The sequence below is a fragment of the Jaculus jaculus genome, chromosome 10 (genome assembly GCF_020740685.1).
Source record: "Jaculus jaculus isolate mJacJac1 chromosome 10, mJacJac1.mat.Y.cur, whole genome shotgun sequence".
Lineage (NCBI taxonomy): Eukaryota > Metazoa > Chordata > Mammalia > Rodentia > Dipodidae > Jaculus > Jaculus jaculus.
Window position 1 is genome coordinate 71,382,050 of NC_059111.1, and position 280,602 is coordinate 71,662,651.

A 280,602-nucleotide genomic window follows, 5' to 3' on the forward strand; every position below is an offset into this window, starting at 1 on the left:
CTGACCTGTAACCCCCACTTCCAGCTTGGGCCTACCATCCACAATGAGCTTTTGATCAGAGAAACCTACAAGGTTTCCCAAAACAATGACAGACTTCTGTCAGAGTACTTGATGACCCACCAAAGGCCAGTGGTAAGACCCTATTGCTGAAGACTCCATACCCAGCTGACACGTACAATGGAATGACATGGCTGGAAGCCAGGAGAGAGTCAGTCCCCAGACAGTCAGCGTGTCTAGTGCCAGAAGGCGCTACATAGGTGACTGGGGGAAATGACCAAGATCTGTCCAAGCAACACACCGTTGAACCTAATTAGCAACAAATAACCGGATGTGATGCCCACACAAGTGCAATAGTGGTACACAGCCATGGTGAGGAATCAATTGCTCTTGATTTGGCTAACTGATCCACTCAGTGGTACTAGACCCATAGCTGGAGCTGGGAAACAAGTCAGAACCATACCCAAACACAAGCCCACTCTACAATATCAAGCTACCATCAATCACGGGGTATAAGAGGGCCTAAACCTACCATAGTGTCTATCAAAAAAGTAAGTGTTATCTCAATTTTCCGGGTGCTAACTTACTCTCTGTTGGAGAATTTGCTTCTCTTTTCCAGATAGATGCAGATCCTAAGAAGAGAGCTGCCCCAACATACCTCAAAAGGGGCCCAACTGAAACTAAGGACAACTGGTGAAATAAGCAAGGGTGATGTTTTCCTGTGAACCAGATATCAGCACAAAGGGGAAGGAGATCAACGCAGAGAAAAATCAACTCCTACCAAATCAGAGAGCCAGAGCCTCAGAGGCCCCCAACACCTCAGCACTGAAGCAGACCAAAAATGAACCCAACATGGCTCAGGGAAATTTTGCAGAAGAGGGGGCGGAAAGAATGTCAGAGTCACATGTTGGGTCATGATTTGCAGAGACAATTATCATACCAATAACTGGGGGCTAACTCCACAATGCACGACCAATTTTCATTAACATGGAGCGTCTAATGGGAGGGGGTGGATCACAGATGAGCCTAAATAATGGTACCAAACTGCCTGTATTTACTGAAAAGAAAACTAATAAATTAAATTTAAAAAAAAATTGTCAAGCCAGGCATGGTGGCTTACACCTTTAATACCAGCACTTGGGAGGTAGAGGTAGGAGGATTGCTGTGAGTTGGAGGCTACCCTGAGACTACATAGTGAATTTCAGGTCAGTGTAGGCTAGAGTGAGACCCTACCTCAAAAAAATAAAAAAAAAATGGTGGTGCACACCTTTAATCCCAGCACTCAGAAGGCAGAGTTGGGAGATCACTGTGAGTTCAAGGCCACCCTGAGACTATATAGTGAATTTCAGGTCAGTCTGGGCTAGAGTGAGACCCTACCTCGACAAAAAATTGTCTTTTCTTATAATTTTCAAACTGTCCATGTTCTTGTGCCCTTCCCTTTTGCTGTATGCTTGCTGTATGCTTACATAATGTGTGGCCCTTTTAATGGAGAAACTGCTCATTTCAGTCATACTGTCATCCCCTTTGACATTCCTAGATTTTCTAAAAACATCTTTCTTCCTTAATATGTGCACTTTAAGCTTTGCAACTGCTTAACTCTAACCTGCTCCTTCAAACAGACAGTGACCCACGGCTTTTGGCTTACACATGGTGGTTCTCCCTAACCTTCGCTGCTTTGTTTCAGTTCCCTAAAAGGTCCAAAGTGCATGCTATGTACTTAAACCTTAGTATAGCACTCATGTTGCTGCTGTTTATTTTGTGGGTCTTTCATGTTACTGAATAGAACCTCTGCTGCAGAGTCCTTGAACCCAAACTTCTGTTTCTGTTCTGAACAGCATTTTCAAGTTACTGTTTGTCCTACCTGTCCCTGGCTTCTGCTGCCCTCTAGCAGACATTAACAGAATGGCAGTGAATGAAACAATAAAGTCATTGTCTCTGGATTAAATTACTGGATTGGCTGTTTTGACTTCATACAACTACCTACCGCCCAGAAACTATACATGGCATATGATTAGTGCCACTGTTCTATGATTCCGCTGCACAGAAGTCACAGTCTTAGAGTTATAATGTCTAGACACACAACAGACCTGTTTAGGCACCAATTTATTTGCCTAATTCTGTTGACCATCGATGGTTCTTATCAAGAACCAATTCTGTAAGCTTCCCATCTTCTTCACATTTGAAATTCTGGTATGGAAACACTTTGAAAGAAGGGGGAAAGCAGCTTAAATACACAACAGCCAGAGAACACATAAAGTGTGGTACAATCCCACCGGGTATAATTAAAAATAAAATTTTGAAAAATTTTCCAAAACTATGTGGAAGTTCTTACCAGGTAACTGCTAAGTATTTTAAAGAGACCACTGTAATATCTCATAGCATAGCGTTGATAGAAAGGAGATGGCTTGAAATGTTAATGAAGGTTGCTATTCATGCTATCCAGTTATTATATGTTGCTGTTACTATTTACCTACGGAGAGCAGTACCTGTAGACACTAAGCTGGATAGTTGATGCCTGAGTGTGAAAAACTGGGAGAGATACATGTTCTTCAATATGTTCCAGTGATACTTCTAAACACACCTTGAAAGGAAAAATGAATTCCTCAAAAAACACTAAGACAAGATTTCCTATTTACTTTTTTATTTATTGTTTCAACAATTCAACCACCATTTGTTGATATCTGTTACACTGGAGGCATTGTTATACATATAGGGATATAACAGTAAAAACAAATGGAAGGGGAAGAGGAAGAAGGAAAGAGAGAAGTAAGAGAAGAAGAAGAGAAGGAGGGTCTGGGGAAATGGTTAGGTGAATAAAGTTCTTGCCTCTGAAGCAAGAGGATCTAAATTCAGATGCCCAGCACCCACAAACAAGCTGGTGCTGATTTGAATGCCTGTAAAATGTTCCTCATGGGCTCGTGTGTTTGAACCCTTGATTCCCAGCTGGTGATGTTATTTGGGAAGGTTGTGGAAGCTTTAGAAGATGGAGTCTTGCTGTGGGAAATGTGTCACGAGCTGGCAGGGTGGGGAGGTCTTGAAGTGTTACAGCCCAGACTCATGTCTTAAACTGTCTCTCCCTCTGCTTCCTGACTCTTGGTGAGATGTGACGTGGGCTTCTTCCTCTGGTCCACCATGATATCCTCACCATAATGAAGCTTCCCTCAAAACACTAGGCTGAATTAAACCCTTTTCATTCGAGAATCTATTTCTGTTTGGGCATTTTGTTTGTCCCAACATCAAGAAAACAACTGATACAGCTAGGCACAGCACATACCACAATCTCAGTTCTGAGGAGGTGGGAACTTGAGGATCCTTGGGATTTTCTGACTAATTCAGTGAGAAGTCATCTCAAAAATTAAGGTGGAGAGCAATTGAGGAAGATACCCAGTGCCTTGACCTCTGGCTTGCATATGCACATGCACACACATGCTTCTATGCACATACAAACACGTGTGCATATGCACCCACACACGCAGGCACACACTACAAAAAACATGAAAAGTAATGGAAATCTCTTTTTTTAGGTTAGATTTCAGGAGTATTTTAAGTACTTGTGATCCATAGTAAATTCAGATTAGAAATTATTTTGTAAGAGAATTTCATGACAAAAAGTCATGGAATTTTGTGATATGTGTGTCATTTTTACTCCTTAACCATTATTCCCAGACCACTTGCCAAACTTTAATTACAAAAAAGAAAGAAAGAAAGAAAGAAAGAAAGAAAGAAAGAAAGAAAGAAAGAAACCTTGCCTCTATTACTCTAATCAGGGCTTATCCCCTTCATGTGGTCATCTATTGGCCTTTGGTTATTCCTTTTAAAGTATTGGACACAGAATTTTCACCATTATCAGATTGTCTTCAACACCACCCATGCCATAATTACTGACAATTTCAAAGCCCACATAAATGATTCCCCTAACAGTTTTTCTTATCAGTTATTTGAACTCCTCTTCTCCAGTAATCTGTTTCTCAACTTCAGCCCATCATTCTCCACAGTCATATATAAGGTGTATCACTAAAAATTGCAACCACCCATATTTGTAGCTTCAGGCATTCCATTTTATAACCACAATTTTATTTTTCTAAGTTTACTACTGCTAGTCTCCTGATGCTAATAATTATTTGATTCCATAAAAAAACTCTTCACTTTCTTTTTTAAAACTTTTTATTTATACAATATACCATGGACATAATCCCCTCCCATAACCTCCCTTTCCCTTCACCAAAATTCACCCACCATTGAATCCCTTCCTCATTTCTAACTAGTCTCTCTTCTTTGTTGATGTCATCATTTTTCCCCTTCTATTATGAAGGTCTTCTATTATGTAGGTAGTGTCAGACACTGTCAGGAATACCATGCCACTTTGTGTCTAGAAGACAGTATTGCAAAGCACTCTAGCACTCTTCCTTTTTTAATTTTTTTTTTTTTTTTTTTTTTTGCTCTTACATTCTTTCTGCCACCTTTTCTGCAAAGGCCTTTTGGAAGGTGTGACAGAGATGCCTCACTTAGTGTGGAACTGTCATTTCTTCTCGGCACTTTGGTGAGTTTCGAGTTTCCCCAGTGTTCATCGCCATCTGAAAAGAGAAGCTTCTCTAACCAAAGGAGAGAGTAACGTTATATATAGATACAAACACAAGTGTTTAGAGGGCAGTTTGGTGCCATAATATATTCATTTAGCCAACAACAGTATTAGTTTCTTCCCTTAGGATTATGACCTTCTCAGCCATAGACTTTTGATTAGGTTTTCACAACCAGGCATGAATTCCCTTTCATGGAGCAAAGCTTTAGACCATTCTAAATGTAGGCACTGTTCACCATGACAGAAGTGCACAAATGCACAAGTTGGGAGAATTTGACCTGGCTATCCAGCTATAAAGTTTGCAGGTGCTACTGCTGCTTAAAACCACTGATGATTTTTCTCCCATAACAGGCTGCACAGCTCTTCCCAGCATCATGACATCTAGTCAACAGGAAGGGGGCTTCCAGCTCTACCCCAGCTTGATTTCTCAGTGGCCTGCAGCCCAGGCAGTATCTTTAGCAATAGGGTCTTACCATATAGTTCTGGCCAGCACTCAAGAGTCTTGGCAACATATTGAGGGATTTGGGAGCCTCCCTAATCAACCACTCACTGCAAGCTTCACTCACTTTCTTATGTGCCCAAGTTCAATTGCATCACTGTATTTGAGTATCCATCCTTTAAATATCCTGTCAACTCCCATGCTCCCTTCTTACTCTTTACACTGCCCTCCCCATTCTGTGTCTTCAGGCCTAAACCAATATTGCGTATTTTCTATTTTGTCAAAGTTCTAACAGCATGTCCATTGATCTGGATCTGACATAATGACACTGATTCCTATTGCCCAGGAGGGAAAAGAAAAGTAATTCAGAGGTGAATGTCCACAAGCTCTCATGACGTTGTATAGACCAGCCTCCTTTTGTGTCCATATATCCTGCTTCCTCCTTTACCACTGTAGATGCATCTTCCATGGTATGTTCCTAACAACGTTACCAATTCTATGTGTATACTAGACTCTTTCCTGTCATCCATCGAACAATATGACTCCTACTCTTTTCTCTTCTCTGCTGCATCATTTTTTTTTTCCTCCTTAATAGATCTTTTCCATCTGCGCATAGTTTTTCATGTCCTACTTCAACGAAAAAAATCTTTATTTATCCCATCTTCCATATCAGCTGCTACAATCCTTCAGCTTTACATCAGAACTCCTCTAAAATATTATCATTGCCTTGTTTTCCATCTAGTTCTCTTTTCTTTTATTATTAATATTTTAATTCTATGCTCTTTATCCCATTCTCTCTTGTATCTATTCCAATAGGGTATTTTCTCTGCACTCCACCAAGCTAGCATTCTCCAGCAATGGCCAGTATTCTGCCACATCTTTTAGCTCTTGCCTTGCTTGATTGGCATCACTTCCTGTCTCTTTGGAACATTTTGTGCATTCAGCTTCTGGAGCAGTTCCCTGAATTTTTTCTGCCTCACTAGTCACTTGTAGTCATCATCTGTACTTATTTCCCTCATACTTCCAGATTCCTTCCTGTTCTCTTCCAATCTTGTTCCATACTTCCCCATCTTTTATAAATATTTTATTTATTCATTTGAAAGTGAGAAAGACAGAGAGAGACAGGTAGAGAGATAATGAGTTTCCAGGGCCTCTAGACAGTGGAAATGAACTCCAGACACATGCACCACCTTGTGCATCTAGCTTACATGGGTACTAGGGTATTGAACCTGAGTCCTTAGGCTTCACAGGCAAGTGCCTTAACTGCTAAGCCATCTCTCCTGCCCTTCCCTATCTTTTACATACTATCTATCTAACAAAAATTCCCAAAGTTTTACCTCCAACCCAAACATTTCCCAAAAACTCCTGATAAATACATTCAACTTCCTACTAAATATGCCCTGAAACTCATTATTCTCAACTAAACTTGGTCTTCACATAGGCTGTCTCATTTTAACAAAAGATAATCAGTGCTGGGCATGGTGGTACACACCTTTAATCCCAGCACTTTGGAGGCAGAGGTAGGAGGATCTCCATGAGCTTGAGGCCAAACTGAAACTACGTAGTTAATTCCAGGTAAGCCTGGACCAGAGAGACCCTACCTCAAAAAATCAAAAAAAAAAAAAAAAAAACCAACCTAGAAGTCAGCAAAATTGTGGAGCTACTTGTAACTATCTGTATCTTTATATACTCTACATCTAATCCTCTGGTCTTACTTCAAAATATGCCCAAAATTTGACCAGTTCTTACCATGTACCACAACTGAGTTTAATTTGTCATCTAATTACTATTAATTACGGTGTCTTCACTGTTTTTTTTTTCTCTCTAAACTTCCCTCTCTGCCATCACACACATACATCATCTACTTTCAACATAGTCACAAGTCAGGTCTCTCTCTCTCTCTCTCTCTCTCTCTCTCTCTCTCTCTTCTGCTTGATGGTACCCTCCCAATTCTAAACACACAACCACCTTTGTGCTTTGGGATCTTTGTCCAGAATACTCTTTCCCAAATACCCACATGACCCATTCTTTCCCTCATATCTAAATCATAAACATAAGTCAAGTTTTATCACTCTGCTATACCAAATCCTCTCATGGCATTCAGTTCTCTGGAAGATAAAGAAAGCCAGGACTATATGGTAGTTTACAAGTCCCTACAGAGTTTGGTCCACTGGCGCCTCAGTAACCTCATCTCTTTCTCTCTCTCTCTCTCTTTCTCTCTCTCTCTCTCTCTCTCTCTCTCTCTTTCTCTCTCTTTCTCTCTCTCAATCTCTCTCCCTCCCTCCCTCTCCCTCCCTCCCTCCCTCCCTCTCCCTCCCTCCCTCTCTCCCTCCTTCCCTCTCTCAATCTCTCTCCCTCCCTCCCTCTCCCTCCCTCCCTCCCTCCCTCTCCCTCCCTCCCTCCCTCTCCCTCCCTCCCTCTCTCCCTCCTTCCCTCTCTCAATCTCTCTCTCTCCCTCCCTCCTTCCCTCTCCCTCCCTCCCTCCCTCCCTCCTTCCCTCTCCCTCCCTCCCTCTCTCCCTCCTTCCCTCTCTCAATCTCTCTCTCTCCCTCCCTCCTTCCCTCTTCCTCCCTCCCTCCCTCCTTCCCTCTCTCTCTCTCTCTCTCTCTCCCTCTCTCTCCTGCTTGATGGTACCTTCCCAATCCTAAACACACAACCACCTTTGTGCTTTGGGATCTTTGTCCAGAATACTCTTTCCCAAATACCCACATGACCCATTCTTTCCCTCATATCTAAATCATAAACATAATCCCTAGCAAAGTGTTACCAAACTATTCTATTTAAATTGCAGCTCCATATTCAAATGGACTACCTAGGTTGAGAGATGACAAAACTGTGAAGTGTCCTGGAGTCCATGAAGTGAGGACATCCACAGAGGGAAAAGAGCCAGGATAGAAAGGGTATAGGAAGCAGGCAGCAAGACATCAGAGATTAACAGAATAAGGCAAGTGGAGAAGGAAGAGCACAGCCCTGTGAGGACTTCAACAGAGGCTGAAGACTAGCTCTATGTATCTCATGTGTCATGTTAAGCAGCTAAACTTCTCATTGTGGGAAAGGAAACAATAAATATGGAAATGGAGAAACTACAATTACTCCTCTGGTATTAGATTAGAATTGGAGAGTAAAGTACTTAACTCATGCTTTTAGGATACAGAGATATAGAACTGAATGCATATATAAATATGTGTGTGCTTATGCATGTAACTCTAGCTCTGTCATATAAGAAGATATAGGAGCAGAAATACCCAACCATAGCAAGCATACCTAACACTCAGAACACTCAGAAATTGTTTTCCAAGTGTCAAGCACCACTCTTTGTATATTAGAAATCCAAGGCTCCTTAAGAGATGACTGCTTCCAGGAGTAGGACAGAGCAATTATAGATAAGCTAGAAGTACATACCAGAGCAAAGGAAGTACTCAAGGATTGGAGCTTCAAAATTTGAGACATATGTCTGTCTGATAGGGCACTTATTGCCAAATATATGAAAATATTAAGCATCCGTTTTAACAATACTAAAAACATTAACCTATGAGATAAAGTACTGCCCCTCAGGGCTGAAGATATGGCCAGATTTCCCAGGTTGGATTCCCCAGTACCCAGATAAAGCCAAATAAACAAAGTGGCATATGTGTCTGGAGCTTATTTGCATGGTAGAGGCTCTAGCATGCCCATATTCTCTCCCTTCTTCTTCTCCTCCTCTTTCTTCTTCTTCTCTCTGTCTTTCTCTTCCTTCCCCCTCTCACTCTCTCTTCACAAATACATAAATATTTAAAAAGTAAATAAAATCTGTGTATTCATCCTAACATCCAACATAATAAATAGAGAGAAGAGATTTTCCATATTGTAGAATGATGACTAACAAATGTAAAATGATGACCTGTCACAGTGATAAATAAATGAAGAAACAGAGCCACCAGTGCTAAATGAAAATCACTTGGATGCAAAGTGATGCAGCATGGGATGGCTACCTACTCTCAACATGCCTCCCCATAAGAAGATTTTTAGTTATAAAGAGAAAAGGAAGTAAATTTACAATGGGGCGGCCTCATAGATACATTCCTAATGAAGTGATAAAAAGTTGATGTTGTCGGTGATGAGGTGAATTGAAATGGCCCTCCACTAAGTAGGATACATTGGGAGCACAGCCTCAGTGCTGTGGCATTATTGCCCATATATAACTGGTATATGAATGAGAAACATCACACAACCTCACAAAGAAGGACAGTGTACAAAATAATTAGATGGGGGCTGGAGAGATGGCTTAGTGGTTAAGCGCTTGCCTGTGAAGCCTAAGGACCCCGGTTCGAGGCTCGGTTCCACGTTAGCCAGATGCACAAGGGGGTGCACGCGTCTGGAGTTCGTTTACAGAGGCTGGAAGCCCTGGCGCGCCCATTCTCTCTCTCTCCCTCTATCTGTCTTTCTCTCTGTGTCTGTCGCTCTCAAATAAATGAATTATAAAAAATAATAATAATTAGATGGTAATCTTCAAAACTATGAAGATGAAAAGCATAAGAATCACTGAAAATGAATTATAATTGAAGGACAAGGCATGATAATTTAACACAACACCATACACTGGTGAGAATTCTTTTGTTCATAAGAATATTAATTGGGATAACTTTTGAAATTGAATGAGATGGCAATAAAGAATCAGTGAAAACACCATGATTTTGATGACTATTTTATGGTTATCAAGGTTCTCAGGACTTGATACAATCTAGTCTAACATGGCTCATGAAAACAGAACTTTGTTATACTTTCTTATACTTATTCCTAACATTGGAAATATTAGTAAGTAAATAAATTAAATTATAAACTGTGGTGGTTGGATTCAGGTGTCCCCATAAACTTAGGTGCTCTGAATGCTAGGTCCTCAGATAGTGGCAATTTATTGTTGTGGGCAGGTTTATGGGTATTATAGTCAGCTTTCCCTTGCCATTGTTTCACACACTCTTCTGCTGCTGTTGTCCACCTGATACTGGCCAGGAGGTGATGTCCACCCTCTGCTCATGCCATCATTATTCCCTGCCATCTCGGAGATTCCCCTTGAGTCTGTAAAACAAAATAAACCCTTTCCTCCCATAAGCAGCTCTTGGTCAGATATTTTCTGCCAGCAATACTAACCTGACTGCAACAAGGGTGATAGTTACAGACATGGTGATCAACCAAAACTTTAATCCCAGCAGAGGTAGGAGGATCACCATAAATTTGAGGCCACCCTGAGACTACATAGTGAATTCCAGGTTAGTCTGAGACTCAGTGAGACCCTATCTTGGAAAAAAAAGAAAAAAAGAAAGAAAGAAAAGAAAAGAAATTTAGGGCATGACATCCTTTTTTTTTTTTTTTTTATCCTGACTTAGGGTCTCACTCTAGTCCATGCTGACCTGAAATTCACTATGTAGTCTCAGGGTGGCCTCGAACTCAGGGTAATCCTCCTACCTCTGCCTCCTGAGTGCACCAGCACACCCAGCCCAGGCATGACATTTTACTGAATTATTATTTACATTTCTTTTTTTTTTTTTTTTTTGATTATTTGAGAGTGACAGAGAGAGAAAAAGGCAGATAGAGAGTGAGAGAGAGAATGGGCGCGCCAGGGCTTCCAGCCACTGCAAACGAATTCCAAACGCAAGCACCCCCTTGTGCATATGGCTAACGTGGGACCTGGGGAACTGAGCCTCGAACCGGGGTCCATAGGCTTCACAGGCAAGCGCTTAACCGCTATGCCATTTCTCCAGCCCTTATTTACATTTCAAATGTACACTTGGAAAGAAATCATAAAATTTCTATTTGAAAGAGTATTCCTATAAAATAACTTTTTACTTTTTATTTGTTTTCCTTATTAGTCATACAGTTTTCTTGAGTGTAGTTAAACTAATGTGAGAATATCATAGGTGGCAGAGGTTTATTCAACATAAAAGTATAAGTCTTGTAGAAAAAAAAAAAGGTGGATTAATTCTAATCTCACTAATTATCAGTATTATAATGCTGGGCAAGTTTTCTAACCTTTTTAAACCTCCATTTTCTTATTCTAAACCCAATAGAATAATAAGAATGCCTACAGCTAATTATAGTAACAAATGAACAAGAGGAGTGGGGATAGAGCTCAGAGATAGAGGTTTTGCTCAGCGTGTGTGAGACCCTGGTTCTGCCCTAAATACCATACTTAAAAACAAATGTTATACTTGAATTAGAAACTAATGAGGGGGAAAAAATCAAATTAACACTTACATGGAAGTGGTGTACATGCATGTAATCCCAGCACTAGGTATTCTCAGCTATATAGTGAATTTAAGGCTAGCCTGGGCTACGTGAGACTCTGGCTCAAAAACCCAAAACCAAACAAAAACTAAATAAAGTGCTAAGCACAAGGACAGCACATGGATATAAATATTAGCCTTTAGGGCTGGAGGAATGGCTTAGCAGTTAAGGTGTTTGCCTGCAAAGCCAAAGGACCCAGGTTCTATTCCCCAGAACCCACGATAGCCAGAGGCACAGGGTGGCGCATGTGTCTGGAGTTTTTGTGCAGTGGCTGGAGGCCCTGGCACACCCATTCTCTCACTCTCTCCCTCTTTCTCTCTGTCAAATAAATAAATAAAAATAAAATAAATATTAAAAATATATTAGCCTTTAGTTATGTATATGTAATTCAAGTTAAATCCATGTGTACAACATAATATGTTGTAAAACTGACAGAAGAGAACTTCTAGATTTTTGTTTGAGGTTGCATTTTTGTAAATGGAACTTGTTTTCTGTAAGTCATATTAGCATATTTTTGAAAAATACTATCTTACTGTGATATGAATAAGAAGACATGTCATTGACTTTGCATTGTTAATAGGAAGCTTGGGTTTTATAAAGAGATTATATTATTTCAGCCTAAAATTAATTTGTACCACATGACATTGCATTTTTGTTTGTATACATTTTGTCTCTCACTGATTAAATAATTTCCCAAATCAACTTGAATTTGTCATCTCTCTTCATAGCTGAGGGTAATAACCAAATTGCTTTTGAATAATTTGCATACTAAGAATAATGGGATTTTTATTCTATATAAAGTATCAAATGCAAACATTACTTCAGTAAATTCTGAAGGGCTTGCCATTCTAAGTTTCTTAAGTGGTGTTTGTGTTTAAATTCTGCTAAACTTTAAACTAATAAAAATAAAGTGATTGTAACATAGGTTATTCTTTTCTTATTCTTAGTTAAAATGATGACAACTTAACCCTAGTCTCATTTAAAGCTTTTGTAAAGTTAGTTCCAGTTGCTCCTGTTTCACTTACCTCTAAAGTTAGGGGGCAAAGGTTTTTATTTCTCATATGTGGTTCTGAATTTCATATCTTCTGGCTCATGAGAGACTCTGCTGAAGAGGGAAACATACAGCCACTGTGTTGTTTTGAATGTGAAATGTCCCCCATATCTTCAAGTGGATGTGATTTAGATTCCTACTTAGTCACCAGCTGGTAGAACCTTTGGGAGGTGGAACCTTGCTGGAGGAGGAGTGTCACTAAGGGTGGACCTTTATGTTTATTAGTCCAGTCTACTATGTATTCAGAACTAGTTCACTCAGATGGTTTCCTTCTTGTGGCTATGACAAGATGGATGTCCTAGGTTCCTCCTCTGCTATCCTCTTCCTACCCCTCAAAAACTGTAAAACAAAATAATTCATTTCTTTCAAAAGCTACTTCTGGTCAGGTGTTTTGTCTCATCATTGAGAAAGTTGCCTTGCTTGCTGCATTGACTGATGAGGTAAAGATGGTCAGTCAGTGCTCTAGCACCCCAGAGGCTAGCTGCAATATCATTTTGACTGTGCTTGAAGTATCTAAAGTGCTATCAAACTTGTATTTGACACAGTACCTCACTATGTAGCCCAGGATGTCCTCCCCGCTCTGCTTCCTGAGGGTTGGAATCGCAATCATGTGGCACCTCACCTGGAAAGTCTGAACATTTTTGTGTGAGTAGCTGAGCTAATAGTAAAGATGAGATCAGAATTTCAAAAATAAAATCCCAGTCTAAGGGTATATCTCGGTGTTAGAGCACTTGCTTAATGTATGTGAGGCCTGGATTAAATCCTAAGCAGGGACAGAGGCAGAAAGGACTGGGGAGTGGTTTTCAAGAACTACCAAACCAAACACTGTTGTATCAGTCAGGATAAATGAATGATTGCAAGACTCTCAGTTTTGTCTATTACAGTTCAACTTGGATTGTTTACCCAGATGTCACAGGCAGAGAGGCTCGATCTCAATGTTGCAAACCAGGAAATAGTGAAAGTAGCTAGCTTCAGACTAGCTCTTAAATTTTACCTAGAAATGATGTATTACTACTCACATTATACTGACTAAAGTACAACACAGCCACCCAACTTCAAATGTACAAGAAGATGCAGTTCCACAATGTGCCCCCCTCAAACTAGAAAGATTGTATGAATAATAATAATGAATACTAGTATATGACTCACTTCACATACACTTTATTGTTCTTCCACAAGCAAAACCGCCATGCCTTCCCACAGAGACAACTCAAAATCATGACATGAAGGCATAAGTTAGCCCTTTCTGTCTGACCTGATCAGACCTTCTGATAAAGGAATCTAAAAATTTAAATGGAAAGTGATCTGTTCCACAAATCGAGAATGTAGCAGTGAAGCAAGACAGAATTGGCCATGTAGTACTTAAACTTGGAAATTTTTTAAAAGGGAGACACACAGCAGAAAATGCTGGTTCCTTGCAGTTAGGAAATTTCAAGTTAGAATTGTAAGAATGTCCTTACATGAATTTTTTAAAGTGTTTATTAGGCTCAGATTTCACTTCATGAAAGTAAGATACTTCCTATTTTCCCTCATTTTCTTTGACTCCAACCTCTGGGATGTTCTTCCTTTCCCACAGTTTCATTAACCACAGAGTTGAGTTGCATCCCCCAAGCTTAAATTGAATTATTTTATGTTTTAAAATATATTTATTTGAGAGAGAGAGAGGAGAGTATGGGTGTGCCAGGGCCTTCTGCCACTGAAAACAAACTCCAAACATATATGCCACTTTGTACTTCTGGCTTTATGTGGGTACTAGGAATCCAACCTGAGCTGGCAGGATTTGTAAGCAAATGTCTTTAAAGGCTGAGCCATTTTTTTCATCCCAGTGGAATTATTTTAATCCAGAAACTATTGTGTTTTATTTTTACTCTGTGCTAATGATTTATCTGTATATTTTTCTTAGAATCATAGCAAATTTTTACAGGCATCTGATATAGCCATAGCTACAGTCCATTCACAGACATGCTTTGATTTGCTGTTTCATTTATTTGCTTGGCTTTTGTAATATTGTGCCATGCTGGTCTCCAATAATAATATCCAGGCTGTCAAAACTAGTTGAGAACTACTTTGATTTCTTTTTTCTGTGCCATGTTGTTCAATTTAAAGGGTTTGCTGAATGCTCCCTCCAGGCATTCAAAAGTTTTAGCCATGACTATAATGAGCAAGCCCTGGATTGATACTTATCATCAGGTTGAATGGCCTTGTCATTTTGTACCTACTAGGTGGGAATGGAAGGCAGATGCGTTGTCTAGCTATTCACGTTTATAATTTCTGGACTTACTCTATTCTTCTTTTTTTTAAATATTTTTTGTTCATTTTTTTATTTATTTATTTGAGAGCGACAGACACAGAGAGAAAGACAGATAGAGGGAGAGAGAGAGAATGGGCATGCCAGGGCTTCCAGCCACTGCAAACGAACTCCAGACACATGCGCTCCCTTATGCATGTGGCTAACGTGGGACCTGGGGAACCGAGCCTTGAACCGGGGTCCTTAGGCTTCACAGGCGAGCGCTTAACCGCTAAGCCATCTCTCCAGCCCACTCTATTCTTCTTAATCCTTGCTTACAGCAGACCAACTCATTGGAAAGCTTGTCTCTATCTTGTAATACCTTGTCAAGTGCAATCAATAGGTGTGATCTTGGCATTTTTAATACTTTACTTAAAACCTCTTCCCTGAAAGTTACAGATTCATGTGCTTCATGATTTTCCTTCTAAATCATTACATTCAAAGTTCTCTCATGTGGGTTTGTGGGTGGGTGAAGGACAGGGATGAGCCAGGGTCCATGTAGCCCAGTGTGGCCTTGAATTTTCAGTATAGCCAATGGTGGCCTGAATTCCTTATCTACCTGCCTCCACCTCCCCACTACTGAGAGACTGTAGGCATATTCGACTATGCGGGACTTTCCCAGAGTTTTGCTTCAACAATACATAGATTGTTATCTTTCAGGTCTACATTAGTCTTTGATTTGGGTTTGTTTTTTTTTTTTTTTTTTCCCAACTGTCTTCAAATCTCTAAGCCAATATCACACACTGTAGATTTCTAAGTTGTGATAATCTTACTTTGGCTATCAGTTCTCTGTCAAATAGATTTGTTTATGCTTTGGTAGCAAATTTGCTCATGAAATTTGATAATTCCAAATTTTATCAAATATGCAGCAGCTTAGAACCACAGTGGTACATTCCAAAGTCATGCAATATATGACCTCTGTGAGTATGCTTGTGTAGGGGTTTTGGAGTCAACTCAGCCCTATATCATCCTTGTTCAGGAACCCTCATTAATGAAAGTCTCATTAATTTTATAATGTTCCCAAATAAAAGGGAGAAAACAGTAAAATGTACACTGATACTTCCAGTTTCTATCTAGAAGTGACTAGTACCACATAAGCTTATATGAAACACATCAAGGTACCAGAAAGTACAAGTTGCCAGCAACTAGGCATAGTCAATGTAGAAAACTAATTGCTCTCTGAACTGATAAAATGAGTTCAAAATAGAAATATGTAAGGGCTACATTGCTTAGAGATCTATCACTTTATCATCCCCTCATTATCCATGATGAATTCTTTGTATAGCAGTGTCCTCCTGCATAATTCTATATAGAACCTTTTTTAAAGGTGCTGGTCTTTTAAAGAGGAGCATTTGTAAGATAGAAACAAAGGATTATTTAGTCTACAATGGCTACATTCTTTTATATTGAACATATATCTACATTTATAAAGTCCCAATATGACTCCCAAAAAGTATTGGCCACTTAATCAAAACAATCCTGACATGAAGAACAAAGAGGATCCACACATTCTGATCTCTGAATTATTACAGAGTAATGTAAGTCCTGGCAGAATGACAGCAGTGTGAAGATAGTCTTACAGCTCAGGGGAATAAAACTGAGAATTCAGAAACAAACTTACATTTCTTTGGGTTAGCTGACTTTCTACAAAGGTACCAAGATGATTCAGCAGGGAAAGAAAAGATTTCTCACCAAATGGTGCTGGTATACCCAGACAGCCACATGAAAAACTCAAGCTGAATAATAAGGTCTAATATAGTTTGTGCTGTCTTGGCAACATTAAGCCTATAGGTCCCATATTCTTTTTTTTTTTTTAATTTTTTTTAAATTTTTTATTTATTTATTTGAGAGCGACAGACACAGAGAGAAAGACAGATAGAGGGAGACAGAGAATGGGCGCGCCAGGGCTTCCAGCCTCTGCAAACAAACTCCAGACGCGTGTGCCCCCTTGTGCATCTGGCTAACATGGGACCTGGGGAACCAAGCCTCGAACCAGGGTCCTTAGGCTTCACAGGCAAGCGCTTAACCGCTAAGCCATCTCTCCAGCCCAGGTCCCATATTCTTAAACAAGGTATTCTATGATCTAACTAGATATGTCCTCTCACACAGCAAGAAAGACTCCCTGCCTGGCTAGCGCCTTTATCAGCTAGATGGGCCACACCTCATCTAATCCTAAACAAAATGGGCTTTCCCTCACTACCAACACATTCAGTCGAGCCAAATCATGTCCTTTCATGAGGACCAGGAATCTACTCCTTCTGGTCATTATGGAGACTGTCTCCCATGATCCTGATAAATCTTTCTGTTCCCAAGTGTAACCCCTATGTGGTCATCCATGGCATTCTCTGAACCTTTAAATATCACTAATTAATCATTTTTTTGTTTCATCTTACCTGGATGGTGTCAGGTGCCATATGTGTAGTCACCTCATGGTATTTAAAGAACCTTGCCTCCCCACTAGAGTGAACAGAAAATCATCATAATGCTCTTAATTTTGGAACACAAAAAGTAGCTAAAAACAGATCAAAATCCTAAGTGTAAAGAGATAACACCATAACACTCAAGGGGGTGGGCAATAGAACATTGGAGTACATTTTCATGATTTTGCAATTGGTAAAGAATTCTTACAGCTAAGTAGGGTAATGCTTTTAATCCTAAAAACCAGGAGACTGGAGTAGTAGGATTGCTGTGAGTTTGAAGCCAGCCTGGGACTACAGAGAGTTCCAGGTCAGCCTGGACTAAAATGAGACCACACCTTGAAAAAAAACAAATAAAAAAAATTCTTAGATATGATAAAATAAAAATAGACATTTTGCATGAGGTATTATGTTTGAAAGGAAATTAATAAAAAGGAACTAATATGGGAGGAAAAATTATGAATCATATATGTGACAATGGCCTTGTACCTATAATTCTTACAACTTAGTAATAAGAAAAAAATAACTGAACTTAAATATGGGCAAAATATATGCAGAGACATTTATCCATGGAAAACACAAATGGCCATCATTAGTCAATGGGAAATGCAAATACACACTACTAGGACACACCTCAGCCACAAGGATCTAGACTCAAGCATAACTAGATACTGGATAGAATTTGGAGTGAGCAGAAGATATTTTTCTCTTCTGTGATGGTTAATCTTCATTGTCACTTGACTGGATTTAGAATCACCTAGGAGATAGTCCCTGGGAATATTTGTGAGGGTGTTTCCAAAGGAGACTAACTGGAGGAGAGACCCATCCTAAAGTAACTAGTACTATTCCACGGGCTGCGGGCCCAGACTGAATAAGGAGAAAGGCAGATTAGCAGCACTGTTCTCTTTTCTCTGCTTCCCAGTCCACTCAGATGAGAGTGAGTTCCTGCCACCATGCTTTCCTCGCCATGCTGAACTGTTGTTCAAATTTGAGGATAACCTCAAATTTGAAATATTCCTGCCTCAGCCTCCCTTTTGCTGCTCTTATGGGCATGTCTGGCCTCACGACCATTTTAACATTTATAATATATGATCCATGGTCTTGATGTAAAAATGTGTCCACCATTTTCCCTTGAATTATAGCCTTAAACTGAGCATACTCAGGAATGCACCCACATCTAAAGGTGCTTTCCTATGTGAATATGAATAAGATCCAAGAATAAAGTCTCCATGTGGAATTGTTAACCTTGATTGTCTACCTGACAGGATTTATTATCACCTAGGAAGCATGTCTATGAGGACTTTTCCAGAAAGGAATAGCTTAGAAGGAAAGGTCTTCCCTGAGTGTGGGTGGCACCATTCCATGGGCTGGGAGAGGGGACCTCAGATTGAATAAAACTGAGAAACCCAATAGAGCACCAGCATTCATCTCTGTTTCCCGACTACAGACGCAAGGCAACCAATTGCCTCACATTCCTGCTGCCATGCTTTTCCTCTCATGGTGGACTATACTTGCAAACTGTGAATCAAAATATAAACCTCCTTCCTTGTCTCAAGTATTTTAATTCAACAATGAGAAAAGTAACTAACATACCATGCTGCTTGGTATCTGAGGAGGATATACTTTGCAAAGAACCCTCATGCTTTCCTTTACCTTTTGCAGGTAGTAAGTCATTGTCCACTCAATTATATCATAGCCATGCTTGTTTTGGCTTTGATGTGAATCTGTTGTCATTGATTAAAATACTTTAGCCCATATCTGAGGAAGTCAGACAGGCACAGTTGGAGGTTACACCTCACAAGTTGTCATCATAAATAATACTCATTATTAATTTTCCCTTTCAGTGGCCAAAAAGCTATCCACTGGATAATTCTTCTTATGCATGTGCATTTAAATATGTGGCTCATGTACATGAGGCTTTGAGTTCAATTCTAATACTGTGAAATAATAATGCCAATAATAATAAGCAAATACTTGGTCTAGAAAACTAATTTGATGTTAAATCTCTCATTATTGAAAAACAATACAAGGTTACACTTGTCAATGAAAAATAAAATTCAAAACCTGCTTTCAAAATATTATTAAAACTAGTTCAAGTTTTATAAAATGAATGCTGTGAGCCAGGTATGGTGGCATACCTCTTTACTCCCAGCACTTGGAAGACAGAGGTAGCAGGATCACTGTGAATTCAAGGCCAGCCTGGGACTACAGAATGAGTTCCAGGCCAACCTGGGCTATGGTGAGACCTTTAAAAAAATAAATGCATAAAATTAATTGCCCTAAAGAATTTCATTTAATTTTAATATGTAACTATAGAGTACAAATAACACTTTTTCATTAATAATGATACTGAAGATTTAACAAGATCATTTAAAACTTTGTATGTCCTTTTTAAAAATATTCTATTTATTTGAGAGAGATAATGAGGCATATAATGAGAGAGAGTGGGTACAGCAGGACCTCTAGTCACTGCAAACAAACTCCAGATGCATGCAGCACCTTGTGCATCTGGTTTATGTTGTACTGGAGAATCGAACATGGGTCCTTAGGCTTTGCAAGCAAGTGACTTATCCACTAAGCCATCTCTCCAGCTCTGAAACTTTATAATTCTTTAATGGGAATTACATATGGCCACTGTAAGGGAGAAAAATACTGTTATTGCAAATAGTACGATTGTGATAATAAACTTTGTTTTCACTAAAACATTTATAAGTTTTAATTTTGGTTTATAGCTATAGAAATTTATAATGTTGCTAGGGTTAGCTTTGAATTCCTGAGCTCAAGAGAGTCTCATGTCTCAGCTTCCTGAGGAAAATCAGATACATGCCAACACACTTGTCATTTTTTTAAAACTTTACTTAGAATTTTTGATGGTTAATCTTAACTGTTAACTTTACTGGATCTAAAATTAACTAAGAGACATGCCTCTGGGCAGGTCTGCGAGGGCTTTGCCAAGAAGAAGTAACTGAAGAGAGAAAACTGTTCCTAGAGTGGGCAGCACCTTCCAGCAGCAGCCCAGATACCAAAGGTCTGAGGAAAAAGCTTGTTTGCCTGACTGCCTTCACTTCTTGCTGGTGAGTGTTTAAATCCTGTTGCTGCCCACTGCTATCACAATCTTTTGCTGACATAAGAATTCAGCTTCTTTGGCCTTCCAAAGTGTACTAAAGTTCCAGGGGCTCTCCAGAAATTTTCCAGGCCTTCAACACCAGATTAGGACTGCTGAGCCATCCAGCAGGCTGGGTTCTCAGACTCTCCAGACTGAAGACAGCCCTTGTTGCACTACCTACGTCCCATTGGGTAAGCCAGCCTAGTAAATCTGTCGTCATAAAATTCTATTGGTCTGTTCCTGTGCAGAATACAGTGAAATGTTGTTAATCTGACATGTCCTCCACAGGCTCCTATTCTGAATGTTTTTTCCACAACTGGTATCTATATTGGGGAAAGAAGTGTGGGGGTGGAAAGGGTTCTGTGAAGCCTTTGGAAGATAAGGCCTACTTGGTACAAGCAAGTCACTACAGGTGGACCCTTGAAGTTTATCTCCAGTCCCTAGAACTGGCTACCCCATGTGTTCTAAGTCACCAACATATAAGGAATATCAGCCACATGCTTCCACTGGGTTCTGCCATGTTTCTACTGTCATGAGAGACTAAAATCCCTCTGAAACTATGGGCTAAAATAAATGTTTCCTTTCCCAAGTTTTTTTCTTTTTAGATGATTCTGTAACCACGAATCAAAAGTATACAAGAAACCAAAAGTATAAGAAATGTCTATAAATTCATAGTCAATATTCTCCACAATATTTTAATTCCTTATGATCATTACAATATGTAGTACTTAAAAATAAAATAATAAGGCTGGAGAGATGGCTTAGTGGTTAAGGCGTTTGCCTGCGAAGCCTAAGGACTCAAGTTCAATTCCCCAGGACCCAAGTAAGCCAGAATCACAATGTAGCATATGCATCTGGAGTTTGTTTGAAGCAGATGAAGGCCATGGCAAGCCTATGTTCCCTCTCTCTCCCTCTCTCTCTCTCTCTCTCTCTCTCTCTCTTTCTCTCTCTCAAATAAATAAGATAAAATATTTTTTAAAATAATAATGTTTTCCACCAAATTTCACAGATGCCTCCAAAGGTCACAAAAATATTATTTCTATATTCTTGCCACATTAGAAAAACTTTAATACAATGAATGATCAACCATTTCAAGGAAGCTGTTGTCAATATTGCCTGTTTCCCTACCACACCCCACTCTAAAACATTCTTTCTTTGTGAGCTATTCAAATTCTCAATCCTGTTCACTTGGTATTTATGCAAATCCCCACTTTTGGGCTTCTATATTCTTGTTGAGAATGTAGTCAAATTGCAATAAACAAATGTGCAGTACTGTTTCTTATCACCCCAAATCAGCAAGCAGTGTGTCCTCTTGTTTTAAGAAAAGCAGATTCATTTGTTATGGACTGAATTGTGTACTAACAAAGCTTAATGTTGAGGGCTGGGGAGGTGGCCCAGCAATTAAAGGCTCGGGCTTACAAAGCTTGCAGACCCACGTTCAATTCCTGAGCACCCACATAAAGCCAGACAGAAAAAGTGGCGCAAGCATCTGGTGTTCATTTCCAGCTGGAAAAGACTCTGGCGCGTGCGCGCGCACGCGCGCGCGCACACACACACACACACACACACACACACACACACACACACACACACCATGTGCAAATGAATTTCTAAAGACGTCATGGGGTAGCTGGCCATCGGGTGCTGGAAGCTGGGGAAGGGGGTCCAGTCTGCAGTCACGTTGGCGTCAGCGCTGTCGGTCATCTCGCGGTTCTTAGAGGAGTCCCTGAGCTCCACTCCGCAGCGCCTGACGTTGTTGGATGCCTGTCTCCTTTATATTCTGCTCACCAGGACGCGGTAGTTCGGTTACTTTCTCCTCCTGGGGACCTTCCCCTTCAACGCTTTCCTGTCGGGCTTCATCTCCTATGTGGACAGCCTCATCCTGGCGGTTTGCATGAGAATACAGATCAACCCACAGAACAAAGTCCATTTCCCAAGCATGGCCCCTGAGCGAGACTTTGCTGATTTCCTCTGTGCAGCACAATCCTGCATCTCGTCGTCCTGAACTTGGTTGGGTGAGCTGTTCCTGTTTTCTTCATGACGAGACTGGGAGCATGTTCAGTTTTTGATGCCCCCTGGATAAGACTTCTTGAGATGGTAGCATGTTGGACATGTGGATTCGTCAGTGTTGTACTTAACTATGATCTGAATGGACGTGCACGTGGGGAGCCCAGTGAAGGTCCCTTGCTGAGATCAGCTTTGTTATCACATTTGCTAACAGGAGCCCCGCCTTCAATTAAGTGTAACCTTTTACTTTCGAAATTTAAAACATTCTATGCCACTCAAAAAAAAAAAAAAAAAAAAAAGACTTCATGCTAGGCTGGAGAGATTGCTCAGTGGTTAAAGGCACTTGCTTGCAAAGCCTGAAGGCTCAGGTTTGATTCCTGAGTACCCAAATAAAGCCAGATGACTAAGTGGCACATATGTCTGGAGTTAATCTGCAATGGCAAGAATCCCTGTCATGCCCATACTCACTCTCTTGGTCTGCCGCTTTCTCTCTGAAGTAAATAAGTAAATAAAATATTTTAAAACCTCGTGCTTAATTTCTGTCCACAATATAACTATATTAACTATATTGGAAGAAAAATCCCTTTAAGGGAGCAGTTAAATGATGTTATATGACTTCAGACCCTTAGGAATCTCAATGAGTCTCTCTCTCTCCCTCTCACTCCCCATCTCTCTCAATCCAGTAGTCAATAAACCAAAAATAGGCCTCTTCAGACATCCAGTGTTCCAGCACCCTTGACCTTAATCTTGATCTAGCCTCCAGGACTGTAAAGGGGGAAATGTCTGTGCACAAACCATGCAATCTATGGTATTCTGCCATGGCCATAGGTTAACTATACACCATCCTAGAATAGTTCACATACTTGCACCTATTATATATTTTGTATGTCTTGTTACACATACTGCCTTCTTTCCTTGTCTTTTATAAAAATCCAAAGAGATAAACTTCAAATTTGCAAAGTAATCCTTGTATCCACAGCCTTCCTGTCATCACTTTCTATCCCAAGTCTTTCCTGGTCCTCTCACCCCCATCATTTCTTTACATTCCCTCTGAGATCAAGTCACATGGGAATACTGTTGTGTTAGTGAGATTATTTGGTAGGTAAGAAATTTAAGTGAAGAGAAACAAACAATCTTGAGGAAATTTTTCATTTCGACAATAGTGGATATGAAGAATTCTCCTTGCCCTTCAATGGTGAGCTCTGTAATGAAGAAAACAGTCTCCTCCCAGCTTTACTGGTCTTCTCCCTTTAAGCCTACTGGACTAACAGCATCAAATTCCTGGACTCTGGCCTTCCTTTTATGAGTCCTATGCTCACTATCATCTTCTGCTAATTAATTTCCATCTAGAGATAAGTAATGTAATTATGAACTGGTAAATATTCCATTTACTCTGGTATATTAAGTTGAAATTTAATTATGTTACAACTGTTTACTTTTTAATATGATTAGGTTATACCTAAAACCCTTATCTATACTTACTATCTCTGTTTTCTCATTCTGTTCCTTCCTTAGCCCATGCCACAGTATTGCTACATCATGATCAGCATGTTGCAAAATTTAGTAACTAGCTTTTGTACTTTTCTTATTGAAATTTTTAGCAGAAATAGCAAAATTATCCACCACGGGCTGAAGAGATGGCTTAGCGGTTAAGTGCTTGCCTATGAAGCTTGAGGACCTCGGTTCAAGGCTCAATTCCCCAGGACCCACATTAGCCAGATGCACAAGGGGGCGCATGCATCTGGAGTTCATTTGCAGTGGCTGGAAGCCCTGGCACACCCATTCTCTTGCTCTCTCTCTCTCCCTGTCACTCTCAAATAAATAAATAAAAGTAAAAAATTTAAAAAAAAATTATCCAGCACAACTGAACTTTCTTGAGCAGTCTCCTCATTTGTTCTCTATTTTACTACACTATGACACGTTGGTGGCACCTTCTCAGTAACCTTCCCTGTCTATCCTTCCCCAGCAAACCTATAAAGCAAGGCTGTATTTCAGATCTCTCCAGGTCCTGCTTTTCTTCCATATCCACACTCTTTCTGTAAATGATACTGACCACTCCCCAGCTTTAACAGCAATCCCAATGTTCATATGTCATGAATGTGTCCCTAGGGCTCCTTCTTTACATGGTGTCAGACCCATGTAGCAAATAGTTATTTGATATACCTACTTGTATGTCTGACAAGCATATAAAACTACTTATACAAGGAGAATTATTGATTTTTACAAGTGCTTTTCTTTCTAAGTTTTCCATAGGCTAATGGTATAATGCAAACATTTATTCAGATGAACAAAGTAGAAAATAATCTTAATTATTTATACTTAAGAGGGATTTTTGTTTTGTTTTGTTTTGTTTTTTGTTTTTGTTTTTGTTTTGTTTTGTTTTTTGTTTTTTTTTGTTTTTCAAGGTAGGGTTTCACTCTGGTCCAGGCTGACCTGGAATTAACTATGTTGTCTCAGGGTGGCCTCGAACTCACGATGATCCTCCTACCTCTGCCTACCGAGGGCTGGGATTAAAGGCATGAGCCACCACACCCAGCTGCAAGATTTTTTTTTTTAAATATTTTTGTCCATTATTTATTTATTTATTTGAGAGTGACACACACAGAGTGAAAGACAGATAGAGGGAGAGAGAGAGAATGGGCGCACCAGGGCTTCTGGCCATAGCAAGTGAACTCCAGATGCGTGTGCCCTCTTGTGCATCTGGCTAACGTGGGACCTGGGGAATAGAGCCTCGAACCGGGGTCCTTAGGCTTCACAGGCAAGCGCTTAACCGCTAAGCCATCTCTCCAGCCCAAGATTTTTTTTTTTTAGTCTAATTTATTAGTTTTCTTTTCAGTAAATACAGGCAGTTTGGTACCATTATTTAGGCTCATCTGTGATCTACCCCCTCCCATTAGACCCTCCTTGTTAATGAAAATGGGTCGTGCATTGTGGATTTAGCCCCCAGTTATTGGTATGATAAACGTCTCTGCATATCATGACCCAACATGTGATTCTGACATTCTTTCCGCCCCCTCTTCCGCAAAATTTCCCTGAGCCATGTTGGGTTCATTTTTGGTCTGCTTCAGTGCTGAAGTGTTGGGGGCCTCTGAGGCTCTGGCTCTCTGATTTGGTAGGAGGTGATTTTTCTCTGCGTTGATCTCCTTCCCCTTTGTGCTGGTATCTGGTTCACAGGAAAACATCACCCTTGCTTATTTCGCCAGTTGTCCTTAGTTTCAGTTGGGCCCCTTTTGAGGTATGTTGGGGCAGCTCTCTTCTTAGGATCTGCATCTATCTGGAAAAGAGAAGCAGATTCTCCAACGGAGAGTAAGTTAGCACCCGGAAAGTTGAGATAGCACTTACTTTTTTGATAGACACTATGGTAGGTTTAGGCCCTCTTATACCCCGTGATTGATGGTAGCTTGATATTGTAGAGTGGGCTTGTGTTTGGGTATGGTTCTGACTTGTTTCCCAGCTCCAGTTATGGGTCTAGTACCGCTGAGTGGATCAGTTAGCCAAATCAAGAGCAATTGATTCCTCACCGTGGCTGTGTACCACTATTGCACTTGTGTGGGCATCACATCTGGTTATTTGTTGCTAATTAGGTTAAACAATGTGTTGCTTGGACAGATCTTGGTCATTTCCCCCAGTCGCCTATGTAGTGCCTTCTGGCACTAGACACGCTGACTGTCTGGGGACTGACTCTCTCCTGGCTTCCAGCCATGTCATTCCATTGTACGTGTCAGCTGCATATGGAGTCTTCAGCAATAGGGTCTTATCACTGGCCTTTGGTGGGTCATCAAGTACTCTGACAGAAGTCTGTCATTGTTTTGGGAAACCTTGTAGGTTTCTCTGATCAAAAGCTCATTGTGGATGGTAGGCCCAAGCTGGAAGTGGGGGTTACAGGTCAGTGTCCACTAAGAAATTGAGGAAAAAGATAACTAATATACAAGAGTTAGAGAGGAGAGAGATAGAGGGGAGAGGGGGAGAGGGAGGGAGGAAAGATGTAGGAGATTTAGGTCAGTCTTGATCCTACCCTCTCCAGTGGCTTGTGGTTCAGGTGTTTCCTGTAAGGGTCTAGTGAAGGTTCAGCCATTTGGTCTGTCTTTTAGGAAGTAGAATTTTATGGTACCATTGCCGTTTGGGTCCGGATTACTGTTTTCCACCTTTTGATTCCCTCCCCGCCCTCCCATCCATCTTATTGTCTAGTCCATGAGGTGCTTGCTGGGTATGTAAGGCATCTTGGGCAGATTCAGGTTAGGTGTTGCAGATGAGTGAGACTATGTGTCGATTTTTTTTCTGTGATTGGGTAAGTTCGCTGAGAATGATCTGTTCCAGGTTCAACCATTTTTCCTCAAATTTCTTTATGTCATTTTTTCTTACTGCTGTATAGAATTCCATTGTGTAGATATACCACATCTTTGTTATCCATTCTTCTAATGATGGACATCTGGGTTGATTCCAGCTTTTAGCTATTACGAATTGAGCTGCTACAAATATGGTTGAGCAAATCTCTCTGGCTTTTGGTTTGAAGGTTTTAGGGTAGATGCCCAGTAATGGTATAACTGAGTCTGTTGGTATTTCTATAGCCAGCTTTTTCAGGAGTCTCCATATTACTTTCCAAAGTGGTTGTACCATCCTGCATTCCCACCAACAGTGAATGAGTGTCCCTGCTTCTCCACATCCTCGCCAGCATTTATTCTCATTTGACCTTTTGATGTTGGCTATCCCTATTGGGGTAAAGTGGAATCTCATAGTTGTTTTAATTTGAATTTCTCTGATGATTAGGGATGATGAACATTTTCTTAGGTGTGACCTCCCATGCTCCTGGGTAGGCAGAATTAACATTGTGAAGATGACAATCCTACCAAAGGCAATATATAGATTTCACGCAATTCCAATTAAAATCCCTACAGTGTTCTTCACAGAGATAGAAAAAATGATCTCAAATTTCATATGGAAAGGCAGAAGGCCTCACATATCCAAACATATCCTCAGCAAAAGAAATACCTCTGGTGGCATCACCATACCCAATATAAAGCTATATTACAAAGCCATAGTAATGAAAACAGCACGGTACTGGCATAAAAACAGGAGTATAGACCAATGGAATAGACTTGAGGACCCGGATTTTGGGCCAAGCAACTATAGCTACTTGATATTCGGCAAAGGTCCAAACAATATAGACTGGAAAAAAGATAGCATCTTCAACAAATGGTGCTGGACAAACTGGATAACCACATGCAGGAAACTAAAACTTGATCCACACATTTCACCATGCACAACACTCAAATCCAAATGGATCAAAGACCTCAACATAAGACCAGAAACTCTAAAACTACTGGAAGAAAATTTAGGAAGTACTTTCCATGATATAGGAATGGAAAAAGACTTCCTGAATAAAACCCCAGTGGCTCAAGTTCTTGAACAGTCACTCAACCATTGGGATCATATGAAGCTGAAGAGTTTCTTTGCAGACAAGCATATAATAAGCAAAGCCAATAGAATACCCACAGAATGGGAGAAAATATTTGCAGGTTATCCAACGGATAGAGGCCTTATCTCTAGAATTTACAAAGACCTCAAAAGTCTAAACAATAAGAAGACAAATACCCCACTCACAAAATGGGGCACAGAGTTAAACAGGCAATTCATAGTGCAAGATATTTTTAATTAAGACATTCTTGTTTCCTTTCTTTTCTCACTTCTATCCATCAAGCCCTATTACTTATACTTCTAATCTCTAACCAAATTCCTCCCTTTGCTTCCATCCCTCTTGCCAAACCTCTACTTAATTGCCAATCTTATCAAGATTATTAAAGTGACTAATTTCCTTGTTTCACCCTTGCCCTCTTCATCCACTCTCCACACGGAAATCTGGTTGTTCTTTGGGGCGAAAGTAAGCTATATTATATTACTTTCTGAATAAACTCTTAAGTGTCAGAGTTAAGTCAAAGTCCTCATTTAACCTAACTCCTTTCCCACCTCTTTTTATGTTACTTTTTCCTCAGTACTACCCTCTAGTCATATGGGCTTCCTTCAGTTGCTCTTCCAAACTACAGTGAGCTTGCCTTCACTGACTCGTGTAGCTGTAAAGCTGTTCTACCAGCTCCTCCCTTGGCCAGCTCATTCCCACCCTTCAGGTTTCAGTTGAGATGACCTCCTTACACAAAAGTCCCTTTGACTATTCACAGAGAACGTTCTCATGACTCATGTATCCTCTTGCTTATTTCCTTCATACTACTTACCACAATCAATCATGCACATATTTACAGTTATTTGTCTTCCCTAATAACAGAAAAAATATATGTCTTGTCATGCTGTATCCCAAGTCCCTAAAGCACAAATTTTGTCATTCAACAAATATATGTTGAATAAATAACAAATAATAAATTAATGCTGTTCTTAAACTTCATCCTAATGACTGATAGACTTGGAAAGTGTGGGGGGAGGGGGTGTGTGTGTGTGCGTGTGCGTGTGCATGTGTGTGTGTGTGTGTGTGTGTGTGTGTGTGTGTTATATGCCCGTGTATGCAGGGATACATGCACTGTTCACATGAGAGTGAAGACCAGAAGATACCCGGTGTCCTTCTCTATGGCTCCTCCATCTTATTATTTTCCTGAGACAGAGTCTCTCACTGAACCTGGAGATCCCATCTTTTTAGTTAGACCATCTGACTGGGAGCACTAGCAGGCATCGTGTCTCCACTACCTTCAACGTTGGGGTTGTAGGTCACACAGATTTGTACGTGGGTGCTCATAATCAAACATTGATTCTTATAATGCAAGGTTTTAGTGTCCAAGAAGGAATTCCAAGGCCTGTGAACCCCAACTTTTGAGTCCTTATCCAATTTTAGCAAAGGATTTTAAAAAATGGGCTCTGAAAAGGGTAAAATTTGAATTTTAAAGTTTATTTTAGGTAGAATTAGTATCCATGGGAGAAAGGAGAAAGAGGGAACTCTCCAGGGAGGGAGTCTATGGAAAGGACATATAAATACATATATGAAGGCAAAATATGAGAGCCCAGACCAAAAATTTAGAAGAAGCACACACACACACACACACACACACACACACACACACACACACCACAAAGTATGGAAGTAAAAACCCTTCACTTTCACATAGAAGAAAGCTAAGATATTGGCTAGTGAAGAGCTAAGAACTTAAAGGGAGATCATAGATGTAGCAAAACAAGAAAGCATACAGAAACAAAATACATGTAAGAAGCAAACAGAAAAGCACCCTGGCAGAAGGAAGCATCCCAAATCCCTCTTCTCAAACAGGCTGCGAAGGAGGAGACAGAGACTCACACACTGGTATTCATGAGAACCCATAGGATGAATAAGGCCAAGATGAAAAAGAGGAGAGAGATTACCCACGTGGTTAGGATACTTATATGTACCAAACCTCCAATGAGGATGAACCTTGCCCTCAGACTCAGGTTTGTAAGGAAGAGATCTGATTGGTTGTTGAATTCAAGAGGCTAGTTTAGGAGGATCAGCTCACCCAAGTGCACTGGGAAAAAGCAAATTGTTGCTGCCAGGGAGTGTTGCTTGTATCCATCTTGGATAAGACTAAGTAAGAGGAAGTTTCTGCAAGTAAAGTGACATCTCTTTGGTCCTTTGTCCTTGTCTTACTGCCTAAAGAAAGCTATATCTCTTTGGTATCTCTTCACTCATGCTTGATCAGCAAGCACTTTTACCTACTGAGCCATCTCCCCAACACCTAGACTTAGAAATTCAAGTTCACTCTCAAGTTATCTAAGTTCAGGAAGAGTAATTTCTATATGCAGCTAAATTGCATTCATTAACTTTTCATTCTTCAATTTTTCATTCTCAAAATAGAACTGACTATAGCTGGGGATTGGTGGCACACACCTTTAATCCCAGCACTTGGGAGGCAGAGGTAAGAGGATCACCATGAGTTTGAGGCCACCCTGAGACTCCATAGTGAATTCCAGGTCAGCCTGGATTAGAGTGAGACCCTACCTCAAAAAAATATATAGAACTGACTGTAAACATCTGTACCTCTACATGTATGCATGGATGGATGTGTGTATGTATGGATATATTGACTATATAGTCAGAAGACAATTGTTGCTAAATTTATGCTCTGAAAGTAGATTCTGTTATTCATAGAATCTCTTTCTAACCATCCAATTTTATCATTTAAAAAATGTATTTTACTTATTTAAGAGAGAGATAGAAAGAGGCAGATACAGAGAGAGAGGGAGAGATAATGGACTCACTAGGGCCTTCAACCACTGTAAATGAACTCCAGACACATGTGCCATCTTGTTCATCTGGCTTACATGAGTCCTGGGAATCAAACGTAGGTCCTTTTGCTTCACAGGCAAATGCCTTAACCGCTAAGCCATCTCTCCAGCCCCAATTTTCTCATTTTATATAGATTTTATTTATTCAGCTTTTTAAATATGTTTTATTGTCTTAAGCTAATAATATTGTTGCTTGACCCTGGCTTATAAAACCATTTTCTTTTCTTTTCTTTTTTTTTTTTTTTTTGAGTGTTAGATGTTAGATAGTGTGTTGGCATTAGATATCATTTGTTTTCTATGTATATGTGAATTGCTCTGTCTCTCAATAGCTCCACCAGCTGGGAATTAAGTATGAGGCTTAAATATAAATGCATGAGGCTAAGGGGAACAGTCTACATTCAAACCACCACCATAATTATAGCATTTTGGGTTACATTTTTCATATTTGATGAAGTGTTACAAGAAAATGAACTAAAAAAAATGGCATGTAACCAGCAGAAGTATAGATTTAGAAAGAATGTATAGATTTGTGATGGTTTGAATAGATGGCGCCCAGTATATTCAGTTGTTTGTTTGTTTGTAGATTGCATTTGCAGTCACCTGGCTGGAAGCAATGTCACTGGGTGCATCTTAAGGTATGGTGGTGGGTTTTAGATTTCAATCTAAAGATAGGCAAAGTGTGCCTAACAGGAGTTCCTGAAGTATGCTGTGGCTTTTGGCTTGTGCTTCTCTCTATCTGCTTGGTCCTGTGAAGGCAGGCCAGCTTCTTCTGCCATTTATGGAACTTACCCTGGATCTGTAGGCTTCAATAATTATCCCTTCCTCCATAACTGTGTCTGGCCTGAAAGTTCATCTCAGTGAACCTGAAGCTGTCTGCTACAAGATTTATAATATTTGGGATTATAAGAAGGAATTCTCAGGCTGGAGAGATAGCTTGGGTGTTAAGGTGCTTCCCTGTGAAGCCTAAGGACCCAGGTTCAGTTCCCCAGTACCCATGTAAAGCCAGCTGCACAAGATGGCACATGTGTGGGGAGTTCGGTTGCAGCAGCAGGAGGCCCTGAAGCACCCATTGTCTCCCTCTCTTTGTCTGTCTCTCTCTACCTTCCTCTCTCTCTCAAATAAATAAATAAAATATTTGAAAAAAAGACATAATTCTCTTCTCTTCCAAGAAGTAAAAAATGAAGCAGAGAATATTTGTGAGGAATTGCTTATAATTCAAGCAAGTCTCTAACAGAGATCAAACCTAAAGATTATAAATAAACTGAAGTGGTCTCTGTATCCTTCGTTTAATTGAAATGATCTCAAGAAAATAACTAAGAGTAAGCTTTTGTCACTGTCATCTGGTAAATTCAAGGTACTCCAATTAAGCTGAGATACAGAAAGAAAAGATGAAAGTGAGAGCAAGAGAGCAAAAAATATGTAGTAAATCTAAGGATCTCTAGAAAAAAAATTGTCCCTGGCATGAGAAACAACTATTTTCAGTAGCTAGATTAAGTTTATAAGAACATTTTTTTATATGAAATAAGTTGCAAGCCTAATTTAGAAACACCTGTGACTGCTTGAGACAGAGCAGCACTTGACTTCTAATCTTCTCTGGACAGGAAGTTGGCTGACCTAAGGCTGCTCAGTCTCCAAGGATGCTCCAATGTCAAATTAAGATGAAATGGGAAGAATAATGGGAAAGGAAGATTAGAAAGCCACAGAAAACAGTGTATTTGGTTACACAATGGGAGTGACCTAAGTAAGCCATTTTCCTTCCTCTAAGGCAAGGAGCCCTTACAAGGAGAGACTTCATGATCCAGAGCTGGTGTTGTGTTCCCATGCTTCTTCTTATTATTGTTATCTAGTCACTATTCCACCATATGTGGAGTGTAGCCAGCCTTGTTTATGGTTCCTAAGTCTCTGGATCAAGACAAATTACATTTTCCTTTACTTAAAAATCATTACACATTACTCTGTAGATGTAGACACTATTATTCATCACCCAAGGTCAACCACAACTTTGAGGTTAATTCCAGATCTAGACACAAATTAGGCAATGAAGACTGTGCTTGAGGACAGTGAGCCAACCAAAAAATTGCTTCAGAAAGAGTAATTATAAAACAGAATGTCCTCGGCCTGTTTGGGACATGTTCTATAAAGTAAGAAACTTAGTAAGGCACTTCCATGAAGTTTTGATGTTATGTTTTATCTAGGTTTTCTTGCTGGTACAAATAAGGTGTATATTCCCATTCCCTTGCAATTAGCTTTAGATGTGTGAATAAATTATTACATAAGATTATGACACTTTGTGCCATAGGGTGTGCGTGCTAGGCATGGAATGAGTAGGCCAGATTCCTGTTCCCTGGCTCCTCCCAGTTCCCTGGTCTCAGTATCCTGCACCAAAGGGTGTGCAGGCATGGCACGAAGTGAAAAGGCAAGATCCCTGTTCTCCAGCTCCTCCCAGTTCCCTGGACTTGATACCCTTTACTGGAGGGTGAGTGTGTGTGGTGTGGAGTGAGTAGGACAGATCCCTATTCCCTGGCTCTTCCAAGTTCCCTGGTCCCAGTAGGTCTCACTGTGCCTGGATTTGGAAGGCTCTGGTCCCTGTGACAGGGTAGTGGAAGCAGGCCTTTTGCTATGGTATCCTGACAGGCCACTGGGTACTGACATCCCTATCCACCCAAGTCAGAGGATGCACAGGCCACTGTAGGAGCTGGCCTCTGGTCTATGTTTCTCCAACTTCCTGGATCCTGGTTCCCCAACATGTGTTCCCTGTGTGCTGAAGAGTATGTGCAAGTGGAGTGAGTAGGCCAGAGCTTCCAGTTTACCAGGTACCTGTGATGACCTGCAGGCTCCATAATCTGAGCATCTGTAGTTAAAACACCATTGTACACCAGTAAACAAATCTGGTTCACATTTAAAACACCCTCTGAAAATCATACAAAGACAAAAACTTGCTTCCTCCTCAATAAAACAAAGCATCTCTCCAAGATGGGTAGATCACAATGCATAAAAGCCAATGAAAGTCAGAAAACTTAGAGATATCCACCAAGGATGACTAATCCTACAATGGAAATCTCCAAAGAAATCATAAAGAAATGAACAGAAATTCAATCCCAAAATGAAAACACAACAACCAATGAGACCCTGATCAATAAACATTACTGAACTAGAAGCAAACTATCAAAGAACCAAAAATCTTATCAATGAAATTAAACAGAATCATCTCTTAGAGTGTTCAGCCTTTAGCAGTAGGCTTAACTTGATTGAAGAAAATGTTATACCCCTCCAAAGAGGTATGAATGAATTGAAGGTGAGTGAAGAAATGAAATATCTCAACTGATTGATAAAGCTTAATGAAGACTTATATAAATATAAGAATGTATTCTAGAAAGTATCAAGAAACTCAAAACTTGAACTGAAATTGTGCCTCAAAAAATAGGTGAACATGATTCAAAATAACAAAACAGAAACCAAAAATCAAATAGAACTTATAAAACCTCTCTAGAACCCCTCACTAACAAAGTTACTCATGTGGAAGACAGAACCTCTGACCTGGAAGACAAGACAGATGAAATTGATCAGGAAGCCAAATGCTTCACTAACTTCAAAAAAACGAAGTGAACAGAATACAAGGGAACTATGGGATATTCTCAAACGACCAAACTTCCAGATCATGGGTCATACCAGGAGAGAAAATCCAGACCAGAGATTACAGATATACAGAACATATTAAACAAAATTATTGAAGAAAATTTTCCCAATCTCCAAAAGAGAGGCCCATGCAAATAAAAGAAGCCCACAGAACAAACAGACAGGACTAAAAAAGAAATGCTCCAAGCAAATCATAGTTAAAACTCTTTTATTTTATTTATTTATTTATTTATTTATTTATTTATTTATTTATTTGAGAGAGGCAGAGAGAGAATGGACACATCAGGACCTCCAGCCACTGCAAACAAACTCCAGGTGCATACGCCACTTTGTGCATCTGGCTTACATGGGTCCTGGGGAATCAAATGGTGGTCTCTTGGCTTTGCAGGCAAGCTCCTTAACCACTAAGCCATTTCTCCAGCCCCACAGTTAAAACTCTTAAAGAAAACAAAGAGAGTATTAAAAGTAGGAAGAGAGAAACAACTCACAACATACAAAGGCAATTCCATCAGAATTAAGTCAGATTTCTCAATGGAAACCTTGAACTAGAAGGGCCTGGAATGGAACACTTCAAAGTCTAGAAAGCAATGGCTTCCAATCCAAGTTACTCTGTCCAGCAAAAGTATCCCTCATAATAGATGGTAAATGGAAAATATTCTATGAAAAAAGTCAGCTCTATGATTATATGAACACAAAGCCAAACCTACAGAGAATACATGAGGGAATACTCCACACAGAAGAGTTAAACAACCAATCTCAAGAGCCAACAAGAAGATCACAATAACCAAAAATAGGCCAGACTTAACATAGTACAAAACACAAGAAAGGAAACTCCATAAAACACCTCATCATGATGGGGAAGAATTCAAACATCATAGTAATAACCTTAAATATGAATGGTCTTAATTCACCCATCAAAAGACACAAGTTATCACGGTGGATCAAAAATGGATCCTTCTATCTAATGTCTTCAAGAAAAACACCTCATCACTACATATAGACACTTCCTCAGGGTAAAGGGATGAAAAATGATATTCCCGGCAAATGGAAATAAGATATAAGCAGGCATTGTTACATTAATATCTGATAAAATAGACTTCAAACCAAAAGTAATAAAAAAGGACAAAGAAGGACACTTCTTACTCATCAGGGGAATGATCCAACATAAGAACATTACAATCATAAATTCATATGCGCCAAAAATAGGTGGACCATAGTTAATAAGACAAAATATACTTGACAAGAAAACAGAAATAAACACCAACACCATCGTAGTTGGAGCCTTCAATACTCCACTATCATCAGTAGATAGATCATCCAAGCAGAAAATCAACAGGGAAATAATAGAGCTCAACAACATCATAGATCAACTATGCCTAACAGACATCTACAGAACTTTCCAGCCCAACTCTACAGAACAAACATTCTTCTCAGCAGCCCATGGAACCTTCTCCAAAATTGACCATATAGTAAGCCATAAAGCATAACTCCATGAAGTCAGGAAAACTGAAGTAACTTTCTGTATCTTGTCAAATTACAATGCTTTAAAGCTTGAAATAAGTAACAAGAGACTCATGATGAATACTACCAGATCCTGCAGACTAAACAACAAACTTTTAAAAAAGAATGGGTTGTGGAAGAAATCAAAAAAGAAATTGTGAAATGCCTAGAATTGAATGACAATTAAAACACACCTACCAAAACTTATGGGTCACAAGCAAGGCAGTCCTAAGAGGAAAATTCATAGCGCTAAATGTCTTCATTACAAAGGCAGAGATCCCAAACTAATAACCTAACTTTTTGTCTAAAGGTACTGGAAAAACAAGAAAAACCCAACCCAAAGAGCTCAAGATGGAAATAAATAATCAAGGTTAGAGCAGAAATTAATGAAATGGAAACTAAGAATACAATTTTTAAAATTGATGAAACAAAGAGCTGGTTCTTTGACAAAATAAACAAGATTGTCAAACCCCTGGCCACAGTGATCAAGTCGAAAGAGAGAGAGAGAGAAGACTCAAATTAACAAAATAAGAAATGAAAATGGAAAGATCACTATAGCCATCAATATAATTGGAAAAATCATTAGGGTATACTTCTAAAACATCTACTATACAAAACTGGATATTCTGGAAGAAATGGATGAATTTCTAGACACATACCACCTATCAAAACTAAACTCAGAGCAGATTAATCTCCTAAACAAACCTATCACATCCATGGAGATTGAAAAGGTAATCAAATGCCTTCCCCCTCCAAAAAAAAGTCTAGGACCAGATGGCTTCTCAGCTGAATTCTATCAAATCTTCACTGAAGAACTAAAACCAATTTTTCTCAAACTACTCCACATAATGGGAGACCAGGGAATCCTTCCCTACTCCTCTTATGAAGCTAACATCACCCTAATACCAAAACCAGACAGAGATGCAACAAGAAAAGGAAACTATAGGCTTATATCCCTGATGAATTCATGAAGCTAAAAAGCTTTTGCACAGACAAACACACCATAAGCAGAGCCAATAGATTACCCACTGAATGGGAGAAAACCTTCACCAGCTATACCACTGATAGAAGCCTAATATCTAGAATCCACAAAGACCTCACAAAGATAAACAATAAAAAATCATACAACCCACTCCAAAAGTGGGTTGAATAGGGAGTTCTAAGAGGGAGAATTACAAATAGCCAACATACTCTTAAAGAAAATGTTCAACATCCTTAACTGTCGCGTCCGCCTCGACCAGCAAGGAAGACACAACCACCAGTTCTTCTTACAGCAGTTTATTCAGGCAACTTCAAGCTTCATCTCCCCCGAGCCTCGGGCGGGGATTCCTTATAAGTGCACTCACTCGCGCACTCACTCCGCCCAATCACTCCAGGCCACGCAAACCCTCCAGATGAGCATCAGAAACCAATGAGCGGCAGAGATGGCAAACTCCTCCAAATATGGACTTGTTTGTCCCAAGCACTGAACTTCCATCAGGCGCCATCTTTAGGGCTTGGCCAGGGGTACTCTCCCCATAGGCCTTGGCCATGCGGGCCAAGGGGCTCCCCACAGCTCCCCCTTATTTATTATTTTAAGATGCGCTGCTGATACACAACGGGTGAAGGTAGAGGTCTGATCCCTGGTGTGCAAGTACCCTTTTCCCAGGGGAAGGAATATGAGTACAACCTTCATGCAATCAAACATGCCTCCCATGGAATTTCAAATGGGAAAGTGTGGGGGTGGGGAGGGAGGGAATTACTATGGGATATATTTTATAATCATGGAAAATGTTAATAAAAATTTAAAAAAAAAACATGCCTCCCAGAGAGTCGCCCAACTGCTCGTAGGCAACCCCCTGTGCAGTGCTTTGCCTCGCACCCTGAGTGTGATGAATACTTAGGAAGCCACTATTTAAGGGCAGCAAGCCAAATCTGGGGAGACTGTCCTTCTTCTATCACAGCAAAGGCCTGAGCTATCATGGCAGAGGTGTGGGCCTGTGCCCTTTTGAGGCGACAAACACACCACATGCACACCACACAAACTAATATCAGGACTCCCCCCAGGGCTCCGATGCCCGCCCACTCTTTTAGATGATTCACTGCAGCAGAGATCCATGTCGTCAGCCCAGTTGCCAGAGAAAGATCCACTCGAGTAGAAAAACCTTGAGACCAGCTTCCCTGCAATTGGGAGGATAAGAACCTGGACAAATTAGCTAATGTGTAACATCCATCTGCTATAATTGTAATGGAAGTAACCCTCTGGGATTGATACCAAATGAGGGGAGATTTTAATAAACTATAATTGTAACACTCGATAGACTGGGTTTTTGTCACTTTATAGAACACAACTGGATGCAATTTAAAAAAGGTCATAAGAGAATGTTTAGGATAATGATTATCTATTTTTCCATCAAAGCAACAACTTAAAATGGCCCAAGCATCTATAGTTGCAGTTAAGACTCTGACTTGATAACTGTCATAAGGCACAATAAGAGTCTGTGGCATGAACCCAAAATGTTGTAGACACTGGTGGAGTCCTTCAATAGCAAGAACAGCCACAGCTGTGGGGATATGCTCCACTGTTTTTCCAGGAGAGCTTTTAGGATGTATCCACAACAGAGGACCTTGCTGCCATAATACACCTGTGGGCTGTTCTACTGTTTGCAAGATGCAAAGATCTACAGGTGTACAGGTGTTCCTTCTATTACTCTATGTAATTGGGCAGTAGAAATCTCTTCATTAACAACATTAATAGCTTTTCGGGCATCTTCTGTCAGGATTCTAGGTGAATTTAAAGCTGTATCTCCCTCTAATATTTTAAATAGTGGCTTTAAGACATAATTAGGGATTTTTAAATATGGACGAATCCAATTTATAAATGTTCCATGTTCTCTAGCAAAATCTAAATCTCTTCCTAGTTTTTCCCAACTGGTCACTGTTAAGTTTCCCAACACAGCAAACCAGGGGGCTGCTGTATCACATTCCTTCAAGAAATGTTGCAGGGTGGCTCTACTCAATTCCAACCCTAAATAGCCTCTAATTTTCCAGAGGACCTTCCCCACACCCTGGGGTTGTTTCTAGCGCCTGCTTCCTGGTGTCCTAAATAGCCTCTAATTTTCCTGAGGACCTTCCCCAAACCTTGGGGTTGTTTCTAGCGCCTGCTTCCTGGTGTCCTAAATAGCCTCTAATTTTCCTGAGGACCTTCCCCAAATCCTGGGGTTGTTTCTAGTGCCTGCTTCCTGGCATCCTAAATAGCCTCTAATTTTCCTGAGGACCTTCTCCAAACCCTGGGGTCGTAAGCCCAACATACCTGGGGACTTACCCTGCGTGCGACCCTGACTGTTGTAAGTTCTGAACTCTTCGGTGGGGGAGTCGGGATCCCCATACGGGCCACCACTTGTCCCGTCCGCCTCAACCAGCAAGGAAGACACAACCACAAGTTCTTCTTACAGCAGTTTATTCAGGCAACTTCAAGCTTCATCTCCCCCGAGCCTCGGGCGGGGATTCCTTATAAGAGCACTCACTCGCGCACTCACTCTGCCCAATCACTCTAGGCCACGCAAACCCTCCAGATGAGCATCAGAAACCAATGAGCAGCAGAGATGGCAAACTCCTCCAAATACGGACTTGTTTGTCCCAAGCACTGAACTTCCGACAGGCGCCATCTTTAGGGCTTGGCCAGGGGTACTCTCCCCATAGGCCTTGGCTATGCAGGCCGAGGGGCTCCCCACACTTAACCATTAGGGAAATGCAAACTAAAACAAATTATGAGATTCCACCTTACCCCAGTAAGTATAGCAAACATGAAAAAATCAAATGAAGTGATGGAGAGATGATTTAGACATTAAGGAGCTTGCCTGCAAAGCCAAAGGACCCAGGTTTGAGTCCCCAGAACCCACATAAGCAAAAGATGGTACATTCATCTGGAGTTTGTTTTCAGTGGATAGAGGCCCTAACATGTCCATTATCTCTCTTTCTCCCTCTGTCTCTGCCTCTTTCTCTCTCTCAAATAAATAAATAAATTTTAAATTAAATGAATACAAATGTTGATGAGGATGTAGACAAATAGGCATACTCATTCACTGTTGGGGGAAATGTAAGCTGGTACAACCACTATGGAAATCAATATGAAGACTCCTGAAAGGGGTGAACACAGAGTTACCAACAGACCCTGTTACTGCCTTACTGGGCATTTACCCTAAAGCCTCCACACCTCAGATCAGAGATATTTGCTCAACCATGTTTATAATAGCTCATTTCATAATAGCTAAGAACTGGAATCAACCCAGGTGTCCATCATTGGATGAATGGATAACCAAGATGTGGTGTATCTACATGATGGAATTCTACTCAGCAGTAAGAAAAAAATGACACAGTGAAATGTGTAGAAAAATGGTCAAACTTGGAGCAGATCATAGTAAACAAACTCACATAATCACAGAAAGACACTTGTTTCATGGCCTCACTCATCTCTGGTTACTAACCTGGATCAGCCTGAGTTGGTGACATACCTGAATGGCACCTCAAAAGCTGAGACAATAGGGATGGTAGGGCTTGGGGGAAGGGGAAGTGGGGGACACAAAACTGAACCCAAATGGAACTGGTACCATAGAAACCTATATCCTGGAAGTCAGACTAAAAAGTTGAACCCTCAACAGGACCTTAGAGGGAGGATCTGAATTGAAGGGTCCAGAAGAGGGTAAAATGAAGCCTAACCTTAAATTTTTCCTGTTTATCTTTTTTTCTGCATTTTTCTTTTTTCTTTTCCTTTGGTGCTAGCCTGTAATTCCCTGTACCAGGACACAGTTAACATCCACAGTGAGATGTTGATTGGAGAGACCTACAAGGGCTCCCAAAACAAATAAGACAGAATTCTGTCAGAGCACGATTGCCCACCACAGGTTAATGGTAAAACCCAACCACTAAAGATACCATATGCTATTGGCAGGGACCATGGAGAGACTTGGTTGGTATCCAGAAGAAAGCCAGACCCCAGATAGTTAGCCCGTCTAGTGCTGGAAAGCACTACATGAGCTGGGGGCTGGGGGGTGGGGTGGCGAGTAGCCAACATCTGTCTAAGAAACTCAAAGTCTAAGCTACTCAGAAGCAAACAACTTGATGTGATTCTCACACAGGTGCAATAGTGGTACACAGCCATGGTGTAATCAATTGATCTTGGATTAGCTAACAAATACATTGGAAAGGAAACTATATCCGAAACTTGGAAACAAGTCAGAATCACATCCAGATAATGATTTTGTTTTCCATGGTCAAGCTCCAACTAATCTTGGGCTATGAGAGGGTCTAACACCTTTAAATTCCCTCTAAATTAATAATAGTTATCTCACTTAACCAGTGCTGACTTCATTCTCCATTGGACAATGTTTCTCTTTTACAGATGGTAGCAGGACCTAAGGAGATAAATGATCCAGCCCATTTCACCCAGCCCAACCTGAAACCACAGAGGAATTGCGGAAATGAGCAAGAGTGCTGCTTTCTCGTGAATCTGATATCAGCACAAGGGTGAGAAATAAACAGTGAGGACACTCAACACCTACCAAAGCAGAGATACAGATGCTCTAAGAGCCCATCACTAAAACTTTCCAATTGTTTCCACTCATTCACAAATATTCTTCAACTGCCACATAAATCAAGTTTTTACTTTTATTCCATTTCTGACCTGTCCTCAACAGTCTTATCTCTTAATACAAGTTCAGATGCCTATACTACAAGCCATACACCTTATATACCTATTTACTACTGCTTTTTGTTTAGGAAAACGGAAACTTGCTTCATACAATATATACAAAAAGCATAAGTCATCCCTGAAACAATCAATAAGATAACACATTAAGGAATTTAATTTGAGCATCCTCTCCTTACATCTCATACACATATATACCTTCCTGTCTTTCTGCAGGTTACTAAATCACTGGAAGACAATAAAATCTGTAGCAGGGAGGAAGGATGGCACTTTGTCCTTTATGAAACCTGACATTCTCACACAGTGGTTAAATGTGTGTGCTCTGCAGTTATCCTGACTTGTTTAAAATTTCAGTTCAATTCCTGTTCTATGTAAGCAAAGATAATTCATTTAACCTTAGTACTCCAGTTCCTTTAACTGCTAAAATATAGATTAAAACCTACCCAAAGGCAATGAAATAAAGGAAACTGTGGCAACATTCAGACACTTCCATCATCAGGGTTGCAAATTAGTAAAGCTAGGACATCTTGCCAATGACTTCAGGATTAAAATATCTGGCATTTCATGGGTTATTCCAACATGCCCACTATAAGCACAAGAGGGTCTATCATGTCAGAGAATTGGCATAGTGTCATGAGAACAGAACAAATTTAGAAGCTAGGTAGAGCTGTACTTTTCAGCTGATAATATGACTTTGAAGCATTTATTCAACAGGCTCCTTGGGCTTTATTTTTTCTATATAGAAATAAAAATAATGGCAGTCCACTAGGAGTGACATGTGAATAAAAGGTCAGATAACTCTTGTAAATAGCACTAAATATTTAAACACAAGTCCATTTCCTCTCTGTTGCATAATTAAGACCAAGATCAATTTCACTATATCCTTAAGCTTTATTTGTTATTGCTAGCAGTCTAGTTATTCAATATCTTTCCCATGTTCTTTGCTTTCTAAGCATGTCTTTCCTGATTCAATATTTCATAAAATTTCTGCTTTAAGAAGTCATATAAAGTGGTTAAAATGCCCCCATTTTCTTGCCAGTGAACTAATTCTCACTGCATTCGAATAAATTACACTTATTTCTTACCCTGATTTATGACCTGTGATCATGTCTACATATTGACATACCAGTAAATATCACACTCCTTTCTTCTCCTGGAAATTTTGACTTGAACTCAAAATCATACTTGCTTAAAATTTTAGTTCATAAATAGAATTAAAATAATCTTGGGCCAATATTAACTATAATATTGATATATAAGAATACAATACACTTTGCTTGTTTCTCAATCTGAAAATTCTTAATGGTCCTCTGGTTCTGATTTTTCCATGGTATGACTTTTTTTCTTTATTCATATGTTCTTTGTTTCAAGGAAGATAATTCATGCTCATTGCTATTTTGCTTCAATATGAAAAATAAGTCTAGAAATTTATTCATGACTGTTAGGCATTGGTGTAATATAGTAAAACAAACAGGATATATTGTTACATTATAATGATAAAGTAAAAATGCCCATATACATTATTTTTATAAAGTAATTCAGATTAATGTCTTCCACGTACAAACATTACATAGGTATCTGCATGGTAAACAACTGTCAGTTATTACAGCTTCTTCAATAGCTATTTCGCTACTATTTTATATGTGATCCCTCAATGTTTATAAAAAATATTGTGAATTCCAGGTCAGCCTGGGCTAGAGTGAAATCCTAGTTTGAAAAAACAAACAAAAAAAAATGTGCTACATTTTATTTTCATTTTATTAACCTATAAGTACTTAAGTTTCCACTTGTAAACATTCACTCAAAATTCAGTTGTCATCTATAAATTAAATTACACTACTGCTGTGAAATGTCTACACATCAATAGCCTGTGCATTCACATTAGGTTCAATATTTTCTTTTTTTTTTTCTTTTTTTTTTTTTAAATTTTTTATTTATTTATTTGAGAGCAACAGACACAGAGAGAAAGACAGATAGAGGGAGAGAGAGAGAATGGGTGCACCAGGGCTTCCAGCCTCTGCAAACGAACTCCAGACGCGTGCGCCCCCTTGTGCATCTGGCTAACATGGGACCTGGGGAACTGAGCCTCGAACCGGGGTCCATAGGCTTCACAGGCGAGCGCTTAACCGCTAAGCCATCTCTCCAGCCCAGGTTCAATATTTTCAACGAATACTTACAGGCCTATTACATACTAGACACTGTCAGGCCTTGAGAAATAAAATAGACCCCGACAAGTGCTACACTCAAAATACATGTAGTGGGGAGGCAGGATATACACATAAACTTTTTATAGACTTCATTAATAGTAAATCCATAGACATGTATTTTTGGAAGAATAAGAGGAAAAAGAAGTTTCCAGACTGACTGGAAATAAAACTCTGGATTCTAAAATGGAAATAGAACATTTTATGTGGGTCACAAATTCCTTACAACACTTAAGGAATTTCTGACTGGAAAGTAAAAATCATGTTTTTCTCTCTCCTCGCCAAATGTCCCAAGAATGTGTTTTCCTGCCAAAGTATTGCTCCTAACCATGCTACATCAGTTATTATACCTAACATTTCTATATTCGTTTATTTGCTTATTTAACTTTCTTTTTTTGAGACAGGTCTTGCTGGGTAGTCCTTACGGGCCTACAACTTAAAGTCATCCTTCAGCTTCCCAAGTTCTGGGATTGTAAGCATGAATGTCATTTATGATGAAATTTTTAAATAAAATATTTATATAATAATATCTTTAAAATTTAAGTGATGCTGGGTTTGAATATCTATCTAGCAAATGTACCATAACAACATAATATTATCATATTCAAAAATAACTTAAGTAAATGTCAAAGTTTTAAATAGACAATAGGAACATTAAAAAATAGGAATCATTTTTATTTTTTTAACTTTTAATTTTAATTTTTGTTTTTTTGAGGTAGGGTCTTGCTCTACCCCAGGCTGGCCTAAAATTCATTATGTAGTCTCAGGCTAATCTCAAACTCATGGTGACCCTCCTACCTCAGCTTCCTGAGTATTACAATTAAAGGCATGCACCACGCGTAGCAGGTATTCTTAAAGGTTGAAATTCTAGAAAATCACTTGTTTCGCCCATAAAACACACAGTAGTCATGAAATAATACCAGGTTAATTGGACCACACTGATGAACTCAGCATGGCAATTCTTATGCTCCAATATTTATTTAGATAAAACAGTCACAATGCAGAGCAATGAAATTAAAGAAAACTATCATTGCCTACTCAATTTCACGTGCTTCTATAATTTCTTAATTGTAATAGCAAACAATTACTGCACACTTATGAAGGCAAAAAAAAACTGTGAAGTGTTATGTATGCACACAAATAGAAAGATGGAGAATAAGATGCTTAAAATTCAGGGAAAGGAATTTTCAGGAAAGGAAAAAGAAGTGGAGAGCTGCTGCCTATTATACACAAGGCCTTGAGTTGCTGTAGTACCTCTCCCACAAACACACATGAAAAAGAGAAAGAGATGGAGAAAAAATGAAAGTAAATGAGTTATAATATCAGACTCAGCAGAGATGTTGAGGCAAGATCCAAGCTATGAATGGTGACCACTAGATTTTGCAACAAGGAGATTAATAATCACTAGCAGTATCACTGGGGTAAGGACATAAGCTACATCAATTGAAGAACAGATGTTTAGTGAGGAGATGAAAGAACATACAGGAGTCTCTTTCAAGTGCTGCACATAGTAATTCACTGAATATTGCCTAACAAATCTGTGAAGCAAGTAAAATGGCCAAATAATTCATCTATGATATCACATATCAGTCTCTCAACCTCACCTTACTCAGCCACTGTTGCTGCAATGTCCAAGCAGTCCATGACCATCTTTGCACAAGTAAAACCTGGTGTCTTATGCATCTTACCTTGGGCAGATAGTAAGCATCCTTCATTTCACTGACTCTATGAGATGCCTGAGAAAGCACACTTGGTGTTCACACGTGCGTAACTCAAAAGAGTAGAAAAACTAAGGTCTGTGTTGCAGTCTGGGTTCTTTTTGCTGGTAGAAATCACCCAACCAAGAGCAGCTTCTGGGAATAAGAGATTTATTTTGGCTTAAAGTCTCAAGGGGAAGCTCCACGATGGCAGGGAAATACGATGGCATGAGCAGAGGGTGGACATCACCCCCTGGCCAACATAAGGTGGACCACAGCAACAGGAGGGTGTGCCAAACACTAGCATGGGGAAACTGGCTATAAAGCCCATAAGCCTGCCCCCAACAATGCACTCCCTCCAGGAGGCATTAATTCCCAAATCTCCATCAGCTGGGAACCTAGCATTCATAACACCTAAATTTATGGGGGACACCTGAATCAAACCACCACAGTCTGTGACACTATTCTTAGCCAATGATGAAGCAGGAAATATCTATGACACCACATTTGGACAATGGTGGGGCAAGAGAGAAGGGGTAAGGATTACCACTCCTTTCATTCTATACACCAAGCACTCCGAGGTCTTATAACATGAGGTACAAGTTACCCACAGAGAACACAAGAGCCTATGCTAACATAGTCTTGTTTTTCTGTTTCATAACCCCTCTTTGTCACTTCTGGTTCCAAGGAACTACTGTGCCCATAAATTGGTTTATCTCAGTCTTTGTTTCTTCACACCTCATATAAGATAACTACTATCAAAGATAAATACATAATGAGTAATTCAATAGAGATTCAAACCAAAGCCTATATATTCTAAACCCCATGCTATTTCCTCCTAGATTTTGTCTTCTTAATTAAGAAAATTAGCTTCTGGTCAACTTCATCATTATTATTTGTGTGTGTGTGTTGTTTTGTTTAAAACAATTTTTTTTAATTTATTTTATTTGAGAGAGAAAGAGAGAGGCAAATAGAGAGATGGGTGTGCCACTGCAAATGACCTTCAGATACACATGCCACCTTGTGCATCTGGTTTATGTGGGTCCTGGGGAATCAAACCTGAGTCCTTTGGCTTTGCAGACAAGTTCCTTAACCATTAAGCCATCTCCCCAGCCCTTGTTTTGTTTTGTTTTTTAGGTAGGGTTTCATACTAGCCCAGGCTGGCCTGAAACTCATGGTGATCTTCCAACTCGGCCTCCCAAATTCTGGGATTAAAGGCGTGTACCACCATGCCAGGCCAACTTTTTTATTTTATTTTATTTTATTTTATTTTATTATTTTATTTTATTTTTCAAGGTATGGTCTTGCTCTAGCCCACTCTGACCTGGAATTCACTATGTGGTCTCAGGGTGGCTTTGAACTCTCGGTGATCCTTCTACCTCTACCTCCCAAGTACTGGGATTAAAGGTGTGTGCCACCACACCCAGCTCTTATTTATTTCTTAAATCTCATTAAAGGGTAGCCATCTTCCTACTTGTATAAAACCTAAAATCACATTGAGGAAGTATTTTTCTTAACTCTATCAGATTCTAGTTGTGCCATTGTCTACATGAAAAGGCTTCTCAGGAGTTGAGCTGATGGAAGATATCTCTGTCCCATTTATTACTTCCTCTTTCAGCTGTTTTATGTTCTGCCTCTCCCTGGCAAAGGGCAAAAACTAGATATCAGTAAGAGTGTGGAAAGGGAGGCTAAGGAGATTGTTCAGCAGTTAAAGGCACTTGCTTGCAACGCCTGCTGGTTTGGGGTTCAGTTCCCCTGTACCCATGGAAAGCCAAATGCACAAAGTAGTGCATGCATCTGGAGCTCCTTTACAGTGACAAGAGGCCATGACACACCCATTCTCTCTCAATCTCTCTCTCTCTCTCTCTGCTTACAAATCAATAAAATATATTTTTTTAAAAGGGAGGAGGACAAACCAAGCAATTTGTACGAAAACCCCATAATGAAATCAAATTCTTTGTAAGCTAATAAAAGTTAATTGAAAAAAGCTTAGTTTTATATAATTATGTTTTTATATATGTATATGTATACATATATATATTACATTAGAGATTTTATAAGGTTTTCAACTAGTCATGTCTAATATGCCCTTGAAATACAAATTTTAAACTAACCAAAACTTTCTGAGTCCACCAAAGGGTATACTGAACTCAGCTCACACCAGCTCTCAAGAACCAGTTGTTCCTATCTATTAGCCCCCTGTGGCCAATAACACAAATATGGTACCTTGTACATGATCACTTTGGGTATAATTACTTTCTATAGCTCTTGTTAACAAGTTAACACAAATTTAGTTGTTTAAAACAATACATATGCATTATCTTACAGTTCTATAGGTTAGCAGTTTGTCTCAGATCTCAGGTGAATTTCTTTCAGGAAGACCTGGGATCTATTTCCATAGCTTTCTCAGCATTTCTTGGCATTTAGAGGCTAGTCACATCATTGGCTCCTGGCCTCATTTCTCCATCATCTTTAAAGCCAGCAATATTGAAATTCTTTGACCATTCATCCACAGTCATGCTTCCCATGACTTTCTTCTTCAGCTTCCCTCTTCCAGACTCCAGGGGACTCTTCTGGTTATGTTGGACTCATCTGGATAGTCTGGGTAATTTCATGTTAAGATCAGATGATTAGCTATACTAATTTGATCTACAATCTTACTTCTCTCTTGCCATGTACATACACCAGGGATTCAAAATTGCACATCATTGGTAGAGGGCCGATCACACCAGACAAATCCCTTATGTGAATTGTAAGTTTAAGGCAATTTAACAGGATTCTTCTAATATAATTATTAATCATTTAATATTTTTAATATTTACCATTTTAAAATATAGTATATATAAGTGACTCTTTGGCTAATTCAAAGCAAGTAATTTTACAAAGCATCTTTATTTATGATGTGGATCTGAAAATCTTGCATAGCGTTAACTCATTGCTTTTTCAGATTCAGTGCAAACAGGAAAATACAATGGTTATGATACTTTATAAACTGCTAACTTGAGATTAAAACCCAACATCAAAGGAGGTGACTTGAGATGAATTTTTCCAGATGCTATTTGTCATTCATATAGCATCATTCTTCAGGAATGGAGCATGGGTTAATTCAGTATCAGTTTCAATCTAGGAGGAATGATAACCTGTTGATCAAGACTATACGCCAGTGAGTCACATGCAAATCCAAGAGGGTGGAACATTCTTAAGGAATGCAATGGGAAGGCATTGCTTTAGTGAACCTACTAGGAAATATAAGTAACACTACTTAAGATTTAGTAGCTGAAAAGGGTAGACATTTTATCTGTATGTTCAAATCAGTATCTGTAGTAAAATAACATTTAATATAGTTGTTAATAGTAAATAATATTTCACCAAATAATCTTTTCCTATTTTCTTTTTTTTTTTTTTAATTTTTATTTATTTATTTGAGAGTGACAGACACAGAGAGAAAGACAGATGGGAGAGAGAGAATGGGCGCGCCAGGGCTTCCAGCCTCTGCAAACGAACTCCAGACGCATGCGCCCCCTTGTGCATCTGGCTAACGTGGGACCTGGGGAACCGAGCCTTGAACTGGGATCCTTAGGCTTCACAGGCAAGCACTTAACCGCTAAGCCATCTCTCCAGCCCTTTTCCTATTTTCTTGTGTGTGTGTGTGTAGGTGGGTGTGTGTGTGCATTGTATGTGTATGGACACACACACGTGCCATAGTGCATATGGGGAGGTCAAGGGGACAATCTCGCCTTCTATCTTGTCTATGTTTACCACTGGAATAATCAGTCTAGCTGACCTGTGAGCTACAGAATTTGGATTCCACCTACTATTGCTATAGGAGCATTAGAATTACAAACACAAGCATGATCATATCCAGTTTTATATGGGTTCTGTGTATCCCAACTCCAGTCCTGAAGCTTGCACAGCAAATGCTTTAAACCACTGAGCCAACTCTTCCCTAAGTTTTATATAATATGACTTTTAGTTTCCCATTAAATTTTGTGACAGAAAGCATTATATGCCAGAGTTCTGCCAGGAGATACATCAAACCTCTTACACACATGACTGAATTTAATTACAAGGGCAAACTTATGAGATAGGTCTACAGGGTTCAGGGCCAGAACTCTGAAGTCAAAGTTTTTGGATTCATGTCTTGGCTCCATCATTTCTTATGTCTGACTTTAGGCATCTTTAAAAGAGAAAAAGTTAGGAGGGCTGGGGAGATGGCTCAGTGGGTAAAGGCATTAGCTGAATCTGCTGGCTCACGTTCAGTTCTCCAGTTCCCATGTAAGACGGATACTCAAAAGGCACATGGGTTCATTTGCAACTGCAAGAGGTCCTGGCAAACACCTGCTGTCTCTCTCCCTTTCTTCCTTTCTCTTGCACACACAAATATTTTGAAGGAGAAGTCTCAAAAAAGTGCCTCAGACTGGTGATTAGTAGCAAGACTGTGTCATGTCATACTACAGAACTCTTATCTACTTCTGTTTTTGTTTTGATAGGCAATGCCATCTTACTTTTTCTGTCTTTTCATTACTTTTTTTTGTTTGGCTGGTTGTTTTTGTTTTGTTGTTGTTGCTGTTTTTGTTGTTGTTGTTGTTGTTGTAGTTTGTGGGGTTTTTGTTTGTTTTTCCGAGGTAGGGTTTCACTCTAGCCCAGGCTGACCTGAAATTCACTAGGGAGTCTCAGGGTGGCCTCAAACCTCATTACCTTCTATTTATGAGTAACTACAGACTTCCTCTAATGATCAACTCCACCAACTACCCTTGAAGAAAAGTGTAAACTACCACAATGATTATTTAAATGTATGCTCAAATATGCTCATAAGTGTGGACAAGGTAGCTATATGGTAGAGTGACAAGGAGGGAAGAGAGGTGGGAAAGGGAAAAGAGAGAGATGAAATAAAATCAAAGACTAGGAGAGTTAGCATGCCAAGCAGAAGTTAGGGCAAATGCAAAAGCCTGAAACAGGAGCACGCTTTCATGTAGATCAAAAGGAATCTACCTGACAGAAATGTGTGAACGAAGAAGAGTGTCAGAACATGGGCAAGGTTATTGGTAGCTGGGTAGCTTACAGATTCTGCAAGACATTGTTGAATTTATTTTTTTAGGCACTCACAGAGTAAAATGGGAAAATGGGGGTATTAAGCAGGGAAAGTATACATGCTCATTAAGACATCTATATTTAAATGAAGCTCTGCATGCTGTTGTCACTAAAGGAGTAGGATTTCTGACTAAACAAGCATGGTAAAAAAAACACAAATCTAAACAAATTCAAGGGAAAGAGGATGCTGTCTTTCATGGCAGCATTGGCATTTGATACATCCCTAAGAATCAACTTCCCTCTAATACCACCTTAGTTTCTTAAAAAAGCAGTAACTGAATTTAGATTCTTCTTTAAGGTCTATTTTAATGCCAAATTTAGTATTATTTAATTTTTTTAATTTTTACTTATTTGAGAGCGACAGAGGCAGAGAGACAGAGAGAGAGAGAGGATGGGCGCACCAGGGCCTTCAGCCACTGCAAACAAACTCCAGACACATGCGCCCCCTTGTGCATCTGGGTAATGTGGGTCCTGGGGAATCAAGCCTCGAACCATGGTCCTTAGGCTTCACAGGCAAGCGCTTAACCACTAAGCCATCTCTCCAGCCCCAAACTTAGTATTTATTCTTACACAACATACAAGATATTAAATACAACTGCACTATCTTAAGAATCATTATGGATCCAGTCTCAATACTAGAAAATGTACTTCCTAATTTTGCATTTATTTGGGATGGCTTAATGTTTATAAACCACTTAACTAAGATCACTTGTTTTATACAAGTTTAAGCATTGAGGTTAGTGATTTATACCTAGATGTCTAGAGTAGTTCTCAAAAGCAATTTTATCCACTATAGTACATCTGATAGTATGTGAAACTATCTTTGTTTTTTGCAACCTAGGGCACAGTTAAAACCAGTACCGGTTTTAGTGGTACAAGTCTACTAAATCATGCTAAAATATTTAGGACAGTCCACTACAATGAATTGCCTGGAAACATCAGCAGTAGTAAAGCTATGAAACCCTAGAGATTGTAGTTACATGAGACACATGAATTCAAGGCACAGTCACGTAACTGAAATATACTCTACTACTCTAAATTCAAACTATGGGAGCTCAATATCCATTTGACTAAAATGATTTCTAGTATTTAATCCAAGTCTTAAAATTTCTTCAGCTGTTAAATATGTATTGTATTTGAGCCAGGCATGTAAGCACACACCTTTAATCCCAGCAATTAGGAGGCAGAGGTAATGATACAGGAATTTTGGGTTCCTTGTATACCAATGCTCCAATAATTTGGGGTGTTCCCAGATCCTTGTCGTATTAATTCAATTGAAATCCATGGACTGGAGTATAAGGCTCAGAAAGTTCTTATTACAGTTTAAAACTTTAGGAGGATGAAGGGAAGGGGGCTTAAGCCTAGAACACAAGAGAAGGAAGGAAGGTGAAGCTCTTGCCCAGAGAAGCAAGGGGGTTGAGAAGCTCATCCTGGCACTCAGATCTGGGTTTTATGTGGGGAGTGGCTACTGAGAAAGACCAGGTCTGCAGGTTACTATGGACGAAGATCAGATTGTACAGCTTTGCCAGTAATCTTAGTAAGGAAGGATCAGAGTTTCTGTCCTCTAGTATAGGTGCAAGCTTAATCTAGACCTCTTACCTGGAGGGTGTAACATCCAGGTTGCTGCAAGCTTACTGACATTTCCTTTTAGTCAAGGAATAAAACATTATTACTTTTGTGGTTCTGTCACCCTGACTGCCTAGCCAATTTCTGTCTCCTTGTCATTTCCCCTGCCATTAGGGGATTAAGACAATGGATTGGTCTGACTTCTTCAAGCTTAAGTTTAATTATTGACATGTTAGATGTATTTGTAACCTACTTTATATATAAAATATTTATGTTAAAATCAAAACTATCTCATTAAATTCTAGTTTCTATGACTTACACACACACACCCTTATGTGAAAATTTGATACAGAATACATGGTCAATTCTTGATTATCCACCATTTAAATGTTCTACTCATCAGATCATTGCACTGAACCAAAGTTCTGAATTGTATGTTAGGAAACATCAAAATATTTATTGACTATTTTTCCAACCTGATTAAAATTCTATGGTCCAATTTTTTTAAAAAAGTAATCTCCCCTGCCTTAAAATCACTGCTATACTTTACGCCTGTGAAATCCTGTAAAGACTAAGCAGCAGAATAATTCTTGGCTACTAACTCCATGGTTATCAGTAACAGACTGATTCCAAATATAATTAGCACCAGAACAACTAATAACTTGGTGAAGAGCATTATTAACTTCAAACACTGCAATATAAACTAAGGTTTCCACTGAGTCACTGTCACAGAGGCTTGAACAGTCTTCCCAATAGCCCTGTATGTAACTTCCAATTCCAGCTGTTAAATATACTCATCAAGTTGCCAATGCCCCAAACACAGAAAACTTTATTAAGTCTTATCTAACAACTAAATAAACACACAGGAACCAAGAAAATTCATTAAGTTCTAACAATTTCCTAAATCCTCACTATAAAGTTAAGAGTGGATTTACCACATTAAATGGAGACTTGACACGCATCAAGTTTTAGAGGTTTATTCATCAGTGTAATAAACTCCAGGAAATCAACATGATTTCATGCACCTAGAGGAGAAATATTCCTGGTTAAGTGGAAAATTGTGCGGATGGCTTCAGAAAGACCTTCATTGTAAGCAGCTATATGGTGAAATGGTTCATTTAGAATTCCGGACCTTCTTTCTTCAGTTTGCTGTAGTCCACGTTAACTGAGTAGAACTTGGAAAAGAAAAATGCTTTTTAGACTATCAAATATATGGCATAGAAGTTGTAGAATCATTTTTAGAAGTTTTTAAATTAGCAATTACATAAGTATAATTTTTATTAAGAATATTTAACATAAAAACCATCCATAAAAAATCCTTTTACCCACAATCTGTACCCTTTAGTGACAGTTTGATTAGGTAAACATTCAATCTGTCTCAGAAAGTCAGTATTTTACTAGTGAGGACCTAGAAACACAATTCTATTTCACATTCCTTTTGATATAAATCTTACTTCCAATTCTGTAAGTGTTTAGTTTATCTCCATTATGTACAAGAGGGAATTTCCAATGGAATACAAGCATATTGTGAACTGCCATCCTTACTTGGTTAAAGAGCTACAAATGTGACATGAAAGATCTTGCAACGAAGCATGAAGCAAGGAGCTATGCCACAATACTGAGATTTATACAACTACCCAAACACAAAAGGCTTTCCTCAGTGGTGTTTTTACTGTCTGTCTCTCTCAGAAAGTTTCCTATTTTCTCAGCCCATACTGGATCACTATCAAACTGATACAATCACTTAAGGCGACATATTTTAAATAATACAGTGTTCATATATGTTTAAAATTTCTGAGTATTTCCTAATATTTCCAGAGATAAATTCTACTGTGATTATGGCAAAAAGTTTTTTAACTCCCAGTGACTTCACAAAATGATATATATTTGAAGTTGGTCCAGAAATTCTACTGGAAGAAAAAAAATTAAAGGCCATAATTTTAGTTTTACTTGTTCTTATGGCCAAGAATATTGAAGAGACTATACTACAATTACTTGAAGACTAAATTATTTATCCCCCCCCCCAAAAAACAAAGAAACAGATTCATAAGCATGTTCTCCTGAGCTTATACCAAGTAAGAAGTTCAGGGCTAGGGATATAGCTAAGTTGGGAAAGTGTTTGCATAGCAAACACTAGGCAATCGGTTCAAACCCCAGTACTGCATAAACCAGAAGTGCACCTGTAATCCTAGCAGTAGGGAGGTAGAGGTAAAGGGTCAGGAGTTCAAAGCCAGGCTGAGAGCCTCACCAACCACCATCCACCCCCACCTCACCAAAAAAGTTCATAGACAGAGTATAGCTCAGAGGCACAGGTTTGTCTAGAATATGTGAGGTCCTGGGTTCAAAGCTCAGCACTATGAATAAGCAAGTATTTCACAAATCTGTTTTCACTGCTTCTTTAAACTCTTATTTTTCTTCAAAGCCAATCTCTGATTCAAGAACTTTTATTTGATTTTTTAGAAAGAAAAATCTCCAAGTGGTAAAGTTTATTACCAAGTTATCCTTACAAAGCCAGATCAACTCCCATACCAATGCAAAGTAGACAGCTCAAGGTGTCTACCAATTTTCCCAAAACTAAGCAGGTTTTGATATATATGCTTCATATTTAAAATTCTCTCCAATCTCTCTTTTTTTTTTTTTAATTTTCACACCCTTGTTCTTTTTCTCAATTTAAAGGTTATAAGTTATAAGGAAGTTAAGCCAAAAGCTTAGAGTGAACAAAGGGTTGTCTTAGGTGCTGCACTCAGTAATAACAGCCATTTCTATTGGGGATAGACTTTTCCTAAAGTGTTGGTCAATCACTGATCAGTGCACCTCTTACTAACAGTAACAAACCAGGCCTGGAGACCCGCTTGCCTGAAAAGCTTAATGACTAGAGTTCAATTCCCCAGTACCCACATAAAGTCAGAGGAACAAGGAGGCGCATGTGTCTGCAGTTTGCAGCTGCTGGAGGCCTTGGCACACCCATTCTTTCTGCTGGGTATGGTGGTGCACACCTTCAATTCCAGTGCTTAGGAGACCATGATAGGAGGATGGTTTTGAGTTCATTTGAGGCCAGCAGGAAACTACATAATGAATTCCAGGTGACCCTGGGCTACAGTGAACCCCTACCTCAAAGAAAAAACAAAAGGAAAGGAAGGGAAAAAAGGAAATAAAGAAAGAACCAAAGCAAACTGCCAGTTATTTCTCTTGATAAAGCAGCTTGGTGGCAACATATATATGGAAGAATATCATTTTAAATAAATTGTGTGACATGAAAATTATACTTAAATATAGCAATATATTCTTGACACTGTGAGCTTGTAAGCAAAATTTGTACATGTAAGGTTATATTTGGAAAATCAAAAAATGGTCCCAATGTTATATATTCGTTCTCACAGACCATTCTTCAGAAAAGATGTTAAGCCGGGCGTGGTGGCGCACGCCTTTAATCCCAGCACTTGGGAGGCAGAGGTAGGAGGATCACTGTGAGTTCGAGGCCACCCTGAGACTCCTTGGTGAATTCCAGGTCAGCCTGGGCTAGAGTGAAACCCTACCTCAAAAAACCAAAAAAATAAAAATGAAAAAAAAAAAAAAGAAAAGATGTTAAATTCAAATGGGAGGGCAGGGAGAAAGATGGCTTATTGGTTAAAGGTGCTTGCTGCCAAAGCCAAAGGACCTAGGTTCAATTCCCCAGGATCCTGTAACCCAGATGCAAAGTGTTTGTTTGCAGTGGCTGGAGGCCCTGGCACACCCATTCTCAATCCCTCTCTCTCCCTAATAAATAAATAATTTTAAAAGTTTTTCAAAAAAAAAAAAAGAAAGAAAGAAAGAAAGAAAAGTTATCTAGGGGCTGGAAAGATGGCTTAGTGGTTAAGGCACTTGCCTGCAAGACCAAACAATATGGTTCAAATCCCCAGTACTCCTGTAAAGCCAGATGTTCAAAGTTATACATGCATCTGGAGTTTGTTTGCAATGGCTAGAGGCCCTTGCGTGCCCATTCTCTCTACCTTGGCTCACAAATAAATATTTTTAAAATGTTTATCTACGAGGTTCATGACAGAATTTAACTTTCAAATTTCATTTCTTCCTATTATTCCTCACGGATTCCTCATAGCAGGAAGACCTGCCAACATAACCATCCAATACATCAGCACTACACACACTGCAGTATAAGGATCAGAAGCACCGGGAGTACCTGAGCCTTGTTTGAAATGTAAATTCTCAGTGCCCACACTAAGCAAATGGGGAAGTTATATTAATGGAATTTTACCCATATGGCCAGTTTTCAAAAGAAACTGCCACATAGCCAAATTTGTTACGATAAGCTTTCCACATTTTTTTTGAAGTAATTTTGTACCTTACCTTGTATTGGTCATTGGGGCCCAGTTTGTTCCAGGGTTCTGGGTTATTCTTCCTGTCCCAACTAAAATGAACAGAACATTACTATTAGTATAGTAACAAAACATTATTTAAGGGGCTGAGGAGATGGCTCAGCAGTAAAAGGTACTTGCTTGCAAGTTCTGCTGGCCAGAGTTCAATTACCGGGTAACCACATAGAGCCAGATGCACAAATTGGCACATGTATCTGGATTAGTTTGCAGCAGAAGGCCCTGGTATACCTACAAACACACAGTCTCTCTCTCATTCTTCCAAGTAAGTAAAAATACTTTTAAAAACCACTACTTGAGAGTGCTTTAGGGCTGGGGAAATGGCTTACTGGTTAAGGAGTTTGCCTGAAAAACTAAAGGAACTAGGTTTGATTCCCCAAGACCCACGTAAGCCAGAGGCTCAAGGTGGCACATGCATCTAGAGTTCATTTGCATCAGCTGAAGGCCAGGGCAAGTCCATTCTCTCTTTCTCAAACAAAAAAATAATAATAGTAATATGTTTTTTAAAATGAGTACTTTATGCCTGAATGAATGTCAATCTCACTTAATATTAGTTGGAATACAAAATTATTTTCATTATACAGTGAAACAGAGATAGAATTTATAATAAGCAACTCCATGTAAAATCATGGAACACAGTCTTGGGATAATTATGCTTGTCTCTATCTACACCACAGGAAAATTTGTATTTGGCTTTTACTAAAGCTTTTATTTAAGTGCTATGTATGTCTGTAAGTGTGTGGTGGTAGAATGTTCAATCACTTTCCAACTGCAAAAAGAAACATTATTTATTGTGGAAAAGCAGGCAAAATTTTCACATATGCTAGGAACCATGGGTAAGTATTTTATAAAAGCTATAAGATCGTATTACTGTATGATTTGGTATTAGCAATTCTAGTTTTGAAAAAAAAAATTAAACTCAGAGATATTACAATTCATCAATCAGGAAAAGGAAACATTAACAGTAGAACTGGGTGCTGAACTTATTACATGACTACAAAAGTAAAGTTCATTCTCTGTATGTTAACTTCCCTAGGAAGACTGTAGCTCTAAACCAGATTGACAAGCCACCCAAGTTTTAAACCTGTTAAGGTACTTACCTGACATCTGGATTGAACAATGCCAAACGCAACACATACAGTGCTGCTCCAGTACCTCCGGCTCCAATGAATATGAAGAGGGGTATCAACTAGAATCAAACATTTTAAAAAAGTCATCTTCAAATTCCTTGATACTGGCCAGAAAGGCAACCGTAGTTTCTACTCATTAAATTCCAAATCTCGAACTTTCTAAATTTGCTATGTTGTTAAACTTATTTGAGATGGAACTTGCAAGGGATGTTAAAATTCTACTTAAGAGTCAGGTTTCTCAATGTAAAGCAAATTACATGTGAAATTTTAAGCTTCCAAAAAGAAAATACATCAAATCTCATTCACCTCTGTCACATTTACACTTTATTCTCATTAAAGTTTATTGCTTCCTTCACATAGAAATTGAGGGACGGGGGAAGCTCCCTGGAAATTACTTCAGTGTGCTTCCGAATTTACATAAAACAACCAAATACAATCTGTTAAGTTAGTCTGAATAAGCAGAGATAAATGCCTGTAACCAATATGCAATAAATTCTCCATTAGCATGTTCCCCAAATGCCAAAGTGTCTAGACAAAGTGATGATTCCAAGATAAGGACCTTTCATGTCACAGGACTGACTGGTGGTGCAATGCGGTGAGTCCAAGATCCTCAAGAGGCAGCATAACAAACAGGGAACCTGACCTTTGCAGTACTGTACCTAACTATGTAACCCAAAGTACAGCCATTTCTCTTCCACCAACCAACCTTCAGGAGCGTGGCACACTCGCAATGAACTTTAGTTTCCTCACGGGTGTCCGCCACCTTCATTCCCAGCCAAAGCCCACGGTGCACGAGAGCAGACGGTCAAAGCCAAGGGCTCCCGGCAGCCAGGGCAGCTCAGGGCGAGACAGACACAAAAGGCGGCCGGGGAGGGTACTGGGGGAGGACTTACGCTGGGATGCTTCTTGGCCTGACCGATGATCTGGCGGAGCATGTTGGCTGCGGAGGCCTACGACGCACAGAGAACGCACAGAGAAAGCACAGCCGGGGCCGCACACCAAGCAGCCTCTGCGAGCAGGTACAGCGGACGTCCAAAGTCACCCCGCACCTCCTACCTGAAGGACCCCTGGCGACGAAGGCAGCTTGCGGCAAGAGAGCCCGGATGCGGCTGTCCTCGGTGGTGCCTGAGTGGAGGCAGCGCCTCAACGCGTCCGTCCTTACATGACCCGACAGTCGCCGCTCCACACCGCAGACACACAGCCTTCGTTCGTGCACTATGCTCCCTTCTGATGGGAGCTTTCAGAGAGGAAAGTAGATTTCTTCCACGGACCACACAGGCATTGTTCCGGGAGGCCACGCGCCTCTGCGCTTGGGGACGCGCGTGCCGGGCGCGCGTCTAGGCCCCCGCCGGCCTCCGGGGAAGCTGCGCGGCGCCTCCGCCGGGGACGCGCGTGCCGGGGACCCGACGGCCGCCCAGGGCGCCGCGAGGCGCCTCTGGGGACCCGGCGCCCAGCCGCTCGAGGCCAGGTCGGGTCTCCAGCGGCTGGGGTCAGCAGCTTGCGGTTTAAGAGTGCAGCTGCTTCCTGTCTTCTTCCGTCGCGTCCCCGCTGAAAGTTTAGAAACTAGTGAATGACTTAAAGATGACTGGACGCTTGTCAGGGTGATCTCTAGACCCTCTGTTGAAGATTTAGCACCACAAAGATTTACAGCATATCACCATCCCTTCTCCTAGGTCCAGAAGTTGCATCATTATAGGGTATTGAGATATGCGTTTTCACTCACAACCTTTTCCACCACTCCTATTTTCCTGGTTCCCTCCCTCCCTTCTTCCTCCCTTCCTTCTTTCTCAGTCTCTGTCAAGATTTCATGTTGCTCAGGCAGTCCTTGGAATAGGCTGTGTACCTGAAAATGACTTTGAACTCAGTCTTTTCACGTCCCACATACTAGAATGATAAGCATGATCCATCAGGCTCAGTGTCACTTATCTCTTTAAAACCTTTTTTCTTTTACACAAAATTCTACCTTAGGACAGGCTTTTATGGCATGATTGAGGTTTCAACATGCAGTTTGAGCCCCAAGTGAAAATGTCAGGTGTAGATATGCAGAGCAGATGTAATTTATGTGAAGGACTAAGCTCACAACGTCTGGCATGGTTGTAACTTGAGGCTGAGGCAAGCCAGGGAGGGAGCACATTCTAGCCAGCGACGAGTTGCACGTGGGCTTTACAGTCAACTTTTGGAAACTCACCTAAGGATTCTGTGGGTGTAAATAATTTGTTTCTCTATAAAGAACGGAGTAAGAGAGATAAAAGGGAAGAAACCTGTAAATAGGCTCTCACAATATTGCATGTGTGATAATAGTAGGTTAAAACTAATATAGGGAATTTACTGAAAAAAAATTCCAAATATAGGAGGTGGTACCAACAGGACTTGGCAGTTGGGCAGATGTGGGGGAGTGAGAAAGAGTCAAAAATAACTGTAGTAAAGATTTTGCCCCGCAAAGGACACAGTGAAAAAAGCAAAGAGGCAACCTACAGAATGGGAAAAAATCTTCGCCAGCTATATATCTGATAAAGGATTAATATCTAGGATATACAAAGAACTCAAAAAGTTAAATAATAAGGAAGCAAACAAGCCAATCAAAAAATGGGCTATGGAGCTAAATAGTTCTCAAAGGAAGAAATACGAATGGCATATAAGCATCTAAAAAAATGTTCTACGTCACTAGTCATCAGGGAAATGCAGATTAAAACTACATTGAGATTCTATCTCACTCCTGTCAGATTGGCCACCACCATGAAAACAAATGATCATAAATGTTGGCGGGGATGTGGAAAAAAAGGAACTCTTCTGCACTGCTGGTGGGAATGCAATCTGGTCCAGCCATTGTGGAAAACAGTGTGGAGGTTCCTAAAACAGCTAGAGATTGATCTACCATATGACCCAGCTATAGCACTCCTAGGCATATATCCAAAGGACTCATCTCATTTCCTTAGAAGTACATGCTCAACCATGTTTATTGCTGCTCAATTTATAATAGCTGGGAAATGGAACCAGCCTAGATGTCCCTCAACAGATGAGTGGATAATGAAGATGTGGCACATTTATACAATGGAGTTCTACTCAGCGGTAAAGAAAAATGAAGTTATGAAATTTGCAGAAAAATTGATGGACCTGGAAAGTATTATACTAAGTGAGGTAACCCAGACCCAGAAAGCCAAGCGCCACATGTTCTCTCTCATATGTGGATCCTAGCTACAGATGACTGGGCTTCTGCGTGAGAATGAAAATACTTAGTAGCAGAGGCCAGTAAGTTAAAAAGGAGACATAAAGGGTAGAGAAAGGAAGGGAGGAGGATACTTAATAGGTTGATATTGTATATATGTAATTACAATGATTGTAATGGGGAGGTAATATGATGGAGAATGGAATTTCAAATGGGAAAGTGTGGGGGTGGGGAGGGAGGGAATTACCATGGGATATATTTTATAATCATGGAAAATGTTAATAAAAATTAAAAAAAAATAACTGTAGAGGTTCGATACCAACCAGTTACATGAATATTCATATTAATTGAAATAACTGTGGAAAATAATAAATAATAAATATCTATGTAAAATCCATTGAGTATGTTTATTGGACAGAGTACAGATCTAAATAGAAAAAGAATAGTAGTCAGTTTCTTAGTGGGAAAGGAGACATCTGACTTACTGAGGTAGTATAGGAGAGAAAGTTCAGTGAGAAAAAGTTACTGAGGAAATCCTACATGCAATGATCAGACCACCAAGAGGTGGAGGAGAGATGATGACTGCTTTAGTTACCTTCTCGTTGTGAGGACAACACATCTTACAAAAATCAGTTTGAAGGAGGAAAGGTTTATTTCAGCTGACACTTCCAAATTACAGTTCATCATGGCAGGGGAAGACATGGCAGTAGGAGCTTGAAGCAGAGCTGGTCACAAGCCACAGCCTTTTTATTTATTTCAGAACCCTAGTTCACAAAATGGTGCTGCCCAAAATTAGGTGAGTCTTCCTACTTTAATCAACCTAATCAAGATAATTTCTCTCAAGCATACCTAAAGGATAACCTACTCTAGATAATCTTGCAGAGGTGATTCTAAGCCCTTTCAAGTTGGCAATCCATAAACCATCATAATGACTATTAAGATGATATATCCTGAAGCTTATAAAAAGGGTGGTGTTTCTTTTTAATTCAGTCAACAAACCTTTATTAAGTACCGGGCTCTGCACTACTACACACTGTTCCTTTTAATTTTCTTCTATTTTTGTTTTGTTCTGAGATAAGATCTCACTATGTTGAGAAGATCAGTTTGGTAAAAAAAGATTTCTCTAACACTTCATAGGCTACAATAAGAAGTGTGACTATATTAAGAATTGGCACAAAAAGAAAGTACTCAGATATAAACACAGGAACCTAATGGTGGTAAATATAAATAGGTTGTCAGCAAGGAAATTAAAAGATGGGGATATGTTTTCTTGAATGTTTTATTTTGAATGATAAATGTTGGTAATAAAAAGTAAGCATATATGCAAGAATACTATTATTCATAAGAAAATAAAATCCAGTGACCTACTTTTTTAAAAAACAGTCATTGATCTAGTTCCTAGAGAGAACTATAATGGAGATAGCCAAGTGACACCTTTGGAAATGTTAACAGCAGAATTAGAAAATATAAATTTCACTAAATATTAGCAAACTTGCTATGTAGTCTTTGCTTTTTTTTCCCTGTCAAAGTGACAGTTGGACTGTACCTCTGAAAATGTAAGCCAAATAAACTCTTTCCTTACTTAAGTTGTTTCTGGTCAGGCATTTTGCTCATAGAAATGAGAAAGTAACTAATATGCTAGCATATAGCTTCCTCATCCCCCGTTTTTTCCTAAATAGAAACATTTACTCTAGTTATTTGGTCTGTTTCACTATTGAAGTTTGGATTTTGCAGGGCAAAGAAAGCCCTTGCTACTTCATAGATTTTCAGATCAAGTGAAAACATACACAGGAAAAATAAACAGAAATTACAGAATTGGATTGTAAATGTAGCTCCATACTGTATTTGTCTATTGTGCTTGAGGCTCTGGGTGCCATCTCCAGTGAAAAGGAAAAAAGAAGAAGAAGAAGAAGAGGAGGAGGAGGAGGAGGAAGAGGAAGAAGAGGAAGAAGAAGAAGAAGAAGAAGGAGAAGGAGGAGGAGGAGGAGAAGATGGAGGAGGAGGAGAAGAAGAGGAAGGAAAAAGGAGGAAAGATTAAAGAAAAGAGATTGAAGATGGAAAGGAGTCTTCCACATCACTTGTAATTCAGAGACTTTGAGTGATAATTGTATCTTGAGAAGAAAAGCAAGACCTGAATGTAACAGTGTCCTAAGTGATTATAATTAGGTCAGACTGTTACATTGGTCTTTTGTTCATAGATATTTAATATCATTATTGAAAAAAGACTTCCTGTTGATACCAGGCTTAGCCAGGTGCCTGACTATAAATAATACAGAAAGAATTAAGACTGTAGATGAGGACTGTGTAGACTTAATGAAGACTTTGGCATAGTGTAATACCACACAGAATAAGGAAAAAGCCGCTTTGGATTCATATATAGAAAATACCATGAACAAAGCAGAAGAAAATGAAAGTTTATAATGTATGTATAGTATGTAGAAGGAGATGAGAAGAGTACAGTGCCACAGGGCTTTAGCTACATAGGATAGTTGTATGGGCAATGAAGCAAAAAGGTTTAAGATACACTTTTAGGAATTTGATTTGGAAACTTTTCCTTTAGATAATGAAGGTTTAAAGAAAAAATTACATAAATAAACAAACAAGTAGATAAATATGACTGTATATTGAATAGCCCTAAAGCTTTATCAGTAAAACCCAAGAAAAAAATACTGCTTTTGTACATTTTACTTGACAACTCAGCTCTAGAAAATTCTGGAAGCTATAGTAATTATGTGCTATTAATGCATGACAGTAAAGAAATAGCTTCTTTCAAGAAAAATAATTTAATAAGTGAGCCATGTAGTATAATTATATTAATGTAAATTGAAGACAAAATTTTATATTTTTATTCAGTTTGCATTTAGGCTCTTAATTATTTTCCTAGTAGATAAGTTGACAACTGGAATTGTTTTTTTCTGATAACATAAATGCAAATTATACCTTCACATGCTAATAATGATTCTGCAGCTATACTTAATCTAAAAACAAATATGTTCTTCTACTAGTTCGATTACTTAGCATACAGTATAATTAATTATAAAATTTCTTTTAGAAAAATGAAAACATTTTGGTCTGTGAAAGTTTGCTCTTATTGCCATAAATCTCAAAGCCTCACTGTCGTAAATTTAATTTAAATACTTGCAGCACATTATGTACAAAACTTAATAAACATTAAAAAGCAGAGAAATAACAAATTTAAATAACAGTATTTCCTTTCAAACCATCTGGCAAATAAAATTTTAGGAAAAATGTACGTTTGTCATCATTGGACTATTGTATCAAACACCTAATTCTTCAGATTATACCTGTTTTTTAGTTTATCTATTTCCTATCTCTCTCCTATGATGTTATTATTGCCTCCTTATTTTTTTTAAACTTTATTTTATTTTATTTGTTTGAGAGGGAGAGGGAGAAAGGCAGATAGAGAGAGAGAATGGGTGCACCAGGACCTTCGGCCACTACAAACAAACTCCACATGCATGTGCTACCTTGTGCATCTGGCTTACCTGGGTTCTGGGGAATCAAACCTGGGTTCTTTGGCTTTGTAGGCAAGTGCCTTAACTGCTAAGTCATCTCTACATCCCCTGTCTCCATAATTCTTACATTTGTTATGGATTCCTTAGTTCATTCAGTCATTTGCTTATTCATTTAATATTTATTGACTGTCCATTAAAAACTGTTAATTGTGCTGAGTACATGGAATAAGTAAGTGAGTAGGATCTTCCTTTAGCACATGTAGTCTGGAAGGGAAGGTAGATGCATAGTTACAAATCTTTATGATAAAGACTGTATTAGACACTGTTATATGGCTTGAAGTCCTGAGTATATTCTTACCAAAGTCAGAAACATGAAATAACTTGGAATGTTAAATTTCACACCTGTGAAACATCTCTGGACACATAAAGCTGAAAGTAATATCACTGAAGATCAAGAGAATTTAGTGTTGGAGTACAGTTATAGTACTGTTGGAAAATAAAGAGCCTATAGATGAGAGTTAACACAATAGAAATTGATGAGCTTCTTCACGTGTCATGTGTGAAAGGGAATATGGAAGAAGAGAAAAGGATCAATGCCAAAACTCTAGAGAATGTGAACAAATGAAGTCTAGGCCAAAAAGAAGGAACAGTAAAGAAAGTTTGAAAACAAATCATAAATGAAGGTCAATCAATCTGAGAAGCAGACCTCCTAAACTGCATATTTGTGTAATAAGTGATTTATCATAACGAATTGACATGATGCAATTTGAGGAAGCAGTGTTTCCCATGCTTCTGGAAGTCAGCAGGAAAGCCAAAAGAGAGAGGAAGAGTAGGGCTTGAGGGATTTCTTACTGGTTAAGGCATTTGCCTGTGAAACCAAAGGACCCAAATTTGATTCCCCAGGACTCACATTAGCCAGATGCACAAGGGGGCACATTCCTCTGGAGTTCATTTACAGGGGCTGGAGGCCTGGGCTGGGTGTGCCCATTCTCTCTTCTCTCTTCTCTCATCTCCTCTCTCTCCCTCCCTCCCTCCCTCCCTCCCTCCCTCCCTCCCTCCCTCCCTCCTTCCTCTCTCTCTCCCTCCCTCCCTCCCTCCCTCTCTCTCTCTCTCTCTCTCTCTCTCTCTCTCTCTCTCTCTCTCTCCTCTTTCCCTCTGACAAATAAATAAATAAAAATAAAAGATTAGTTTGGGAGGCACACCTTGCTTTCCTCCTTCACGGGTGACTGCACCCCGAGGGGAACCTGGTGACAAACAGCTCTCGTGGCTGTACAAATGGCCTACAATGGAAGACAAAAATAAATAAATAATAATTAAAAATAAAATATTAAAAAAAGAGGAGGAGTGACACAGAAATAAATCACATCAGAATGGGAATGAGTGGAGCCAATGAAGGGAACACATAATGGTCTCTTTCTTATTGTTCGCATCTCCCATGTCTAATGATGTGAGAGTCCTGCAGAAGAAACCAGAGCTTTTCTCAAAGAACTAAACACAAACCTACTCTAGAAGTATAGAATTTGAAGAAGCAATTTGGCAGGAATGAGAGCACTAACAGATATCCTAAATGATCTCTTGCATTCCAGACATGTTCCTCCTTAACCTGATCGAGCCATATATTCCAGGGTCCTCTTAATAAGCAGGCTATGTCACCTAGCCTAAAAGAACAGTGCCTTATTTTCTGTGTATTGACTGGAAAATGAACAGGTAGAAGTTTAAACTTATAGTATAATGAAATTATTGCCACATATCTTATAGAAGCATTTCTCCTTTGAAACTAAGACTTCTAAACTAGTAGAGCTCAAGTTGCAAAAATGAGAAATTAAAATGCCATCAATGAATGGCTAAGATCTTAAACCCTTTGCTCCTGGAAAGTAGAAACACCCATTATTTACTAAGTTAGAACATATACAACGTCCAGAAAAATTAGTCCACCTCACAAAGGAATTGCCCCCAACTGGCACTGTGACTGTGCCTTCAAACACAGTTTCATCTGTTTATTAGGTGATTTTTTTCAGTGTTATAAAATATATAACAAGATCGTGAATCCATGAGTATAGACCAGTCACCATACTTCTTTATAAAATATATAACAAGATCATGAATCCATGAGTATAGACCAGTCACCATACTTCTATTACTTTAAAATGCCATACTACACAATCATTATGACGAAGAATCTTGAAGGTCTATGGAAAGAAAGCCCATGTCTACAGTTCCTATGCCATTGATAACCAAGAAGTGCCCCTTTCATAACCACTCAAATCCTTCTGTCTTAGAAGAGCACACACAAATGTCTTCACACTGACAATTCTAAACACTTTGTGTACATGCGTCCTGCCCAGAACACTTTGTAACCAATTCCAGTTTGGTTCCTTCCAAATTCCTAGTCACTCAGTGAAAACATTACACACAGACACACACCAATGCAGAAGTATATTTTTGATTACCTTTTTTTTCCAAATAAAGTTGATATTGTGGTGAACTGAAGTTCTGCTTCTTTGTTGCCGTTCAAGGCCAACACAGAGTGGGACTGTAATGTCATAGTTGTCTACTTTGGGTATGTTGACAGTATTTTATACAGAACTATCTAAAGACCAGATTCTCATAGTTCTTTCTGAACTACCTAGAAATGGGAAGGTATTAGCGATACAGATTAGGGCAAAACAGCTTTGGTTTTATTTTTATTTATTTATTTTTTAATTTTTTTTAATTTTTAATTTTTTTTATTTTATTTATTTTTATTTTTATTTATTTGTGAGGAGAGAGATAATCATAGAGAGGAAAGGGGACACCAGGGCCTCTTACCACTGCAAACTAACTCCTGATGCATGCACCGCCTTGTGCATCTGGCTTTTGGTGGGTACTGGTGAAATCAAACGCTGGCAGTCTGGTTTTGCTAGCAAGTTCCTTTAACCACGGAGCAATCTCTCTAGCCCTAAGACAGCTTTTTAAACAGGTAGTCAGCTCGGGACTGGCCAAAGAAACATGGATGCCACCATGCCTGACCTGGCATCCTGCAATGGTATAGCAGCAGCTTCTCAATCCCTCCCATTTCAACAGTTTTTGGAGGGCTTAGCCCCTTGAGTGGGTCCTTCCCCCTGGGCCCTCCAACCAATCAGGTTCCTCCCTACACACCTGAGCCTGGTGATGAGGCTCATTCTAGTTGGATGCCTGATTCACATTTAAAGGCGACCAGAGCGCCTCCTGTGACAAGCTTCTTCCCCAGAGAGAAACTTCTATTCCCCATGTGAAAGAAATTCTCCTCTCCCCATCCCTCCCTGGGAGCAGAGGAATTATTTTTGGCTTTCCTGCTTTCTCTTCTCTGTTTCAATTGTAATGTAATAAACCTCATGATATAATCTTCTTTGAGTCTGAGTTTTTCAGTTCTTTGATAACGTGGAGAAGGACCAGAAGCCTGAAGGTCTGCATCATTGTGATGATCTGATCCCTCCCACAGCTCTAATCCTGCAACACTAGTAATTTGATACATGTATGTAATGTATTTTGATTACATTCCCTCCTTGTTACCATCTTCTGCCTCCTACCATTTCTGTTGAACCCGTCAATCTTCTTTACTAATTCTCCCAATTTCCTCTCTCTTGCTCTCTTGTTTTCTCTTTGTCCCTTCTTCTCTCTCTCTTAATTTTTTTTCAGGGATTTTAATTAGGTCTGCTTGCATAAGCATGGATGGAGGTTTATTTACTAGAGCATGGGAAGCTTACCAAAGGCTATAACACTGAAGAAAACATTTTCCTTTCTAGAAACCATTAACTGCAAATAGCTCCTCAAACTATATGAAGCCAGTATTTCTCTGATACAAACACCCTATAAAGACAGAGTAAAAAATATATAAATAAGTAAGAGAAAGAAAGTGTACCCAGGGTCGCTGATGAAGATAAATACAAAAATTCTTGACAAAACACTTGCAAACCGAATTCAAGAACATATCAGAAATGTCACTCATCATATCAAGTTGGCTTCATTCCAGAGATGCAGGGATGGTTCAATATATATAAACAAACACATGTAATTCATCATTAAATGGACTCAAGGAAAGAAGTCACATGATTTTCTCAATATATATATACGAAAAGCTTTTCACAAAATCTAGCATCCCTTAATAATAAAAGCCCTGTAGAAACCAGGAATCGAAGGAAGACATGTCAACCTAATGAAAGCTACATATACTGAATCTATAGCCAACATTTGATTAAATGGGGGAAATCCTCAAAGCATTTCAACTAAAATCTGGAATAAGACAAATATGTCTACATTTTCCTCTTTCATTCAATATAGTACTGGAAGTCATAGGGCAATAAGAAAAGAGTCAAATGAATGAAATGTAAATAAGAAAGGAAGAAGTCAAAGTATCCTTATTTGAAGACCCTAAACAGAACCTTAATACCACCAGAAAACTCTTAAATCTGATAAATACTTTCAGTAAAGTGACAAGATACAAAATTGGCATTCAAAATATTACCCATCAATCACAAACCCACTGAGGAAGAAATCAGCATGTCAGAGAAAAAAAAAAAAAACCATCTCATTCACAATTACTTTTAAAAATACCGGGCTGGAGAGATGGCTTAGCGGTTAAGAGCTCGCCTGTGAAGCCTAAGGACCCCGGTTCGAGGATCGGTTCCCCAGGTCCCACGTTAGCCAAATGCACAAGGGGGCGCACGCGTCTGGAATTCGTTTGCAGTGGCTGGAAGCCCTGGCGTGCCCATTCTCTCTCTCTCCCTCTATCTGTCTTTCTCTCTGTGTCTGTCGCCTCAAATAAATAAATAAATAAATAAATAAAATGAACAAAAATACCTATAGCTGGGCGTGTTGGCACATGCCTTTAATCCCAGCACTGGGGAGGCAGAGGTAGGAGGATCTCCATGAGTTCGAGGCCACCCTGAGATTTCATAGTGAATTTCAGGTCATCCTGAGCTAGAGTGAGACTCGACCTCGGAAAACAAAACAAAACAAACAAGCAAAAAAAAAAAAAAAAAAAAAAAAACGCCTTTGTATAAACCTAACCAAAAAAGTGAAATATTGGGCTGGAGGGATGGCTTACCAGTTAAGGCGTTTGCCTGCAAAGCCAAAGGACCCAGGTGTGAAAATGGCTATCTTACAAAAAGTATTCATGGTCAATGCAATTTATATCAAAGTTTTAAAGTAGCTCTTCACACACATAGAAAAACAATCTTGCTTCCCAAATCTTCCCGTCCTAAAGTCACGTCTGAACCCTCACCTAGACTTATGACCCGAAGCCTCTCTCCACTTCTGCCCACCGAGTTCCACAAAATGGGCTCCTTCCGCAGGCCCAGACCCCGCTTCATGAGCTCCCCGGTACTCAGCGAGCTGCCCCACTTCCAGGCCGCCCGGCAGGCTCTGCAGCTGAGCTCCAACTCGACCTGGAACAGTGTCCAGACCGCTGTGATCAATGTTTTCAAAGGGGGCGGCTTACAAAGCAACGAGCTCTATGCACTGAATGAAAACATCAGGCGGCTGTTGAAGAGTGAGCTCGGATCATTCATTGCAGACTACTTTCAGAACCAGCTTCTTGCGAAAGGACTGTTCTTTGTGGAGGAGAAGATCAGGCTGCGTGAAGGTGAGAAGCGCATTGAGGTTCTGGCTGAAGTCTGGGACCATTTCTTCACTGAAACCCTCCCAACTCTGCAAGCCATATTTTACCCCGTTCAGGGCCAGGAGCTAACAATCCGTCAGATCTCCCTGCTGGGCTTCGGTGACCTGGTCCTGCTGAAGGTAAAGCTGGGCAAGCTGCTGCTGCTGACGCAGGCCAAGCCGCCCCCCTCCATCGTGCAGATGTTGCTCGTCTTGCAGAGTGTTCACGAGCCCACAGGTCCAAGTGAGGGCTTTCTGCAGCTGGAAGAGCTGGTGAAGCAAGTGGTGTCTCCCTTTCTTGGCCTCAGCGGGAACCATGGCTGCTCAGGCCCCACCTACTCACTGGCCAGGTGGCATTCCAGGGTCCAACCCAAGGTAGCGCTCCTCAACTATGCCTCTCTGATGACCACCATCAGCCGGCCCCTGAATGAGATGGCCCTGACCCCACTCACAGAGCAGGAAGGGGAGGCCTACCTGAAGAAGTGTGGCAGCATCCAACGGCACACTGTGGCCAGTGCCCACTCAGACATCCAGCTGCTGGCCATGGCCACCATGATACACTCGGTCCTGGGAGAGGATGCTGGCAGTGAGGACAAGCACCTGCTCCTGCCACCCAGCTTCCCCCCACCCCACCCGCAGTGCTCCAGCGAGCCCAGCATCCCAGACAGTCCTGATGGACTCGAGGAGGTGGCAAGTGTGAGCCAAGAGGACTCGGAGCTGAACTCTGCTTCCCTCAACTGAGGGCCATCCCCAGGACTTTCCCACTCTTGCCTTCTGGCCAGGATGTGGACTCCTGTCGCCCCCAGTGGACCAGCAAGGCGCTCTTCCTTTGAGCAATACTGTCTTTTTCTTTCTTTCTTTTTTTCCTTTAGTGTATAAGCCTGGTCTAAATGTGCTAGGGTGCAGCACATAAACCTCTCCATTTATGGTGTCTGGGACAAGTTCCTCATGCCACACAAATCCAGTTGTCCACTGTCCACCCAACTTCCAGCATCATCTGCTTGATCTCTGGGCTTTTCCCATCCTGTCAGACTGGCTGATGTTCCTAATGATAATGTCTCGGTGCTTGAGAGGTTCAATCACACACAAGACCCTCAGAAACGTGGTGGCCTTTGCAGTCCCCTCAGACTCCTGCAAAAAAAAAAAAAAAAAAAAAAAAAAACAGGCCTGTGGTAAAAAGAGTTCTAAGGAGCTGTTATGCAACTACACATGGTCCTAGGAATATGTCCTCCTGAGAGAATTACTGTGAAAGCATTGTTCCACCATAGGTGAGGTTCCATCTTGACCTACATCCAGATATGAAGGCCTTTAGTCTTCGCCTGAGGAGAATCATCAGGCTGGAGCAGCCCTCTTTTGTATAAACCTCTGCATTTTGCTCTTGTGCTTCCTTCTAAGCTCTAGGACCTCACCTGCTAACCTGCTCACTGATGCCTTAATCCTTCTTTAGCTTCAGAAATGGAGTGGCTGTGAGGGGCTGGCTGAGAGCAACCAGGTTCTCTCTACATGGATTTCACTTGAACTTATAAAATGCCTATTTCTAAAACTATCTAGATATTTGCACATTAGATCTTGTGCTATGGATTTGCAATGGGGTGTGTCTTCAGACTGACAATAAACAGAACCCTTAGAAAAGGAGCCGGGCAGTGGGTCCACATACAGTGGTCTGTGGTGGGCAGGACTCATGGACCACAGAACTTGGGAAGCAGCTGGACTTGAGTCTGGAACAGCCTGCTTGTAAGCATCCTGGTTTCTAGGGAAGGCTGCTTTGGGGTGAGCAGACTATCTCTTGAGCAAATAGAGTGTTTCCTGTTTCACAGTGGAGGGGGAGAGATGAAGGTTGGGCGAGGGATTTTTTGAAGGATGTTCATTTCCCTGTGCTTTTAGAAGTCCCAGCAGTGTGTGGGATTGAATTTACATAAGACTGGTCTCAAAATGCTGTTTGGTACTGTATTAGGTCCTTACTTCTGCTCCCTCCAGGTCTGAGATCTTTCTGTCTACCTTTTCCTCTCTTCATATTTTTCTATCAGCCTTGCTAATTTAGAGGCTCAGTAAAAAAAAAAAAAAAAAAAAAAAAGAAGGGTTCTCCTGACCCTCCAGATGGCATGCGATGGCCTTTCAAGGTCCTGTTCATCTTGGGAAGTTTTGTTTGGAATCTCAAGACATAAGCTGCTGGCAGAAGAGCCCTTCCGAGCTCAGCTAAGCCTCAGTCAGTGGTATTTCCCTTCCAGGTGGAGAGAGAAAATATAACCACAGTTGTGTTTTTGATGGCTTGTGATTGGGAAATTCTGTGTAAAAAGATGTTTTCATTTCATTCTCCTAAGAGAATGACAGAAATGTTCGAATTCCTTTGAAAAGTTCAAATTGCAAAGAATATCTACATATATGTTGTACAACATGCATGAATTGACTGACGTGTATTAGCAGATTGTCATGATTGACTTAGCTGATCCCAGGTGAGTACACTTAATACATACATGAAACCATTTATAGATCCAGGCAAAGGAATTAATTGTGGGAGCTTCTTTAGTTCATAAGATTGGTAGCATATGTTTATAAAACCCTCTTTTCCCTATCTCAGATGTCTGCCATGGGAACAGCAGTTATCACTTAAATCTCTATGCTCTCAGGGTGGGAACAGGAGCATCAGTACTGATCACTAAACCTAATTAATGAATACTAGTTTACAGTTTTGCATTGGCCACACTTGCTTTTAGGACAGGAAATATTCCAGACTATACACATAAATATTTTGTGGCTATTTATGGGCATTTTAGCCCATCAGACCTATTGCAAGAAAATGCAGTTTTAACCACTTCCCTTCCCCTTTGTGTGATGAAGATTCAGTCATTCATCTTTATTATTTTAGGCCAAGGTTTCTCTTTGGCCAAGGTTCAGTGACAGGAGGCAATCACAAATCCGGATTCTGAATGAACTTGTAAACCAAAACCCTCTTTTCATGTTGTCTGTTTTCAAAATAGATCCAATAAACACCATCTTGTAAAAAAAAAAAAAAAAAAGAAAGAAAGAAAAGAAGAAGAAAAAAAGAAAAACAATCTTACCTTTAATTTGAAAGCATGCAATATCCCAAATAGTCAAAGGAATCAACATACCTGATTTCAGGTTTTATTACAGAGCCATAGTAACAAAAACAGCAGTATGGTGGCATAAAACAGACATGTATATTAATGGAACAGAATACAGCATCTATATATAAGCCCACAGAGCTGTAGCCACTTGATTTTGACAAAGAGGCCAAAAATACACATTGGTGAAAAGATTACCTATTTAACTAATGGCTCTGGGAAAACTAGATACCCACATTGTGGTACTTGAATGGATTTACCCCCAAGTCATGCAATAATGATATGATAGAGGAGAGCTTCCTATCTTATGATGGGCAGAAAACAAAGAATGAGCGCTCACAGTACCAGTTATCTTCCCAACACTTGGGAAAAATACCCAGCCAGAAGAAGGTAATTGGAAGAAAGTTTACAATTTCAAAGAGAAGCTTTAACATGGCAGGGAAAGCATGGCAGAGCAGAGGTTAGGCATCATATCTTACCACATCATCTGGGAGGTAGCAACAAGATGGAATGAGCTCCTGCACGCCCAGTGTGATGGAATAACCCTCAAGATCCACCCACTGATACACCTCCCTCCACAAGGCAACATTTCCCAAATTTACCAGCTGGGGACCAAGTGTTCAAAAGATGTGAACCTATGGACATTTCATTCAAACCACCACACTCTTATAACAAAGCTCTTCCTGTCAAACCCATGAAGCTACAAATTTACAAATGAATTAATTCACTAATGAAATTCAGGCCTAAAGGCTCTGAGCACTGCTTTGGAGAACATGGTTTACATAAATAATTTTGGAAGGGACATCTAAGATCCAAACCATAATAATTTGAATGAAGCAGCCATTATAAAAGAAAATAAATGTAAACACAATGGAGACATGATGTGGTTAAATAAAGTAACTAGTGGAGGAAATTGTGAAAGTGGATAAATAGTAAACACTCATAAAAGTATCAGTGAAATACTAATGTAAAAATAGTTTATCGGAGTGATTCCATGACCAGAATTCTGCATAAAATTGAAAATATAACCTTCCAAATTCACACTGCAAAGCTAACATTAATACATGTAAAATCTTGGAAAAGTTCAGAAGAAAACTTAGAGGAAAAAGAGCTTTTTACAAAAATGATGAGTACCTGAGTTTGTTTTCCAGAATTCATGTAAAAGCCAGAAGCTGTGGCAGTCTTCTTGCCTTCCTAAGGTGAGATGGGATGAGGAGACAGGAAAATTTCCGAGAAGCTTGTGGGTCAGTTATCCTAGTGAATTGAATAGTGAACAACACCCCACCTCAAATGAGGTGGAAGGTGTGAACCATCACAAAAGTTGTCCTCTGACCTCCATATGGATGATCATACAAACATGACCGTAGGTAAACACACACACACACACACACACACACACACACACACACACACCCCAGAATAAAACCCTTGGAAATAGTCAATTTATGCTTTCTTTAATTTCAACCAGAACAATTAGAGCAACTTTATTAAAGAAATATCTATCAGGTGGCTAGAGAGATGAATCAGCCATTAAAGGCACTGTCTTGCAAAACCTGATGATCTGGATTTGATTCTCCAGTACCCACCTAAAGCCAGATGCACAACATGGCACAAGTGTCTGGAGTTCATTTGTAGTGGCAGGATGCCCTGGTTTACCCATTATTTCTCTTTCTCTCTCTTCTTTTTATCTCTGTCTCTGTCTCAAATAAATAAAATATTTTTAAAAAGAAATATCTGTCTGTTCTCTCAAACTGTGGGGAACAAGCAAAATATTATGTTAACTGTACTTGATTTTGAAATCTTTCATAGTTTCCTTTCCCAAACTGGAAGACAATTAGTTTAGGTAACGCAGATCATGACTCGGTTCTAAGTCATTGAAGGCAGCGGTAAGTTGAATTGTGCTAGTGCCTTAAGCCATGAATACCTAAAATATTCCATTGCTAACTTACTTGGAAACAGTGTCTTTGCATGTGCAATTAATTGAATAAGATCATGCCAGGTTACTGTGGGTCCTAACTCATATGACAAGTATCTTACAAGCAGAAGACTATAGGAAAATAGAAACAGAGGCCACAGTTATGACGCAGCTAGCCCAGGGGCAGTGTAAGCCACCATAAATGGGAAGAAGCAATAATGGGTTCACTTGTAGAATCTTTGGAAGGAGAATAGCTCTATTCACAACTTCATTTCAGAGTTGTAGTCTCCAGAACTTCAGGGAAATTAATTCTTGACATCTTAAGCCTCCCACTTTGTGGCAATTTTTATGACATTCTTATAAAGCTAGTATAGACTTTTGTGTCATAAGTGGGCTGCTATTGTCAGAGGTACCTGACAGTGTGGAAGTGGTTTTGGAATGGGGTAATAAAGAGGAGTTTAAATAGTATTAGAGTGCATGATAGAAGCAGCCTAGATGTCCATACAGACACAATATGGTAAATAACCCTATTATTTACATGTACAATGACATAGTCACAAACAGAGGTAAGTAAATGTTTTAAAGTCAAAGATGAAGACTCAAATATTAGTGGCACACGCCTTTCATCCCAGCACTCAGGAGGCAGAGGTAGGAGGATTGCCATGATTTCGAGGCCACTCTGAGACTCCATAGTGAATTCCAGGTCAGCCTGGGCTAGAGTGAGACCCTACCTTGAAAAACCAAAAAAAAAAAAAGTGATGCAACTAAACAGGGTGACTATTAATAATATAAATGAAAACACTGTGGGATCTACCTGACTCTATCTAGTTATAGATGATACAACAGAAGTGGACAAAAGAAGACTCAGTAGCCTTTGGCAAAGTCATTACCTCAGGTGAGACTATTCATATCTTCCACAAGATAGGTACTCTTGATAAGGAAAAAAGAGTCTAATTCTTTGGATAGAAGAGGTTCAGAGATGTGGTGGCCCAATCGCAATTCTTCAGGTACCATTATTAGTAAGCATTTTTGATTCTTAGATAATTGTCTAAAATCCCAGCCTGTGGGTTCAAATTCACTGGCCAGTTGTAGGCTATATCAGTCTTATGATTCAATATATGAGATTCTTTTAGAGCTATGGTTTTCAGCTGGGGCATGTGTAGTGGTGGTGATTTTTCTTTTGGAGGTATATTTGAAAATGTTTGGATTCATTTTTAATTGTCACATTTGGGTGAAGATGACCTGTTACTGGCATATGGTGAGTCGAAATGGAGTTGGAACATCTTTTTTAAAAAGGCAAGAACAGGGCTGGAGAGATGGCTTAGTGGTTAAGCACTTGCCTGGGAAGCCTAAGGACCCCGGTTGGAGGCTCGGTTCCCCAGGTCCTACGTTAGCCAGATGCACAAGGGGGCGCACGCTGGAGTTCCTTTGCAGAGGCTGGAAGCCCTGGCGTGCCCATTCTCTCTCACTCCCTCTATCTGTCTTTCTCTCTGTGTCTGTCGCTCTCAAATAAATAAATAAATAAATAAATAATTAAAAAAAAATTTTAAAAAAGGCAAGAACAGCCTTCCACACAGAATTATCTGGCCCAAAATATTCAGAGGGCTAACATTGAGAAATCATGGTTTTGGACAATCAGAAAAGCTCATTATTTTTCAAGGTAGGGTTTCACTCTAGTTCTGGAATTTACTATGTAGTCTCAAGGTGGCCCCAAACTCTCAGCAGTCCTTCTAACTTGGTCTCACAAGTGCTAGCATTAAAGGTCTGTACCACCATGCCTAGCATGCCCAAGTTTTTGAAACTGCATCCAGAGGCTGAGACATGAGCATCACTGTGAGTTCTAAGTCAGCCTGGACTAGAGTAAGAGCCTACCTCAAAAAACAAAGTAAAGAAACAATTTCTAAGATCTGAGGCAACTAAAAGTATCCTGTTTCCTTTTCCCAGATATCACCTTCACCTCCATCCTTTTAAATTAATTAATTAATTAATTAACTCGTTAGGTATTTTGAGGTAGTGTTTTTCTCTATCCCAGGATGACCTGGAATTCACTCTACTCTCAGGATGGCCTCTAACTCACTGCAGTCCTCCTACCTCTGCCTCCCAAGTGCTGGGATGAAAGGCATGTGCCACCATGCCCAGCTTTCAATCTTTTTTCAAATTTAATATTAGTATTCCCACTAAATCACCTTACACTTGCAAGTTAACAAAACCCTTGCATGTTTCTACCAACCTGGTTCTTTTCCAATCAACAATTATTGAAATCAAAAGAAACATTGTTGTTAACCTTACACTTGAATATTTGCATATCAGGCATATATAACAGTTTGGGTCACCCCTGCTGTTACTGTGGGAATAATATAGAAGCCATACCTGACACTTTTTGAGTTCCCTCTCTGAAGATATAACTTCTGATTAACACATCAATAATACAGACAACAACTAGAAAACCCAAGTGTTTAAATAACTGAAGATGTAACAACCTCTACATTATAATAGAAGAAACACAAAAAAATCCAGCAGATATGCTTCCTCCAAAAATTGTTATCCAACAGAAATGACCACCTATGAAACTGATGTAAATGAAATTCAAGACATAGAATTCAAAAGAATGATTATAGGTATGTTGAAAGAAATCAAAGAAGCAAACAAACTCTTGAATGAATCCCAACAGAACAAAGAAAACCAACTTAACAAAATAAGAAGGTCTATACAAGATATGATTAAAGAAACAGAAATACTGAAGAAATGCAAATCAGAAATACTAGAAGTTAAAAACAATGAACTCTGTAGAAAGTGTCACCAACAGAATGGATCAAGAAGACAGATATCTGGGCTAGAAGACAAGGTGGCAGATCTATACATTTCACCAAAGATAATGAAAAACTGATAGGAAGTAATGAGTGGGAATTTCAAGACATTCATGACACTATGAAGAAGTCAAACTTAAGAATTCAGGGAATAGGGGCTGGAGAGATGGCTTAGCGGTTAAGCGCTTGCCTGTGAAGCCTAAGGACCCTGGTTCGAGGCTCGGTTCCCCAGGTCCCACCTTAGCCAGATGCACAAGGGGGCGCACGCGTCTGGAGTTCGTTTGCAGAAGCTGGAAGCCCTGGCGAGCCCATTCTCTCCCTCTCTCTCTGTCTTTCTCTCTGTGTCTTTCACTTTCAGATAAATAAATAAAAAAATGAACAAAAAAATATTAAAAAAAAAAAAGAATTCAGGGCATAGAAGGAGAAGAATTTCACTCCAAAGGCATAGTAAGTTTTTTCAACAAAAGCATAAAAGAAATTTCCCCCAAATAGGAAAGAGATGCCAATATAGATACAGGAGGCATTTAGAACACTAAACAGACAAAACTGGAAAAGAACTTCTCATTACTCTATTATAATCAAAGTATTAAACACACAGACCAAAGAAAATATATTGAAGGCAGAGAGAGTGAAGCATCTAGTCACTTTGTGGCATCCAAGAAACTCTTCTCTCCATAAATGACAAAAACTACCTTAGGGTGACAGGATGGAAAGTGGTATTTCAAACAAATGGACCTAGGAAACAAGCAAATATTGCTATTCTAATATCTGACAAGATATATTTTAAAACATTAGTGAAGAATAATAAAGGTCACTTTATATTTATTAAAGGAACAATCCAACAAGAGGATATTACAATTATAAACATATATGCACCAAACATGGGTGTATCTCATTTCATTAATCAAATTCCACTGGATGTGAGATCACAGGTAGCCCAAAGCACAATTGTAGAGGATGGCTTAAATACCTCACTCTCACCAAGTAACAAGTCACCCCATAAAAAAATAAAAAGAAAAGCATCTGGATTAAAAGACATCATAAAACAAATGTATCTAACAGACATTTATAGAGCATTACATACAAATTCTGTTGAATATACATTCATTTCAGCACCATACAGAATATTCTCTAAAATAGACCATAGATTAGGACACAAAGCAAATCTAAAAAAAATAAAGGAAAATTGAAATAATTCCTTGTATTCTATCTAATCACAATGGTACTGAATTACAAGTCTACACCAAGAAAGACTATAGAACATACACAAACTCGTGGAAACTAAACAGTACACTACTTAATGATGAATGGGTCATTGAATAAATCGAAGGAAAAAAAATTATAGAATGAAATGATAATGAAAACACAATGTACCAAAACCTGTGGGATAAAATAAAGGCAGTCTGGAGAGGGAAATTCATAGCTTTAAGTTCCTACATTAAGAAATTAGGTCACAAGTAAACAACTTAATGCTACACCTTAAGGCCTTGGAGGAAGAAGAACAAGGCAAACAAAAAATTAGTAGATGGAAAGAAATAATAAAGAACATGGCAGAAATTAATAAAATAGAAACAAAAAAAAATTAATGAAATGGAGAGTTGGTTCTTTGAAAGGATAAACAAGATTGATAAACCCTAAGCAAACTGACTAAAAGAAAGGGAGAAAAAAACCCAAATTAATAAAATTAGAAATGAAAAAGACCTTTAAAACAGATGCCAATGACATTCAAAAAATCAGGGCTGGAGAGATGATTCAGTAGTTAAGGTGTTTGCCTGCAAAGTGTAACAACTGGGTTTCAATTACCTAATACTGACATAAAGCCAGATGCAAACAGTAGTCAATGAATTTGGGGTTTGTGGAAGCTAGAGGTTCTGACACACCCATTCTCTCTTCTCTATTTCTCTCTGCTTGAAAATAAATAAAAAGTTTTGAAAAAGAAAATCATAAGTACATATTTTAAGAACATATACTCCACCACATTTGAAAATCTGAGAGAAATAAATGATTTTTCTAGATATATATGACTTAACAAAATTAACGCAAGATGAGACAAACTATTTACACAGACCTGTAATAAGCACTAGAGTCAAAGAAGTTCTAAAAAGGTCTCCTGGACTGGAGAATAGCTTAGCAGTTAAAGCACTTGACTGCAAAGCCTAAAGACACAGGTTCAATTCCACAGGACCCATCAGATGCATAAGGTGACACATGTGTTTGGAGTTCATTTGCAGTGGCTAGAGGCCTGAGTGTAACTATGTTGTCTCTCTCTGCCTCTCATTCTCAAATAAAAAAAAAAAAAATTAAAAAAATCTCCCAACTATAAAATGTTCAGGTCCAGATGGATTCATTGATGAATTATTGTTTTTACCTTATTTATGTGCTTATGAATTCTAATTAATTTTATTATTAACACTTTCCATTATAGAAAATGAACCATGATGATTCTATCCCCCCACTTTCCTCTTCACAACTCCACTCTCTACCATATCCCTTCCCTTCTGCATCAGTCTCTCTTTTATTTATTTATTTATTATTAATTAGTTTTGTATTCAGAAAATACAGGCAGTTTGGTACCATTATTAGGCTCACCCTTGACCTACCTCCTCCTCTTGGCCCCTCCTCGTTGAGGTATATGGGTCATGCATTGTAGAGTTAGTCCACAGTTATCGGTAGGATAAATGTCTCTGCATATCATGACCAAACATGTGGCTCTGACATTCTTTCCGGCCCCACATCCACAAAATTTCCCTGAGCTATGTTGGGTTCATTTTTGGTCTGCTTCAGTGATGAGGTGTTGGGGGCCTCTGGGTCTCTGGCTCTCTGATTTTGTAGGAGTTGATTTTTCTCTGTTGTTGATCTCCTTCACCCTTGTTCTGGTACCTGGTTCACCAGGAAAACAGCACCCTTGCTTGTTTCACCAATTTTTCTTAGTTTCAGCAGGAGCCCTTTTGAGGTATGATGGGGTAGCTCTCTCCTTAGGATCTACATCTATCTGAAAAAGAGACGCAGATTCTCCAATGGAGAGTAAGTTAGCACCAGGACAAAGGAGATAACCCTTACTTTTTCATAGAGAATTTAATAGGTGCAGGCCCTCTTGTAGCCCACGACTGATGGTAGCTTGATAATGGAGAGCGGGCTTATGTTTGGATATGGTTCTGACTTGTTGTTTCCCAGCTTCAGCTACGGGTCCTGTACCACTGAGGGGATCAGTTAGCTGAATCAAGAGCAGTTGATTCCCCACCATGGCTGTGTGCCACTATTGCACTTGTGTGGGCATCACAACAGGATATTTGATGCTAATTATCTTAGACCATGAGTTGCTTGGACAGATATTGGTCATTTTCCTTCAGTCACCCATGTAGCACCTTCTGGCACTAGACGCACTGACTGTCTGGGGACTGACTCTCTTCCAGCTTCCAGCCATGCCATTCCATTTTACATGTCGACCACATAAGATGTCTTCAGCAGTAGGGTCTCACCACTAACCTTTGGTGGGTCATCAAGTACTCGGACAGAAATCTGTCATTCTTTTAGGAAACCTTATAGGTCTCTCTGATCAAAAGCTCATTGTGGATGATAGCCACATGCTGGTACTGGAAGTTACAGGTCAGTGCCCACTAAGATGATGAAGAAAAAGATAACTAATATAAGAGTTAGAGAGAAGAGAATGGGGGGGGGGGCGGAGATAGAAGCTGTAGAAGATTAAGGTCAGTCTTCATCATACCCCTCTCCAGTGTCTTGTGGTTCAGGTGTTCCATGTAAGGGCCTGGGGAAAGTTCAGCCATTTGATTTGCCTTGTAGTAAGTAGAATTTTATGGTACCATTGCTGTTTGGGTCTAGATTTGTGTTTCCTCCCCCACCTCCATTGCCCTCCTCTCCCTCCCCACCCATCCTAATGTCTATGCAATGAGATGCTTGCTGGGTATGTAAGGCATCTTGGGTAGATTCAGGTTAGGTAATGAAGATGAGTGAGACTATGTGGCATTTTTTTTTCTGTGATTGGGTAAGTTCACTGAGAATGATCTGTTCAGGTTCACCAATTTTTCCTCAAATTTCTTTGTCATTTTTTTTTTTTTTACTGATGTATAGAATTCCATTGTGTAGATATAGCACATCTTAGTTATCCATTTTTATAGTGATGGACACCTGGGTTGATTCCAGCTCTTAGCTATTACGAATTGAGCTGCTACGAACATGGTTGAGCAAATTTCTCTGGCCTGTGGTTTGAAGGTTTTAGGGTAGATGCCCAGTAAGGGAATAACTGGGTCTGCTGGTATCTCTATAGTCAGCTTTTTCAGGAGTTTCCATATTGCTTTCCAAAGTGGTTATACCATCTTACATTCCCACCAACAGTGGATGAGTGTTCCTACTTCTCCACATCCTCACCAGCATTTATTTTTATTTGATTTTTTGATGTTTGCTATCTTAATTGGGGTAAGGTGGAATCTCATAGTTGTTTTAATTTGCATTTCCCTGATGAGTAGGGATGATGAACATTTTCTTCGGTGTGTGTTTGGCATTTGTATTTCTTCCTTGTGAACTACCTGTTTAGCTCTTTGCTCCATTTTATGAGTGGAGTGTTTGACTTTTTACTGTTTAGATTTTTGAGTTCTTTGTAGATTCTAGAGATTAGGCCTCTGTCAGTTGTATAACCCGTAAATATTTTCTCCCATTCAGTGGGTAATCTATTGGCTTTGCTTATTGTATGCTTGTCTTTAATGAAACTTTCAGCTTCATGTGATCCCATTGGTTGAGTGGCTGTTTAAGATCATGAGCTACTGGGGTTTTGTTCAGGAAGTCTTCTTACATTCCTATATCATGAAAAGTACTTCCTAAATTTTCTTCCAGTAATAGTCGAGATTCTGGTCTTATTTTGAGGTCTTTGATCCATTTGGACTTGAGTGTAGTGCATGGCAAAATGTGTGGATCAAGTTTCAATTTCCTACATATGGTTATCCAGTTTGTCCAGCACCATTTGATGAAGATGCTGTCTTTTTTTCCAGCCTATATTGTTAGGGCTTTTCAGATATCAAGTAGCTATAGTTGCTCGACCCAAAGTCCGGGTCCTCAAGTCTATTCCATTGGTCTATACTCCTGTCTTTATGCCAATACCATGCTGTTTTTTTTTTTTTTAATTACTATGGCTTTGTAATATAGCTTCAGATAAGGTATGGTGATGCCTCCAGAGGTATTTCTTTTGCTGAGGATATGTTTGGATATGCGAGGCCTTCTGCCTTTCCATATGAAATTTGAGATCATTTTTTCTATCTCTGTGAAGAACACTGTAGGGATTTTAATTGGAATTGCATGAAATCTGTATATTGCCTTTGGTTGGATTGTCATCTTCACAATGTTAATTCTGCCTATCCACAAGCATGGGAGGTCTTTCTATTTTCTCAAGTCCTCCTTAATTTTTTTTTTTTGAATGTTTTTATGTTTTTGTTGTATAGATCTTTCACTTCCTTGGTTAACATTATTCCAGGGTATTTTTGTTGTTATTGTTGCTATTGAAAATGGGACCACGTCCCTTATTTCTTTCTCTGTATCTTTGTCATTTGCATATAGAAAGGCTACTGATTTTTGTGCATTGACTTTGTATCCTGCTACTTTGCTATAGGAGTTAATCACCTTCAGGAGTTTTGGGATGGAGTCTCTCAGGTCTCTTACATACACAATCATGTCATCAGCCAACAGAGCTAACTTAACTTCTTTCTTTCCAAATTGTATCCCTTTTATTTCCTTCTCCTGTCTTAATTGCTTGAGCTAGGACTTCCAGTATTATGTTGAAAAGCAGAGGTGAGAGAGTACAGCCCTGTCTTGTTCCTGATCTTAATGGGAATTCCTCCAGTCTCTCTCCATTAAGTATTATTTGGGCCTTTGGAGCTTTGTATATTGCCTTTATTATGTTAAGATAAGAACCAACCATGCCAATTCTCTCCAATGTTTTGATCATGAAGTGATATTGTATCTTGTCAAAGGCCTTTTCTGCATCTGTTGAAATGATCATGTGGTTTTTATGTTTAACCTTGTTTATGTCGTGTATTACGTTGACAGATTTCCGTATATTGAACCACCCCTGTGTTCCTGGGATGAATCCCACTTGGTCAAGGTGGCTAATGCTCTTGATGTGTTGTTTGATTCGGTTTGTGAGGATTTTGTTCAGGACCTTTGCATCAAAGATCATCAGGGAAATAGGTTGGTAGTTTTCTTTTCCTGTGGTATCTCTGTCTGCCTGGTTTTGGAATTAAGGTGATACTAGCTTCATAAAAGGAGTTGGGCAGCTTTCCCTGTTCTCCAATTGTGTGGCACAGTTTGAGGAAGATTGGTTTGTGTTCTTCCAATAAGGTTTGATAGAATTCAGCTGAGAAGCCATCTGGTCCTGGACTCTTCTTTTTGGGGAGTTTTCATTTTTTATTACTTTTTCAATCTCCATGAGTGTGATGGGTTCATTGAGGTGATTAATCTGCTCTGAGTTTAGCTTTGATATATGGTATGCATCCAGGAATTTATCCATCTCCTCCACATTATCTAGTTTTGTGGAGTAGAGGTGTTTGATGATTCTCCCAATTTCACTTATGCCTGTTGTGATCTCTCCTGTTTTGTTTTGAATTTTGTTACTTTGAAGCTTCTCTTTTTTTTTTTCTTGATTAAAATTGGCCAGGGGTTTGTCAATCTTGTTTATTTTTTTCAAAGAACCAGCTCTTTGTTTTGTCAATTGTCTTTATTGTTTCCTTGGTTTCCAATTTATTAATTTCTGCTCTGATTTTAATTATTTCTTTCATTCTGGAACTCTTTGGTTTAGATTTTTCTTGCTTTTCCTGTGCCTTTAGGTGGATGGTTAGGTTATTGATTTGCGATCTTTCTGTCTTTTTATGAAGGCATTGAGTGCTATGAATTTTCCCCAGAGGACCACCTTCACTGTGTCCCATAATTTTTGGTATGATGTGTTCTCATTGTCATTCAATTCTAGAAATTTTGTTTGTAATTTCATTTTTTTATTTTATCCACTATCCATTTATTGTTTAAAAGTGTGCTGTTCAGTTTCCAGATCCCATTGGGAATCTTAGTGGGTCTTTTGTTGTTGATTTCTATCAATATACTATTGTGATATATCATGCAGGGAATTATGTCAATCTTCCTAAATATCTGGAGGCAGTGTATGTGACTCAGTATAGGGTCTATTTTAGAGAATGTTCCATGGGCTGCTGAGAAGAATGTGTAGTCTGTAGATTTGGGATGGAATGTTCTGTTGATGTCTGTTAGGTCTAAGTGATCTATGGTTTTTTTGAGCTCTCTTATTTCCCTGTTGAGTTTCTGTTTGGATTATCTGTCTGATAATGGTATATTAAAGTCCCCAGCTATGATGGTGTTGGTGGTTATTTCTGTTTCATTGTCAAGTAGGTTTTGTTTTATGAAGTGTGGTGCCCCTGTGTTTGGTGCATACAGATTTATGATTGTAATTTCCTCTTGATGGATCATTCCCCTGATGAGTAGGAAGTGGCCTTCTTTGTTGTTTTTGATTATTTTTGGTTTGAAGTCTATATTATCTGATAATAATATAGCTACACCTGCTTGTTTCTTATTCCCACTTATTTGGAATATTGTTTTCCACCCTTTCACCCTGAGGAAGTGTCTGTCTTTAGTGATGAGATGGGTTTCTTGAAGGCAATAGATTGAGGGGTCTAATTTTTTGATCCATCCTGTTAGTTTGTGTCTTTTGATGGGTGAATTAAGGCCAGTAATATTTAGGGTAATGACTGTGAGATTTGATTTGATCCCTGCCATATTGTTATGGTATATGTGGTTTGGTGTTTTCAGGGACTTTGAAGTGCCTACTCTGAGTTTTTTGTGCCTATTCTGAGTTTGTTTATTTTGATCTGCTTCTTGTAGGCATTTGAATTTGATTATTTGTTTCTTCTCTGTGGATAATTTCCTGAAATACTCTCTGTATGTTTGGTTTTGTGGTCATATAACTGTAAGGCTGAGTTTTGTCATGGAAAGTTTTTCTTTCACCATCTCTTATGAGTGATACTTTTGCTGGGTTGAATAGTTTGGGTTGGAAGCCATAGGTTCTTAGACTTTGTAGTGTTTCATTTCAGGCCCTTCTAGCTTTACGGGTTTCCATTGAGGAGTCTGTAGTAATTCTGATGGGATTACCTTTGAAAGTAGTGTGCTGTTTTCCCCTAGCTGCTTTTAAGATTTTCTTTTTGGTGTCAATGTTTAGAGTCTTAATGAAAATATGTCTTGGAGTGTTTCTCCTTTGGTTCAGTCTATTTGGAGTTCTGTTGGCTTCTTGTATCATGATGGGCCTTTCTTTTAAGAGTCTGAGGAAGTTCTCTTCAATTATTTTGTTAAATAAGTTCTCCATGCCTTTAGTCTCAATTTCTTCTCCTTCTGGTATTCCAATGATCCTGATATTAGGATGTTTAAGTGTATCCCACAATTCCCTCATGTTCTGTTCTCAGGAACATTTGAACTTACTGAAATTTTTGAACTCTCAAACTGTTTCTTCCAACTTGTCTTCCAGATCAGAGTTTCTATCCTTCACATGGCTGACTCTATTCTTTAGAGCTTCTAGAGAGTTTTGGACTTGTTCAATTAAGTTTGCATTTTCTACTACTTTTCTATGTATAGTTTCCATCCCTTTGTCAAGCTCCCTTTTCACATCATTTCATGATTTTCTTGATGATTCTTAGAATTCATCCTTGCCTTTCTTTATGTCTTCATTTAGCATGGTCAGCTGAGTTTTGAGGGGGTGCATGCATCTGGAGTTCACTTCCAGTGGCTGAAGGCCCTGGTGCACCCATTCTCTCACCCTCCCTCTCTCTCTCTCCCTTCCCCTGTGTCTTTCTCTCTCTCAAGTAACTAAATAATAAAATATTTTTTTAAAAAAATCACTGATTAATTCTATCAGACCATCACAGAGCTAACACCAAAGCTTCTCAAACTTTTCCATAAAATAGAAAAAGAAGGTATACTACCAAACTCCTTTTATTCCTTTTACAAAATCAGATAAAGACACAACAACAGCAACAACAAAAAGAAAAGTACAGACCAATCTCCTTCAAGATCATAGATGTTAAATTTCTCAACAAAATATTGGCAAACGGAATATAGGAATACATCCAAAAGATCTTTCTCCCAGACCAGGCAAGTTTTATCCCAGACATGCAGGGCTCATTCAACATACATAAATCAATAAATGTTATATAGCATATACATAGGCTAAAGGAGAAAGATCACATGATCATCTCAATAGATGCAGAAATGGTTTTGACAAAATCCATCATCCCTTCATGATAAACGTCTTAGATAAACGGGGAATAAAAGGAACATATATCTCACCATAATAAAGGCTATTTGTGACAAACCTATCTATACGTAATAGCTAAATAGGGCAAAACTTGAAGCATTTACACTACAATCAGGAACAAGACAAGGGTCGTCCATTTTTCCCTACTTTATTTAATACAGTGTTGGAAGTCTTAGCTATAGCAAGATGACAAGAGACAGAAATAAAAGGCCTTCAATTTGGAAAGAGAAAGGTCAACTTATTTGCAAATGATGTGACTTTTTTTTTTTCTTTCAAGATATTGTCTCACACTACCCAGCTGACCTGGAACTCGCTTTGTCATTCCAGGCTAGTCTTGAACTCACAACAGTCCTCGTACCTCTGCCTACCAAGTGTTGATATTAAATATATGTACCACCATGCCCAGCCAGATAATATGATATGACTCTACCAGAAAACTCTTAGAGAACTGACAAACATTTTCAAAAAAGTAGCAGGAAACAAAATTAACACACAAAAATCAGTAGCCTTTCTATATTCTAATAGCAAGCATGCTGAGGATTAAATCAGGGAAACACTCCCATTCATAATTGCTTCAAAAATAAAAATACCTTGGAATAAACCCAACCAAGGAAATGAAGGATCTCTACAATGAAAACTTTAAAATGCTCAAGGGAAAAATCACAGAAGATACTAGGAAATGAAAAGACATGCCATGTTCTTGGATTGGAAGGTTCAATATTGTGAAAATGTCTATTTTACAAAAGCAATCTACAGATTTAATGCAATCCTCATCAAAATTCCAATGGCATTCTTCACCTAAATAGAAAAAAAATCTGAAATTAATTTGGATGCACCAAAAAAACCTCATCTATCCAAAGCAATTCTGAGTAACAAAAGTAAGACTGGTAGTATCACCAAACCTGATTTTTAGATGCATTACAGGGCCATGTTTAGATATATTACAAAAAATGGCATGGTACTGACACAAAAATAGACACATAGATCAATGAAACAGAATAGAGGACCTAGATGTAAACCCAGGCAATTATAGCCATCTGATTTTAGGGAAGGCTAACAATGGTATCATAATGGCTGTATACACACTATATACATATCTAATAAAAAAAAATGGTGCTAGGAGAACTGGATATGTATATGTCGAAGGATGGAAATAGATCCTTATCTCTCTCCATACACAAGAGTAATTTCCAAATGGATTAAATACCTTAATATCAATCCTGAAACCCTGCAACTGCTAGAGGTTAAAAAAGAGTGGGAATACCTTAATATATTGGCATGGCCAATAACTTTCTGAATATAACCCCACCCACTCAGAAAGTAAAACCGCTAATTAACCACTGGGATCTCATGAAATTAAAAAGCTTTTATACAAAAAAGGGTACTGTGAATAGAGCAAAGAGGCAACCTATAGAATGGGAGCAATTCTTTGCCAGTTTACATGTGACAGAGGATTAATGTCCAGAATATACAGAGTACTACAAAAAGGCTAGATGGCTTAGCAGGTAAGGCACTTGTCTGCAAAACCTGAGGACTCAGGTTTGATTCTCTAGTACCCGCAAAAGCCAGATACACAGGTGGCACATTTGTCTGGAGTTCGTTTGCAGTGGGTAGAGGCTCTGGTGTGCCCATTCTCTCTCTCTCCATCTCTCTCTCACACATGCTCTATCTCTCATAAATAAAAAGATTTAAAGAACTCAAAAAAATAAATCAAAAGACAACAAACACACAATTAAAAAAATGGTCCCTAGAACTGAATAGAGAGTTCTCAAAGAAGTAGAGATGATCAAGAAACATATAAACACATTTCTACATTCTTAGACATCATGGAAATGCAAATTCAAACTACTTTGAGATTCCATCTCACTCTTGCCAGAATGGCTATCATAAAGAAAAAAAAAATGACAATAAATGCTGGCAAGGGTTTAGAAAAAGTGGAGCCCTTCCACATTGTTGGTGGGAATGTAAACTGGTAGAGCCACTGTGGAAATCCAGTATGGAAGTTTCTGAGACAGCTAAAAATAGATTTACCATATGATATAGCTATACTACTCCTTGGCTTATATCCTAAGGATTCTACTCATTACTTTATAGATACTTGCTCATTCATGTTTATTGCTGCTGTCTTCACAATAGCTAGGAAATGAAACCAGTCTATAAACCCTTCAACTGATGAATGGGTAATGAAGATGTAGTACATTTAAACAACAGTGTTTTCTTCAGTAGTAAAGAAAAATGAAATTTGCAGGGAAATGGGTGGTTCTGGAAAGGATTATCCTATTGCAGTTATCCAGGCCCAGACAACCAAATGCCACATGTTCTCTTTCATATGTGGATCTGAGCCAACAATATTTAGCTTTTTATGAGTTGGAGTAAAAGTCAGTAGTAGAGGTCAGGAAGCTAGAAAGAGGCTATAAGCGATGGAGGAGAGGGAGGGCTTAAGGGGAGGGTATTGTAGTTATGTAAATAGAGGCTGTGATTACTGGAGGTGAAATGGTCTAAGTAGGATAAGGGGAAGGGATGGAGAAAAGGAAGGGTGGGAGGAGGGTTAATCAAAAGTTAAGATGTTATGTATAAATCATATGGAAACCCACTTCTTTGCCAGCCAATAATATATATATGAAGAGAGAGAGACAGAAAGAGAGAGAGAGGGAGAGAGGGAGAGAGGGAGAGAGAGAGAGAGAGCATGAGCGAGAGAGAGCGAGCAAGAGAGAATGGACAGAAGTATTCTATGGATGTGGGTAATGGTATGCACAGAAGCCATAGATGATTGCTAGAAAAATTTCAATGCCAGGTGTGGTATACTTCCAATGAGTTGTTGGCTGATGTGGTCGTTTGAATGTATGTCTCCCATAGACTCAGATATTTTCTTAAAGCTTATAAATTGGGTTTCTAGCCATCTAGGTAGAGGAGGTGTCTTGGGGTGGTGGTGGGGGAACCTGGATTCCAGCTCAAAGTTATACAGAAAATTTGAGCTCTGTGGGGTCCTGTTCGCTGCAGTTCCTTGTTGCTGCTTTTAGTTTTTGTTGGCTGTTTGGATGTATGGAATCAGCTTCCTCTGGCACTGATGGAACTTCCCCTTGGATTGGTAAGCTTTTTCAAAAATTTATTTATTTATTTATTTATTTATTTATTTATTTATTTATTTATTTGAGAGAGAGAGAGAGAGAGAGGGAGGGAGGGAGGGAGAGAGAGAGAGAAAGAGAGAGAGAGAGAATGAATGAATGAGAATGGGCATGACAGGATCTCCAGCCACGACAAACAAATTCCAGATCCGTGAGAAATCAAGCTGGGGCTGATCCGAAGGGTCCCAGACCGGGCGGAGAGAGGGCGGAGCCTCTAGGGGCGGTGGGCGGGTCTGGCTCTATTTGGCCGGCTTTCCCGAGGCCTCCTCTGCCTGGAGGGGGCGGGGTGGCGGGCTCCCGTTTTGCGCAGGCGCGCTCAGCTCCTGCTGCTGGCGGGCCGTCTGCGCGGTGTTTTCACTTCCTTCTTGGGAGAGCCGTATCCGGGTCGCGGGCTCTATTGTCTCAGACAGTCGGTCTGGGGCTGGAAATTCTGGGTCTTTTGTTGCTTCCGGTGTAGGCTAATAAGATACTCCTTTCCTTTATTTTTTTTTCCTTCTGGCTTTTGCCGGGAGAAATTAAGTCCCCAGGGCCGCCGGGTGGGCCTGGCTGCTGGGCCGGAGGGCGGCTCCGGCGGGACGCAGCGCTCGGGCGCCGGGCGGAGAGGGGGCGGGCGGGCGGCGGGCGGGGGCTGCCCGGGGTCGCGGTCGCTCGGGCCGGCGCTCCCCAGATAGCTCCTTCCGGGCCTGCCTGCCGCCCGCAGCCTCTCGCTAGGTCTCCTCCCAGCGACCACCTCACGGCTTCCTTAGTAAGTGTATCCGAGGCCTCTGGGGGGAGAGGTCCTCTCAGCCTGGCCAGGATTTGGGGGAGTGGGGAGGGGTGCTGGGTCCTTGCTGGGAAGAACCCTGCTCGTCGGGCCCCCCGGGGGGGGGCATTGCTTTCTCTGTTGACTAGGGAGTCTGAATGAGGGATTGCAAAGGGACTCCCAAGAAGCATCCCCCCTTAAGATGCCCAAGGAGAAAAGTCTCGGTTGGCCTTGGCCTCAATCCACCCCCCCCCCACAACACCCAGCCTGCCCCCAAGCCCTTTGCTCCCCTAATGAGGCCATTATCTTCCCTCAGTATGTCAGCCCTCCTGTGCTTGGTGTGATCGTGAATGAGTCTGTCATGTTTTCTCTTAACAGTGGATCGCAGCTCCAAGAGGAGGCAGGTGAAGCCGCTGGCAGCTTCTCTCCTGGAAGCTCTTGATTATGACAGTTCAGATGACAGTGATTTTAAAGTTGGAGATGCGTCAGGTAATTGTTTCCTCTCCTCCCCTGTACCGCTTTTTGGACTTGAATGTATTTTTAAAGTATTTCTTTTAAACAATTTTTAGTTAAGATAACAATTTAAAGTGAGAGCACATACAGTTCACTTATTATTTTCATTTGATTTCCCACATTGCCCCAAGATCCAATCACTAGAACCTATCCTTGCTTCTATTTTTGTTGATTCTTACATGCAGAGATAATTAGCAGTCAGGGAAGGACTGTTTTTAACCATTTTCCTTATTCTGCATCCTAAGTTTGTATTTATTTCTGCTTATATGATTGATAGAGGAAAACGTCAAGATATCCTGACGTAGGATGCTATATTCTAAGGATTGTAGATCCTAACATTTGGCTCCCTAAGGGAAGTTGTGCTTTTACTCTATTAGCTTGTAGAATAAAGTTGTTCAGAGTATACATTATACTTTAAATTATAGTATGTGCTGAACCTTGTATAATGAATCCATGTTTCCTTATATTTAATGATTTAAAGAAGTCTAAAGTCATACAATTATATGTACAGAATTGGAAATGGAATGTTTTTCTTTTGAATATTTTGTTCCATGTATCTCATATGCTTAGTATATAATGTAATTGGAGGAATCTAAGGAACAGAATTATGTGAAATATTTTATATGGGAAATGGTGGTGAGCACATGAACAATAAAAATATTTACAAATTTACCACTTTTGGTGGAAATTGAGATGAAGTGAGAAATAAGATCCTTTGTGCCAGGCATGGTGGCACACACCTTTAATCCCAGCACTTGGGAGGCAGAGGTAGGAGGATCACTGTGAGTTCCAGGCCAGCCTGGAGCTACAGAGTGAGATCCAGGTCAGCCTGGGCTAGAGTGTGACCCTACCTCAAAAAAATAAAAAGAACCTTTATAATTTCATCCCTATAACTTTTTTCTTGAGGTTCCTGGAATCACACTCAAGGCCTTGCACATGCTTTACCACTGACATACATCTCAGCTCCTCTAATACATTTTTAGTATCCTTTTAGAATCTGCTTTAGTTAGTAAGCTCTTGTTCTTTTCCTCTGGTTTTTCTTTTTGGTGTTGTAAAAAGGGATGAAATTAATTGTTGTTGTGTTACAGTTAACATTGCAAGCAGTATTTGCATTGTGATTTACTGAGAATTTTTTTTTTGCATAATCTCATTTATCTTTTATAATAACTAAATGAAATATATTTTCTTGTACAGGTCACAGTGGTACTTAATTTAAAGGACTTAAGTGATGTTCATTAGTTATGGCAACAAAATTTAGTCCTTCCATTGTTCAGATACTGAATAGTTTGATATAATCTTAAACTAAAATTATATTGATCTTACTAATGGGTTCACTCCCAACACTCAAAATTTGAGGAGTTTATCTTAACTTTTAACTTAACCTTTGTTTTCAGCTCTTGTATTTCATTGACTGGGTGATGTGTGGTGCTTTCAAAGAAGGAAGAGGAAGGGAAAGGAGATAAAATGTAAATGTCTGTGTTCTTGGCAATGACTGATAGAAATGGGGTTTTATTCATTTATTAATATTTTTATTTACTTGAGAAAGAGAAAAAGGAAGTGTGTGTGTGTATGTGTGTGTGAGACGGGTGGGGAGGGAGAGAGAGATAGAGACAGAGGATGAATATGAGTATGCTAGGGCCTCTTGACACTGCACACTCTATTCAGACACTTGTGCTATTTTGCATCTAGCTTTACATGGATACTGGGAAATTGAACTTACACCATCAAGATTTCCAATTTAGCTAGTGTAACTAGGTCATATTGTCTAAAATAGTATAAATAGATGAGTCAGGCTCAGACTTCTGTAATAACTTGCTTTAGTAGTGTTTTTTGCCTCATCTGATTTTGTGTAAGTGGATCTAGATATAGTCATTGACATTTCTTTAGTACTTTGCCAGATGTTGTGGTGAATTCATAAAGAAGTAGCTCAATTAGAATGATGAATTATTAGAACAGAAGAAATGATAGATGATGCAAAAGAAGGTTGATCATGTGTATAGTCCAAGTCTTTCCAAAGGAATGGGCTTATTTTAGTATGTGCTGCTGAAGTGGGTACAGAAAATGAGATTATTGTAGATGCAATTGATTGGGAACAGTTTCTTTCAGGAGCTAATAATGGAACTGTGAGTGAAAGAGAGAATAGATACAGCATTCTTAGTGAGTGATACATTAAATAGTGTTAAAGGTTATTAAGCTTGGAAATGTATTTCTGTTTGAGTGTTAGGACTGAGCTAAGAGACCAGTAGAAGAGATAGGCCAAAGCTAAGGCTAGTGCTTTCAAACTCTGGGAATGACCCATCAATGTGCTGTAAATCAATGTGCTGTGTTATGACCAGTGTTTCTTCTTTACTTTTTTAATTCTTTTTGAAAAATATAACTGAATAGAAAATATCACCACGGACCACATATATTGAAAGTAATTACTGCAGTGTAAAGCTTGTGATTTGGTTATACATAAGCACATATTAATGTATACACATGTATAATTGCATACTAGTTCATGAAATAAAATTCATTTCTAATGATGTGTTGTAGCCAAAAGTTCAAAAACTATAGTCTAGGCAGATAGACAAAGCATAGAGGTTTCTGGCTAGAAAGAAGAACGTTCGGGTTAAAAAAACTTTTTATGTTTATTTATTTATTTGAAAGTGATAGACAGAGAAAGAGGCGGAGAGAGAGAGAGAGGGAGGGAGGGAGGGAGGGAGGGAGGGAGGGGGCACGCCAGGGTCTCCAGCCACTGCAAACGAACTCCAGATGCATGAGCCCCCTTGTGCATCTGGCTAACGTGGGTCCTGGGGAATCGAGCCTTGAACTGAGGTCCTTAGGTTTCACAGGCAAGTGTTTAACCGCTAAGCCATCTCTCCAGCCCACGTTCTGGTTTTAAAATGCATGACCAAACAAAATCTTTTATTTTAGTTAATATTGAATAGAATTGTCCAGAAGAAAAAAACATTAAAAAAAACTTGTAAGGGTTCTTTTTCCAATATGTGGGTTACATCTGCTTCACAGAAATTATAACACTGAACATGGGCTAGGAGGTTGTGATTTTTTTTTGTTGTTTTGAAAAGAGATTTTTATAATTTCTTTTCAACCTTACACTGCTTTCAGATGCAACTTCAGAATATGCATGGGTTTTCCTTTTCTTAGTTAAAGGATACTTAATGGGACAGGTGAGCCAAGGAGGATGTGAGTCAGACTTTGCTGTATTTTTTTTAATTGTTTTTTTTTTTTTGGTTCTTATTTATTTATTTATTTTAGAGTGACAGAGACAGAAAGAGGCAGATAGATAGATAGATAGAGAGAGAGAGAGAGAGAGAGAGAGAATGGGCATGCCAGGGCTTCCAGCCACTGCAAACGAACTCCAGACGCATGTGCCCCCTTGTTCATCTGGCTAACGTGGGTCCCGGAGAACTGAGCCTTGAACCGGGGTCCTTAGTGCTTAACCGCTAAGCCATCTCTCCAGCCCTGCTGTATTTTTTTTTGATGTCACTTCTAGAGAACTCTCGGGGGGGGGGGGGGGGGGAGGGAGGGAGAGAGATGGGGAGAGAGAGGGAGGGAGGGAGAAGGGGAGAGGGAGGGAGAAAGGGAGGAAGGGAGGGAGAGAGATACCATTCTTCATTTATATGTATTTACTTGGGTTAGAGACAAAAGTAAGGCCACAGGCAGCAAGGCTCTGTTGGCAGAACTTTGGTCCGTCCCCCCCCCCCCCACCGCCTTCTGTTGGAAAACAGGCCACTTTCAGCCTGACCCATGCAGCTTTCTTGAAACCTACCAGAAGTAGCCAGCTCATTCCAGCCTCCTTCATTGTTTCTTTCATATTAAGCTTTGATAGGTACATGGGCTGTATCACTAGGTACAAAAAAGGACAGTTTCCTGTTGGCATAATTAAGAATTGAACCTTCCTACCTGAGTCAAGTACCAGCATTGGCCTTGCCTAAACTTCTTTACTTGCAATTTCTCAACTTTATTTTGAATATTTTGAAGCAGTTTCTGGAACCCACTTTGATTCTCTATTCTGAGAATTAACTTCATTTCTCTGACTCAATTTTGTCTGAAGAAAAAGGCTTGAAAGATGCAACTGTTAACCAGCTGCTGTTTATGGATTAGTTAGAATTTTCAGGGCCACCTTCCATCTCCTCTGGATATCTGGATTGTGTAGGGAAACCCTTTAAGGGAGAAATAGTCTGCAAAAACCCTTAGAACATTGGGATTGAAGAAGGATGGTAGAAGCTGTGGTGAGAACAAGCCCTTTGCAGCAAGGTGACTCTGGAATTGCACTGGTTTAATCAAAAATGATGTGAAATTACACAAATGATCTCTTAAAAAAGAGATAAGTATGTAGAAAAACAGGGTAGCATTGACTTTTTTTAAAAGTACAACTTTTTTTTTTTTTTTTTTGGTTTTTCGAGGTAGGGTCTCACCTGGAATTCACTATGTAGTCTCAGGGTGGCCTCGAACTCACGGTGATCCTCCTACCTCTGCCTCCTGAGTGCTGGGATTAAAGGTGTGTGCCACCACGCCCGGCTACAACTTTATTTTTATATTGGATGAAGGGAGGGAGAGAGAGAGATAGAGGGAGAATATATGGGCATGCCAAGGCTTCCAGCCACTGCAAATGAACTCCAGATGTATGTACTCCCTTGTGCATCTGGCTTATGTGGGTCCTTTGGCTTTGCAGGCAAGCACCTTAACTGCTGAGCCATCACTCCAACCCAGCATTGACATTTTAGTCTAGGTGAAGGTATCTCAAAAAGCTTTGGCACTGTTGGCGTGTTGTATTAGTAATTTTTTGTTGTGGGGGTTTGTCCTATGCAGTGTAGGATGCTTTAGCACATCGTGACAACTGTTGTCTCCAGAGATTAGCATGTGTTTAATGGGGAAAGATTTATATCCAGTTGAGAACTGCTGTTTCAGATTTACTCAAATGTGAGATGACACAGTTGTAACAAGACTCACTAGAAAAGAAGTGTTGATAGATTGGCTTTTTAAAGAAATTCATAGAATTAGTCAGATAGCTCCAGGAAAATTCTGAATCAAACAGTAGACAATTGATCTTTATATTATCTGTTATGTTTGTGTATGGTACTAATTGTTGTATTATATCAGTGAAATGAATAATGAGGTTTATGATGAACAAAGATTGTATTTCAAAGTTAATGTAAATTCAGAGTTGAACCACAATGATTTTAATGTTTAATATTTGTCATGGGGAAAGTCTAAGCTTTGATTATAATTATATTGATAATTATATCTAGTTAAATTTTTTTTAATACTGAATATTGTGGAGGAATATTTGAAAGTTTGCTTTTAATTCTGTAACTGTAATGACAATTCCTTGACCATGTATCAGTTGAGCTGAATATTGCTTGGAGAGATTCTGATATACTGTGTTCTTGAGAAAGATTACTTTTTTATTTAATGAAATGAGAAGTAGTGTTTCAGTGTGACAGTTTTAAATGTAAAAGTTCATTGTAGATCCAGAGATTAACTTCATGCTTAAGCCTAAGAGCTTTATTTGAAGTATCTGGCTCATTTCTTCACTCTGTGACCCCTTTTCATATCTCTTTTTTGTGTAAAAATCAGAGATTTGGAATGTAGTGTGGAGTGGAATAGAAATATTTTTCTTTACAGCCTATAAAAATACAGTCAGCAAAGGACCTTGTTTTCTCATTGTCATCATTATCCATCTGTGTGCACTTAAGTAAATATTGTCTCAAGTACACATGTACCAAAAAACAAGTCATGACTATCAGATGACAATGCTATTTTTCACAGATCAACGAAAGATAAGTTAGAGTATGACATATTTGGTCACTAAAGAGCTGGTCAAGTTTGGATTTATGGAAACATTTCACATTCTTCTAAAATAAAACATTTGAATTGTATTAAAAAGTTATTCTCTCTTTAGACATGATTATAAAACAAAAACAGTTAAAGAATACTGTACCAGTGAATCTTAGTTTTGTATTTACCATTATATTCTTGTAGGGAAAAGGATTCCAGAAGTCTGATCTAGAAGAAAAGCATCATTCTTTTTCATCTCCATATTCTGGCTCTCTTAGTAATGGCATCCGCTTGTAAGGTTTTTAAGTATATAAGTGATCCTTTGCCTTCAAAGTATTTAGTCAACTATGCTTATTTAATTTAATTGGTAGATACTTATTTAAAAATGTCTAGAACCCAGGAGATACTGTAGAAACATGAATATCTGTGTTTGATTCTCCAATACCCATGTAAAAATGCTGGGTGTTGTAGTACACACCTGGAATCCCAGCACTAGGAAGGTAGAAATAAGAGAATTGCTTGGGCTTGCAGTTCAGTTGAATCTATGAGCTATGAGTTCAGTGAGAGACCTTGTCTCAATGAATAAGGTGGGAGAGTGATTGAGGAGGAACCCTGACATTGACCTCTGGTCTCAACATTATGCATACCCACATGTTCACATGTATTTATACATATATATACATATGTATATATGTATGTGTGTGTATATATATACATATATATGTATGTATATATGTGTGTATGTGTGTGTGTATATATATACACACACACACACACACACACACATATATATACACACACCCATATACATATAGACGTTCATGCACACATAGCACATATAAACACATGCAAAAAAGTCTAGAAATTATTTTTTTCCAGAATTGATTTTCTTGATAGATTGGGTTTTATTATTGTGAATGGTTTAAAAAGAATCTCAATTTTCTTAATGATTTGTAGAACTTGAACTGAAAATAAGTCACTTTCTTGGCAATGATATTGAGCTCATACTCTTTGAAATCCAAAAGCCCAGAAATATAAAAAGGATTTCTTAAGTTTTCTACAGACTTACTTGTAAAACGTGACTCAAGGCTGCAGAGATGGTTTAGTGGTTAAGTTGCATGCCTGCAAAGCCTAATGACCTAGGTTTAACTCTCCAGGTTCCATGTAAGCCAGATGCACATGTTGGCACATGCATCTGGAGTTCGTTTGCAGTGGCTAGAGGCCCTAGCATGCCCTTTCTCTCTCTCTCCCTCTTTCTGTCTCTAATAAATAAATAAAAATAAATAAAAATTATTTTAAAACCCAAGACAAATAGGAGTTATTTGTATTACTTATTTTTCATACTTTGTACTGTAAAAATATATTTGATTATAGGACAGTACCTTAGATATATTAGTATAATATATAATACATAGACCATGCTGCCCTTGTGAAATATAAAAAAAAAATTTTGACACATATCTCCAAAAGTTTCAGATTAGAATTTTAGACCTATATTGCTCATCTGTTCTTTGCAAAATTTTGGGACTGAAGTGTTCTTTTTAAGAACACTGTTGAGTAAGTTGTGGCTACCTAAGGGTAATCTTGAGATTCCTACTCATTTTTTAGTGTCAAAGTCTTTTTTTAATTTTTTTTTTTTTTGAGGTAGGGTATCTCTAGCCCAGACTGACCTGGATCCTCCTTCCTCTGCCTCCCAAGTGCTGGGATTAAAGGTGTGTTCCACCACGCCCAGCTAATTTCTAATTTTTATTTAAATAAATTTTATATATTTATTTGCAAGCAGAGAGAGACAGAGAGAATGGGCATGCCAGGGCCTCTAGCCACTGCAAACGAACTCCGGATACCTGTGCCCTTTGTGCATCTGGCTTACATGAGTCCTGGGGAATTAAACCTGGGTCCTTTGGCTTCACAGGCAAATGCCTTAGCCACTAAGCTATCACTCCAGCCCATAATTTTTAATTTTTTATGTACATTAACATGATTGATATTTTATTAGCCATTTATAAAGGACTTCTTAGGTGTTTTATAAACCATATACTTCTAGTTATAGATAACTTACTTTAGTGCATAATTACTTTTAAATATTGAGGCAATTTGAATTCCTACAAATTAAAGTGCTATGGAAACAATTATTTTCACTATTTTGTATTACTATTTTCTTGGTTATAGGTTCAAACAATTCATTTTCCTATAGGTTTTACTATTGTTTTGAATACTAGTTACTTTGTTGTTACTGTGAACAGATACCTGACCAGAGCAATTTAAGGAAGGAGAGTGTTTATTTTGTCTCCTAGTTCCAGAGGGCAGACTCCATCAAGGTGGGAAAGACATGGCAGGAAAGGAGAGGAGAGAGAGCAGTGCTGCTCTCATGGCCTCTGCAGTCAGGAAGCAGAGGGAGACTGGGATGGAGTAGCTATAACATTTCAAGGCCGGATCTCCAGTGATCTTCTTTCATCAAGGCTCCATCTCCTAAAGGGTCTACAACCTTCCTGAACAGTGCCACTTAGGGATTTAGTGCCACTAGGGACTGAATGTTCAAACATGTGAGCCCATGGGGGACATTTTACATTCTAAAAACAATAGTGTGAAATTATTTTCCTCTTTTTTCCCTGCTTCTATTTATCCATCTGTCCAAGCATTTTAGATTTTCATTTATTTACTTGCAAACAAAGAACATTAGGATTGGAAGATTACTGACTATTGTTGGAGTGAGAAGGATCTGCTGTGCTAGGCAGGAAGGGAAGAAACTTGCTAGAAACATTATAGGCTGTATGAGCTACTCCATATCCACAGTCTGTCAGTTCTATAACTATTGTGGTTGCTCATTTGTAGGACAGAGTCATCTCTTTATTGTTTCTTACATTTTGAGGTCTGTGGTAGTTAAGCTTTCAGCAGTTGGTGTGACTCTTTTGTTGACAAGAGCCAGCATCCTGTTTGGCAGGATGACTGGTAAATTCTCTTACAGCTTCCATTTTCTGTGCCATCACCATTGCCCCTTTTCATCTGTGTACTTTATCTAAAATTGGTTTGCTCCATTAGGGATGTGGTACAAGTTAGCTCTCATAAACAGCTATGCTAATTTTGCTGGATAAAGAGTAAAACAGATTTGGAGGTTATATTTATATTGTTTTAGATGTGTGTTATTACTGTAAGTTCCATGTATTTTATAAAATGAAGATATAAAGGAAGAATTTTGTCTGATTTGTATTACTATTGGTAAAATCAAGTGCCTAGCTTTTTATTTTTTTAAAAAGCACATTTATTTTTAGAAAAAAATTAACTCTAGATACTAAGTATAGCATTAGCTATCCAATATTGCTACTCTTTTGAAAGTATATCTTACATTTCATATATTCATCTTCATTAGTACGTATTGGATTAAACCATTATATCAGCTTCATTGATTTCTTTAATCAGGTTGGGAATGTCTACCATTCTTTGCCTTAGATTTGTTTATATTGTTTTGCAAATTATTCACAAGTTTTGGTGGTTTCATTTGTGTCAGTGTTGTGTGTGTGTGTATGTATATACATATGTGTGGTTTTTTTTCTCATATTTTTGACAGATTCTGAAGGGAGTGGTAATGGAAGTGAAGATCCTTCAAAGGACAGTGGAGAAGGTTCCTGTAGTGATTCTGAAGAAAATATTTTAGAGGAAGAACTGAATGAAGCTATTAAAGTAAAGGAAGAACAGCTTAAACCTTCTACAGAAGAAGTGTCTTCTGACAAGCAGTTAATTAAAGTGGAGAAGAAGGAAGAAGAAGAAAATGGAGAAAGACCTAGAAAGAAAAAGGAGAAAGAGAAGGAAAAAGAGAAAGAAAAAGAGAAAGAGAAGGAGAGAGAGAAGGAAAATGAAAAAGCAACAGTATCTGATAATGTGGCTGCTGCTACTGCTGCCACCACTCCAGCCACAAGTCCTTCTGCTGTTAACACACCCCCTTCTGCTCCCACTATGACCACTCCTGCAGAGGAACAAGTCAGTGAGCCCAAAAAATGGAATCTTCGTCGAAACCGACCACTTTTGGATTTTGTATCCATGGAAGAGCTGAATGATATGGATGACTATGACAGTGAGGATGACAATGATTGGCGGCCGACTGCAGTGAAGAGGAAAGGCAGGTCAGCATCTCAGAAAGAGGGGAGTGATGGCGACAATGAGGATGATGAAGATGAGGGAAGTGGGAGTGATGAAGACGAGAATGATGAGGGCAATGATGACGACCATAGTAGCCCCGCTAGCGAAGTGGGTTGCAAGAAGAAGAGGAGTAAAGTTGTTAGCAGAAACAGTGCTGATGATGAGGAACTGACCAATGATAGCCTGACCCTATCTCAGAGCAAGAGTAATGAGGTAGATCAACCCAATTTTTATGGTATCTGTCTGTCTGGGGAAAAGGGAATTCTCTGAATCACTCTACTCATGATACTAAGTAGCTTCCTTGAAATCCTGTTTAGCTGTGGGAGTGATCGAGTACCCTACATGTACTGTTAATTTATTTGATCAACAAACCTTTAATTATCCACTGTTTATATTCTCTAGGAGCTCGTAATCTCCATCCTCAAGGAGAAATGGAGAAATATTTTTGTATCTTTAGACCTGGAAAATGGTAGAGTTTTCCATTCCCTTTTGTATGCTTTCTTCCTATTGTTATAGCTGCTACATGTGCTGAGTGGATTATGAAAGCAGAAGTGACCTTTCTTTCAACTTAGTTTTGACCATCCACCTAAAAGTATAGAGTTTTAAAATACTCTAGAGCAGGGTATCAAATGGCTTCTTTTCTCAGACTTTTGCACCTCATTCTAAACATTAAATCATTTGCCACTGTAGACCCCATCATCAGCATAGTCAGTGACCTTTGCTGTATGTGTACTGGAGTTAATTGAGATGCCTTTACATATATTTAATGAACAAATTCTCTACAATGAAATAACCAAAAACCAACATTTCCATCATAGAACAAACATTTCTCTCATAACGCTACAGTAATGGCTCAGCTCCTCCACTTGACCTACTACTGAAAGTTAGGTTTATCCATTTGGTCCAGAGGTTCAACTTTCAAGACTCTTCAGTCAAACTTTTTTTGTCTTTTTGTCTGTGTGTTTATGTTTTTCTTCCAAAGAGAGATTGGGTTGTTGTCTTACATGTAGATGTATCTGTTACATCACATTAGAACTATCCTAATTCTGTCATTTCTATCACTGTGTTTATAGTTAACAAAATTTACTTTATCACATTTTTTTGTTTATTCATATCATTGAAACAGCTAAAATGGCAGATTTTCCTTCATATGCTTTACTTATTTTTCATATTTTTAGGTTTATAAATTTTACATATCAATAATTTTCTATTTTAATTAGGTTTAATGTAAAATTTTGTGATTCCCCTCCCCCCTTATCTAAATAATATAGCAAGCTGTCAGGGATTATATTAGTACAGCTGAAACAGCAACTTATAGTTTAGATTATAAACATTGGTTACTTTCTAAGCTTTTTACTTTACTCTGAAGAATGTTGCCTGTCTTAAGTGCTATTCTAATCCTTATCTCTAGGTAAATTGTCATTTGGGAAATGATGTAAAACTTTTTAATGTTGTAGTACAAGCTATTCCATATTACTAATGATGCCTTGGAAAATTTATAGAAATTTAATAAATATATACTTTAGATAGACACTCAGTTCATTTTGTGATATTTTAAACTTCTTTTATATCTACTATGTAAGTTTATTCTTAGCAATAGCTCCTCCTTATTCCATTTTTATTGGGCTGACAGTCACTAGTCACAAAAGTAGTGTAATGACAAAAGTATGGAGTAGATTTATGCTAAGGTGTAGGGACACATATATATACTTAGGAAGATTTTTTTTTTGTTTTTTTGTTTTTACTTTTTGGTAACCCATAGACAAAAATTGCTAAATTTTTTTTTTTTTTTTTTTTGGTTTGTTTGTTTTTAAGGTAGGGTCTCATACTAACCCAGGCTGACCTCATACTCACTCTGTAGTCTCAGGCTGGCCTCAGACTCACAGTGATTCTCCTACCTCTCTTGTTTAGAATACTGGGACTTAAAGTCATGTGCCACCATGTCTGTCTTTTAGTAGGTTTTTGACTGAATTTTATAATACATTTAAATTTCACACATGCTGTTTTTATTTATTTATGTTGATGAAAGAGACTAGTAAATACTGGGGCCTTTATATTAACTGTCCCAAAGATATTTCAGGAATGAGATCCCAAAGCAGTTTTTAGAAAATTCCCCATGTAGAAATTATAGAAACTTAATTTCCCTTTGAATAACGTTCTGCCTAACAACTTGATTACTATTTTTTGTCTCCACAAGTACTATTCAAAATTATGAATTATTTTTTTCATGATTCTAATTGTATTTAAATGTCAATCTATATATTAAAATTTAATTAAGAAATCAATTTATGTTACTATGTAATACTTACAGATTTTCTATTAATATGGTTTTGATTTTATAGAAACATGTCTAAAGCTTATCCTTGTTGCCTCATGGCCAGTATTTGTGTCTTCATCTCTAGTTATCATAGCAGTGATAATTACTAAATATTCTTTAGACAGCATGTGGTTGATTATATTTAAAGTTTTAGTTTTCATTGCTATTACATTTTCAGATTCAATTTTAGTAGAGTCAGAAAAGTGTATCTTTAGAAATAAAAAAAAAAAAAGAATGTCAGTTAGTCTATAAGCAGGCCAACTTTTTCATGGCTGCTATGAGTACATTTGTAGAGAAGTGATGTTAGGCATCATTTTAAGGTGAACAATGCTCTGAAATTTCAGTGGATTTTAAGTTTCTTAAGGCTGTTTAACATTTTTATGAGCTGGGCCATTTTTTAACTATCACTCATAATGGCCTTAACACTCTGAAATAGCATAGCTGAGCAGTCTCAATTGCTTGGTTTCAGAACTTCCTTTACCTTCTTAAAAAAATATTGAGCAGCCTTGTTATATGTGTAGATTATAATCTATTCCTATTTACAATTTAAAATTAAAACAGAACTGGGCTGTAGAGATGGCTTAGCAGTTAATGGCATTTGCCTACAAGTCAAAGGACCCAGGTTTAACTCCCCAGGACCCACGTAAGCCAGATGCATAAAAGGGTGCATGTGTTTGAAGTTTGTTTGCAGTGGCTGGAGGCCCTGATGTACCCATTCTCTATCTGCCTCTCTCTCTCTCCTTCTCTCTCTCTCAAATAAATGTTAAAAAATATTTAAAAATTAAAATAGAACTTTGTACAGAAATATAGAGAAGCACATAAGTTGTCAGATTGGTAACACTGTCTCTCTTCATGTAGCTTCTAGAAAACGTCATACCCATGAGAGAGGAATAGCAAAAAAAGCAGATAGCATCAGTAGTAGTAATCTGAGAATAGGCTTTTCCTTGTAGGTGTCTGAAAGAGTCTCCTTGATCACACCTTGAGCATTTCATAATTGACGTTTTCTGCAAGTGGGCACACATCTTTGTCAGTGGCTCACTCATGTTCATGAATTTGGTGCAGCGTGAATAATCCCCTTGGAGTATGATTGGGTTGTTTTCAACCCTTTATATTGAAGCCTTTGAGACTTACTAATGTTTTTACCCATTATTTTTCTGAGGTAAATTTTATGAGGAGGGTAACAGAAAATGGTTTTCATTTCTAAGACTTTGAACCTAAAGTCTTAGATGCACATTTGTATGTAGCAGAAAGACATGTTTGTAGAGCTGCAGTTTTGTTTTGTAAAAGGAGGAAAAGCTCTTTTCTCACAGAGACTATTTAGAGGCAGTTTGGATTTTGGCAGAGTTCATTAGCAGGAGTAGTATCCTAAGGATCAAACTTGAGCTAGGTCATTTCCTAGTGTGTGAAAAACCTTATTTTTGTTGTTAAGCCTAGATTTTATATTCTGTGAATAACATCTATTTTTGGACTTAACATGGGAATGATAAATTCATAGTTCTTAGTGAGGCTTGTAGCTTTATTTTTGAGTTCCGGAGAAGATCTTCCTCTTTCACCTTAGTCATAACTTTTAGCCCTTGCTTCTCTTTTGAATTCCCAGGCATGTGCAACCTGTAACATGTGGCAGGAAGTTGTCTATACAAAGGTCACACGGCAGCTGCACTGTCCTGTTGGGCTTTGTTTGTAGCTATCCTGGGCTATGTATGGTGCACAGGCCACAAGGTGCCCGGTCCTGTCAGAATGTAAAGGAGGAGGGGCATGAACATTAATTGAATGTCTACCATGTGCCAGAAACATTCTTGCCATAGTTTTTTTTTTTTTTTTCCGAGGTAGGGTTTCACTCTAGCCTCGGATGTCCTGAAATTCACTATGTAGTCTCAGGGTGGCCACAAACTCACAGCAATCCTCGTACCTCTGTCTCCTGAGTGCTGAGATTAAAGGCATGCACCACCAGGCTTGGCTCTATAGATTTTTATATATAATATTTTTCAGATGTCATTTGCAAATTACTATTGAAATGATGGTGATAGTTGTGACTTTTGGTTTTGGTAGAGTTTATAAAGGTAATAAAAAGTGGGCTGGAGAGATGGCTTAGTGGTTAAGCACTTGCCTGTGAAGCCTAAGGACCCTGGTTTGAGGCTCGATTCCCCAGGACCCACATTAGCCAGATGCACAAGGGGCACACACGTCTGGAGTATGTTTGCAATGGCTGGAGGCCCTGGCGCTCCCGTTCTCTCTCTGTCTCTTTCTATCTCTTTTGCTCTCAAATAAATAAAAATGAACAAATAGATAATAAAAAGTGGAAAAATATTAATATGAAATAAAATACATATTATGAATATATGGCATGGGGTTAACTTTGGTTTTGAATATAGTTAAGTTTATAAATGAAAATAATCTTGTAATGTTAAGAACACTTTATATTTTATATTTTTAAATATTTCATTTGCATTTGAGAGACAGAGAGAGAGAGAGAGAATTGACATATACTGCAAACGAACTCCAGATGCATGTGCCACCTTGTGCATCTGGCTTATGTGGGTCCTGGGGAATTTATCCGAGGTCCTTGGCTTTGCAGGCAAGCACCTCAGCTGCTAATCCATCTCTCCAGTCCAGTTCAATTTATTAAACATTTCAATAATCACTTAAAAAAACTTTTTTTAGAATATCTTATTTTTTTATTTGAGAGAGAGAATGGGTGCATCAGGGCCTCTAGCTACTGCAAAGGAACTCCAGCCACATGCAACATCTTGTGCATCTGAGTTTACGGGGGTGCTAGGGAATTGAACCTGAGTTTTTTGACTTTGCCAGCAATTGCCTTACCTGGTAAGCCATCTCTCCAGCCACTGTTTTTTTGAGATAGGGTCTTGATATAGACCAGGCTTGCCTAGTCTTAGGGTGGCCTCATTGTCACCGCAGTCCTCATCTCTGCCTCCAGAGTGCTGGGATTAAAGGCGTGCGCCACCACGCCCAGCTTTTGAGACAAGGTCTCACTATTTTGTCCAGGGTGTTCTCCAATTCAGGATTAAGTGATATTCCTGCCTCAGCCTCTCAAAAAAAACAAAAACAAAAACAAAAACAAAAACAAAAACTGACTAATGATATGATATTAGAATGAATGAATGATTTTCTTATTAAAGTTAAGTCCATAATGTACAAGGTTTAAGTTACATTAGATTTTCTTTTCCTTGGAATTTTATCTTTTGTATTCATCTGTTCATGAAGCTTTTTCTCCTTTATATTTACTAGCTAGGTTATCTTTATTACCAGTTAGCCTCATAGATCTTTCTTGGCATAAGTGTAGTAGAACATGTTGACTTTTCTAGTAACTAGTCAGCCTGGCTCCTTTGGAAGGCATTTTTAAATACTTATATGTAATTTTCTAATTGACTTTTAGTGAGTAGTTTGATAATCTAGAACTTTTGAAGTCCCTATCCCTCTTGGAGTAGAGTCTGTAATGCAAACCACACATGCATACTTGATCATGATATCTTTAACTTATTTCTTACTGTTTTCATGTATATATGTCTTGTCCTCTAGTAACCTTACCCAAAATAAAGGAATCATATCTTGTACTTTTAATGATCCATTTATAGGATTGACAATTTCTTGAGGGTTGTTTCTTCTGGTTTGAGGGACAAAGCAGACAAAGCTATTTGCAGTTCATTTTGTAGAGTGATAACCTATGGGGCATACAGAGAACTAGTTGAGAGGAGGCTTCTCAAAGTGCCCTTTAACAGAATTGTATCATGTCAGATGTGGCATCCTTTGAAGTTATTAACAGATAAGAATGCAGCATAAGTTTGAAGTATAAGAAGCAGTGCTTTAAAATAGTTTGAAGTGAAAATTGTGCTTATTAATATTATTTTTAATTAAAATGTGATTTTCTAATATATTTTAATATTAGGACTCGCTGATTCTTGAGAAGAGTCAAAACTGGAGTTCTCAAAAAATGGACCATATTCTAATTTGCTGTGTTTGTCTTGGAGATAATAGTGAAGATGCAGATGAAATCATTCAGTGTGACAATTGTGGCATTACAGTTCATGAAGGTAATTTCTGCTTTGCTTTTAGAAATAAATGGCTGATTGACTTCATTTATTTAAGTAAAACCAACTCTTTTCCATTTATGCTACTATAAGGTTTTTCTACAATGTTTCATGATGTGATACTTCAACTGAAAATGAGGTATACTGAGTCCTTTTAGTATGCTTTCTTTGTTTAAGACAGGGTCTCATGTAGCCTAGAGTAGCCTTGGATATGTAATATAGTCGAGAATGACTTCAACTCTGTTCCTGCTGCCTATGCCTCCCAGTTGTGGGATTACAGATGTATGTCACCATGCCTGGACTGTTTTTTCTTTTTTTCAGATTGTTCTTATGTTTCCAGTATTGAAGTAAAAATATTTGAAAATGGTATTTCTTTTCTTTTTTTTTTTTTTTTTTTGATTTTTCAAGGTAGGCTCTCACTCTGGCCCAGGCTGACCTGGAACTCATTATGTAGTCTCAGGGTGGCCTCGAACTCATGGCGATCCTCCTACCTCTGCCTTCCGAGTGCTGGGATTAAAGGCGTGCGTTACCATGCCTGGCTGAAAATGGTATTTCTTTAGAGGTTAATGTTATGATATTTTTCTTTCTGGTTTATTTATTTTCTTTTCTTTACTTTTTTTTTCTTTCCATTTTGAGACAAGAGTCTTGCTATGTTAGGATGCGCTACAATTTACTGTCCCCTGCCTCTTGAGCAGATAGGATTATAGGACTGTATCACCAAACCTAGCTACTTTTAGTTTTTAAATAAAATTTAAAAGTAGAAAATAATCTCTAGTTATCTTAGTAGGAACTGTTGTTTAAAACCTTGCATTCAGATCTTATCAACATCATACATCTTCCTTTTTTAATTTACTTTTTTTTGGTTTGTTTGTTTTTTCTAGGTAGGGTCTCACTCTAGCTAGGCTGACTTGGTACTTTGTAGTCTCAGGCTGGCCTCTAATTCACAGTGATCCTCCTACCTCTGGGATTAAAGTCGTGCACCACCACACCTGGCACTTGTTTTTTTTTTTTTTTTTTTTAATTGCTTGCTTACTTATTTATTTATGAGAGAAAAAGAGGAAGATAGAGGGAGAAATTGGGTACACCAGGGTCTTTAGCCACTGCAAATGAATTACAGATGCATATGCCACCTTGTGTATCCGGCTTTACATGTGTACTGAAGAATCAAACTTAGGGCCTTAGGCTTTGCAGGCAAGTGCCTTAACTGCCGAGCCATCTCTCCAGCCCCTTTTTTTTTTTTTTTTTTTGTATAATTATATGTTTTACTTTTGGCTATGATTTTTTTTTTTTTTTTTTTTTTTGAGACAGCCTGGCCTTGAGCTGGTGTTCTTCGTGAGTCAATTTCTTGAGTGCTGGGATTATAGGCATGAACAACCACACATAACTATTTTTGAATATGAAAGGAGAATATTTGGAGATGAACTTTTAAAATATTAACTAGGAGCCACTCTTCTATGGTGATAATACTCTCTCTTATATTTTTTTAAACATTTTGTTTTCTTAAAATTTCATTTCTGATTTACAGAAAAATTAAGGGACAATAGAGTTCCCATATAGTCTTCACCCAAATTTCCCACATCAAAACACTTTATTGTGTTTTATTTTTTCCCTAAAGCAGTAGCTTCTTTCATTTCTGTGATGCAATTTCCTACTTAATACTTCCAATACCTTAATATTTCCTCTCCTCCCCTCCCTTTCTTTGTCTTCTTACACCTTCTTTCACTGGAGATCGAACCCAAGGCTTTGTGTATGTTAGGCAAGTGCTCTACCACTCAACTATATCCCTAGCTTTTGATTTTTTTTTTTTTTTTGGCAAGATCTCCTTATGTAGCCTAGACTGACCTTGAGCTTACAATATGTCTGCCTATGCCTCTCAAGTGCTGGGGTTACTGGCCTGTGTTACTATACTGGGCCCCAGTGAATATGTCCTAAGATAAGGGTATATGCTTAAGGACTTCATACTTATCAAAGAAAAAAGCATTTATAGAATACTGATACCTAATCTACAACAATATTCATATTTTTCCATTTGCTCCACTACTGTCATTTTTAGAAAAATAACAACTAGGTCTCATGTATTCAGTTGTCATGTCTATTTAGTCACCTTTAATTGCTACAGTCCCACAGTGTTTGTGTTTCTTACTATTGACAGAGAAGAGCACAGGTCAGTTTGTTTTAGAAGAATGTCTCTAAATCTGTTTTTCCATTATTAGATTCAGGTTACATGCTTTGAGCAGGAGTGCCATAGAAGTTATTCTGTGTTTTCAGTGTCATGTTAGGAAGTGTGCACTGTTTCTTTCTGTAATGATTGTTCCTCCTGGTTTGTCTGTGGAAATACTACTTTTTCTTAACAGTACTTGTTTCCTGTCAGTGGTGACTATTACAAAGCAAAGCCTCTTTTTTTTTTTTTTTTTTTTGTGGTCTTGCCCTTCCCTGCTTTTCTGGTAGTTACAGTTTTCTCAGATAGTCATGGAGCTGAGGGTTGCCATGTAAATATATCCACTTGTCTCTTATTTTTTCAGTAATGTTTGTTTAGTGCTTTCTGTGGTTGCTGTTATGTAATTTTTAGGTATGTAGAATAAATTAAATATGCAAGTTGCTGGCATAATGTCTAGAGAAATAATACAGTGAGCAGGTAGTTTCAGACATACATATTTGAGTTAACAATAAAATCTCTTGCCTTTGATAATTGGAAGGTAGTTGTGTGCAAGTATAATATTCCCTATTCTAAATGTAAAGAAAGAACTGTGCTGCATTAGCTTTTTAATGGGGTATGTTGTTGGGCTGGAAGATTTTTATTAAATTATTTAAAAAGTAATTTACTTTTAAAGATACTCTTACTTATTTGAGAGAGAAAAACAGAGAAAAGTACGGGTGCTTCAGGACTACAAACTCTAGACACATGTACCACTTTGTAAATCTGGCTTTTTGTGAGTACTAGAGAATGAAACCCAGGTTAGCAGGCATTGCAAACAACCACCTTCAAGTGCTAAGCCATCTCTCCAAGTGCTTAACTTACATTTCTGCATACTGAGATACAGTGCAAGGGAAAAGATAAAATTCCTATTGTGTGCAGTACTAGGGATTAAAACTACATCCTTGAACATGCCAGGCAGATGCTCTACCACTACATACAAACAACTCCCCTGCCTCGCCTTTTTATTGTGAGACAGGGTATTGCTAAATTGTTGGTATCTTGAACTTGTGATTCTCTCAGCCTCCTGAGTAGCTAGGATTAGTGGCCTTTGTCACAGTGAAATGACCTCTTTTTATTTCCCCATATCTTTCTGTTATACATAAAGTTTTTTCAAAGGATAGAAAACTTATATCTTTTAGATACTAAATGCCTTATATATAGTTACTGATTACCTTATAGTTACTGGTTTAGTTACTGGAACTTGTATTTCATGTTAGTGTGTACTTTTCAAATTGTCCTATGGTTTTACTAATATGTGTGTTTCTATTTTATTTTCTTCTTAGTAAAGCTTCACTTTTCTTTTTTAAAATATGTAATTTATTTAATTTTTTATTTGAGAAAGTGGGGGGATGCAGAGAGAGAATGGGCATGCCACAGCCTCTAACAGCTGAAAATGTACTCCACATGCATGTGTCACCCTGTGCATCTGGCTTCACACTGTTACTGGGAAATTGAACCTGGGTCCTTTGACTTGCAGGCAAGCAACTTAGTTGCCAAGCCATCTCTCTAGCCCAGGCTTCACTTTTCTAGTTGTATTAGCTTGTGTTATAATCTGCTTCTTCCAAAATTAGATCAAGTGCTTTTGTGTATGAGGGCTTTTTTGCTTAAACTTGATCTCTTATATATGTTCTAATGTATGATTTAAAGGGAGCTGAACTAATAAATGAATAAATAGCTTACTAGTCTCGTTTCTTTTTAGTGATACCCAAATTTTTTGAATAAAAGTTTTTTTTTTATTTATTTGAGAGCGACAGACACAGAGAGAAAGACAGAGAGAGGGAGAGAGCGAGAGAATGGGCGCGCCAGGGCTTCCAGCCTCTGCAAATGAACTCCAGACACGTGCACCCCCTTGTGCATCTGGCTAACGTGGGACCTGGGGAACTGAGCCTCAAATCGGGGTCCTTAGGCTTCACAGGCAAGCACTTAACCGCTAAGCCATCTCTCCAGCCCTAAAAGTTGTTTAAAATATAAAAATTTCCCTGTCTTATAAAAAGTTTTATTTAGGACCACAACTAATTAAAAATTTGATTTATTTCATTGTGCATACTGTCCTATGTAAAAAGTATTTTGTGTGTGCATGTATATATGTATATGCATATTCATGTGTATATATGTATGCCTGTGTTTAGATATGTGTGATATGTGCTGTATGTAGAGGCCAGAGGACAACCTTGGGTCTCATGCCTCAGGATCTCTGTCTACCTTTTTTTTTTAAAATTAATTTATTTGAGAGAGGGAGAGAGGAAGAGGCAGATATATAGAGAGCATGGCATGCCAGGGCCTCTAGCCATTGCAAATAAATTCCAGACACATATGCCACGTTGTGCATCTGGCTTAGGCGGGTACTGAAGAATAGAACCTGGTTCCTTAGGCTTTGCAGACAAGTGCCTTAACCTCGAAGTCATCTCCCTAGCCCAGTCTACCTTTTTTTTTAGATAGGTTCTTTCATTGGGTTGGAGCTTTTCAGTGCTGGGCTAACTGGTCAGTGAGTCAGAGATCTGCCTGTCTCTGCCCTCCCAGCTTCGGGATTGTAAGAGCATACCACAATACCTAGCTTTTCCACATGGATTCTGGGAATTGAATTCAGATCCTCATGCTGGTGAGACAAGCACTTTACTGACTGACCTGTCTTCCCAGCCACTGATAAAGTATTTTTATAAAGTGATTTCATGTATTTTAATATCAGTATTATAATCCATTTTTTAAAAAAATTTTTCTCTAGTTCCCTTCCTTTGTGCAAGAAATAAACCCTAATCATAACTGTTATCTTTTTTGTTCTTTTAGGTTGTTATGGAGTCGATGGAGAAAGTGACTCTATTATGAGTTCAGCTTCTGAAAACTCCACTGAACCTTGGTTTTGTGATGCCTGTAAATGTGGTGTTTCTCCTAGCTGTGAACTATGTCCTAATCAGGATGGAATTTTCAAGGAGACGGATGCTGGAAGGTTGATGTCCTCATTATGTTGGGTTCATATAACTGCTTCAAAGCATGTCTGATTTAAAAAAAAATTTTTTGCATGTCTGCTTTTTAATTCCTTTTCTTCTATTTGTGATTTCTGAGTTATACACTTCATTTGATTGCTTCTTTGTATCATCTTGGCATAGAGTAAATGCCCAGATGGGGGAGAAGATTATCAGTTACTTTCATTTGTCTTTATACTCATCATCCCATCTAATTCTGATAGTGTCCTCTGAAAAGGCAGGTGGTAGTTTATCAATTTATAGGGCTACTGCCCCAAACTGAGATCATTGAAATAATTCATTAAATCCTGGCCAGAAGCTGGTAAGTAGGGAAATTTGAACTCATCTCTATCTTGCTTCAGGAGTTTATCATGTAATGATTAAAAATAGAGAAATTTAATGTAATGAATTACTAAGCTATGGTATAAGAGTACACATATGATATAAAAGAACTCTTCAAGGATTCCCTGAGGATAGGAGAGAATATGGAATGACGAAATTAGAAAATGATCCCTTTTTCCTCCTTTGGATTTAGTCTGTGATGGAGAAACTACATGTAGCCTATGGTACACCAGAAAACTTTTCTGCTATGGCTGGCCACTGTTTGCAGGGGGTAGTAGGGCACTGTTTTAAAGTTTGGAACACATGGTGTCTGTATTGGGAGGGCACGGCAAGGTGATCTCAGGTTGGGACTGGGCTGTGAAGTACTCTACTTATCCCTGCTGAGAAATTCCATCCTCTTGCAGCACTGTATCACTGAGTTGTAGTGCCCTGCTGTAGAGATATAGGGAGTTGATAATCATCTTCACAATACAGGAATGTGCTGAGGGAATTCTTTAATTGCAGAGCAAGTGTTGAAGTAGGACAGTCCATTAGAACTTGAGACAAAATATTGGCACTTGGCACAAAGACCTGTTCTCTTTTCACTATAGTTACACTCGTTTATTATCATATTTGATCAGTTGTTATTATAGTGTTGACATCATTCCTGGTTTTATCCCCATGAGAGTACCATCAGGGGTAGTTACTGTAAGAGTAACATTCATTCTTGTGTGTTTTAAAGACCATACCCTGCCTCTTTCCCTCTCACATTAAGGGAGGAAATGCTCAGTTTCTATTTATTTGTCAGATAAGGATATTACAATATTTCTATTAAGGGTGATTGAAATTTTAACAGCAGCAGCAGCAGCAGCAAGTTAACTTACAAGTTGTATTCCATATGTTAACACTGAAAGTGTAGGACATAGTTTATTCCCAAATAAAGAATAGATGTAGGTTTAATACTCTTACTTTAATCTAATTAAGAAAAAATATTTTTCTCATTTTTGCCAGATCCTTGAGAAACATTATCATATAAAGTTGGTAGGATACCTTAGAACCTACCATGGGATCTTGGAAAACCTGTGTGCTAAGGTCCAGGTAAAGTGGCTGGAAGTCTCACCTCTCTTACCTCATGACCTATATACAAACTAAAGTAAAATAAGTAGGAAAATGATTTACTATTTATGAAATTGTTCCTATCATAGAGGTGGGCATTATTTTATATTTAGACCAACTCTTTCCTAGAACTGTGTTTTTAGTAGGCATTAAAAATGTGTGCTTTCCAGTTGGACAGCCTATGTTTGGATTTAGGTTGGTTTTTACTATGATTTTGGCAAGTGCTTTAATCTTAGTTGAGTGGATTAAGTGAAGTGATTCACGTAAACAACACAGTTTCTGGCACATAACTTGTGCCCAGATGTCTGCTTGCTCATCCTGTTTTTGTGAGGTTCTAGTGCTTTCTTCCGAGCAGCATCACTTCACTTATTTCAGGGAGCACTCTGCTGCAAACATTCTTCCAGTTGAAATTTATGGTGATCACTTGTGGTTAAGTAAAGCCATTTTGAGAAACGCAGAACTTCCTTTGGAGGAAGAAAATTCATTTTTCTTCTTGTTAGTAATTTAAAATTACATTGAAAAACAGGCTTTTCCTGTTATAAACTATAAGTCAACTTACGAAGTTGTTTCTGAATGAAGAAGAAGACCCTTTAAGCATTGAGATTTACTTAGAAATACTATATTAGCTACTGTGGATGTTACATATATAGGTGGCTTTTGACGTAAAGACTGGCAAAGATTCTTTCACATGCTATTCAGACACTGTTCGTGTCCACACTTATGTAGGCTATAGTGGAAATTATAGACCTGTATATTATACCATGTTATATGTTATACTAGTTTAAGGCCATAAAGTAGCAAAAGCCAGGATAATTGGATGAATCTTTTACTGTCTTTCTTTATAGAAATAGAAAATAGGGAAAAAGAGAGAGTAGTATAGGGAAAAAATAAAAGGGGGCTTTGAAATTGACTTACCATGTAGGCTTAATTAGACTTTTCCCTTCCTTTCTATGTGGAAACTCACTGGATTTAATGTGAGAAAACTGCCAGGAAATCCTTGCCATTACTTCACTTCTTAGAATATTTTACTCCAAGTGATTTTATAGACACGATTGTGAGAAATACCAAACATATCCTTCCTCATTCTCTCTTTTTCTTTTTTAAAATTTTTTATTGACTACTTCCATAATTGTAAACAACATCCCATAGTAATTCTCTCCCTCCCTTTTGAAACTTTATTCTCCATCATATCCCTCCCCCCTTTCAATCAGTCTGTCTGTCTCTCTCTTTTTTTAAATTCTTATTTATTTGGAAAAGAGAAAGTGGCAGAGAGAGTGGAAGGGAGAGAGACACAGAGAGAGAATGGGTGCACCAGGGCATTCAGCCACTGCTGACGAACTCCAGATGCATGTGCCACCCTGTGCATCTCACTTACATGGGTCTTAGGAAATTGAACCTGGGTCCTTGGGCTTTGCAGGCAAATGCCTTAACCATTAAGCCATCTCTCCAGCCTCTCTTTGTTATTTTGATGTCATGATTTTATCTTCCTATTTTGATGGTTTTGTGTAGGTAGTGTCAGCCACTGCAAGGTCATGGATATCCAGGCCATTTAGTGTCTTCAGGAGCCCGTTGTAAGGAGTCCTACCCTTCCTTTGGCTCTTGCATTCTTTCCACCACCTCTCCTGCAATGGACCTTGAGCCTTGGAAGTTGTGATAGAGAAACTTCAGTGCTGAGCACTCCTCTGTCACTTCTTCTTAGCACCATGGTGCCTTCCGAGTCATCCCAAGGTCACTGCCATCTGAAAAGAGAAGCTTCTCTAACCAAAAGTGAGAGTAGCATTAATATATGGGTAACATTAAGAGAAGTACTTACTGGGCAGTTTGATGAGCATAGTATATACATTTGGTCAGATACCAGCAGACATTTCACCCCTAGGGCTCATGACTATCCCTGTTGTAGGTTTTCAGTATCAGGGATGTATTCACTCCCATGGAGTGGGCTTCCAGTCCAATTAGAGGGCACTTGGTTTCCCTCATAACAGACATGCCACTATTACACCCATTGGTTCATTTGGCTTGGCTGGTCAAATTTAAGGCTGTTGAGTATCTTCACTGGTAATTTCTCTGTCCCCCATTGAACTGCATGCAGTGTGGCTTTTTCCAGCTTTCTCTCAGCTTGTCTACATGGGGGAGGTTTTCAGCTCAGCTCCAGCAGGACTTCTCAGTGGCCTTGCAGCCCAAGTATGAGGAGTCTTCAGCAATAGGGTCTTACCATCTATTCCTGGTGGGACACCAAGGACCTCAACAATGGCTTTTAATGTTTTGGGGCCATCAGGGGGCCTCCCTGGCCAACAACTCACTGGAAGATATCCTACCTCCAGCCCTGAAAATTTTCTAGTAACAATCTATGGCTTCTGAGTATTCCATTGTCCAAAATAGTAGGTTTCCATATGACTTAATTATATCCTCTTAGATTTTGATTAGCCCTCCCTCCACCTTTCCTTTACTCAATGTCTTCCCCTAACCTCACTTAGGCCTTTTCACCCCCATTTAATCTGTTTTTCTATTTACATACATGCAGTACCACTCTATTCTTTTTCTTTTCTCTTCAGTTTAGTCAAAAGTTTATTTTACAATGCTCCAAAGAGGGACTGGATTGGGTTGTCCTGCAGGGGGTGCTGCCTATCCCTCCTCCATGTCCTTTGCTGCTTGCCCTCTAGTCTTTTGCAATTGAAATATGGCTTAGAGTTAAATTCTTTTTATTTTTTTGAATTAGCATAATACGGTAGTAGGAAGGTAGCACTGGATAATTTAAATCACTTCTTTACTTACTAGCCTGGTTATATATTAAAACCATTCTTCTGAAAACAATTCTAGATACGCAAAACGAGTAGAGTTAGTTATCACTCCCAGGGGATAGTTACACCTTTTAGTTTTTTTGTAGCAAACATTCCCTGAGTGACGCTTACACTGTGCACTTCACAGGTATCTTTTCAGGTCCCGATCTCCCTACCTAATACCCTGTGCCAAGTAGAGGCTTTGCTATTGATTTTGGAATGAAAATAACATGCTATTATATGTTTTAATGATTTTTAAAAATAAATGAAAAGGATAATGTATGTACAAAATACTTAAAAATCATTTGATTCATAAAATTTCCATTCTGAAATGAGTCTTTAAAAGTATTTTATTACTTAGTCTGTCTTATAAAAGTATATGAATTTGAAAGAATCTATTCGTGGTTTGTATGCTAGAATAACAGTATAATTGTCCTGAGGTGCTTTTGTGTCCATCAATGTCTGTTACCATAGCTCCAAGCAAAATCGATGTAAACTAACCAAGAAAATTTTCTTATTTTGATTTCCCAAGTTAACTACAAAGTTCTAAAGTATGCACTACAAAAACATGCACAAAACATTGTTAAAAGGACCAAAATTATGCTAACAGTGATTTTTACTGACATTGATATGTATTTTAATAAGGACTTATGTTGGTGACCTCACATGAATGGTTGGGTGAAATGATAAACTTGTGTGCCAATCACAGTGAACTGGCAGTTCAAATCTGCAGTACTTGTGTGACTTGTTCTAAAGCATTTTAAGAAGGTCAGTACGAAGCAAGCAGCCAGCTGTTGGGTTTATCAAAGATAAACTCCTGTAGAGTACAGCGACATTTAATACATCAGTGGAGCATGAAAGGACTGTGCAAATTAAATTGAGAAAGCAGCTGCTTGTTGAAGATGTGTATCTGTATATTGAACTCCACATGATGCACTCGGGAGTTTGGATTAAAATGTTTTATCAAGAAAATCTCACAAGCGTGGATCTTTTCCCCTAGTAGAAATGATAACATTTTAAAATATTTTTAACTATGTTCCCTGATGTTTTTAAGGAGTGATTCTTAGTTCTTTAATTCTCATTGTTTCACAAAACCAGTATCATGTTTTCAGTCTTTTGGGTATGATTAAGCAGGAATTGTCAATATACCCACACAGCCTTTTCTTTTAATTATTAGTTATGTGCACAGTGTGTATACAGCCATGTGGGTTCCATCATTTGCCTCTTCCCTGCCCTCCCCGCTCTGCAGGGACCCTCCTTGCTGGTATTTGTGGGTCGTGCATTGTCACACAGCTTTCGATAGAGATTTGCCATCTCATTTTTATCCTTTTTCTTATACAAATGATATACATCTTCTATTTAAATTATCAGATGGTGATTGAATATTTTGTTTAAGCAAACAGGTGCTAATATATTAACAATGATGCAGGACTGTTTTAAAAAAATGAAATCCAAAGCAAGTTTCATTTTTCTTCAGTGATTGAAGCTGCATGGTTTTTTGTTTAGTGTTATAATTTTGTTCACAGTTTACAAGATATATTTGTTGATATGGCATATAACTTTCAGCTCATAGGTCACATGTTAAACAGGCGAGATGCATGAAAATATGATGGCCTTACCTTATTGTAACTTGTTCTGTCCCCTTTTCCAGCCACTATCTTTAACCTGGAAAAAATGCCAAACTGTACACTGAAAATGTTTCCAAATAGACCCTTATAATTATTCAATAGCTTTTGGAGAAAAGTAACCATGAAGAACAGTGCTACCTAATTACTGCAGACTAATTTCATAGTTATTAAATTAGGATCTTGAGTTACAAGATCGTGCTTATAATAGTAGATGTGAATACCTTCCTTTGTATAAGCACAGCAAAGAAATATTTTATTCATTTGGATAGCAGTTTTGTACAAATACATAAGAATAATCAATAAGAGAATTTTAAATGAATATCATTTATGGTTACTAAGTCTAAATCTTATCTCAGCTTTTGGAAGAGGAATGTTTATTTTAGTCATTTGTTTCTTGGATCACTTGATGGCTTAAATTCTGTATGAGTTCTGTATGCTACAGTTATGTGCCTGAGACTGACATTTTTAAAGCATCTGATCACATTAATTTTTAGTAATATTTTAAGAAGATACATGTTTTACATGTTAGTTTCCCATGTGAGAATTTCAGGAAAGGATTTGATAGTAAAATCCTGTCTTCTCTCCTATAGATGGGTTCACATTGTTTGTGCCCTATATGTTCCTGGGGTAGCCTTTGGAGATATTGATAAATTACGACCAGTAACACTAACAGAAATGAACTATTCCAAATATGGTGCCAAGGTAAGATAAAACATGATAATGTAAAGTGGAACTTTTTTTTTTATTAGTTTACATAGCTTATTTTTGATATCATTATTGACTACAGAAGTACTTATTGCTATTTGCTGAGCTCCTAGCACTAAATCATTTATTATTTTTGTTAGAGTTGTATGTGTGTGTGTGTGTGTGTATGTGTGTGTACACGTGAGGTTGATGTCAGACGTCTTTCTTAATCGCTGTCCATTTCATTTATTTTTCACTCTCCATGCAGAGGTCATTGACCTGGCTAGTCTAGCTTGCCAGCATGCTCCAGGGATCCAAGCCTCTGCCACCCTTGTGTAAGGATTACAGGCAGGTTCTCATGCCCACCTGGCTTATACCTGGTTGCTGGAGATCCAGACCCAGATTCTCATGCTTACATGGAAGTGCTTTACTGGCTTTTGAGAAAAGATCTCACTATGGGCCTGGGTAGATGGATTAATAATTAAAGTCTCTTGCTTTTGAAGCCTCCTGGCCTGGGTTCAGGTCTCAAGCTACCCATATAAGTCGGTCACAAAAAATGGCTCCAGTAGCTCATATTCTTTTGCAGTGGCAAAAAGTCTTGGAATATACACACCCACACCATCATGCACACTTCCATGTAAACAAGCAAGGAAACAAACAAGAAAGGATCTCATTGTTGTCTAGGCTAGTCTCAAACTTGCAGCAGCTGGCCTGTGTCAGCCTCCTGAATCTGCAGTACAGATTATAGGTTTGATTACAGGTATGATTTTGGGAAACTGTCAAAATTGTTAAAAGTTCTCTCTGAGGGCTGGAGAGATGGCTTAGGGGTTAAGTGCTTGCCTGTGAAGCCTAAGGACCCCGGTTCGAGGCTTGGTTCCCCAGGTCCCACGTTAGCCAGATGCACAAGGGGGCGCACGCGTCTGGAGTTCGTTTGCAGAGGCTGGAAGCCCTGGCGCGCCCATTCTCTCTCTCTCCCTCTATCTGCCTTTCTTTCTGTGTCTGTCGCTCTCAAATAAATAAAAAATTTAAAAAAAAAGTTCTCTCTGAAGTAATAATTGTAACATTTTTTGGACCCACATAAAGAGCTACATAGTTGTAGGAAATCCTTATTTCTTTTAGTAGAGAGGACTCAGTTAAACTATGTTAAGCAATCAAAGATCTGTTAATAGATAATATGACATACAAGGAATTATTAGGTCATGTCTCCAAGTCTTTGTTTCCTAAGCAGATATATTAAAAAATAAAGAAACCTTACAAGTTTCTTGTTAAGTGCAGACTAGTACTCACTCCCAATATTACTTCCTGCTTTAAAAGAAAAGACCACATTCTGGTTTTGTTTCAGTACATTTTGAACTATTCTATTTTTTTAAAATTTAATTAATTTATTTGTGAGAGAGAAAGTGAGATGGAGGGAGGGAGGAAGGGGGAGGGAAAGAGAGAAAGAGAAGAGAGACAGAAAGAGAAATTGGGTGCACCAGGGCCTTCAGCCATTGAAAATGAACTCCAGACGCATGCACCACCTTGTGCATCTGGCTTATGTGGGTCCTTGGGAATTGAAACTAGGTATTATGTGGGTCCTGTGGAATTGAAACTAGGTCCTTTGGCTTCGCACACAAGTGCCTTAACCACTAAGCAATCTTTCTAGCCCTGAATTTTCTGATTTTTAAAAAATATTTTTATTTATTTATTTATTTGAGAGAGAGAGAAAGCTAGAAAGAAAGGGAGCATGGGCATGCCAGGGCCTCCTGCCACTGCAAATGAGCTTCAGCTGCATGTGCCACTTTGAGCATCTGGCTGTATATGGGAACTAGGAACATGAATCTGGGCCATCAGGCTTTCTTTAACTGCTGAGCCATCTCTCCAGCCCCCTGAACATTTTCTTTTGATATTGATGCTTAGTTTAAAAATTTTTAAGTAATTCTTCTCTTTAGTTTGATCACATATAAAATTTTACATCCAAGATTCATCTTCCAGGAACCTTTTTGTTTCATCTTGTCATTTTTGTCCTGTTTTTAGATCTTTCATTTTGGAGCAGTCATTTCACTTAAGGGCAAAAATAAGTCATGTAACATAACACTTTTCCTTAAACACACCATTCATACTTTGTATTGCACGTACCCAAGCTATTGTTAATCTTACCAGTTTTAGCTTTATTTATGATACACTAATTAGAATGCTTATCTTTAATTTTTAAATAAAAGCTAGATCTAAGAAATAGTGAACTGCCTATTACATGTCAACATTCTGTCAGTCACTACCCCTTCATAATTTCTACAAGCTTGCTTTCTCCACTTTTCCCTTCATGTTTAGTTTAAACTACACATATCAAGCCTGTTTCTATTTGTCCATAGGCTGTCATTTGTAGTTTGGCAAGTTTGGTTTTGGCTAAAAATTTCTTAGAAAGATTTTTACAAAGTTATAAGATCAGTATATATTTGGAAGCTAAGGTCTTCTAACCCTTTTGTTAAGATAATTAAAAGGATATGTAGTATTTATTTATTTCCTTAGGGGTCCTAGGGATTGAAGCTTGTGCATGGTAGGCAAGGTCTCTTTCCTTGAGCTTTATCCCCAGCTACAATAAATTTGCTAGGAAGATTATGGATAAACAGTTTTTACTTTTTTGTTTTATAGATCTTGTCAATAAAAACATTTTACAGTCTAGTAATCCCAGCTACTCCTGCCTGAACTACAGAATGAATTTAAGGCAGTTGGGTCATCTTAGTGAGGTCAATATAAAAAGTAAAGAAAAAGGGCTGGAGACGGGGCTTCGTGGTGGAGCACTTGCTTTGCCTGTGGGAGACCCTGCATTCAATAACCAGTATCTCCACCCCACCCTCTTACACACACCAGAAATAGGTAAATTGGCTGTAATGTTTAGATTTTTTTGTTTTCTTGTTTTATGGTCTTTTACTTCATTTCTTTTATTTATTTTTATTTTTTAATTTTTATTAGCATTTTCCATGATTACTTCATTTCTAAGCAATGTTTTATTGCTTAAAAGTTGTTATAGTTTATTGGAGATATTGGAGAATTTATTTGAGATTATTCTGGTTTGGGTATTTTTCCTTTTTTTTTTTTTTTGTTTATTCGAGGTAGGGTCTCACTCTGTCCCAGACTGACCTGGAATTCACTATATAGTCTCAGGATGTCCTCCAACTCATGGTGATCCTCCTACCTCTGCCTCTTGAGTGCTGGGATTAAAGGTGTGCTCCACCATGCCTGGCTATTTTTCCTTTTTATTTTGACCACCTTCGTTATTTCTTATGTAACAACAAAAGTTGGGAACATTTCTTCAGCATAGTGACTGTATTAAATGGTTATGTGTATTAGTATTTGCAAAGTACTTAGAATAGTTCCTGGAATCTCCTAGGTCCTCAAGTAATACTAATATTTGTTATTGTCACTACTCTACTATACCAGATTAATTTTTGCTTTAGAACTTTGTAGAGAGTTCTTCTTTTCATTATAGTCTTAGTTTGTCTACAGCTATTTGTATTGGTACCCTGTTGGCTCACTGTTTGTATCTCCTAATCATCTTAAATACAAAGGGGATGCTTCTTAGGAGGATATATAACAGTGGTCCTGTTACTGTCTCATAGGAGTGCAGCTTTTGTGAAGACCCTCGCTTTGCTAGAACCGGAGTGTGCATTAGTTGTGATGCAGGCATGTGCAGAGCCTATTTTCATGTTACGTGTGCCCAGAAGGAAGGTCTGCTTTCAGAAGCAGCAGCAGAAGAGGTGAGTTTATCTGACTAATCCACAGGTAGTGAGCATACTCAGAAGACTTCATGTCTGTTGTGCTCTTGACCAGTTTTAAAGCATGAAAAAAAATTCTTAAAAAGTTTTGTCTACTTCAGTGATCTAAAGCTCTAGAAGTAAAACCACTGAGTTATTTATTATTTATCTTATTTATTTTGCATGTGCATGTGTGTAATATGTGAGGCATGGTTTGTGTTGTGTATGTTGTTTATACATGTGCATATGCAGATGTGTGCACCCTATTCCCATGTGTACAGAGCTTAGATGAGAATGTTAGATGTCCCCCCTATCATTCATCCCGTGTTTCCTTGAGACAGAGTTTCTTACTGATTATGGAGCTTGGTGTTTTCCTGAGCCTCAGTGATTCTCTGCTTTCTGCTCTCCACAGGACTGAATTACAAGTATTGGTGGTTATGCCCAATTCTTATGTGGGTTCTGGGAAATTGAACTCAAGCAGTCCCAAATCTCAGGCCCTAATGCTTGTAAAGAAAGCGCTTTTAACTGTGGGGCCATATGTCCACTTTGTCAATTTCAAAATTAGTCATAACTTACTGAAAACATATTAACTTTTTTTTCTGACACATAAAACATACTGTTAGGTATTCTAAAACATTAATATACTAACATTAATATACTAGCATTTTATATGAGACTTTGAAATTGTGGGTGAGTGTTTTTCTGTTTTTCTCTAAATAATATTGTTATTCTCTGTTCAGTGATTGATACCAGTCTCTACCATTGTTTTCAATTCCATAGCAATTATTTGTTCAACTTAAGCAACTGTTTTTAGTTTGTATTTTTGGGAGTCATCAAAAGTCTTGAAAGGTACTCTTGAGATTAAAAATTTTTTTAAATATTTTTATTTATTTAAGTATTAGAGATAGAGGGGGAGAGAGACAGTGGAGACATGCCAGGGCCTCTTGCCACTGCAAAAGAACTCCACATGCATGTGCCCTTTTGTGCATCTATCTGGCTTTATATGAGTACTCAGCAGTCAAACTGACAGGTAGGCTTTGTAAGCAAGTGCCTTTAACTACTCAGCCATTTCTCTACCCCCTAAAACTTTTTTTTTTTTTTTTTTTTCCCTGAGGTAAGGTCTTACTCTGGCTTACCTGGAATTCACTATGTAGTTTCAGGGTGGTCTTGAACTCATGCGATCCTTCTACCTCTGCCTCCTGAGTGCTGGGATTAAAGGCCCACCACGCCCGGTCCTAAAACTATTTTTATAACACTATACATGCATTTTGAATTTTTAAAATTCCTTATTCTCATGAGTAATAGTGGAGATTTCGAGAGATTGCATATAAGATAACAAAGTAATATATTACATGTGGAAACTGTTTATTTTTGGCCATCCAGGTAGGCATTAGGAAGAACTGCAAAAATATAGTAGTATCTTTTCTCACTAAATTTTTTTGTAGGTAAATAATAGTTATTTTAATTAAAATACATAGTATTTATTAATACGCCTATTTTAATAAAAACTGAACAGCATTTAAACATTTCTGTTGTATTTTCTCATATGCTATCTATCAGTATAACCCACTTAAATTATTTGGTGCTCACAATAATTTTTGACTATTAAGGAGTCTTAAGAGCCTATCTAGTTAATATTTTAAGTTTTTTTTATATGGACAGGTAACTGAATGCTTATTCAGTATTTTTGCTGTGTGTTTATGATGGCTTTATGGGAGTATGTAAGCTTCTTTTTGTTGAGTTTCTTTTATTGGGTAAAATTTTATCATAAAAATGTTTACTATACTTGTCTTTTTAAGTCCTATGCATATATTTAACAGGCAGGGAATAGATAAAGATAATCTAATGAAGAAAATTTATGAAAAAATATTAGATGAATGTATTTTATTTGCATTTAAATAGATCTTATAGAAAAAATTTTATATTTTTTATTTTTGTTGTTTGTGTATGGTGAGTATACATGTTCATGTGTGAGTGAGCACATATGTACAGGTACTCATGCTCATGTATGCATGTATAGGAAGGCCAGAAATTGACTTCACGTGTCCACTTTAGCTTCACATTTTATTTATTGAGACAGGCTCTGTTATTGCACCCAGAACTTGCCGATGTGGCTAGTATAGCAAACGAGCTAGCTTCTATATTTGCCTTTCCTGTGCTGGATTACAAGTGAGCTACCATGCCTACCTGGCTTTTTTGTGGGTTCTGGGGATCTAAACTCAGATCCTCACATTTGAGTAGCAAGTACCTCATTCATTGAGCCATTTCACCAGCCCAGAAAGTTAAATATATATATCGTGTTTGCAAGGAGAGAAAGAAAGGAGAAAGGGCATGCCAGAGCCTCTTAGCACTGCAAACAAACTCCAGATGCCTGTGCCACTCTGTGCGTCTGGGTTTATGTGGGTACTTAGGAATCAAACCCAGACCTTTAGGCTTTGCAAGCAAGCATCTAAACCATTGAACCATCATTTCAGGCCCCCCAAAATAGATAGATACAGAGATAGATACAGAGATAGGTAATGAGTGTGTGTGTGTGTGTGTGTGTGTGTGTGTGTGTAAGTTATTTATTTATTTGTGTGTGAGAGAGGAAGAGGCAGAAATAAAAAGAGAAAGCATGCCAGGGCCTCTAGCCATTGCAAATGAACTCTAGATACATGTGTCACCCTGTGCATCTGGCTTAACTTGGGTACTGGGGAATCAAACTTGGATCCTTAGGTTTCACAGGCGAGTGCTTTTAACTACTAAGTCATCTCTCTAGCCCCAAAAGTTATATTTTATTTATTTATTTATTTTTAGTTTTCTGAGGTAGGGTCTTATTCTAGCTCAGGCTGACCTGGAATTCACTATGTGGTCTCAAGGTGGCCTTGAACTCATAGTGATCCTCCTACCTCTGCCTCCCAAGTGCTGGGATTAAAGGTGTGTGCCACCACACCTGGCTTCAAATGTTATGTTTTGCACAAGTATCTGTTTTTGTTCTAATCCCTGATTTTGAGGAGCTATGCTTTGAGTCCTGGATGAATATAATATCTTTCATAGCTATTGGTAGATACTGAATTGTAACTGAAGTATATGGTTGTGTGGATCCATGGCTCACACTCTGGGTAATGAACAGAAATGCAGAGGGGCAACTCCGTGGCTCAGAGAACTGCATAAATCCAAGATGAGCACTTCATCAGGGTATTTGTAGAATAAGCTCAGTTGCTACATCTGGAAAATTGAACTTTGTAATCAGGATAGCTCTTTTATAGCCATTTTCTTTCACGGTGTTTTATTTGATATACTTTTAAAAAAATTATGAACTTTATAATATGAACATATTACATATTGGTCATATTCCCATCAGGTTATACTTATATTCCCTGCCACATACACTTAATCTGCTTTTGAATAATTTATATAATCAGTAAATTACCTATATGGCTTAAGTAGGTACATGCTAAATATGTATCAGTTCTGTTTTTCTTTTTTTTTCTTTTTTTTTTTTTTGGTTTTTTGAGGTAAGGTCTCACTCTAGCCCAGGCTGACCTGGAATTCACTGTGAAGTCTCAGGGTGGCCTCAAACTCACGGCGATCCTCCTACTTCTGCCTCCCGAATGCTGGGATTAAAGGTGTGCGCCACCACGCCCGGCTTTTTTTTTTTTTTTGAAGTAGGGTCTTACTCTTGCTTAGGCTGGCCTCGAACTCATGGTGATTCTCCTACCTCTGCTTCCTGAGTGTTAGAATTAAAGACATGTGTCACCACACTTGGCGAGGTTCTCTTTTTTTTTTAATTTTTTTTTTAATTTTTATTTATTTATTTATTTGAGAGTGACAGACACAAGAGAAAGACAGATAGAGGGAGAGAGAGAGAGAATGGGCGCACCAGGGCTTCCAGCCTCTGCAAACGAACTCCAGACGCGTGCGCCCACTCGTGCATCTGGCTAACGTGGGACCTGGGGAACCGAGCCTCGAACCGGGGTCCTTAGGCTTCACAGGCAAGCGCTTAACCGCTAAGCCATCTCTCCAGCCCTCAGTTCTCTTTTTAATATTATATTATAATATATTATTTTTAAATAACTTTTTAGGTTTTTTGTAGTCTAAATTGGGTGCCTGCCCAAGACAGTATTTATACCTGTGTTTCGAATCTCACTTAAAAGAATGAATTTGGAGCTGGGAAAATGGTTCAGTGGGTAAGAGCACTTGCTGGGCAAGCATGAGTACCTACTGTAATCTACAGAATCCACATGAAAAGTCAAGTGTGGCCATGTTTGCCTGTAACCCCAGCACTAAGGGGAGGCAGAGACAGAAGAATCTCTGGGGCTCCCTGGTCAACTAGTTTTAAAAAATGGCAGCTGCAACTTCAGTGAGAGACTGTCTCAAGGAAATAAAGTTAAAGAGTGTTAAAGGAGGACACCAGAAGTTCTCTGGCCTCTGCATATGTGTATACTTGGCATGTGCATTTGCACATGTGCACATACTATACACACATAAAATTAAGTCTGGACTGCTCCAACCAAGTTAAAACATACTAAACTATGGTTGCAAGTGAGCAATTCTTAAACATGTGAAGGCAGGGTATGAATACTTTACTAGAGATGACTGCTAGGCAAGAGATACTTTACCTGAAGAATAATTATTAATAAGAATGGGTCCATTCTTTTTGATCTAACATATGCACTTAAAAAGTGAAAAATAGGCTGCATATGGTGATGCATGCCTATAATCCCAGCACTCAAGAGGCAGAGAGGTAGGAGGATCCTATAAGTTCTGGGCTACCCTGAGACTACATTCCAGGTCAGCCTGGGCTAGAGTGAGACCCTACCTTGAGTAACCAAAACAAAAGTAAAAAGTAGAATTGAATATTATTAAAGTGTTACATAATTATCTAGTGACACTTTTTTTGTTGTTGTTTTTTTGAGGTAAGGGTCTTACTCTAGTCCAGGCTGACATGGAATTCACTCTGTAGTTACAGTGTGGCCTTGAACTCATGGCGATCCTCCTACCTCTGCTTCTCAAGTGAGATCTTGTATAGTCCAGGCTGACCTGGAATTCACTATATACTCGTGACGTGGAACTCACAAAGATTCTCCTACCTCTGCCTTCCAACTGCTGGGATTAAAGGCATGTACCACCACACCCAGCTTAGTCACACATTTTATGTCTTTTAAAAAAAATTAAATTATTTTATTTTATATATATATTATATGACAGGTTATACTCTTTTCTCCCCTTGCACCAGTCCCCATTATCCTGGGGGGGGGGTCCTCCTCAGTGGGATTATGGTATTTACTCTGGGGTTATGAAGGCTTCAATCAGTCCCAGTGGAGAAGGAGGGATGGGGACCATGCCTTAGGGTATTCCTAGGTTGCTCCATGTTCCATTCCAACACCATATGGTGTCTTTGTCAGTAGGGTCTTACCATTAACCTTTGGTGGGTCATCAAGTACTCTGACAGAATTCTTTTTTTGGGAAACCTTGTAGGTCTCTCTGATCAATAGTTCATTGTAGATGTTACCCACGTGCTGGTACTGGGAGTTACAGGTCAGTGCCAAGGGAAAAGAAGGAAGAAATATATAGGTAATATAGAAGAGAAAGAGAGAAACAGGAGAAGATTGAGAATAGTCTTTATCATATCCTCTCCAGGCCCCTGTGAATCAGGTATTCTCTCTTAGCTTCTGATGATGGTTCAACTCTTTAGTATGCCTTTCAGGATGTAGGATTTTATGGTACCATTTCCATTTGGGTCCAGTTTTTGTGTCCTCTGCTCCCCACGCTTACCTCATCATCCCTACTTACCAGTCCTTGAGATATTTATTAGGTATGTCAGCATCATGGGCAGACTTTGGTTAGGAGCCACAGATGAATGAGACCATGCAATGATTATTTTTCTGTGATTGGGTGCATTCTCTGAGAATGATCTATTCCAAGATTGATGATTTTTCCTCAAATTTCATTGTGTTATTTTTCCTTACTTCTGTGTAGAATTCCATCGAGTAGATATACCACATCTTAGTTTTCCATTCATTTAATGATGGATATCTGGGTTGATTCTAGCTCTTAGCTATTATGAATTGAGAAGCTATAAACATGATTGAGCAAATATCTCTGAGCTGAGGTTTGGAGCTTTTAGGATAAATGCCCAGTAAGGGAATAACTGGGTCTATTGTTACCTCTACAGTCATCCTTTTTAGGAGTCTCCATATTCTTTCCATAGTGGTTGTACCAGCTTGCATTCCTGTCAACAGTGAATGAGGGTTCTTATTTCTCCACAACCTCACCAGCATTTATTGTCATTAGATTTTTTAATGTTTGCTATCCTTACTGGGGTAAGTTGGAATCTAATAGTTGTTTCCATTTGCATTTCCTTGATGATTAGGGATGTTGAACATTTTCTTAAGTATGTGTTTGCCATTTGTATTTCTTCCTCTGAGAATTCCCTGTGCAGTTCTCTGCCCCATTTTGTGAGTGGGTTGTTTGACGTTTTATTGGTTAGGTTGAGTTCTTTGTAGATTCTAGAAATTAAGCCTCTGTCCGATGTGTGTCCAGCAAAGATTTTCTCCCATTCTTTGGGAAATCTATTGGCTCTGCTTATTGTTTGTCTGTCTGTGAAAAAGCTTTTCAGCTTCCTGTGATCCCAGTGGTTGAGTGATTGTTTAATTTTTTGAGCTACTGGGGTTTTTTTATTCAGGAAGTCTTTTCCCACTCCTATATCATGGACAGTTTCTCCTATTTTTTCTTTCAGTAGTAGCAAAGTTTCTGGTCTTATGTTGAGGGCTTTGATCTATTTGGACTTGATTTTTGTGCATGGTGAAATGTGTGCATCGAGTTTCAAGTTTCTGCATGTGGTTATCCAGTTTGTCGAGCACCATTTGTTTAAGATGCTTTTTTTTTTTTTTTTCCAGTGTACATTGTTAGGGCCTTTGTCAAATATCAAGCAGCTGTAGTTACTTGACCCAAAGTCTGGGTCCTCAAGTCTGTTCCATTGATCTATGTTCCTGTTTTATGCCAGTACCATGTTGTTTTAATTACCATGGCTTTGTAGTATAGCTTTAGATCAGATATAGTGATGCCTCCAGAGGTGTTTCTTTTGCTGAGGATCTGCTTGGATATTGGAGGCTTTCTGCCATTCCATATGAATTTTGAGATCAGTTTTTTCTGTCTCTGTGAAAAAAAGAGGTTGGGATTTTGATTGGCATTACATTAAATCTACATATTGCTTTTGGTAAGATTGCCATTTTCACAATGTTAATTCTGCCTATCCAGGAACATGCGAGGTCTTTCCATTTTCTCAAACCCTCCTCAATTTCTTTCTTGAGTGTCTTTATGTTTCATTGTAAAGGTTTTTCACTTCTTTGCTTAATGTTATTCCGAGGTATTTTATTTATTTATTTTGTTGCTATTAAAAAGGGGACAGTGACATTTATTTCTTTCTCAGTATCTTTGTTTTTTGCATATAGAAAGGCTGCTGATTTTTGTGCATTGATTTTGTATCTGGCTACTTTACTGAAAGAGTTTATCACCTTTAAGCATTTTGAGATGGAGGTTCCTGGGTCACTTATGTACATATAGAATCATGTCGTCTGCAATTAGGGCTAACTTAATTTCTTCCTTTCCAAATTGTATCCAGATTATTTCTTTCTCCTGTCTTATTGCTTGAGCTAAAACTTCCAGTACTATGTTGAAAAGCAGAGGTGCTTTGACAGGTTTTGATTGATCACCATGTCTGCCACTATTACCCTTGTTGGAGTCAGGTTCTAATGCTGGTAGAAAACACTGAACTAAGAGCAGCTTGTGGGGAAAAAAAAGGTTTATATTGGTTTATACTGGTTTATACACTACAGGGGAAGCTCCGTTTCCCCTGATGGCAGGGGGAAAATGATGGCATGAGCAGAGGGTGGACATCACTTCCTGGCCAATATCAGATGATCAATAGCAACAGGAGAATGTGTCAAACACTGGCAAGGGGAAGCTGGCTATAACACCTGTAAGCTCCTCCCTCCCCAACAATACATTGCCTCGAGGAGGCTTCAGTTTCCAAATTTCCACCAGCTGAGGACCTAGCATTCAGAACACAAGTTTATGGGGATACCAGAATCAAACCTCCACATTCTGCCTCTGGACCCCATATACTGATAACCATTTATGATGTAAAATACAGTGCATTCAGTCCAACTTTAAAACTCCCATAGTTTTTATCAAAATCCCACTGATACTCAAATATGCCCATAGTTCAAGGTCTTTTAACGGAACCACAATACCAAAAAAATAAAACAAACAAAAAAGCTTTAATGGCACAGAATAAGCATCTACCCTGCAAAAGATGACATTGGGCATAGCAAAGAAATATTCAACCAATACAAGATTTAAGCAGGGCAAACATCAAATCTTGTAGCTCCAAGTCCAGCAATTCTAACCACTGACCAGACTCCAAATCATTTCTAACCAGTGATGAAATTCTGAAACTCCTATCTCATCCCTCCAGCTAGGCTATTCATAGTCCTAAAACGTCATCTGATGCTGGCAAACTCTTTTGGCAGGCATCTCTTGGTCCTGGCATCTCCATTGGGTCACCAACTGTAACCCATGGTTCATCCACATGGCTCGATTAAGTCTCCATATAGGTAATCCAACAGTCCTTCTTTGTGCTTCCCATGGCCATTTCTAAAACACAAAACCATGTTGCAAATTCAATGATCTTCTCTTTCCTGCATTTGTTATACTCCATAATAACAGGTGGGCTGCCAATTTGTTAATTCAGGGGGAATAAAGGCAACTTTTAAGAACAGGACACTTCTTCAGCATTCAGACCTCTTCAGAAGACACTGCATTCTTCCTGTTGTCCTAGTGCAGGTCAGCTGACCCAAAATCACTGGTTATAATCTCTCAAACAATTGAACTGAATGGGCAGCAGTTTGAGCCCAAATAATTCAATTTTTTCTGTGCCATTTCCCTCTGCTGTTCAGTCCATCTTTACACAATGCAGCTTTGCACAAGTTCTCAGGACTTAGGCATAACAGCAAGCATCTCACACAGCTGCTTCTAGCCCAGTCTCTATGAAGTTCTTTCTCACCCTCAAACTCCACAGTCCATAGCCTGCCTATCTTGAAGGGTTTTTGTGCTTATTTCTCTCATAATTTCAGAGTTTATCTTACATTAGGTCTTCAATCCATTTGGAGTTGATATTTTTACAGAATCATCGATTAGGATCTAGTTTCATTGACATCATGAGAAGCTTTAATTGGGTCTTTTCCTCTTACTGCTAGCTTGTTGATTGTAAATTAATATGTTCAGATATCATTTTTTCACCTGTTTCATATACTTACTCAACAGGTGTATTGACTTGTTAAAGTGTTTTATATTAATTATAATAGACTATAAAGACAGCAATGAACAAAGCAGGAAAATTGTGTGCTCTTAAACGAGCTTATGTTTGAGTGGCATGTGGGGATAGGGCAGATAATGGCAAAATAAATAAAAATTGTAGTAGTGTGAAGAAATAAAAAACAGGATAAAAACATTTAGGGAGTATGGATGGATATAGGAGAGATCAGAAAGCCTATCTCATATAAGGTAACATTTATTCAAGTAAGTGAGGGAAGTAATGTATGACATGTGGGTAATGGAGAGGCGAGCCTTGTAGGCAGGGGGAATGGCATATGCAAAGGCCCATTGGTGAGAACTTGATTGGTTTGAGGACATCCAAGACTAGCATGGCTGTGACTGACTTAGGGACTGAGGCTGGTGAAAAGGAAGGACTTGAGGCTTTAGCTTCAAGTTAGATGAAATCCATCTTGTATGAAGAGTTAAGTATGGGGTGATTAATGCTTTATAAGGTTCAATTTTTTTTTTTAATTATGTTGACTACAGAGCATAGGGAATGCTTGGGTTAAAGTAGGGAGCTCAGGGGAAACTTACTACAACAGTTTTTTTTTTTTTTTGAGTGGAAGTAATGAGATATAATAGATTTGTGGATATAGATTGTAAAGTAAAGAGGAGCCTGGGCTTCTGGTAATAGTGACTTTACAGTTTACTGAGATAGCGAAAGCTTCAGGAAAAGCATGCCTGTTATAGAAGAAGAAAAATTGAGTATTTTTAGACATGTCGAATTTAAGTTATCTACATTTTTGCATTTTTATGGCCATGTGAAATGATGATTAAGCCCTATTTTGGTAATAAGATACTGAGGCTCTGAAATACTGCATAACTTGCTTAAATTACATAACCACTAAGTGGTAGAGCCTGGCTTTTGTCCATGTTTTGTGATCTTGTACACAGTGCTATACTATGTTATCTGTGCATATTACAATATAAAGTTTCCTAATGTACTTTTTACAATGTTATATAAATGTTACTTACATCAAACTTTAAGGATAGTGTCCGAATTTTAATATTGACAAGTTTATGTCCTCTTAATCTGTTTTCATTAGTAGAATCAGAGCGTCCTTGATAGTAAGTTTAGAATAGCCCCATTTTCTGTGTTAGCTAGTTCTGTATTTTTTGATATGGTGTCGTTTTATTATATTCACCTATACATATTTAAATTTTAATATTTACTGATTATTTCTCCCTAAAATTATTTAAAGTTTTATTGTTTTAAATAGTAAATTTTATTCAAGTATGCAACTTTACCACATACACAAGATTTAATTTTGGAAATTTGAAATTCATAGGACCCTTTATTATTTTGCAGTGCTGGAGGTCAAATCCAGTGTCTGGCCTATGTTATTGCTAGTGTTGTATGACTGGACTACAGTCCAGTCTCAACAAAGCCCTTTAAAGAAAAAGAAAGTGTTAGAAATTTGAGGTATACATTAGATTAAGTTTCTAAATTAATGATCTTATGATATATGAAAGTTACTTTCTCAGTTTTAATAGAAATTGCCATCAGTATGTGATTCTTACAAAATGAAACATTATTGCTACCTGTAGTCTTTTCTAATGAACCATTGAAATAAAAATGTTCATTCCCCCTCTTTTTTTGTATAGGATATAGCAGATCCATTTTTTGCTTACTGTAAGCAACATGCAGATAGGTTAGACAGAAAATGGAAGAGAAAAAACTACTTGGCTCTGCAGTCCTATTGTAAAATGTCTTTGCAAGAGAGAGAAAAACAACTATCCCCAGAAGCACAGGTATGGGCATCCTGCCAAACTCACTATTTCTTTTAAGATTATAACTGTTAGGTCACCTATGCTTGCCAGTGACATGTGATTGACATCTATCTAGATGTGAGCATATGAAATGTAATTATGAGATTTGGTTAATTACCTAAGAAGTAGTTTGTGTTTAAAGTAAATGAGGTGGTTTATTTCTGTATATGTTACTCTTTAGTCAATAGAACATATATAAAGCATATTTTCACATTGAAGTACTGCTCAGTAAAGCAGATATTATATATATTGTCATGTTGAAACATGTTGCTGATAGAAAATGGTTCTATCACTGCAATATTTTGAATAGATCTTGTTTGCTAAACTTCTATGTAAGTTAAATAAATCTGTGGAGAGTATTATAGTTGCTGAGAAGAGAAATGCCAGCTTAAATCATTTCTTCAGTATTCTGACCATAAATAAGGACAATTGTTAGGAGGTATTAATCTCTTTTATTGTAACTCCAGAATTGTACTTTAAACACCATTAACATGTACAGTTACCCTTAGTTATAAGATTGTTGTTACTGCTAACTTTCTCTAAGCTTAGAAATGGGAATCATGAGGAGTATGTTTCATTTTACTTCTTGATAAAATTTGTATGTGCATTTCTTTTGTAGGCAAGAATTAATGCCCGGCTTCAGCAATATCGTGCCAAGGCAGAGCTTGCCCGATCTACCAGACCCCAGGCCTGGGTTCCCCGGGAGAAGCTGCCCAGACCACTCACCAGCAGTGCTTCAGCTATTCGTAAACTGATGCGCAAAGCAGAGTTAATGGGGATCAGTACGGATATCTTTCCAGTGGACAATTCAGACACTAGTTCTAGTGTGGATGGAAGGCGAAAACATAAGCAACCAGCTCTAACTGCTGACTTTGTGAATTACTATTTTGGTCAGTATACACACTGATATGTCTACATTTTCACTGAAAATGATTTGCTAATGAAAATACTTGGCATACTATTAATTTTTTAGAAAAACACATAGGTCAAATCAAGATATTTATATTCCTAATTTGTAGGGCTTTGTAAATTTAGTAGTTGTATTTTCTCAGTGTGCATAAAAGTTTTTAAATAATATAGGCTTATCCATATGAACACCTGTGACTAGTTGCTTTCTTTGTATATGTTGTATATCAGTTTTTATTTTATGCTAAAATAAAATTGGATATTTAATTTAAATAGAGAGAAATATGCGCATGATTCAAATTCAGGAAAATATGGCTGAACAAAAGAATATAAAGGATAAATTAGAGAATGAGCAAGAAAAGCTTCATGTAGAATATAATAAGGTAAGTTGGCTACGAAATGCATAGGATAGTAGATCTTGTTATTCTTTTGTGATTTTTATGGAATTTGTATTTTATTTTGTAATTACAGAGTTTTTAGGATCTTTTCTAGTCTTTCATTATCGTCATCCTCCTCCTCATCACTTACTGAGTACTTTCTATATGCCCCGGGTACAGGTCTGATCTCTTTACATGTACTTCCTCATGTAATCCTCTTTGACTTTGCAGTGTAGGTTATGATTACTGCTCTCATTATCAGGGTGAAGATAATTTTTCCATGTACACATAGTAATCAAATCTCAGAGTTAGGGTTTTAGGCTAACATTGCTAATTCCATTCTTTTTCTTTTAATTTTATTTTATAAAACAGTATACTCTTCTATCCCTTTGCTCCCATGTCCATTTCCCTGACAGCCCTCCTCTCTGTTGTAGTTGGTATTTACTGTGGAGTCATGAAGGCATCAGTCAGTCTCTGGGGAATGGGAGGGGACTGGGACAATGCCTCAGGGTGTTCATACCTACTCTGTGCCTCTTACTAACTTTTCACCCCTCTTTGAGCTATGGCAGGCCTGTGCTCACTCCATTTTTTATTGCTAACTACACACAGTAATAGAATTTCTCTTTCTGCATTTGTAAAAACATGTAAAAGCCTAGTTTTAAATACTGTTTTAATCTTAAATTGTATTGTAATGCTACTTTTGATAAAAAATACTTTCAACTTACGTTTTTATTCTTCTTCCTATGAAATATATAAAGACGTGGCCGAAATGTTTGAAACTAAGTAACATAAACAAATAAAATTAATATCAAATTATTATTAGAAAACACTGTAAATGTTAAAAAAATTAATAGAAAGTAAAACTCAGTAATTAACCACATTGTAGTGAAAAGACTACTGGGATTAAAGTCACATGGAAATTCTTGATAAATATGTTCTTGACCAAGAACTGCTGTAACTCTTAGTTTTCTCATGAGGAAAGTGATCTTAATAGAGATAAGACAAAGTATATGTGTAATTTTGTACCCAGCTAGGACATGTATAATAAAATGAGTAGCTATCATCATTACTATCATAACATAACATCATAACACACAAGGCTCATATTATGTTGATGAGACTAAGGAATATTAGCTTTGTCTCTTGATAGTGCTGTGACTAAAATTATGTTAAGTGTATAGAATACAAATGTAGATGATCTTGGATGCTCATTGATAAATTACTTAAATTTCCACATAAAGAAGTTTACTAAGTGGACTTACTCACTTTGTAGCTGTGTGAATCTTTAGAAGAACTACAAAACCTTAATGGGAAACTTCGAAGTGAAGGGCAAGGGATATGGGCCTTACTAGGCCGAATCACAGGGCAGGTAAGTTTCTTTCCAATTCCTTATTCAGTTCTTGGCTTTGTATATTAGTTTTTTAAAAAGACCATATTTATGACTATGTAATTTCACTAAATGAAGAATTCTATTTGGTTAGAGTGTAATCATTTGAGATAATGATTTCTATCTGAAATACGTCCAAGAGCACTGGAAGCTACCTACTGAAAATCTGTAGCTTACAATGGCTTCTTCAATGTGATGGGCTGAGATGTGAGCACAAGTTACTGTGCTGTAGCCTTTCTTTTAACTTAGCACCTTTAGTATCTTTGTCATAGTTTTTCAGTTGGATTTAAAATTTTAAAAGGCAACCAGAGAGATTCATTTTTCTGTTAATTTGTTTTTCAGCTGCAGAAGAATTGGATTTTGAAACTTAAATGTTACAGTTTGTTTTTTCCCCTAACATTCATTAGTAACTATTTTTGTAATTAATGGGGAACAAAACAAAAGAAATTAAGCCAGTTTAAGTTCTTGGTGTTGAAAAGAAGAAAATTAAAACAATGGATTTTTTTATTCCATTGTATATAAAAATAATAAATTAAGAATATTTGCAAATAATTTCAGTTACATTTTTTTTAAATTTTTATTTATTTATTTGAGAGCGACAGACCCAGAGAGAAAGACAGGTAGAGGGAGAGAGAGAGAATGGGCGCGCCAAGGCTTCCAGCCTCTGCAAACGAACTCCAGACGCGTGCGCCCCCTTGTGCATCTGGCTAACGTGGGACCTGGGGAACCGAGCCTCGAGCCGGGGTCCTTAGGCTTCACAGGCAAGCGCTTAACTGCTAAGCCATCTCTCCAGCCCTCAGTTACATTTTTAAAGAATGTATGTCTGATGGAGGCCCACTGATTGTGGATCTTTCCTATAAAAGTATTTTATTTGCATAGGAAGCTTTTCAGAGTTTCATTTTTCATCATATGTTTTTCAAATATTTATAAAGAATCAGTGTTATAATACAATCCTTACAGTTATAAAGTAATAGGTGCTAATTTGTACTCTGCTAGCTTTCAACACACTTATTTTGAGAACAGAGTGTGTGTATAAGTGGCCTGTACTATAAGGAGTAATTGATCTTCAAAGGTTACAATGAAGAGTTGCCTTTGCGGCTGGAGAGATGGCTTAGTGGCTAACGTGCTTGCCTGCAAAGCCAAAGTACCCTGGTTCGACTCTCCAGGACCCAAGTAAGCCAGATGCACAAGGTGGCACATGTATCTGGAGTTTGTTTGCAGTGGCTGGAGGCCCTGGCGTGCCCATTCTTTCTCTTTCTCTCTCTCTCTCTGCCTTTTTCTCCCTCCCAAATAAATAAATAAATATATTTTTTAAAAGAGTTGCCTTTGGAAAAATTAGCCTTTGTGCTTGTTGATTGGTTGCTGATGTCTTTTTGAAATATTGTTACATTTGATATTTTGAGAAGGCAGTGCTGAATGCAAAATGTTATTTGCCAATCTATTATTTTATTTTGGCTTGATTTGTTAGTATTTCTCATAAACCTCTCATATAAAATATTTTCCATGAAACATCTTTTCATTTATTAAATAACTTTTCACAGATGCTAGCAAATTTCTTTGTGTAAATGTAAAATATACAGGAATAGAATTCACTTGTACCATTTGTGTGCTACTTTTTCCAGTTGGCTGAACAGATGTGAGCCTACTGGACTATTAGGAAATGACTCTGATAGATGGTTCCTGTCTAAGAAGCTAGCATGTTACAGATTTGTAGAAACCCAAAGAGAATGTCATCTCCTTTGCTAGAGAGTTTGGTCCAATAAATATAATTTTTCTAGTTAACTTATGGAACATCATTATAGTGCAGTTGTTGAGGAAAATACATAGCATTGATATCCTTTTTGCTGAGTGTATTGCGTTACGATTTAATTATCTTTCTGCTTGTGTTTGCTTGTCTTTCAGTTTTTAAGCCAGAGGTATATAGTTTTCGTAGTGCTTAAGTTGCTCAGAACTTATGAAAGTGTGTAATTAGAGGTTTCTAATAAAAATGTTAATGTTGGGCTGGAGAGATGGCTTAGCGGTTAAGCACTTGCCTTTGAAGCCTAAGGACCCCGGTTCAAGGCTCGATTCCCCAGGACCCACATTAGCCAGATGCACAAGGGGGCTCACGTATCTGGAGTTTGTTTGCAGTGGCTGGAGACCCTGGCCTGCCCATTCTCTCTCTTTCTATCTGCCTCTTTCTCTCTCTGTCTGTTGCTTTCAAATAAATAAATTAAAAATAAATAAAATTAAAAATATGCTAATGTTAGGGCTGGGGAGATGGCTAAGTGGTTAGGTTGCTTGCCCATGACTCCTAGGAACTCATGTTTGAATCTCCAGGTCCCATGTTCTCAGGCACAGTGATGTAAGTGTGCAATGTCACACATGCGCACAAAGTGGCACACACATCTGGAGTTTGTTTGCAGTGGCTGAAGGTTCTGGCATGCCCACCATCTCTCTCTGCCTCTCTCCCTCTCTCTCTCTTTGTCAAAAAAAAAAAAAAAAGAGTAAATATTAGACAAATCCTTACTTTCATTTTTGCCAACATCATAGCCAGATAGCCATTAAAACAGATTTACCCCTCACAGTCTTAGCATACTTAGTTGGCATGTGTGACCAGTAGAGGAAAATGTTGCCTTGTGTCTTTAAAACAGTATATATACATGTGTTCAAATCAATAGAAGTTGAATGTTCCGGCAATTTTACGAGCACCCAAGGAGAGAAAACCAAGCAAAAAAGAAGGAGGCACACAAAAGACATCTACTCTTCCTACAGTGCTTTATAGGCAAGTAATGAAGGTGGAACAAAATAATATTGTACAGACATTGAGAGTATACTATGCCCATATGAGAATTGAATTGCATTTAAGGTTTATTTTATCAAAATGTTTTCTATGTAGAATAATGAAATACGTTTTTGTTCATTAAACTTATAATAATGAATTATGTTTACCAATATAATATATAAGTGGGCAGTTATATTTTACTTGAATGAATTAAAAGTTTTGTTTTTATGTAGTGATAGATTTATAACTGCAGCCTATTTTCTTTGTAGCTAGTGCATATTTCTTAAACATTGTATATTTCAGTTTGTATGCACCTTTTTTCTCCATGCTCACTTGTAGTCATATTATTTACTGAGTAATCTTTCTCTTTACTTTCTGGGTTAACATCAATTGGCATTTGTTTTTTTGAGGTAGGGTTTCGGTCTAGCGCCAGGATGACCTGGAATTCACTGTCTCAGTCTGGCCTTGAAGTCACAATGATCCTTCCAAGTGCTGGAATTCAATGTGTACACCACCATGCCTAGCTTACTCGGCATGTTTTAAGGCTCAAGATAGATCTGGAAAAGAGACTTATGTACAGACACATTTTATTTATAAGTTGAAGGTTCTGGAAAAAGCTTACAATCAGTTATAGAAAATGAACTTGTTTGTAAAATAATTTCTTTTGACTTTCAAAGTGGTTTTCAATTTGTAGAATTTCCTTTCATTTTGTTTTTGTAAAGAAAAGTTGAACTAATATTAAGTGGGCTTTATGTAATAAAGTTAAAGCTGTTGTCAATATTACTTTAAATATTCCCTTCATTGAAAGGTTTGGTTTTAGTAAATTGTAAGTTTTTATTAAGATCTAAGCTATTTTTCAAAAAAAATTTTTCAAAACTGTTACTGATACTGTGAATGGATGTATGTTGTTAAAAAAGTAATTTATCACCAGGTGCTATACTATGTATCTGTAATCCAAGAACTCAGGAGGATAAGTCCAGAGGACCTTGAATTCATGGCTAGCCTATGTTGCATAGCAGGATTCTGACTAAAAGGACTAAAATCAAAATAAAACGAAAGCATCGTTACAAGGGGAAAAAATATTCAGTTGGTCAGAAGGAAAATTTTAAAGTTTTAAAAAATGTTATAATTAAACTGTGCTTCACTATGAAAATTAGCCTAATCCTCATTTGTTACTTTTATTAACAGTTGTGGAATTTGTAAGAAGAACCATGACCAGCATCTTCTGTTACTGTGTGATACCTGTAAACTGCATTACCATCTTGGATGTCTTGATCCTCCTCTTACAAGGATGCCAAGAAAGACCAAGAACAGTTACTGGTAAGTACACTGGACTCCAGACTCAGTGTAACCAGCTCCCTCCTTCCTGCTGCTATGACTTCGCTGTGATGATGCGCTGTGCACTTGAACTCTGAGCCAAAACAAACTCCTTCATCATAGTTGCTTTGTCCTGTATTTTTCTCAGTAACAAAAAAGTAGCTAATAGTCAATCTTCAAGATTCTAGTAGGCTAAGAATTTTCTCAAAATTTCAGTTTGTCTTCAATAGAAGTAGAGAAGAACCAATCTTAATATTCATATTGAAGCATTGAAGATGCTGAATTGTCAAAGCAATCCTGAACAACAACAACAAAATAATAATTCTGGGGGCTGGAGAGATTGCTTAGTGGTTAAGGCACTTGCCTGTGAAGGCTAAAGACCCAAATTCAATTCCCCAGTACCCACATAAGCCATATATATGCACATGGTGGTGCATGCGTCTTAGAGTTCATTTGCAATGGCTTGAGGCCTTAGCTTGCCTATGCTCTCTTTTTCTTTCAAATATATACATAAGTAAATAAAACTTAAAAAAAATTCTAGAGATATCACCATACATGATTTCATGTTAAACAAATGTTTTATTAAAGCTTATAATATCTGTAATGCGTTTTCTCATTTCCTTACTTTTAATTCATTTCCTTAGGGTTTTTTTTTTTTTTTGAGGCAAGCACAACAGCTGTGTGTGTGTGTGTGTGTGTATGTATGTGTGTGTGTGTGTGTGTTTATTTTTATTTATTTATTTGAGAGTGACAGAGAGAGAGAGAGAAAGAGAGAGAGAGAGAGAGAATGGGCACACCAGGGCCTCCAGCTACTGCAAATGAACTCCAGATGCATGCGTCACCTTATGCATCTGGCATCTGGTTTACGGGGGTACTGGGGAATCAGGTCTTAACCTGGGATCCTTAGGATTCAGAGGCAAGCACTTAACTGCTAAGCTATCTCTCCAGTATCCGCCCATTTTTTATGAGAGAGAAAGAAAGAGAAAAGTGGCACTCCAGGGTGTCTACCCACTACAGTCGAACTCTAAATGCGTATGCCTCCTGTGCACGTGTGCAACATTGCAGGCTTGTGTCACTGTATGTCTGGCTTACGTGGGACTTGGAGAGTAGAACATGAGTCCTTAGGCTTTACAGGCAAGTGCCTTAACCGCTAAGTGATCTCTGTAGCCCCCATTTCCCTAGTTTTAATTCAAGGAGTTGATTTAGTTGTATCTTTTAATTCAAGACTGATATTGGAAGGAGAATACAAGCAATGTAAAACTGTGATATAAGCAAATGCAAAATACCTTCTCAGTTTAGAACAGACAAAACTCCAGTCTTTGAAATGTAATCTGTTCAAAAGGTCTGTGTACACAAGATTTATTTTATGTTGTGAGCCTAATTTTGATGATTTTATTAGGAAGTAATATCTTGTTTTTATGTTGTAAGAACACTCTCAAATAAATAAATTAAAAACTAAAAAAAAAAAAAAGAAAACTGAGTAACCATTGCTTCTACCCATCTTTTCCCCTATTGTTTGTTCTGTGACACTATATTGTTGGTAGTTTAAAATTTTCTTCAATCTGTCCATTTACATTATTGTCACTCCCTATCCATGATAAGTCTTAATGAGAAATTTTAGCTTTTCAGATGGGACAGTTACTATATATAAAATAATATGCATCTGAAACTGCTAAGTTTTTTTTTTTTTTTTTTTGTCTGCTATAAACACTGCAAAAAGAACAAATTTAGAAGTTTAGTTAATGGGTTTTCCTGTTCTGCAAGAGACATTGCCATCATTCATACATGGGAGGGATGGTATGTGATGTGATGCGATGGTAACTGAGAAAGTCTTACCTTTTCTCTAAAAAGAGGGGCAAGATAGAACAAACAAAACCAGCTATAGCGTGGGATCCTGAATTTTTCTTGAAGATTGAGGTGTAGTTTCTGCAAGGGGGTAGAAGTAAACCATGAATTATATGTAATAATTGGAAAATAGTGTTACCACTTTGATTATATTTAACATAAATCCTTTTTCTTTGATTTATTCAAATAATTCTCTAAATTAACACTTCCCTGCCTTAGCACTATTATACAGTAAAAATATTTAAAAGTGTATGATACTAGAGATGGGGAAAACTGGGCAAATTGAAAAAAATCTCTTTGGTTCTTTTGCATAAATGCTCAACATGGATTTTTATAGTTTATCCATTGTACTTTTTTTTTTTTTCTTTGGAGGTAGGGTCTCACTCTAGCCCAGGCTGACCTGGAATTTGCTATGTAGTCTCAGGATGGCCTCAAACTGATGGGGATTCTCCTACCTCTGCTTCCTGAGGGCTGGGATTAAAGGTGTATGCCACCATACTTGGCTCTTGTTTTGATGACATCAGTTATAATGCCATTTTTCATAAAAATTACAAATTATAGAACTTAGACTATAGTAAGCAAATATATCATTAGATGAGTTTCACTAATAAATTCAAAGATAATAGTTTTGTAGGTTCTTAAAAGAATCCAAGTAAGTTTTTTGACGTGTGTGTGCATGCATCTGTCTTCGTATGCATGGGGAGCATATGTGCATCATGGCATGTGTGCGGAGGTCAGAGGACAACCTAGGGATGTTGTTCTCACCTTCCACCTTATTTGAGATAAGGGTCTCCTGCTTTACCACTGCAAATGCCAGACTAGCTGGCCTTGAGATTTGGGAATCTCCTGATTACTTCCTATTGCCTTAGGTATGTTCACTTCACAGATGGGTGTGTTACTTACATTTGGCTTTCTATGAGTTCTGGAGATCTCTAGTCATCAGGCATGTGCAGCAAATATTTTTAATCACACTGATCCATCTCCTCAACACTGTGTTTGACATTTTGAAGATAATCCTGACTTTGTCTCAAAATCTTTTTGGTTCTATTGAATTGAATAGGCTGCAGCTTTATCTTAGGTTATTATTTCATTGGCTCTTATGTGCTGACTAATGTTTCAGAAGTGTAGGTAAGGTACCTTTATTTTTAAAACTTTTTATGTATATGTGTAGGTGCATATGTGTGTGGGTATGTGCATGTAGAATCCAGGGGACAACCTTTGGTGTCATCCTCAGTGATACTGTCCACCTCCTTGGACACATAATCTCTGATGTGTCTGAAACTCACCAGTTAGGTTAGGCTAGCTGGCTAGTGATTCCCAGTGCTCTGGTGACAGCACAACACCGTAGGTACTGGAGATTGAACTCAGATACTCATGCTTGCAAGGTGATCTCTTTACCATCTGAACTATCTCCCCAGCCTGCCTGTCTGTTGGCATCTCAAAGAATATTTATAAGGTAGACACTACAGTGGTTGATAGATTGTGTTAAAGAGATGTGGTATCTATGTACATGTGACATGAATCATATAGCAGTTTCCTTGAAGTTTGAAACAGTGAGGTCTTATTGGTAGTTACAAGGTTCTCTTGATTTTTCTGAGTTGTTCAATGTCTTGGAGGTTTAGGGCGTAATATTTCTGTTGTTGGGGTGTTGCAGAGCAAATTTCTTTGTTACTTAAATGTATTATTTTTGTTAGGAATGGCATTGAGCATAATTCCAGAATGTTGTAGTGATGAGTAATAGTTATAAAAAAGAGAAATGAAACAAAATATTTCCTTTTTGGGGTGGGAGGTTTGAGGTGTGGTCTTGTTGTAGCCCAAGCTGACCTAAAATTCAAAATGTAGTCTCAGGGTGAACTTGAACTGACAGAAATCCTGCTACCTTGCTGGGATTGCCGTCATCATTTTTAAAAGGACACAATGATTCACACAAAAGTACTTGTTTCTGTATCTTGAGAATTGATATATTTTTTTAAGTGGATTGCAGTGTTTAAGAAACATTCACGACATTTCATTCAATCTGTATACACAAGGGATTAATTTAGTTGCATATTTTAAAGCTGAGAAGCTGAGCAGTTGGTTCTTTTTGCAACATAATTTTATATCTTAGGTATATATATTTTTAAATGGCTGTGGTGGGCTGGAGAGATAGCTTAGCGTTTAAGTGCTTGCCTGTGAAGCCTAAGGATCCTGGTTTGAGGCTCAACTCCCCAGGACCCCTGTTAGCCAGATGCATAAGGGGGCGCACGCATCTGGAGTTTGTCTGCAATGGCTGGAGGCCCTGGAGGTCCAGGCGCGCCCATTCTCTCTCTCTCTCTCCCTCTCTCTCTCCCCCTGCCTCTTTCTCCGTCTGTCACTCTAAAATAAATAAATAAAAATAATAAACAAAAAATTTAAATGGCTGCGGTGCTTTACTATTTTTAGAAATATCTAACATTTCTGGGGGTTTCATAACTTAGTTTTTCTAGTAGATTTTTTTCAGAATATATTCACCATTCTGATTCTAGGTTTTTGTCAGATATTTACTTCCTGCTTTATTGATTTGTGATATTTTCATTTGGGATGAATGCAAGAACAATTTAGTGTATTTGCAGGTTAGGTTTATGTTTATTTTGGAGGTAACTTTACATCTAAGGAATAAAGTGCCTGGTTGAGCTAGCATAAGAATTTCTAAGTAATACATTAGAAATACATTAGAAAATTCATCTCTGTGGTTCTCTTCTGGTCATTTTTTCCTTTGTTCAGCTAATATTTTGCTATCATATTATGCTTAAATGGGAATTTTAAAGTATTTAACATTTTAGTTTCTAATTTATATTTTAGCAGTTAATGTTTGGTTAATTGCATTAACCAAACAAATAACACTCATACTTTAAAGCTGTTACTTTAACTTGGATATCAAGTTTTCAATATTGAGTAAAAGATACAAATTTTGATGAGGTAGGAATTAAATGATAAAGCTTTAAAATATCTAATGAAACATTAGTTATAATCTGAGGTACTTATATAACACATGTAAAATAATGTAAAATGATTTTATTATTATATGGTGATTACTACTATAAATTAGACTTTTGCAAAATTACCCTTTATTGTTTTCTGTTTTTTTTTTTTTTTTTTTTTTTTTTTCGAGGTAGGGTTTCACTCTGTCCAGGCTGACCTGGAATTAACTCTGTCATCTCAGGGTGGCCTTGAACTCATGGCAATCCTCCTACCTCTGCCTCGCGAGTGCTAGGATTAAAGGCGTGCGCCACCACGCCCGGCTTCCTGTCATGACTTTTTGCCTTGCCTCAGATCCACAGCAATAGAGCCAACTGACCATGGGCTAGGACATTTGATGGCCAAAATAAACCTTATCTCCATCTGGGATTAAAGGCGTGCGCCACCACGCCCGGCTGCTTTCTGTTTTTTATTATAATTTTTTGTTTGTTTTTTTTGTTTTCCAAGGTAGGGTCTCACTCTAGCTCAGGCTGACCTGGAATTCACTATGTAGTCTCAGGGTGCCCTCAAACTCATGGCGATCCACATACCTCTGCCTTCCGAATGCTGGAATTAAAGGTGTGTGTCACCATGCCTGGCTTGTTCTATAATTTTAAGGTAGGGTCTCACTCTAGCCCAGGCTCACCTGGAATTTTCTCTGTGGTTCTAGGCTGGCTTTGAACTCCAGATCATCCCCCTACTTTTGCCTCCTGAGTGTTGGGATTAAAGGCATGTGCTACCATGCCTGTCTAAAATTACTTTTTTTTTTTTTTCGGGGGCAGGGGCTCAAGGTAGGGTCTTTCTTTAGCCCAGGCTGGTCTGGAATTCACTATGTATTCTCAGGTTGGCCTGAAACTCATAGTGGGCCTTCTACCTCAGTCTCCCAAGTGCTGGGATTCATGGTATACCCCACCATGCCTTGCTAAAATTACTTTTTGATCATTCTTTTGAATTAACTTTAAAGAATATGAATATTAAACTTTAATAACACATATGTTTTTGAGATGGATAATGATAAATGTCAATATAAACTTTTCTAGGTATTGATTTGCAATAGAAAAATCTTAGATTTTCCTGTTTTTTTCAACATTCTGTAGACTTCCCATATCATTTTCTTAAGGGAATATGTTTTCTATAGTTTGACACTACGTTTAAAAAGTGTTAGAATGAGAATCCATGAAGGATTGTGACTTTGTCTGATGTTACATAAGAAAAACATCATAATTTCCTAAAGGAAACTACCTCTTTATTCAGTGCTGAATTACTGATGTTGGTTCATGTAAACATATACCATTGGTGCATGTGTTCTTATAATAGAGACAGACATTGAACTGCATTGTATGTAATACTTATGGTCATTCTGGGAGAAGTATGTGTATATTTCTGTTTAGTCATTATCACACTATATGTGTGAATAAATACCTATGTGGATATATGTACATACATAAACACATTCATACTTACACACACTCATATATATATTCATACATGGACTTTCCATTTATAGATATTATAGCTAAACCAGAGCATAATAAATCTATGAACTTTCTTATTAAAAATTTTGTGCAGGCAATGCTCAGAATGTGACCAAGCAGGGAGCAGTGACCTGGAAGCGGACATGGCCATGGAAACTTTGCCAGATGGAACCAAACGGTCAAGGAGGCAGATTAAGGAACCAGTGAAATTTGTTCCACAGGATGTGCCACCAGAGCCCAAGAAGATTCCAATAAGAAACACGGTATTTATTCCTTACTTCATCTGTTTTTCTTTTTCAAATTTTTATTAACTTCCATGATTATAAAAAATATCCCATGGTAATACCTTCCCTCCCCCCACTTTCCCTTTTGAAATTCCATTCTCCATCATATCCCGTCCCCATTTCGATCAGTTTATTCTTCTTATTCATAGTATTCTGAGGTCAGAGTTTAAGAAAGTGAGAAAGACAAAGGGTAGGCATATTTTTGAGAGTCAAATAAGCATGTCTGTTGCTATTGGTTATATCTATGAATTTATTTTTTATGTTTTTTGTTCAGATGTATATTTAGCTGAAAGTATAGTTTGTGTGGTGGTGAAAGCATAATAAGGAGCACCAGCATAGCCACCAGTCAGGTTAAAAGAGAGAACATAAAGTGTTGAGTGACTTCCTCAGCAGTCTCACCTAAGAGCTCATTTCTCTCTTCAGCCTTATATTTCTCATTCTCTAATAATTTTTCTTATAATTGTTTCAGTCTGTATATTTATAAGCAGTACAGAACTTACTCTTTTAGTTTTTGAGCTTTTAAATATATTTATTTATTTGAGAGTAAGAGAGACAGAGACAGACAGACACTTGTGGGCACACCAGAGCCTCTTGCTGCTGCATATAAACTCCAGATGCATGTAATACTTTGTGCATCTGGCTTTACATGGTGTATTAGTCAGGGTTCTCTATAGGAACAGAGCTGCTAGAATGAATTACATTAAAAAGGGAATTTATTGGATTAGTTTACAGTAGTCCAGTAGCAGTTGCCGGCCCGAGAATCAAGGAACTGTGTAGCTCTCATTCCACATGGCCAGATGCCTTAGCAATTCCAGTCCTCCCAATCTGGCAGTAAAGGTCTGGAGGCTTCCTGAGCAGCAGATGGTTTTCAATCTACACAGACCTTCAGTTGATGCTGGTCTTCAGTCTGCGCTGATCTTTAATCCACACTAGAAGGCAGCAAGCAGCCCCAGCAGCCAAGTGGAAGAAGGAAGGGACTCTTTTCATCCAGGGCTTCCTTGTTTTTTGGCTTTTCGAGGTAGGTTCTCACTCTGGCCCAGGCTGACCTGAAATTCACTATATAGTCTCAGAGTGGCTTGCAACTCATGGTGATCCTCCTACCTCTGCCTCCCAAGTACTGGGATTAAAGGCGTGTGCCACTGTGCCTGCCTCCAGAGCTTCCTTATATAAAGTTCCCCTCTGAGAGGGGCCACCTGCTCTGGGGGATGGGCTCACTCTGGGGAAGGACTTTCTCATTCAGTTAATCCTTCCTGGAAGCCACTTGAGGGACCCACCTGAAAGGGATTTCTGTGGATTACTAAACAGATCAAGTTGACAACACCTTAACCATCACACATGGGTACTGGGGAATTGAACTCTTGGTTGGCAGGCTTTACAAGCAAGTACCTTTAATTGCTGAGCCGTTCCCCAGCCCAGATTTCGAGTTGTTTTTTCTTTTAACAATGAACTTTGTTTACTATGACATTTTGACTTAAAAAAATTTTTTTTTTGTTCATTTTTATTTATTTATTTGAGTGACAGAGACAGAAAGAGGTAGATAGAGGGAGGAAGGGAGAGAGAGGGAAAGAATGGGCGCTCCAGGGCTTCTAGCCACTGCAAACGAACTCCAGATGCGTGCGCCCCTTGTGCATCTGGCTAATGTGGGTCCTGGAGAATCGAGCCTCGAAGTGGGTCCTTAGGCTTCACAGGCAAGCGCTTAACCGCTAAGCCATCTCTTTAGCCCAAGATTTCGAGTTTTGTATGAATGGAGTCAAACTTTTTTCTTCTGTAACTTTATGCTGTGATCAACATGGTATTGATTTGATTATGCATACTGAACCATGTATTTGAAGTTCATTTGTTTTTATCGAGAATTTTCTATTAAAAGGATAGATCATTATCTAGTTTTCTACTTTATTTCAATGATACACAGTTTGACTTAATTCCTTGGTTTTGTAGTAAATGTCTTCTGCAGTATGGTAACAGGAGTTAGACTATATAGATTTATAGACCAAGTTATAGCATATTTGTCCTTCAGTTTTGTTAGATCACCACATCTGTTTCTCACACCTGCCATACTCATACCAATAATGGATAATGATCTTGTTGTTTCATAAACTGTCCATTAAACTTGTTTTGTAATGCCTTCCAAAGTAATGCATGAAGAAAATGGGTTGCTCTCCAAACTAATAATTTCAGTACCTATTTGTTATGCTTTTGGGTCAGCCATATTGTCTTTTCATGGAATGTGTATATAAATTATTGGCTAATACTTCTGTCTTAGTGAAAATACTTTGCAGTTGAGATTTAAAGAATTTTTCCAGGAAGCATTTCTGTTTGTTATTATCAGGTGCCTGAGGATCACTCCCAATCCAAGACTATTTTATTTATTTGCTGCCAGCTGGGGGCGGGGGGTGGTGTGTAGAAAGAGAGAGAGAGAGAAAATGAGTAAGTGTGCCAGGGCCTCCAGCCACTGCAAATGAACTCCACGTGCATGTATCACTTTGTACATTTGGCTTACGGGGGTCCTTGAGAATTGAACCTGGGTCCTTTGGCTTTGTAGGCAAGTACTTTAACCACTAAGCCATCCCTCCATCCCCTGAGACTATTTTATTTTGTTTATTTTGGTTTTTCAGGATAGGGTATCACTCTAGCAAGGATGGTGTGTGTGTTCAGTACATCACCTCAAACCCATGAGGATTTGCTTACAGTTATAAATTCTTAGGGTTGGACAAATTTTCTTTACTGCTTTGATCTAAAGGTGGGCATTTTTCAAAAAATCTGTCTCTCCTTAAGAAAGATGCAAAATGCTGGGTGTGTTGCTACACGCCTTTAATCCCAGTACTTGGGAGGCAAAGGTAGGAGGATTGCTGTGAGTTCGAGGCCACCTTCCTGATAATACATAGTGAATGCCAGTTTAGAATGCCTGGGCTAGAGCAATAGAGTGAGACCATACCTTGAAAAGCTAAAAAAAGAAAGAAAGATACATATATAATATTTAGGGTCAGTTGTCATTATTTGCTTTGTCACTTGTTCCATTTTAGAGAGCCTTTGATTTTTCCTTAACGTGGAGATACAATATCAAACATTTCTTTATTTAGACTCACAGAAACCCCTATTTTGACCTCATAGTAACCCCATTTGAAATATTTTATTTAAGAAACAGTGATTTAGATTATTTCATTCAATTTTATTTGCTCATGTAATTAATGAGGCAGATCTGAGAGTGGCTTTCTTATAGGTCATTGGGATAATTTGTTTGGGTGACTTAAATAGATCCATTGAAATAGTTTCTTTTGTAATACCCACTAGTATAAAATATTTCTTTTCTTTCTTGAGACAAAGTTTTGCTATGTAGCACGTGCTGTCCTTAAATTTATAGTCCTGCTGCCTCAGCCTCCCAAGTGCTGGGATCCTAGGTATGTGTGCTACTATATCTGGTGTACACTTCATTTTAATGCAGTTTTGAGTTTTTTTGATATTTAAGTGTAGTGGTTGTATTTTTGTCAAGTTTTTATTTTCTGCCATTACTGATGAATGTGTAGTATATTTTATACTAGTATTAATATGTTTTGAAACTTTTAAAGAAAATTTTACTTTCATGTGCATATAGAGTAATCACAACATACCCTTCCAGTTCTCCATCCCAAAATAATACAACATTTTGTAGACATTTTAAATCATCAGATTTATTTATTAAATCATTATTAGTTTTCTTTAATTGTTATATTTTGAGTAAGACCTGTTACATTGTTTCTTTTGGTAATAATTTCAACCCTTCTATTTTGTACCTTTTGGCATTTTATGTCATCGTAGTTTTATTTTCTCTCTTTGTCTGTTTCTCTCTCTCTTTCTCCCCCTCTTGCAAATAAATAATCAAAATATATATATAGCTTGGCATGGTATTCTGAGTTCAAGGCGTACCTGGGGCTACAGAGTGAGTTCCAGGTGCGCTTGGGTTAGAGTGAGACTCTGCCTCAGAAGGAAAAGTCTGAACTCTCAGAACATTCTTTTGTGAGTCCTGTAAAATCAAAACATTGTTTACATACTTCCAACACATGATGGCACAGAGTAAACATTCCCATTCCAAAGGAAAGAATGGTGCATAGCAAGGAAAGATGGGACTACCACATCACTGAATCGCAGCTGAGCAAGCATCAAATCTTCATCTCTATGTCCTGTATCTTGGACTTCTGATGGAATCATCTGGGCTCCACAAAGGCTGTGCTACTTATAGCTTCTTTCCTGGGCTAGATCTGCCCTGAGGCTATCACTTTTCTTGGCAGATGTCTCATGGTCCTAACCTCCATTGCAACATAGGGTTCCTCATTGTATTTTTCAAAGATAGCCAATTGAGATTACTAGAGCAATGTGTTAAATTTTTGGTAGAAATCACCCAACCAAACAGGCTTGAGGGGAAGGAAGCTCCATGATGGCAGGGGAAGATGATGGCATGAGCAGAGGGTGGACATCACTCCCTGGCCTACATAAATTGCACCATAGCAACAGTAGAGTGTGCCAAATACTGGCCTTGGGAAGCTGGCCATAACACCCATAAGCCTGCCCCCAACAATACACTTCCTCCAGGAGGTGTTAATTCCCAAATCTCTGTCAGCTGGGAATCTAGCGTTCAGAACACTTAAGTTTATGGGGGACACCTGAATCAAACCACCACAGGTAATTTTGAGGAAATTGATATGTAAAAAGCAGTAAGTCATTAAGTACATTAGTTACATGCCCATATGTGAACTGCTAGCTTAGTGTATGCTCATTTATTTTTCTGTGTATTTCCCCCCCCCCAAATTGTGGGCACTGTGAAAACTGTTCTGGCTGGGGAGAGAAAATAATGCATGCTATTCTATTTAGAGTGAGTATGAAGAAGAATATACTCCTTACTTGTTTTCTCTATAGCTACCAAAACATTTAGTTTATTGTAACTCACTTCTTTTGATTAAGCAACATTTTTAAAAAATTTCTTTACCTGATTTTATCAGAATTAAGAGAAATAAGCTGATGGATGTGACCCTCTTATTGTAGTACCTACATGTGCAAACAATGTTAGAAAAATGGCATCTACTTTTTCATGCTGACAGGAAGTTTTGCATTTATCAAGAGGGAATAAATGGTTCAGCAGGCTTTACCATACTTGTGTTATTTGGCTACTGAGACAAGTCATTTTTCATTTCATTCTATTCTGGTTTCCTGAATAAGGATTTATCAAATACTATAGCATATTTTGAGATTGTAGTTTCAATAAAATAAATGCTGTGCAACATGAGCAGCCTCGGTATGACGTTTTTCCTTCTATGTGGTCAGCCAGAGAAGTTAATTTTAAAAATTACAGTGATAAAATTTATTATTCTAAATGGTGACTTAAAAGAATAATTCCAAGTAAAAGAAAGAAGTACTGTGTTTTAGAAAGCACCCCTCCTTTAAAACATGTATCCTTTGCTCTATACTTTAACATCAGTTCATATTTAATTGTTAGGATACTATCTGTTTTTTGGAATATATCACTATGAGTGGTAGAATTATTTATGTTAAAATATAATCATAATCATAGTTGTGTTCTTTTTTGCTCTAAGAAATTTAAGCTGTAATTAAAGACAAATTTTCCTTTAGCTTCTTTTCCAACTTCATGTACTTTGACCTATCTATTAGGTTGCATATTTTGAATTTTGAATAGTAAACATTTTTTTTAGCTTTTTCATTAAAAAAAAAAAAAGATAAAAACATCATGAATGAGGGCTGGAGAGATGGCTTAGCGGTTAAGTGCTTGCCTGTGAAGCCTAAGGACCCCGGTTTGAGGCTCGCTTCCCCAGGTCCCACGTTAGCCAGATGCACAAGGGGGTGCACGCATCTGGAGTTCGTTTGCAGTGGCTGGAAGCCCTGGCGCGCCCATTCTCTCTCTCTCCCTCTATCTGTCTTTCTCTCTGTCGCTCTCAAATAAATAAATAAAAAATGAACAAAAAAATTTTTAAAAAAACATCATGAATGAGATCTATGAAATATGGGAATAGTTCAAATAACTTAAAATTATTTAAATATTAGCAAGTAAAAGAGGAATAATCTGGCTTTAGAAAATTCCTTGTGTGCTCTTTTCAGCTTGAGAGATTACACCTTGGTTTGATTATACAAGTACTCTGTTTCTAGTTATTTCAGCATCATAGCAAGCATTATTCTGTTTTATTCATGTATATAAAGAGGAGGGCTAACTTGAAAGAATTAAAGGATTGAGTTAATTTTTACTTTATTGGTGTTTACTACTTACTTTTATCAATTCAGTTTTCACACCTCTCATTTAAAGTAATTACTTACTGCCATTTTAAAGAAGGAAGCTAAGCAATAGGTATTAAGTAATTTTGCTTAAGGCAGACAGCCTCTAAGAGGTTCATGTAGGAGTTATTCTGCCTTTTTCTTTGAAGTAGTGAAGACATGTAACTGTCAGTGATGTTTGAAACTTTTTTTGGAGGGGGGACTTTGAGGTAGGGTCTCACTCTAGCCCAGGCTGACCTGGAATTCACTGTAGTGTCAGGGTGGCTTCAAATTCATGGTGATCCTCCTACCTCTGCCTCCTGAATGCTGGGATTAAAGGTGTGCATCAACATGCATGGCTCTGAAACATTTTCTCTTTTTTAAATTTTTTTTTTGTTTTATGTTTATTTATTTATTTGAAGGTGGCAGAGAGAGAGAGAGAGAGAGAGAGAGTGAGAGAGGGAAGGAGGGAGGGAGGGAGGGAGGGAGAGAGAATGGGCACACCATGGCCTCCAGCCACTGCAAACGAATTTCAGAAGCATGTGCCCCCTTGTGCATCTGGCTAACTTGGGTCCTAGGGAATTGAGCCTCGAACCGGGGTCCTTAGGCTTCACAGGCAAGCACTTAACCGCTAAGCCATCTTTCCAGCCCTGAAACATATTCTATATTGGGTAAAGAGACAGTCAAATTCGTTAGTCAGGGTTGCAAAAACAACACTCTGGTAGGGTGTTTACTTAGCTCAAGGCTCCAGATTTAATTCCCAGCACTATATGAGTGAGTGAGTGAGTGAGTGAGTGGAACAGAACACATACATGTATATGTACATATATCCATTAATTAAAGCAATTATTAAATGAGATAATCTTTTTATTTTAATATTCTGTTTTTATTTATTTGACAGAGAAAGAGGGAGGGGGAGGGAGGGAGGGAGAGAGAGAGAGAGGAAGGGAGAGAGAATGGATGCACCAGGGTCTCCAGCCACTGCAAATGAACTCCAGACTACATGCATCCCCTTGTGCATCTGGCTAACATGGGTCCTGGGGAATTGAACCTGGGTGCTTTGGCTTTGCAGGCATGCCTGAGATAATCTTTTTAAAGTTAAAGATATGTTTGAAAACGCCATGATTAAGTCTAAATTCTCTTAATTTCAATTTATAGTTGGCCCTTTTCCAGACCAGTACCCGTGTTTTTGTTTATTTTTATTTATTTAATTGAGAGGGACAGAGAGAGAAAGAGGCAAAGAGAAAGAAAAAATGGGTGCTTCAGGGCCCCCAATCACTACAAACTTCAGACGCGTGCAACCCCTTGTGCATCTGGCTAATGTGGGTCCTGGGGAATTGAGCCTCGAGCTGGGTCCTTAGGCATCACAGGCAAGCGCTTAACCACTAAGCCATCTCTCCAGCCCCAGAATCCTGTTTATGCTTTTATTATCCTTCATTTTTTTTTATCCTCTTGCTTTTTCTTACCAGTGCTATGCTATTTGAGCTGTTTCTAAGATTAAAAAATTTGTATCTTACAGTGTTTTAAAAATTTTTGTTAGACATTTTGCTTCCATATCTATTTTAATGTAGCAATAGAGTTAACATCGGTATTAATTATTTTCAAATGTAACTATTATATTTAAGAGCAACTTTGATAAATAAATTGAAAAGTTAGAAGGTCTGAGTACTATAAGACCTTATTTATCTATTTATTTGGTATTTTTATACTTATATTTTTATTAATTTATTTGAGGGAGCAGCAGGTAGAGAGACTATGGGTGCACCAGGGCCTCTAGCCACTGCAAACTCTAGATGCATGTGCTACCTTATATATTGTATATCTAGCTTGCATGGATACTAGGGAATGGAACCTGCATCCTTTGGGTTTGCAGGCATGTACCTTAACCATCAAGCCATTTTCCAGCTCCTTATTTGGTATTTTGAGGCAGGATCTCACTCTAGCCAGGCTGACCTAGAACTTACCGTGATGCTCCTTGCCTCTGCTCTCTAAGTGCTAGGATTAAAGTTGTGTGCCACTGTGCCTGGAAAGACTATAAAACTTTTAGTTTATTTATTTATTTTGAGAGAGAAAGAGGCAGACAGAGCAAGCATGGACATAACAGGGCCTCCAGCCACTGCAAATGAACTCCAGACACATGTACCACCATGTACATCTGGCTTACTTGGGCACTAGGGAATCGAACCTGGATCTTTAGGCTTTTCAGGCAAGTACCTTAACTGCTAATCTATCTCTCCAGCCCTGGAAAGATTCTATTTTATTTATTTATTTTGGGTTTTTTGAGGTAGGGTCTCACTCTAGCCCAGGCTGACCTGGAATTCACTATGGAGTCTCAGGGTGGCCTTGAAGTCATAGCAGTCCTCCTACCTCTGCCTCCTGGGTGCTGGGATTAAAGGTGTGTGCCACCATGCCTGGCTTAAGATTTTATTTTTATATTCTATCCTAGTCATACTTATAAAGTGATTATATATATAGCATGTGGTTGGATACCAGTGGACTCATGGAACCTACTAGTAGGTGAAAACAGGATGGAGTGGTTGGTGACATTCTCCATGTGTGTGTTTGTAGTTCATGGATGAATCTGTAAAACTACTGTAAGGTAACCTCAAATACTTCTGCTTAAGTGTCTTACTTTGCTGACAGTTTTGTTGCATTGTTTTTTATGAAGGAACTTACTTCATTTTAGGAAAGGAAATTGCTTTTGAAGAAAATATAAATTAGCTTGTCCATATCCCTTTTGAAGTTACTTTAAAAAATGATGTTTGTATTTGAGCATATTTTCTAATAACTTTAATGTAACTTGAAAGCTTTCAGGTTCTTTTTTCCCTCTTTTCTTTACCCTGCATGTCATCCAATGACTTTTCATCTTTTGTACCATTGCCAGAGGACTGCCTGCGGCCACTTTGCCTACTCTGACACACTCTCACATGTAGCATCATCTGCTTCCTTTGAAGTTCTGAGATTGGTTTTCCCTGAATCATGGATTCTCATCGTAGTTGATGTATTTCATATATTACTCAATAACTGCAGTGGACAAAATATATCTGAGCAGCCTTGACTGAAAACCCTGTGGTTTTCCAGAGCTCACTGTTGTTAGGATAATTATTTTGGTAAAGGAATTAAACACATGCTTCATGTGCTTCCTTCTTTTGACACTGAACAATAAAGGCCAGTTTATACGCTCCTCTTCATTTTGTTTATTTATATCTTTCTTTTCAAAATTTGTTTTTATTAGTTTTCTATTCAGCAAATATAGGCAGTTTGGTACCATTATTAGACTCATCTGTGACATAACCCCTCCCCATTGGCCCCTCCTTGTTGAGGTATATGGGTCGTGCATTGTGGAGTTAGCCCAGTTATTGGTATGATAAATGTCTCTGCAACATGTGGCTCTGACATTCTTTCTGCCCCCTCTTCCACAAAATTTCCCTGAGCCATGTTGGGTTCATTTTTGGTCTGCTTCAGTGATGAGGTGTTGGGGGCCTCTGAGGCTCTAGCTCTCTGATTTGGTAGGAGTTGATTTTTCTCTGTGTTGGTCTCCTTCCCCCTTGTGCTGGTATCCGGTTCATCAGGAAAACAGCACCCTTGCTTGTTTCACCAATTTTCCTTAGTTTCAGCCGGGGCCCTTTTGAGATATGATGCAGTGGCTCTCTCTTTAGGATCTGCATCTATCTGAAAAAGAGAAGCAGATTCTCCAACGGAAAATAAGTTAGCACCAGGACAAATGAGATAACCCTTACTTTTTTATAGAGAGTTTAATAGGTGTAGGCCCTCTTGTAGCCCATGATTGACATTGGAGAGTGGGCTTATGTTTGGATATGGTTCTGACTTGTTTCCCAGCTCCAGCTATGGGTCCTGTACCACTGAGGGGATCAGTTAGCTAAATCAAGAGCAGTTGGTTCCCCACCATGGCTGTGTGCCACTATTGCACTTGTGTGGACATCACAACAGGTTATTTGTTGTTAAGTAGGTTATACCATGTGTTGCTTGGACAGATATTGGTCATTTTCCCTCAGTTACCCATGTAGCACCTTCTGGCACTAGATATGCTGACTCTCTGGGAACTGACTCTCTCCTGGCTTCCAGCCATGCCATTCCATTTTACGTGTCAGCTGCATATGGTGTCTTCAGCAACTAACCTTTGGTGGGTCATCAAGTACTCTGACAGAAATCTGTCATTCTTTTAGGAAACCTTGTAGGTTTCTCTGATCAAAAGCTCATTGTGGATGGTAGCCCCATGCTGGTACTGGGAGTTACAGGTCAGTGCCCACTAAGAAAATGAGGAAAAAGATAACTAATATACAAGAGTTAGAGAGAAGAGAAGAGAGAGAGGGAGAGGGAAGATGTAGAAGATTTAGGTTAGACTTGATCCTACCCTCTCCAGTGTCTGTGGTTCAGGTGTTTCCTGTAAGGACCTGGTGAAGGTTCAGCCATACGGTCTCCCTTTTAGGAAGTAGAATTTTATGGTACCATTGCCGTTTGGGTCTAGATTAGTGTTTCCCACCCTAAGTACCTCATCAGTTTCTCTATGCCTCTTCTTCAGTTCTCCAAATTTGTGGCTACACCTTAATTCATTTTTAAAACTTGGGTTCAAACTTCTTTATTTATTTATATCTTTCTTGTTTGTGTTTCTTCCCTTCCCTCCTTCCTTCCCTCCCTCCCTCCCTTCCTTTTTTCCCCTTCCTTCCTTTTTTTTTTTTTTTTTTTTTGAGGTGGGATGTGTTACTTTAGCCTAGGCTGACCTGGAACTCACTATGTAGTCCCAGGCTGGCTTCAAACTCACGCTGACCCTTCTACCTCTGCCTGCTGAGTCCTGGGACTAAAGTAGGCATGTATCACCACGCCTGCCTTGTTTTCTTTTTCTTCTTTTTATTTTTAAATAATGTCATTAATTTATAAGGGGGGAGAGAGGGAGAGAGAGAGTGTGTGTATGTGTGTGTGTGTGTGTGTGTATGAGAGAAAATATGAGAATAGGTGTGCCAGTACATCATACTATGCAAACAAACTGCAGATGCATATGACACTTAGTGTATCTAGCTTTACGTGGGTACTGTGGAGTTAAATCCAGATCATCTGGCTTTGCAAGTAAGTGCCTTTGACCACTGAGCTCCCAAGGTGTTTTTATTTATTTATTTATTTTTCTTGAGGGGGTGTGTTTGTTTTCATTCTAGCCCAGGCTGACCTGGAACTCATTCTGTAGTCCCAGACTGAACTCAAACTCATAATGATCTTCTGTTCTCCCCCATTGCTAGGATTAAAGGCATGTACCACCATTCTTTCTAAGTTATTGTACATAGTGATGGGCTTCCTGCTGGCATCTTACCTGTGTCATTCCTTTTTGTAATCTTCCTCCCCATTGGACAAGGACAGAAGGAATGCTAAGATTTTACCTATTTTGTATATACTGTATTCTATGAAAAGTGTTTCACAAAACATTTTTTTGTTTTTCCAGGTGGGGTTTCATGCTAGCTCAGGCTGACCTGGAATTCACTATGTAGTCTCACAGTGGCCCCGAACTCATGCCCATCCTACCTCTGCCTCCCAAGTGCTGGGATTAAAGGTGTGTGCTACCATGCCTGGCAGCAGAACATTTCTTAATCATGTAAAACATATTTGTACAGGTACAAGTAGTAGTCAAACCAAATTTGTCATGATTTCCTTCATATTCTTCCATTTATTTTCATAATGCTGTCAGTGTAAATTAAATTACATTAAAAATAAACTCCACATCCAGTTCACCAGATGGAAAAATCCCACTTTTGTGATCTCTTATCTGCTCCTTGTGGACAGCCAGCAGAAACAGGTGGTACTGTGTTCTCATCTTATTTCATATGTACCTAACCTCTTTAAAAATGCTTTTCAATATTATGGTGTGTTTTTGGTAAAGTTTTCTAGTTGAAAACTAAATTTTTTAAAAATATATTTTATTTATTTGAGAGAGAGAGAGAGAATGTGCGTGCTAGGGCATACAGCCACTGCAAAGGAACTCCAGACGCATGTGCCTCCTTGTGCATCTGGCTTACGTGGGTCCTGGGGAATTGAACCGGGATCCTTTGGCTTTGCAGGCAAACTCCTTAACCACTAAGCCATCTCTCCAGCCCAAAACTAAATTTTTTAAGTAAATTCACACACATGTCAATTAACTGTACATTGAAATATTTTAAATAGCTGCCAACACGCTACTGACATCTTATTCCACACCATAAATCTTGCTCTGTAGATTGACAGAGGTTTGCAGGGTTTTACTTAATTGTCCTAATAAATACTGAAGTTGTAATTTTGCTCACCATGACTATGTTTTCTCTATGATATCAACTACATAAAGGAGCATTTTTTGGGGGTAGTTCAATATAGCTCAGGCTGACCTGGAATTCACTCTGTAGTCTCAGGGTGGCCTCGAATTTGTGGTGATCCTCCTACCTGTGCCTCCTGAGTGTTCGGGTTAAAACCGTGTGCCACCACGCCCTGCCAAGGCATTTTTTTTATTTAACCATATATGACCTATTTGTATGTTGACTTGTCATTAAACTATATAATAGAGATATAATAGAAACACACCAGTAAGTATATTAAGACCAATTTAATACTATTAAAGATACTGAAGCACTGTTATTTTGTTTTGAAGTTTATTCATTTGTCAGATAAATTATTCTAGTCCTGGGACAATCATCATTAATTTTACTTAGTTATAATTCGAGTAATACTTGTTCTAAAGAATTTATTAAAGTGGTGCTTGGTTATTAAAATAGCTTTATTCTTTTCCAGTTTAGATATATTGTATTCATTATCATTCAAGTGTATTGTCTGTATGTCTTATAACATCTTTGCAAGTAAATACACTATAGACAGACCAAGAGCCAGGTAATCTAAGTGGCTGAGGTAATCAGCTTTTCCTAAGCAAACCAAGCTCTAAAAAGCAAGAAAACAATTAAAAACAAAAACAAGAACATGTCAAGGATTTGAGTGTGTTTTAAACTTTCCTTTATTATTAATAACTTAATGACTACTTATAAAATGCACCATAATTTGGAATTGAACCCTTAATTGATGAGTTATTTGGAATTTTTAGATAGTGTGTTTGTATTACATGATGAAAGACATATAGTTTAAGTGAAGTTCATCCTGTTTCATCCTGCTGCTTTCCTTATTTTATTTGTAATTTAGTTTGTGTTGCCCACAACGTATATTATGAAGTAGCTGTTTTCTTGTGGATACTTGTATACACTTGAAATGAGGCAAGCTCTTTGATAATTATAATGTGCTATATGAAAAAACAAATGTAGTTGTTTTTCTTTTTGCTTTTTTGCAATATTTGTGCTCCATAAAAACTTAGGTTGACTTATCCACTCTGGGTCACCACTTTTCAGAATACCTTTTTAATCATGAATTTAGGCAGTTTTTTTTTTTTTTTTTTTTTTTGTTGTTTTAAAACAGTTTCTGAGCTGTGCATGGTGGTACATGCCTTTAATCCCAGCACTTGGGAGGCAGAGGTAGTAGGAGAATAGCCATGAGTTCGAGGCCACCCTGAGACTACATAGTGAATTCCAGGTCAGCCTGGGCTAGAGTGAAACCCTACCTCGAAAAAAAAAATTAGTTTTGTGCTTTAAAAATTTTTTTTTTGGTTCGTTCTTATTTATTTATTTGAGAGTGACAAAGAGAAAGAGGCAGAGAGAGAGAGAGAGGGAGAAAGACAGAGAATGGGCACGCCAGGGCCTCCAGCCACTGCAAATGAACTCCAGATGGGTGTACCCCCTTGTGCATCTGGCTAACATGGGTCTTGGGGAACTGAGCCTGGAACTGGGGTCCTTAGGCTTCACAGGCAAGCACTTAACCACTAAACCATCTCTCCATCCCAGAGTTTTTGTGCTTTTATTGCTACCACTTTATTATAACAAAAAAAAAAATCTATAGTTCTTAAATTTTTCTTGTTTAGATGACCTGGTATTTTGAGAGGTTCTGTTTGGATTAAATATTTTAAGGAATGTGATAGCTACTTGATGAATGCTGTGGGAATATTCTGTCAGTTGCTTTTGTCAACAGAACGTTAGTCACTGTGCTGTATGGGGATACCATATTACAGATAGTAGAGTGTTCAATTGCATTTTCTTTCCATTTGGCATAATTATGTTATGTACATGTATTGACATGTAAGAAATCTATTTGGTATCATAAACTTGTTATTTAAGTAGTCAGGCCGAATAAGTGATTTGCCCACTCAAAACTTTTAGTCACCTCTACCTGGGATTAAATTATTCATCTTAAATTTAACATTCAAGAAAATCAATTGTAAGATATGGTAATTAGATATGAGATACTTTGAATTTTCACTGGTGTGATATCAGAAAGTCATTCTTCTAGAGTGTTCCAGAGCTCTTAGACGGTTATGATTTTCTATCTTTATGGCAACCTTGTATTTCTAGCTGGATAGATAGTATGTTTTAAGTTACTATATAGCTAGATGAGTGCTTACCATTTGGGAATAAATGTACTTAAATTTAGATAATTGCATATATACTTGTTCATTTTTAAGTGTCAGTTTAATAAAATACAGTTATTTGAAAGGGAATTTATTAATATGGAGAGAAGTATAACTGCATAGTTGTGTGACAGAATCACTGGTAGTACTCTGTCTTGCTACATGCGAGCATGAAGAAAGTTCTATCCAAAGAGTCATAGCAGATATTAAAGACTGAGCCTTTTATCAAAAGTATCAAATACAGACTGAGTATCTATAAACCAAAAATCAGAAATCTAAAATACTGCAAAATCTTAAATGTTCTGAGTGTCAGTGCTATAATATTTTAAATCCCTTTGGAGCATGTAGATTATGGAGCGTTTCATATTTAAAAATTTTGGATTAGAAGTGTTTTCATGGAAAAGTCTATGCAGATGTTCTAAAATCTTAAAAATATGAAATCTGAGACATTTGGTCTCAAGCAGTTTGGATGAGGAATGCTTATCCTGTAATTAAATTTCTCAAAATATTTAAAATATGAAATTGGAGCAGTATAGCATATACTTAAAATAGTTCAGAACTGAGAAGATGGCTCTGTGAATAGGTATGAACACCCGAGACAGCCTAAGACCTTCTGAGTTTGATCCTAGCACCCAAATAAACAGCTGATCATGACCATGAAGATGTATAATCCCAGTTACATGGGGGAACAGAGACAAGAGGATTGCTAGGGCTTCCTCACCAAAAAGCCAGCAGCTCTGTTTTGAGGAAGTGACTGTATCTCAAGGAAACTGAGGATGAGCAATTGAGGAGGGTACCCTACTTCTCCCATCTGCATACATGTGCAGAACATGTATATATCTGCACACGCAAGTGCATATGCTGTACACACACCATATTATATACCATACCACACATCCAAAAAAAGAAAGTTAGAAAGAAAATTAGAGTTAGGTGAAATATAGCTACTTGATTACCTAAAAGGTGGGTTGGATGAAGAGGCTTTGGAAGCATTCTCTTCAGAAGATGATGAAGCTACAATAAATGATTGAAATATTTTCTCCTTAACATAATTTACTGAGACAGAAATGGTATATATTTTGCCAATATTTTATTTGTAGCATTTATATAACATGGTATAATCATTTATTAATTTAAAATTAACCAGTTAGAGTTTATTTTATTAAAACAAATTCCTTGATCCTTTGCATGTAGTAAGCATTGTATTAAGTCTAATTGGGTTTAGAAAGGTGCATATGACATGATCCTTACCAGTTGGAGATGAAGCTTTTCTGGGGCAAAATATAAACATTAATATTAAGAAGGACAACAAAATAATATAGAAAGGTAGCCAAAAGGACAAGTCTATAGACTTGGAACTTGAATAAATGTCAACACTAAGAACTCTTCCATGCTAACTAGTCTTCTCAAATTTAATGTGTATTACTTACTTCAGATTCTTGTTAAAAGGAAAATTCTAATTGAACTTTTAAAATAAACCTGAGTTTCTTCATTTCTTTCTATTTTTAAATAACTTTATTTATTTGGGAGAACAAGAAAGGGAGAAAGAGGGGACAAAGAGAGTAAGTATGGCTATGCCAGGGCCTCCTGCCACTGCAGACGAACTTCAAACACATGAGCCACTTTGTACATTTGGCTATTTATGTAGGTACCGGGGAACAAAACCCATTAAAGTACCTTTAACCACTGAGCTCTTTCTCCAGCCCTGTTTTCTGCATTTCTAATAATTGCCTTAGGGGATGCTAGTACATAGAGACATGGATGATACTCTGAGGAACACGGCTTGCTACTATTTTTGTAGAAGTAAAAATAGATATAAGGCCTGCATTTAAAAGTCTTTTGTGATACTAGTTTATTCTTATAGTTCTACTTTTTTTCTCAGTTAATTTCATAATATAATGTATATTGATTTGCAACACAAGCGTAAATGGCTACATGCTGGGCGTGGTGGCGGACACCTTTAATCCCAGCACTTGGGAGGCAGAGGTAGGAGGATTGCCGTGAGTTCGAGGCCACCCTGAGACTACATAGTGAATTCCAGGTCAGCCTGGGCTAGAGTGAGACCCTACCTCAAAAAAACAAAAAATAAAAATAAAAATAAAAAAAAGTAAATGGCTACATGACCTATAAGTTAACTATGCTTCAAATGCCTTTAACTGACTTTTGGTTATTTAGGGCTAATTAAACATTATGAAATTAGCACATTGCTGTTGTGTAAGAAAGGACTTGATATTTTGAAGCTTCAGAAAGCATTGATGTATTTATATTAGAAAGTAGTCATGTTGGGAATTGTTTGATGCCTACTCTAACTTTGACATTCATATTTGTTCATCTCAACTCTCTTAATTTGTGATCTTGGTACCTGTTTTTATTTTCCCATCTCTAGGGCAGTGTTCTGCAGTCACATATCCTAAGTCTACAAAGGTGGTGCTATGGGGTAGAAATTCAATAACCTGTGCTGGTAGCAAAACATGTTTTCTTCCAAATAGTGATTGTGTTACGAAATATCCTTTTCTTAAATGAAATACCTATTTTTCAAGGTAGGGTCTCACTAGCTCAGGGTGACCTGAAATTCACTGTGTAGTCTCAGGGTAGCCTCAAACTCATGGTGCTCCTCCTACCTCTGCCTTCCAAGTGCTGGGATTAAAGGCATGTGCCACCATGCCTGGCAAAAATATGTATTTTAATAACTTGGTTTATCTAATTTTATTTTAATTAGAATTAGAGGATTTGTGAGATCTATGCCTTCTACTTTTCTTTGGTTGCCTTGTATTGTACAAACATGTATGAGAGCATTCATGTATAAGTAAACAGCAGTTGATATGAAGACTCCAATTTAGTGTTTCTGCTGCCATAGAAGTGATATGTGATAAGTTGTGGAAAGTTATCACATATCACTGGGGAGGCAGAGGTAGGAAGATCGCCATGAATTCGAGGCCACCCTGAGTCTACATAGTGAATTCCAGGTCAGCCTGATCTAGAGTGAGACCCTACCTTGAAAAAACAAACAAACAAAAAAATTGTGGAAATTTAAATGATTTGAGTGACTTATAGATAGATATAAGTACAGAGTACTGAAGAAGAACCTTCAGAATAGTTCTATAATCACTTTTTTTCTATCAGGTACACGCTAATGGAAAGAAATGATGTATAAGTTGTGTTTAATTAGGTTTTTGCAATTTATTTTACCAATCAACATACAATGGATGAATTAATCAAAAACACTAATTTTCCAAGTATAACTTAGTAACATTTAACAGAGTAAATTCATTTAATTCATTTTGTAAACATTGGATATTTTTGTGTATTTTCTTTCAGAGAACAAGAGGGCGAAAACGAAGCTTTGTTCCTGAGGAAGAAAAACATGAGGTTGGAATAAGTTAAGCACTTTTTACACAGTCTGAACTCAGAAACTTTCATTCTTGGAGTCATTGCTGACCCCTTCTTTTTCTGATTTGTTTTGCTTGTTTCATTTGTGTGGCAGGAAAGAGTCCCAAGAGAGCGAAGGCAGAGGCAGTCTGTGCTGCAGAAGAAGCCCAAGGCTGAAGACTTAAGAACAGAGTGTGCAACTTGCAAAGGAACTGGGGACAATGAAAATCTTGTCAGGTAAGTTGAATGCTGAGACCTTGTCTTTAGAGATTAAAGTCCCATATCATCATTTTCTCATCATAGACAAAGAGAAAAAAAAAATACAGCAGAGCCCCTTTATAAAAAGCTTATATTGCTGGGTGTGGTGGCGCATGCCTTTAATCCCAGCACTTGGGAGGCAGAAGTAGGAGGATCGCTGTGAGTTCGCCTGAGACTCCATAGTTAATTCCAGGTCAGCCTGGACCACAGTGAGACCCTACCTCGAAAAACCAAACAACAACAACAAAAAATCTTATTTAATGATAACAGTACTTAAGGAAAAGATTTTATCCACTCATTAAATGGACATACATGGCTATCTCTGGTTCAGATGTAAATAAGAGGGATCATCAATCTGGATTTGAGCACAAGAGAATTAAGTTTCTCCTGAAAAGAGAAGTTGACAAGCGCTATATATTGATGCCACAGAAATATTTGAAGTAGACATCTTGTATTAAAATTGTATCTTATCTCATAAAACCATAAAGTACTGAAGTCTTTTAGGTTATTATCAAAATTGAGGTTTATCTCAGCAGTAGTGAGACAGACCTTACTGGCAAGAGCTGCCTTAGCGCTTCCTTACCACTTTCCAAAGTGAATGTGTTAAATGCTTCTCTCTTATGAAATAAAGAAAGGTGAAAAGATGGCCTAGATAGGTTTTCTTTTTCATTTTCTTTTCTTTTTCATTTCTTTGTTTTGTTTGAGTACTGTTTTTTATTTAAGTCAAACATAATGCTAGCCAGGCATCTTAGCTGGTATTGCATGGCGGCTGTTCTTTGGCTCAGACTTCTAACCATTTGCCTCTTTTGTGGAAATGGAGGAATTAGTCAAATGATGAAAGAGGTCAGGGAGTGGGTGGTCAGCAAAAAGAGCTTATTTAAAAGAATTATCATTCTTTCAAAGGATAGTAAATACAGGGCTCTTATAGTATGGTATAGTATGGAATCTTTTCTGAAAAGTTATCTTTAGTAAATTATAATTCAATTAAGTGGATGGGTAAAGAAGTAAACATTTCAAAAATAATAAACCCATGTTGATAAAATATATTTGCTACTATTTTATTTTATATGATTTAAAATATTTACTTTGAATGATGCCTTATATTTTAATCACTGAAATATTTTTATGCTCATAAAATGAAGGCCTGTAACTATACATTTATTAGGTTGGTTTTTTCTCATCATTAAAGAAGATCAGGAGAAAGCAAAATTTCCAGTAAAGAAAGAAAAACTGTTTTAACAAACTTAAGAAAGCCTATTTGATTTTGGTGATTTTTTTTTTTTTTTTTTTGAAGCAGTGCATGTAGAACCTGGTGGCAGCTATCCTAAAAACTAAGTTCATGTGAGTTTAGAATAAAGCTGTTAGCAGTTATGAAAACACACATGAATGCTTATGATCATGATAGATTTTTCAAAAATGAAATCCTAAGTGTAAGCATAATATGGTGGCATACATAAAATTATGAAAGCAAAGTGATAAAGTGATAGGCTTCTAAATAAACCCAGAGAATTCAATCCAGAGAAATTTCCTTGAGCTTGGGAATGGAATGAAGAAATGTGAGAGATGAAGAAAAAGAGAACTACTGATAATCATTTTAATTTTGTGAACTAATTGGAATATGTACTCCCTTTCCTTTTTTGGTAGTAGATTGATTCAGGCCCTTTTGCAATAAGATCTACACATTTTTTGTTTTTCTTTTCTCTCTTTCCTTATTTCTTTGTTTCTTTCTGTCTTTCTCTCTCTTTCCTTCTTTCTTTCTTTCCTTCCTTCCTTCTTTCTTTTCTTCTTTCTTTCTTTCTCTCTCTCTCTCTCCCTCTCCCTCCCTCCCTCCCTCCCTCCCTCCCTCCCTCCCTCCCTCCCTCCCTCCTTCCCTCCTTCCTTCCTTCCTTCTTTCTTTCTTACTTACCGTCTGTCTGTCTGTCTGTCTCTCTCTCTCTCTCTCTCTCTCTCTTTCTTTCTTTCTTTTGTTTGGTTTTTCGAGATAGAGTCTTTCCCAGGCTAACCTAGAATTAGTTTCACACTGGCCTTGAACTCATAATGATTTTTCTACCTCAGCCCCCTGAGTACTGGAATTAAAGGCATGCACCACCACTCCTTGCTGGATCTACACATTTTTACCAGACTGAATTTTTTTTGCATATATTTTACATTCTGTTAGAAATGAATACATTTTTTTCCTCAAAACTCATGTGATAGGGCACTTCTGACCCATATTTTAGCCATAACAAATACTAGGTTTCCTCTTTCTTCTTAATTTGGTAAGATTTTTGAATAGTATTAATATTTCTAATCTATTTAATCAGCTTCTATTATAAATTTTTTATTCCTAATCACATCGTTACATCATGCTAGTATCTGGAGTTTTCCAGAAGTCTTTTGGAGGATAATATTCTAGAAATAATATACAAAGTTTTCTTAATTGATTAAGATAATAGCATCATAAATTATCTGTAAAAGTATTAAAAAGATAATGAAAATGGAATTTAAATGTTTTTCTTAATATTCTTGAGAAATATTAAGAAAAACTGTGCATGAAGCAGAGCCTGAGGTGTTTTAGAGTTATGCTATTTTTATTTTAAAATATATTCAGTTTAAGGAATACAGCTCAAGGATTAAGTACTTTTATATAGGATTTTGCCTATCTAATGATAATCTCATAGCAAATATGTATTATTTGCGTAACATTTATTTTGGAGTTGGCACCATTATTGTCTGAGAATACCTCACCCCAAATTGAATTTTTATGAGTACATTGTGTCTTAATATGTTCACATGATATTTTTCAACTTTAATTTTGATATTTTGATTTATTTATCTTATACGTAAATATTTATGATCTTGAGGATTGAATCATGACTTCACGGAGCTCTTTTAAATAAGGCTTCTGCCTAGTCACAAATAGATTGTACTCACTGTCTATTCCTTTTTCAGTGCTTTGGATCATAGTAAGTTTGCACTGAATATAGTGTTTATGTCTTAAGTTCGCTTGAATAACTCAACAGGACCCGATCTTTAGCAAGTGTGATTTTGGAACCATACTCCTTTGTATAGAATTAATCAGGCTGTGTAGAAAATTCCATTGCTGTTATTTTCCTTTGTTACTTGTACATGTTCATATGTGAGATTACATGTATGGTTTTGCATTACTGTGAAGAAATTGTGTGCAGCATATGTGGTGTTGGGAAAACACTGTAGCATTTCTGTGTCTCAGTCTTCTCCCTGTATGTTAGCTGAATTGATTCTTACTTGGTACCATTAGGCATTTTGTGTAAATGGTTAAGTGATGGTAAAGTACTTGTACATAAAAATGTGGACAAAAGTATTGTATAGGAACACAAAGTATACTTACATGTTTATGATGAAGTAAGGGTTAGTATTAGCAGATGAGTTTCCAAAATAATAAACAGTGATATTTTGAAACTCTTAGAAAACTTATATATTCTGTTTTTATATATAATTATTTCTAGAATATACTGAAGAAACATATATATAATTTGTCATATGTATATGTATGTGGGTGTATATATACGTATACATATACATATATATATATGTATTTTTTTTTTCTCTAAGTTTGTTAGATAAAGCTATCCTCACCTGGTTTGAGGAATATAAAAATTATCAAAGTCATAAAGGAAAATCTATCTTATATTATTTACAGAACCTTTTTGTTTTGTTTTGTTTTTGTTTTTTTCATTTTTCAAGGTAGGGTTTCACACTAGTCCAGGCTGACCTGGAATTCATTACGGAGTCTCAGGGTGGCCTTGTACTCACAGCGATCCTCCTACCTCTGCCTCCTGAGTGCTGGGGTTAAAGGCATGCACCAATAACTCTCGGCTACAGAACCTTTTTAAGAAGTGGTTTCCTTTTGTATCCACTTTTTATACTTAAAAATTATCTGAGTTGTCCACTAAAAGTATGTTCCTTTATGTTAACAATATGCAAATAAATGTTACAGGCTAAATTAAAACGTGTTGAAATTGTGATATCTTATTTTGGTATTCATATATCTTGCAAAAATGTTTTGTTGAATTTGTTCATGTAATGAAACCTTACTTATTTTTGTTGCCACATTTCATGCTCAGTAAGTGCTTAATATGCTTTACACTCCATACTACTGCTCATTCTTTTGTTCAATTAATCAAAACTTTTATAGTAACTTGAGAGCAAATTTAGTCAGTAGATATAAAATTAATAATAGAGGTATTTGAAAGGTTTCATAAGGGAGAGTAATTTTTAGGTCAATAAAATAGCAGAATTTTGTATACATGTGTATTAGGTAAAGAAAGAAATTATCAAAAAGAAATTGATGGATATATCTATGAAAGAGTAAAAATGAAGTGGTTCTGCCAGGCGTGGTTGTGCCCTCCTTAATCCCAGCACTCGGGAGGCAGAGAGGTAGGAGGATCGCCATGAGTTCTAGGCCACCCTGAGACTACGTAGTGAATTCCAGGTCAGCCTGAGACCCTACCCTGAAAAAACAAAAAACAAAAAACAAACAAAAAAAAAAGTGATTCTCCTTTAGCATATTTGATTTTTAAAAAATAGGTTTTAGAGATAGGTAGGCCTTCTCCATGTATTTTTAGTATGGTATCAGATTATTGGCAATAATAACTTTTAACTATTGAAGCTCAGTATAATAATTTTTTAAAATATTTATTTATTTATTGGTTTCTTGTGGTGCGGTTTCACTCTGGCCCTGGAATTCACTAGGTAGCCTCAGGTGTCCTTGAATTCATGGTGATCCTGCTACCTCTGCCTCCCGAGTGCTGGGTTTAAAGGTGTGCACCACCATGCCCAGCTCTTAAAATAGTTTTTTTTTTTTTTAAAGACAGTTTTTTATTTTTATTTATTTATTTATTTGAGAGAGAAAAAGAGAGAGGGGGAGAAGGAGAGAGAGAGAGAGAGAGAGAATGGGTGTCAGGGTCTCCAGCCACTGCAAACAAACTTCAGATGTATATGCCACCTTGTGCGTCTGGCTTACGTGGGTCCTGGGGAATTGAACCTTGAGTCCTTTGTCTTTGCAGGCAAGTGCCTTAACTGTTAATCTGTCTCTCTAGCCTATCAATGTTACTATTTTTACTATTTAAGAGAGGTAAGAGGCAAAAAAGTTTTTCTTAAAACAACTCCTATCGTGTGTGATTCCTATTAAATAGTACTTTTTTGCTTTATTTTGTCTTGTAGCCATTATTCAGAGGCATTATAGAAGGGTAGGAAGTGATCTGTGAAGCTATTTTACTTTTACAGCTAATTCTACACTACTAAATGCTTGCTAGATTTACCTCTTTATTTGAATACATTCCAAATCATAAAGGTATTGAAACATTTTGTTACAAGGTTAGGATGTCAGTTTGATCTTTAAGCAAAAGCAGTATTGTTAGCATTTTTATTTATTTCATATTTTAAATATCTTCTGAATGTTTCCCAAGGTAAATTTGATTGTGTCATAAGCTATTAGGGATGCTTAGAATAATTCATGTATAATAGATTTTTCATTTCAAATATTACTCTGTGATTCTGACTTTTTAATTAACTTTTTTGTTCCAACTAATGTGGAGGCTTGTAAATTGCCTGGGTCATAAGTGGTGAGGTTTTTTCCTGAGCAATGAAGCTAAAATTGGCTATGAATTAGGTACAGTTTCCAAAAAATTTTTTTAGTGCTACAAATCAAACTCAGAGCCTTGTGCATTCTAGGCAAATGCTCTACCTTGAGCTATGTACACTTAGCCCTATAGCATAGTTACAATTTTCATAGAATTCTTTGTCTCTTGCAAGAAGGTCTGAGTTTGACTCCCTGTGCCCACATGAAAATGCTGTGTGTTGTGGCCTGTGCCTATAATCCCAGCGCCTGAGAGGTAGCTAATCTAGCCTAATTGATGAGTTTCAGGCCAGAGAGGGACCCTGTCTCTACAACATTGGACGATGTTCTTGAGGATGACAGATGACAGGAACACCTGTGGCCTCCATAGGAATGCATATTGCATGCGTGCATACCCCACCCCACACATATAGTAAAATAGTTTTGAAAACTTGTCCACTTAATTGTACTAAGTTCTAAAATGCTTAGAATTTAAACTCTGTAAGAATGCCAGTATGGCTAGGATGCCTAGAGAAATCATCCTGAGAATGGATTAGCATAGCTATTTTTCCTTCTCTCTTTTTTTAAAATTTTATTTATTTATTTGAGGGAGGAAGGGAGTGGGGAGAGAGAGAATATGGGTGCAGCTGGCTTACGTGGGTACTGCGGTATCAAACCGAGGTCCTTTGGTTTTGCAGGCAAGTGCCTTAACTGCTAAGCCATCTCTTCAACCCTTTCCTTTTCTCTCTCTCTCTCTCTCTCTCTCTCTCTCTCTCTTTATTTTTTTTTTTTTACAAAAGATTATAAAATTCAATTTATTGAGTTTCACACAAGATGCACTTATAAAATTAGTACTGCATGCCATTATGACAGGAAATGAGTATCATCCCACACTCCCAACAGTGCCTGCATAGGAAATGAAAACCTTCTGAAACAACAACAGAGGAACAGAAAACTTAAGGTGACCCAAACCAGGTTCTTGCTCTGCTCAGGGCCTTTTGGCAATGCTTCCTCCAACTACTACTCACCACCATTAATGCTGTTCTTTTGTTGGTGAAAAGATAAAGAAGGGGATAGTTTGAAAATGGGACCACGGAAGCACACACAAAACAATTATAATGTTCTTTTTTAATTAAAAATTCTGCTTTCACAAGGCATATCTGTAAAGTATCTTCAACATCAATTTACAGATTTTTTTCACTAGTGCAAAACATTAAAGTTTCGTTAAAGTGCTGTATCCTGCATGAACAACCCAAAGCATGACAACTTCTTTTACATTTTACCCAGGAAATATACAAATCCCTAAAAATTGCCTTCGTATAAATATACTTGAAATATTTGCATGAGAGCTCATTTTCAAAACTCAAGTATCAAAGAAAATAAAATTAATGGTCCTTTCCTTCTCTTTTTAGATCAAAGAGCAGTCACATAGTTTTTTTTTGTTTGTTTGTTTGTTTTTTTGGAACCAGTCATTCTTACAATTTAGGAATAGGTGTTTTGATAAAATAAAATCTTTGCTAATTTAAATTTGACAACAAAAATCCTAAGTCAGGTTAAAAGAAGCATGGTTGAATAGATAACATTATCATAGGTATATTATTTTAGGGTTTTTAAATCCAGGTGATGTAAACTAAATTTTTAAAAAAGTACAATTTTCTCAAAGTTGCAAAGATTGAACTACTGATGACTGGTAAAATAACTGCAGATACTTCCATAAAGAAATATCTCTATCTTCTATTTATTCATATATACAAATTATTTTATCCAATGGTTACTTTTTGGCTAAAACTTGAAATATACAGAAAGTTTTCAAACTGTCAACCCAAATCACTGCAAAGAGTAAATCTACCAAGTAGTTCAGCACTTGTTTATGTATGTGTGCATATGTATATGGGTGTGGTAAATATTACATAGAATGGCATGCCATCAGTAGCATGAATACAAAATTGCTCTATTCAGACAAAATGTATACTCATAACCTCTGTTATTATTAGAACATAAAACATGTTCAGTGTTTCCAAAAATCTCAAAGGCAAACCTCTTCTATCTTTTGCACTGTAATTTAGTCTTAGTTTTTAGCACTGTAGTTTAGTTTTAGTTTTAGTCATTTGTAGATATACACAGAACTCCTTTGTAATTTATTTTTATTATTTAAATGTAATACTCTTTTATCCCCTGTCCACATTTCCATTCCACTGAAGGCTCTTGGTATTTACTGTGGAGTCTTGAAGGCCTGAGCCAGTTTTTGGGGCACTGAGGGGTTGGCTCTTGGCCTCAGGATATTTCTACCCAACCTGTGGCTCTCACAATCTTTCCTCCCCTTCTTCAGCGATGTTTCCTGAGCCTTGGTAGGTGTGTTAGAAGTCTGATTTAGTGTTGAGTTCTCTGTAGCTTCTGGATTTCTGCTTTGATGGAACTTTGAGTAACCATAGTGAATTCATATTTAGGTGGTCTGGCTTCTACAGTGTCAAGTAACTTAAGTGATAACTTAACATTTAATTTCCCTGGTTGGATAAAACTTATCTTTGAAAGGCTGGCATGGATGCCAAAGCCAGTAACCCTAGCACTTGGGAGGCAAAGGTAAGGAGAATCAAGAGTTGGCCTGAATGGTCTACATGGAAACATAGAGAAAACCTGTCTCATGTTTGGAAAACAATATCATATATTTGATAAAAGGTTTTGTTGCAGTCTGAACAATATTCTTTTCTTGTTCTATGTGATGTATTGATGGCTTTTTGGGCTGCATTTGCTTTGTAGGGCCTTAGAACTTTATATATCTTTGAATTATTCTTTATATTTTATAGAAATAAGGATCAAAGCACTAATAATGAAATTAGATCATTGTAGATGATTATCTCTGTGATATTTGTTATTTGTCAAATGGTTTCTTTTTCAGATATTTTTAAGATACATTGACTTTCCATAGTATGTAGTTACATTGCATTTATGTTATATGGGTGCATATTAAAATCACATATATGAGCTGGAGAGATGGCTTAGCAGTTAAGCGCTTGCCTGTGAAGCCTGAGGACCCCGGTTTGAGGCTCGATTCCCCAGGACCCACGTTAGCCAGATGCAGAAGGGGGCGCACGCGTCTGGAGTTCGTTTGCAGTGGCTGGAGGCCCTGGCGTACCCATTCTCTCTTTCTCTGTCTATTTGCCCCCCCCTCTCTCTCTCTCTGTCACTCTCAAATAAATAAATAAAAATGAACAAAAAAATTTAAAATCACATATATGTACATATTTTTTCACACACGCAATAAAAATATTTGGTGTCATGTATTTATCGAAGTTGTTGTTTGGGTAAGTTCATGATGCCATGCACACTTAAATTTTTCATCACTAGTAGCTTTAATTGTGGTGATCTTTTTACTAAATATTTCTGTAGTCCTTTTTGTCTTAACACATCATTGCTGTAATTGTAGACAAAAAAAATCCCAAAAATCATAAAAGAACAACCCTCTAAATATGTAGCCATAATGATGTGAAACTTTAGAGGAGTGATTATTTGAATTAACCACCTGTACAAAAAGAAAACATTACAAACACACTATATCATATTTGCATTTTATGAATGAAATTTATAAATAGCTGTAAGTTTGAGGGTTTTTATAATTTTTTAAAGGAAGGGTCATTTATGTAAATTCTTGCTGCATTCATACACAGTAGGGTACAAGGAATCTTGTAGAGTTCTGCACATGGCTTGAAAAAAAAAGTTAAGACAGTTTGGTAATTTTGGAAGTGGGAGAACTAGGGAGCTGGAGAGATGACTCAGCAGTTAAGGGACCTGCCTGTAAAGCCTAACAACTCAGGTTTGATTCCCTAATAGCCATGAAAAGTCAGATATACAGTGGTGTATGCATCTGGAAGTCTGTTGCAGAGGCTGAAGGCCCTGGTGCTCCCAGTGTCTGTCTGTCTGTCTCTCTCTCTCTCTCTTTCTCTCTGTCTTCTACCTCTCTTCTTACAAATAAATAAGTAACCATGTAAAAGTAAATGAAAGGCTGTATTCTGCCAGAAAGTGGGAAAACCAGGGGGCTCTCTGTCGCAATGAATCAGAAGACCCAGTCATGACCCATGGTGTTTTTATTCTTAGACTTAAGCATGTATCACAAATAGCTTATGTATGCATCACAAACATCACAAATAATAACCTTGATGTAATACAGACTGTCTTGCAAGAACTTTGATTTTATGGCATGTGGTCTTAAGATAATGATAATGGGTTTGTTTGCTAGGAAAGAATCTGGCTATGGTAAGTAGCATGGGGCTTTTTCATTAGGGTGTGACTTATTTTATCTAATTTGAGGTAGGGCAGCTGAATTCCTCAACTTGCATCAGCATTCATGTTTAATTGGTTTGCTGTCATAAACATTTCAGACTTGAGGTGCTTTTGCACATCAATCATGCTGTCTGTACATTCAGGCATGACAGTTATCTTCAACAAGTTCTGCTTGCTAACCAACTATGCTCTGGAGCCCTAGGAATGGCCATTTAAATGAGTGCACTACTGCAAGACAATAGACAATGAACTGTACTGCTTTGAAGTTTAGTAAGCTTCAAAAATAAGAACATTTTGTACTTTAGAATGTTCATAAGATAAATGTCAATGTGTTCCTTTGAGAAGTTTTATGCCATTAAGCTGATTTTTGTCTTCAGCATGTGTGAAACAGATTAAATTTCAGGAAGACCTAACTCAGCATTACATAACCTTAAGATGATCTTGCTTGGGCATTAAAAGGCCTCTGTGTGTGGGAAGGAAGTATTTTACTTGACACTGTGATATTTGAACAGAAATGCTTCTTTTCCAGTTTCTGTTCTCATTAAGTATATAAATGTGAGGACATGAAATCAGAAAATTTTCCCACATTTTGCCTTATTCACTCATTCTCTAGATGTGGTAGAAGTCATTAATATAACCTTAATTTCCCTTGAATATTGGTAGCATATATGGGTTGGTTGTGAACTAGTGAAAAAAGAAATTTGGAAGTATAAATGTTAGCCAAATATAAGAAGTTATTAATATTTTATAGAATAAATATCTTACTATTATTTTAATAATAGCCCTAGTTTTCTTACTTTGTGTTTAATTATGCATTTTATAGGCTATAGTCTGTCAAATATGTAAGGCAGTTTTCATTTATTATTGAGTATTAAGTTTATAAAAATAGTTTATGGGAAAAAATTCTTTATTTTAATTTGAAAAGTTTGTCTTCCTTTTTTTGTTTATTTTTATTTATTTATTTGAGAGCAACAGACAGAGAGAGGAAGAGGGGGAGGGGGGAGAGAATGGAATTCTTTATTTTAATTTGAAAAGTTTGTCTTCCTTTTTTTGTTTATTTTTATTTATTTATTTGAGAGCAACAGACAGAGAGAGGAAGAGGGGGAGGGGGGAGAGAATGGATACGCCAGGGCCTCTAGCCACTGTAAATGAACTCCAGATGCATGCGTGCGCCCCCTTGTGCATCTGGCTAATGTGGGTCTTGGGGAATCGAGCCTCGAACCAGGGTCCTTAGGCTTCACAGGCAAGCGCTTAACCGCTAAGCCATCTCTCCAGCCCTTGTCTTCCTTTTGAGCAAGACAAAATAAGTTGTGTTTTTAAGCAGAATTGTTTGTAGATAAACATGACATTGTATAAGTAATATGTAAATAATAAAATACGAGCATAGAATCTCTCATATTTAGTCTCTGAATAGGAATAGCTACTAACTGCCTTAAAGGGATGATGCATATTTGCTTTTCCTATTTCGTTTTAGTTCTTAAGGTAAAAACAGTTTGAAGGAGCACTTACATCCTTCTGAAACTGAAATGACCTAAGATAATCATTGTCAGAACCAGCTCTTGATAGTATAACGCAGGGCTAAATATAACGTGTCTGTCTGTATAGCAGGCCTCTTTTCTAAAGGAATTTCCTCTAGTTCTGTTCTTGTTACGTAGATTGACCACATGTTTTATTAAGAAAATACATAATTAAGAAGTAGATTCATGTTGTAAGATGGTAGCTGCCTTTTCCCATCGTATATAAACAGCAGTTACTCTAAATCACAGCAGTAATTTCAACCAGATAACACTAAAACCACTGCACTGTGCTTTCCTGAAAATGCCATAATCCTTCAAATGCCACATTAAGCCATCAGTAGTGCCTATACAGTTACGTAGAAGGATGAGCCATGAACCAAGTGAAAAGAACAGGAACCTTTCCCTTGATGTGTGCATTTCCCATTACAGTTTTGACACAAAATGTTGCACAATGATTTAATGGTGGCATTTTGTTTTGCTGACTTTCCCTTTTTTCATTAAAAGGAAACCAAAGTTGGGATAGGAATGTAGGGGAAGAGTGACCAAGCACTGAATTCTATAATAAGAATCTCTTTTCACAATAGGTTAATATTTTAGAAATGCGGCTTTTGCCCCTTTAGGTAGTATGTTAACTGTAACATATGGGAATGATTTAGCTCACTTATATGATCTACATAAGGTTTGTTTTCCAACAATACTTTTTATCTGTCATTGTCTTTTTCTTCTAGCCCTGGATCATAAATAGCATTTTAATAAATCAAAAAAGTTTTGTTTAATTATTTTATAGGCCTAACTAACCTGTTACATGTAGTATGGAAATGCTTTGCCTTTAGTTCTTAATTATGCAAGGAAGCAATGTGTGAATAACTCAGGTCTAAAAGATGACTGCTTGTTAACGTTGAAATGATGTATTTCTGTTAGGAATAAATGTCATCATCTTGTACATGAACTAGTACAGAACTTATGTGTTCCTATGGAAATCTGCTACTTTAATTGGATAAAGTAGCTTGCCAAAATACAGTTTGTAAGGTTTACACTGTGAAGAATATTCAGTTTCATTGATGATGTGGAACACTTGAGTATGGACCTGTCATATAGTTATCTTAAAAAAGAGAATTTATACCCTCTTGCTCTTTGTGAATTGATCCTTGGCTCCTAGGCTAGTCAGACCCATGGCATTTGCTCTGCTGTCTCCTTGCTGCATGTCAACTTCTCTGTGCTTTCAAGGAGAATATTCCAGACAGTGTTACTTTCCAATGTAACCATAAGCCTGGTTAGCTTGGGATAAGATGTAGAAAATAGTGCTTTAATAAACTGCTTCTTGTCCAGTCACAATCACCATGTTGTTGTGGGGACCCAGGTCCATGTCCTGAGCCAGTTGCCCTCATTCTGACTAGAAAAAAAATCAAAGCAGCTTGTTCACCCTTCATGTTCTCTACTCCTCCCCAAATTTCCTGTTTTCATGCAAAAGACAAATAAAGGACTCGACTCCCTAAAAGAGAGAGAGAGAGAGAGAGAGAGAGGGAGGGAGGGGGAGGGAGGGGGGGGAGGGAGAGGAGGGACAGGGAGAGAGGGAATTTATTTTCTATATGCAGAGTTTTTAGTATCCCATAAAAAAGTTCATCAAACTTTGTTTGACAAAAAATAGTTTTAAAAGTGTTAACTTAAATTTAAAAAAATAGAATGAGCTGGAGAGATGACCTAGTGGTTAAGGCATTTGCCTACAAAACCAAAGGATCCCAGTTGGACTCTCTAGGACCCACATAGCCAGATGTACAAGGGGGTGCATGCATCTGGAGTTGTCTGCAGTGGCTGGAGGCCCTGGTGTGCCAGTTCTCTCTCTCTGTCTTCCTTTTTCCCTCTCTCAATTTTATTTTTAATATATATTTTATTTTTTATTATTAGAAATGGACATATTTTGTATGTAATTGTCACATGTTGGTACCATCCTTTCCCTCCTTCCTGCCCCTTTCTGAAGAGGCCTTTCTCATTGGGAATGCAGGTCAACCCCATGGGTATTGTGGGTCATGCACTATGGGGCATCAGTCAGTTATGGGGAGAGACAATGTCTCTGTGCAAAATTTCCCAACTTGGGTCTCTAACAATCTTTCCACCCCCTCTTCTGTAAGATTCCCTGAGTCATGCTGGGAACATTTTGAGTCTAATTCAGTGATGGGCACTTAGGAGAATCTAGATGTCTGGTTTGGTAGGTGTTGAGTGTCCTCAGTATTTTTCTCCATCACCCTTGTGCTGATACCAGCTTAACTGAGAGTACAGCATTTTTGCTCATTTCCCCAATTCCTCTGTGGTTTCAGGTGGGGCTGCAGTGGAGTGTGCTGGGTCATTTATCTCAAGTCCAGTTCCCATTCCAGACTGCAGCATCTGCCCCTCCTTCTCTCAAATTAAAAAAAAAAAAAATAGAATGTCTCGACAAGCATATCATTTGTGTTTTTTTTTTTTTACCTGAGTTACCTTTACAGTGGGTTTTATTATTAGTTATGAATTTTGTGGGTATAGTTAGTTTTAGTTTGTTGACAAATTGTTGCTTTTTATCCCAACTATCTAAGGAATAGAAGGGCTTATGTTTTGTTCAGGACTCCTTTTATTCCTTTTATCTTCATTTCTTGCAAACTACTGTTCTCTTGATGAAAAGAACTAATTGGGACAATATGCAATGTGGATATATATACTCATGCTTTCAAGTACAAATGACAGGAGTGCTTTACTAGTGATATGATTAAAGTGTACCCCTCTGAGCAGGTCCATCAGAGACCCATCAAATGCAAAGTCTTGAATTTTGATGATAGAGAAAATTTCTAAAGATCCATATACTTTTCATTCATTTGCCTCATTAAATAAGTAGTAGTTGCCTGTTCCTTGTTAATGGACCTGCTTCTGTGATGAAGATGGTAAAGAGACTGCAGAGAGCTGGTAATTTGGCCTCAGGTGATAGTATAAAAGATGAAACAAGTACACTGGTTTGGAAAATAAGTGCTTGAAAATGTGATAGTTCCCCTATTCCACAGCAGGTGCACTTAAGTAGTTTGACTGTTCTGTAAAACAGCATAGCAGTATGAATCCAGAAAATAAGAAAATGCTGTTTATAAAGGAGCAGCACTTGTAAGTATCTTTCCAGGGGAATATTCAGCAATTAGCACAATTTTTATATAGGAGTGTTCATATGGTGATTATAACAGTGGAAACTATTTGTAACCAACTAAATACCTAGCATTAAGGGAATGGTTAAGTGAGTTATGATATATTGTAAATTCCTATTATTATGTCCCCTACTTTGCAATTTATAAAGAATATATTTAATTTGTGTGAAAACCTTTATATTAGATTGCCTAACAATGGAATTTTTAGGACATATGATTTTTTGAAATAGAATTTTCATAGAAATATATTTCTTGGTGTGATTTATTTTATTTTATTTTATTTTATTGAGGTAAAGTTTCACTCTAGCCCAGGTTGACTGGGAATTCACTGTGCAATCTCAGGGTGGCCTCAAACTCACAATGGTCCTTCTATTTTTGTTTCCCAAGAGCTGGGATTAAAGGCATCCATCATACCTGGCTTTATGTAGTCTGTCACTCCAGGTTTCAGTTCCCCAGTATCTATATAAAGCCAGAGACCACAAAGTGGTGCATGTGTCTGGAATTTGTTTGCAGTGGCAAGAGGCCCTGATGCACTCATTCTGGGTTCTCTCTCTCCTCCCTTCCCCCTATCGGTGTCCTTGCAAATTAATAAATAAAAATATTTTTTAAAAAGCTCATAGCATACTTGGAATTCTGATAGGCAGCATTGGAAGTTCGATAAAAGGGAAAACAGATTTGGAAAGTTGAGAATACTGGTGAACTCTGGAATGTCTTAAGACTGCCTAAAACAAACAATAAATTTGTAAAATTTGTAAAAGTAAAGTGAATTTTATTTTGTTTCATATGCCATATATTAGCATAAGGAGTTTATGAATTTCATTTCCATATACATTGAATGCTCACTTTCAGTTGTGTACAGGTACTATACGCAACTAAATGCATTTTTGTTCTTTTTAAAAAAATGTTTATAAATTTTGTTATTTATTCATTTACTTTTTAAAAAAGTGTTTTATTTATTTATATGAGAGAGACAGAGGAAGAGGCAGAGAGAAAGGGAGAATGGGCGTGCCATGGCCTCGAGCCACTGCAAATGAACTGTGCATCTGGCTTATGTGAGTCCTAGGGAATCATACCAGGGTCCTTAGGCTTCACAAGCAAATGCCTAGACCACTAAGCCATTTCCCAAGCCCCATTTTTGTTCTTTAATATCCTGCCTCAAAAAAATTGTCCTTGGGATATATGTTGAGGGGAACATATGTGTGTTGGGGAAATGGAATGTAAAAGCCAGATTTGATGTCAAGTGTTTTTCTCTATCACTCTCCACCTTATTTTTTGGGACAGACCCTCTCCCTGAACTCAGAATCCACCTAATTGGTTACTCCTGGTTCAGCCTCCCCAATGCTTGGATTATTAGGCTCATGAGGCATGCACCTGTCTAGGGATCCTAATTCAGGTTCTCAGGCTTGCACAGTAAGTACTTGGCTGAATGAGCCATCTTGCCAATCCTCATTTACCTTTTGCCTCCAATCACTTACCCTGTTATTCCTGTGCTTTCCAGTTTAATCAGCTTTAGTGGTTGACTTCTCTGTCTTTTATCACAAGTCCCCAGAGTAATGAGAGTAAAAAGAAAGGGGTGAACAAACATATCCAGTGTATCCTGAAAATGATTTTGACATTTTTAAGAATTGTTTTGAAATTTTTAGTGTTACGATATTTATATCAGAAAAAAAAAGCAGAAACCAGTCTGATGTGGCATTATGACATAGTCAACTCTTATTTACTTAGGTAGGAAGTGCATTTTATGTATTTTTACTTGAAATACTTTCAAAGATCTGCTGAAATAGTGTCATCTAAATTATTTCCATTGTAATTCCTGATCACCATAATATAAAAATACTGTCTAGGGGCTGAAGAGATGGCTTACTGGTTAAGGTGTTTGCCTGCAATTCTGCAGGACCCACATAAGCCAGATGCACAAGGGGGCGCCTGCATCTGGAGTCCCTGGTGTGCCCATTCTCTGTATCTCTCTCTTGCTCTCTCTTTTTCCCTCTTTCTCTCCCTCTTTCTGAAATAAATAAATTAACTTAAATTAAAAAAAATAAAAAATACTGTATAGTACTTTCACTAGAATTTAAATCATTCTGTTGATTTAAAGCAATTTTCTGATTCCCTGAGACTTAATAGTTTTGATTATATGGACTGCTAATTTGAAAGCATATTGAAACTACTTGTCAGAATTGTTACCTTGTGCATAGTGTTTTGGTTCTTGAGGGTGTTGAATATGTTTGATACTGATGCAATGTAAAAATTGTCTCCAATAGATACCATTTGTGAGTTGCAAATTGCCAAATGTAACTACCCTTTATATTTTATGTGTGCACATCTTATTTCATTTCATCATGTGTCACTGATAGCTAGTCTTCCTCCTTAAAACTATATCGTCTTAATGTTTACAATGTAATTTTTTTCAGCTCAGTTTCTTATCACTAGCAGAAGTGGTTAAATGTTTGAATTTCAAGTTGTTTGGTTTCAGGCTCTTGTGCAGCCCTTAATGGGAATGACATTGAGCTGGTTGCATTATGCTCATCTCTGAATTGGGCATGGTGGTTTCAACCTGTAAACTTAATGTGAGGATGCACATGGTACTTACATTCATTCATTGGCTTCTCTAGTTTGTGTCGTTTTTATCCAGCTGTCTTGCTACAGCATGAATTTAGTCTGATTGCACTTAAACTTGTCCATTGGTTTCCTACTTCTTACAAGATACTTCAGACTTCACAGGATAGCCCCTCAAAGCTTGAATGCACTGTGTCTTTGTCTTCAGTTACAGTGACTCCTAGCTTTAGGCGCCCAGTGCTTAAACCATCTCAGATCCTTCTAAGTCATTATACCATTTGTAAGCCATCTAGGTATTACTTTGCATGGTATGCTCTTTATGTAAAAATATTCTCCTCCCCCTTTTCTTTAGGATGATGCTTTTCATTCATTTATCCTTTTTTTTGTCTTATTCTGTGAATTTAGTGCCTAAGTATCATATTTTAATACTTACATTCATTGTAATATTCCTAGTTCCAAACTATGCTTATATAAACCACCTCAGTAATATCTAAAGAACAAAAAGATGCATCTGTGTATTATTTTAGCAGCACTTAATGTTTAAGAATTATCATTCTGACTGTTAATGGAAATTTGTTTTAAATTTATTATTTCGATATATAAAACCTTTTTGCCTTAATTAGGTTGGAGTGGTAGTTTTCATTATCATTTTTATTTTTGTTCCTAAGTAATTCAGTTCATTTTTTCTTATGGCTATGTTGTTATTTTGAGGTTTTTTTTTTTTTTTTTGGTTTTTCAAGGTAGGGTCTTACTCCAGTCCAGGCTGACCTGGAATTCACTATGGAGTCTCAGGATGGCCTCGAACTCACGGCAATCCTCCTACCTCTGCCTCCCGAGTGCTGGGATTAAAGGCGTGTGCCACCACACCCGGCTTATTTTGAGTAATTTTAAACATTTTAAAATCTTAGATGCGTTTTATTAACCATAATATTACTTTATGTTGTGGCCATAATTTAATTTAATTGCTATCGTTATTCATCAGTTTTTGCCAATTTTCATTATTTGTCTAATACATAGACAGTTCAATTCGATCTGACTATATCAGAATGTGAATTTGGTCAGCATACAAGAAATAAGGCTATACTTTATCATGTATAACTGGGTTCACTTTTCATTGAATGATACTTGTTATCAAATTAAAACCTCTTAATTGGCTTCTTGGAGTGATTTCATGAAAATAGGAAGTAATGCCCTTGCTTTCTCATGCCCTTCAATATCTTCAGTGATCCACTGTACATCCAAAAGTCTCCCAAGTATTTGTGTAGTTACTGAAGTGTCTATTGCTACTGATTTCTAGTTTTATTTCACTGTAGTCTGATAGAATAAACAGAATTATCTCAAAGGTTTGAATTGTTAAGGCATATGTTTTTGCCTTCTTTAAGTATGATTCTTATCATTCTAATGAAAATCATGTCTGTCTGTACCATTTTTTTTTCTTAAAGAGGTATAATTCAGTACTCTGTAAAAAAGGTGCTTTTAAATGAGTTACTTAACCTGTGTTTCTATTTGTAACATACTGAGGCATAGTTGAGAAAGGTATTATGGGTGAGTAGAGGAGGGGGAAGTTAAAGAAGTTGATTATATTTCATGACTACTATTGAAATAATGATGCCATGGTGTCATTTTAGCATAAGGTCATTTATAGTGCCAGCCCTTTTATTTTTAGTACTAGGTTAATGCATGGAGTCAAGGAAGATAAGTGATTCAGTTAAGTCACACAGGTTGAGCTCTGTGAGAAATGATTGATAAAATACATGAAACTAATTCTTTTAAAATGTGTTTCCAACAAATAACATCAAGCAGAGGAGTTTGCTATAAATGAAATGTGCTTTTCCTTCTAAATGCTTAGTGAATCAGATCAACACAGTTGCACTAGGAAGATAGTCATAGGAAGGATTGAAGCCATATGATTCAGTCACATCCAAGTGAAAATCTATTAGTCCCTCTTTTTCTTTTCAAGTGACTGAAATCTTTTAAGCACATACTTCTTTCAGGTTATTTTCATGTTAATTACTAATGAATCACAGAATTATCTGATTGTATCTAGGATCTTGTGACATTGTCTATAAATGTAGCTCTTTTTAAAAGGTAAGTTAAGAGTCATGTACAGCAATAAGCATACTGACTGAAGTTCTTTGATGGTTCTTCTGAAAGTCTTATTTGTAAAGCAGATATAGTCCTTTATTCTGTTAAGACTTCTGTGTTTCTTTTCACCAAACTTATATTCTAAGCTGTGTCATATTTTTAAAATATTATATAAGAATTTAAAGGTATGTAAAGGTATTTGTTTATTCATCTGTCACATTAAATTAGGGGTATATAAAAGCCTCAATAAAAGCCCCATGAATTCCAAAGATCATGGAGTCATTTCTAAAATGTTGAGCAAGAAGTTGTCATATAATCAAAGAAATGAAATTTGCGTAAGACTTTTGAAGAAATGAGTAGGCTTTATTGTTTGAGAAGGGAAATAAGAGATCCTTCAAGAAGATGTATGAGTACAAGTGAATACACAGGACAGGACTGTAGAATTTATGTGTTTTGTAGGCTTAGGCCAACAGTAATTGGGGGCAAAAATTTGGGCTAAAGATCATAAGAGTCCTGGGAAAGGTGTATTGAAGGCAAGGGGTGATATCCAGCACTTTAGAGGACTGTCATTGCAAGGGCTTCTAGTAAGGCAATGAGCAGCTGGAGGCTGACTAGTTTGGGGACTAATTAAAGGAAAAATTGAAAGAATTAAAGTAGGCTAGGAAATATTATAATAACATAATTAACCAAAACTGAGATAGTAAGGACAAAGCATTGTTAAATCAAAATGGCTGACCATAAGCTAAATATAATTTGAAAAGAAGGGTAGGTCAATTACAACACAGTAAGTGGCTTTTTTTGAGGGGAGTTAACAAAGACAAAGCCATTGGTATCCTAGAAGATTGTGTGGTTTAGTTTAGGCCTGTTATAATAGAACTTTTTATAAAGCACTTAAGTTATGGAATTAAGAATGTAAAAAAAAATATAACCCTTCCCCAAAAAACAAAAAAAAAATATAACTCTATAACTAGGTAACAGATTCATTCTTTACTCTCTGGTATTCAACCTTGGTTTTCTTCCTGCATTTACTTTAAGTATGCAATTATGTCTCTGAGTTAAGGTATGGTTGGAAACCATGTTCTGCACAAATGGAGACATTGAGCACAAAGGTTCAATGTCCTTGGCTTAGTTGAGCCACAGGCTGACTACAAGGTATTGAAGCACCCGGTCAAGAATTAATGAGATTAATGCTCTGTTCACTTTTTTTAGTGTTTGTTTTGTAAACCACACATGTCTGTGCTTATTGGTTCTTCTTGTGTTTTTTTAAGATTTTATTTTCATTTTTATTTACTTGTTAGAGAGAGGGAGAGGGAGAGGGAGAGGGAGAGAGAGAGAGAGAGAGAGAGAGAGAGAGAGAGGGAGGGAGGGAGGGAGGGAGGGAGGGAGGGAGGGAGGGAGGGAGAGGGAGAGAGAATGTGCACACCAGGGTTCTAGCCATTGCAAACAAACTCCAGATGCATGTGCATCTGGCTTACATGGGACCTAGAGAGTCAAACCTGGGTCTGTAGGTTTCACAAGCAAGTGCCTTAACCACTAAGCAATCTCTCCAGCCTTATTATTTTTTTTTTTTTTTTTGGGTAAATTTTTTGGCTTTAGTTACTGTGCTTCTTTTTTTTGTGGTCCTTTCATACCAGCTAAATTTGCTTATTTTAAGGTAGTAGTGATGTGGGAATTTTGGGGTGTCTTTGTGAGCAGAGGAACAATTCTAGGTTCTTGGTTGAGCATTGGCCCAGGAGATAGGGTGTTAAGATGGTCACTATCACACAAACACTTCTAACTGAGTCAGTTGCCTCCAAGTTCTCAATAATTTTGAAGAATGGAATCTGCACACCATAGAATGAGGTCTAGAAAGATTTCTTACAGAGTTTAAGAGAAGGAAAGAAGGCAGAGCTCTGCTTCTGCCATAAGGCATGAGGTGGTTGGGGGGTGTACCCTGGAATTGGGAAAGACATAATGAAGTAAAGTAAAACAGACCCTAAGTGAGGAAAATCCACCTAGCAATTCTGATTGGGTTCTTTTTTTTTTTTTTTAAGATTTATTATTTATTTATTTGAGAGAGAGGGTGTGTGAGAATGGGCATATCAGGACCTTTAGCCACTGCAAGTAAACTCCAGACGCATGCCCACCATGTGTATCTGGGTTACGTGAGATCTGGAGAATTGAACCTGGGTCCTTAGGCTTCGCAGGCATATGCCTTAACCACTAAGCCATCTCTCCAGCCCTGATGGGATAGAGTCTTGAGTCCAACCCCTGTGTCAGATGTCCCAGTGCTTCACTAGGATTCCTGGTAGAGGAGTAATCTCACTTATGTTCCTAGGAAAGGGGATTATCTTTCTTGGAAGGGGGTACTCTTCTAGGAATCTTCTGATATTTCTGGCCTCCATCAAGGAGGAGTCTACATGGACTCCTTCAGGGAAAAGGAGATAAGGAAAAATGGATTCTCCTTATAGGCTCTAGAACATTTCTTACTTTAGTATACTTTCATGGGCCATACTAGCCTTAAACTGCCTTAAGAGTTCTTAAACTAGTTTAGGGTACATCACCACAAATATTTGCTAGAATGCAAAGTTTCTGTTTTAGAAGTCCTCAAGTAATGTCCAAAAGCATATATTTCTAACAGGCTCCCAATTCACTCAGCTATTGTTGGTCTGAGAACATTTTTGTCAACTACTGCTTTATGTGTAAAGTTTCAACCAAAAGTCTTAATAGTGATTCTTCGTTTGGCTAGGAATGCAAGTAAGTCAACTATAGTAGGAATTACAAAATAAGCAACGAGCAAACACAACAAACTAGCTTTGATTCTAATTTGGGGCATTTCAATGTAGTGTGTTCTGAATCTTTGAATGAGGTTTTTGGCACCAGTGGCTGTGCAAAGCTTCTGTGTAGTTATTAGTGATATCAGATGGCCGGAAACAGTACGAGAGAAACCAAACTGCCTGTACCTGTATCTGCTCTACCTCTTGCCCTTGTCTTCTACTTTTTTCTTTCTTTCTTTCTCTCTCTCTCTTTTTTTTTTTCAAGGTAGGACCTTACTCTAGCTCAGGCTGACCTGGAATTCACTGTGGAGTCTCATGATGGCTTTTAACTCACAGTGATCCTCCTACCTCTGCCTCCCAAGTACTGAGATTGAAGGCGTACTCCAGGCTTGTACTTTTGAAATAAATGCAGAACAGATATTTATTTAAAGAATACAGAAGCCTGTGCTCAGCACTGATTGCATAGTGAAATGTGGTATTTGTGGGATATCCAATTATATTCTTAATTTCAAGGCATATAGCAGTGAAATACTTCTTGCTTATTTATTTATTATTATTTTGAGATAATGTTTTACTCTAGCCCATGCTGTTCTGGAATTCATTATGTAGTCTCAGGGTGGCCTTGAACTTATGGCAATCATCCTACCTCTGCCTCCTGAGTGCTGGGATTAAAGGCATGTGTCACCACATCCAGCCACTCATTTATTTTTAAGTAAGATACTTTTTGAACATTTAACTTGAAATGTGGTGCTATGGGTTCAGGATAGTCCATGAACCCTAAACCCAATGTTCGTGTTTACTTCTAACCAAAGAACTAGATAAAATAAGACAGAAGGATAATTATTAAATTATTTTATTTATTGAGGGAAGTACAAAACCAAGGGAAGGAAAATGAAGATAACTATGTGGTCTGAGAGCCCACATGGTGGGCCTGGCGAAACCGAAAAGAGATAGTTACATAGGAAAGAAAGAGTTACAGAGTTCCACAGGGAGGGGCCCAGGTATGGATAAACAGGTCTAGGGAACCAAGCAAGAGTTAAGAATTCAGATCATCCTTTGATTTCTAGCAAGTGCATATTGCAAGGGAAGACCTTCCTGCAATCTTACTTTCAGGGGCCCAGTCACCCTAACTGTCCAACAAAACTACCTGAATCACTCTGAAACTGATATTTTACTACAGCGTATTAAATCTTGTTAACTTATACAAAGGTAAGCTTATTTATACATATGTTAATGAACATATTAATTCTTTAAGAAGATTGAGCTTCTCTCCAGTTTTGTTACTGGCTAGATGAATGACCTTTAGTCACCTTCACTTACTTGTAATTTTCTTATCTGTAAAATGAAGGCTTTAATCTCATTTTGATTTATCAATTTTGTAACCTTCATAGCTCATAGATTCCAAAAGTAACAATATCTAGTTCTGAAAAGAATCTTAAAGTCTGTAGTCTTACGCTTGAATTGTCTCCTTAGTTTCACTCTTTTTTTGGCCAGACAGCAAGCCCTTTCCCACCTGAGGAAGCTCTGATCAGAAATTGACAATTTTTCTCTAAAAGGAGCTGCTATGATTTTCCTTAAAATTGTCAACCCTTAGAGTCATATGAAAGAAAGAAATTTAGTTTGTAGTTTTAGGAGGCAGCTATATTATCTTCCTTATGTTTCCTTTCACCTTTTCACATTGAGAATCTGCTTGAATCTGTTATTCCTGAAATGAGGTTTTTACTTCTGTTGGTTTTATGTGAGTTTTGGTGGGTGGAACACTTAAAATTAATTAAAAATAGATAAAGTGAATTTAAAAATAAGATTAGATACAAAGTTTGGACTTGATATATTTTCCTATCTGAGTAATAATGTATAAAGCTTACTATTTTAACATTTGTAATTTGGGTGCAGAAAAATGTTATTTCAAAGAAATTTTGGCCTGAGCATTATGGTGATATGAATATTAGATCTGATAATGTCCCAGACTGCTCTCTGCTTTCCAAATGTATTGCCAAGTTTAGTTCTTATAAGTCATACAAGTTGTGTTTGTCTTATGGGGTTACTGAGGTATAGCAGCAGTAAATAGCCAAATACACAGTTACTACAAGTATATGCTAAAATTACATTTTCTAACTTGTTATGTATTAAAAATTCTTTCTTTCCACAAAAATAGTGCTGTAATGTCTGACAAGTCTACTGCCCTTCTCAGTAGTTCCCAAGATTGATTGAGGCCCCACTATACTGATGCTTTCCGTATTTATTTCATTTAATCCTCACAATAGCCCAATATATGATCCTGATACCAGATGGAAATTAAATTTATTTCTACTTTGTGAATGAGGAAACTGAGAAGATTGCTTGCCTAAGATCACAAAAAACAAACAAAAAAAAAAAAAAAAACTGGTAGAACTGGAGCTTCAACTGCAGCTATCCCATCGTCATGCAAGCCGTGCACTAGTTATCAGTGCACCTTAAGTGTACTGCACTGCTTTCAAGTATTTCACTGTGTAAGCCAAGCACAGTAGATACTTCTGGCAGGCTATCCTAGCTCTGCAAGATGCTACTACCTTGATAGTTACTGATGCATCTATTAGGGAAGCCCTTTGAAAATAGTTAATCCCTTTCTCCTATATTAGTTTATAAGGAAGCTTACCAGGTGCTTATAAAGTAAATGTAAAGCTACACCTTATGTATGATATAAAATGCTGCACCTTTTATCCAGGTGGGGTAGGAGTGAAGACAAGTCACGTAACACTGCTTTGGAATATTAGATGAAATTAGGGATGGAGGAGTATTAGCAGTAGGTCTGCAGTTTCTATAAGTCTTTTTAAAAATAAATCCTAAGGAATATATTTTTTATTTTATGTATTTGAGGGAGAGATGGAGAAAGAGAGAATGGGCACACCAGCTCCTTCAGCCACTGTAAACAAACTCCAGACACACGTACCACTTTGTGCATCTGGCTTATGTGGGTCCTTTGGCTTTGCAGGCAAACACCTTAACCGCTAAGCCACCTCTCCAGCTCCCCACATTTAAACTTTAACACAGATTTAATTAAGATGCAAATGATTTCCACTGATATATGACCTACCTTATTCAAATGAGTATCAAAAGCAAATAATAATTATTTTTCAGTTGTCTGCTAGTCTCCATTACTTGTATATGTAATAAAGCATTAGTTGTATTTGTATTATAAGTGTTATGCTTGCTTCCTCTTGCCTTACGCTTTTGCAGTAGTGCTGAATGTTCAGAAAAAACACTTATCAGATTGTCAGATTGAACATGAGCTCAAAGCTCTTCACTCAGCAGTGAAGTCGAGAAAGAGGTTAGCCTGGATTTTACTGTTTAGCAAGAATTCAGCTCTTTCCATTTCTTCTCACATGTTGATAAAAAAAAAATTTTTTTATGAAGAATGCTTCACGTTGTGTTCTTTTTCCTTGTGCAGTTTTATTTTTACTTTCTTTGGGGGTGATTGACTTTGACATGGTAGCTTTTCATCAGTACTGCTTTGTTTCTTTGTGCCTCTTTTCACTTTCTTTTTCTCAATGGAACTTAGAAGCATTAAACACATCTTTCAATTAGTTAAATATAAAAAATGAACTTTTCTATGATGTTTGGCTACTTGACAATTTTACCTCATCTAAACAGATCTAAATATTTGAAAGAAAAGGTAAATTCTGGTAACTAGCTTGTCAAAAATATATTAATCTCTAAGTGCCTAAGATTTCTTCTCCGAAAGAGGCAAAGGTAGCAAATAATGAAGTTTTACTAGCACAGTCTTTCAAAGGAAGCAAGTATAGGGATAAAAATCACTGGAAAATTTCCTCCTTGAAGATAACAAAACCTAACATGCTAATTAGGGTTGCTTGCTTTAAGCACAGTTGAATGCTTTCTCAGGCATTGTTAAATTTTCCTTCCTCAATGATGAAAACAGCAAACTTCGAACTTTTAAAACATGGATTGATCAAATATGTTTCCTTTATAAATATAAGCCCTTCCTCTTTGATTTTTTTCTTTTTAGTAAAATAGATTTATTTTTACTACCAAAACTAATAATATTAACACAAGAGTTGGCAGCTCAGTGTTCAAAAAATAAAATAGTTTTAAGTAGTGAGAAATACACAAGATCATGGCATTTAGGTTTAGGGTACCTATCTCTTTGTTATTTGAATCTACTGTGGTGTTATTAGTATGTTTCATAAGACATAGTGCAGAGCTGCTATGATCTTTAAATGTTAATGCTCTTTTCTTATCACTTTACCGTGTAGATACCCTTCATGAGACCCAACTGCCACAGCTCATCCTCGAAGGCAATCCCGGAAACCTCTTTTATAAGTGTGATTTTAAAATGTGGATAAGACTCAATAGAGTATAAAGTAAAGGAGAACAGCTATCTTGTCCTTCCCATAAGCTTATCACTGCAAAAAAGTTGCTTTTGCTTGTCGTGTGAATAGAATGTAATTGATGGCTTTGTTACTTGGACAGTACACGACAGTTAATTTGCCTCTGGATTTTTCTTTTCTTTTTATTTTCTCCTTAACTTTTTTGCACTAATCAGAAATACTTGATATGTGCATTATTAAAATAGTGGTTAAATGTCTTGTCAGAATTGTCTTACTAGCTAATTGTCTTTCCCTCTTGCTTCTTTGGCAATTGATGATTCACAGGGTTTGGACTCACTGAAGTCTTGTGGAAGCCTTTGTGATTTAAATACATGTTCTTTTCTGCTGTTGAGTAATAATCCCCTGTTTGTAACCAACAAAAGACAGTGCATTCCCTTAATCTGCTGATCTGTATTAACTAATGTATTACATGTATTCACACTGGAAAGTTCTGCATTGGGAACAGCCATAGATTCATATTAAATGTTATTTCTATTTATAATATTCAGCAAAAGTGAAAGACTTGTGAAGTATATGGCATTCTATTTTGAGTAGTGTGAAAGCACTGATGTTATTAGCATGAAGTTCTTACAACTTTAGATTTTAAGCTCATGGATAAATATATGTCTTTGTTAGTCTTTAGATATGTTTTTAGAAATATCCAGCCTTATTGTTTTATCCAATATGAATTTTCTGTGTTCCAATATAATTTTACTTTTTTCAAACTTAAATATGAAACTGTAAGAAGGGAGATACAAAGCTTGTTGACGATACAGCCTGGCAGCTGAAAGAGCTTCATCAGCATCTGTATCTTTCCAGAGTTTTACAACATTAGAATTTGATCTTCAACCTTTACTGATCCAGTTTTAAGTCATCGGCAGAAATACTTTGACTGTTCAATCACTCAATCTTGAACTGATTTAGAAGAGACTGCTGAGATTGAAATGCACATACACATGTCAGTTGTCAACATGTCTCTTGGAATCTCATATTTAAATTGTGCTTTTGGATCTCTTTTCAGGTATAGTGACAATTGAAAATAGTTTAACTTCATGAGTAGAGTAGACATTGTTGAAGGTGATCAACTGCAAGTGTAATTATAAAGATGATGTCTCTAGTAATCTATAGTGTAGGAACCATATGATTGGTAAGATGTTTAATAAAATTAAAACATGTATGAACTTAATGTATAAAATTAATTTATTGAAAGGTCACATTACATTGCAGTAAAATAATTGTAATTTTTAGCAAAAGAAGAACTTTTTTGAGAATAAGAAAGAATTATCACTATATAACTCTAAGAAAAAGTTGGTGAACTCTGGCTAATTTTAAGAAAAAATAAAAATGTAGATTATCAGTTTTGAATGAACTATGCTAATGTAATAGGCCCTTGCTGTGTTTTAGTATAAAGTGAGAAGATACTAATGGTTATTTTATTTTAGGGTTTCTTTTTCTTTTGTTCATTCTTTCCTTTCTTGAGAATTCTTTTGGTGGTGAGGTTTTGCTGTCACTGTTAACCAAAATTCTTTTCACAATGATTATAATTAGAACAGTCTATAATTAGCATTTTTCATCTTGTAATTTTCAGTGTAGATATGTTCATATTTGGTGCTAGCCCTAAGAATCTTTGTTACATATTACAAATGGAAGCTGTACAATTTATAAGATGATAAAATTCTGTAAAAGTGTAGAACTTTTTTCTTACTTGTTCTTTGATAATTTTATGCATACATATTATAATTTGATCACATGGACCTTTCTTATTACCCTCTCTTATCCCTCCTTCCCCACTGAAACCCTTCTCACCAAATACAAGATTGACAAAAATGACGCCTCCTCCCCCAGCAACATCAGTGACCAGTATAGCTCCATAGGAAGAATTAGGGACTGATCATTCCTCCCTGCACCCAAATACACCAGGGAATGTTGATTGCTCTATATTGTGAAGGTCTTGTTCATAGCTACTGTGAGTTGAGTGCTCTGGCCACGTCATATCCAAGCAAGAGTATTCTACAGCACCCATCACTATCCAGCTTTTACATTCTCTCTGCCCCCACTTCTAAGATGTTCCCTGAATCTTTCTGTGGGAGGAAGAAAGGGGATATGATATAGATGCCCTGTACAGGTTGAGCACTTAGCAGTCACTTATTTTCAGCTAAAAATGTAAAACTTTTGAGGGGAGTAAAATGATAATCTAAACACTTACATTATAAAATTAATCCCTGTCCATAATTGTTCCATTCCTATTAAGAAGGAAAATACTTACCTAAGGAAATACTTCTTAATGACCCATATTTTACAAACATATGTTTATATGAGCAAATACTATTTGACACATAATTGAGAGAGAAAGAAACATTAAAATATCAGGAAGAAAAGTAAATGTCTTTGAAACACAAAAAGATTGACTTGCTCGTAAGTAGTAATGGTCCTCAGACTTTATCTTGCATCAGTATCACAGAAAAAGTTTATTGAGACTCATTTGGCTGTCCTTATCTCTCCCACTACCTACCAGACTTTTGCCTATCTCCTGAGGACTTCTGATTTGTAGATCTTGCATGAGACTTTCAAATCCAAAGCATGGCAGTTATTGAGCTGGTCAGGGACACCATTTTGTGAGCCATTCATGTACAGTTTAAAATAGTTATTCTGATGGGTGTGCTGGCAGGCACCTTTAATCCCAGCACTTGGGAGGCAGAGGTAGGAGAATTGCCATGAGTTTGAGGCCAGCCTGAGACTACACAGTGAATTCCAGGTTAGCCTGGGCTAGTGCAATACCCTATCTTGAAAAACAAAAATAAAAATAAAAAATACCAAAAACAAACCAAAAATGTTATTCTATGGGTTTGATGTCTTTAAGAGGACCTAAAATTCTTTAAATATTTGTTTTTAGGTAAAAAGATTTGCAGTAGTTTCTTCTACAACACAAAATATAACTTCCTTATTTTCACAAATTCAGTTTAATATTCATTTGACTTTTATAGCAATAGCACTGCTTTTAAACAGGTATCAAGGAACATGGCCTTTGTCTAAAACTCAATGGCTCTTTTGTTAACAAAAAAATAAAAGTTGAAATTAGGGTTATGTTTGAACATAAAAATAAGATCAGCCTTAGTTTTAATCCAGCTTAAATGTGTACATTATATTTATGCATCACATTCATATTTCTGCCTTTCTCGCTTTTGAATGCTCTATCTGATATTATACTTGATATTAGCAATGGTCACTGACTAATGATAATATTCACATTCATTATTCTACTTCCTGTGTATATCCTATTACTTAATGAAATAACACTTTTTAATGTTACATCCTTGATTTTAAAAGACACAGACACAACTCATCACTGTGTTTTACTTGATATACAGTAGGGGAACATTTACAAAATTTGTTCAAGAATTCAAAAGGGCTCTGCAACAGAGTAAAATGTTTACATTAAAAAAGTGTTCATTATTTTCGACTATTGTGACTTAATTTAAAATTGCATGACATATGAAGGCAGATTTTTTTTTTTTCCTATCTGTCTGAGTCATCATTTTGTAAATTTACCTCAGATTAAATATTGTGAAATAAGATGGACATGCTTTGCAGATGTTTCCATACAAAAGTGTAAGCCTCCTTCCTGTGGCGCTTACTCTAAGGTGTTCTGTAGGCCTGTCAATAAGATTGACTGCTGTTCAGGTGCATGAGACGTAATGAAATTGAATGCACATGCTGGGCTTTGTAAATAAAATGAGGTTGACCCCTAGTCATTATCTCATTTATCTGATTTACATTGTAAAGTCAGGATTTATACTATTGGTTAGAGTATAATTAGTTAATTTTAAACAGAGAAATGCAAAGTTATGTGGCACTTGAACACAGCAGGCTGTACTTCTGAAAAATTTCCAAAGGCATGAGCAGATGGAGATGAGTTTATTAAAGAACAAAACAGACGTGTTTCAGGTATGGAAATGTCTAATCATTCTCTCATGCTGTGAAAAGATATTTTGACCTTAATTGTGTTTTTTCTTATGAATTGCTTATTTTCTTGCTTTTTTTTTTTATTTCACTTTTAAATTTGCAACCTAGTTGTTGCTGACGTAGATACTGAGTTAATCCCATACTAAATGGACTTGGATTTGGATAATTTTCTAAATAGTTTTTCAGTTAATATGTAACCATGTGTAAATAATTTTTAATCTATCTTACTACTCATTTATTCATTGTTGCTATATAATAGAAATTAGTAGCTGCAATAATGAAATAAATTCAAATCTTTCACACTAGTCTAATATTTGTGAAACATTTCAAACACAGTTTCTGATTAATTTGTATATAAAACTTCATGTAAGTAGTCTTCACTAAACTGGTAAAAAGTGACAATAAATAAATTATTATATTTATTGATATTACTTGCTCTTCTGATATTGGTAGAACGAAGCATTTTGAGAAAGTTTATACTACTTTAAAAGTTATGTAACTAATAGTAGTCCTTAATACATATTTATTCCACTTATTAAAGTGTTTATTTGAAATTTTTGACCACTTTTCACTGAAGTCAGTCACCACTTTCAGATAATGGATTTCTGTATAAGTTTGAATGCTAGTAACATTTTATTTAATTACTGCTAATATTCATTTCTAATTGAGAAACTAAGAATATGCAATTCTCCAGTTTTCTTGATATTTCCTAAGTGAACAAACAGAATATTACATAGTTCTTGATCCTGCTCTTTATTTAACTTTGTATAGACTTGGCAGGGCTCTAAGTACTATGTTTTACTAATATAAAATATGGACATCATTATCAACAGCAACATGATCATAAATATGCATATCCTTTCCTAAGTAAATGCCACAGATTATGCTTCTTGCAAAAGTATAGCTTAATGTGTGGCTATAAATTGTTTGCATAGGAATCTACTTGTTTTAACTACCTTTAAAAAGTATTCAGTATATTGCCCAGGTAAACTTATGAATTAGAAATAAAAAAAAATTAAGAAGCCCTGTGGAACACTTGCTGTTAGTTTGTCTTTAGGTATAGGAGGCAATAAATGAAGTTGATTTTGACTGTTCACAGTGTCAAAGTTCATTAAGCGGCTGATTGAGTGCTTATGTTGTCAGAGCACATGTGAGGTGAAGCATTTTCTTCCTCCTTGTCTAGGGTGGTGTACTTAATCATAATGCTAAGTAAGTATTTTAAATACTTGTAGATAAGCTTATTTGGCCACTGACTTTTATGAAATCAGTGTGTAGAACACTATATAGAGCTTCTCAATTATTTGTATGTGTGGGATATAGGATATTATCTTTAATAGGGATGGGTTTAATCAGGTTTTGTTTTATAGTGTAAGTGGGATTTATTTAATCTTATTAAAACTTAACTGTTAGGGTGCTCAGTCTATAGTGTTATGTGCACAGTATTTGCTAAAGCTTTTAAAAATATTCCATTAAGCATCAAGTTTACATTTCATTTTAAAGCTGTTGTTCATAGGTTAGATTTATATTCTCTTTTCATATTTTAAATACTCCCTTTTTTCATAATGTGATATTTGTATAATAATTCTTTATTAAGAGACATGTGTGTTGTTTAATAAAATATATTGTATTATATTAAACTACTTTTTGTGGATCATTGATTCCTTTTGTAAACTTTGAAATGCCATTTTAATTACTATTTATTTTGACATATGAAATGCATGCTATAGTATTGGTTCGATTAAAATACTTTCAAGTACATATTAGAATAGAGAGTGTAGGATAAAATTGATCAATAATCTTACTATATTATAATTTTCAGAAACAGATGTCTATAACTTCATATTTCAGTCCTGGTTTTAAGGTGTTTTTTTTTTTTTTACCTAGTTGTATTTATCTGAGAGAGAGAGAGAGAAGGGGAGAGGAAAGAATGTGTGTTCCAGGGACTTTTGTAATATAAATGAACTCCAGACTCATGTACCACTTTATGCATCTGGCTTTACATATGTACTGAGCAATCAATCCTGGACCAAAATGCTTTGCAAGCAAGCATCTTTAACCACTCAGCAGTTTTCCCAGCTCTTTAGTTTTAAAACTAATCTAATTTTCAACTAGCCAATATTTGTTTGTTAATAAGATTTGACAAAAAATTTTCAGCAGTGTGAGCAGTGTGTGTACAAGTGACATAGTTAGATTTTGATTATTTACCCTGTTTTTCAATTTTGAAGGTCATTAATGATACCTCTTACATTTGTCATTGGTATAATAATTCTTGAAAATTCTGCTCACTTTCATGTCTGTTCTTCAGAACATTATTAGTGCTAGCACTTTAAACTAGGGGTTTTTCAATTTAGTAGAAACAATAAGATTTTTCAAAATGAAAATAATTTTAGAAATCTTTATAAACTACTTATTTTTATGTCTTTATTTGTTTACCAGAAAATCAGTTGATAACAAGGCTGGGTTATTTCCTTCTGTGTTTTTCTCATTTTGATTTTGGTGGCTGCTAAGGCTACTCACCACTGCTTTTTGCTGTTTAATCTTGGAGTTGAAATTTTCACTTACTGGTGAGTAAGCTAGAATGTCAGAGAACTGCACTGTCACCTCTAATGCTGAATAATCTTGTAAACTACCTTTGAGTTCTACATGTCAACTAAGCCATCCTTTTAAAAAGGGATCTTGTTAATGAAGGATTCAGCAAAATGAGGGCATTTCAAAATATATAATTCCAATTATCTTCTAGCAGAGTTAGCAAGTGAAATCTTTTTTGTTTCCTTTTCTCATTAGTTATTGACTAAAATATAACTTAATTTTATAAGCAATTGAAACCCAAAGCTAACTGAAATGATATCAGAATAACAAACTTGTTCATACTTTATTGGATGGAAATCCATAGCTGTATAACAAAATGACTTAGGTACAAGAAGGTGATAATGAATTAGGGTTCACTTTTATATTCATTATGATGGTTGTCTGAAGATATACATTTTAAATAATGATTTTCAAATTACCATACGGTTATCAAATATATATGTATGGTTGTAATTTGATGGAAACTACGTAAGCATTACTACTATAATGCTTTAATCCCTTAAAACTGCAATTTCAAGCCAGGTGTGGTGGCGCATGCCTTTAATCCCAGCACTTGGGAGGCAAAGGCAGAAGGTTTGCTGTAAGTCCAAGGCTACCCTGAGACTACATCCTGAATTCCAAGTCAGCCTGGGCTACAGTGAAACCCTATCTCAGAAAAATCAAAAAACAAAAAACTACAGTTTCAGCCATCTGAACAATATGGAACATTGCTTGAAAAATTGGTATTAAGTAAAGAAGACTATAGTTTCCAACTATACACGTCCATGTGTTTTACATAATAGAACTTTTCATTATCTTTTTACTGTCTGTTTACCAAGTCCTTAATACTTGTAGTGGTTGAGTTTCTGAATCCAGAAGTTACTGTTAGAGAGATTATGCTTAGACAAATACATTGATAGTATCATGAGTTAGTGGTTGATAGTTTTCAAGCAGGTGAAGATCCTGAAGACCTAGGAAAGTTCAATATAAGAAATCAGGTGCTGGGAAAATGATCCAGTGGGTAAGCATACTTGCCGCGTAAGCATGAAGGCCTGAGAGGACTTGAGACAGCCAGAGTTTGATTCCCAGCACATATTTTAAATGACTTTTTGGGGTTGAGGAACAGAAAATCATTTGGACTCACTGATCAGCCAGTCTAGCTATTAAAAAAAAAAAAAAAGGCACCTCCAGATTGAGTGAGAGACTAAAGGATTCAACAATGAAGAGATAGACAGAAGACACCCAGTCTTCTTTGGTCTCCACATACAAACGTGGTGCATCTGCATCTGCATACATGTACATACACTCTACAGACATGCACGACACCACACAAATCTAAGTAAACAGCAGATGAGTCAAACCCTAACTACAAAAGCTCGACACGGACATGGAGCAGCAGCCTCTTAATATCTACTGATGGCCCTATAATGACAAAGCCAGAGTAAACTGTTCTTTTTGTATTCCTTTGATGAACCAAATAATGGGATGCTTTTTACATTTTCATCAAAATTACTATTAAAATACAAGTCTATGTATTTGGAACAGTATATCCCTCAATGACTTAAAAACAGAATGTTCTCTTGAACACAGAAAGGTTCTATGTCCTTATGTTCAGTGTACCTGAAAGTCTGGCTGTTGAAAAGTAAATTAGTTAACTTGAGGAAAGAAGAACTTTAAACTGTGTGGTCTTGCTGGGAAGTGTCCATATTTTCCATTTGAATTTAAGTTCCATACTGTTACTTGTTAAATTCAGAATAATGGGTATTTTGAGCATCTTGAAAGTTTTGTATTTATTTTTGCATGATCTTTTTGTAATACTGGCACAGTAATTAAAGGTATTTATTTTCCTAGTGGACGTTATCAATTATTCTGGTTAGATTGTAGTAATTATATAACTCGAGTTTATTTCAGAGTCTCAGAAGTTTGAGGAAAAGTGCATATGCTTATTTTATTGAGATGAAAAAAAGTTGTAGAAAAAGAATGGATAAGCCATGGCATATAGATGCATTTTAAACTACATGTCTAAATAGCTTGCATAATTGGCTTAATTTTTTGAAGTTCTTGGTTTCCAAAATGAGTCCTTGAGAGGCTATCTTTTTGTAGTGTAAGAAAAATTTTAAGAAAGAAATATTTATTGTGATTTCTTAAAGTGAGCTGGTATGTGAATGTGTGTGTGTGTTTGTGTGTGTGTGTGTGCATGTGCACACATGTACACATTATTTTTTCTTTGGTGTTTGTATAAGAATAGCTCCTTTCTCTATTTTCCTGATAATAGTTGTTGAATAGTGATTTTCTGGTATACAAAAATAATGTGCATTTTTATATTCTCTCTTTGTTTCTTCATTATAGGTTTCTTGATTTTAATATTTTGAGTCAGTAAAATTGCATAATAAAGAGAATCTAACAGATTAGTTCAGAAATTATGATTTTATTTTTTAAAACACAAGGGACTATAATATATTTTACAGGATGTATACATCATTAGTATGTGTTGTTAAATTTTGATCTTGTTCCAGTTGATGAAAAACTTCTTATACATAACATTGAAATAATGCAGATTTCTCTTCATTGTCAGCAGGATGAGATTGTCTGAAACGAAGAATAGGTATGATAGTTTTCTTAGATTTTGTACATCATAGGAGGCAAGGCACTATCAGAATATTTGCTAGTAAGTTTTAAAATGTACTGAGCAGTACTTTGAAAGATAAAGTGCAGTTAGTGAACTTAAAAAATGGTATTAGGAAGAATATTGAATCCTTAGAGTGGTTTCTTTTGTATTTTTAACTAATACTGTTACTTAACATATAAAAAATTGTTTTTATTTCCTGTAGATTATGTTACCAAGATATCAACATTAAAAGTTAATTTAGAATATTTTAACTTGGAGAAATGAGATAGAGTTGTAAACTTTTGAAACTTTGAATTCTATGTTTCTTACATTAGTAAATATTTTTAAGCCGTTTAATAGATCAGAGGTTAATTCTCTAAGTTCAAAATTGAAATTGGGCATTTTAGTTTTTTTGTATGGATTATACATGTATATTCATTTGTATGCTGTTAAACTTTACCATGAAAAAAATTCTGAATGACAGCTGCCTTGTTATTTTTATTATTGTCACATTTTCCTCAACAATTTATTTCAGTTTTAAGTTGTCTTTATCATGAATATTAATTTCATATAATATTGTGATGAAAAGACAAAGTAATAGTGTTAAAGTTGAAATGCATCACAGTTTATCCTTTGTCTTTGACAGGAATAGTTTTTGTGTTATTTAGATGAGCTGTGAATCTGCTTACCCTGCAGGTGTGATGAATGCAGACTCTGCTACCATTTTGGCTGTTTAGATCCTCCTTTGAAAAAGTCTCCTAAACAAACGGGCTATGGGTGGATATGTCAGGAGTGTGATTCTTCATCTTCTAAGGTAAGGCGGGGAGGCTTGGTTCCCCTCATCTGACAGCTTTTCCATATCACAGTATTATATAATATTATATTTATAACTTTAAAAAGAACTGGAATATGAGAGATGAACATTTTACTCAGAAAGGAAACAACTATACTAAATTATCAAATTTCCTGTGCAGAATATGTAGCTGTTTTATATATTTTTATATTACTTGAACATCTAATATAAAGTTACAATGGACAAAAAAACATGTCTGCTAATTTACTACTTGGAGACAATGGCAGGAATAAGAAATTACAATAGCCCAAAGGCTGACCAATAAAATTCAATTTAAAAATTTTTTTTTGTTTAATTTATTTATTTGAGAGTGACAGAGAGAGAGAAAGAGAGAATGGGCACGCCAAGGCTTCCAGCCACTGCAGACGAACTCCAGACGCGTGTGCCCCCTTGTGCATTTGGCTAATGTGGGTCCTGGGGAATCGAGCCTCAAATCAGGGTCCTCTGGCTTCACAGGCAAGCACTTAAACTCTAAGCCATCTCTCCAGCCCATAAAATTCAATTTTAATTTGGACATGATTCATCTTAAAATATTGTAAAGTGGTTTTAGAGTCTAGTCCTTAAGGAAACTAGTTTTTATATCCTAAATTTTCTCATATTTACCTGAAAGGAAATAATACAAGTTTATGAAAAAATAGCTAGGTTCTTGATGCCATGACTCATTTGACAGAAGTGTTGGATACATTTTCTTGAAGTCATTCTGGTCAGCTATGGATTAATCAACTGTTCTTCCATTATAACCCCCCCCCCCCCCCCCCGCAAACTAAATGCCTGTTGTAGTATGGACACTAAGCCTTTCTTTGAAAACTAATTTATTTTCTTTCCTTCCTTCCCTTCCTCCTTCCCTCCCTCCCTTCCTCCTTCCCTCCCTCCCTCCCTCCCTCCCTCCCTCCCTCCCTTCCTTCCTTCCTTCCTTCCTTTTTCTGTTTTTGAGCTAGGGTTTTGCTCTAGCACAGGCTGTCCTGGAATTTACTATGCAGTCTCAGGGCAACCTCAGACTCACACCAGTCCTCCTCCCTGTGCCTCCCAAGTTCTGGGATTAAAGGCGTGTGTAACCATGCCAGGCTTTTTGGTTTTGTTTTGTTTGCTTAATTATTATTATTATTTTTAAATTATTAGATATGGACATATTTTGTATGCAAACATCACATGTTGGTACCATCCTTTCCCTCCTCCCTGCCCCTTTTCTGAAGAGGCTTTCCTTGTTTGGGTTGCTGGTCAACCCATGGGGATTGTGGGTCATGCATTGTGTCGGGGGGAGGCAATGTCTCTGTGCAAAATGTCCCAATTTCTGGCTGTAACAATCTTTCTGCCCCCTCTTCCACAAAATTCTCTGAGCCATGCTGGGAGTGTTTTAAGTCTAATTCAGAGTTGGGCACTTAGGAACATCTGGATGTCTGGTTTGGTAGGTGTTGAGTGTCCTCATTGTGCTGATAACAGCTTAACTAAGAAAGCAGCACTCTTGCTCATTTCCCCAATTCTTCTGTGGTTTCAGCTAGGGCCTGAGTGAAGTAGGCTGGGTCATTTATCTCAAGTCCAGTTCCTATCTCAAAAAGAGAAGCAGATTCTCCAGCAGAGAGTGAAGTCAGAGCTGGTTAAATGGGATAACCATTATTAATTTAAAGAGGATTAAAAGGGTTTAGACACTCTTATTGTCTGATGTTAGGGGGAGCTTGACAGTGGAAAGCCGAATCATTATCTGAATATGATTCTGATTTGTTTCCCAGTTCCAGATATGGCTTCCTTTCCACTGAGTGGATCTGTTTAGCCAATCCAAGAGCAGTTGGTTACTAACTGTGGCTGTGTGCCACTATTGCACGTGTGTAGCACCATATCAGGTTGTTTGCTTCTGAGTCGCTTCAATAGATGTTAGCCACTTTCTCCTGGTAGCTCATGTAGCACCTTCCAGCAGTAGATGGGCTAATTATCTGGGGTCTGGCTCTTCTCAGGATTCCAACCAGGTCTCTCCATAGTCCATGCCAACAACTTTTGGTGCCTTCAGCAGTAGGATCTTACCTTTAACCTCTGGTTAATAATCATGTGCTCTGACAGAAGTCTGTTTTTTTTTTCCTTCTCTGAGATCTAGTAGGTCTCTGTGATCAATAGCTCATTGCGGATGTAGACCATATACTGGTACAGGGAATTACAGACCAGTGCCCAGGGATTTAAAAAAAAAAAAAAAAAAAAAAAAGGCCAGAAAAGAAAGAGAAATGAGAAATTTCAGGTTAGGCTTTATCTTGCTCTCTCCAGGGTCCTTCAGTGCTGGTAAGCCCCCTAAGGTCCTCTGGTTCCACCTTTTATTCTGACTTCCGGGATATAGGATTCTATGGTACCAATTCAATTTGGGTTCAGTTTTGTGCCCCCCCTCCACCCTTTCTCTTCCCCAAGCCCTACCCTCCCTATTGTCCAAGTGTCAAGATGTTATTCAGTTATGTCAGCAACTTGGGCTGATCCAGGTTAGGAACTGCAGATGAGTGAGATCATGCAATGGTTGTCTTTCTGTGATTGTGTGAGTTCACTTACAATGATCTGTTCCAAGCTCAACCATTTTTCTATAAATTTGAATGTGTCATTTTTTTTCTTACTGCTGAGTAGAATTCCATTGTGTAGATATATCATATCTTGGTTATCCATTCATCTAAAGATGGGCACCTGGGTTGATTCCAGGTTTAGCTATTATGAATTGAGCAGCTATAAACATGAGTGAGCAAATATTTCTGAACTGAGATGTTGAGGTTTTTTTGTTTATTTTTACTTATTTATTTGAGAGTGACAGAGTGAGAAAGTGAGAGAGAGAGAGAGAGAGAGAGAGAGAGAGAGAGAGAGAGAGAGAGAATGGGTGCACCAGGGCCTCCAGCCACTGCAAATGAACTCCAGACATGTGCGCCCCTTGTGCATCTGGCTAATGTGGGTTCTGGGGAATCAAGCCTTGAACCAGGGTCATTAGGCTTCACAGGCAAGCACTTAACCATTAAGCCATCTCTCCAGCCCTGAGATGTTGAGTATTTAGGGTAAATGCCCAGTAAGGGAATAACAGGGTCTGTTGGTAACTCTATATTCAGCCTTTTCAGGAGTCTCCAAGTTAATTTCCACAGTGGTTGTACGAGTTTACATTCCCACCAACAATGAATGAGTTCTCCTATTTCTCCACAGTCTCACCAACATTTCTTTTCATTTGATTTTTTAATGTTTGCTATCCTTACTGGGGTAAGGTGGAATGTCATAGTTTTAATTTGCATTTCCTTAATGGTTAGGGATATTGAACATTTCCTTAAGTGTGTGTTAGCTATTTGTAATTCTTCCTCTGAGAACTCCCTGTTTAGTTCTCTGCCACACTTATGGAGTGGGTTGTTTGACTTTTTATTGTTTAGTTTTTTGAGTTCTTTATAGATTCTAGATATTAATGTTCTATCAGTGGTATATAGCTGGCAAAGATTTTCTCCCATTCAATGGGTAATCTGTTGGCTCTGCTTATGGTATGTTTGTCTATGCAAATCTTTTTAGATTCATGAGATCTCATTGGTTGAGTGCTTGTTTAATTTTCTTGGTTACTGGGCTTTTGTTTAGGAGGTCTTTTTCCAGTCCTATATTGTGGAAAGTGCTTGGTTTTTTTTTTCTTCCAGTAGTTAAAGAGTTTCAGGTCTTGTATTGCAGTCTTTAATCCATTTGGACTTGATTTTTTTTGATTTTCGAGGTAGGGTCTCACTCTAGCTCATGCTGACCTGGAATTCACTATCGAGTCTCAGGGTGGCCTCGAACTCATGGTGATCCTCCTACCTCTGCCTCCCGAGTGCTGGGATTAAAGGCGTGTGCCACCACGCCCAGATGGACTTGATTTTCGTATGTGGTGAAATGTGTGGGTCTAATTTCATTTTTCTACATATGGTCATCCAATTTGTCCAACACCATTTGTTGAAGATCCTGTCTTTTCTCCAGACTACATCATTGGTACCTTTGTCAAAGATCAAGCAGGTGTAGTTTCTAGGTCTTTGATTCTGTTCCATTAGCCATGACTATGGCTTTGTAATACAGCTTTAGATCCGATATGGTGATACTACCAGAGGTGCTTTTGCTGAGGATATGTTTGGCTATCCAAGGCCTTCTTCCATTCCATATGAATTTTCAGATCATTTTTCAATCTCTGTGAAGAATGATGCTGGTATTTTTCTTGGTGTTACATTCAATCTGTATATTGCTTTTGGTTAAATTGCCCATTTTCACAATATTGATTTTACCTAACCAGGAGCATGGGAGGTCTTTCCATCTTCTCAAGTCCTCTATTTCTTGAGTGTTTTTATGTTGTCATTATATAGTTCTTAAACATCCCTTTGTTATTGCAAGGTGTTAATTTTTTTTGTTGGTATTGAAAATGGAATAGCCTCACCGATTTCTTTCTTTGTATATTTGTGCTTTAACATGTAAACCTTCCATGCCTATTCTTTCCACTGTTTTGATCATGAAGTGGTGCTATATTTTGTCAAAGGCCTTCTCTGCATCAATTGAGATGATCATGTGGTTCTAATAGTTCAGTTTTTTTATGTGGTGTATTAAGTTGACTTTTTTTAAAAAATTTTTTATTTATTTATTTGAGAGCGACAGACACAGAGAGAAAGACAGATAGAGAGAGAGAGAGAGAGAATGGGCGCGCCAGGGCTTCCAGCCTCTGCAAATGAACTCCAGACGCGTGCGCCCCCTTGTGCATCTGGCTAACGTGGGACCTGGGGAACCGAGCCTCGAACCGGGGTCCTTAGGCTTCACAGACAAGCACCTAACCCGCTAAGCCATCTCTCCAGCCCTTAAGTTGACTTTTTTATTATGTTAATCCATCCCTGGGATGAAGCCTACTTGATCAAGGTGGATAATGCTTTTGATGTGTTTTTTAATTTGGTCTGCAAGGATCTTTGCATCTGAGTTCATTAGGAATATAGGCCTATAGTTTTCTTTCCTTGTTGCATATCTATCTGGTTTTAGTATTAGAGTGATGCTAGCTTCATAAAAGGAGTCAGGGAGGATTCCCTGGTCTCCCATTATGCGGAATAGTTTGAGAAAATTGGTGTTCGTTCTTCAATGAAGATTTGATAGAATTCAACTGAAAAGCCATCTCTGGTCCTGGACTTTTTCTTTTTGGGGAGGTTTTTGATTACCTTTTCAGTCTCCATGGATGTGATAGGTTTGTTTAGGAGATTAATCTGCTCTGAGTTTGGTTTTGATAGGTGGTATGTGTCTAGGAATTCATCCATTTCTTCCAGATTATCCAGTTTTGTCTAGTAGAGGTTTTGGAAGTATGCTCTGATGAGTCTTCCAATTACATTGATGTCTGTAGTGATCTCTCTGTTTTCATTTCTTATTTTGTTAATTTGAGACGTGTCTCTCTCTCTCTCTCTCTCTCTGTCTCTTTTTGATCAGTTTGGTCAGGGGTTTGTCAATCTTGTTTATTTTGTCAAAAAACCAGCTCATTGTTTCATCAATTTTTAAAATCGCTTTCTTAGTTTCCATTTCATTAATTTCTGTTCAATCTTATCTCTTTACATCTAGAGCTTTTGGGCTGGTTGAATTCTTCTTCTTTTTCCAGGGCTTTTGTGTAGACAGCTAGGTTATTGATTTGTGATCTCTCTTTAATGAAGGCATTTAGGGGTATGAATTTTCCCTCATGACTGCCTTTATTGAGTCCGATAAGTTTTGGTAGGATGTATTTTTATTATTCAATTCTAGGAGTTTTTCAGTTTCTTTTTTGATGTCTTCCATGACCCATTCATTATTTAAAAGTGTGTGGTTTAGTCTCCAGGAACTGGTGGAGTTCTTGATGTGTCTCTTGTTAATTTCTAGCTTTAAAGCATTATAACCTGACATAATGCAGGGAGTTACTTCACTTTTCCTGACTTTATGGAAGCATGCTTTATGGCCTAATATAAGGCCAATTTTGAAGAAGGTTCCATGTGCTGCTGAGAAAAATGTATATTCTGTAGAGTTGGGGTGGAAAGTTCTGTAGATGTCCATTTGGTCTAGTTGATATATGATGTTGTGAACTCTGTTATTTCCCTGTTGATTTTCTGCTTGGATGGTCTGTCTATTGATGGTAGTGGAGTATAGAAGTCTCCAACTGTGATGATGTTGGTGTTTATTTCTGTTTTATTTTTGAGTAGATTTTGTATTATAAACTATGGTTCCCCTGTGTTTGGTGCATATATACTTATGATTGTGATTTGGTTCATTCCCTTGATGAGTAAGAAGTGATCTTCTTTTGGTTTAAAGTCAGATATTAATATGGCATAACCCACTTTTTTTTTTTTCCATTGGCTTGGAATATCATTTTCCGACCTTACACCCTGAGGAGGTGTCTATCTTTAGTGGTGAGGTGGGTTTCTTGAAGGCAACAGATAGAAGGGTCCAGTTTTTTGATCCATCCCGATAACCTATGTCTTTTGATGGTGAGTTAAGACCATTAATATTTAAGGTTATTGCTGTGAGGTTTGAATTAATTCTTGCCATAATTAGGTGTTTTATGGGGATTGGTGCTTTCTTGTGTCATATACTGTTTTGAGCCTGGTTTATTTTGGTTATTGTGATCTTCTTCTTCCTGTTGGCTCTTGAGACTGGTTGACTGTTCTGTGTAGAGTATTCCCTCAAATATTTTCTATCTGTTTGGCTTTGTGTTCATATAATCATAGAGTTGACTTTTTTCATGGAAAGTTGTTCTTTCCCCATCTATTATGAGGGATACTTTTGCTATTTAATGTATCTTGGGTTGGAAGCCATAGTTTTTCAGACTTTGAAGTGTTCCATTCCAGGCCCTTCTGGCTTTCAGAGTTTCCACTGAGAAATCTGATGTTATTCTAATGGCATTGCCTTTGTATGTTGTGAATTGCTTCTCCCTTGCTGCTTTTAACACTCTCTCTGTTTTCATTATTAGGAGTTTGAACTATAATGTGTCTTGGAGAGTTTCTTCTTTGGTCCTGCCTGTTTGGTGTTCTGTGGGCTTGTATTTTGATGGGCCTCTCTTTTGCAAGATTCGGAAATTTTTCTTCAATAATTTTGTTGAGAATGTTCTCTGTGTCTTTGTACTGGATTTTCTCTCCTTCTGGTATACTCATGATCCAGATGTTTGGTCATTTTAGGGTGTCTCACAGTTCCCTTGTATTCTGTTCTCCTGATTTTTTTGAACTTAGCAAAGATTTTGGGCTCCCAATTAATTTCTTCTGTCTTGTCTTCTAGGTCAGAGGTCTGTCTTCCACATGAGTAACTCTGTTGGTGAGTGGTTCTAGAGAGGTTTTCATAAATTCTATATGACTTATTTTCTGTTGTGTTGTTTTGTATAATGTCTGTCTCTTTTTGAGATTTCAATTTGAGTTCTGATTTTCTTGATGATTCCTGTAGTTCATTCTTGCATATGATCAAGTCTTCTTTAAGCTTAATCAACTGCTTGTTGAGGTCTTCCATTTTTTACTTACCTGCAATTTATTCATATCTCTTTGGAGGGTTCTAACATTTTCTTCAATCAAGTTAAGCCTACTGACAAAAGCTGAATGCTCTAGGAGATGATTCTGTTAAATTTCATTGATAAAATTGTTGTTGCTTTGAATCAGGGTCTCATTGGTTGTTGTGTTTTCATTTTGGGAATGAATTTCTGTTGATTTCTCTATGATTTCATTTGAGGCTTCCATTGTAGGACTAGGCACCTTTCTTGGAGATCTCTTAGTTCTCTGACTTCTATTGGCTTTTTTGCATTGCTGTCTACCCATTTTAGGGAATCTTTATTTTATTGAAGAGGAAACAAATTTATGTCTTTTGGCCCATGCACCCTCTGACTCAGGTGGACATCGATGTTGGTCACTAATGGCCAGTCAAAATACCAGAGCAAAAGGATTGATTCCACAGCTCACACAGGGGCCAGGCCTCCCTGAGCAAGGGACAATGGGATCTACTAGGACAGGGGGACTAGGAGGAGCAAGGGAACAGAGATCTGGCTTACTTTGTTTTGCCCTACAGGACACAGGCCAGTACAGGCAACCCAGACAGGGGAGGTGGGAGGAGCCCAGATACAGGAACCTGACCTTCTCACTCCAGAGTGCCCTACCCACCCACATACTGTCTGTACTAGGAACTCTGAACAGGATGGTAGGAGGAGCCCAGAAACAGCTCTGGCCTACTCACTCCAGACCACCACGCCCGCCCACACAATGTGCAAGGAACTCTGAACAGGGAGGTGGGAGAAGCCCAGAAATTGGTCTGGTCTACTCTAGACTACTGTGGCTGCCCACGAACTGATTGCACAAGGAACTCAGACCCTGGAGGTAGGCCCATGCTGGCTTTTTGAAAATAAAATTTGATAAGGGTTATTGTCAGTTTATTTACAAAATTGCTATTAACTATTGTTGTATCCTTTAGAAACACTGCATCTTCTTTTCTTTCCTCCAACACCACTGTATTGTTTCTCCATCTGCTTTCACCCATTCACTCAGGTCTAGTACTTATCATTATTCAGAACTCTCTACATTTTTATTTGATGTGGCAGATGACTTACTGGGTTTTGCAAAAGATTTCTTCAGATCTATTACCTCAGTTGTTGCTCTCTCTTACAGTTCCTTCTGTATTAGAAGTGATCTAAATAGGTCTTCCAGATTCCCTCCTCTGTTATCTGTTCTCTTCACTGTAGGCCTCGAAGTGAAGTGTGACACATGAACTTCAGTCAAATTAATTTTATAAAACTTCACATTAGAATTTCATATATGTATGTATGTATATATATACACATACATACATACACTGGTATCTAAAACAGCATGGGATACATGCTTAATATTTTTACTGTTGGCAAGTAGTATGGTATATTCACATAGCAAATATTCTGTACCAGAATAAGCATTCTGAAAATATAATTAATCACATCTCTGCTTTAAATCCAGTTGTTTTTTAATAATCATACATTTCTAAATATAAGCAGTAAAATTAAAATTTAACAATGATACATTACATCTAGTTTTCAGATTTCATTCAAGTTTTGCCATTTGTCCAGTAATGTCCTTTATTGACAAATAGATACAGTACAGAATTATACATTCAGTTTAGCTTTTAGCTTTCTTTAGCAATGAATGTAGACAGTTCCTTAGTTTTCCCTTACATACTTGACCACTTCTAAAAATCATAGTGTATTTGTTTTGTAGCATGCATTTTTCTATTGTTTTCTTACACATGTGTTTTCTTTTTTTTTTAACTTACAATTTATTTTTTATTTTTATTTTTTGCTTTTTTGAGGTAGGGTCTCACTGTAGCTCAGGCTGACCTGGAAATCACTCTGTAGTCTCAGGGTGGCCTAAAACTAATGGCAATCCTCCTACCTCTGTCTCCCGAGTGCTGGGATTAAAGGCATGCGCCACCATGCCCAGCTGTGTTTCTTTTTTAAATACACGCACGCACACACACACACATATACAATAGCAGGTTATACTCTTATCCCCTTGTCCTGGCTCAGGTTACCCTGGGGGCCTCCTCAGTGGAGTTGTGATATGCACTGTGGGGCCATGAAGGGCTTAGTCAGTCACTATGGTGTAGTGGGGAACCATGCTTCAGGGTCTCTGTGCCTCTTGCAATCTTTCTGCCTCTTTTCTGCAATGTTCCGTGAGCCTTAGCAGGCCTGTTGTCAGTTTGATTTAGTGTTGATTTCTTTGTAGCTTCTGGATTTCTGATTGATAGGTTTTAATTAATCATTGTGTCTGCCACCATCACCCTGAGGCTTGTTGTCAGACTAGCAAAAGTAGTATTCCTTTCCTTGCTTCTTCTGCAATATCTCCTTGGGCCTGGAAGATGTAGGAGAGGTAGCAAGTGTGATACTGAGAAGTTGGGTATCTTCTTGTCTTATTGATGGATCTAAGCTCTCCCCTGTTTTTCTTGCAATCTGTAAAATAAAACAGACTCCAACCAAGAGAGTGACAGCAGCTTGGTTATGCAAAGTAGCTTGAGAGTTTTGGTGTGCAAACCCATTCTTTTCCAGAGAGCAAGGGGTCTTCCCGCTGAAGTCTGGGTTTCCTGGCCATGGGATTCTAACTTGGTTTCCAATACCAGATAAGTATTTTTATTTTTTTTCCACTGAGAGGGTTTCGTGTCCAATCAGAACAGGTGGTTACCCATACTGTCTGACTGCCACTTTTGCACAAGTATGTGAGTTTTGTCCAGCTGTTTCACATGCGTTTTCAATGAATATATCATGGTTGTACAACTGTTTATATTTTACTCTTTTGGGGGAGATTTTTTGAGGTAGGGTCTCACTCTAGCCCAGGCTGAATTGGAATTAACTATGCAATCTTAGGATGGCCTAGAACTCACAGCGCTTCTCCTGCCTCTGCTTCCTGAGAACCGAGATTGTTGATTGTCATGATAATGATATCACCTTTAATTGCTTGATTGGGTGTTAGTCTGGTCTTCTGTATTCACTCCACTGTTGTAATTAGCACAAGATATGTGTTGAAAAACCAAGAAATTAAGTTATTCTCTTATTCCTTATCAGATGTTTGTTTTTTTATCTGATTGTTTATGTTGATTATTTTCTTTGCTTTGGTGTTTGAATTGCCTCAAGTTTGACTTAAAAATCCAAACAAACACACCATATGCTTCATATGTTATATGTAAGTAATATATTAAAATGTCATTTTGTTGGAATTTGCCTTAGGTTATGTATGTTGCTACGTATTATTTTTAAATTGCAAAAAGTTAAATTTTAGCTTTAAAACTGTTAATAACTAAAGAGTTTGTAAGTTAGAATAGTGGTTCTTACCCTTATATAAAAGGTGTTTTGTGGGTCTTTAGATGTGATTTCCCCAATCTTTGAGTTTTTCCTTATGGAAAGAGTTCAGACTTGACTTTCTCCTTCTCCTGTTCTTGAAATTATCAAGGAACCTTGGCTTCTGTTCATGATACATAGATAACATGATCTGGGGCTGGGGAGATGGCTCAGTGGTTAAAGGTGCTTGCTTGTAAAGCTTGCCAACTTGGGTTCAATTCCCCAGTACTTATGTAAATCAAGATACAATAGGATGGAAATATCTCTCTCTTGCTCTCTCTCTCTCTCTCTCTCTCTCTCTCTCTAATAAATAACTAAAAATATTAATGAATAAAAGAAGTGAAGATTTGCTATGCCTATTGATACTAAGATGATAGAGATCCCAGTTCTCAGTAGATAGAGCAATATGCACTAAGTATATTCACATTCATGCCCATATTTCTGTGTTTTTGTAAGTATTGAAAACATTTTATTTTTCTCCCATTCAGCTTTTGTAACTCCCTCTTTGGCAGAATCCTGGCTCCCATGGTCTTTAGGATTACTTACATATAAGATAAAAATCAGACTTAATATTTTACTTTTAAAAATAGGGCATAGTTGACTGTTTAGTCTTTTGTAGCATATGTTTGACATAGATATCAACAACTTACATTTGCTAAAACACCCAACATGAAGATACCTTGTGTTGACATGGTTAAATGAATGTGTAAATGCTTCTTTTAAATGTCCTTGCTTCAAGCCATATATATTCACAGGTACACTGAGGGTTTAAATACATATCATGCACTTTATAGTTACTGTCATAGAATAAATATGACAGATCATCTACCACTAGGTGGGCTGCCTAAGCGTGGAGACTTCCATTTGGTTCACTTGTATTTGAAACTTTTAGTATGCTATATTACTTAAGCAGTAATAAATTGTGAACTTAAAGGCACAGGCATCTTTTCTAAATGTCTTTTGGCAAGTGTTCTGGAACTACAAATGATTACACACCAGCTGAGGCTAGTGCCATTTCTTGAGAATCATTTGTTATATAAGTATGAGAAGGAAAAATGCAATTTTTAAAAATATTATTTTATTTTATATATTTTCTTTATTGAACAATTAGAATTCCACAGCAGATGTGCACATATCTAAATGTGCTTATTTTCAAGTAAAATACATGTTGAAATTTTTGGCTTTTTGGGAACTAAACAGAACAATCTTAAGGAGTATCTTGCCACAAGATATTAAGCAAGTACATTTAACTGGATCTAATAATATTGGAAGTTGAATGTCTGAATTTTATGTATTGCGAAGTTTTATGTAAAAACATAAAATGTAGTATTCTTTAAAGCTTTTTAAAATTTAAAGCATATAACTGACCCATAAAAAGGACTTCCTAATATTTTAACTGTTCATTTGACCTCTTGTACTTAATATGACATTTGTTTGAAATTTAAATATCTAAATATAGTATGGTTGAAGAAGAAATCATTTTCGGGTAAAACTTATACCACTTAACTCCTAATTCTGTAGTCTTCTGTCATTTTTATGACAGATACTAGATCTTATAAAAATGTGCTTTACTGAGTTTGATTTGCCTCTTTACTCATGGGGTATGTTAAAGTTTGTACAAAAGTTCTTTGTACTGTTTCTTCTATTAAAATTTCATAGAGCAAATCTGTGGTGTTGGAACACTTGCTAAAACTCTGAAAGTTAAATTTGTAGATTGGTTATTCTCACTTATGGTTACAGTGTTTACTTCAACTTTGGGTTTTCTGTTTGCTGGTCAGTGAAGGGATGCACACAGTTGATGTGACCTGTTGAAGCTTAGCTGATTGCCAAATACTCTGCCATTTTCCTTGGGAAGCAAAATTGTTTGTGTAAATATATTTAATCTTTTAGTTTCTATATAAATGCTGTACTTTGAGCCAGTTATAATGATTTACCAATAATATTCCTGAATTACAAGCAGTACTTAGTTAAAGGAAGAAAGGAGAGGGTGTGGGGAAGAAGGGGGAAGGGAAGGGAAAAGAGAGAATATCCTAAATGAGTCCAGGGCAGTATGGTAGATATATATGGATACAGATATATAGAATCATTCATATACATATTCCAGAACTGATCTAAATTAAAAAGAATTAGTGCAAAAAAGAGCAGGTATATCATACTGGAACATACTGAACAAATTGGCTTTTCATTATTGCCTATTCAAAGAAGTTATGTACTTGATTGTCTTAGAGATGTTTTCTGAAACCTTTCCCAAAGTAATATTCTTTATTAGGTACCAATTGTCAGCAAAACAGATTGTCTACTGGCTATTTTTTTTCGGTAACAGAATTAAATCAGGGCTGATCTGTTTTATTCATTACCTAAGCTGGTTTTCTTGAAATCCATAAACTTCACATTAAACGTATGTTCCTGTAAGTCATGGCCAGTTATTCCTAATATGTGAAAACATTGTTTCTACCAACCAGATAAAACTTATCAGTGTATATGACATTGCTACTTCAATATTTCTGTATGTTATTTGCAAAGAAAGGAAAATACTTAAAACTTTTAAAATGGCCAATTGTTTTATAAATTATTCTATAATTGAAAAATTGAAATTCTGTTTATTTATTTTTGTTTTTTTGAGGTAGCGTTTCACTGTAGCCCAGGGTGACCTGGAATTCACTTTGTGTCCTCAGGATGGACTCAAATTTATGGCAATCCTCCTACCTCTGCCTCCTGAGTGCTGAGATTAAAGGCATGTGCCACCATGCCTGGTTTGAAAAATTGAAATTCTAAATCATTAAATTACTACAAACTTGAAAGAAAGCTGTTTTATAGATAGGTGGCATGGTGGCTGATGTGTGTACATAGCACACTGTGGGGCACCATATAGGACAAGAAACTAGATTGTAACTGAGATGATCAAAGTGCAACAGGATGCCATGCCTAGCAAAAATCAGCTTTAGTTTAAATGGTGCTTTATGTTTTTATTTATTTTTTTTTATTTTCAAGAAACAGGTCATTTATCTATGAAACGTGAAAATTAAGCAAAAGAGCTATTTTATTATAACTTTCAAAATGTCAGCAAAGAGTATTTTACCCTTATTAACCCAGCACTTGAAATTCTAAACTTGGTTTATATAGCAAACCAGTGTGAGGTTATAATATACTAAAATTGAGAAGGAATGAGGAGTATACTAATTATATGAACTTGTTCCAGTAGTGCAAGTAAACAAGATATGTTAACTGTGATTGGTCCTGGTGAAATAAGCTATATTATTCTGAATTATAAAAGTGACACCTACCTAATAGGAGACATTTAAATCTTAGTTTAAAAATTAGAGTGAGATTGCAAGTATTTCATATGTTTCTTTTTGTTTGTTAAACATTTAACTTAATTATTTCATTGTTGCACAGAAGAATCTTTACTATGATAACTTTTCCAATTCATGTTGTATTTGAAGCATGCACTTCATTGCCTGTAAGATAACTTTTCATATTAATTTTTTTGTGTACAAAATTAACATTATGACATTTTCTTATGTATATGTACATTCATACATTTCTTTAAGTAATCTTCATGTCTAAGATAAGAAAGGTACAAGAATGGGGCTGGATAGATAAAGGCTCTTGATAGCAAAGCCTGGCCTGGGTTCAGTTTCCTACTACCCATGTAAAGCCAGATGCACAAAGCAGTGTGTGCATGTGGAGTATGTTTACATTGTCAGAAGGCATTTCCTCTCTCTCTTTCCCCCTCTCCTTGCAAATAAGTAAAAATATTTTTTTAAAAAAAGAAAGATACAAGCATGAACTCCGATAGTTAATAAGATTAGATTCTGTAATCAAATATATTTCAATTTTGATTTTCTTGTTTTAGTTTTTAACTTTTTTTATTTATTTGAGAGAGAGAGAGAGAGAAGGGTAGAAAGAGAGAAAGAGAATGGATGCACCAGGGTCTCTAGCCACTGCAAACAAACTACAGACACATGCACCACCCTATGCATCTGGCTTACATAGGTACCAGGGAATTGAACCTGGGTCCTTAGGCTTCATAGGCAAGCACCTTAACCTCTAAGCCATCTCACCAGTCCCCTAAATCTTGATTTTCTAATAGATTCTCTCTAGGGTTGATAAGAAATTATAGTTTGGAAGCTGGGTGTGGTGGTGTACTACGCCTTTAATCCCAGCTCTCAGGAGGCAGAGGTAGGAGTATCACCATGAGTTTGAGGCTACCCTGAAACTACATAGTGAATTCCAGGTCAGCCTGGGCCAAAGTGAGACCCTACCTCAAAAAACCAAAAAAGAAGAAATTATAGATTGGGAGTTAGAGACTTATATTTTAATATACTGATTTCTAGACATTTCTGAAATTAGCATATAAATCACTATACAGATTGTATTCTTAAGTGTTAATTCTTTTTTCTATAAAAATTTATCACAGTTAAATTCTTCATATTCTTGCAGACAAAGGTATAGTAGAAAATAATTTATATTATATAGAGAATCATTGTATGCCACAGAGGAAAGAGCTGTATGAGCTTGAAAATAAACAGATTGGGTTCAGGTATTACCTGTTTACATTGCCATGACTTTCAGCTACATGCTTCAGTTCATTGAACATCAGGGTATTCATTTCTAACAAGGTGACTGACCAACTATGGAGTAATAGAGGTACTCAGTACCTAAGGGGCATTTCAGCCACAGAGAGAAATATCCACAATCATTGATAAAATTTGATGTTTTGTTTTTGTTTTTCAAGGCAGGTCTCACTGTAGCCCAGGCTGATCTAGAGTTCTTGTAGTCTTGAACTCACAGTGATCCTCCTACCTCTGCCTCCCAAGTGCTGGGCTTAAAGGCGTGTGCCACCATGTCCAGCCTTGATTTTTAATGTAAGAAATATTTTTAAAAATCCAATCTGGAAAACCAGTGTGTTTTCATTTCTGCCCTTATATATATCAAGTAAAAGCTATATTTCAGATTTTTACATTAAGTAGAAAATGTTTTGTTTAACTGTTTCCTACAGAAAAATATCCATCTGTTTTAATGTCTTGCTAGAATTAGGCACTGAAAGCCATCTTTCATTTTTAAAATAGGGTACTCATTGTTCTCTAAACTTTTAAAGTCATATACTACCAAGGTTTTTTATAAATTTATTGTTTATCATTAGTAAAGAGTAGTACTTTTTATTTTGATAGTAATTTGTATTTCATATTAAATACAGAATTTTAGTTCTCAGGATCACCCAGATGATTGCATGGTGACATATTTATTTTGTAGATCATACAACATTGTACCAATGTATTTATGAATTGTGTTATAAGTAGAGGTATATTTAGAAATTTAGAAAAGAGAATGTTACTTTGATGCTTATTGCAATTGTAATGGAAGCTAGCTACTCTCTGTCTGTGTGCAGAGCTTGACCCACATGTGAGTATAGTACCAGTCGTGGTGTGCAGTGATGACATGCATATGTGTGTGTGTGTGTGTGTGTGTGTGTATAGTACCAGTCATAGTGTGCAGTGATGACATGCACGTATGTGTGTAGTACCAGTCGTAGTGTGCAGTGATGACATGCACGTGTGTATAGTACCAGTCTTGGTACACAGTGTAGCTTCTTTAGTGTTAGCATTCCCATACAGGAAAATTTCGTCTTTATTCCAAAACAGTCCCTTATTTACAGTCACTAAACATGAGTTGCAGTGCCATTTAGGCTCACTTGGTGTTTGTTTTTTTTTTAATCCCCAATTGTAGCTTGTTTTTATTTGCTACCCAAAGAGTATGCAATGTCACCCCACCTATAAAAAGTTAAATAGTCCTTCCTACTGTATTTGCAAATAAATATACTCACATAACTGTTTTTATTCTATTCTGTTCCCAAATTGACCGAGCTCAGCAGTCTTCCTTTGTAGTTTTAGTTACCCATAAGTTCTAGGTTAAATGTATCATTCTTTAATTTCTTTTAGACTGCATTCACATGCTCAATCCAATCTTTGATCCCCTATGATACAACCTCTTTTCTTTTATTTTTTATTTTATTTTATTTTTTTTTTTATTTATTTATTTGAGAGCGACAGATACAGAGAGAAAGACAGATAGAGGGAGAGAGAGAGAGAATGGGCGCGCCAGGGCTTCCAGCCTCTGCAAATGAACTCCAGATGCGTGCGCCCCCTTGTGTATCTGGCTAACGTGGGACCTGGGGAACCGAGCCTTGAACCGGGGTCCTTAGGCTTCACAGGCAAGCGCTTAACCGCTAAGCCATCTCTCCAGCCCACAACCTCTTTTCTTTAAAGTTTTCTATGAAGATTTCTTAAAGGTTTATGTTGTAATCTTTTTAAAAAATTTTTTTTGTTTATTTTTATTTATTTGAGAGCAATAGAAAAAGAGGGAGAGAGAGAATGGGCGCACCAGGGCCTCCAGCCACTGCAAACGAACTCCAGACACGTGCGCCCCCTTGTGCATCTGGCTAACGTGGGTCCTGGGGAATCGAGCCTTGAACCGGGGTCCTTAGGCTTCACAGGCAAGCGCTTAACCGCTAAGCCATCTCTCTAGCCCATTATGTTGTAATCTTATACCTTCATTCAAGTTAAGTTGGCTTTGTGTACAGTGTACCTTAAATAATGGCTGCATATGATTCTCTGCTTTGCTGGTTTGAAAACTCTTTAAAGTCTGCTCATAGAAGTTGCATTCTTGAAGAATCACTTTGAAAAGTTGAAGCTGACTCAAGGCAGTTTGTGAGCAGTATATTTACTTTTCAGTTCTCTAATTTTTTGCTTTCTCTTTCTTCTCTTTCTCTCTCTTTTTAAAAATTTCTTTGACAGGTTCTCAAATAGCCCAGGCTGGCCTTGAACTCACTACATAGTTATGGATGACCTTAAACTCCTCATCTTTCTGTCTGCACCTTCAGAATTCTGTGATTTTATGACACCTAGTCATTTCTGAGCTGTTCAAGCCTAGACTACTCTCTCATTATTGAAAACCAAACAAAAAGTATTCTTTGATTGTATTGCTAAAGTCAGATTTATAAATTCAGATTATCAGGTAGATTTGTAAATCACTTTCCAAAACTTATAGGTAGCCTTACAGTATTAGTTTAAGGAGGCAATTTCAAGAATGCACAGAAACTAGCTACCATTTAATAACTTGTTTAAAGTAAACCCTTGTATCCTACTGTTACTTTAGCTATAATTAATTATTCTCCCTCTGCACCACTTTAGGAGTAGTCAAAGCCATTTAATTTTTTAAAATATCATGTTGGCTTAACTGTAATAGAAATGCCTTTATTTTTTTATTTAAGTTTAACAACCACAAATTTTTATATATATTTTGAGAAAAGAAATACCTTTTTTCCCATTGAAAATCAAACTTTACTGAGAAGTAACAATTCCCTGCACTTAGCTTCAATTCATTGCTGCAGTTTTGTTGCCAGAGCCTGCTGCAGGAGATAAACCCATTGCAAATGAAGACAGCATTCATTTTCCTTTCACCTCAGGCCACACAGAATTGATTGGGGTAATAAAATGACAGCACCTTGTAATATACTGAAGGCTCTTTAATTCGAAAACCAGTTCCAACCTGATTCAGAGCTTGTTTAAAGCTAATTTATAGCTTACATAATTTTCAGCTGGCTGACCAAAGTAAAGGGTAATATATGAAAACTGATAAAGAATTAAGTTATGATACACTCAGACGTGTCTTGTTAAAGTTATATGGTATTAAAAAACAGAAGAAGGAGGGACAGAGGGGGAGAGATGGTAAGCAGTTGTTTTTACATAGGTCACACTTGAACAGTTGCTTAATTTCTCATATGTGGCAAAACTAGCTTCTTGGATCTGTGAAATCAGCTTTACTTTTCCATCCCATTAAGGAAAATGTAAAGCTGAATACAGTTAGCAGCCATGGTGACTTCCAGAGTCAGACCAAGTCTATTCTCCGTCAACGGTGTTGGCCAACAGGCTGCTAAATAGTTCTGGTCTGTCAGCATTGTAATTACAAGTTGTCTTCTTACTTCTATCAACTCAAAAGTTGGTATGAGCTTTTTTGCACCTTTGCAGGCTATTTACGTCTGTATTTTTTCATATTTAATCATTCATGTGTATAGTGTGCATGTGTATATGCATGTTTATATGTGTCTAGGTACATGTGTGCATGTGGAGGCCAGAAACTAATGTCGTGTGTCTTCCTCAGTTGCTCTGCTTGTTGAGACAGGGACTCTTGCTGAATAGTATTCATTGATTCAGTTAGATTAGCAAGCCAGGGATTCTCTGTCCCTGCTTCCCCAGGGATTACTGGTGCTCACCACCAAACACAGCTTTTTATCTGGGTGCTAGGGGTCCAGACTCAGCTCTTCTTGCTTGTACAGTAAGCATTATGCTTACCAAGCCATCTCCCCAACTCCATGTTGAGTGGTTTGTAACTCACAGCTAATGTAGCAAAGTTCTCTGTACTATTCATGAGCCATAATTTGAAAACTTTCATTGCATTTTTCTATTTATTTTTCTTTTTTTGGTATGTGTAATTTTCATGATTATTGCTTTTTACCTTAAACATAAAAATACAGACAATGGAGTATGATCTTTGTTTTTTAATTATATCTTATTCTAACATCCTAGAAAGTGTGAGAAACCTTGGTAGTAGTTACTGGATATGGTAGCTAATGCTTATAATCCTAACACTTAAAGACTGAGGCAGAAGGGTTGCCTCAAGGCCACTCGGGCTACAGCATGAGACCCTGTCTCAAGAAAACAAAACAACAAAAGTCTTCAGCACTTCACTTAATCATATACTTTATACAATGCAAATACATTGAATATTTACAATAAAGAAAAAAACAAATTAGCAGTATGTGTAAATGTGAGATTCTATACAGGAGAGGAAAAAATTCTATGTTCTTCAGTGAAACTTTTCCAAAACTTACCTTAAATTGTATTTAATCATTCTTAACACTGTATTACATAAAAATAGGTAAGGTTTTATTTTTGTATTTATAAGATTCAGCTATGCATACAGTACACAAACAGATCAGTATTAAGTTTGTAGAACTAAAAGTTCATGAGAAGACAAGAGAAAGCTATTTCTTAACAAATACCTTTGAAGTGATAATGAAAAACAAACATAGGCATAAATAACTTTTATCCTGCTCTTTCCCTTAATATCACATAATAAGCATTAAGTTATTTTAAAGCAGTTTTGTGCTATATACACAGTGAGCATTGGCAAGTAGCAGGTTATTGCCAGCAGCCATTGCTGCAATTATTTTCTCCTAGCATTTCCATTGGGATGGTAACCCCAGGAATGTCAGTGCATCTAAAATCAGCTGGTAGCAACTCAGGTTATGCTGCTCTGTATTTATTTGAGAGAAAGTTTTTATGTGTATACAGGTGCATCAGAGTCTCTTGCTAGTGCACATGAACTTCAGATACATGTGCCCCTTTTTGTGCATCTGGCTTTACGTGGGTACTGGGAAACTGAACCCAGGCTGCAGGCTTTACATTAACCACTGAGCCTTCTTTCTCTCCACAGTTCTCCCAGAATTTTGAATTTTGATCTCTTCTTGGAGTAATGGGCTATACAGTACTGTCTGTGCTGGGTACAGGCAGGATGTTCTCCCTGGTAGCTCTTGCTCAGCCACGTTATCTTGTGAACATGAACCACAGATACCCATCTGCATGCTGTGCTACTGAACTTTGTGGTTCAGTATGATAGGTGTACTAGTGCATTTTTTTACTTACAATTATTTTCACTTTACAATGACGTCTGGAATATATAAGTCCAAGAGTGTGCATAATTCACAAATACCCCATAAAGTATTTCGTGACTGATTAATACTAGAGCATACATGCCATGAAGTCTAAGCTTAGCAAGATGCCCTTTGTAAGATTTTTCATATTATCATTTGAGGTCTTAGAAAACATAAGACCTTTGTACAGTTGTCTTCCAGGGAATGTGTTTATTTTCCTTTCATGTATTTCTAGAGTATAACTTATGTCTGTCCCCATCCACAGCCTAACTCAAACCCTTTATTCTAATCACTGTTAGCTATGAAAAAAAAAAAGTCAGACAGAATTCTTCCTATTAAACAATATTATCTCATTAGAGAGATAAAAGGATCAGCCAAAAACCCAAGGACTTAACACTATTTCAGAAGTTCAAGTTATGTGATACTATAGAGATAGAGAAGTTAATCTTATATTGAATTGAACAAGGCAAGTGAATGTTAAACAGAATGAAATATAATAGCAAGATTTTACTACATAAATCATACACTATTATGCTATTATAATAAATATTTAATTTCTAAAACATTTCACTTGTGTATAATTTTTGCCAGTTTCAGGACATTATATAAGGAGGAAAAGAAATGTAAGCAACACCTTATCCTAGTGGGAATAACCTATTCTTCCCTTCCTCCTTTCTTCATTGTTGTTTTAAGATTGGGTTTCACATAGTCCAGGCTGGATTCTTCATCCTCCTGCAGCAGCCTCTCCAGGTGCTGGGATCACAGGTATGAGCCACTAATCACAGCTAGGAATAACATGTTCATACATGCCTTTCATTTTGACTTACTTCTCCTGAAGGTTTCAGTTATTTTATACTCAGCTGCTCTTTTATGTGTTTCACTGTCACTAAAACTTAAAACTACATAGCTGGAATCATGTGTAAAAAAAAATGTTGTTCTAGGGCTGGAGAGATAGCTTAGTGGTTAAGTGCTTGCCTGTGAAGCCTAAGGACCCTGGTTCAAGGCTCAGTTCCCCAGGTCCCACGTTAGCCAGATGCACAAGGGGGCACACACGTCTGGAGTTCATTTGCAGAGGCTGGAAGCCCTGGCGCGCCCATTCTCTATCTGCCTCTATCTGTCTCTTTCTGTGTCTGTCGCTCTCAAATAAATTTAAAAGAAAAAAATTTAAAAAAAATTCTTGTTCTAGTTTTTCTTCATTTCAAGTGAATTTGTAGCCAATGTATCATTTAGCATGAACTTGGAACTCATGTGAATTCAGTGAACTTGAAACCCATGTAACCTATCCAACCATAAATAAATGATTGCTATTTTTCCTTTTTTTTTTTAATCCTAGGGGAAATGTTTTAAAACAGTATTTCCTTTTTCCTCCTTGTTGATTTTTTTAAAAGTCTAATTAAAGTAAAGACCCCTAGGATAGTTCATCTCTGCAAGGAGAAAAGAGGACTCAAAGATAATGTTAATTTCATATGTACAATAATTATAAGAAAAACATTGTTTTGCAGCAGAAAACTTCAAGCACACATTTTTACTTTCATTGAAATTGAGTTTTCAGTAAACATTTTCTTGAACATTGAAGTAAATTATTTTAAAAGTTTGCAGACCTTTTAATAAGAAATAATAAGAATGTGTTTTATAATTTTTGGCTTTGTTATTAAAAATAAAGCCTTCGTTTATGTTTTGCACTCTAAAATTGTAGTATTCATTGCAATATGTACTCATTTTCTTCTGATACTTGGATGACATTTAATACATGACTTAGTGTCATTTGCATTATATAAGAAGATTAATTTTACAAGCTCTGTTCTGGATTTAAGTAACTTTATATATTGGCCAATGAAAGCACATAATCAGGTTAGTGTAATTAAGTTAACTAATTGTCACACTCTGGTGAATTTCATATTGAAAGGGAATTAAAGGCAAATACAAATCATTTTTCTTGGGTTTGAAATCATACTTAAAGGATTTTGTGAAGTTGAATTATATTTAAGTGAAGAATATATCTATCCAGTTACTATCATTTCTTGTTTCTTTTCTTTTCTTTTTTTTTTTTCCATATTTTGAGGTAGGTCTAGCACTGGCTGACCTGGAATTCACTATGTAGTCTCAGGGTGGCCTCAAACTTGGTGATTCTCCTACCTCTGTGTCCCAGGTGCTGGGATTAAAGGTGTGCACCACCATGCCAGGCTTCTTGTTTCATTTTTAAACCTAGTTTGAACTTGCATGCTTTTAGCATCTTTATTTTATTTTATTTATTTTTTTGTTTTTTTTTTGAGGTAGGGTCTCATTCTAGCCCAGGCTGACCTGGAATTCACTATGGAGTCTCAGGGTGGCCTTGAACTCATGGCAATCCTCCTACCTCTGCCTCCCCAGTGCTGGGATTAAAGGCGTGCGCCACCATGCCCAGCACATCTTTATTTAAAAACAATTTTTAAAATTTATTTACTTATTTGAGAGAGAGAGGATGGCCCACCAGGGCCTCCAGCCACTGCAAACAAATTCCAGATACATGTACCACCTTGTGTATCTGACTTACGTGGGTACTGTGAAATCACACCTGAATCCTTGGGCTTTGAAGGCCAGTGCTTTAACTTCTAAGCCATCTCTCCAGCCCAAACATCTCCAGGTTTTTTTGTTTGTTTGTTTGTTTTTGAGAGTGACAGAGAAAGAGGCAGATAGAGAGAGAGAGAGAATGGGCACACCAGGGCCTGTAGCCATTGCAAATGAACTCCAGATGTGTGTGCCCCTTGCGCAATCTGGCTAACGTGGGTGGAGGGGAATCAAGTCTCGAACTGGGCTCCTTAGGTTTCACAGGCAAGCACTTACTTAACCGCTAAGCTATCTCTCCAGCCCCATCTCCAATTTTTTTTAGTACTTATATGGCTTTATTATTTGTTATGGATTGAATGTAAAATGTCCTCATAGCCTCAGGTTTTGTTGTTGTTTTGTTTAGTTTTTAAGGTAGGGTCTTGGTGTAGCCCAGGCTAACCTTTAACTCACAGCAGTCCTCCTAACTTTGCCTCCTGAGTGCTGGGATCAAAGGCATGTGCCATAATGCCCTCAGGTGTTTTTGGTTAAGCTTCCTACTTAATCCTTATCAGGTTGAGCCCTGCTAGAGGAGGCATGTCACTAGGGTGGATGGTAAGTACAGCACAGTGTGTTCAGAGCTAGCTTATGCTGGCTGTTCTTTCCCTCTGATGTGTAATATGGTAAACCAGGTTTCTCCCCTATGATGAGGCTTCCCTTCAAAACTGTAAGCCTGAAATAAATCCTTACCTCTCATAAGTTGTTTTTGGTTCTGTATTTTGTCCCATCAACAAGAAAGTAACACAGATTTGATACTGATTTTTTTTTTTTGATTAAGCAACAGAAGTTTATTCCTTAAAGTTCTTAAACCTCCAAGGTGTGTGTGTCAACTGCTATAGTTGTCATCAGGATGCCTCTCTTATCTTGACAAGGGCATTAGTCACAGTGGATTTAGATCTACTTTGACCTGTTTAAGTTGAATTACTTACATATTTTAAAAATTTTATTGACAGCTTTTATAAATGTGTATAGTGCATTTTTAATTTTATGCATACATTTGTACAGAGGGAGAGGGAGAGAATAGGCATGCCAAGGCCTCTAGCAACTATAAACAAATCCCTGATGTATGTGTCATTTTGTGCATCTAGCTTTACATGGGCACTGGGGAATCAAACTCGGGTTTTTGCAGGCAAGACTCTTAACTGCTAGACCATCTCTCCAGCCCATATATAGTATATTTTGATCACCTGCCACATTTTTATTCTTTCTTTTGCCTTACTGTGTTTTCTGCCAAAAGTGTAAAATACTCCTTATGGAAAGCAAAAGACTCAAAACTACTAGTGTGCCTTTCTCAAGTCATTGGATTGTGAGAATAACTTACCTAGAAAATTTTAATGGCCATATTTTGAATTTCTGAAGTCAGACACATTACTGTTATGCCATGAGGTCACCATTATTTTGAATTTCTAAATATCAGAAATGACAAAGCTAAATGAAGAATTAAATGAGTAACTTTTCAGGGTTTTTGTTTGGTTTGATGTTATAGTATTAATTTTTCCCCAAATTATGCTGTAGGTATCATAAAAATTGTTATTAGTGAGAAATTATGAAACAATAAAAAATTCAAGTGTATCAACTACGTATTTTTTTGACAACCTTAGCCACTTTGAAGTTTCAAGTCAGTAAAATGCTTTGTGACCTTTTCTTAGAGTGATGCACATAGCAATTATTCACTGTCCCAAGGTGGGTCATTTTCATCTGCATCTTGTGTCCGTTCTATTTATATAGGATAAATATTTATGCACTCTCATTTTTACGGACTAAAGATACAGATAGAATAGGTTTCAGTATCAGCTATAATTCATTGCTTGAAAAGAAAGGCTGATACTGTGAGGAAAAGAAAACCACCTTAATCATTTTGCTGGCTGATAACTGCAATAACACAGGGCTTACCTTCTTGAAAATGTACCTTTCATATAGCAAAATAAAAAAAAAACTATGAAACATTCTGATGGTGATAGTTCATAGTTATATCTACAGTTTAACTTCTCAAAAATAGACAATCCTAGTTAATACAGTGGTAACATGACTGATTTAATGCCCATTGACTAATGGTTTACAAGTTTATCAGTTATATGAGCTTGAAAAATAGAGTTTTTTTCATCTCCACACTAAATTGTGTCCCTATAGCTTACTAGTACTACTTGGATAGGTTTTGGGAAATTGAACATTAATATAGGATAGAAATATGCTATGTACTACTTAATCCACATTTCTTAAAGATGTACAAAGTTTCATTTGTGTCAGAAATGTTCACCTTGAGTTTTGAAGTCTAAATTTGCATTACTTGACATTGGTTTCAAATTACTTCTAATAATGAAATTTCGTTCAACTGTGATTTGGATTCCTGGGTAATTTTTAAAGATCGTTTGCTACAGTAATTTATCAATGAAATACATGCACTTAAGCATAAGTGTGTTCTAAAAATAACCATGTATTTAATTACTTTAATTATTTCTATGTTTTAGTTTATTTTATAAGGAATTAAATGACAGGCTACTTTAAGATCTGAATTATTTATTCATTTGTTTATTTTAGAGCTACATAAAGAGGCAGAGAGAGAGAGAGATTGAGAGACTGGGCACGCCAGGGCCTTTAGCCACTGGAAGCAAGCTCCAGATGCATGTGCCACCTTGCATCTGGCTGACATGGGTACTGGGGCATCAAACCTGGATTGTTAGGCTTAGCAGGCAAGTGCCTTAACCATGATGCCTTTTCTCCAGCCTTAGAATTGAATTTTTAAAAGTATTTTTATTTCTTTAGTTGAGAGAGGATGAGTTTGGGTGTACCAGGGCTTTTTGTCATTATAAACAAACTCCACACACATGTTCCACTTTATGTAGCTGCTTTTACATGGGTATTGGGAAATCAAATTTAGACAGGCTTTACAAGCAAGCACCTTTAACTTCTGAACCATCTCTCCAGTCTAAAATCTGAGTTTTAGTATACTAGTTTTTTGGCGGGGGGGATTATTCAGGTGACACATGTTCATTATGTATTATTTGGTAAAGGCAGAAAAAGAGATAAGCGAATCATAATTTACTTCCAAGAGATTACATCTCATGTGGCTTGACTGTTTCTGAAATTTCATATGCATGAAACTTAATGCCAGTGCAGCAGTATTGGATAGTGGAACCCCAGAGATGGTTCTGTCCTGAGGATTCAGCCTTCATCAGGGGTTTGTTTATGTTTGACTGTAAGGGTGGGATTTTGTGAGAGGGGCCTTGCTAAAAAACTGTTTGGACCCTCTTCCTCTCCTACACTCTCTTGCTTTTCCTTTTCCCATTTGCCATGGGTTAATACAGCTTGCTAACCACAGATAAGAACTCATTGATTATTGACTTGCTAGCCTTGTGAACTAAAAGAAATAAATCTCATCTCTATATAAATTACCTAGTCTGTGGCCTCCTACTATAGTGACACAAAAACGACCAAGACAACTACTATTCATGTATTGTTTCTTTTTCTATCATCTTTTTTTGCCTTCATTTAGCAAGTGTTTTCTGAACATCTTATAAGTGAAAGGCCTAGTGTGGTATAATGTCTGAGAATGCCTATTGAATATATGCAAATAAAAGCTATGAAAAAAACCCAAGGTTTTTTTTTTTTTTAACCTGATTAGATAGATCCCAGCAAATATTCTGGATATATTTTTGACTATGGTAGAAGTTTTTTCTGATTCCAGTGCTGTTGCGGGCACATGTTCTCCTCCTTTCACTTCTCCTCCTCCCTCCTCTTCTCATTTTTAAATTTTCTTTGATCATTTCAGTGAGACTATAGAAGGAAAAGTAATTCTTATATGTATTCCTCATATCTGAAAAATTCACAACTTTTAAGTCACTGAAGTTTAGCTATAAATTTAAATAGAGTGAAAATGTGCACATCTTAAATGTAGATTAACCAGTTACTTCACCAGGGCTGGAAAATTGTTAGCATTTTGAAAGAATTTTGATTGATGTAGTATTTATTCAGTTACTATAATTTATGGACACATTTTTTTATACTGCTCTTGTCTTAAGCAGTTAGCATACTTTAATAACAGATTGTTTGGGGGATGAGATGTGTGTGAGTGCAGGTGTGTATGTGCTGTAAACACTCATGTGGAGGTCAGAGAACAACTTTTTTAGTGGTCCACCTTATTTGAAGCAAGGTCTCATTCACTGCTCTGTTCATAGGCTAGTTGGCCCATGAAGCTTCTTTCCTGTGGATTCTCCTGTCCCTATCTTCCTTCTCTAAGTAGATGGATTAGGATTAAAAAAATCTACTTTAGCATCTAGGTTTTTCATGGGTTATGAGGTTTCAAACTCATGTACTCAAGCATGCATTGTAAGCACCTTGTCCACTGAACTATCTCCTTATCCCCTTGGATAGCAAGTTTATATAACAGTAATTTTACATAAATAATTTAAGTAAAATCTTAATAAATATACATCAAACTATGCATTATGCTTCTAACAATATAGCACTGCTTTGTTTGTGCCATAATGAAATACACAGAAGAACATGAAGATTGCTATAATTCTATTTAATTAAAGCAGTAAACTGGTATCATAGTATACTAAGCATTTTAATCTTTATTTTATTTGTATTGTATACATTAGATATTACTGAAGTCTAAAGTTGTTGTACAAGTGTTAGAGTTAACTGTGGAGGGTGTATAACCATATTCAGGCTAGTTTTTAAAACAATGAGTGTGTTGAAATTAAGCCTTTCATTAGTGCTGTTTTAATTATATTATGATAATTTATTAGACACTGAACTTAAGACAGTCTGTGACTGTGTCTAGTACTTCATAGTCAAAATATAAGAATTCCTATAGTATAATACATATTTACTTGTTATGGCATAACAACTTGAAGTAAAATAATTATGATCTAAGACTTTATTTTCAAACCTTCACCTCAAGAATATTATATAGGAAATAACATTTGTTGCTTCAAGAAGATTCTTGTTGCTTGTTTAATATTTTCTTATACAGGCAAATTTCCCTATCTCCCATTCTTTCAGAGGCTCTATGCTTGCCCTTATCCTTTTATCTGCTGTATTCTGAGCAGAAGAATATCCCTCCATATTTTCTGAATGTTCTCTCCATTTTCTCTTTCCCAATAATAGAAATGTTTTTAAGAAATGAATGGAAGAATACAAAGTATTATATGCTACCTGATTACAGTCATGTAAAAAAATTTATGTCTGTCATTTGTTTTTTTATTTTCCACTGGCATATATTCTTTGTTAAATGAGACTGTTATGTGTAAGTATATAATGCACTTTGTGCACATTCTCCCCATCAAGTCCTCCCTCTCTTTTCCTACTCTTCACTCCCCCTTTTTCTCTCTAGACAGTTTCATCTCTACCATGATATGTGTACATATTTTATGTGTTCATGTATATGTGTATAGAAAATACAGTAACCGAGCTGGAGAGATGGCTTAGTGGTTAACCACTTGCCTGTGAAGCCCCAGGACCCATGTTAGCCAGATGCACAAGGGGCTCACACGTCTGGAGTTCATTTGCAGTGGCTGGAGGCCCTGGCATGCCCATTCATTCTCTGTCTCTGTCTCTGTCTCTGTCTCTCTCTCTCTCTCTCTCTCTCTCTCTCTCTCTCTGTCTCTGTCTCTCTATCTCTATCTCTCTATCTCTATCTCTCTCTCTGTCTGCCTCTTTCTCCCTCTGTCTGTCTCTCTCAAACAAATAAATAAAAATGAATAAAATATTTTAAAAAAAGAAAATGCAGTAACTACAAATGAGAGCAAACATATATTTGTCTTTCTGAGAATGATTTAATTCACTTAATATGATTATCTTCAGCTGAATGTATTTTCTTTCAAATGCTATAGTTTCTGTATAGCTAAAAAATGTATGTATGTCATATTTTCTTTATCCATTCATATGATGATGCATACCTAGGCTGATTTATAACTTGGCTATTGTGAGTAGTGCTCCAATAAATAGATATGCAAGAATCTCTGTGGTATGTTTACTATAATCCTTTGGTTATTATATCCAGGAAAGATGTAGCTTGGTCATATGGTAATTTTAAGTTTTTTTAAGAACCTGCATACTAATTTCCACAGTGATTACTTGTTGACATTTTCACCACCCATGTATATGGGTTCACTCATCCTCAGTTTCCTCTGCTTAAACTGTTATTTCCTGACCACCAACTCCTGTTTGTCTTTGAATCTTAATGTGTGTGTGTGTGTGTGTGTGTGTGTGTGTGCACATGTTACTATGATAAAAGGGAACTTTCCTAAATCTTTCTCCTAAAAGTCTCACAAATGTTTTGTGGTAGTTATGTTTTTAAATCTGGGACAGTGCTAACACATAACATTGGTAAGCAAGGAAGAATGAATACATGGCTTTAAATTTTCATTGTGTGAAATAATATTTTCTTAATAGTTTTATAGTCTAGATCATGAAATATAGGGAAGTTCTATGTATAAAGTACTTACCACTGAAGCCTGAGTACCCAAGTTTAGTCCTAAGATTTCATGTAAAAAGCCAAAAGCCATGGTGTGCTTCTGTGATCCCAGAACTCTAAAGGCAACATGTGACATGTAGACAGAATATCCGAGAAATTCTTAGTGAGGACGGCAAAGGGGGGAAAAACAGCAGAAAGAGATCAAAAGAAACCCTACCTCAAATGAGGTATACTGGTGAGAATAGACCTGAAAGTTGTTCTGTGGCCTCCACATGCACACCTTGCCATCATGTGTACCCACACTCAGACACACACATGGATATACACATGTACACATATACATGCACAAAATTAAATACCAAGTAAAAAGAAGCAAGTCAACACCAAAGAGATATTCTGTAAATTCAAGAAATGATAATATGGCTAATGTTTGACACTGAGCAGAAAGCATCACTCACTATGGGGAATAGTTTTTTATGTAATGTTTAAATTAATATTTTTAACTTTTCTTAACCAAAACCTCCTTTTTTTTAATCCATGAAAAATTAATGTGCCAAAGGAAATATGGTACTTGGTTACTTAATGAGTTATTAGTTTCCAATAAAACAATGAAGATTAATGGGTTCATTCTGGGGGAAATAGCACTGAACTTGAAATAAGTATATTTGAGATAATTTAGTTTGATCACTTGGGATTTAAGTTTTTGAAATTCTGTTTCTCCTAAGTTTATTTCTGTAAGAGCTTTTGATGTTGAGTTTTTATAATAAAAGAGCAGCTTAGGTTACATTGAGAATTTATTTTGAAGATATATTTATCAACCCTGTAAAACATTAATCATTTTTTAAAAACTCTCCTCATGTGATGTCATAGTTTAATTTCTATGTCTCATTATATAGCTTGTCTATTTTTTTTTAAATGTTTTGTTTTAAATTATTTATTTATTTGAGAGCGACAGACACAGAGAGAAAGACAGATAGAGGGAGAGAGAGAGAATGGGCACGCCAGGGCCTCCAGCCTCTGCAAACGAACTCCAGACGCGTGCGCCCCCTTGTGCATCTGGCTAACGTGGGACCTGGGGAACCGAGCCTCGAACCGGGGTCCTTAGGCTTCACAGGCAAGCGCTTAACCGCTAAGCCATCTCTCCAGCCCAAGCTTGTCTATTTTATTATATCCTCTCTTCATTGCATTATAATTATTTCCATGACTGTCAGCCACATTGGAGCTTGAGATCCTCAAGTAGGAAGACTTTGTCACCACCCTCACTTTACCTAGTACATGGCACACAGTCATTGCTAAATCAATTTTTGTGGGAGAAAGAAAAGAAGGATTCTGGGAAAGTCACTTCAAGAGTTAGTATCACTTTGGGCTGGGAATTGGCTCAAATAAGTAAATTACTTGCTCTTCATGCATGAGGCCCTGAGTTCAGTCAGCAGTGCCTACAAAAAATTGCTGGTCATGGTGGTATTCATCTGTAATACCATTGCCACGGAGACAGAAAGAGGTGGATACCTGGCCCTCCTTACCAGTTATCTAGCATATCCCAATTGGTGAGCTCCACACCAATGAGAAGTAGGTGACATAACAAGAAACCACCACCCAAGGTTGTTTCTGCTTCTACACATATACACACATGTGCCCACACATAAAAATGCATACACCACATTTCAAAAATATTATTATCTTAAAACAGGAGTCAAAAATATCCTCTGAATCTTCTAAAATGAGGAAATCATTTCATCAATATGACCAAGCCTATCTTTGGGCTAATAGTCACACAAAAAAGAACGATGGCTCATCAGGTGTTGATTGCCTAACATTTTCATTTCTTTTACATTTTATGTATATCTTCCTTCATAGCTCAAACAATGCTTTTGTGGAAAATTATTAGTTGTTAAGTAAAAGCACTTGTTTTTCTCCGTGCAATGGTTAGTTTGAAATGTCTAATTAAAGGCATTAAAGTAAAATGTCAATATTAAGAATATTTGCTCCCCAGCGAAAATAACAACTGATGGTAGTACAATTTGCCATAATAGTTGTGAGTCATGTTTGAATGGTTCTTAAACTCCAAGAATCCCAAGAACATAACAATGAGTTTCATTAATTCAGATCTCTAGAACCCACATACAGCAGGATGTAGTAACATGAAAGTCTGTAATCCCTGGGCATTGGAGTAAGATGGGAGGTGGAGACAGAATAATCCTGGGATCTCATGGGCCAGTGAGCCTGGCTAATGCCACAGTGAACGAGATACTCAAGGTAGAAAGCAAGGACCAACACTCGAGGTTGTCCTTTGACTTCTATACACATGCCTGCACTCCAACAGGAACACACACACACACACACACACACACACACTTGCAGTTAATTCAGTTTCATAAGTAACAATATTAAAAGAATTTTAAATATGGATATTTTAAATCAGGCTACTGTATTTTTTTTTATCTTTTCACAATTTTTATTAACATTTTCCATGATTATAAAAATTATCCCATAGTAATACCCGCCCCCCCCATACTATGTATTTTAATTTGTGGGTTTTTTTTTTTCAAGGTAGGGTCTCACTCTGGCCCAGGCTGACCTGGAATTCACTATGTAGTCTCAGGGTGTCCTCGAATTCATGGTGATCCTCCTATCTCTGTCTCCCAAGTGCTGGGATTAAAGGTGTGCGCCACCATGCCCGGCTCATAATTTTAATTTTTAATGTTACAAATTGTTTAGTGAAAATAAGTTATCATATATAAATACAAATAGTTTTTAATAGGGAGGTTTATATCACATTTTATTTTTTAATACCTTACATTTATTTTAAAGTGACATCTAAATTATTCTATTACTGTTTATTTATATTCTGTTTGCTTTACAGTTATATACACAATTATATGTGCAGATAATTAAGACTTAGCAGAAGAAATCTAAGATAGTTTCAATATTTTTCACATTGTGGTTTCAATTAGAAGAGCCATGGATTATAATTATTATTCTTCTAGCCAATATATAGAGCTTAGTTCTGTAAACCAGGGGCCTAAGGGAAAGAAAGGTTCTTTAATACAAGGACTGCCTTGTCAGCTTCCTTGTCCAGGGAAGGAGAAATGCGAAGCTGTCACAATCCATTAGAGAAGGTGCTGCCTCCACGGCACTCCAGTCTGTTTTTGTGGTTATTGTTACTACTAATTTAATAATGGCTGGCAAGTAAGGGTTTCCTAGTTTGTATAATGAACTTAGTTATTGCTGAGTAACTTTTAGTCAGACTAAATATATATATGTTTGAAAATTTTTAATGAGCTAATCAGTGATTGTTAGCCAGCCTAAAAATCTGGCTTGGAATTCTTAACTTCAGTAACAACATAGCCAACTTTGAACATGTTCAGACATTATTTTTGTTTTATTTTGATTTCATAGAACTTTTTAAGCTTCTAGAAATGTAATTCCATATGCATATTTAGGTCAAATAACTCAAACCAGCATAACTTTAAAGTTGACTCTCTTTAAGTGAAATTTATATGAATCATTAAAATATTAACATGCTTGGGATTTTTGAAATGTTACATTTACTGAATGAAAAGTACTTTATGTAAGAATATTTTTATTTTTAAATTAGAATATTTTAAAGAGTGCTAATGGCTTAATGATTAAGGCTGTTGCCTGCAAAGCCAAAGGACTCAGGTTCGATTCCCCAGGACCCACATAAGCCAGCTGCACAAGGTAGTACATGTGTCTAGAGTTCATTTGCAGTAGTTGGAGGCCCTGGCTTGCCTATTCTGTCTCTCTCTCTCTCTGTCCCCCTACTTCTTTCGCCATCTAGTAAATAACTTAAAATTTTAAAAAGAATATTTTAAAGAACATCTTTAAATAACATATTAAAAAGCTCATTGAAATCCCAGTCCTCAGGAAACTGAGACAGAATTGCTGCAAGTTCAAGGCCAGCCTGGGTTATGTATTAAGAGGCTATTTTTTTTAAGAAGTGTATTGTATTCTTTTTTTAAAATATTGTTAATCTTCATTTATAATGGGGGGAGGGAGGGAAAGAGAGAAAATGGCATGCCAGGGCCTCCCACTGCAAATGAACTCTAGACACATTTGTTACCTTGTGCATTTGGCTTACATGGATCCTAGGGAATTGAATCTGGGTCCCTTGGCTTTGCAGACAAATGCCTTAACCACTAAATCATCTCTCCAGTCCTGTATTCTTAGTATACCATAAACTTTTTTTTAATATATATGATTTATTGACAACTTCTGTACTTTATAAACCATGGTATTTCCCTCCCCCACTTTCCCCTTCATAACTCTGCTCTCTTGTCATACCCCTTCCCTCTCTCCATTAGCCTCTCTTTAATTTGGTGCCATCATCTTTTTCTCCTATTATGAGGGTCTTGTGTAGGTATTGCTAGGCACTGTGAGGTCTTGGATATCAAGACCAAATTCTGTCTGAACAGTTGTATGTAAGGAGGGGTACCCATCCTTTGGCTCTTTCATTCTTTCCACCACCTCTTCTGCAATGGAACCTTGGAGGGTGTGAGATGTTTCAGTGCTGGATACTCCTCCGTCCCTTCTTCTTGGCACTATGCTGCCTTTTGGGTCATCCCAGTGGTCATTGCCATCTGAAAAGAGAAGCTTCTCTAACCAGAAGTGAGAGCAGCATTAATATATGAGTATGAACATTAAGTGTAGTGCTTTCAGGGTAATTTAGTTAGAGTAATATACGCATTTTTCTGGACAAGAGCAGGTTTTATACCCCTAAGGCTCATGACCTCCCCTGCCATAGGCTTTTGATTAGGTTTTCAGTACCAGACATGTCTGCTCTGGAGGAAACCAACTGCTGTCTAATTGGACTGAAGTCCCACTCTATGGGAGGGAATACATGCCTGGTACTGAAAACCTAATCATAAACTTTTAATGAGTATATATTGGACTTTGTCCAGTTTTTCTCATTAAGAAGGCCATTGGGGCTTGTTAGTGTCCTAATTTGGAAAAAAAAAAAAAAAGATATATGTTGTCCCATTATGGAATCTGATTTTTTTTTTTATGTACTTATTTGAGAGAATAGAGAGGAAGAGGCAGATAGAATGGGCACATTAGGGCCTGCAGCCAACACAGACTAACTCCAGACACATGTGCCACCTTGTTAGGCTTTGCAGCCAAGTGTCCTAAACACTAAGCCATCTCTCCAGCCCCTTGTTTTGCTTATGTTATTACCTTGTAATCCATGCTAACTTTGTGCCAGTCCATCTACTTAAAAACGTTAAGAACAAGTAAGACATTCTCAACAAAAATCTTAACAGAACATAGAAGATGCTATGGTTTCTCTTATGTGTTTTTAGCATCCTCTCCTGTGCCTGTTTCCCAGGTGCTAGAAGTCTACTTGAGACAGTATGCTGCCTTCAGGCTTCTTCAGGGCTTTGAGACATGCTTAGTGTAACAGTAATACATCTGTCAGAGGAACAAGCAACTACTGGTAGTATTTTTAGTCTTACAAATTAATAGCATAACTTATATACCTAGAGTTTTATATTGGAAATGTGGAGTTTTTATATTTACAAGAAGATACAAACTTACAGAGTTGGGTTTATAGTCATTAGGAGTCTACCCTAGCTCACAGTTACCATCATTAATGCCACTTTTCTTTTCCCTTTCTGTTAGGCCAGATCCATGCTTCTGCCCACTGGTTTTCATGTCCTTTTGTCTCACTGTGCCTCCTGGGATGGCTGTGCCAATTCTTACGGCTTTTCTTTCCTGGCCAGAGAGATTCTATCTAGGTTCCAAATCACACAGAGGTCCAAGCTCTTAATTTCTGTGTCCTACTCCCTTACTACCAAAAATTACTACCAAAAGGAAAAAAAAAAAAAAAAAAGTAATAGAAATAGCTAAAGGCTTAGAAAAGCAAAGTAACTCTACTAGGCCTACTCCAGAAATAAGTAGATAAAATGGGTATTCACGTATTCTTATACATGAAATTAGAAGTACTTTTTCCCTTTCCTGTCCTATTTGCAGCTTCAAATAAAGGTTATAATGTTGTGGTATTAAATAAATGGAGATTGCATTAACTGTCTTTTGTTTGAAGTGGCAAACAAAAGTAAAATATTGCCATCAATTGTTGAGGTGCTGGAACCCAGAAGATCCAACATGGTACTGAAGCTCTCAGCCACTGAGCTATACCCCCAACCCTTCCTTACTTGACCATCTTTGTATTTGAGCTGGTTTTATTAAGAACATCAAACATTACTTTAATTTCATAACATATTCCTAGAATTTTAAGTTGAATATGCAACTTCTGTCATAAAGAAATAAATCATACACGTTTTCCAGTAAATTTAATTAAGCATTTCTTGTAAGTGTATTTCAGTATCTACCATGGCCCACTAAAGTTGGAATTCAATTGTAAAATGGTAGATTAATCGCCTTTTGTATTAAATGAAATAAGAACCTCAAATATGCAAAGTCAGGAAATTTAATTGTGGTCCTCAATTGCTTATTCAATGCATTGGAAAACTGAATGCAGAAGTACAGGGAAAAGGGCAAAAGGTTGTTAAATGTAGCACATCACACACATTTTGCACTTTACTTAATGAGCCAAGTGTTTATTACTATGAAGTAAATGCACCATTTAAAGAATTATGGTGGAATTGTAAAACATTAAAAACTCTAATTAATTTTAGTCTGAAGCGTGTAGCGTGCTCATTTTGCCTTAAACATTTTCATTATCATCAGTATTTTTCCAGTTATTAAGATAAATTTTTCCTCATTGTGCAGCACTAGCATATTCTGTATTAAAGCACAGTCTTAAGTACTGTTGAGTTATAGCTGATGCATGTCTTAAGCGAATAAAAGGTTATTTTGAGCACAAGTTAGAACAATATGTACTGCTTTCCTTTGCCCGTTCTCTATGGCTACCAACGTTTACAATAGATTGTGTGTGTATAAGTTACACAGCTTGTGTTTTTAAAGGAATCATTACTAAAACATATAGACAATTTAGACTGCTAATTTAAATGAAATTTCAGTAATTGTTCCTTTGATTAGTTGAGGGGATGTTATATTTTAAATTTTCCAATAGTTTTACCAAACATCTCAACCATATGCTTGGTTATGAGCACCTCTGTCTTTCTGTCTCTGTTGTAGCATGTGAGTCTTCTCTCTGAATAGCATGATTGGGAAGTTGGTGCAACATGGGTTCCCATTATTACTTATTTCTGGAACTTGTTTGTATTACCACATTGTAAAGGTATTTAATGCAAGACAAGATGTTTCCTACTTGTAAAAAGTAACCTTGTAGAAAAGTAAGAAAGGACAGAAATGCAAGGATTTTTTTTTTCTTTTTTGAAAGTCAGTGCCACTTAGCATTTAGGTCCTTACGAAAGGAATTAAAATTTGTACTAAGCACACTGATGAGACGGGAACAATTTATTTTATCTGTTTATTTCAGTGTAGGACTATAGGACTATACACCTTGAGGTTTTTCCTTTTAAAATCTTTGTGCATACATATTATTTACAGTAATTGAAATTAAGATTTAGAATACTTGTATTCAGTTGCCATTTTGTGTTTCTATTTTTTTTTAATATTTATTTACTGATTTTGAGAGAGAATGAGAATATGGGCATGTCAGGGCCTCTAGCCACTGCAAATGAACTCCAGACCCATGTGTCACCTGCATCTGGTTTACGTGAGTTCTAGAGTCTTGAACCTGGATCCTTAGGCTTTGCAGACACGTGCCTTAACTGCTAAGCAATCTCTCCAGCTCTGTGTGCCTATTTTGAAGTAAATTTAAAGTTACAGAAAACGTCCAAAAACTGCACAGAGAATTTTGAGTGCCCTTCATGCAGTTTTTGTCATTGTAACATTTTGCATAACCATTACAACAGTTACTAGACCCAAGAAATTAACCCCAAAGTGATTCTGCTACTTTATGGACCATTTTAAGATTTTGCCAGTTTTCCCATTAATTATTCTGTTTATGGTCCAGGTTTCTACACTCAATTAAGTTGTCTTGTTAGCTTAGTCTCTTCAGTTTGTGATAGTTTCAGTTTGTCATTCATGACTTAACACTTTGGGTGGCTACTGTTCAGTTGTGTTCAGTTATCTTGTCTAGGGAAATCAGTTGTTTTATTATGACCAGCTTGAGGAAAGGTCATGGGCCCTTCTAGTGCATGGTGTCATGTGGTGGTACTATGTACTCGTGGTGATATTAACCCTGATCATGTGGTTAGGGTGGCAGATACTAACCTCTGTAAAGAAAGATCAAGGGACACTGTTCTTTTTTATAATCCAACCATAGCTTACCAGCTGAACGTATTGTCATCTTTGAATGAACATGCTACCTGAACCAAGAAAACTCTCCAGTTACTAAGTAATTGACCATTACTTGGAGTAATTTTCATTAATTGACATTAATTCTTTGAACTTTTATGAGAACAAAATTATAAATAAAAAATAGAGGGATTTTGCAATTCCAGTCTGGTTATAAAAGCTGAATAATGGGACTGGAGAGATGGCTTAGTGCTTAAGGCACTTGCCCACAAAGCCTAAGGACTCATGTCAACTCTCCAGATTCCACATAAGCCAGATGCACAAAGTAACAAAAATGCACAGTCACATATGCACACAAAGGAGTCGTAGATGTCTGGAGTTTGATTGCAGTGGCTGGAGGCCCTGGTGGGACTTCTCCCTGCCCTCATTCTCACTCTCACGTTAATAAAAAAAAAAAAAGCTGAATAATGTTTTTGGAGAAGTTTGCATGTGTTAAATAGTGGTAAGACGGATATACGTTTGATAAACATAACCTTAGGTTTACTTACCTCTATTAGAATTACTCTTTTAGTCTTATACTGTCACCTTGACTATGAAACCATTACTACAGGTTGTATATGTGACTAGAAATGATCATTCTTCTCACTGCCATCCAGTTGATATAAAAAGAAAATAAAAATAAAACACCAAAAAATGCTATTAAACCAGGGGTGTATGTTTGAAATTCCACATCTAACCAACAGATTTATGAAGTTGTTACAATTTACATATGTTTTCTGGAGTTTGGATTGATGTTGAGAGGCACACCTCTCTGCTTTCCTATGCTCTCACAGGGTATGTGTTTTTGCTGGTTGCACCATTAGAATTTCTTAAAACAAATGTCAAATTTGTCAGGACTATCAGTAAGAAAATGCTTTGTGTAGCCAGGGTCTTCTTTCATTAGGAAACAAACAGATGTCCTATAAGAACAAAGAGTAAAACAGTCTTTCTATGTATCAGAAGAGATCCAGTGGTAAAGAAATGCTTTGGTGCAAAACATCATTTCTTTGCAGTGTCATTTTACAACCAGTTGTGAATTGGTATATGATTTGCTGCCCAACGGACTTTGATGGTTATTTTCAAACTGCATTTATAGTTCTATAAAACTTGACATGCTATGTTAAACATACACACATACTACCAAAAATAATCCCCCTTGAGCTTTACTGGATCCATTTCAGTGTTCTGTTCTAGAAGTCAGACTTGATTCCTTTTAACCCCTCCATGATACTTTCCTACATCTGAATCACAACTAAACTTGTAGAAAATAACAAATAGTCTGGCTCTTATTAGCTATACAAGTTACTTAAAAGCATGTAAAGGCAAAATATTTTAAGGTAAGCCCTCAGCATAATGGCATAGAACTGTTGCAGATCAGTCCTTAGAAGACGTAGTTCTCAAAGAAGCATATACTTGTACACCATCCTTATTAAGAAATTTTAAGAATGTCATTATATTATTGAATGTTTTCATTTCTCTTACGTATAAAATAAACTATATCTAAGTTAAAATAAACTGTATCTAAGTTAATTGGTTGCAAAGTTTTGTTTCATTTAGCAGTGTGACCCTATAGCTTATATTCATGGCCAAATGTGAAGGCATACAAGTTTTCTAGTCATCACGCTCATATTTCTGCCAAGATGGTTGCTAGAGAAAATTGTTAGTAGTTTGTTGAACTAATAAGTTACACTATGTTCAAACTTAGTAGACTGTTATATGATAAAAGCTTCATTTGTTCCCTACAATTTAAAGGATATGTGTTGATAATTTAGACCTGGTTGACACATACAAAGCTACATTGCCAAAAGGATATTCAAAACTCTTGACTCTGGGGGCTGGAGAGGTGGCTTTGTGGTTAAGGCACATGGCCTGCAAAGCCTAAGGACCTAGGTTCAATTCTCCAGGTCCCACATAAGCCAGATGCACATGGTGGCATGTGCGTCTGGAGTTTGACTGCAGTGGTTGGAGGCACTGGCGCGCCCATTTCTCTCTTTCTCTCTGTCTCAAATAAATAAATAAAAATAAAATCTTTTTTAAAAACCTCTTATCTCTGATGTCTCATGCATCTGTAATGGTTCATGTTTGTTGATAATATTGATAATTAGTTTCCTGATGTTAAAACCTAAATCACAAGCACTGTTGAGTATAGAGAGACAAAACCTATTAAGAAAGCATTCTCCACCAAACTGATCATAGGCAAGGGTTGTGTTATTGTTGTTTTTTCAACATGAGTAGTGACACATTTTTTTTTTATTTGCATTGGCTTGATAAAGGCAGTTCTCTAAGCAGAACTCAAAAGTTATCATTTAATTCAGTTAAATATGTTTTTGTAAAATATGAAGGTAGAAGGTAATATATTTGGTTATACTGTCATGATTACTGATGTTTAAGATATGCAAGAAATTGCTGAATGGCTTTGGTAACCCGGCAGAGTGAGAAAATGCCTTTTATTTTGGGTAATAAGAATAAAAAACAGATGTGATAAATCAGAAGTAACAGGAAAGCAAGACTATTTGTACTTGGACATTGTTGAAGGCATATGTATAATGAGATAGGTTACAAATTGTAAGATGAAGTATTTGTCTAGACACATTATTTATACTTTGAAGGTCACACTTAATATTAAACACAAGATACATTTCATTCCTATGGAAGCAGACATTATGATGTCACTTCATTTATTCACCATGTTATACAGGAACCTGATGTGAATTATGAGGACACCACTTAGAATCAAAACTGTAGAAGATTGTAAGCATTCCACAGCCTGACATGCCCATGTTTCCTATTTTAGACCTGGCTGATCTTCAGATAACATATGGTGGTACAAGTAATTGGAAAATTGACAGATCTGTCAAGAAAGTATGCTAGATGGGACCAGAATGCCATGCTGGAGCACATAAGTGTCTTCAAGTTAAATTTATTGTTTTATATTAGAGTGAAGTAAAAATATCTGCTTCACTCCTACAGGAACACTTCAGTACTAGGTGCTTTTAAAGCTAGTTCTTAGGACTTGGTTAAAAAAAAAAAAAATGTTGCTTTTGAAAACATACAGAAAATTTTAGTCAGCATGTAGTAGAAAGCAGCATAAAATGTAGTAAAATGTTATTTTACCCTGTATGCTTATGATATTTTCTTTAAGATTACTAGAATCAGAATAGTTTATTGTTTTACAGATTAAGTGCAATGAAAAATGTGTTAAGTATTGCTGAAAAACTTCTTTAGAGTTTATGATTTAATGTTTCCAAAATTTTATTTTGCAGGAAGATGAAATTGATGCTGAAAGGAAAAATATATCTCCAGAGCTCAGTATGGAACAGAAAACTCCAAAGAAATGAAGGATTTCTGTAATATTTAGAAAAGTTTGCAACTCATGTAATAGCAGATGAAATTTCTAATTTGTAAAATGTTAAATTGTACAATCTAATTTGCAAAAATGTTCTCAATAAATCCTTGAAATAGGAGCTTGTGTTTGGAATTTGTATCTTTGGTAGTACCATTCAACATTGATTTAAAAACTGGGCCATTTAAGTGCTTTTAAAGGGGGAACAATTCTTCACTGACACTGAGAACCTAGATAAGATTTCAGTAACCATCTGTATAAACACACCAGATGACCTAAGGGAACACTCTTGAGTCTTTAATCTTGGTTGTAACACTCAAGGTTTTCACAAGAATTCTAGTTATCAGTTTAAAGAAAAAGCAACATAGCTCAAAAGTGAAAAAGTGAAAGTACTTAAAACCCCCCATGAGCCACAGTATGAGCACCATTTTCTGACTTCATTAGCATGACACACAATACTCTAGAGTTGTAGGGGAAGGTGAGAAATAGTGATAATGATGCAGTCTATATGGGCAGAGGTAGTACCATGATTTTTTTTAATTTATGAAATATTTACCAAGGACCCAAGTACAAAACCCTGTATATACTCTTTACAGGTACTTCAAGGCACAGTTTATGAATGCGCTTTCTTTGGCTTAGGAATTTTCCAGAGTGCTGCTTGACTCTTAACTGTATTCAAGTTCTCAATAACCAGCTATTTTATCCTCCCTGCCTCTAATTTCTAAACTGTCATTTGCCAACTACAGCAGAGCAGTGAATCTCCTTTACTGTTTGCAGAGCCAAATATTTCTGGCAGATGTCTTTGTTTGATAATATTGAGTTGTGTAAAATGAGAGGCAGAACTTTGGGAGGCTTGTAAGTGAATGCCAGCATACAGCTTCCTCTTTGTGAGAATGGAACCGTATATTTGCCCTTGAGCTGTATTTTTATCACATGCATCTGACAAGCTCAATAAATGTATAACTGTGTGACAGGAAGACATGCCGGTAGTTTTGATACAGTCGCCTGAAATGGAGAAAAGCTTCAGGTACATAAAATAGGAAATTCATTGAAGGATAGATAGCCTCTAATAACTGAAGACTGGGAAAACAACTACAGCTCATGAAACAGACTCCTTGGATGGGTGATGGAGCATAGACTGAGCTGAAAGAAACACCTAGGAGGACAGCTTAGAGTCTATGCAGGACCTTTGCAGTCAACTATGAGAACATTAATGTGGCATTGCCCTGAAATATGGATCTATTTCAAAATACCCACATTTAGACAGATTGATATTATATCAGTAAATGTCACTTTTGGAAAAAGCAATAATACATGACTCATAGAACTGACATATTCCAGGTACTGGGTGTAATGTTTAGCATATATATGCCATGTAATTGTGCCTACGAATGTGTAAGATTTGATACTGTTACTTTTCCCAGTTAAGCAATGATCAAAGTGAAGCATGGAAATAAGTGGATTAAAGTTACTTAATATTGTTGGTACTTTGCAAAGCCCAAGTTCAAACACAAACAGTCTTAACCTAAACTAATCACTTATTGTGTAGTGATCCCTTATCCTCTCTAAAAATGTCCATGCTCTTTTTTTTTTTTTTTGGTCATTTTTTTTAATTTTTAATTTTTTTATTAGTTTTGTATTCAGCAAATACAGGCAGTTTGGTACCATTATTAGGCTCATCCATGACCTAGCCCCTCCCCATTGGCCCCTCCTTGGTGAGGTATATGGATCATGCATTGTGGAGTTAGCCCACAGTTACTGGTACGATAAATGTCTCTGCATATCATGACCCAACATGTGGCTCTGACATTCCTTCTGCCACCTCTTCTGCAAAATTTCCCTGAGCCAGGTTGGGTTCATTTTTGGTCTGCTTCAGTGATGAGGTGTTGGGGGCTTCTGAGGCTCTGGCTCTCTGATTTGGTAGGAGTTGATTTTTCTCTGTGTTGGTTTCCTTCCCCCTTGTGCTGATATCCGATTCATCAGGAAAACAGCACCCTTGCTTGTTTCGCCAATTTTCCTTAGTTTCAGCTGGGGCCCTTTTGAGGTATGATGGGGTGGCTCTCTCCTTAGGATCTACATCTATCTGTAAAAGAGAAGCAGATTCTCCCAACAGAGAGTAAGTTAGCACCAGGACAAATGAGATAACCCTTAAAAAATGATAGAGAGTTTAATAGGTGTAGGCCCTCTTGTAGCCCATGATTTATGGTAGCTTGATATTGGAGAGTGGGCTTATGTTTGGATATGGTTCTCACTTGTGTCCCAGCTCCAGCTGTGGGTCCCATACCACGGAGGGGATCAGTTAGCCAAAGCAAGAGCAGTTTGGTTCCTCACCATGGCTGTGTGCCACTATTGCAGTTGTGTGGGCATCACAACATGTTATTTGCTGCTAAGTAGTTTAGACCGTGAGTTGGTTGGACAGATATTGGTAATTTCCCCCAGCCGCCCATGTACCACCTTCTGGCACTAGATATGCTGACTGTCTGGGGACTGACTCTCTCCTAGCTTCCAGCCATGCCATTCCATTTTACGTGTCATCTGCATATAGTGTCTTCAGCAGTAGGGTCTTAACACTAACCTTTGGTGGGTCATCAAGTACTCTGACAGAAATCTGTCATTCTTTTAGGAAACTTTGTAGGTCTCTCTGATCAAAAGCTCATTGTGGATGATAGCCCCATGCTGGTACTGGGAGTTATAGGTCAGTGCCCTCTAAGAAAATAAGGAAAACGATAACTAATATACAAGAGTTAGACGAGGGAGAGAGGGAGGGAGGGAAGATTTAGGTTAGACTTGATCGTACCCTCTCCAGTGTCTTGTGGTTCAGGTGTTTCCCGTTAAGGGCCTGGTGAAGGTTCAGCCATTTGGTCTGCCTTTTAGGAAGTAGAATTTTATGGTACCATTGCCGTTTGGGTCTAGATTAGTGTTTCCCACCCCAAGTACCTCATCAGTTTCCCTCTGCCTCTCCTTTAGTTCTCCAAATTTGTGGCTACACCTTAATTTATTTTTAAAACTTGGGTTCAAACTTCTTTCCAAAACACAAAGTCCTCCTGGTAATGGAACAAGTACAGGAACATCACCTATTGTTTCTCTGTGACTTTCCAAGAAAACTATGGCCACTTCTTCATGAACTGTTTATTCAGGTTTTGATATGCTGTCATTTGTTCTATTGATTCTTAGATTTCGAAAATGAGCTATGAAATGTGACAAGCACAGTGACCCTCAACCACTCTGGGCAGTTTAAGTATTTGTGTTTAATCAGTATCTTTAACCAATCAAAATCCTTTAAGTTGCCTTTTTAAAACAGGTTTTTGAAAATAAATGCCCCTTACTTGAGGATAGTGTTATTAATGCAAAATCCCTGTGTATGAATTATTCAAAATTTTAGAGCTACCTGTCAGTCTTACAGTGAGTGCTACATGACCATTACAACTCTCATTAGGATACTTTTTTTTTTTTTAATTTTATTTCTTTGAGAGCAACAGACACAGAGAGAAGGACAGATGGAGGGAGAGAGAGAGAATGGGCGCGCCAGGGCTTCCAGCCTCTGCAAACGAACTCCAGACGCATGCGCCCCCTTGTGCATCTGGCTAACGTGGGACCTGGGGAACCGAGCCTCGAACCGGGGTCCTTAGGCTTCACAGGCAAGCGCTTAACCGCTAAGCCATCTCTCCAGCCCAAGGATACTTTATTTGAATCAAAGTATGCATGTTACATATTTTCACACCATATAACATATATATATATATATATATATATATATATATATATATACATATACATACATACACACACATACATACATACATACATACATACATATACATATATATTACATATTAGCACAGGTTGCCATAACAAAATTCCAAGGCTATGTGTTGTAAAACATAATAATCTATTTTCTCAGTTTGGTCTAAGGAGAATTTCTAGATTAAGGTTCTCTTCCTAGCTTTCCTGAGTATGTTAAGGAATACTGGAGCAAAATCCCAACCCTAAGGAGGAGTGTGTGGGTGTATAATAGACTAGACTAAAATGTACAAATTTTAAGTGTGCAATAAATCTTGACAAAGCAGATAGATGGGTAGTGTTGATTGATAGATAGATAGATAGATAGATAGATAGATAGATAGATAGATAGATAGATAGATAGATTATGAAAGAGGGATTGTTAGGCTGGCTTTAGCTTATAGTTTAGGGGACTGATAGTGCAATAGTGGCTATCTGCAAAGTGGAGACCCTGAACATTTGCTACTTGGTCCTTAATGCTGGATGCCTCAGCAGTCCCAAACCAAAGTGGGAGGCCTTGAAGATCCCTAGAGAGCTATCAGTTTTCAGTCCATGTTGGAAGACTGGAGAAGCTAGAGACTGATGTCAGCAGAGGATGACTGCAACAGTGATAGTCACACTTGGGAAGAAGCAAAAGCAGGCAGGGGACACTGCTTCTTCCTTAGACCTCTTCCTCTCTGGGCCACCATTTGGAATGGCCATATACTTGGCAAGGCACTCCTCAACTCATTTTTTTTTTTTTCCAGAAGTGTGTGTGTCTCCTAGGTAATTCCAGACCCCAGTCAAGTTGACAGTCAAGATTAGCCATCACACCATGTAGCGTCCACTTCAAGCAAGATAAAAGAATTTTTACATTACTCAAGGTGTTCTTTCTCACCATATTTCAATCACACATCCTTATTCAGCCACTGATCTACCTTCTTTGTGTTTGTTTTTATCATGTGAATTTACAGTTATAAATTCATCTGCCTATGAATGGACATTTGAACAGACATAATAGGAAATATACCAATGGCCAACAGACACACAAGAACATATTAGTCATCAGGAAAAGGCAAATTAAAACAAGTTGTGACTCTGTATTTACTAAAGTCTCTTTTTAGAATACCTAATCCAATAGTCATTGGTCATTCTTGCTTATTGAACACTTGAAATATGCCTAGTCCAAATTGAGATCATTTTGTGCCTGTGTATTCTGTCTGTGAAATAATCACTAATGATTTTCCTCTAAGCTTAAGCAATTGAAAACATTTAATATATCTGCATTCTCCTATATCCTTTACAGTTTATCTTGTTTTTCCAAGATGCAACAAGAGGTTGCTCCTTAAATTTAATATGTACAACACACATGCACACACAAACAAGGAGACCTTTTCTTGTAAAAGTTTCACATGGCTTCATCAAATAGAATCCAAAATATATTGAAAAAGAAGTAAATGAATTGCTTTGACATTTCCCCAATGCCTGGGGTTCCTAAGGCAGTTAGATGTTTCTGTGATTTGAGTTCTGATAGTGCCTGGGACTGAGGAAACCTACTTGTGATATTAGGCTAAATAAGATTCACTTTGAACAGTGAAAGTTGATTAGAAAACTACTCCATTTCACATTACCTCAAGAAAACAATTTTTACCCAGCCATGAATGAGCAAATTTCCTCCTATCCCAGACCATCCTGAGCATCCTAGCAGGTGACAAATGTCTCCCCATGGTGAATTCAATGTGGCGTCTATGACTCTGTTATCTGAAGAGGACGTTAAGTGCTAACAGCAACAGCATGAAAACACAGGCAACTGTGGCATGATTCTGATTTGTTTTAGAAGAACTATTAATTTCCTAGTTACAAAGCCAAATAAGAACAGCCCTTTAAAACCATTGAGCCATGAAGCCATTTTCCTTAAGGGCTTCAAATTTAGGAACACACTCATGAAATTTACAGTTCTGATGAGATATTCTTTGCCTGCAGTCAAGATGAGAGCTAGATCATTGGCTTCCCAGCATGATACCTATGTGTTCTTGTGTGCACTAGATTTCATTAGGCTCACAATAACACAGCCAACTTCACAGTAATGTTTGTGAGATTTGCTTTTTTATTTGGTAATGCCTTTCGTTTACACCTACAGCATGCTAAATATCTTACTCTAGAAAAAGATCCTCTGACCATATTGATACTGTCAGTAGAATAAAAAGAATTGCCATTTTCATACTTTTTTGTCATTCAAGCCACAAACATTCCAAAGATACAGTTTCCAGAAATAATCGATAATTGAACAAGATGCCTGTGTAAGTCTGATGATGGTAGTTTTCTTTGTTGATACCTAAAGAACAGAGAATGTGATCAGTTCCAAGTATATTATTTTAACAGAATATGAATCTGAAAGTGATACAAGATTACTGTTGCTTTTGAAGTAGATAAGCTCTTTCAGAACATTCAGATTTCTGAGCAATGGGCTAGGCAGCTCATTAAGTAGGACAAGTGATCAGAAAGAGGCAAGCACCTCTGCAGAGTCTGTCACTCAAGGTTGCTTGATGAACTAACATATGGTAAAGTGCTTTGAAGAAGGAAACCTATTTGCAAATTTGTGTTGCCATATATATGTATGTATCTATGTACATATATTTGGTTTAGCCAATGGAATTCTGTGGTAAAGGAATCTACTTCAATAAGCTCTACCCTTAAATGTGAACAAATTTAAAGGTGTTTTATCTATAAGTTTATGACCCAACCTTCTACTGTTTTCTAACAGTGATTAACCTTTTTCTTTGGATATCCATGGTATACTTTTTTTTTTCTGTTTTTTCAAGGTAGGGTCTCACTAAAGCCCTGTTTGACCTGGAGTAATGCACTATGTAGTCTTAGGCTGTCCTTGAACTCACAGTGGTCATCCTACCTCTGTCTCCGATATACTGGGATTAAAGGTGGGCACCACCACACCCAGCACAGAGAGAGGGACAAAGAGTATGGTCATGCCAGGGCTCTAGCCCTTGCAAACAACTCCAGATGCTTGTGCCACTTTGTACATCTGGCTTTACATGGGTACTGGGAAATCAAACTCAAGTCGTTAGGCTTTATGGGCAAGTGTCTTAACTGTTGAGCCATCTATCCAGCCCATCCGTGGCAATATTTTCTAACATGGTTTTGCTGACTAGTAATTCATTTGTGATTGGACATTATATATATTTTTTTCTATGAAAAATTTATGTTTTATTTTGACATATTTTGTTATATTTGACAGTCAGGTTAATAATGAAAGATTAGTAGCAGTATGTTATGTTTTATGCATTCCAGACTACATCTTTAGTGAGTCAAAAAAAAGATACTTGTTTTTATTTTTTTAACTGATGATTGTATAAAAAGCAGATATGACACAGACTCTCAGTTCATACTTGTGTTTTTGCACCTCAGGCAGAAAAAAATAGAAGCAATCAGAACAGTAAATCATGAAGAACACATTTCAACCTCCAGAGCATTGTTGAACTGAGATGTCTAATTATACTAAAAAGGGACCAAACTGGTACATTTATCAATGTCTTCAAAAATGTTCTCTTGTTAGTAAAAATTAAATTAGCAAATGGAACATCTGTTTAGGGTTATGATTCTCTGAGAGAATAGATTTTTATTTTTGGTTGGAGATTGTTTTGGCATACATGATTTGAGTTTTACATTTGATTATATGTAATTCTGATAATCAGGAATATCTTATGGAAACGTCTGGGTAGGCTGTTCTCCTCGAGTCCCTAGACACATCTAAGGTGGGTGTTCTTTGTCCCTTCATTCCACTTTATCCTACCTTTCCTTCTGCTCAAACCCTTTATATCTGCATCTTTCACAGAATCCCTGTTAAATCAGACTTTCCTTCCCTCCCCTGAAGACCCAGAAACTCCCTCAGACCTCCATGTCCTCCTGGTAGTTATATCACAAGAAAACACTGAATGCATATGGCGAGTGCATTCATCATGAGTGATTAGCCAATCTAGATCAGAATGCGTTGTAAAAATATTTCCTCAAATCTCAGTGGCATAAACCACAGATCTTTACTCCCCACTTTGCTGTCAAGAGTCTTTTGAGCAGTTCTTTGGTTCTGTCTCACTGAGCAATTCTCCTTCTATGTCATACCATCCTGAGCATCATAGCAGGTGATGAATGTCTCTCCATGGTGAATTTGATGTGGAGTCCACAGCTCTGTTTTCTGGAGAGGACATTAAGTGATACCAGCAATAGCATGAAATTCCTGGTAAGCTGTTATATGTTCCTATTGTAACTTCCCCATTTAGTGATCCTTGAAGAGAGTGATAAAGGGTATGGAGGGGAAGATCGAGCAAATCAACAATCAACTGACATTTGATTGGTTCTACCTCTGCTCACTGCATCACATTCATCCATGGTGAGAAAGGAGTCACACATTTCCAAAGCAACATACAGGAAAAGACGAGAAAGGTACAGTAGTCTCAGCTGCGTGCCTGACAAGGGAGAAAACACTAACACAGAGTATGAAATATACCTCAATTCCTTTTCTTAGTAGTTATTGGAAAGCTTGTTTGAATGTTTCCCCTTATCCAGAAATATTTTAATGTATAACATAACTTCCAAGAACATAGGATTTGAATTGGCCAGCCTAACTTCACTATTTCTTGTGTTTCCTTGGGCACTGGGGAGGGTAGAGCTTGGGGGCAGGGAAAGGGGGGATACAAATCTGAACCCAAATCAAACTAGTACCATAGTATCCTATATCCTCAAAGTTGGACTAAAAGGTTGAGTTCTCAATATTCCATTGTGTATACAGCAAACTATTCATTTATCAATGGATATGTAGTTTACTTTCCATATTTTGGCTATAATGCTGCAATGAACCTAAGTGTGTGAAGTCTTCTCAAGAGCTTATTTTGTACTAGAAGTGTCAGGACTGATCGTCTAGTAATTCTGTTTGTTTTGTTGTTGCTTTGTTTGTTTCCTTTCTGTGTTTTTGAGGTAGAATCTCACTATATATCCCAGGCTAGCCTTGAACTCATGCTCCGCTTGCCTTAGTATATGCTACCATACCTGGCTCTTTAAAAAAATGTTTTTGACAAACCTTACAATTGTCAAAAGCAGATACATTATTTTATCTTCTCCAACAACTGTGCATAAAAATTTAAAGTCTCAATCTCTCTGCATGCATCCTTATGTTTTTTTTTTTTTTTTTGAGGAAGTGAGAGTGGCCAAAGAGTATGTAATATCTTATTTTAGTTTTGATTTATGATACTCAAATATTAGGGACTATGCAGAATTTTTAATATGCTTTTGGGCATTTCTTCTAGAGAACTGTCTACTCAAGTCTTACTCCATTTTTAACTGGGTTGCAGCTATATACCACCTAACAACACATATTTTTTTTTGATAAATGCATGCTTACATGATTTCTTTGTTGTACAGACATCAGAATATAAACGCACAAGCTACAAGGGCTATGACATCATGCGGCAAGATGATCTCATAGGAGCACTATGCACTGCTCTGTGGCACATGAGCGTATATGAGTTCTTTGTTGGTTGTTGGGTTGGTGTTTTTTACATATTCATGATGTTAACTCCTTCTCAGGCATGCAGTTTCCAAATATTCCATCCCATTCTTCAGATCACTTTTTAATCTTGTTTCTCTTGCTGCTCTGTTGTGTCTGGTGTAGAACCATTTCTCCTTTATATTGCTTATACTTTTAATGTCACACTCAAGAGACCACTCAACCCATCCCCTGTGTTTTCTTTTTGCAATTAATGCTCAGATATTTCATCAATTTTGAGTTAGTTTATCTATAGTGTATGGTAAAGACCCAGCTTTCTTTTTTCATCATGCAGACACCAGATTTCCCAGCACAATAGGTTGAAGAGCACTGTCTTTGTTACCTGCTTCTGCCTTGCACAGGAATGTCTTTACACACTTCAGAACTCCTGCTGACTGAGGGAACATCTGAGGGGGGGGGGGGGGCTCTTCCTACCTCTCTTTGCTGTTTGTAGCTGCATTCATTGGTTCTGTTGATCATTGATCATGCTTATAAGCCCACTCTTTACTCCTCTGCCACTGGACAACTTCATATGTGAACCCAGGAGAACCAATCTGCTGAATAAACCCAGGCTGAGTGCCCAAGGTGCATAAAAAGCCAATTTTTAAGTATAGTCCCCTCTAATAGTACTAGGCTTATTTTCCATTTTAAATGTCCATTGGCTTCTCTGTGTGCATCTCAAATGGTCTAGAATCCAAAGACAAATCACAGAGAAGGGGTGACCAGGCTTATTCAAAATCAAGTAGGATTTTAATAAAATAAAATAAGATTTTATAAATTATATATGTATGTAAAATATACCACTTAACCACATGCATCTGTCCCATCTGACATACTTAAGGAAGGCCCTTTTTTATAGGCTCTACTGACTGCAGTTTCTTTACTGAAGCATTTTCCTGTGTATCTATGCTCTCACAGGGCCTCTAGGCTTTACTCCTGCTCCCCCAATTATACTATTCATTGTTGCAACCTTCTGCATGGCTACGGATAACTGTTTCTCTGTTCATTCATCAAACAGCCCATCCTGTGAGCCACACACTCTGTGATGTGCTGCCTCCACCCTCCAACAGCTTAGTGCAATGCAGGCAGATAAAGGAAGGGAGAGCTGTCATGATTAAGTGCTTCCAGAAAAAGCTGATAAATGTGGCTACAGAACACAGACTGGGACACAGACTAAATAAGTTTGGGGAAGACACTCCACAGAAACATTACCTGAGTCCAGCTTTGAAGGCATGGGATTTTATCAGAAGTGGTAGTGTGAGCAGTGTTTCAGGGAGATAAAATGGGAAAAGTTCTCAAATACTAAAGATGATTTCACCTATGAGGAGTCCAAGAAAACACAGGACCAGAATTGCTCAGCGTATGACAGAGAGACTTCCCCCTGAAAGGTTTTGGGCTTGTCAAGGCGCTTAGATTATTTCTGTAGAATGGGATGTATATTAAAAATCATGTGGAGCTGAAGAAACAGCTGACATGGAGATAAAGTATTGTGAGTGTAATGCCATGGAGTTCTATACACAAAATGGTTAAGATAGCACATTTGATGTTACATTGTATCACCCCAATTTTAAAAAGTCAGTGATGGGATATACTAAAGAACTATTGAATCATGCAATTTAAATGGGCAAATTGTGTGGTATATGAATTGCATTTTAATAATGCTGTCTGAAAAAGAGATTAAATCCCTAAAATTTCAAAGAACATGGGAAGCATTTTAAAAACTGGTTCTCAAGCTCCATCCTCTGGTCAATTAAACCAGAGTCTCTGCAGGTGGCCTGAGCGACAGCCCCTTGTACAGCTGCAGGTGATTCTAATGTGCAGTCATGGCACAGCGTCACAGTTGTCGGCAATAAGGAAGCAGTGAGGAATTTCAATCAGGCGAATATGAGATCAGATTTGCATTTTAGGAAATCTATTTTGTCAACTGTGTGGACCACAGATCCTCAGCTATTCCACTCTCATGTTTGTGCAGCCCCATAGTAATTCCAACCTGAAAACAGCTAGACTGTCCCTCAACTGGCGACTAGACACATGCCAGGATATTCATACAATGGAATACTGCCTAGTAAGAAAAGAAATCCTGCACCCTTGACTCTTCCACATGGTCTGCTGCCTCATACTCAAATAGCTGATGGAGCCCTTGTTTCTTTGGGGCCTGTCTGCTGCCCAGCTATGCTTTCCTATTCATCTCAGCAATGCCACTCTCCAATTACTAGCAAAATCAGAAATCCCACTTGTTTGCCTTTCTTTCTTTTTTTTTTCTTTTTTCTTTTAATTATTTATTTATTTATTTATTTGAGAGCGACAAGCACAGAGAGAAAGACAGATAGAGGGAGAGAGAGAATGGCCGCGCCAGGGCTTCCAGCCTCTGCAAACGAACTCCAGACGCGTGCGCCCCCTTGTGCATCTGGCTAATGTGGGACCTGGGGAACCGAGCCTCGAACCAGGGTCCTTAGGCTTCACAGGCAAGCACTTAACCGCTAAGCCATCTCTCCAGCCCTCTTTTTTTTTTTAAAGGCATACAACACCACTCCTATCTTCACAGTAACTTTCTTTCCTTTTTATTTTTATTTATTTATTTGAGAGAGAGAGAGAAACTGAGAGAATGGGCATGCCAGAGCCTCCAGCTACTGCAAATGAACACCAGTTGTGTGTGCCACCTTATACATCTGGCTTACATGGGTTCTGGGGAATCAAACCTAAGTTTTTTGACTTTGCTTGCAAGTGCCTTAACTGCTAAGCCATCCCTGCAGTCCTTCATTTGTTTCTCATTCCTAAAATATTACAACCTAGGTATAAAAGGATTCGCACTTTTAATGTGTAGTTTATGTTGTTTTGAGAAAACACACATTCAAGTAACATCACCATAACTTAGAGAACAACTCCACTGCACATCCGAATTCCCTGGTTTTGTGTTGTTTTAACTGCTATGGCCTCCTCCTCTCTCACAACCTCTGGAAATCATGAATTAATCCATTTTTCTGTCTGATTCTTCTTCACAGTATGGTACAAATTAAATCAGGTGGCATGTAGTTTTCTGCTTACATCATCCATGTTGTTACAAATTCCAAGGATTCATTCCTTTTATTGCTGGTAGTACTCAAATCTCTACTATCATGGTTTGTTCTCCATCCTCCAGTGTTTATGAATAAACTTGCTATAAGTATTTATTTAAAGAGCTCTGTGATGACATGGTTTTCAATTCTTATGGGTCTTGCCCTCTGGTTGGATCACTGGGTCAAATGGTAAGTGTAAATTTAACTCTGCAAGATACCACCAGAGGTTTTGACAAAGTGGCTAAACTGTATGTTTCTGCCATCAATGTTACAGCTGATCCACATCCTCAGCGCAGTTGACAACACTGTGTTTTTATTTGTTGTGCTTCGCTTTGCTATGTTGTCTTTGCCATTTAAAGAGGTATGTGGTAGAACCTCATTATGGTTTTAATTTGCCATTTCCTAATGACTAATGATGTTGATCATTTTTCACTTATACGTCTGCCATGTCTATGTAGTATCTCTTGAAGTGTTGTTCAAGTCTTTTGACTACTTTTTTTTTACTGTGTTGTTTTCAGTCTATCTTTTTTGCATGTTTTTAATGCATGTTCTAATGTGTGCTGGGTGTGCATGTGCACATGTGAGTGCATTATGTGTGGAGACCAAATGCCAATTTCAGGTGTTTTCCCTAGTCTCTCTCCATCTAATTTGGTTTTTGTTGTTGTTGTTGTTTTTATTGTTATAATTGTTTGTTTGTTTGTTTTTCAAGGTAGGGTCTTGCTCTACCCCAGGCTGACCTGGAATTCACTATGTAGTATCCGGGTGGCCTCAAACTCACGATTATCCTCCTACCTCTGCCTCCTGAGTGCTGGGATTAAAGGCATGCACCACCACATCTGTCACCATCTAATTTTTAAAATATTTCGTTTATTTGCAAGGGGAGAAAAAGAGAGAGAAAATGGGCACACCATGACCTCCTGCCACTGCAAACAAGCTCCAGACACATGCCATTTTGTGCATCTGGCTTTATATGGGTGCTGGGGAATCAAACCTGGGTTGTCAGGCTTTGTAAGCAAGTGCCCCCAACCACTGAGTCACCTCTCCAGCCCCCAATATAATTTTTCTTCAGGTCTCTTACTGAACCTACAGGTCACCAGTTCAGCTGTACTAGCTAGACAATAATCCCTAGGAATCATTTCGTGCCCACCTTCCCAGCACTAAGATTCTAACTGTGTACCACCATGCCCATCTTTCATGTGGCTCTGATGATCCAAACTCAGGCCCTCATGCTTCCATGACAAGCACTTTACCCACTGAGATACACCTCACCTGTCCTCAAAGTCATTTCTGAATGCTGCCTTTTTTTTTGTTAAGAAGATTAAAGTAGTAAACATGTTTTCCATTAATCAAAATTTATTTTCCTCTCATAAGGTATCTTTGTAGGCTTGGTTTTCTATAAGTAGTAGCAGCCTCTTGTTAAATTCACCTGTCTACCTCCCATGACTCGAGGCTGTTCGCTCACAAACTAATGGTTCCAAGATTCCCTTTTCCGCAAAGGGAGCTTCAGGCACTGGCTTCAAAGTATTGTCCTTTAGCCTTCCTTGTCAACACACATGGCTCCAGTCCTGCCTTTAGATCAGGTTGTCTTGCACTGTCAGTATCTGTTTGCCCAAATATTACTTTCTTCTTTTTTCTCTCATTTCATGTTGATACTATATTTTGTTTGTTTGTTGAGGTAAGATCTTACTCTAGCCCAGGCTGACTTGGAATTCATTATGTAGTCTTAGGAGGTTGACCTTGAACTCACAGCAATCCTCCTACCTCTGCCTTTCAAGTGCTGGGCTTAAAGGTGTGTACCATCATGCTTAGCTGATAATTTCTTTAAATGTCTAGAAATCTTTGACAGTTATTCACACATTCAGGGTAGTGGGCTCTATGTATGTGGGGAAGCTGGTAGGCTGGTAAATTTCTCTGTAGGAAGCTTTGACAGGAGAGTCTATGAGGTCTCACTTTCTCTAGTTGTTTTTTGTTAGGCTATTTCTTCTAGGAAGACTTTTATAGATAGCCTCCTTCCTGAACCACATGTCTTAGGACAAAAGCCAAAATCACATTTTCAACGATAGTACATGGTGATTTAACAATGACAGAATTGATGTAACTCACAATACTAAAGCAAATGTAAAACCTGGGAAATAATTGTTGTTTAAAACACCTGCACAGAACCTGTAACAAAATGACCTTTCAAATGGACAGATCGAGAATCATACTATTCCTAAAACTTTTGGAAAAGAACACAGATCAGATTTTCAGTATTCTAAACACATCCAAAGACACATTTCTCTGCTTTGTAAAAGTTTGCCTTTCTCTGTAGCCCACTGAGCAGAAAATGTCAAAGGGATATCTCAGCTCATGGGATCCATAGTATACCTCCAGACCATAATAGCTTTCAGTGTCCCTAAAAAATAAAAGCAAACACTTCCACTAACATAATCCTCTTGCTATGGACTTATATGTTGCCAGTCCTGTGTCCCTCTTGGTTTAGTGCAGCGTGATCCACGAATCATATTTCTCCTCTGAGTAGCTGGGCTGCAGGAGTCTTGGGAGCCCTGCAGAAGAGAGAGCTCTGCAGCATAGCCATCCCCTTCCTAAGGAAGCTCTAGGGGCAGGCGTCCTGTTCCTGGGGGGACTTTGGCCTAGGTGAGGGGATTGAAGGGAACATGTGCTATTCTATGTCTGTGTCTATTACTGCTTTAGCACTACTATGCCACAATGGTGGGGTTCAAATGAGTACTCCAAAGCCCTGTGTGCCTTTGCCTGAGAAGAGCTTCCTATAGAGGCCAATTCCAGACCTTCCTGCATTTAATCCACATTCTACCTCAGACTTGAGCCAGGTGAATGGAAGATTTCTGTTTAAGATTCTCCTGATGTCTCAAGAGGAAAAGAAGGAACACCCACTGAGGGGCTATTGACAGTGTTAATAGTTTACTGCTCAATTTCTCTTTTTCAGCCCAGCTGAGGCTTAAAAAAAAATCTTCTACAAGGTCTAAAGCAATCATACCTTACAATTAACAAAATTCATGTCACCTCACTAACTATCCAGGACAGCCTAAGTAAAAAGCCAGACCCATAGGCTTGTAGATTGATTCTTCTGGCTCTTTTCAATATTGAAGTCCCCTTATGCTTTGATTTTTTATTAAGCTAATTTAACATATATACCTCTCTTCAGCAATATTTACAAACACATCATGCAAACATGCTCACCGAAGCTTAGTTTTGTTACTGAGTCAGAATGAAGAACACAATCAGGGGCAAAACTCTAAGTAAATGAGCCAGTTAAACATAAGGCTCTCTTGGTCAGAGAAAGCAAGCCAGACAATGTTAAAGTGACAAGATTGTATTAAAGCTGGTGCAGTGAGGGGAGAGTCTCTGTAGAAACAGAGCTCAACTCCTGTGGAACAAAAGGCAAGAGGCTTTTTAGATCTGCGATGTGCTAAAGCAAAGGCACTAAAGAATAATGTGATGGAAGGCGGCCAGTCCATGTGATCTGCCGTCTGTGCATGCTAACTGGACCTGCTCAAAGTTTGGCTCTTACCCTCCTCAGGGGCTCTGTCTTCGTTGATGATTACATTTCTAAGTGCTGCTTCCCATGGCCTTGTAAAGGCAAATTTGAGTTATCGAAGATTTGTATGTCAAAGGGACACAAAGGATTTACACTTTTTTTTTTTTTTTTCCAGCTACTGCTCTGAGGAAGGTCAGGGGCCTGTAGCCAGATTTTATCTAGAAGAAACAGTAAATTCCTTTGGCAAGACTGTGCCTTCTTCGGTTGGTGTTTTAAGAAGCCTAGGGATGTAGCCTTGAGTGAATAGAAACCATACTAGAGTTTTGTCACGTCTTGTGTCTGGGTAGCAGCCATGTCATTTCTCTGGTCAGTTGTTTTTCCTACTTCTGGATCTTCTCATATTTGCTGTGTCTCTCCTGTGAGTGTAGACATGAGCCACCCATTGCTTCTTACCAATCTAAGTGCAATACAAATTGAAAATGGAATGTGATTACATGTTACATAGGATGGTGACATTAGTTTACCTATAGATTGAAAGTTTGCATCCTCCGCAAATTCCTAAATTGAAACTCTAACCTCCAAGATGATGATGTTAGGAAATGGGCCTTCAGGAAGCAAATAATCGGAAAGGTTCCCAAATAAATAAAATTAATGCCCTTATAACAGAATTCCCAGAGGGCTGTCTTGCCCCTTTCACAATGTAAGGACTCAATGAGAAGGTGCCATCTTTTAACTAGAGAGTGGGCTCACAGCTGCCAATGAATCTGCCAGTTCCTTGATCTGGGACTTTTCAGCCTCTAGATCTGTGAGGAAAATTTTTCTTTTGCTGGTAAACCTTGTAGTTTATGGAATTTTGTATAGCAGTATGAACAAACTAAGACAAAACTTTGCCCAACCCATTGATTGACTACTGAAAAGACACCTAAGGGGAACTAAAAATTGTCTTAACACTTCTAGTCCTCCAAGTCCTAGAAAATAACTCTGCCAACAACGTGGATGGCCTTGGAATCAATACTTTCCCAGAGAAAAATCCCATGAGATTCTGCTTCAAGGTGACACCTTGATTACAGGGTACCAGGCCAAATGTGTCCAGACTTGAATCCACAGATGCCAATACAGGTGTAAGTTATTTTGGCCACATTCGAGGCAGTTTGTACACAACAATAGATGGCTTAAACAGTTGTTAGTTATGAAGTCACATTCAGTTAAACATTATTGTGGTTACTTAAAAAGAAAAAAACAAATAACTGGACATGCAAATCATTCAAATGTAGCATTTGATAACCCTACTCCTTAAAGAAGCACAGTATACTCTGAAAAGAAAAATAAAATAAACCTGGTAAGGTCAGAGTTGCCCTAATGCCTTTTCCCATTACAGAACTGCATCAGTCAGACTTTTCATCATGCCTAGAGGGAGGAAAGATTTATATTGGCTCATGGTATCAAACGTTTCAGTCCTTGTTCTGCTGGTTCCATTGCTTTTAGACCCAATGCAAGGCAGAACACCTCAGTAGGACATAAAAGAGGAATCTGATCACCTCATAGCATCCAGGAAATAAAAAGGAGTGACAGGAAGGGGCCAGGGCCAAGAGATATGCCTCTCGAAGGCATATCAACAGTGGCTCACTTCCTGACCTTTCACAGTTCTACCACATCCAATTTTTTTTTTTTTTTTTAATTTGAATCCTTCAATGGATTAAGTCATTGGTTAGGTCAGAGCTCTTAGGATGTGATCATCTCTGGAAACCACCTCATAAACATATCCAGAGGGGTGCCTCACTAATCTCCTAGGTGTCTTGCAATTAAATTGGTTGTTGATCTTGATTATCACTATTGTATTTTGAGCTTTTAAAACTTCTAGTAATATCTGGTGTATTCATTGTTAACATGGCACACAGAGGAGGTAAGTAGGATGCCAAAGGGTGAGAGCTTCATTGTTTCTGAGGCTGAAACATACCAGGAAGGAATGATAAAACAAACAAACAAACAAAAAAAAACTCCTGATTTCTCCATGACTTTCTCATAAAATTACAAACAGGTTTATATAATTGACCTATACAAATATGTTCTTTAATATCTGCCTAACAGGTGATTTATAAAGTGGATATAAATAAACATAAAAAAGTAAAAGCAGATAAAATATAAATTAGGATCCAAGGCTAAGATTGGAAGATGGTAGAATGCAAATAGGTCCTACTGAGTTATTAAAGCCAAGTTGCAAACTTGGCTCTGAGCTTCCTGGAGGCTAAGCAGCTAGAAATTAATGGATTGACTAACAGATTTTGATAAGTTATCAGTAGGAAAAATGTATTTTTCATTAGCTGCCTAATTCTTTAATACTTCATACTAAATATCCTTTGCAGATAAAGTTTAATGTAGAAATTTTTGTGCAAAATAAAAGGATATATAATTAGCAGGAAATGTATAAAGAAGGGTGTTTATGAAAGTGTTTCTCATGAAAACTGATTGTTTCATAAAGCACATTATGATAAGGAAGAAGCCTTCAAAGTATTCCCAGGTTAATCCAGAGGAAAAAGTAACCAAAAGCCTGCTGCTTTGAAGGTTTAATCCATGATGCTTATCCCACCTCTTTGTTGAGCAAATCTTGCAAATAAGGCCTTCGCAGAAGGTTCACAGCACTTTCTGTGGGAGCTAGAAATGTCAGGTGAGCAGGCTTTCTGCTGATAGTATGCCAGCAGAGCGTCCTAACAGTTGGGGTGGAGGTGGAAGGAGAAGATAGTAAGATTGTTTCCTTGCCTGATTTTTTGCTCTACTACTTATCAGTCTTTCTGGCAACAATGAGAGACATAACTTAGAGGACAAAACAAAATGAATAAATAAATCACAAAAGAAACCCAGGCAGTTTGACAAGAGCCACACAAATTCTCAGCAATTGCTGTTATTACTGGATACATTTCAAAAGAGGTTAGAAATATGACTTTTGCACAGATTTAGAAAAATGTATATTGAAGATCTCATTTAACTCCTCATCAAAAAGAGAACCAGGGCAGGGAGTAGTGGTACATGCCTTTAATCCAAGCATTTGGGAAGCAGAGGTAGAAGGATCGCTGTGAGTTCGAGGCCACCCTGAGTCTACGAAGTGAATTCCAGGTCAGCCTGAGCTAGAGGGAGATCCTACCTCAAAAAAAAAAAAAAAAAAAAAAAAATAGAGAGGGAACCAAGAAGAGATTATAACTGGACCAGGGGTGAATCAAGAGAACACATACATTAACAGGTCACGAAGATGAAGTGTCGAGGGATTTTCCATGGAGAGGACTTACCTTCCACCTGCAGATTCATTTATGTTTCCATAGACGTGTATGCTTTGTTTTGGTGCTGGCTCAAAGGTCGTGGAAGGTTATGATCTGAAAAGGTGTTAGGAAACAGTTTGTGGTTTTCAACTGGAGGCACAATGGAAAACAGAAATCTTATTTGCTTATTTTGAATTCCCATACTTTGGTAAAGCAATATGACCTCCATCCAGGAACCTCATTGGTATTAGCGGTATTTTTGGATCATTTTGAAGCAAATGATGTTCTTTTCTTAAACTTCCTTGGGTCCATAGACAATGGACTTTAGTCTTGTAGTAAACAAAATATAGAATATCAAGACTTGCCCCTAATAACAGATATTTTAATATCTAGCTTAAAGCTAAGGTCATAAGTTCTGGCAGAGGGGGGCTACTACTTGCTTTCCTAAATGGACATATTGTACCCACAAACATGGCTTCCAAATTTTTAGGTTTATGCCCAGTGATTAGTGCTGCTCTCATTCTTGGTCTCTTTGCAGTGAGTGGTACTTACTACAGAGACTCAGAGCTGATCAAAGTACTGAGAACAAGCGACTGTGGAGTGCTCACTCTTAAATGGGACATCTATGTCACCTTCTCCAAGGCTCAGAGAATAACATGGAAGAGGGAGCAGAGAAAACCTAAGAGCCAGAGGATGAGGAGGAGTGCTGTGGTATACTGTCTTCAGAGGGTTCATGGGTCCACTTGTCAGTTAATCATGGTTGGAGCCAGCGAAGACATTTTCTTCAGTGGTATAGCCACTAGTAGTTGTCCATGCTCTGTAAATGACCTCCTATCCCCATTCATGAAAGCAGCCGTATTTACATTCAAGAAGTCACTAAAAAAGACACTGAAGTAGAAGGAGAACTATTTTGGAAGGAGCTCAGCAGGAGCAGGGAGTGGACAAGAGAAGGCAATGGGAGGTGAATAGGATCAAAATATATCCATTATAAACATGCATCAAATGGTTAAAAATAAATTTTGAAAAAACCAAGGCATTTGATGAGAAGATGAAGTTAGTGAGTGTGCAGATGTCAGCATCAATGCAACAAGTCTGCTTTAAGTATTGTGGTATGAATGCTAGTTTGTACACCAAGAACAGTTGCTTAAGGTCAGATTTCAAACCATAGCTCTAGTAACATCTTTAATGTTAAGTAGTCAATACTAACTAAAATTTACCTGAAGATCTCTTTTAAAAAAATACATTTATTTTCAAGAGAGAGAAAGAGAGGGAGTGGGAGATAAATGGAAATCAGGGCTAGGCTATAATGCCTTGAGGCCCACGCTCAGTAACACATCCTCCAGCAAGACTCAACCTCTTAAAGGCTTCATAACCTTCCAGAGCAGCACCACCATTATTATTCAAACAAACCTATGGGGGTCATTTTGTATTTAAACCACCACAGAGGTAGAGAACTATTTTGAAAAGAACCTGCTTCCCTGAAGGACCAAGGGTTTTGGAAGCTGACTAAGAAATGAACATGATTTAATCCTCTGAGATGGGGATTGACGATGTGGTTCAGTGGTAGAGTCTTGTTTGGTATGCTCAGAAGGCTTCAAGTTTGATATCTGGTAACACAAATTAAAACAACTTTTGATTTTTATAATTTATTTGATCTGTTTTCATTAGAAACCTTTTAAGTTTAAATTACAAAAAATAGACAATTCACATTGTTCAAAAATCAAAATAGGGCTGGAGAGATGGCTCTCCATGGTGGTTAAGGCACTTGCCTGCAAAGTCTAATGACCTGGGTTCAATTCTCCAGTACCCACTTAAAGCCAGATACTCACAATGGCACCTGCATTGGGAGTTCCTCTGCAGTAGCTATAGGCCCTGGACTGCCCATCCCCCCTGCAAATAAATAAAACGATTTTAAAAAATCAAAATAGGCCTGGGGAGATGGCTTATTTGTTAGGGTGCTTGCCTGTGAAGCCTAAGGATCCAGATTCTATTCTCCAGGTCCCACATAGGCCAGATGAACAAGGTGGCACATGCATCCGGAGTTCTTTTGCAGTGGTACAGGCCCTAGTATACCCATTCTCTCTCTCTCTGTGTGTCTCTAATAAATGAATAAATATAAATATAAAATATAAAAATCAAAATAGTGTAAAGGCTTATATTCACCATCTCTCTCCCTATTCATTGCTATGTGCTCTGCTATGAGCTCCTCCACCACAAGTCATATAATGACCTATTTTCGTAGTATCTTACATATTTTCCAGGGTTTAGCCTGAATTAGGCCAATCACCATGTTCTATCCCTTTTGGCCTCCTTTATAAATGAGTGTACAATGCAAATCTGAGCTATAAAAGAGGTATGTTACCTTTAGGATTTTCTTCGCTGGAAGTGGCAGTGTCATTCCTTTCTTCTTGTTGCTTGTGAGTTACAAGCATCTTCATACACATAAAAAGACCTTTAGTGATATACCAGAAAACGGAGCCATGTTCCATATCCTGAAGGCCCTGCAACACCCTATGCCTGACATTCCTCCTTTGTAAGCCAAGCCAATCATTTTCCAAGAAACTTCTTATGTGTAGTCTATGTGGAGCTCATATAAAATAAAGAGTCCTGATTTTATAGTTGGCTCCCACGAGTTTGTTTTATAAACTACGTTGTCAATTTTTAATTTGTACAAAGAATTAAGTGCCAAGTGTATAGGAATATCACTGAAGGCTGGTTAGCTCCTTCTCCTCCCCAGAGAACAGTCTATGTAGAAACCAAATGATAATGAAAGGATTGCCTTACAAGTGCACTGTCAGGATAAAAGGAATGAGATGATCTCAAGGGGTACTTTCAACAATCCGTGGCACTTTAGGGACACAATACTTAGTAAGTAGGGCAGAACAATTCTGCCAGCTAAACAAGGTCCCACTCTCTTGAAAAATGCTTAGTGGCCCATTGTCAAACTCTTCTTTCTATCTTTTCATTTGAACATTTGTCAATCATCAAATTAATGTTGTTCCCTTCAGAAGTCATGTAGTATTCCTGGCATTGTATGTTTGTATGGTATGCATCTGTGCATGCATATTCATATGTGTATGGGCACACATGTGTCCAGGTGCTTGTGTACGTGTGTGTGTGTGTGTGTGTGTGTGTGTGTGTGTGTGTGCACATGTTGAGGCCAGAGGCTGACATCAAGTGGTTTCCTGAATGGCTCTCCCCCTTATTTCAAGTAGCTGGGGCTTTCACCCAAACCAAGTGTTCAATTCAGTTAATCTCGCTAGCCAGCTTGCCTTCCCTGGAGACTCATGTCACCACATGAAATAGATGTTGAATCTTTCAGGTATTAGCATGAATTACTACAGTCTATTTATTTATTTATTTTATTAAATTGCATGTTCATGTGCTACTCAGGACTTTCAGGGCAACATTTGACAGCAAATCAAAATATTTTCAAAGAGTTTGAGGTGAAGACCTCATCAGTAGACTTAAATAACCAAATAACAAGAACTTAACAGAGGCTTGAGGATAGGATAGCTGGTCCAAGGACCAAGGGTATCCATGAAATTTTCTGTCAGTCTTTTGTCTCTGCCTCCTCTCTACATCCTATATCATCCCATGGCCAACCTGCTTCGTCTCTCACACTGGGGACGTACGTGCTGACAAGCTCTTTATCCACAACCTTAGCTGCTGACAAGGATCTGAAAAGTTCTCAGCTGGAAGATGGGAAATTACAAAGAATTATATAGAATCAGTGGTATGCAGTGACACTGGTCTTGACATTTGCTGCTTCCTGAATGTTTATTCTTTGGTTTTGACTGCGAGGTTCTTACAAAAGAAAGGCTGTACTTTGTGTTTCTTGCCCTTATATTTGGATGAAATGGAAATAGCAGTGTCTTATGCTCCTGCCTATGTTACTCTTTGGCTATTCCCAGAGAAAAGCATGTATTAGCTACCAGGAGGGCATAAGAGACACAAGGGGTACAGCTTCCCTGCTGAGTCCAGGCTGCATCTACTGACCCCTCTTGGCTCAGTTCCGTGTGTGAGTTCAATCCAGACCGTCAGATTCACAGAGCTGAGTGCAGCTCCTACTCATACGACCTCCAGTTTGAGGAAAAACAAATGACTGTTGCCTTAAGCCATGAGTGGTTAACTCAGAATTTTAGTGGAAATAGTTCAAACTAAATGGATATAAGTAAGTCTAAGTTTTACTGAGTTCTAGCTATGTGACTTTGGGCAAGGTACCTGTATTTCACTCTCCTCTTCCACTTCTGTAAAATGGGGATAAGGACATCTCCTCTATCTAAGAATCTTTGTGACAATAAAACGAGTTAAAAGGAAAAATCTCTGGCCTAGAAATATTAGTGAATTGCAATAATTATTAGTATTATTACGCTTTCATACACACACTTAAAGGCAATTATAGCTGGGCAGATGGAAGGAGTTCTAGAGGCCACCTTGCTTGTGCAGGTGACCATCTCTGGGCTCATTCAATGTGGACAGAAGGGGTGAAGGGCTACAGAAGATAGCAGCTACGATTTAGCAAGATGGATATGGAAGAAGCAGCATTCCCCAGGAGACACTGACGCTGATTCCACACTCACATGGGAGGAGAGGACATGCAAGCGAGAAAAATGTAGTCTATATATTTTAGCAATTTCTGGAACCACCATTCCCTTGGTTAATTCTGAAGTACAACTAAGGCAAGTGTTACCTGTCTTTTCTACTTACCAGCCATTTGGTCTTTGGAAGGCTTTCTTTAAATTCTTTAAAAATGCAAAAATAGTTATTTGTGAGGAATGCGTACGTGCTAATGTATGTAAAACAAGCAGTGTGGTACCAGCTGTGCAGCAGGACACTGGTTCACTGAGGCCAGGGCTGAGCAGGCACCCAGCACAGTGAATGGGTTTCTATCTTCAGGTAACAGGCTCAGAAGAAACCTTCTGACACCTGATAGGGAAACCACTTCTAGTGCAGATTCTGAACTGCAAACCCGGAAATGATAAGCAATGGGAAACGGGGGACATTCTATGCCTATAAACCCTCTGCTCTCTCCTGGCTGCTCCTCCTCACTGATGGGAATGGTAAGCAGCACCCACCTCAGTGCTGAGATCATTAGCGTGTGGCTGGGAAGGCCGGTTTTTTTTTAAAAAAAATAGACATTTTCAGGGAATTGCTCATTATCCCCCTGATCTGATAAAAGAAAAATATCCCAGTTTGTTTTCAACCCCAAGAAAGAAAAGAGAGCCATGAGCAGTTTGCCTCTTGCAGTAAGCCGAGGTGAGAACCCCACCCACCCCAGGTTTCCATCCAGAAGATCAGTTTGTAGGAGTGAATTTTCCAGCTTTCATGCTCATGTCTGGCAGCCAGTAGACTCGACCTCCATCTTGCTCTGAGGAGAAGGACTATGTTCTTTAATGGGCTGCTTAAAGGACAATTGTTCTTTGTCCACATCGCATGCAGGTACCAGGAAACTGGGGAGGAGGAAGGGAGTTCACAGTGCTGTCTGGAAGGATATGCTCAGGAGAGCAGATGAACAAAGAAAGTGGATCCTGTTGCTATGGAGAATTAAATACACTGCCAGTCATAATTGTAGATACATCCTCTGGATAAATTAAAGCATTTTTTTCATCCTGGAGTGTATATATTTGGACCTATGGTGGGCTGGAGTGAGGACAGGGAGAGAGGGAGGTTTTAAATGGAAACCAGTGGGATGGAGTGTGCTGTCATCTTGCTGAATGTCACTAGGGTAGGACTGTGTGCATGGTAGATTGTTCTGGTGCTTAGTGATTAGTTCATCGGAGGTGACAGGAAGACATCAGCAGGCTCAGGCATCTCAGCATGTTCACAGAAATGCCACTGCACTTGCTGTCCTTAGGGATAATTGGTTAATTTTCAGCCTGGATAGGGGCTGCAAAGAGCTATGGCTATGCTGTGATCAGACAATGCCCCATCTTGGCACACAGGTGTTTATTCCACTGGCTTTTGGGAAAGACGTGATCAGTGGCTGTTTTTGAAAGATCTTGATTTTAGGTAAACTTACTACCTCATTATGAGTGCCATGCTATCAGAAAGACAAATTAATTTACCATGAGTGACTTGACAGTCCCTTATGAATTACTTTCCAATTGTTTTTAATAGCATCTCTTTATCTCTAGCACAAAAAAACCCCACAGTTGACCTTTAACAGCTTCTTTTATAAACGAACCCAATTGCAGTTCAGCTTTCCCACTTTCAGGTCTTTATCTCCTGGCACCTTGAACCCAAGCTCATTTGGATGCAGGTCCAGCTGTCTCTCTAATGGTATCTATCCATTAATTAAACACTCAGTGCTTAACAGCTTGCACACCAACAGCTGTAAAGGATGAGAAGGCAGTTTTCCTTTAATCTACAAATATTTATTTTCTTTTGTAAGGATTGGTTGGGAAAAGATTAAGTGTATAGGAGGATAACCAGCTTATAGAGGATATGTGTGTTCTGGTGAAAGTGTCCTGCCGAGTCACATCAGGTGCAGTTAGTAAGCAGGAAGACTAGTGCTTAATCCCCACAATCATAAATTATGAATGCTGGTTAAAACAAGTATCTTCTTCCATCTGGGCTAAGGAATGGGTCTTTGTTCTCTGAGGGTTTAATAGATGCATGTGAATGAGTTTGCAGGGAAGAGTCAGTATAACTTGGATAGAATTGGAGTCTGATATTTATGGGATCCTGTCTGCACACCAACCAGGTCATGGCTTGTGCATTCTTATGCTGCCATAATGCATTATGGGGCTTCCCATAGTCCATTTACAATTTGCCTAAGTTCTCAGGTTCATTCATCACTGAACTGTGTACAAACATTCCTGGAATAGCAAAATAATAGTTTGAAAGTTGGACATAGCTTTGTTTTTGAAAATGTATCTATTTAAATACAGTATATGTGTGTGGTAGAGTACTAGAAGCACAGTCAAATAAAATGAAGAGAATAAGAAGACTATATTGCAAGCATCTAGAGATTGAATTATTGATACTTCAGTGTGCATTGTTCCAGATTGTATATATGTCTTCTTGCATATACAGAAATTATATATAATTATAGATGTAATGTGCTTCATTAGTTAGCAATATATCTATTTTTATTTTAGCATATTCCCATCTCATCCAATACCAGACTTTATTCATATTTTATAGTCTTTTAAGAATGTCACTTATTAACCTTAGATATTTTCTATCATGTCCCTCTAGGCTTCTCACTCTCTGATGTTGTTGCAGGCACTTTCTCATTGCTGGCATAGAACACCTGACTAAAAGCATCTTATAAGAGGAAAGGGTGTATTTTTGGCTTAAAGTCTTGAGGGAAGGCTCCATGATGGCAGGGAAAAAGTAGCATGAGTACAGGCTGGACATCACCTCTGACACAGTAGATGGAAAACATCAACAGAAAATTGAGCCAAACACTGGCAAGGGGAAGCTGGCTCTAACACCCATAATCCTGCCCCCCAAAATATACCTTTTCCAGCAAGGCTCCACCTCCTAAATTGCTATTAGCTGGGTCCCTAGCATTCAGAATATATTACTTTATGGGGTACACCTAATTCAAACCACTGCATTTTGTCCCTGACCCCCACAAACTGATGATTATCCATAATATAAAATGCAATGCATTCAGTCCAATTTTAAAAATCCTTATAGTTTTAATCAATTCTATCACTGTTCAAAAACCTCCATAGTCCAAGGTCTCTTAGCTGTGACCTGTAAAACCCAAAACTTCATAATGGCACAAAATAAACATTAATCCTGAAAATACAGCATTGGGTATAGCAAGGAAAGATTGAACCGATACAAGATCTAAAACAAACAGAACAAACATCAAATCCTGTAGCCCCAAATACAACATCTCTAAAAAGTGACAAAGTCGCTGGATTTCTAGTCCTGCGCTTCTATCTGGGCTGCTCACAGCCTGGGAAAGCTCTCCTTGGCAGCCACTCCTTAATTCTGGCTGTGATCCCCATTGCCACCCAACCCATGGTTCATCTTCATGATCCAACTGTACTTCCACGAGGGCATTCCAACAAACATGCTTCAAATTGCCCTTTGGTCATTTCCTAAAAACAAACTGTATTGCAAATCCAATGACCCTGTCTTTCCTGCATTTTCTATATTCCCACAGTACCAGGTGCACTATAAAATTTGTTAATCCAGGGGGTAAGAAAGCCAACTTTGAAGAGAAGGAAAATTCAGCATTCAGGCCCCCTATTTTCAAGAGTCAGAGTACTTTCTCCTGTCCCAATGCAGATCAGCTGGCCCAATCTCAATAGTTGTAATCTCTAAAACAACTGTAGCTAAACAAGCAGCAGTTTTAGCCTAAAATTTTAAATTATTTCTATGCCATATCCATCTTCTTACACCAGTCCATTTCTATGCAATGCAAAAAGTTTTCAGGACACAGGAAGAACACAGCTGGCCTCTCATACAAACCTCCTTTAGACCAATCCAGGCAAAGCTCTTTCTCCTTCTCTTAAGGCATGCCTACAGTTCTTATTACATTTAGGTCATTCAACTCTCACAAGAATCCATCAAGCTGTACTTATAGTACTGTAAGGCACCTCTTAGGTCATGGCTTCAAATCCTTCCACAATCCTTCTGCAAATCAGTTCCAAAAGGCCAAAAGCCATATAGTCATGTTTCTAGCAGCAATGAGCCCACTTCTCTGATACCAATTTTCTGTGTAGTTACCTTCTCATTGCTGTGATGAAACACATGACCAAACACAGCTTGTGGGAAGTATTTATTTTGGCTTATAGTCTCTAAGGGAAACTCTATTATTGCAGTGAACAAATGGCATGAGCAAAGGCTAGACATCACCCCTACTATAGCAGGTGGAAATAGCAGCAAGGGGAAGCTGGCTGAAACACACATAAGCCAGCTCCCCAAAACATATGACCTCCAAGAAGGCTCTAATTCCAAAATTACCTCCAGCTGGGGCCCTAACATCCACGACTGACTTGTTTCTTGTATGTAAGAGTGGGCCAGTTGCTCAGGACAGGATCTGTGACTTTTGGGGGTTTCCCTGAAAGCAGATCCTGGGATAAACACTTGGATGTGAGTAATGTTTGAAAGGTGATCTTGGTAAGTGCAGAGGAAGACAGATGGGAGTGTGGCAATGCTAAAGGGCAAAATTATCACCTAATTTGCCACAGTGAGTGAAGAAATTCATTTCTGTCAGGACTTCTCAAAAGTATCCAGAATGAGGCTGGAGATATTGCTTAGCAGTTAATATGCTTGCCTGCAAAGCCTAAGGACCCAGGTTCAATTCCCCAGTACCCACGTAAGCCAGATCCACAAAGGGGTGCATGTGTCTGGAGTTCGTTTGCAGTGGCTGGAGGCCCTGATGCTTCCATTCTCTCTCTCTCTCAAATAAATAAAAAAAATTAGAACCTAAAATAGTATTCAGAATTCTCTTAAAATTGGCCACCTGAAGTACAAAGGTCTGAAGTGTTTAACTATGCAACTCTTCTTGGGGAGGAAGGTATTAACTTTTCCTATCTGCTTCTCCATGCTGTGTGGGCTCAGTTTATGCAATGTCATAGAAAGATCTTGGGCAGGAAGGTTGTAGGAAGATCCAGGATGTCTCATCTAGCTGCAGTCAATGGTGGACCAAGGATTATGCTAGGAGTTTTTCTTTCCACACTTGTTATAGTTTAAAAGTTATGCAGTATTGTATATAGTTAAATGTTTGGGGAAAGAAATGCTTTATTATCATTATTATTATTATTATTATTATTATTATTATTATTGTTATTATTTCCATATATTTACAAAGATATAGTAACAGGGTTAGGAAGATGGCATGACTCAATGGAAAAAGTGCTTGGCGTGCAAGTTGAGGATCCACGTTGAAATCCCACATAAATGCAGCATAAGGTGACATGTACTTATAATTCCAGAGCTGGGGAGGCAGAAACAGGAAGATGTTTAGGGCTTAGTAGCTAGCTAGTTGAGCTAAATCAGTTAACCCCAGGTTTATAGAGAGACATCCTGTGCCAAAAATTTTAAATGTAGAGCAACTGGAGAAGATTCCTGAAATCAAACACTGGCCTCCACACATGCATGCACGCCCACAGACACACATGCATTCTCATTTGCAAGTGTGCCAATATGAATATGTATGCACACTACACACACACATATGCACAAAAGATTTACTAACACCTTTTATTTTATTTTACTTTCAAGAGACTCATTTATCAAATGAATGTTCAGTACCAAGTATTGACGTTGGTGCCCTTTAAGTCAGAATGTTCTTAAATAACACATTGTAGTGATATGGCACAAGTATATGTAAGTATGGAGTAGGGATAGGGAGGAAGTGATCAACCCTTGCGAGGTAGTGAGAAAGAAGGTGGAGGGAGAGGAAATCTGCCTTAGTGCAGCATTTCTTGACCCTTGGGAGAAAATTATTCTAGTCTAAGTGGCATTGAGAGCAAGGGTTATGGGAAAGGGATATGCAAAAGGAAAACTGGGTAGAACTGAAAGTTATTCACCATGATGGGAGAGAGGGTGTGAACTGGTGAAACCAGAGTTGGTGTTATGGGAAACATTTCCCCTGGGAAGATGCAAACACATGTCTTCACCCCAAATAGGGCAAAGATGGTAGACCACAGTACAATTACATCAATACCAGTTTGATGGTGCTTCCTGTGTCAAAATTACTTCTTGGACACTCTTCCCTTAGTCACAGGATGAGGACTTATAGAGTATGGGGAGGCCAAAGAAACTGCCTCAGTGGAGCTCATTGTTCCCCGATCTTTTGCCCTCTATATCATTTTTCTCCCCTTGACCTCACCTGAACCTCAGGTGGGGATCTGCTGACCCTTCCCACACCTTCTCTCTTATGAGTTGACCCAGCTGCCTTTGATAAAGCTGGAAATAGTTGTTTGTACCTTTCAATGGGGACAAAATCTGCCATACAACAGTTGGCAAAAGAGTAATGGAGGAACAGAGCACAGAGATCTCAGTCCTTACTACTGCTGTTGCATGCGACATTCCCATTGTATCACAGTATGCTAAGATGTGTTCACATTGTAAATTATGGAACATACAAAACTGTAGTTAAAAATAATAATTAAGTTTGACTACAAGGCAACTCTAGAGGGTGGTTACAATTTAGTCAGTGAAGACTAATTGCATAAGCCTACTTCTTATATGATTGCTTTATTGTGTAAGGTCTTTTGGGGACAATGGAATTGTATTAAACATCAAATGTGTGAAATAGAAGCCATTTAGGAGAATGATGAGACAGGAGGGTTGAGACCCACAAATCTTATTTATCGGAGTTGATAAGCTTGCCTAGAAACAGGAAATAGAAGTAGAGGGGCCCAAGTCAAGATTGTTGCTTCTGGTGGTCCAGTTGGAAGACTAATGTCAACTGTTGTGTAGAGGTGTTTAAGGCTGAAACTGATAGAGTTGGTCCCATGAGGCAAAATGCATGAGAAACCTAATTTTGTGCTCAGCTGCTGAAAGAGATGTTTGAGAGTGGGCCTCCACTTCCCCAAAGAAGGATGTAGACTGTAGTAGCTCTTGGAATATTGTGAAGATGGTGAGGCTGCCTCCCTTGTTCATGACAACAGTCATGGCTCATAGGACTGCCTCTTCAATCATCGGCAAGAAGCATGTGCTGAGGAGGAAGGATAGCAGATGAAAGAGAAATGTCAGGTACTACAACCTAATTCTTGATAGAACTATCAGTATGGTACGTAAGCATTTTAGGATGACATTTTAGAGAGTTCCCTAAATGACAGGGTCATATTGTGCAGGGGACTGCCTAAGGAGAGGAATTCAGTGCCACTAAAATCAATGTTAGTGTGAATGCAGGTATTCTATGTCAGATTTGTTTGCTCATGTGGAGATTTGCATTATAAATAATGGTAGAACCAGAAGTGTGCTTGGTTGAGTCTTGTGACTCAGAGACCTTAGCCCTTATCTGAAAAGCTCTCTTGCATATGTTTATGCCCAACTTTTCATCATATCCTCCTAAAATGTTGAGCATTATCACGGAACTGATTGCACTGTGGAGGACAGAAGCTCCTCATACATGACAAGCCATCATGGGAAGAGGCAGTCCTATATCTCTTGTCCACCCTTTGTTGGCTGGCTTATCTCAGAGCAGGTATTGATCAGTGCTAGGGGAAGAGGCTGTATATTCAACCCTTCTGCCAAAGTGAGAAGATTTATTTGAGTACAAGTAATGGAAGGTGGCAGGGAGAGGGGAAATATGGCCAGGAATCAGCTACATTCAATGAGACAGTGATGTCTGGAGGAGTCTGTGACAAAAAGAAGACAAATCAGAGCACTGTCACTTTGCAGAGCATGGCCAGTGACACCTATGGGTGATGGATGAGGACACAGGCAGCCGAGCACTACCTTTCTAACCTGGGCTGCACTGGGCTCCCAGGAACAGGCAGATTTATTGTACTGTCATTGGTGCATCACTGAGCAGAGAAGTGTATGGGATTGTGGGTAATAGGGTTTTTTTTTTTTTCCTTAGCTGAAAGCAATAACCTTTCTCCTTAGTCTCAACAAGCAGAGGACTGAGGACTCTGAGACAAGGCAAATTTGAACTCAGACTTACATTGCTTATCACACGTCTCCATGTTTTTATAGTATGTGTTTGTTGTCACAATATAATATGAGTAAAATATCACGAGTTACAGTCATTGTATGTGAAGATTAATATCTTTATCTCTTGTCATTCTCATGTGTCCTAAATTCTATCAATTCTTTTACCAATACTTATGGTGGTTTTAATAACAGTAAGCTAATAATAAAAATATACACAGATTGTCTTTTTCTTTTCTTTTTTTAAACTTTTTAAAATTTTTATTAGCAGTTACACCATGAGGTAGGATCACAGGGCAGGGACTATCATGTGCCCAGGTTTCCCTTTATTACCCTGGGAGGACAGAGGACAAAGGAGAGCTGAGGTGAAGCCACGTCAGATATTTGCAGGAAATGTGCCTTCTGCAAGTCGGTTATCTCAGCTTGAGACCCAAGATATGGGACAGAGTGACTTATATACATGCTGGTACCACTGGCAGACCAAGGCATTACCTCCCTTGGCAGTCATTATCTTCTCAAAGTGGTGGAAGTCCAGGTAGTTCTGCCAGCAGTTCCTAGTCTCTTTTGGGGATGAGGAAAGCAGCTGTCAAATGGGGCAGTCTTGTAGTCCTTGATTTTCATCTTGATGTGTTCAGCCATGTTGCTGACTCCTAAGGATGCCCCTGAAGCAATGCAAAGCTCAATGTGTTTCTTTTTCTGAATACTAAATTATACCTGAAGAGGGAGTTTATCAAGGAATAAAAGGGGAGTGCAGGGATACCCTGTTTTTGGCAGCCATTTGGGGAGAAAGCTTGCAGAAATGTAGAATTTAAAATGTGAATTCTCTTTTTATTCATTTTTTTTCTACTATGAAATTTTCTTTATTTTTTGCCTATATAAATGTACACACAGAGAGAGCACCCTACTAGAAGCAAAAGATTAGAAACAGCCTAACTTTTGGCTAAACATTTAGCCTACATTTTAGCCTAAAAAAAATTTGTTTAAGTTGCAGTGCAACCTCATGATGAACTGTCAGTCAGCACTAAAATGAATATGTGCACTGGAGCAAGTAAGCTAAGCTTGTGGTGTGCGATTCCACTTCAAGATATAAACATGTGCACACATGTGCCTGTAAGTTTGTATATACTTGGAACACTTTTGGTGAGGCATGAAGAACTGGAAGGATCGTGCATCTGGAGAATGGGAGGCAGGAGAGGTAGAAGTTCAAGGCTGTCCTAAAGGAGAAACAATAGACTGCTAGCAGGTTTGCTTGCATACTGTTTAAACACACTCGAAAGAAAAACAAGGAAAAGGAAATGGGGTCAGTAGGATTTTCATAAACATTTCCTGGGAAAAATATTTAACAGCAGTCATAAAGGTGAACTCCCTCCCCATCCCAAACCATAAAAATAACTAAAACAGTAGGCAAGTGGAAGGCTCAAATGACTTGCTGAGGAGCACTGTTGTCACGTGATCTCATACACATTGAGCAGGGTTCCCTCCCTTCTATGTTCTGTATGAATTTTAGCAAGTGCAAAATAGTCAAGCAATGAGGAAAGTAAGTGAAGTATGTGTATTCACTATCTAGAGTCATTTGGTTATGTATTAGCTATTTTCTTGTTGCTGTCATGAAATACCCGATGACAAGCAACTTAAGGGAAGGCACCGATGTTTTGTATCAAGTTGGTTTAATATTTGATGTTTTTGGGAATGTGAACTCTTCAGAGGGCTATAGAGCAGCCTCGCACCATCTGCTGGACAGAATTAGAGTTGCACATGCACTAGGTGGGTATGTGGAAAAGAGATTCTAATTCACATTTAATATAGTTTTTGCTACCAGCTATGGTAGTGTACTCCCCTTTTTCAGCTAATCACATTTCCCTGTGAATGTATTTTATCTTCTCTTTGTCTTTACTGCCTAAAGCTAAACTAAATTAGAAAAAAATTCCATTTAGTTTTCAAATCTGATGTGTATAAAATATGGCTTCTGCGAAACAATGAGTTTTAGAGGAGAGTGTTGAGTCCAGAGTGCTGAACTTCCCTGTCATGCTCACAATAACGCTGTGCTGCAGGCAGGTAGGGATGGAAACAGTGCAATCAGCTGAACTATGGGTGTCTTCCTTTATTTTCCCCTGTTCTATCAAGTATCTGGTAGATAAAGGTGTCCATGAGAGTTGATTCTGACAAATGGGCTCCATCTGATTCGGGAAGGGAGGAGATATTTTAACACAGAAAAAGAAACTGACAGAACAATGGACGTTTAAAATATTAGGTTTAGGGGAAAATCAACACTCGGAAGTTGTGCTTTATAATTTATGTTTATAGGATATTTAGGCTAATTTTAAACACAAATTATGCACCAAACAACTCACAGAATTTTGTCACAGTTGGGGTGAAGCTCACGATTTCACCACTATATAACAGTGAAAGTAAACAAGGAGAGCTTGGGAAATAGGATTTATGTATGAGGTTTTCTTGATCATGGTTTAGCTGCTTAGTCTCCAGCTGTGGGGACTGCAGTCTTGCTGGAGGTGTGTAGATGGAGGTGGGCTTATGGGCGTTATAGCCAGCTCCCCTTGCCAGGGTTTGGCTCACTCTTTTGCTGCTGTTTCCTCCTGCTGTGGCAGAGGTGACGTTCAGCTTCTGCTCATGCCACCTTTCCCCTGCCATCATAGAACTTCCCCTCTAGAATGTAAACCAAAAATAAACCCTTTCCACCCATGAGCTACTTTTGTTGGGGTGCGTTTTTTTTAGCAATGGGAAGGTAACTGCAACATTCTGCCTTTATAGTCCAGGCTACTCAGGGGCTAACTGTGTAGCCCAGGTCTGCTTTGAACTCATGAAAATCTTCCTGCCTCAGTCTCCCAAGTGCTGGGATTCCAGGCATGACTACCATGCTTCATCATTTTTCCAATTTGTGGGGTTTGTAGTAGAGTGTTATCAATATTTTTAATTTCCCTTTAAGGCTGAAAACCTGCCATACTTCCCATTTGACAAGCCTGCCACATATTAACAAGTGAAGAATAGAACTGAATTTGAGATACTGGTCCTTGTATTACAAATTGTAGGGCTCTATGGAAAACACCATGTCCGACAACAAGCTGGCATTTCACTGTGATGTAGGGCATGATAGGTCAGTGGGAAGGCAGCATGGGAGAGAGCACACAGGTCCAGAGGCTGGGGATTCGAAGAACTGACAGCTTGCTGTAGTCTTGTTATGCAAGATCAGTTGTTCAAGAACAGATCAGTTAAATCTCACATGTACGTCTCATCTGTCACCAGGGTTGGCCATTCTAACAGATGCTGATGACAAGAGGAAGGCAGCTGTAACGAAACAGAGTCTCACGTCTCCAGAAATCTCTTGTCATTGCCCATCTTCATTTAACCTCAGTACTGGGCCCTGCTGGAGATGCCCTCTGAATGCCTCTCAATCTCTGCATGACTTTGATCCAGAGCAGAGTGCTGCATGTGACTCGGGGCCAAACTTGAAAATACGTGGTTGAACAACTACAGGTGAAAACTCTTGAATTAAGCCACTTTTAAAAGCATTAAAAAAAATCTTAAGTTATTTGAAAAATTCATCACAACGGAATACCAACAATGGATATATAGGAAGTAATTTCTGTGCTTGCTAATAGCTTCCACCGATGGGGTTGTGTGTGGAATTTAGAGAACATACAGGGCTCTTCATTTGTACAGGCAAAAGGTAAGAATGGAAATCCAGCCAGGGCCAGGCCTGGTGGTACACACCTTGAATCCCAGCACTTGGGAGGCAGAGGTAGGAGGAGTGCTGTGAGTTTGAAGGCAGCCTGGGACTACAGAGTGAGTTCTAGGTCAGCCTGAGCTAAAGTGAGACTGTACCTTGAAAAAAAACCCAAAAAGAATGTAAATTCATTCCTTCCATATAGGGTATAATCTTTTTTTTTTTCTTTCTTTATTTTATAGCAAGAGACAGAGAGAGAATTGACACCCCAGGGCCTCAGCCACTGCAATCAAACTTCATATGCTTATACCACTTAGTGGGCATGTGCAACCTTGCACTTGCTTCACTTTTGTGCTTCTGGCTTACGTGAGATCTGGAGAGTTGAACATCGGTCCTTAGGCTTCACAGACAAGCACCTTAACCACTATGCCTAATCTCCAGCCCTGGGTATGAGTCTTATTTGTGGATCTGTATGTGAGAATGATGTACATGCTGAGAGAATGAGGATATCTACTTAAGACATCCTAGTGGATGTCTCCATTAGCCCATTTGTGGACATAGTTCATGGTTCCAAATGCTGTGGTCGACAAACTTGGGGTAGCCTTCCCTTTGTGCAGATCAGGTACTTGTAATATCTGGAGCTCTGTGGGTATGTAGACCTCTTAGGCAGTGAAAATATCAAATACTGGGAGTTCTACCCATATGACTCACCATGGGTGTTCTAAAGTTTCTCTGTGGGAAGGTCTAGGAAGGCAGTTATGAGGAGCCTAAAATCTCCAATCACTCTAGGCCCCTCTGCAGATTGGAACTCTTGATATTCATGGTCCTCCCACCTCTGAGGCTCTGCTTTGTGCAGACAGATGAGGAAGAATTTCAGCATAGTCCATGTATTTGTTACTGCCTGACTGCTGTGAAAAAGTACCTGACTAGAAGCAACTGAAGCAAAGAAATCATTTATTTTGGCTTAGAGTTTCAGTAAGTTTCATGGTGGAGAAGGACTGGTGGCAGGTGCATGAAACAGAGCTGGTCACATTGCTTCAGAATAAGGATGATGCAGAGAGCAAACAGGAGATGGGCTGGCCTAAAAAACCCTCAAGACCAGGCTGGAGAGATGGCTCAACAGTTAAGGTACTTGCCTGAAGAGCCCAACGACCTGTGTTAAATTCCCCAGTACCCACATAAAGCCAAATGCACAAAGTGACACAGGTATCTGGAGTTCGTTTGCAATCTGTCTTTCTCTTTCTTTCTCTCCGTCTCTCTCTTCTTGCAAAGAAATCAATACAATATATATTTTTTTAAAAAACTCATGCAATAATCTACTGTTCTTATAATTAAAAAATACCCCAAACCTCAAAGGACTACCCCAGTTACCCACTTCTTCCAGAAAGATTTCACCTCCCCAAGTTCTACCAACCTCACAAACAATCCCACCAGCTGGGGACCAAGTGCTCAAACATATTAGCCTGGAGGTATTTTATATATGAACAACAATGGTCAGTGTACTCATTGCTACTTCCATGGCCCTTCAACATGTTACCTCTAGCCTTTAGCTTGGTCTTTTCTTTCTTCCTCTCTTCTCTCCCATCATTCAGCTCTACAAGTATGCTAACTGGTCCTTACATGCAGGGAACTCATTCCCACCACAGGGAACTTTGCTCCTATATAGCCTTGGATCTTTCCAGGTATGGTGGAAACTCTCACAGGGTGGAGCTCTCTGATCATATGTACCACTTGAGAGAGCACTGAATGTTCTATCTCTGTACTGTCATAGATTTCTCTCTTCTTTCCTATTTCTGTGGGCTTTATTTTATGTGGTTATTTTTTTTTTAAATCTCTTCATCTCCTTCTTCTTCAGAATGTAAACTTTGAGGACAGAAATTGTCATTTAATCTCTGTTTTTCTCTGCCTACTTTTAACTCTTCAGTATACACATGCACATGAGGCTTCTTTGGAAATCCCTTGGTCCACCATCATTTCATTGGCTTAGGAAAGAAAACATAATTTGATCAAATAATTTGATGTTTGCTAGCAAAAATTCACATTTAGTACATCAATAGCAAAATAGTATCAGAACAGACCATGCAAGGCATACAACTATGAATGCTTTGTGGGGGGAGACATTAGTCTTGTTACAAAAAGGCTCAGAAGAAAATAGTAACTCCCATATAAGTATTTGGGGGTTGAGGGTTGTTTGAATGATTAGTTGTCACAGGGCATATCAGGAGTGCATATCAGCTGGAGCACAGCAAGTTACATTTCAGGAAGCTGGGAATAACTGCAGGTAGGA

The 280,602-nt window shown here is 37.8% G+C and overlaps 3 protein-coding genes and 1 pseudogene across 6 annotated transcripts; 2 read left to right on the top strand and 2 right to left on the bottom strand.

The window, feature by feature from the left end:
- Positions 1–52,741: 52,741 nt before the first annotated feature.
- On the bottom strand, positions 52,742–58,351 carry Ndufa4 (NDUFA4 mitochondrial complex associated). The gene is made up of 4 exons (XM_004671594.2): positions 58,174–58,351; positions 57,251–57,339; positions 56,125–56,185; positions 52,742–52,955 (listed from the first exon to the last, which is right to left on the bottom strand). Exons 1-4 carry the CDS (start codon positions 58,213–58,215, stop codon positions 52,899–52,901), a joined length of 249 nt encoding a protein of 82 aa, XP_004671651.1. The 5' UTR covers positions 58,216–58,351; the 3' UTR covers positions 52,742–52,898.
- Positions 58,352–69,172: 10,821 nt separating this feature from the next.
- Positions 69,173–70,279, top strand: LOC101595809 (proline-rich protein 5-like). The gene has a single exon (XM_012951968.2). The coding sequence runs from the start codon at positions 69,173–69,175 to the stop codon at positions 70,277–70,279; it is 1,107 nt and encodes a 368-aa protein (XP_012807422.2).
- A 20,128-nt stretch (positions 70,280–90,407) lies between these two features.
- Phf14 (PHD finger protein 14) lies at positions 90,408–243,059 on the top strand. Of its 4 annotated transcripts, none has more exons than XM_045160141.1 (18): positions 90,408–90,526; positions 90,902–91,012; positions 100,386–101,167; positions 107,176–107,320; positions 112,299–112,458; positions 118,907–119,018; positions 122,600–122,737; positions 133,700–133,846; positions 134,484–134,754; positions 135,047–135,153; positions 136,421–136,516; positions 139,195–139,298; positions 140,487–140,618; positions 147,006–147,174; positions 165,224–165,274; positions 165,390–165,511; positions 201,660–201,777; positions 242,859–243,059. In XM_045160141.1, coding segments are annotated over exons 1-18 (2,841 nt in total). In that variant the 5' UTR covers positions 90,408–90,525; the 3' UTR covers positions 242,934–243,059. The 4 variants fall into 4 exon arrangements, with proteins under 4 accessions (XP_045016076.1, XP_045016077.1, XP_004671649.1 ...); XM_045160142.1 differs by lacking the exon at positions 242,859–243,059 and adding an exon at positions 209,029–209,065; XM_004671592.3 differs by lacking the exons at positions 201,660–201,777; positions 242,859–243,059 and adding an exon at positions 191,711–195,572.
- Positions 243,060–275,009: 31,950 nt separating this feature from the next.
- LOC101597575 lies at positions 275,010–275,272 on the bottom strand (annotated as a pseudogene).
- Between the last annotated feature and the right edge of the window lie 5,330 nt (positions 275,273–280,602).

Bases quoted from the DNA above. Each gene is read 5' to 3' on its own strand.
- Ndufa4 (XM_004671594.2), bottom strand. From the start codon at position 58,215: ATGCTCCGCCAGATCATCGGTCAGGCCAAGAAGCATCCCAGC. The intron at 56,186-57,250 runs GTAAGTACCTTA...TGTTCATTTTAG, and splicing joins TTGTTCAATCCAGATGTCAG to TTGGGACAGGAAGAATAACC. The intron at 52,956-56,124 runs GTAAGGTACAAA...TTCTTTTCCAAG, and splicing joins GCCCCAATGACCAATACAAG to TTCTACTCAGTTAACGTGGA.
- LOC101595809 (XM_012951968.2), top strand. From the start codon at position 69,173: ATGACCCGAAGCCTCTCTCCACTTCTGCCCACCGAGTTCCACAAAATG.
- Phf14 (XM_045160141.1), top strand. The intron at 91,013-100,385 runs GTAATTGTTTCC...TATTTTTGACAG, and splicing joins TAAAGTTGGAGATGCGTCAG to ATTCTGAAGGGAGTGGTAAT. The intron at 165,275-165,389 runs GTTGGAATAAGT...TTTGTGTGGCAG, and splicing joins CTGAGGAAGAAAAACATGAG to GAAAGAGTCCCAAGAGAGCG.